We start from the raw sequence: 288,358 nt of genomic DNA, 5'->3' as shown, positions 1-288,358 counted from the left end.
CTCAGAGGGTTTTCTCTGTTCTTTGGCACCAAGGTGTTGGCAGCAATTCTGTGGCTTGTGTGGGATGTTGAACGATGTCACTGTGGGTCAAGCTTCTTTCAGTAGATTTTGGGACTGGGAAGAAACCTTGTTGGGTTAGATTTTCATCATGTTCTATGAATCAGTAATGAGCATTTTTTGTGGCTAAGCTGAGTGCACTGACCTACTGAGAGGCTACTTACATTTAGGAGTACCTGCCGTGGTGTGCAAACTACTGCTAACAGTTAAAATGAGACACAACTAATGAAGTGACAGTTCTGTTCCCTCTCAGTCATTAGTTTGACAACATGTTGGCCGCAAAAATATAAAAAAGTGTTTTCATGTCACATGAAATGAAAAAATTAACTATTTTTTTAAACAAAATTTATATTAGAAAAAATATTAACGTATATAGTTATATACAGTAAACAGTAAATGGCATATCTCTCCCTTTTCTGTCTAAAATCTCGATGTCATGTTTTTCCCTCAGACGCAGTTTCTTCTCTTTCTTATTTCTTTACATGGTCTCACATTCTTTAGAAATCCCAGTGTCATCTCTGTCAGTAAAAGCTATGTAATGTGTTCTAATTTGATGTCTGCCAAAACTTGTCAGAACTGGTCTTTTTACACAGGAAAAAAACAGCATATCTTATCTGATCCAGATTTAGCGTTAACATGTCTGGGCACATCAGTGTTGGACCTGGATTGTCAACACGCCATAACCACATGTTTCTGTGTCACACTGACTGCTTGTATCCCAGCAACCCTTGATCTGTCTCTCTTCTTTTTGTGAGTCTAAATTCAAATGTATTTGTGCAGGGAGAGACAAAACGGCCAAGAAAAAGTTTTAATGGTAATAATTATGAATCATTTTGGCAGATTGAGTTTAAAGTTCACCATTAGATACATTATAGTCATCTTTTGTGGTTACTAAAGGCTTCCAGAAGTTTTCCATCCGTGCCATCATTTTCAGTCACAAATATACACTGAAAAGCTTTTAGCTTTCCGTTAAGAGTGGAACCAGCAATTTTTTGACACTTTTTTCCTCTGTGCATTAATTAATAGAGCCACTTGTCACAACAGTTACAGTCACTCATAACCCCAGAGAGGAGCTCTATGTTTTCACCCACATCTGAACATCATGGGAATGATTTTTTTTTTTTTGTTAATTTAATTAGCTGTTGTATGCAAATATATTAACATATATCCACATATACATGTACACCAAAATTTCTGATGCGCCATCAGCAGAAAATGAAGATTAAAATGTTGGTGCAGAAGTAAAAATACACAAAATATTTACAAAATGCCTCATGTAAACAAAAATATAAAATGCCAACTTGTGTTAGTCTTTTTCACAACTTAATTTACTGCTACAATATATTTAGGTATGAAAACATTCAGAAGTGTCACTTTTTGTGAAGGGATTTAAATCTGAATAATATAATGTTATTCTTATCCACAAAAAAGGCACGGTTGTATTCATATTTGTGCTGATGGGGAGAATTATGTTGTTGTTTTTTCCTGCATACCAAAAAAACCCAAATACTGGCAGCCCCAAAAGAAAAGCTAGCAGGGTGGTAATAATGTTTTTTAACCATCTGTTTCAAAAGGCCAGAAATAAATAATAAGGACTCTGCAAAGATTCCTTTCAAGGAAGGTAAGGACTCCCTCTGACTCTTTTACTCTCTTTTCTTTATGTCCAGAGTGTGTAGTCATCCATCAAAAGGCCATTTTTTTAGTGTGGATTTCTAAATGTACTTTTTAAATGTAAAATGCAGATTGAATGGTATGGTAACACAAGAATGAAGCATATTGACTTTGCAACTGAATTCATTAGGGTCACAGATAAACAAATAATATTTTCAAAATGTCACATTTACACAACTTTCAGACAAGTAAACAAAGTCATCACTGCATGTTGTTAATATTTTATTGCTTCTAACTCTGTCTCCTTATTACTTAAGGTCATACCATTTTTGACCTCAAGCTATACAATTCTCTCTTTACTTGGTATTTATTTCCTGTTTACACTGCGTAAGTTACTCGTTGTCAGGCAAAGCAGATGTCACGTTTGTAGATGTAAATATTCAGCTTACATTTTTGCCTTAGCTTATGTATCAATCTCCTCAGTTTGTTTTTTACTTGTAGTTATTCATTATTTTCTTACAATGAAGAACTATAACGAATACTGCTATGCCAAATAAGTGCGTAAGTGTTTGTACCTTGCAGTGACTCATCGTTAACCCACAGATGATTTAAATTGTAGATGAAAGCAGAGAGCATAGACTCACCAGATTCCAGCTTATTGACTACTTAAATCAGGGAGGTGTCTATTTACTGACAGACAGTTACACCAGACATACCCTCACTCGGGGCGCTACATCTACTGATGGTGTCATTAAGGTGAGTAATTTCACCCATGTGACTTATATAGAAATGCTGGGATTTCTGGGACTAAGTCAGGGTGAAGATTAGTTCAGGTTGAGTGTATGACTCATGTTTTACGTTATAAGAGTCAGTTGTGGGCGTGGCACTTTGTGAGCAGAGCTTTCAAGGTGGTATCATCAAGGTGTTCCCAACATACCGTAATCCATTTACTAGAAATAATCTCAGGATGAATATATATACATATCTCTATACACACATCACAAACAGTTCAGTGCCGACCAGCCACAATGTTAAAGCCATCTGCCTAAAATTGTGTAGATCCTTCTCATTCCACCATTTGATGTGAAGCCAATCAGAAGATACATGACTGAGAGCAAGACTTACTTCTGACTGTGGATAAACTGAATGTCTGCTACATGGCCCAGTATAAGAAAAACTAAATATAAATATAAAAAATAATTATTATATTGAACTGTTAGGAGCTGGAAATTAGCATATTAAATCCCCTGTCATGATAATTTCCCTGTATGTACTTTTAAGATGACGTATTAATCACCTGCAGACTGACCATCCCCTAAATGTTATCTAACAGATGGTGGGAAAAACAAAAACTTGTTTCACTGTTGTGGCTTAGATAAAAGCTGTGTTGGTATAATTTGACAGAATGTATTTTTGAAAGGAATTCCTTCACTGTCCAAGCCAAACAGGAAGACCAGATGTGCATACTTTGGCTGGGAGGCATTCTCTTAGAGAAATTTAAAATTGTGACCCCTGTGCTATATCCATAGGGCTGATAAACTAATATATTTTTTTCATTTTTTACTTCTGTATATTTGAAAATCTTAAGAAAGTAGGAATTGAAATATTTATATGCCTTGTCCTCATAACACATTTTAACCATTGAACCATTTTTTTAACCTGCGGCTACTATAGAGAGAAACCACACTCTGTATGGGAACTCTCCCTTCTTTGTTTTCATACACCTGAAGTGACAGTAGTGTTTGTAGTTCGGTCTCTCTTTCCTGTTGAGCTGACCTGTGGAGTTTCATTTACTAAAAATGGGAAGTAATTGGATAGATAAAGTGCTTTGAACTTGGTGCTAGAGAAGCAGTAGACAAGTGGGTCGAGCAGACAGTCTATGTAGGAGAGGACCATGAGGCCGTCAAAGGCCACTACAGCTTTGTGCTCGATGGAATCAGACATATCTTTGACCCGAATGATAAGCAGAACCATCCTGGCTATGGTGCAGGGGAGGAAACAGAATGAAAAGAGCACCATGACAGCAGTGACCAGAAATACGGCTCTCTTCAGCTTGGTCCTATCCCCGACTGTTTTTTTCCTGAGTTGGTTGACGATGCCCACAGTGCAGTAGAGCAGGATGACAAACGGGATCAGGATCTGAGTAAAGATCACAGTCTCTCTGATGCCATCCACCACATCCTTAGATAGGGGGATAAAAATAAAAGGGAATGTCAGCAGTCCAACCTCTGTTTAAAAATCACTTTGCATGGCTGCTGTGGAGGATTCCTAGATTCAAAACAAAATTAAACTCTTATTAAACTGTTATAAGTATTAAGACACAATGACCTTAATTTATGCATGTGTTGTCTACAGTAAGAGGGAATAAGGCATGAAACAAGTAAGCATTACCTTGATCACGGTAGCATTTTCTTTAATGAGGCTGTAAGAGCAGTCAAAGTTTTTGAGCATGGTGGGGATGGTGAGAGGCAGAAGCAGCACCCAGATGAGGACAGAGATCTGTGGAGATTTCTTAAGCGCTTTTAGGACACTTTTTCGACCAGGGTGCACCACATGAAAATACCGATGGATGGAAGTCGCTGTTAGGAAGGCGATGCTAGCGCCACGGTTTAAAAACAACATGAAAAGCATGGCTTTGCAGACAGTGTCATTGTTATTATTTCTAACTCCCTGGATGAAGGTATAGGCCTTTATGGGCAAGCAGATCAGCAGGAGGATGTCAGCCAAAACCAGGTTGAAGAGGAAGATATTATTTGTGCTGGATTTCCAAAACTTGAGCTTGAAAATAAAGAGGTGGATGACGGATGCATTCAGAGGCAAAGCCAAGATAAAAATCACAATTATTGCAGCTGCATAGAACTTGTACACTTGCATCTCGGCAGCTTCATCGTCTTCAACGGGTTGTCCAGTTCCATTGGTGTTTTCCATTTTAGCAGTCAAAAAACAACTTGCCTGGGGGTCAGCAAATATTAATTCCAAGCTTGAAAACAGAAACAGATTCTACCCTGGAAGCATAGAGCAAAGCATTGTCTCTAAAGTGAAGAGGAAATCACTTCAAAGATCGAGTTCCATCCTGCAATCAAAACAGAAAAAATCCTGTCAAACAGGTTTCCTCTGTGTCTTTAGTTCTGGTCCTTTTTAAAACTTTAAGTTTCTTCTTTCAGTCCTTGAGTCACTGCTACTTTATGTCCTTTCAGGCAAAAGTCAGTACCAGTTCCAGTCAAATCTGGAAGTAATATCAGTGTGCAGGGTACAGTAGGCATCTCTTTTGTACTGCTGCTCAGCCCCCAGTTTGTAGCTCCTCCTTATTGCATGAGGGGGTGAGTCACCAGCTGTTATTGCACTGTTAGACCAATGGGACTTACATAGACCAAAACTCACTTATAAAATAGATATAGAATATAGAATACAAACAATTCAAACATCTAACTACGAAGCAAAAGCACCTTTGTTTTTTAATCATGGCATGTAAACAAACTTTCTGTGTAGCCTCGTTAAGCCCTGACAAGGTCTGTGTAACCAAGTTAAAACAAGCACGATAGCACCAGCTTGACTTTTGACAGCGTGACAGCTGTATGGGGAAACATTGTGGGAACATTTCAGGTTCTTGAGAAAGAATTAACCATCTTGCCTTTGTGGGAGTTCAATAAATCTCTGAAGCTACTGTGTCACTTAGTTTATCTAGAATGACAGCTGTCAAGCATCTCAGCTCAGAGATTTGTGCGTTTGTGTCACTTTTAAAAGTGCAGGCCTCTTATGCAGATGCTAAAAATGCTGCTTGGGGATGTTTGGGGGAAAACACGGGGTGGGGGTGGGTGGGGAGTGTATTGGCCTTGGGCCTCAATCTGCTCTGCATGCCTTCACTGCTTCAGCAAGTCCAAGCATCTCTAAAGAGTCAGATTGTCCCTCCAGGGTCATTGTGAAAACAATACTAATTATGATTTTAACAAGACTGGGTGAAAGACAGTTTTAAATAGTCTTTTAACTTTCTTTTACTATCTTTAATTTTTCTTTTTGTTTAAAAACATATAAAAAAATCAAGGTCTGATGTTCTTATGATAAAAGTATCTTGAAGGAGAGAACACTGTCAATAGAGAACTTAGATGTAGACGCTTCTGCTTTTATAAAATATTAAGAGCAATACTGTAAAACCATGTGATCATCGCTTTTTAATCAATATTTTTAGCCTGTCAGATGTTAACAATCTATCTGCTGTTTCCAGATTTTCAAGCCCACTTCTGAGTCCACTAGCATTCAGTTGTAACGTTGTACTTAAACTAACGTTGATTAGTTTGATTATATTCAATTCAATAGAATTTTATTTATACAGCGCCAAATCACAACAACAGTCGCCTCAAGGTGCTTTATATTGTAAGGTAGACCCTACAATAATACATATAGAGAAAACCCCAACAATCATATGGCCCCCTATGAGAAAGCACTTTGGTGACAGTGGGAAGGAAAAACTCCCTTTTAACAGGAAGAAACCTCCGGCAAAACCAGGCTTAGGGAGGGGCAGCCATCTGCCGCGACCGGTTGGGGTGAGAGAAGGAAGAGAGGACAAAAGATGAGCTGTGGAAGAGATTCAGAGATTAATAGCAAGTATGACTCAATGCAGACAGGTCTATTAACACATTGATAGTGAGAAAGGTGACTAAAGAAGAAATACTCAACGCATGATGGGATTCCCCCAGCAGGCTACAATTATTGCAACATAACTAAGGTAGGATTCATTCATCAAATTTTGATTCAGTCCATAATACCTTCTTCTAGTCTTCAGTAGTCCAATGACAGTGTTTCATGGCCCAGGAAAGCCTCTTTGTCTTATTCTGACATCTTAGCAATGGCTTTCTTGCTGCAACTCGTCCTGTCAAACCTGCAGCTCTAAGTCTTCTCTTCACAGTTGAAACTGAGACTTGCTTACTACGACCACTATTAAGGCTGCGCTTGAAATGGTTGTCCTGTGAGCCGCCTATCACGTAAGCCGTTAACTCTCAGAAACCTGTCCTCTGATTCAACTGTGGCTTTGGCCAGACCTCTTCCTGTCAGAGTTTGCCCCAGTTTCTGAGTGCTTTTGATTGTGAAGGAAACTGTACACGGTGACACCTTGACTTTCTTTGCAATTTCTGTGGAAGAAAGACCTAAATTTTTAAATGTTATGAGGGTCTTTCTCTCTTCCATTGTTAATTGCCTTTTTCTCACCATTTTTGTAGCATCACACTACTTTCTGCAGTACAGTACTGTTCTACTGGTGCTCACGAACATATGGTACCAAGGTGTGTTCCAACACTACTTTTTTGCAGGCAGAGTGATCCAGGCAATTTGAAACACCTGTAGGAATTAGTAGCACCGGCTTTTAAGGCTTGGTCAACCACCATTGCTGCAGAACAGCTTTAAATTGTTAACCCATTTTGTGTTCCCTGAAAAAGGCCTTTTTCAGAACAGAAAAACCAGAGTTAACCCTGCATGCTGAAGTGGCAACCCACAACCCTACTCCAGTAAATTTAAGTAAATTTATTTCTAAAAGTACTTTTATTGCACCATTTTCATTTACTCATGAGCTGCTGTAACATGAATCAAATGGCTGAATTGCCACCTCAGCATGCAGTCAAATGCTATAGAGCAGCGGTCCCCATCCCCAGGGCCATGGACCGGTATCGGGGTACCGGTTTTCAAGGTTTTTAGCGTTAACTTGGTTTCCCTGGGTCTTTTCCCGTGTTGTAGTTGTGTATCTTATTTTGAAAGAAATATTTACGCATTACCATAGCATCCAGAGAGCTATGGTAAGGGGCAGAGAGGAGGATGTTACTCTCAATGTTGTTGGCGCATTTCAGGAGGACGCTGCTAATAAAGTTACACAATAACGTAGTAAATTTGCGTTTATTATTATATTTACAAAATACCACAGTTTTTGTCTTGGTCGTATCATTTTATTTTGTTGTATTTATCCGCGACACCTTAAAGGTCGGTCCTTGAAAATATTGTCTGACATTAAACCGATTGTGGCGGACAAACGGTTGGGAACCCTTGCTATAGAGTCTTACTAATGACGAATGATGAGTTTGAGACCCCTGATTTAAAGTGTCTTGCAAGGGGAGAGCGAGAACAGGTTTGGAGCAGACTTGAGGCCCTGCTGCAGGTACAGTGTAAAGGTGCCACCACAAAGGAGCCTACAAAGACAAAGAGCCTCCTCCTCTCTTCATTGTCTTCAGACTCTGATTCAGATGAGGAACCCCTGTGTAACAGGGCCCTGAGTTTGTACAGAGCAGAATCCACCATCAGCGAGAAAGACTGCCCTCTGCTGTGGTGGTCCAGTCGAGCAGGGACCCACCCACAGCTGACTGTCCTGGCCCGCAAGTATTTGATTAGTCCTTCCACTTCTGTCCCATGTGAGAGACTGTTGCAGACTTGCAGGTCACATAGTAACAAAAAAGAGAGCTGCCTTGTAGGGCTGGGTATCGTCACTGATTTCTAGAATCAATTCGATTCCGATTCACAAGGTCCCGAATCGATTAGATCCATGATTTGATTTGATTCGATGAACATTACCTGATGCTGCTGAAGTAAAGCAGAGCAAAGTTACAGAGGTTTTATTAGAGACACAGCTAATCATTTTGCAATTTTGCATAAGTTTAAATTTGTTCAGTAGCCTATTGAACAGCACAAATTAGGCTTTCTTTTTGGAATTAAGTAAAAGGGAAAAAAAAACAGCGGCCGACAGTGCTGTAAACAACGGTAGATTTGTGCTTAATAAGCAAGCGAATAATGCAGAAAACAGAGATTTTTAAATGGGAAACTGTTCTTGAAGTACACTGAGAGAGAGAGAGAGAGAGAGAGAGAGAAAGAGAGAGAGAGAGAGAGAGAGAGAAAGAGAGAGAGAGAGAGAGAGAAAGAGAGAGAGAGAGAGAGAAAGAGAGAGAGAGAGAGAGAAAGAGAGAGAGAGAGAGAGAGAGAGAGAGAGAAAGAGAGAGAGAGAGAGAGAGAGAGAGAGAAAGAGAGAGAGAGAGAGAGAGAGCGAGAGGGAAAGAGAGAGAGATGTGCCTGAAGTGAGATTTTATCGTGCTGGAAGCGAATCAGTAAAAGTAAGAGGGAATTCATGACGATGTTTATGTGAAGCAAAATGTGAAGCCTAGTTTGGATCTTCTTTTGCTTCTGGTTCAGTCAATATTGTTTGGAGAGAGATAAAACCTGCCACTTCAGAATCTAGCGCAAAAGGGACGTAAACACAAAGTGCGGATGTCAGAAATCGCTGTGTGCAGGCAGGAGGTGAGGACTCAAAATGCAGGACTCGCAACACAGGAATCAACTCAAAAGGGCAGTTTATTGTAGACTCAGGAAAATGATACAACTAATGATACAACTAATATATAGATAGATAGATAGATAGATAGATAGATAGATAGATAGATAGATAGATAGATAGATTCAATTCTTGGTTAAATGAATGAAACCACACCTGTACATTCTTTACGCCACAAACTATTGGTTTGACAGCTATTCTGCGGCATTGCTTAACAAACTGCTTCACACTGGTTAAAGAAGCCTGTTTCACAACACCAACTCTCCCGCTGGGCTTTTGAAACACCTTGTATGGCCTTTTGATGCATAACAGAGGGAAACCTTGTGAAACTGCAGTATACCTGAGGCATACCTCAATAATTATTTACTATCCTGCATTGATGAAAAGCTAATTTTAGTATTCTTTGAGCAGTGAACCCTGCTAACTCCTTCAGTGTGTGGGTTGCAGAATTGGTACCACTGATGCATGGTCGATTGCATTAAGGATCTCTATACCTCAACAGTTCTTTCACATTAAATTTAGTTTTTCAGTGCAAGAGTTAAAAATATGACAATAATGTGGAAGCTGATAGTTCACTTCCTTTCATTTGGGAAATTACCACTGATGACTAATCCTCATTTAACCTGTCAAAGACCATCTGTTTGTAATTGGTTTTCTGTGTTTATTTGAAATAACTGAGTATTGAGATTAAATTACATTCTGGCATTAGTCTGCAGTCTCATCTACTGATGATTACTTTGTGCGTTTTCAGCTGTTGGTACTTAGCTGGACAAGTTGCTGCCTGTCAGACTGGAGATAATTAACATAGCAGCTTTGAAATTTAGTGTAAGTAGGCGTGGTAACAGCAATTCTTATGTGACAGGCAAAGATTTAGTCCAAGCAAACAGTCTTTTGGTATAATAAAATTGTAGCTGTCAGTGATTTTAATAGAGATTTGAAGGATTGCAGGTTGCAGGTGAACTTATCCCTGACACTCAAAATATTATGTCCGTCCTTAGGTGCTGTCACTTCTAAAGCCTCAAAGCTTTGCCAGCCTTAAAGTATTACAAAGCAACAGCTGCTGGTAATTGACTGTTCATGTCATTTAATATCACAGGATCCTGGGAGAACACAAAGTGAGCTTTAACTCTTGACTCATCAGGAAGTCATCAGAGAGAGGTTTTTAAATCTGAAATATTATTTATCTTTCCTCAAACCACAACATTTTCCGAATATAATAAAAAATTCAAGACTGTTAATAAGTTCATATCTCACATTGCTAAAAACATCATGGTCTGAATCAAAATGGCGCCGCATATGGCAGCCTTGGTACTGCGCTCTCTTGCACTTTCCTTGGTTTTGTTTATATTCCGTACATTTGGTCACTCAGACCACATCACTTTTTTTTCCAGAGATCAACTGCTAAACATCAGACAGTCTTCTCAAAATAGTTCTTATGCTACTTTTATAAACCTTTAAAGTTTTTCGGAGATTTTAGTCAAGGCGCAGCAGCTCTCTGTGGCGTTCGAAGGAGACGCAGATGCGGGACCCGTGCTGGTGTGCTGGTGAAATTACGTTGGCATTCCGCACGGCACTCCCCTCCATTCATCTTGCGAATCTCTGCTCTCTTCCTAACAAAGTGGGTGAATTACTGCTTTTAAACTGGACTAACAAAGACTTTGCATGCTCTGCTGCCCTTTGCTTTACTGAAACCTGGCTCAATGAACGAATCCCAGACGCTGTCTCAAATGTGCCAGGCTTCCAACTTCACCGCAGACCGCAAAACGGAGCTCTCAGGGAAAACAAAGGGTGGTGAAGTCTGCTTCTAGATTAACGAAGGTTGGTGTACTGATGTCACAGTGTTACAGAAATATTCCGGCCCAAACCTGAAAACTTTTTTCATCAACTGCAAACCGTTGTATTCACCGCAGGAGTTTTCTTCCTTCATGCTGGTTAGAGTTTACATCCCTCCTCAGGGCAACCCGAACAACGCACTGTGCGAGCTGGCTGACCAGATTACCACCCTTGAAAGAAAATCCCCCAATTCCTTTACAATTGTCCTTGGGGATTTTAACAGAGCAAATCTAAACCACGAACTTCCTAAATATAGACAGCATATAGACTGCCCCACCAGGGACAACATCACACTGGACCGCTGTTACACCACATTAAAAGATGCCTATTGCTCTGTCCCCCAGGCAACTTTGGGACATTCTGATCACTGCCTGGTCCATCTTATTCCAGTTTATAGGCAATAACTAAAACGTGCCAAGTCTGTAGTCAAAACTGTGAAGAAGTGAACTAATGCAGCAAAGCAGGAACTGCAGGACTGTTTTGATTGCACTGATTGCTGTTTTTGAAGCTGCATCTGAGAATCTGGATGAGCTGATGAACACTGTGACATCATATATCAGTTTTTGTGAAGATGTGTGTGTGCCAACCAAGACCTTTTGCACATACAACAACAATAAACCATAGTTCACTCCTAAACTCCAACATCTTCGTAAGGCCAAGGAGGACGCCTACAGAAGCGTTAACAGGGCCCTGTAAGAGCAAACCAGGAGCACACTGACCAGGGAAATCAAAGCGGCTAAAAGGATCTACTCCCAGAAGCTGAAAGAACAGCTCTCAGCCAACGACCCTGCGTCAGTGCGGAAGGGCCTGCAGGACATCACCAGATGCCCCACACCCCCTGTTGAAGCAAACAAAGACCTGTTGACGAGTTGAATACATTCTACTACAAGTTTAAGACGGACAGACTCTCACCCCTCCCCAGAGACATTGACCCCCAACACACCTCTCACCCCTCCCCCTCCCTAATCCAGACTCAACGACCTCCATCACACTTCTCACCCCCCTTTCCTCCTCCCTGGAACTTAGAATACACACTGTGAGCCGACTGTTTCAGAAACAGACGCCTAGGAAAGCCCCGGGACCAGACAATGTTTCCTGCCTCAAAACTTGTGCTGAACAGCTGGCTCCCATCTTTACCCGCATCTTCAATAGATGCCTGGAGCTGTGTGAAGTCCCCTCCTGCTTCATACGCTCCACCAAGATCCCGGTCCCCAAGAAGCCCACCATTATAGGACTGAATGATTACAGACCTGTCGCCTTGACGTCTGTGGTCATGAAATCCTTTGAACACCTGGTGTTAGCCCATCTGAAGCACATTACAGGCCACCAGTTGGACCCCCTGGAGTTTGCCTACCAGGCAAACAGGTCGGTGGATGATGCAGTGAATGTGGGACTGCATTACATCCTGCAACATCTTGACCGCCCAGGGAACTTGTGCCAGGGTCCTGTTTGTGGACTTTAGTTTGGCATTTAATACTATTGTGCCTGAACTTCTCTCCTTCAAACTCTTCCAGCTCAGCGTGTCACCAGCTACCTGTCGGAGAAAGTCTGCAAATGAGCTCTTCAGTTAAGGGCCTCCGAGCAACCAAAAGCCTACATAAGGCACAGCACCAGCTGCTCAGATTTTACCATTGACTTGCTAAAATTTAAAGTGGAGTGGATCCGACAGAGACTTACAATGCTTCTAGATGAGAATATTCTCAAAAAGGTGTTTGAATTCACTGAGAAGACTCGTCTAGCACAGCATGAGAAGCCTAAGACCAGGCAACAAAGGAAGTTTGACTTACTTGTTGTGCGTCAGAAACCACAGGAAGATACAGACAGTGTCCTCAGCGGCCAGAGGAGAAGAAGGATGCCACACCGAGGATGTGGACCAGTGGGTGAAAAATTTGTCTGACAGACAGCTCACCCAAGCAGAGAAAACATCCTTGCAAAAGGGTTGAACTTTGCTGTGATGCAGAGACAAATCGTGCAACTGGAACAGTTTTCGGCCTGTCTCAGCAATGCAAAGCCCCCAGTATCCAACATAAGTATGGAGGAGAGGAAGGCACTCACATCACTTAGTAATGACAATAACATTATTATCCTTGTGGTTACAGGAAGAGGGTGACAGACTAGCTGTGTTCCAAAACGTAGGCTGCATCCTCCTGTGGACGCATTTGAAGACCAATTACGTCACAGCGACGCGACGAAGGCTGTCCCCATTCGTAGACTCCTCCGAATCCGGCAGACAAATGCGTCCTCCTTTTCCCCAGATTTGAAGGATGGGTCGGGTGTATCCGTCATGGCCCACCATGTCCCAGAATTCATAGCACGGCCCAGCCAGTTCCAGTTTCTAACAATGGCGGCCACTACTAACTTTAATATTACTCTTATTAATCTTACTGGGTCACAAAATAAATTTTTAACATATTTTCAGGTGAGAAAGTAACCGTGTAAGCTTCAAATATCTGCTTGGTTTATCAAGACATCGCATATTTGCAAAAGTGCTCCGACGTTTTCGGAGACGTCTCTTACCCACCCGCTCGATAGCTAGCAGGGGGGTTCAACAGTCACTCAAGCCGGTGAAAACAGCGGACTTCCAGCTTCATCGTTTTCAGACCCCCACGGTCTTTCGCTACTCAGGTTAAACATCATATATAAGTCACTCGGATAACTTAGAAATGTTATTATTTCGCTTTTTTTCAGTGTTTTATTTGTTCCGGAGTAAATCGGTTTGGCTGAGATCAAAGTTATTAGATTAGATTAAATAAAACTTTATTAATCCATCGGGTAGGTTCCTCCGGGGTTTTCACACAGCTGAATAAACGTCAAACAGAAAACTGATTAAACAGAAGTGTGAGATGGTTGAGAATTTACGGCAGTGTACTGTTATATTGTAGATAGCAAGGAGCAGATGGCTGAGTTTATTAAAATCCACCGAGAGTCCGAGACAGCTGGTGATGCAAATCTGAAGGCAATACTGTCCCATTTCACAGCCTCGCGCTTCCGGCCTTCTCGGTCTTCGAAGGACCCGGCCCACGTAGACCGTGAAGCCCGGGTCCTCCAAAGGATGCGGCCTAGGTTTTGGGACACAGCTACTGTCTGAAGCAGTTAGAACAAGACAATGCTATCGACCGGACCTCATACCATAGGCTATACCCAGGGAAATCTACACCAAGTCTGTATGGTTTACCAAAGATACATAAACAGAGGCTATCGTGGTTCAACTCAGTTGGCAGTTCGTCTTGTAATCGGAAGGTTGCCGGCCCGAGCCCCGGCTCCGACAGTCTCGGTCGTTGTGTCCTTGGGCAAGACACTTCACCCGTTGCCTACTGGTGGTGGTCAGAGGGCCTGGTGGCACCAGTGTCCGGCAGCGTCGCCTCTGTTAGTGCGCCCCAGGGCAACTGTGGCTACAATGTAGCTTGCCATCACCAGTGTGTGAATGTGTGGATGACTGAATGTAGTGTAAAGCGCTTTGGGGTCCATAGGGACTAAGTAAAGCACTATACAATTACAGGCCATTTACCATTTTACCATTAAACAGGGTGCACCTTTAAGACCGATTGTCTGTATGATCAACTCGGTCACCTATAACATCTCAAAGTTTCTGGCTTCGATCCTCAACCCGTTGGTAGGCAGCTCTGAACACCACATCCAGAACACCTTAGAATTTGTTAAGATGGTGAGAGATGTCATTATGGAGCCAGATGAGACAATGGTCTTGTACGATGTTACATCTCTCTTCACTTGCGTTCCAGTCATGGAAGGGTTGGAGATAGTTCGTAAGAGATTACAGGATGACCCCAACCTCAGCAACAGGACCACTCTCAGCATCGACCAAGTGTGTTTGCTTTTGGAACTGTGTCTTAATTCCACCTACTTCACATACAAGGGTCAGTACTAACGGCAGAAACATGGGTGTGCCATGGGTTCCCCAGTTTCACCCATTGTGGCCAACTTGTACATGGACGAAATGGAAAAGATGGCTTTGCTATCCTACCCTGGAACACCACCAAGTCATTGGTTCAGGTATGTGGATGACACCTGTGTGAAAATCAAATCTCAGGACGTACCACAATTCACAGATCACATTAACTTGGTGGACCAACACATCAAATTCACCAGGAAGGATATGAAAAGTGGCAGGTTAGCCTTCTTAGATTGTGAGATCTCCATCAGTAATGGGGGACATCTAAAAGCTGATGTGTACCGTAAACCTACGCATACGGATCAGTATTTAAGGTTTGACTGTCATCTCCCACTGGAGCACAAACTGGGTTTTATTAGGACACTACAACTAGGGGTGGGTTTTTATAATCGATTTATCGATTAAAATTGATTCTGGCTTGGATAACGTAAAATCGATTCATTAAAATCCTGAATCGATTTTTTAATATAAATTTATTTTGCCCGAAATGCCAGAATCTCAGGTGAATTCTCACAAAATTTCAACCACCACCAAACAGCTAAGACAGTAAATGAGAGCAGGAACACGGATTCTGCGCAAAGACTTAAACACACAGCGCGACCCGCGGATCAGAATCAGTGAGATGTCGCCTTTCTCACGGTCGGGGCTGAAAGCCGACAGCTCGCTGATTCTGATCTGTCGGCGGGTCCGCGCTTTGTGTTCACGCCCTTTTTGCGCTGATTCTAAAGCTGTTAGTTTTATCTCTCTCCAAACAATATTGACCGAACCAGCAGCAAAAGAAGATCCAAACTACGCTTCACATAAACATCGTCATGAATTCACTCTGACTTTTACTGTTTTGCTTTCACCACGATAAAATCACACTTCATGCACAGCTCTCTCTCTCTCTCGCTCTCGCTCTCTCTCTCAAGTCTACCGTTGTTTACAGCGCTGTCGGCCGCTGTTTTTTTTCCCTTTTACATACTTCCGAAAAGAAAACCTAATTTCTGCCGTTCAATACTGAACCAATTTAAACTTTTTAAAATTATGCAAAATGCAAAACGCTTAGCCGTGTCTCTAATAAAACCGCTGTAACGTTCATATGTTGATTAATGGTTTTCTTTCGTTTTTGATGTACTGCAGAATATTTTTTTATAAAATCCCAGGTCAGGAAAATCACCTTCATGTTTTTCTGTGTTTTATCTTCAGCTACTTTGACACAAAGGCATCTGCTGTGACGCTCACACCTTTGATAAAGTCTTGTGTGTGTCATCTTCCTTTTTATAGATACAAAAATATGTAAATGTACTGATCTGAATTATAATATTTCTGACTGTCAAAATTTCCCAGATTCAAATCGAATTGAATCAAATCTAATTAAATCGAATCGTGGATCGAATCGAGTCGGGACCTTGTGAATCGGAATTGAATCGATTCTAGAAATCAGTGACGATACCCAGCCCTAACTACAACATAGAGCGAACACCATCCCCACAGAGACAGCGGCCTGGAAAACAGAAGAACATCACATCCAGAAGGCCCTGAATAAATGTGGTTATCCCAGCTGGAACTTTGTCAAAGGCAAGGCAAGTTTATTTATATAGCACAATTCAACAGCAAGGTGATTCAAAGTGCTTTACAGAGACATTAAAAAACAGAAACAAATAAAAAGCATGATTTAAAATGAAAAAAAAAAGAGTACGTTTTAAAATTTAAGCTTAAAAGTAAAACAGTGTGGATTTGGTGCTTTATTCAAATGCAGCTGAGAACAGGTGAGTCTTCAACCTGGATTTAAATAAACTGAATGCAGCTTCTCCGTGTCTGGTTCTGACTCTGGGAACTGATAAAAAACCGGATCCAGATGACCTGAGGGATCTGGAAGGTTCATACTGGGTCAGGAGGTCACTGATGTATTTTGGTCCTAAACCATTCAGAGCTTTATAGACCAGGATCAGAACTTTAAAGTCTATCCTCTGACGGACAGGCAGCCAGTGTAAAGACCTCAGAGCTGGACTGATGTGGTCCACTTTTTTGGTCTTAGTGAGGACTCGAGCAGCAGAGTTCTGAATGAGCTGTAGTTGTTTGACTGATTTTTTAGGTAAACCTGTAAAGATGCTGTTACAGTAATCAAGCCTACTAAAGATGAATGCATGGACTAGTTTTTCCAGGTCCTGTTGAGACATCAGATCTTTTATCCTTGAAATATTCTTGAGGTGATAGTAAGCTGACTTTGTTATTGTCCTAATGTGTTTTTCTAAGTTTAGAAAAACAGTCAAACTGCATCCATCACTACACCCAAATTTCTCGCCTGGTTGGTGGTTTTTAGGTGTATAGACTGAAGTTCTTTGGTGACCTGTAATCGTTTTTCTTTGGCTCCAAAGACTATACTTCAGTTTTGTTTTTGTTTAGCTGTAGAAAATTGTGGCACAATCAGTCATTAATTTCCTCATTGCATTTACCAAGAGCCTGTACAGGGCCTCGGTCTCCTGGTGACATTGTGATATATATTTGTGTGTCATCTGCATAGCTATGATAGTTTATTTTGCTGTTCTTTATAATCTTTGCCAGTGGGAGCATGTAAATGTTAAACAGAAGGGGTCCCAAGATGGAACCTTGGGGAACTCCACATGTGATACTTGTCTGCTCAGATGTGAAGTTACCTATTGATACAAAGTATTTCCTGTTTTCTAAGTATGTTTTGAACCGGTTTAGTACAGTTCTTGAAAGACCTGCCCAGTTCTCCAGTCGTTTGAATAATATGTTGTGGTCAACTGTATTAAATGCTGCACTGAGATCCAGTAAAACTAAGACTGACATTTTTCCACTGTCTGTATTCAGACATGTGTCATTAAACACTTTGGTCAGAGCGGTTTCAGTGCTGTGGTTCTGTCTAAAACCTGACTGGAAGGCATCATAGCAGTTATTCTGTGTTAAAAAGTAATTGAGCTGTTGAGAAACTGCTTTTTCAATGATCTTACTTAGAAATGGGAGATTTGAGATCGGCCTGTAGTTGTTCATTTGTGTCTTGTCAAGATTGTCTTTTTTCAGTATAGGTTTAATTACAGCAGTTTTTAGTGGTTCTGGAAACACACCTGATATTAAAGAAAAGTTGACGATCTGTAACAGGTCTGACTCCAAAGTCTTTGAGACCTTTTTGAAAAAACTTGTTGGCACGACATCTAAACAGCAAGAGGAGGAGTTCAGTTGAGCTAAGATGTCCTCCAGGTCTTTGCTGTTAACAGGGTGAAACTGTTTCATGGTGTTTAAACAGTTTTTCGGTGGACACAGTACATATCCTGAATCTGCTGTTGATGAACCAATTGCTTGTCTAATCTTTTGGATTTTGTCTGTGAAGAATTTGGCAAAGTCATTGCAGGCCATGGTCGAATGAGGTTCAGCTGCCACTGACACAGGAGGGTTTGTTAGCCTGTCAACTGTAGCAAATAAGACCCGAGCATTATGACTGTTTTTAGTGATGATGTCAGAGAAGTAGGACCTCCTTGCACTCCTCAGTTGTAAATTATAATTGTGAAGTTTCTCTTTATAGATGTCATAATGAACCTGGAGGTTTGTTTTTTTCCATCTGCGCTCAGCTTTCCTACACTCTCTTTTTCATTTTTCACCAGTGTGGAGTTTCCCCATTGAGACTTATTCCTTCCAGAGATAACCTTCACCTTGATGGGAGCAATAGTGTCCATTACATTTAACATTTTAGCACTGAAGCTAGTGACGAGCTCATTGACTGAACCTCTGGACAGGCCAGGTGTTAATGGGAAGACCTGGTTAAAGATCTCACTACTGTGTTCAGTTATACACCAATTTGTGATCACTGCTGTTGACATATTTGTGTGGGCGGAAATTTTACTTTCAAAGAAAACACAGTAATGATCAGACAGGCCCACATCAGACACAGTAACCTTTGAAATGCTCAGGCCCTTGGAGATCAGTAGGTCAAGAGTGTGTCCTCTATTATGTGTGGCCTCTGTTACATGCTGAGTCAGCCCAAAGTTGCCCAGAGTGTTACTCAGGTCTTTAGTCCCTTTGTTGTCCACATGGATGTTAAAATCCCCAACAATAATTACACAGTCAAAATCAACACAGATCACAGACAGCAGTTCACTGAGATCATTAAAAAAAAGTCTGTGCAGTATTTGGGAGGCCTGTAAACATTAAGAAACACAACTTTGGATGGGGCCTTCAGCTGTGAAGCCACATATTCAAAAGACTGAAAACTTCCAGGAGATAGCTGCTTACATTGAAATGATTCATTAAAGCTTTGTCAAAGCTTGGAAGGCACCTAAAGAAAGCTCCAGCCGATCCAGGAGAGAAGGACAACCGCTGCCTAAGCGAAAACCTGTAGGGATCTCGTATGTGTCAGGAGTATCGGAACAGTTGAGACACATTTTTTCTAAATACTGTGTCTCTGTGGCTTTTAAACCCCAAAACACGCTGCGTCAAAAATTTGTCCACCCCAAGGATCGGGTCCCCCGACACAAACAGAGTAACATGGTGTACGCTGTTAAGTGCCAGGAGGATTGGCAGGATTTATACATCGGGGAAACCAAACAACCTCTGGTGAAGCGGATGGCACAACACAGAAGAGCAACCTCGTCAGGCCAGGACTCTGCGGTCTATTTACACCTACAGGCCAATGAATGATGATGAGGATGTACACATCCTGGACAGGGAGGAACACTGGTTTAAGCGCGGAGTCAAGAAGGCCATTTATGTGAAAAGGGAAAGACCATCTCTGAATCAAGGGGGGCCTAAGGGTACATCTTTCACCATCTTACAATGCTGTGACTGCAGCCATTCCCCAACTCTCTGTGAATGGTACTCATGGCCATTGATTATTGTTCCTTGATCAATGGCCATTGATTGATGGGCTTTTATCAGTGATTGTTGATCAATGGTCATGACAATTTGCATATTAATGATCAAGGAACTGACCTCCCAGCCCACTGTTCATTCAGTGAGCTAGTTTCAGTTATTGTGCAATTTACTGTTTATGAGGTTGAGGAAACCTGCAGTCAGCTGAGGCTGAAGAAGTCCTTGGATGACTGATGAAAATTTTCTCCCATTGAAAACGCTACGTCCAGATGAACAGAATCAACCTTTTAGGATTTACTTAGTTGGTTGACTGAGCATGCATGAAGACAACCACAGTTTTCTCATGACTCATCAAGTGACACCACTTACTGGCCAAATGGTAATATTGAGGAGGGGCTCAGCATAAAACCACTACCCTTTTTTGTTAAAAAGAGCCAGCCAGTGTGATTCAGATTTCTGACAAGTGTTCCTCCTACTGAGAGGAGACATCAGGCAGGATACTGAACACGCTGGACAGATCTACGTTTTGCTTGGATATGGTTTGGTATCCACCCTAAACAGCTGGAGGCACATGTTTAAATCTTGGCTCAATACATACTTCCCCAAAGAAATTAAAGGAACACTCTGAAAACACATGAGATCTAAATGAGAAAAATAAAATCATGTTGGGTATCCATACTGATATGAAATGGGTAAGGTTTTAGAAACAAAAAGAAGAAAACAGTTTGATTGTTTGATAAAAATTGTTTGATAAAATTTTCATTTCATTTATTTATTGAAAATAAAAATTAGCAACCTGCAGAGGCCTGACCTCAAAAACCCACCAAAAATCTGAGTGAAGAAATGATGCAGCAGCCTTGTAGCAATTCAAACTGGTACTCACGGTGTGACGTAAAGCGGCGGTTAGACACAGCATGGCGTAAATCTGCACAAACATTTACAAATACACTTGTACTTCTTGAAGTCCACATATGAGTCACACACAGTGCTCCTGTACATGTTTTAACAAGTTTACACTGTATGTTTGTCTTGTGACTGTGCATGTATTTCTGTGTGTGTGTGTGGGTGTGCGTGTGGGTGTGCAGGTCCACAGGCAGCAGGTGGAGGCTCTTCAGCAGCAGTTTAAACAGAGAGACAGTTTGTAATCAAATGGCAGCTACTGAGTGAAAATTGCCCTAATTAGAAAACTCTGTTATGCCACACTGCTTACTAGTGGTCAGATTATGTACTGCCCCATCAACGACTGAATGCAGACTGGCATACAGCAGACTGTAAAGTAAAATACAGTCTGTGACTTTGTCTGATGTAAATGTATCACATTCGAAACAGTTTTTGAGTATCCAGAACTGTGAACTATTGCTTATCTGAAATGAAATGAAATGAAATATTTTCTGACAAAATAGTGTCATAAACTATAGCAATACAAAGCTCAGTATACAGGCCAATAGTTCAGTTTCTTCCTTTAATTTTTCACCTGTCAACTGTGTCTCATCCTCACTGCTCACTATGAATTAAACCAAAAATCCTTCTAAAAGCATGCCTTGCTGACCGGAGAGCATCTTGGTAATGCCTCTAGTCGTTTGAAAAAATAATTTTTAAAAACCACTCAAATTTTGATAAATTAGCCTCAAAAGATTTCCTTTGGATGGCAAAATTCCACATTAAGGCTTCAGCAGCATGATCAACATATCTGGTTGAGCCCATTACAGCACATTGTGAATGTCGACCAAGCAGGAAAGAGAAACTTTATACAGACAACCACAAGTAATTAGCAGAGTAGTACGTAGCAGGCTGCTGGACCACAGATACTTATGTTACCACACAGTTTAAACTGCTCTGAATCTACTGTGCACGTCCACGAGTGCAACAGCACCATTCGCAACAATCTGCAGCATTTCAGAATTTACCCATAGAGCTGAAAGAATTTCATGGACAAGCAGCCACAAGCAATAATCACCTTTAGATTCACCTCTTCAGATTGTTGAACCTGATTAGAGCCACCTGATCAAAAGCTCATGCACATTCAGTCATTTGCACAATCAGCACCGCAACAAACTCGCCATATAAGGCCGACCTTTCTGCTCCGTTTGTGAGGCGTTCATCTCACAAAAAAGGAGATTAAAAAGAATCTCACACTACAGGGCTTTAAATAGTTTCTGATCTCAGCAAGCAAAAGCATGATGGGATTATCAGTGCTGTAACATCTCTCTGCTTACATATTGTGCTTTTGTGCCTGTTCTCACCTTTGCCAAGTGCTTTTTCAGAGAGAAATGACTGTAGTTCAGATATCTTTGTTGATGTCTGTGTCTTGTGTAAAATTCATGCATACTGAGGCATTTTGCATGTGTTCCCAACAACAAATGGAACAATTTAAGAATTCATAGTAGTATTTAAATGTCAGATAAGAAATGAACGTTCATACAAGTGGTTTTTATTTCTGGCATTGCAAACCCTAAAAATCAACACCAAAACAGTAGATAGCCACTCAGACAAGCTGAGCTTTGAGGTCACTTTTTTCTTAACCAGCTATTAACTGAACAAATGACATTATGGCTTCTGTGGTACTGTTTTCCTGGTGCCTTTCAGACATTCATGTACAGAGAAGGACTCACTTATGTTGTTATGACTATTCTCCACGCTGCCCTCTGCTGATGCCACTTTCTCTGATAAAGAGAGATTTACTGGAAAGACAATTTGATAACATCAGAGCTGGAAATTATTAGTTCAGTAAATTTTACATCTCAGAAATATATTAAGTATTTGCTATTTGAGTAAGTATGCCTAACACGCCATGGAAGACAGGAAATGGACTGAGATACACAATAATAGATTCCAAGTGTGTATCATGTTGCTGAATATACTTGTTTTAATGTTTTTCCTCCCTCTTTACAACTTGTTTCTATTGTACAGAAATCCTAGAGTCCACCTTTGTGTCTGCAGTGCAAATCCTGTCAGTATCAAATTATCCAGGTACATAAAGGACTGTTAAGTGGTTATTAAGCACCCCAGCAATAATTTATGTGAAAGGACAAAGGATGATGTCAAAGCACTGACTGACCTCATTATAAGTTCATGTGGTGCAAACTGATATGTTCCCTGTGCCAGTTCAGTCACTGCACAAACTTGATTTTTACTTCCCAAAGTGCATTAGTTCCTCACATGGAGCATAAAAACATGATTTAAAAAAAAATCAACAAATTGCAGCAGCATAGTGTAAATAATTCAGCTGACTAACATTTAAGCTAATGTTTCAAACTAATACATCAGATCCTCCCCTCCCATGTCCATTATGTTTGCGTTCAAAAAGCGAACCTAGTTGATTGTGAAAAAACTCGGCCGAAGGCTTCATAAATGGGGTTTAACTAACCCAGTGATTGACCTCGCGATGGCTGCATCTGTCTTTTATATACAGTCTGTGTGTAGAGCTGATCGTGACACACACGTAACAGCTAGCATATGTAAGGTGGAGCTGTGGCAACCAGACACACTGTTAGTCATGTGGCGAGTCAAGGCAGATGTGGGTCATATCTGGGCCTTAACATTTATTGTTTTCTGCTTTATAGAGTAAACCAGAGAAATATCACCTACACATACAGTTTCCTTCTGATATTTGAAGCTTTGCATTGAGTTGTAACTCATTATTATGACAACAAGCAAACTCTACACAGAAAGTTCCCAGCCAGATGGAGTCGAACCCAGGTCCTTCTTGCTGTGAGGCAATAGTGCTAACCACTGTTCCACTCAGCTTTAATGCTATATACCTGTCCACCTGTCCATCTGGCAACTTTGTAGAACTTTTCAAGCCTTAGTGATCTCCGTAGAAGTCCACATTTTCACCAGTTTTGTGCAGAACCAGATCAGATGCGTGCGAGCAGCAGAGTTCATGGCAAATCCCCTCTTTCTAATAGATGTTTTCAAAGTTTCAAATACTGAGTTACTACTTAAAGAGCCACAGTACATTTCAGAGCCACACGACAAAAACGTGTACATTAACTACTTTAATTAGAAAAGAGTCACTGTCTCACAGCCCATTAAAATGTGTGTTCACGTGTGAGTGTGTCAAAGTCCACTACTAACCAATAACGCTTTTTTATAATCATAAAAAAAATCAATCACAGATACTGTTTGTCTAAAATTTTCTTTAACAACCACAGGTTTTCATGTGGGTCGTGTGTTCCAACATAAAAGCTAATCTTGTTCCCGTGACTGCAGCATATAAAGAAACTCAATTTACCAGCAAATTTGATCATATTTAACATATAAATGAAATATGTTCTGATGCAAGCTACACAAAGGGCTGTAGGATCCTCACTAATGATGTGTTAGGTCAAATAAACAAACCAACCCTGAAAAAAAAAACAGCCTATCAGAGCCTCCAACCCCAAAGAAAACAGTAGAAAAGCACCATGCAGTATAAGTGAGTATTCATTTACACCAGCTAGAGTATGCCACAGGTTAAGTTGATTTGAAGCATTGGCTGATCAGTGGAGGATCTTTTGGTCCCCACAGCAGCGAATCAAAGTCAGTATCAACATCCTTATCTGCCGACACCTTCTCTTCTCTCCTGCTCTTCATCTTGTCTCCTTTGCCTAAAACCAACTGACCAGTTAGGCTCTGAATCTCCTGTAGGACTGTCCTTATGTCCAGTTCGTGCTGCGAGGCTTTCAGAGTAGCCCTGTTAAATGGAAACGTCCTTATGAAGTCTCCAACCTTCACTGGTGGAATATTTTGTCCATTCCCTGTGGTTTTCTCCGCAGTGATCCGAAATGTTTTTGTGCTGTGAATGTTTGAAAAGAGTCAATTGTCATCCCTTTTTAAAGATTTTTAAAGGTTCTCAAACTGGCCTCAGTTTTATGAATTTCAAGGCATGAAAATGCAATTTTCACCAAAATTGTAAAATATTCCAAGTCAAAAGTAATTTAAGTAATAGTAATAGGTCAAACTTTCCACTTTTAAAACCAACGATTTGTTCTTCGTTTGACATTTTGCAAATTTACAGTACCTGTAAATGTTTGGGAGCTTCCAGGACGCAGCAGGCCGTGTGAATGCTTCCTCACTCTCCTGGGTGTCAGGTATCAAAGAGGAAACGTCTGTCTCTCCTGAGCACTGCCTCTCAGCTTCTGTTTCAGTGTTGTCATGGTTTGTAACATCAGACCTGTAAAGAGACCCGTTGTTCATGAGGTACGATACAAGAGGCTGACGAGACTGTCTGTTCAACGCTGACTCATTTGTCCTTGAATCCTGGCCCAGTATCGGGTTTTGGGTCTGGTTGGTGTGGAGTTTGATAGCACTGGTGTTAATTATTCTGCATCTAGCTTCACGTATCTTTGATAATTCAACAGGGGGAAGGCATCTTTGGTAGTTGGCTTCAATGTCACGCTGTTTAAGCTTACCCCGTTTTGTCTTTTCAGGCTGATGAGACGTTTTTAGCAGAGGGAGAATTTGAGTGTGTGAGCCCTTGTTACCTCTCTTTTTCTTCTGATGGTTTAACGTTGAGAGCACAGGTGCAGACGGGTGGTTCGCCTTAAAACAAGGTTGCTTGTACCTATGTTTCCAATAAGCTCTGTCTCTTAAGCTGTCGGTCGATGTGTAGTTCATCATATCAATGACATCACTGACTAGCTTTTTCTTCACTGAAATATCAGCTTGGCAGTCCAGTGTGAGTGCAGGGCTGTAGTTGACCTCCAGCAGCCAGGGCTTAAACTTGGCATCTATGAGGATGTCAAATCCAAACAACTCCACACAGTTAGGACAGGAGGGCACTGATGTAGCAATGGCAATCAGGGTCAGAGTGATGATGTTGTTGATCCTCTGCCACAGAAGCAGCTCGTTGATCTGTTGACTGTGGAGAAAATGTCTGAATTTGCTCATGGTCCACTTACATCCCTGGCCCACTCTTCCTTTTTCGGTTTTGTAGAAGGGACCGAACTTGTTGATGCTGGTGTTAGTGAGGTGAGCATACAGGTTATGCAGAGATGACAGGTTGAACTTCTCAGTGGCAAAACGCACCAGGCCTTCTTGATGAATGTACACAGTCAGTGGATGAAAGCTCTTCACACACACGTAAATCCTCAAGTCAAACTTGTAGCCGGAGATCAGCAGAGAGCTGCTAATGTACCTCTGAATGACGACAGAGCAATCATAAACCAAGTCCTTAATATCCTCGAAGATGAAGATCCCTCGGCCTCTGGAGAGATCCACAGGCTTAACTATCCAGTAGACCGATGTTCCTCTGGCCAGACGCAGTCTGTTGTACTCAGCCAGGAAGCAGGTGTAGTCATTGGGGAGGATGAAAGTGGTGGGACTGAAGTCATAGAGAGCTGAACCAAACGTTGCTTTCATTCTTCTCAGGTTGCGTGCCAAGCAATCCTGAAGAAAACCGAAAGAAATGCAAATCATTCTTTTGGTATAAATTCATGTTTAATTATTTATTTGAAAATGATGTAAAATCTTCCCAAATTAACTAAAACTATCAACAGAATGTAAAGAGACAACCACTGACTTTATGTCACAAACATTTATGTGGTGTGCTGCAGATATTTTAGAAGTTGAAGTCAAAGGGCAGTAGATTACCACTTTGCATCATGAGAAAGTGAATCAATACAACCCGTATTTAACAAGGAAGGTCATTAAGAACTTTGTTAATTGCATTTGCCACCAGAAAAGATGAAGCCTGTTCAGGAAATAAGGGCAGGGAAAATAAGAAATATCAAAGTTAAGAGAACAGCACGTCTGAAACTCAAACACTGGTATAATGCTGACCCCTGGTGATAAAAGTTTAATCAGCAGAGGGTAACGACAAAAAGTACATTTCAAACGGACCTATTATGCTCTTCCTTGTTGTTCTCATGTACATACTATTACACTTGGTTGAAGTTTCAGATGAAGTGAGTGTATGTACAAGTAGTCAGAGTCTACTAATCATCCATTTACAATTTTTTTTCTTTAATATTTTGCATTCCTGCCAGGATGGCACAGTGGTAGAGTAATTACCACGGACCCTCACTGCAGGAGGGTTCTAGGTTTGAATTTCCTGGTCCAAAATCATGTGTGTTAGTTGAACTGGTTGCAGATGTGTGAATCCCAGAAGTTATGCTTTGTGCTTTTCCAACAGTTCAAGCACTGACACAAAAATTTTTAAACAGCTCAAGAGCCGAGTTTTGTTGTACGAGAGTCGTTTACATTTCTCGACATAGGAATGAGATTCAAATGAACAGTTTCTTTTTCTGGTAATACGTCTGTCATTCCAAAACATGAAGTTTAAAAAAAAAATCTATGTAGACATGCACCTTGCGTGTGATGCCAACAGTTTTAGGATGGTGGTTGAGGCGTTGCCACGGCAGCAGGTTGTGATATTGTGAGGTCTGAAATGAAGAGCCTCTCCAGTAAAGGTTCCAGTCTTCCTCCTCACGCTCTCCTTCATTATACTCCTCCCACCCTCGCTCCAGAAGTACCTCCCTCACCAGCTCGGGGCCTCTGTCGTGCAGTCTGAACACCAAGGATGCAGCCATGCAGCATCACCCACTATAGATACAACAGAATAACGTCTGAATTTTATTGTAACTTAATTTAATAACCTAAGTTACATTAGCGTTTTAGCATTCAGAAAATTGGAGGATATAAAAGGAAATTTAGCATGACAAGGTGACATAGTCATCACTTTGTCAAATATTGGCAGACCATAAAATGTGCACTGATATCATCCAAAACAACCAACATCCTACATATGCATTGCAAAAACATAAGAGAACCTAAAAAAAAAAAGATAACTTTTTTCCTAAAACACTAACAGTTGAAGCTTTCCAGAAAGCTTTATTTACATTTGAGCAAAAAGTGTCATGTCCAAAATTATTCATACCCTTTACAAACTCTCACAGTCTCTGGGAAAATCCAAAGTTCTATATTATTCCAAAAAATCCAAGCTGTTCTAAAGCATCCTAAATACCCTGATTAATTGGGAATAGCTGTTTTAATCAACTCAACAGGTGAAAGACAGCAGTTCTCTGCAGTTGGCTTGTGGACAGTCATGGCTAAGACAAAGAAGCTCAGGGAGGACCTGCGGATTTGCATTGTGGCTGTTCACAAGTCAGGAAGGGGCTACAAGGCCATATCTAAATGTTTTCAAGTTCCAGTGGCTACAGTGCAAGGTGTTCCATGCTGTGGAAAATTGCAGAGGACGTGGTTGGAAGCCAAAAGTAACACCTGTGTTGGCGAGGAGGATAGTGAGAGAGGTGAAAATGAATCACCACCAAGGCCATCCTGGTGAATCTGTGCTCTGCTGGTGACAATGTCTCAAGGCAGACACTCCAACGGACCCCAACACTGTTGGGTTCCACGGATGCAGACCAAGGAGGACGCCACTTCTCCAGATAAGGCACACAAAAGCCCACCTGGCCTTTGTAAATGGTCATCTGGACAAAGAAGACGACTTCTGGTCTTCTGTGTTATGGTCAGATGAAACAAAAATCGAATTGTTTGGCCACAATGATGTTTCCTTCATTTAGCGTAAAAAATGAGAAGCCTTTCACCCTAAGGAGACCATCCCCACTGTCATGTGGGAACCTAATGCTTTGGGGGTGTTTTTCAGCCAATGGACCAGGGACCCTAATCACAGTAAATGGCACCATTGAAAAAAGAGCAATACATGAAGATTCTTAACACCAACACCAGGCAGTCTACAGAGAAACGAGGCCTTGGGCACCAGTTGACATTTCAGCACGACAACGACCCAGAACACACAGCAAAAGTGGTGAAGATATGGTTAGCTGACAAAAACATATTTTTGCAGTGCCCAGCCAAAGTCCTGACTTGAATCCAATTGAGAATCCATGGAGGGAGCTAAAGATCAGGTTGATGGCAAGGAGACCCTCCAACCTGAAAGACTTGGAGCTCATTGCTAAAGATGAATGGGCAAAAATACCTGTGGAGACATGCAAAAAGCTGGTCTGCAATTATAGGAAGCATTTGATTGCTGTAATAGCCAATAAAGGCTTTTCTATTGATTATTATTTAGCTCTGATATAAATAAAAGCTGAGAATTTTTTTCCCCCACAATGATGCCTCTTGTAGATCATCTTCTTATCTTTTGGAAGACACCCGTGTCATTTCTGGTCAAAACAATTACGAATATGAATAATTATGGACTTGACTGTGTGTGTGTGTGTGTATATATATATATATATATATATTTGTAAACAAGTTTGATTACACAGAGCTGAGAGATGTGCCAACTTAAATCTGCCTCAAAATAAAAGCATCCATTTGCTTGGCATGTTGATCACAGGCACACCAGTGAGTTTGTGAGCAAAATTACTAGATTTTGTGTGGAAAAATTTCCACATCCTTTTTGCATCTTCCAGGCAAAATTCAACTACAGTTCAAAGGTTTCAAACAACGTTGAGCTGCCACTTAACAGTTTATCTCTTGGCTGAACACTCAGCACCTTGTGTGTAATCCAAAGCATTTACACGGTAAATCTGAGAAGCCCAAACAAAACCGACACTTTGTCCACCGTCTGCCAAGAAAGAGGGATCAGACTGAAGCTTCAGCGTGCCAGCTTACCAACAGGCTGCTGTTTAAAAGCGGGACAATGCTGCATTCCAGACTTTGAAAACCTCTCAAAAACATTTGAACATGTTTCTTCTTCTCACACAAAACAAAAACAGTGGCAAGAATATTTCCTCACAATGTTTGCAGCAAAGGACAAAATGCAAGAAAGTCTTCATCTGCACTGCTTAAAGAAAATGCACTAATGGATAAAAATGGAATATAAATGTCAAATTTACACAAAATGAAAAAGACTGAGCTTACCTTTGAACTGAGTTGACTTTAAAAGCCTTTGTTTACCTGACAGATAAATGAAAGGTAGGATGCAAAAGTCTTTCCTCTCACCTCACGTTACCCACAGCTTAATGCCGACAGGCTTCTGTTCTCTTAGCTCCTCCTACAGACCAAACTAGACTCTCAGTCTGCAACTGTTGATCGTTGTGGATATATGAAAGACGTTTAGAATACAGCACTGGATGCCTACGTTCATATTACAGTCTCCTTTTCAGACTGGACAAACTTCCCCACAATACCTCCATCACTCGATATTGAGTCATGACTGATCATCATATGCAGCTTTTCAAATGTCAATACTGAGCCTGAATATCTCTAAACTTTTTTGCTTGCCCCTTCTGCTTTTATAAATTTCATCTTTTAATTGAAATTTATAAAAGCATGATGCTACTGTAGCGTTTCTGTTGTTCATAAGAAGACAACCATGGTGGCAACAAAATTTATTGCAACACACAGATGTGAATATTGTTTCGCTTCTCTGCCAATTTTTATTCCTCCAGTGTCCAGTACGTGGCGTAGTTTCTCCACACAATACAACGCTTGTGAATATCATAAATAGGGTAACTGTGCATACAAATAAATAAAAATAAGACACACCCATCTTAAAATAGATTTTTTTAAATTCACTTTTAATTTCATCAGAATGCAGATTAACCAGTAGATGTCATCTTATATGAAAGAAGAAATTTCAGGATTGCTTTGTGCCACATTTACTGTCAATTGAACATGTAACTGTTATAAAATGAAACACGCAATTATTTAGTTTCAAAATTTACCACAGAGGTAGAGTTTATTCAATCTTTCTATGTCCAGCTGGCTCAGATGTGTCCTCTGACCTATCTCTCCACACCACTCTGCTTAGGCAACACAGTTGGATTTCCATTTGTACTGAAGCGAGACCTGCAAGACAGAGGTGGGGTGGGGGTCTGGAGTCTGTTTCAAGTACTTCAGAATTAGAACATGAAATAAGGATGACTTCAATTTACAGCGGGTAGTGCATTATAGAGCTGGGATCATATTTTAGGTTTATAGTGTTCCCATGCTTCACCTTGAAGTTATTTTATTTCCCTTTAAGGAAAAAGACAGTAATGGTTGAATAAACAGAACAAATGGCTCAGAAGTGCATTTTGTGTTTATTGTTGCGCGTCAGTATCCCAATATTTAGCCTGCTCCGGTCGTTTGTTTTGGAGGAGCCGCAATACCAACCATCCTGGGATTTACAAAGGAGTAAAGAAAATTTAAGGAATTCATATTCTACTAATGTAAAGTAATCCAAGACACTCAATGAACACCAACCTGGAGCAGAGCTGGTGGTATTCAGGGTGTCATTTAAAGATATGGAATAGTCTGAAACAAACATCCAAGTTTCACTTTTTAAGCATGTACAATTTACATTAACACTGTAGTTGCTTTCGACTGACATAATCCACAGAAACACATTAGCACAAAGCTTCAGCAAGACTGCTGGCATTCAGGGCATCATTTAAAGGAGTTGCACCAACTGAAATGGAAACACATCGGGTACAGATTTCATATAAATGACAGTAACCATACCAGAATCAAATGATTTCATTATATGCACAACAACCACCCTGGTGGCAGTTAAGTGGATTGGATTCATGTTCTGGCAAATGTAATCTATCCTGAGCAATTCAGTGAGCACCAACCTGGAGCAGAGCTGGTGGTATTCATGGTGTGATTTAGAAAAATGGCATAATCTGAAATAAAAATGCATCAAATATCCATCATGTTCCCACTTCTTATTTTAAGTTCGTACAAAATAAACACTGTAATGACTCTAGCTGCACAACCCACAAAAAATGGATTATTACCAACCTTCAGCAAGGCTGCTGTCATTCAGGGCATCTGCTGAAGGACATACAGCAACTGAAACAAATACCCAGGACCCATGAAGCAAAAATATTCTGTCTGTAGAGACTGTCTTTTATATATCACAACAGAAGTGTTAGAAATTCTTTAAGTTATCATTGTGTTCTAGCAAATCTAAAAATAGCACAAGTGCATTAACTGATCACCAGTCTGGAGCAGAGCTGCTGGCATTGTGGGTGTAATTTTAAACAAAAGAAAAACAAATAAAAGCATAATCTGAAAGACACGTCCAAAAATCTATCATGTCATATTAGAACTCTCAAAATAAGGGGAATTGCTGCACATTTCATACTGCATCCACTCTGAAATCTACATGCATGTAGTCTGCACCAACATCCAACCTGAGGAGTGTCTTTAGAAAGAAAAAAAAATAAAATAAAGGACACCAACTGAAAGTTAGACTTTAAACATAAATACACTTTTAAATGTTACTGATTTTAGATGTGTTCTTGATCCATTACAGCTGATTTAAATGGCTAAATTACCCCCTCAACATGTCTTGAAGTTCTCCAGAGGCCTGGTAATGAACTAATCATTTGATTTAGGTGTGTTGACCCAGGGTGAGATCTAAAACCTGCAGGACACCAGCCCTCGAGGCCTGGAGTTGGCCAAGCCTGCTCTAGAGCTTACCTCTTGGAGTCGCTGCAGTGGCACCCTCATACACACTCGTGGTAGTAGCAGTGGAAGTAACATTAGTTATAGAAATTAAAGTCCTCAGATTATTTGTTATATTGCAGCATGTAAATCAAACATGCAAATGAATCTTATGAGCACCAACCTGTGGAAGGACTGATGTGACCGGAAGGAACACTGCTAACTACATACACAAAAAATGCTATTATTATTATTATTATTATTATTATTCAGCTAAAAATCCATACTTTGTAGCACTTATGTTTTTATGCTGTACCTGTTGACATGCAGAAGGCAGCCAGCAGCCGCAGAAGGCAGCAGGGCATCTTTTGGGAAAGAGAAAAGCTGTAAAAGCTGTTGTCTCCCTCATATATACATGTTACTATCTCCACAGGTGTCATCACTTCCAGTGATTACAGCGTTGCAAATTACAATTAAACCACGAGATGGCGCTACATTATTCCTGGTTGGCAGGGATAGAAGAGACATTTTACAGGGAGGTGACATGACACTCAATCTTGAACTGAGATTATGGGAGAGACAGCAAAATGTCATTTATTATGCATTTGAGCTGAAGGTGAAACTCCTGAGATTAATAATTTCTTTTTCTTTCTTTACCCCTCTGAACCAATATATAAAATAATACGCTGGGTATAGAATTCTTTTTGTGAAAGTATCATGTCTTTTTTTTTAATGTAAACATGTTATGTCATGTATTTGTTATCTAATGCCCTTCCTTTGTGGAAGTCATGGGAATTTAATGTGCTTGCAAAAGATATGAGTGTACCTTTCTCTCCCCCAGTCACCTGTGAACCTGTCCAATAAAATCCAAATAAACAAGAAATACCTTTAAAGGACCCTCATAGCTCTCAAACTCCTCTTCATATGTATTCTGGAGATATACGACTGCTTAAATGAATGTTTGAATGATTACTGGAAAAGAAAGTAGTTTAAAATAAATGACTGCTGTGCAGCATAGTGGTGTAGTGATTAACACTGTTGGCTCACAGCAAGAAGGTCCTGGGTTTGAATACACTAGCTGAAGTATTTCATATTTATGTGGCGTCTCTCCACTTCCTCCCATGATGCAAAGATTTGCCTGGGTTAGGTTATGGTAACAATAACAGCAGTGTTAAGATAAACTTCTTCTGTCAGGCAGGAGGTTCTGCAGTATCTGGTCCCGAACCAGCAGACTGAGGGACAGCTTTTTCCATCAGGCCACCACTGCTGATCAGTGACACCTCACTCTTTCCTACCGGAACTTCAACACTATGCACTCCATATTGTACATATATGGAATTTCTTTTGCACAATTCAACTGCTGACCTCTGTAGATTGTGTTTGTGTCATACATATTAGTAATGTGCATATATCCTTAAAATTGTACATATATTTACTCTTATAATTCTCACATTCCTGCACTTATATTTGGCTTGTTTATGTTTCCTGCATTTTTGCATACCACTGTTGCTTGTGAAGCTTGCACACAAGAATCTCACTCACGTGTGCTGTACCAGTGTAGAAGTAATGTGACATGACAATAAAAGTGATTTGATTTGAAGATAAGACTTTACTGATCCCACAGTGGGGAAAAAATACCGAAGATTCCTTTGCCAACTCGGACAACACTTCAACTAAAAAACAGGCCGTTTTACACTCAAAGGTTTAGGACCACATGCCTTTAAAAGGCCACATCTGTGCAAAAAGACGGCATCTGAGACTGAAGGGCTTTAAAAACAAAAAACGTCTTCAAAGACCTCATCTCCTTGAACACCCCAGAACTGACCATTTGGAATTTGCAAGAGAGCACCAAACATGGGACATTGATAATTGAATAATTACGCACACCCCACTTTGCAGTTATTTATTTGTAAAAACTGTTTGGAATCATGTATGATTTTCATTCCACTTCTCACGTGTACACCACTTTGTATTGGTCTTTCACGTGGAATTTCAATAAAATTGATTCATGTTTGTGGCTGTAATGTGACAAAATGTGGGAAAGTTCAAGGGGGCCGAATACTTTTGCAAGCCACAGTAAATGTTGTGAAATTTATAAAAATGATCTCACAGCAAATGCATGTTGTCATCAAAGCTAAATAAAAATATGAATGACTTTTTTTGTTTGTTTGTTGTTTTGTTTTTTGGAAAGGCATTTTCCTAAATGCTAGACTGTAAGGATGGCACGGGATATTATTGGAAAAATGCAGGCAAATAGTTAGAGTATAACATTTTGTATTGTCTGCAGTGGGCTTTTTGGGATCCTGCGTTGTCATTGATGGCAAAGGATACAACCTGGGGTACATCCAGTCCAGCCCACAGGCAGCAGAAGATGGCTCCATCAGCGTCGTGTACCAGAATGGAGACAAATGCGGGTCTTCGTCCCAGTACTCAACTCGCATCATCTTTCAGTGTGACGAGAACCCGGTGAGTGTTTTTAGACTCTTGAACTAACCCAGTCATAATGTTCACAAGATGACTATTTGATATTATTATAATATAAATGTTTTAGTTGTGTGGATCAGATTTGGTAGGAAAAATGTGATGTTTGTTTTCTAGTTTCTAACTGCGATAGAGGCTAAGTGAGAAAACTTGTACTGTTTATTTTAGTGCTTTCTTCAGTAGCACTGTTAAAGACTTTAACTCACTAACTGAAAGCTACATTTTATGGTTACTTTGTTACCAAAAATACATAAAATAAGTTCCCCTTGAGGTATTTGCAAATGGATTTCATGATAGAGGCATACCTTTATTTTATTTGTTTGAGATGCGGACAAAATTAATCTCTGAATACCTTTTGTAGCTTTTTCTGGTCTGGTCTGTTTTAGGCAAATCACAAATAAAAATTCATTTTTTTCTTTTAAATGCTGCATGTCCAGCTCGACCTGTAGCAATTTCTTTTAATCTAAATTTTGATTATTTGTGTCCATTTGTATTTACTTCAAGGGCTCCCCCATGTTTGACCGTATAGATGGTTGTGAATATGTCTTCATCTGGCGGACGTCCGAGGCCTGCCCTATCAGGAAGTCACAAGGTAAAAACGTCTGTGACAGTGGACAGAAAATGTTACTTAAGGTTAAACATAGAGACAAAATCTGAACATTTTAGCATTTGATCCACCATGGAATTGTCCAATAGACCTTTACCAAAGTGAGGGCTGTTTTAGAAACATGGCATACATATGGAGACCACTTCAATGTGGTCATCCTGTTTTTTGTGATTTACTTGTAATAAAATTTGCAGCTGGCCTCCTGATGAAGCAACTTGAGCATCTGCATACTAAGTGAGCATCATCCAGAAAACTCCCAGAGGAAAGAACACACCATGCACAGATTCAGATCAGCAGATCCCCTCTCCAACATCTGGCAGCATTGGGGCCAACTGGGCCAGATGCCCCTCCATGGGTGACCTCAGAATGGGCAAGTTTCACTCTTGTACTGCTTCCCTCATGAGCCCTGATCCTATCTTTGCGGGATGGTCCAACTCAGCTGCTGCCAAATGCGATGTGCCCATGAGTAGAGCTTTAGTTCTTTAATGAATAAAAAAAATGAAATCATCAGATTCAACACATGTTTTAATTAATTATTATGCACCATTGTTTAGGGGACAGCTATGTTTTTTTTGTTTCCTTTGTTTGCACAGAGTCTTTCTCCAGTGTGTTTCTTTAGTCTTAAGTTGAATTTATATACGTTGTTGAATCCCCTGAGAGAAGTCTTCTTAATATTTCAAATCCTAATATAAAAGTAAGGCAACTGAAAAGCTAAAAAACAATATTGTGAATGCATTGCATTACAAGGCGCATGACTATATATAAAAGATGGGCAATGCAATGATGTCAGTGACGTCTTGAAGCCCAGAGTGAATGTTTTGACCGTTGCAGTGTTTTGATGAAACCAGCTGTGACGGGTTAGGGGCAGATCAGACAATGGACTCTCAAATGGTGATGACTTATCCACTCCCAAAGCATACCCTGCTTTATTGTCCTTTATGAATGTAAAGGGATCACTATTTGCAAAAGTTGCTTTCATTAATGTCAAATCGATAAATTCTGTATAACCTGTTGACCCCTGCTGGCCATTAGAAAGAATGCAAGCTAACAAAACTGCTGCACTGGATTAACTTTTTAGATCCCAAAGCTACTTTATATTCTGTGGTCTTAGTGAAAAACAGCAGCCCAAGCACATATGTCATCAGTAATGGCACTAGGTTAATTTGGGCTGGAGCTCCCCAGAGCTGTAGTACAATCTGCTCTATCCCCTGTATGGCAATGCCAGCTGCATACAACTCAGGATTTATAGCACAGGCAATCAGAGACAGCAGCTGGTAACAAAACAAACTAGAAAATTAAAATAATCAAAGTTTCAGCGGTGAAACTGAATGCAGCACAATGATCATGCTCAGGATTAATCCAATATCATCAGAGCTGTCGCCACATTTTTGTTTTCAGAGAGAGTCCACTTATTATTTGTTAAGAATCACAGTATTTTCTCTTGGATATTAAATCATTTTATCTACAGATTTCAGTTCTGTAGCAGCCACAATAATGCAAACATGGCTGAAAGTGCATGAGAATTTGGGATAACAACTATGGCCTCACAGTAAAAGCACACATTCTCTGTAGGTGTTTCAACCTCACATAGCCCCAGAGTAAAAAAGTTAATGACCAAGTATTACATATATTATCCTATAAGGCCTCACATTTATTTTACTGTAGGAGACGCATATATAGCCATTTGTTGCCGGCACGTGCTTTCTCTTCCCATCATAATCTTAACTCATAAATCCCTAATTTTTAATAATCATTTTGCGTGGAGTCCCAGATGATGATGTCAGGTTTTTTTTTCTTTAATTATATTCCAAAGAGGAAAATGATATATTTTGTATCATGAAATACTCCTCTTCACACAGCACATTTGTGGTGCAGGTGTAGTAAAGCAGAAATGTTTCTGAATCTTCCCTGGAAGAGTTTAGTGTTCCTGTTCTGGAATCTAATTTACAAATTTATGGGTTGATTGTTTCCAAAAATGTATCCGTAAAGGAAACGTACTCTACAAGAGTTTCCTCTTGCCTCTACAAACATTTGAACTAATGCCCAATTTTGCTTTAACCATTAATGACTACATACAGAGCCAATCAAAGGTTTAAGACCACTTGAAAAATGGCAAGAACAAAAGACAAAACATTTTTTGAGCATGCAATTTATTAAAAACAACACTTAAACGGAAACAGGCTGTTTTGTCTCACTCCCGTGTCCTCTTGTTGTATGTTGAGGCTCTACTTGGACCCTTGCTAAGACCCAACCATGCAAATACGATTTTTTTTTGTGTGTGGCATTTTTAAAGTGGTTTTAAGCTTTTGATCGGGACTGTATCAGTGTTGTTTTACGGTTTTCTTCTTTTTGTTTTTATTCATATAGATTTGTGTGAAAAAAGAAAAAAGTAATAAAGTATATTGCTAATTAAGGAAATCAACTTTTTTCCACTTTGTTTTCTTACCACAAGATGGCTCTAGCAAATAACATTAAACATCTCAAACTGTCCATCAGAGTCACTGAGACTTTAAACATTTTTTTTATATTAGCAGGTTTCGGATCAACCACAGGAGCTCATTTTCATGCAAGTAGAGCAGATCCACAAGGCCTGAAGGAATATAGTAGACTTCTGGTTTTTAGGAACAAATCAGTACCAGTACACACACCTGCCAGTCCACCCAGTGTAAAAAAAATCTGCTTTTTCAGTGAAAGAATTAAACATTTTCAACAACTCATTCTGAGCTTTTTCAGCTGGATCAATACAAGTGGTGCACATAATGACAGGAGGGATTTTATTCCCCTTGAATTAGTGAAGCTTCCAACGCTGCACTTGTCACTTGCCTTAATGACCCAAATCCCATAAAACGTTTCAGGTTGAGGATGTGTCATTAAGTCGTTACAGGCTTTTATGAAGCAGCGAGTGCATGGTGCCAATTTGCAGCGATGGCAAGAACAGTAACTCAATAACGTTCCGTGTTTGTTTACATTTAGGCCTTTCTTTGCATTTGCTTTCATACTTGTGTTCTCTGCTGTTATGAGTGCTATGATATCCTGGCTTAGGGGTTGCTAGTCTCAGTTTCAAGACTGTTATAATACCCACACAGTGCAAAGGCTGGAGAACTTAAAATGTGCAGAATTTGTCAAAGTGTGGGCTTCATGCACGAATAATTAACCGCATGTGAGGAAATGCTATTTTAACGTAAAAATTGCTTGATGTTGTGCTCATGAACATACTCAAGTATCTTTCTACAACTGTGTCAATATTTGGACGTTGCAAGGCAGCAGCTTCTGCTTTTTCTATATGCTTGGTAAAGGCTTACCGTGTCAGAAAAAGCAGAACAATAAACGTTGCATGGTTGTGTATTACTTGTGATAATATTTTACTCAGAAAAGGTAATATTCTTCACTTGCAAAAACTCTGTCAGATGTGTAGTTACATCAGCAGTATGCACACATCATCATCATCATACAGGCAGATAATTTAAGTTTTCAGTGCAACAAAAAAAATGTGTACAGTGTAACATGTTGTCCGGTAAGGATTGACATGTTTGTAGTGTCAGTTAATCAATAACATCAGCACTCACTAGTTTATTCATACAATAAGAAAGAACACTTTGTGATGGAAAATGTAAAAACAACCACAGTAATAAAATTCCACAAGTAACTGAAACAAGTGCTCAAAGTTCAACGGTCAAACGCACTTTTTTGAGCAACATCAGAACACTTGGTAGATTTCACAACATTTTGCACTGCAGGTGAGCCACACCAAATAGGTCATACTGGTTTGAGGTTTAAGGCATTCATGACAGAGATGATGCATTCAGCATTATAGAGTTTCCTGAGTGATAAATGAGACCTGTGCATATTTAGAAGGTCAGCCTTAACAAGGCAACTTTTAAAATGTTGCTAAAGAATATACTCTGTTTTTCTGCACCATACGTGTTGCTGCTGTAACAATAATAATAATAAAAAAAACTCCTAGTAGGATGAATGAAAGAGAGATAAAATAGATATCACTAATGCTAAGTGCTTTGGCTTTATTACAGGAATTACTAACATATCATGTCATCTGGTTTAATAATAACCCTAATAAGTAAAAATACTTTAACATTTATATTCAAGTAAATATTGACATACAGTATGTATTTGCATTTTGCAATTTAAAACATGCAGTTGAAGTGTAAATTTCCACCTAGGAAATAATTTTTTTTTTTTATGAGTGGACTACTCAGACAGGTTTTTTAATTTCATACACTTCCCTGTTAATCCACTGAAATGCCCTATACAGTCACGCTGGTTTGACAACCAGATTACTGCGCATGTACTCATATGCATTTCACATTTAAGAGTGCAAATAAATCCCTAAAAGGTAGTTTCTATTTTCAATAGAAGGTCGTTTAAAAACTCTGACCTGACCTTTAATATTAAGAAAAGTAAAAGCACCTTCACTGAACAAAAAAGTCATTGTGATTTAAAAGTGTCTTAATCTTTGAATAAAAACCGACAGTAAATGTCCATAACTGTAAGGTAAAAACAAATCACTGGCCGTGTTCTGTGCCTTGTATCTCATCTAATACAAAATCTTACACAGAGTTCATAAAACAGGATCAATTACATAAAAGGAGGACTCACAGTTAAGACACATTCATTATAGTAATAGCTTGGAGTTTCAAGATTTTGTCCAAACAAAAGAATTGGTCTACTGATGTGGCAAAGTTAATGGAAGGTTGTGTGGCGTCATTTGTGACCCCATAAATATATTTATGTTTTCAAATATCATGTAATTTTCCACAAGATTTAGAAGTGGAATATTAACATAATTATTTGTATTGAAAACTTTTAAATTTAGAATAACATCTTTTTAAAAGTGTACAATATCATGGTCCCTTGAAAATTAAGACTACCTCCATGGCACTCTGCCCATTCAAATTATATAGTTCAATATCCTCAGCTGTAGCTCATAGCATTCCACCCTCTCTGTCCCCATGTCTGCTTGAAGATCTGGCATGAGTATGAACAAATGTGTACAAACCCTTAAGAGTGGCTACAAAAACAGCCCTCCTTAACTGGAAAGATGGGAACCACCCTTCAGTAGTAGTACCAAACTAGTATCAGACTAGCCAACTGCACAGAAAGATAAGAGGCACCTGAAAACCTTAATAAACACTCATTTAGCAGTATCACCTGGCGTCCTGTGGAAAATAACCCAAGAAATAACTATACATGCACACAAGAAAAATATTTACATTTAATAAGCAACCTCCCGCCTACATTAGTCCGCGCCCTCCCCCAATCTGTAAACTAATCATCTTTTAACAAAGAACAAAATATAATAATCTTTGAGCTGCATCTCTGCGACTTACTGACTCTGTTTAGTAACTGTGGTGTTTACTGAGTGCTGTGTTTACCACCTAGTTAAATGTCACCTGATGACTTCAAATTGTCAGCAATTCTTCCCCAGCTAAAAACACCTATGTGGGTGGATGAGTGGTTACACAATCAGTGCTGGATGATGATAAACAAAGAGCCCATGTTGTTGTCAAGTATCAGAGAGATAGATTATTTCTCCATTACAGGCAAAAGAATCATTCTAGCGCCAGCAGTAGTAGTAGTGCTTGTACATGTTGTTGTGTTTGGGGTGCCAGAGTCAGAATTTGTCAGTCTCTTCTGAATAAATGCAGGGCAAAAGGTAGATATGTAAACATCTTTAAACCCTGAGTTACAGAAACAGTAAATCAACGGGTCCAGCAGGCAGTCGCTGTAAGACAAAACCATGAGGGCGTCGTACACCTGGACAGCTATGTTTTCTGCATCCTGCCAGTTCTTCAGCCGCACAAACAGAAGTGCTGCTCTAGTTATAGTGCAGGGAAGGAAGCAGAAGGAGAAGACGACCACAACAGACGTGACCAAGCACACGGCCCTCCTCAGCTTAGTCTTCTCCCCAACTGTCTTCTTCCTCAGCCGGTTGACAATGCGGACCGTGCAGTAGACGAGGACGATGTAGGGGATGATGATTTGAGAGAAGAAAACAATCTTTTAAAAAAACAACAACCCACTATCAGGTATAACTCGTTACAACAGCCCTATGTGTCACACAGTAAACTTGGATTTCTATACAGACATGGGAAAGTTTATCATGTACACTCCTGACTCAAACACTTTAACCCCCCCTTAGCTGCTCCAGCTATCCCCCTGCCCTCTAACTTAAGTTATGGCGTTAAGTTAGAATTAATTTGAAATTGTTTAAATTTCTTTTTTTCAAGAATAACTGGTGATTATCTGTTGATTTTTGTTTTTCTAACATTAGTTAACAGTTTGCTCTCTAAGATTTCCAAATATTGTGAAAAGTGTCTATAGAAATATTTATGTTTATCTGTACACTTTCCATATCTCATCCCATCAGCGGTCCTGAAAATCCAGAGTTTATTTTGAAAGTTACAAAAACAAAGAAATATTAATAATTGAGACAAAGAGAAAAAAGGTGATTAAAAAATAAATGTAACTGATTCATTAAAATTTTTGCTGATATGCTGTCTCTAATTTTTACTTCAGAAAAACTCTAACTCGGTTCTGCCACGCCTGGGTGAGTGTATCTATGTCTTGTGGAAAGGAACTGCCGGTTAGGGAGCTGAACTGGATATTGACTGTAATGCCAGCTTTGTAGGAAGTTGCAGTGTAGAATGACCACTCGGTAGCTTTATTATGATGCTGCTTTATTGAACGTATATCCAGCATGGGTTATAACAGCACAACAACGGGCGCGGCAGCTAAGAGAAGAACTGCACATAGACAGCCCTGCCGCAAAGCATGTCATGGTGGCGTAAAGCCGCAACGCCCACCCGCTCAACACAGGCAACCCAGTATATGACATGCAGCAGTTGTGTTAATCTCTGCTGTTCTTCTTAAACGTTCAAATATAAATATTCAAAGTCTTTCTGAATCCAAATCAATCCACCCGTTTTCTTTCTGGAGGCTGTAGGCCATCTGATCTGTCACAGCGAGGCAGTGCACAGCCTCTACAGTCTATTGTTAGTCACCAGTATATATTGTTAGGAAACATAAAACAACACTAAATCCAAACAAATACACTGAAACCGTACCTCTCTAAAGGTGTCCGTCACGTCATGTAAGAATGTCTCCTTTACACGGCCATGGCTGTTGCAGCATTCAAAGGTTGTGACCATAGTGGGAATAGTGAGGGGAAGCAAGAGGATCCAGATGATGACAGATATCTGAGGAGATTTCTTAAACACCTTGACAAAATTTCTCCTTCCAAGATGGACCACACTGAAGTAGCGATCAAGGGACATTGTGATGAGGAAGGCGATGCTGGCTCCTCGATTGAGAAACAGCATGAAGAGCATTATCTTACAAAGCACAGTATCCTCACTGCGCCTCAAGTTGTGCTGGTAATGATGGATCTTGAAAGGAAGGCAGCCCACCAGCAAGAAATCAGCAACCACAATATTGAACAAGAAGATGGCTTTGTTCTTCCAGAACTTGTATCTAAAAAGGAAGCAGGACATAAAACTGTTAATTGGTTCAGAGTCCCCGAGTTTGCTTTGTATCAACAAGTGAACGAAGAGGAACAGGAAAAAAATAAACCTAAGCTGATCCTGATTGAATCGCCACATTTTGTACAAAACGTCTACACAATCTCTACGTGCCTCTAACTGTTTACTCATGTCTCTGATGTCGCAGATTAAGAATGACTCATGTTAGATAAACTCTTCAAAACTGATAGACCAGAGTGGTAATATATGTAGACTTTGCTTTGTAGTGACTTGTAAGTGCTGGTTCTTTTTTGTTTGCACTTCAGTGATGGAAATATGCAGTGGAAATATGCCAAATAAAATGCTGTCGAGATTTTCAGTGCTATGATGTCGTGAAATTTCCCTCCGCTCCATAGTGGTGCATGCTTTAGTAAGGTAGTCAGTCACTCTCGGGATATCACAGACAGCTCAGCTTCTTTGTTCTGCACTTTGTATTGTAATTTTTCAAGAAGAAAATTCCATCTGTCCCTTTCTGTTTTGTTAGTGTTTTGGACACGTGTTGTACAGCGGTTATTTTTATGGCATCTGAATAGGTTGCACCAAAGTATAAACTTTAAAACAGCTTTGTTTATCACATCATTAGCTGAGCTGGTTTACACTTACTTTAGCAAATTTCACAGCTTTTCTCTTGGTCTATACTAAAACACGCATAAATCTATAGGACATCTGTAAAGAGTCTCCAAGAGTTTAAAAGTTCTACATTGTAAAACCTAATAAGTTCACAGAACTCAAAAATTGTTGTGTAACAGATTACACAACAATTTTTTAGTGATGTTTTTAAAAGTTTTAAGTTTAACTAAAATAAAAACTACAGTTGCAGTTGCCTTAAATTACCTCAATGTTAACTTATAAATGTTGATATTCCTCAACTTATAATTAGGGAGTAATAAACTCAAAATGTTCAATATTTTTCAACTTAATTAAGGTGGGAAATACACTCAAAAAATTTTACATATTGCAACTCATACGCTGTGGGAAATAAACTCAAACTTTTTGATATTTTCTAACTTATAATGTGGGAAATAACACTTAAAATCTTCAATATTTTTAAAATACTGTGGGAAATACACTTACAAATAATTCTAAACTGTTTGCCCAGTAAATTATAATCAGCTAAAAGTATTAGAAAACATGAAAGTAACAACACTAACAATTTAACAACTTTTTTTATTAAACACAATGTGCTTTTAAAAAGGCACAAATAACGGAGCTCACTCATAAAAAAGTGCTTCATAAATAAAACAAAAGAAAAAGACTCCAAGGGTCTCCATCTCAATTCTAAAATTCAATAACATTTTCAGTATTAACAGCAATTGCAGCTATTAGAACATTGAGGCATTTAACACTTACTGTACCTTGACAGCTGCAGCTCACTTTCTTTTTTAAAAATACATAAAAAAAAAACAGTACTGGTTTCCACTGCTGTACTTCATAGGGAACAAACATCAAGACAGTGCATTAAGGTATTAGGCAACAGAACGTTAAACATGAATAGTCCACGAAATGAGCAGTCATTCACTTTAAATTTGAAGTAGAAGAGCCAAATGATTAGGAAAAAAACCCAAAAAAAAGCTTCCTCAATACTCAGCTCAACAAGTTCACTCATTGAACAAATCATTCTTCAGCGTCAGCAGACGCCCTTTCAGTGGTCTGTTGTCCTCAAGGCACATCACAACGTTCTGGATAAATGTGAATGTAAGCTCAAGTTTCTTTGGGTATTGTAGGTCTAGTGCATAGATGTACCCAAAGAGCAGGAGAAATGAGTCTGCCAGATTTGTGGGACCATTCACAAGTATTTCATCCTCAATGACAATGCAGATGCTTTCGGGACTGAAGAGGACCGAATCAGTAGTGTCATCCGTGACAACTGTCAGCAGAGCCACAGGAGTGTCAGTGAGGTCTGGACCATCTGCTGACTGCAAAACACAAATAATACAAGAATGAGTTCAGCCCCTCAAGGACACAAATCATGCTATTGATTAGAGGTGTGAATCTTCATAAGTCGCACGTTTCTTTTAGGATTATAATGTCAACGATTTAATTTGATATTGCGATACATCATGATGCATTACAATAATCTTAATTTGGGTTTGGTTTCAAAACATATGTTTAAATAAATGTTTTCAATAATAAATATATGTCAAGATATTTGTTTTTGTTATTTACCAAACATTTCTCTGACCACAACATGGCACCTCCAAAAAAATAGAACACTTGAATTTTAAAAGGTAGAGAGTTTTTATCTGCGGATTTGTTTTTGTATAATAATCTTTCAACTATTTTCATGTTTTCTGGTTTATGCGTAACAATCTTCTTGCAATCTTATTCAACAATAGTTGATATATGGGAGAAAACAAGTCAGATGAGGACTGTGTTGAACCTCCTTCCTGATATACACCCTGATTCTCCTTGAGTTCTGAGTGATATCATATGTTCGACTGAACAGCTAGGCAAAGGGGTTGATGCTGAGGGCAGTACACTTACATCACAAGTCCTGAATAACGTGGAGGCATCTTCACCAGGTACACAGGAAGTGCACGAAGGACGAGGGCCCGTCTTGTATTTACATCACGCTGTTCCTAGATGAACATACAATATCTATTAGAATAGTATTTACACAAATGCAGAGTAAAAACATTTGTGATCCGCACAGGCTGCATCAATGATTCTTTCTTAGCCTGGGAGCAGAACGCGGCTCTTTATTTTCATCTCATTTCAATTTATCTAGCAAAGATCGATAGGGTCTGGCTTTAAGGTGTCAAGGAGGCGCCTCAGTCTGGCTGGTTGAGCCTTGCTTGAATTAGCGAGAACAATTCAGCTGAACTTCGTTCGTAGCACCGAGTCCGACCGGTGTGTAATGTTAGGCTGAATCAGGCGATGCATTTTTTCCGCAAGCCTTGACTTGTAGAGCTCGCTTAGTGGAATACCCCTCTAAACTGTTAAAAGGATTTCGAGATTATCTCACAACCACACATTTGAGACTACGAAAAAATACAAAGATGTGTCTAATTACCATCATGATAACACACTCATGTTGTTTAGCATTGTTCGTTTCATGCTAGCACACACACACACAGCTCAACATAGTGATGTGATGTTCTGTATCGAGGCTTCGAAGCTTGTGTCGAGTAATAGAGGGTGCGTTTCCGCGATGCGCGTATCGAGGCTTGCTTCATTTATGGGAGGAGCTGAAAATGATGAAGTCCGAAGCCTCGCTGCCCGGCTGTACCACGTGACTGGTTCAGGAAGTGGTTCGAACTTTGCCGCGAGCTATGACAGCGATATAAACCCCTCAGACTTCATTCAAAAATGTGGGTGTTTGATGGAGAGTTGCGGTTAGTGAGAGTTTGGAGAGAGTTTGGAGGTTTAGGAGAGTGAGGAGAGAAAGTCAGGAGAGAATGGAGCCAGCTAAGAAGAGGAGGATGTCCTCCCCTGTGTGGGAACATTTTGATCTTATTCCTCACAACAAGGTATGTAAATTTCTACAGATGTATTTTCATAATACTGATGGTGCAATACAATTCATGTTAAGCTGTCTTTACTTTTGTACAAGGTGAAGTGTTTGCTATGTGCCAGGGAGCTGGGATATAACAACAACACCTCATCCATGCTCAGGCACTACAGAGCTTTGCATGAGAATAAGGGGAACACCGATTGTGGAGCAAGACAGGTGAGCCATCAAATGCCATGATAATATAGCATGCAGTAATGTTACTAAATGATATAACAATATTATACAACTGTAATAAGTTACGTGTGTGATATTTATATTTGTGCTTTGTTTTTATTGTCTTTCCTCAGGAGAACAATCTCAAATAGATGAAGACCTGGTTAGCATGGTGATTGAGGACTCCCAGCCATTTAGCATTGTGGAGGACAAAGGATTTAAAAGATGTGTTAAATCGTTAAATCCTAGCTATGTTCTCCCCACTAAAAAGGTCATGAAAGCAGTGAAAGTTTCGTTTTTACAGAATAAAATGTGAACAGGCAGGACTGAGGCTCAAAGCCTCAGTGTGTAGCTGTCCATACCTCAACGTTACAAAAGCACAACCACTGTCCACACCCCAACCACACCTCACCTCACAGTAAATGATCATTTCCATTTTTAGCATTTCCAAATAATCATTTTCCATACTGCCAGTATAAATATACACAGTATACTGCCATCACTACAATATACATGTTTTACACACTCCTTTTGTTGTTGACATTTACAGGCTGTGTGCAAAATGCCACACTCTTCAAATTCATGCCAACTAATATTTTTACGTCCAGTAGATGTCCTACTAGAGCAAATGAAGCTTCAAGAAGCTTTGCGCTGGGGTGAACCAACTGGATGAAAAGCTTCAGTGCTTCATGAAGCTTCATCTGCCCATCACTAGCTCAACAGCGTAAACTACTGACTGTGTAACGCGGACACTTATTGAAATAAGTATACTCACAATACGCACGTGCATTACCGGCAAATACGACAACCGGTAGAAACGGACAGCAGAAAGTTTTGGCGGAAAGTTCAAACGCATGGAGCTAGAACTGCCACCGTCAACTTCCCGGGCAAGAATGCAATGCATTATGGGAAATGTTGTCCCGCACGGAAAACCGCCAAAACGTTACACCGTTGTAATTTGAAGTAACATTACGTATTTGTCACATTCGATAACTTCTAAAGTTACAATTACTTGGATTCGAATTTATTTATAACAAACATTCACTGTGCACAAAGTACGAATATATTTCCAGTTAAAAATAAAAGACTGTTTATCGAAATTAAATTTAAACAAACCAAAAACACGTTAGACTTACCAAATTTAGGGCTGTTGATGAAAAAATTAAGGTGGTGGTCGTGGTGGGTTGAAGTTGTGACCCAGATCGGATTTGAAAATATCGGATTTGTGCCGTTCACACTGTCATACCATGATCGGATATGGGTCGCATAGGGTCAAAAAAATCGGATTTGATGCGCTTTCGCCTGCAGTGTGAACGTAGCCTTAATCCACACAGGCTGGCCAAATCTTCCCCGCATCAAGGTAAATTCAAGATGGCTGACTCAGCTTTCCTGAGGGAGCGACAAGACCCCACCCACCAGAACGTCACTAATATATGCTTCTTAAACTTTTTGAGCGTTCCAAACAAATTAGCTAAAAACTATTGAGCCCTATTCAATTAAAGTTGCATAAAGGCCAACAGAGCTCAATACTTTATAGTTTGCTCAACTACAAAACGACATTTGAGTGTTATGAGCTTATTAGTTATGAGCTAGAACAACTGTTAGGGATTACAGTGTAGAAGGTGTGAATGTTTCTAGGAAAAAGCTTCCAGGGTTTCACTTTTGTTCTAAGAAATTCCCACCACCGGAGTTGTACACACCTAAAAGTATTTCAAGTAGCTTTTATTCATTATACAAACCAAAAGTTTGACTTTGAATGCTTTCTGAAAGTAGAGAGAAGACAGTAAATAAGGGAAAAGATTTCTCATACCTGAAGATGAAGATGTAGAGAACAGACAGGTTGAGAGGCAGACCCAGCGTAAATTCTCCCACCATCACCCAGGAGAGGACTTGGTAAGTAATGTTACTGGGTGTTTTGCAGTGGTCAATCGATCGATTGACAGACATGTTTTGTAGAACAATCATATAAATGCCGGAAACTGTCCTTCTTCTACAGCAGATAAAGCTACAGTCAAATTAATATGTCATATATCTAAAAAGCAGTCACTGCATAGTTAAATCCTGGAGGTGGTTGTAGCTTCGTATGATCTTGAATCTTCACCCCTCAGGAACAGATGGCTTCTTGTCACTCCAGTCCGTTAAATTCAACTGTGCCTTTTAGAGAGTCTTACAGTGATTGTGGACCTCTGTCAGAGCTTGTTCGTCCGTCCCAACAGATACAGAGGACACATGTTGTTAGTGCAGCACGCACTGAAAAATAGCACTGAGTGTAAAAGGACAAAATGCTTTCTCTCAGCTCCTCAGTTTATGCAAGGCTGCCACTGGTTACTTGAGAGGAAGTATTTATAATGGAGGAGGTGTGGTTTAGAGAGCACTACGCAACTGCCTGGGAAACAGCATGGTGCTTTTACCAATCTTTCAAACTGCAAACTATAATGTATTACGGGAAAAAAAGGAATCTAACCGTTACAGAGAGAGAGCTATTTGGAAACTGGTAGTTCAAGGTGGTTTTATCAGCAGAACGGCTAAAATCCTCACGACATTCCTAAGGGGACTGTCAAGACAAAACAATCCTGATGGCACATGTAGTGTTATGTTTGGAGATGTTCATGAGTTTACGTAGCTAAAAGCTATATATATCCGACAGATCTGCCTCTCTAGGGACACGGTTTTAGATTTTTCCTCCATTCACTAACCTGTTATGACAAAGTAATAACATTATTTATAAATCTTTTGTTTAAAAAAAAAAAGCCTAAACTGATGTCTTACTGACAGTTATATTTAAAACCTTATTTCAGTAGTTTGTCAAAGCCTTATTTGGCAGCAGCTAAAGCTTCCTGTGTTCAGTGGTAGATCTTGAACACAGGAATAACTGTGAGTCAACTGTGACCACACAGTGCTGTATGTGTGCGTGTGTGTTGTGTTGCACATAACAGGTATTCTGAACATCTTAAACTTTGCCCCTGACTTGCATTTAGGGAATTGCAACCAATGGAAAAGTGATAGCTATGTTTTAGGATGGGCATAAAGAGTCTTGTACAACTATGCAATTGTGAGGTAAACAATGACAAAAAATGTGGTCATTCTTACATTCATACTTCTTGCAAAAACCAACCTGAAAGTGCATGGCTAAGTTATTGTTAAATAAGTCAACCATACAAGCATGTAAAAGTTACCACGCGTTGTTCCGCTCATGTTAACCATTAAAGTAACATTTCCTCCTCTCTCTCTCTCTCAAGGTCTGCTCTGCTGTGAAATCCAAAAAGCTAATCATTTCAAACTCCAATATAAATTTTAATTTCTATAAAGTAACTGGCACTCTTTACTCTACTGGTAGTAATTGTACTGCTGTGTCATTGTCTTACACAACATTGTACAAATGAACTATGCCACATGGTTTCTGCAACAGCACCCATGGACGCAGTTGAGCGCGTTTTGTGCTTTGTGGTATGTTGCACATCAACCCATTACAGCCACGGGAACATGACTTTTTCACCAGAAATATGAGCATATATGTCACGGCGGGGTGCGCCAGTGTGTTTTTTTGAAACAGGACCCAGAAGCAGATGTGGACGAGGAGTTGCAGGTTTAAACAGAAAGCGATCCTTTATTTGGATGATAGCAGGAGTTAAACATGGAACCCTAAGCAAACTAAAAAACAAACACTATGAAGCTCTATGACTAAGACTATAATAATGACAATGACTAAGACAATGGTGGGGATAACAGACGACCTGACAATGACATGCAGAAAACAGAGGACTTAAATACACACATGAGGCAATCAGGGGAAGTGGAGACACATGAGGAAACAGCTGACACACATGAACCTAATGACAGGACAGGGAAAGCAAAACTACATACACTGACATTAGACACAGACTTTCAAAGTAAAACAGGAAACATGGAGATTAGCCGTGACCTGAACTGAACATAACCACACAGACATGACGCATGACAGGTAGACGCACGAACCAGGGAGACTAAGTACAGGAGGAGATGACATAACAACTAAGAAACAGCAACCTCAAAATAAACTAGATGAACTAAACTAGGGCACAAATGAATACAAAAGATACATAAAACTCGAACACTGGGTCGCTCGACCCAGGACCATGACAATATATGAACTTGTTACTGCACTGTAAAAGGAAGTACAAAACAGGTGCGTATTATAGATTAGAAATGTAAGAGAAAAAATAATCACTTGATGGTTTCCCACGTTAAACAAACAAAGCAAGAAACTTAGATCTATGTGCACTTTGGGTATGTGTTAAAGAGAAGCAGGTGAGTATGTGAAAGAAATGCAAAGCCACCTTTATAAAGTTTATAAAGGATTTGAATTAATTCCGATTCCATTATCAATATCACGTATCAATTCAATTCCTTATTGATTCTCTTATTGATGCCATTGGGATCCCGTTAGATCCGTTTTGAGAGTCACCACCATTGCTAAGCAGCAATAAAGAAATTACTTTCATGCAAATTAATTACATGCTGTAGGTTAACTGTAAGTGCATGTTTGTTGAGGTATTTCCCCTCTTTGTTGTGATATTACCAATATTACACAACACTTTTTCTTAAACGTAATGTGGTATTGTAAAGTAAATATATTGTATTATTTTCATTATTATTATTATTTGCACGTTAGTTACTCCTGGGAAAAATTCATTTCATGTTACTCTGTAAATATAGCTGAACACACTGTCTCATAATCATCATTTAACAATACAGATGTGAGGCTACAACCCCACACACCAGTGTGGAGATGGGTTCTGACTGTTGTTTGTGTTTGTGTGTATATTCAGGAGTGTGAGCTATCAAGATGTTTTTATGGGCTATCCGTACATCAATAGTGAGAGCTTAATTGGTGATTTTTTTTCTTCCAGACACGCAAAACATATACTGCTTTCCCTGTTCTTTGCTATGTTCTTTGAGAACTTACTAAGATAATATCACAGTGCAGTTTAAAAATCAACTTGTTTTACTTATTTTGCACCAGCGTTACTCAAGTTAAACAGGCAATCAGTAACATTTCGTAATGTTTTCATGAATAATTTACTTCTTCCGTACAGACTGACTCATATCAAAACCACCATCACTATACTCTCCAGAGCAGCTGCTAAAAGAAAGGAGAATAAATAAGAGTTCATCTCTTGAATTGACTTATTATTGTGTGTCAAGAGATTTACTCTAAATGACACTTCTTCAGCTAAGAGTCTAAGAGGAGAAACACACACAGACGCTGCAGCATTTGCTTGTATACAAGGGCGATCACAGAACGCTCACACCAGAGTGGGGGCCCTGTGATGCGCGCTCTGCTCTTGCACTTGTCTTTATTTATACACAAGAAAAATGAATACATTTGACGTGAGCATGTGCGTATGTGATTGTGTGTGTGTGTGTGTGTGTGTGTGTGTGTGTGTGTGTGTGTGTGTGTTCGAGGTCAGAACTGCTTGTTTGTCTTCTTACTATCGCTGTGAGAAGACTCAGATACAAATATCAGAACACGTGTTATGAAGAAGAATCAGTCCTGAACAATGAAAAGAACAATCAGTTCTAAGCAAGGAAATGATCATCATGCAGCATTCTATCACAAGCAAACTTATATCATTAAAAGCTTATACTGACTAAAAAATACAATTTTCTATTGACATTCCCTCCTGTTGTCAGTATAACCTTTAAGTGAGATATCAGTATGTAACATCTTGTTGCACATTTTCTGTCACATCATCATTAATCACGCAAAGTCTTCACATTCCAACAGGTCGGAGTCATCATCATCATCATTTGTCACGGCTATGTATGCAGCTACAGTGGAAATGATTATGCGGTTAATCATGAGTTTTAGACATGGCAGGATACATGTTACAAAAACACAAAATAAAAGTAAAAATACTCCAACTCCGATGAGTAGTCTTTTTAGCACCTGTAGCCAGGAGCCAGTGTAAAGCCAAGAAAACCAGTCACTTGTATTACTTACATAGTCCTGATTTTGGGCCTGCTGGATCTGTTTCAAGGCGTTCAGGGCGTCAGTCATGTTTGATGAGTGTACATTGTCTGGTATGTAAGTGCAGCAGGTGTTGTTGAAGAGGACGCAAAGTCCCCATTTCTCTGCCAGTATCATGTCCAAAGCTACTTGATGTTGCATCACTGCGATCCGTAATGCATTGATTTCCTGATTCTGCTGTTCGTTGATCTTGCATGAAGCATTCAAGAAGAGTCCAAAGCGGTAGTCCAGAGTTTCAATCCTTAACATGTTTTTTCCGGTTCCAACCCACGGAAACAGTGAGTGGAGGACCTTCTGTCCAGTGGTCCATAGTTTGAATTCCTCGGGCACATCACTGCCGTACACGGGGTCATGTGGTTGGATACCTGGAGATGTTGATCTTCCTTTCCGCCGTGTGGTTGGGGTGGTGTTTACAGCGGTTATCCTGAAGGTGTGGTCTGATATGAAGATGGGGGCACAAACTCCGGTCCAGCCTGGGGGTAGTATGAAATAAGCACGTTGCCCACATAGCCAGGCCATTCCTTGCACCCAGTAAGTGCCATTTGAGGGGCCGGTCATGTTCACAGGGGCACCTTCTCCACTTCCAGCGGTCTGCTTACAGTTAGTGGTGTTTCCAAGCGGTCTGTTACCGTTGTATTGCTGGTAGCACATGGAGTGGTTCTTCCCTGGGGTTTGGTCCAAGAACACTGGGAAGTGAATGGATGTGTTCCGGTTCGTCACGTTGAAGTTGATCCAGAAGAGCCGGTCACACGTTCCGTTGTCAAGTCCAGCGTTTTCGACGATGATTATCTCGTGTTGGGGTGGTCCCTGAAAGATACTAAGGAAGTTAAGCGAGTAGATGGTGGATGAGCTTGTCTCGTTGATGGTGATTTTATTATGCTGATAGCCAACGCCCGAAAAGCTGGCAGCACATTTGGCTTGTGTTTTGTCCGCCATATAATGTGGGGTGTGTCGATGTGCTGGGCATATAAGAGCAGACATAACAGTCTGTATTTTCCGATTCTGCTCTGGTCCTGTCGTGGATGTAGCGGTACCAGGCATTGTTCATCCAAGGGTGTATGTGGTCTTGCGTCATATCTCTTAGGTGAGAGTTGTCGTGCGTCCATCTTCTCTGTCTGCCTCGTGGTTCAGCTGTTGTTGGCGTCAGCTGGGGTCCTGTAAGGGTGAGCGTCGTAGTCAAGGTAACCAAGAGGGTCCACCTTCCCATGGTTGCACACAGGTATGTCACACCTCGCACTTGGTTGCCCTAGAGCTGATCAGAGACAGGAGGTTGAAGTGCGAGCTTACCCGACGGGGGCCCAATCAGCACTCCCCCCTCACCACTGAAGCAACCAAGTGTGGGCGAGATTTCCCTAATGTGCTGTCTTGGGGGTGCCGGGGTTTCCTGGGACCTCAACCTTTTTGCAGTGGCTCTGATGTATCCAGGAGGGTCTCTCTGCTATTTTGCAGGCAGTTGGAGTGGTCAGAAGCACTTGGTATGGACCCTCCCACCGTGGCGTGCTCCAATTTTTCCTTTGGAGTACTCAGACAAGGATCCAATCACCTGGCTTCAACCTGCAGGAAATAGGTGAAAAAGAGTCTTGCGGCAGTTTATTGTTCAAAACGACTTCTCTGTTTGTCAACAATTGAGTCATCCAATCTGCCAGAGTGGTTTCACGGATTGACTTATTTAGTGGCTCGCTAATAACTGGCAATGGAAAAGGTCGCCCATGTATGATTTCAAATGGGGACAGTTTGTTATTTCCTTGTGTTATTCTCATCCACATTTTGACTAGGCCTACACATTCTGGCCATGGTCTGCCAGTTTCTTCCATTGTTTTCTGAGCCTTTGTTTTATAGTGCCATTTGTTTTCTCCACTAATCCTGCACTTTTTGGATGTTTCAAAGTTTCAAAATTAATAGTGTAAAATTGTCGGTTTCTAATAAGGACCATTCCTTGGATCACCCCTCCTGATGAGCCATGGCTCAAAACTATGACTCACTAGAGCGGCTGTTTTGTGTAATGATTTGGGAAGAATGGGCTTTCCTGCTATTTTCAATATGTCATCAGTGTCTAGTACTGCTCTGTGTTTTAGCCATTGTTTTCTGTTCTTTAGGTGGTGGTGCTTTTTGTTCGTCCTGCAGTACAGACAGTCGAATGGTCTGATTTTCATGAGTTGTTAATAAAACTGTGTTTTTATTGGCTGCTGCTGTTTTTTCAGCTTTGTCAGCAAAATTGTTTCCCTTTCTAATTTCAGAGTCATCCTTCTGATGTGCTGAACATCAGAAGCATATTGCTAAACGTCGTATCACATGACGAGTTTTCTCCCATGTAAACAGATGTGTGCCATGATAAAATCTTCCTCCACACACTAGAAATAAGAAACTAATTTCAACCGTTGTTACATTTTATTCATTTATTTATAATCCAGTCATTCCTTCGAATCTAGTATCAATCAACTAATTTGCATATCAGCTCATAATGCACTAAGTTGATAGGTCAACAGAAATGCACGTTCAAAGTATTATCACAAAAGAGAATTTCCTTCATACAGTAAATTACTTGTTTTGCATCAATCAAACAGAAAGCATTTCACAATTTATTGTATTACCAACTAAATTTATTGTCTGATTACTGCTTGGTCATACCAGGCTCTCTCTGTCTTTATTTATGCTTCTCTGTTTTCACAAACGTTTCACCTATTGTCAAGCTGAAGAGTTAAATGTCAGCGGTGGATAAGTTCAGCATTTGATAAAAAAAACTCTGTTAAGTTTTTCCTGCTTTAACACCAATGAGAGATATAGAGGCGCATGTATATAGTTTGTGCTATAGTGTAAGCTGTTCTTCATTGTTCTTCATGTGTGTTAGTATGCTTGCATGCAGGGCCTCTGGGCCTGTCTCACCCAGAAGGGCATTTTCTTAACAGTTGCCTTTCTCTCATGTGTGTTACAAAAAGGCAAATGTGCTATTAGCAGCTGTGAGATTATTATGCTGCTATATATTACATTATACCTGTAATCAAAATGAGTGAATCATGACACCGCTGTAGGCCACATCAGACTTCTTGTGTAATCAGTATGTAGTTTTAGTTTGCATCATACTTCTGAGTTAAAAGAATGTGAAAATCATTAGATTAATTAGATAGGTTGGTATTATCCTATACTGCTGATTTACTGTGAGTGAGTTAGACTATTTCATGACATTTCATACTGCTGAGTTATAAAGAGAATATTGTGTTCAGAGAGTCAGGGCCTTTTTTTTTTTTTTTTCCATTGTAGAGACAACAGAGCACATTGCACGGGAGCAGAAAAACAGTGGGCCAAGGTCATAACTCAGGCTCACTGGGAGTTAGAAAGAATGTAAATGCTTAGTTTTGTGGCTGTGGCGCATTTTGTATGGCTTCTTTTCTTTTGTTTAGTATATTTCTGCCTTCACCTGAGAGGGTGTACCCTAAGTATGTTACTTCAGGTCTCCATAATTGGAGTTTATTCAGAGACACTTTGTGGCCTTGTCCTGCTAGGTGACGTAACACAGCCATAGTATTTTGTTTACACCCTTCCTCTGTGTGGCCAGTCACTAAAATGTCATCTACGTACAGTAGAAACTGTCCTCCTGCTGGCAGGAGGCAGGACATCATTGATTTCTTTAAAGCTTCAGCATAAAGAGTGGGGCTGTTTTGAAATCCCTGAGGCAACCTAGTGTAGGTGTATCTCTGTTCCTCAAAAGTGAAGCCAAACAGATGCTGTGAGTTAGGGTGTAAAGGCACTGAGAAAAAGGCGTTTGATAAATCTATAACTGAGAACCATTGTTCTTTTGGGGTGACTTGATTCAGTATAGTGTGAGGATTTGCTACTACTGGTGGCATCATTTCGGTGATTTCATTTATTGCTCGCAGATCATGCACTAGTCGGTATTTTGCAGTATTAGCTTTCTTCACTACTTAAATAAAACATCACTCTCTGTTTGTTTATTATTATTATTATTATTATTTTAAATTCTCTTTTCTCAAAAACAGAAAATGAAATTGTAGTTGTTCTTGGCTGAGAAACTCAAAACCCCTTCTTTTTTTTTTCTTTTTTTTTTCTTTTTTTTTTTTAAGACAAAAAACCAAGTTTTAACTTTTCTGCCTTATCACCTAAAACAAAGCAGACAACCCAGCTCTCAGCTGGCTCTGAACTTATCATCATCAAGGTCTCATGGTGAGAGCTACTACAGAAGTCACAGTACTCCTCACTCAAGCAACACGTCAAAACAAAACAAAATTCAGCACACTACACAGAGAACAACAGCCAAGACACAACTGAAGGTGTTGTACTTGTTTGTTCTCCTTGAATTTTAATCAATCAATCAATCAAGCAATATACTTTATTAATCCCAAGGGAAATTAGGGTTACAGCAGGCAGCACGCTAATGGCGCATGCGCACTACACAGAATAAACTTATTACATCTGCATTAGTAAATCATATGCCTAATCATTATGTGTCACTGTGATCCACGAGTGTGATCACAAATTTAATTAATTTTCAAACCAACAAAACAAAACAAAAAACAAAACAAAACAAAACAAGTTGCTGATGGTATCAACGTTTTACACACGAGTCAGGATGCAAAAAGGCTGCTGCCAAAGACAAATCAGAAGTGTGAGGGAAAAAAACTGAGCCCACAGACAGCTGCATGTTTGAGCCTTAATAGCTGTTTCCCTCCCTCTGATGTGTTCTTATGTAGCTCCTGCTGTAAAAAATGTGTAACCTGCTCATTAGCTTAGCAGTGACCACATATTTAATTCAGCTTCTCAATTTTGTAGCTTTAGCTATTGTATACAGGTTTTAGCTTATTAGTTGTTAGTATAGGTGTGCTCTATATTTCAGCAATATCTCATCTAGGATGACAGGTTTTCAATCAGGTCAAGTGCCTCTATGCACTTAATTAGTTTAGATATTTTCTTTATTTTCCTCATCTCATATGTCATTGTACTGAATTTGAGCAACCTTAAGCTTGATGCAGACTACTTCTAACAATTATCCACCTCACATCATAACTGACTGAGGTGCCTCTTCATATTAATATTATTTCATTATCAATGCTATTATCTTTATATAACAGCAATAGCATATTACAATATTTTATTTATATTTTATTTTGTATCCACCATGGGCTGGGGGTGATCTGCAGTTTCACCCCCTCCCAAGCTGGAGACATTTACCTTTTCACACACTGGCTGAGCAATGACACAACCTTAATATACCTTATGCATCTCTCTATTTCATTTAATATGTGTTTGTGTGAATTATCTGCTTTCATTCATTACATTCATGAATGCTATTCATGCTGGGCATGGTCTTCGTCCTAACTATGTGTCATTGTTAATACCAGTTTACAGGTTGTTATCCTTGCTATTATCAGTTTGAATACATTACAGTTAGGCTCCAATTTAATTTAGCCTTTCATTTAATTTACTTTATTCCTCTTGTATTTATATGTATTCAGTTGGGTCTGTTTCCAGCCCTTTTTAAACTTCTACTTTGATCTTGAATTTTTCACTTGGTGAGGGATTATTATGTTCTTCCTGATCTGAACTATTCTCTTCACCTGAGCTGCTATCCTGTTCTGAGTCACTGTCTTCATTGTTTGTTAATGCTTTTACTCTTTTTCGCCTGTCTGCCTCCCCATTCCTCTCTCCGTCTTTTGGATTAGTCCTGCTCCGGCTTGTTGTTTTTCTAATCATTCCTCATCAGGTGTTAATTTTGCTTGTTTATTCTCCATTTTCAAAGATTTTGCTGGGCCGTCACTGGCACGCTTGACTTCAGAGTGGTTTACTGATACGGCCTTCGACTTGACCCTAAAGGTCAAGCGGTATCAGTTTTACGAGTCGAAGCCCAACCGTTCTCCTATGTCACCAGTACGTGAGCCTCAGCAAAGAAAACAAAATAAAATAGAAGTAGTTCAGCAGCGTATTGTGCTGTAAAATCAACTTACTTCTAGACACATACAGACATAGACATTTGCGCGCTTTTACAATTTGTTATGAAGTAATTACGGCTACTTCTAAAACCTAAGTCTAATTCGGTTCGTTACGGCGAATCCTAACCTATTTTAATTTGTTATGAAGTAATTACGGCTACTTCTAAAACCTAAGTCTAATTCGGTTCGTTACGGCGAATCCTAACCTATTTTAATTTGTTATGAAGTAATTACGGCTACTTCTAAAACCTAAGTCTAATTCGGTTCATTTTGGCGAATCCTAACCTATTTTATTTTCCTATTTTGTTTGTTATTCGGTTCGTTACGGCGATTCCTAACCAAAATAGTGTTTCTCTCACCCTCAGACGTCTCACTGGTGGTTCGGATCGTCAGACTGAATCCCACCGCCGTGGACCAGACTAAAAACACCGGCCTGGACCCGAATTTTAGCGTCCCAGGTCTTTCGGCCTCGTCTAAGAGGGCTGTGCACAGACTTCGGTGCTGGCTTCCCACGGCGTCAGGAATCAGTGCTGGATCCTGGAACAGAGTCACAGATAACAGTTCTGATGTTTCTGCCCCGGCTTCGAAGGACCAAAATAAATGTCAAGAGATTTACTCTAAATGACACTTCTTCAGCTAAGAGTCTAAGAGGAGAAACACACACAGACGCTGCAGCATTTGCTTGTATACAAGGGCGATCACAGAGCGCTCACACCAGAGTGGGGGCCCTGTGATGCGCGCTCTGCTCTTGCACTTGTCTTTATTTATACACAAGAAAAATGAATACATTTGACGTGAGCATGTGCGTATGTGATTGTGTGTGTGTGTGTGTGTGTGTGTGTGTGTGTGTGTGTGTGTGTGTGTGTGTGTGTGTTCGAGGTCAGAACTGCTTGTTTGTCTTCTTACTATCGCTGTGAGAAGACTCAGATACAAATATCAGAACACGTGTTATGAAGAAGAATCAGTCCTGAACAATGAAAAGAACAATCAGTTCTAAGCAAGGAAATGATCATCATGCAGCATTCTATCACAAGCAAACTGATATCATTAAAAGCTTATACTGACTAAAAAATACAATTTTCTATTGACATTGTGAAACAAAACGAAACTATGGTGATATTAGTTGTGAATGAGCATTAGAGTTAACTGATTTTAAAGAATAGGCTAAGTTTTAAATCTATTTAAAGCATGCTTTGTGCTCACAAAAAAATAGACTAAATGAACAAGTAACTAAGAACTAAAAATACAAATGCTGAAACTAGGAAGCACACGGAAACTAAACAATACCAAAGACTAAGAAATATAGCTCACCACAATAATAAACAAGGTCCAAAAGGTCCAAAAACCAACGACCCGGTACCCAACAGCATCATGCAGACTGAATAGTTATGGATTTGCATGGTTCTGGTCTTTACGGCTGAAACAGTTTTTTTTTCATGTAGACTGAAACTTTGACTAAGTAAATTGCATGTTTTATTACTTGGCTTATGTCCCTGCAGCTGTTAGTGACGTCTTCAAACAGGAGGCCTAAAAGTTGGGTTGCAAAATATCTTTATCTTCCTTTAATACATTTTCTTTTCCTTTCTTTCTACCACCATTAAAGGTAGTGAAAGTATCCAGAAATGAAGTTGTTTACATGGCTGCACTTGCTTTCTGGGAAATAGGGCTATTTTTTGTTTCTTATAATTATTGCATGTTGAAATGCAAAAAAGCTCCTCCTCGGTGGTGGTTTGGCCACAAATTGTGTTTTGTTCCACACATATGCGCTCTGAGAAACTGAACATCTTATTTCATGATCTAATCTCCTCCTTTGATCACTCCATTGGTCATATATTTCCTGTCTGTGCAGTCCGTTGCAGCAGACTGGCTTAATGTCTGTGCTGACAGTCAGAAACTCACACTAAGCAGGTATTTTTAAACTGCTCATTTACTTCTTTTGGCTTCTCTAAATAATATCATTGTGAAAACTCAGTTTTCTAAATTTTGTTAAATTGACAGATTACATCTGTTTCAATCAGCGGAGTGAAAATATACATCTAAAACATGTACTATAGTTTTTAGATGAAAATTTTAACAGCTTGTTTCAGCTATTATGAATGTTAGCAGCTTCTCTGTTCTACTGTTTATGCACATATGTTTTCAAACTAATTATACCACATTTAAAAGTTAGATTTTTCAGCTTTTTATTGTTAGACTTACAGTCATGCATATTTTCAGATGCTTGTATTTAATCTCTAAAAGAAACAATCATATTTAGAAGCATGCAAATGACACATTTATTCAGAAAAAAATCAGTATTTTTATTGGAAGATCATGAGGATGCAAAACATATCGTTCTTCAAAAGAGAAAAATAAACAAAAAATCCATATTATGGAGTTGACAAGATGTTGACGGTGGTGACACACAACAAATTATTTCTTTCAAAATGACTATTAAACTTTAACAACTTATGTAATATCCCAAGACACTTCATAACAGTTCTATTTTTATTTCTATTTTTTAGTTCTGCATCTTAATAGTTCACCAGCAAGTAGCTGCCTACTAGATGGTGCTGCCAGTTACAGGAGCTCTGACCAACTTCCATTCTTTTAAATTATTTAATCTCTTATTTAATCTCTTTTCCTTGTTTTTTTCATTTTTTCATGTAACCTGTAACAATTGGCGGTGCTGACCAGACTCCAGAGGGAGTACCGAGAGGTTAGGATGATGTGCTACAGAGTCGTGGCTAACACACCTCACTCCAGACTCTAACGTGACTGTTCTGGGATTTCACCTGGTGAGAGCGGATCGGGACGGGAAGGAGACCGGGAAGAGGAAAGGTGGGAGGATTGTGATGTATGTGAACGAGAGATGGTGTAAATCGGGGCTCATCAGTGTTAAGGAGCGGCGCTGTACTCGAGATGTGGAGCTATTAGCGGTTAGCATCTGACCGTATTACCTGCGGCGGGAGCTCTCCCAAGTCATCGCGATAACCGTGTACATCCCGCCAGCGGCAGATGTGGCAGCAGCATGTGAGACAATTTACACAGTAGTGTCCCAGCTGCAGACATCACACCCCCAAGCCTTCCTTTTCATCTCTGGAGATTTCAATCATGTTTCCTTGTCCTCAACCCTCCCTACTTTCACCCAGTATGTGGATTGTTTTACCAGGGAAAACAAAAGACTGGACCTACTATATGCAAATACTAAGGATGCATATATATCATCACCCTTCCCCCCACTGAGTCGCTCAGACCATAACCTGGTCCATCTGGTTCCCTCATACATACCTTTTTGTGTGTAATCAACTACCCACCACAAGGTATGTGAGAGCATGGTCTGAAGAGGCGAGTATGGCACTGAAAGACTGCTTCCAAACTACAGACTGGGAGGTGCTATGCAGCCCACATGGGGAGGATATCGACACACTAACCACCTGCATAACAGACTGTATCAACGGTGTTATGAACAACAATAAGCCATGGCTGACTCCAGATCTGAGGACCCTGCTGGAGCAGAAAAGGAGGGCTTTCAGATCTGGAAACAGAGAGGAAATGAGGAGAGTCCAGAAGGAGCAAAGGAGAGAGATAAGGAGGGGAAAGGACAGCTACAGGAGGAAGCTGGAGGAGCAGCTCTAGCAGAGCAACACCAGAGGTGTGTGGAGAGGACTGAACACCATCACTGGACGGAGCACCGTGAGTGGAGGGGGTCCAGAGTCTGGAGACCAGGTTTGGGCTAACAGATTGAACCAGTTTTTTAACAGGTTTGATTCAGTAGCCCTTCCCTCCCCCATCCACCAGAGCTCGTCACACCTCCTTCACACCTCTCTGCAACCCCCCATAGCACCGGGAACATCAAATGCACCTCACCTGCCCCCCTTTTCCTTTTCCTTCAACGACTCTACTGCCTCCTCCCACACCAGTCATCAGGAGCCACCCACCCACACCCTACACCAGGCACGTGCAGAGGGGGGGGCTAGAGGGGCTTGAGCACCCGCCCCTTTCCTGATGAGTGCCCAAAGTGCCCTTTTGTTGAGGCAACTTTAAAAAAAAATTATTATTTTTTTTTTTTAAATGTGTGTGGGCGTGCGGAGTCCTGTCTGTGCCCTTCAACAATAATATTTAACTATTAATCACAGTTTTGCTAAATAAAAGGATCTGGCTTGCATCAGTCACATGATCACACTTAACCAATGGTCGCCCTTGACGGCAGAACGCGCTGGTTACGAGCTAACAAAGAGCACGCGCATTTTTTGCGGTCCGGAGCTGTAGGAGAAACACAAATGAACTCAGAGACACAGACTTACTATATTTCTTCCATACAGACTGATGCGACAAAATCAGTAAGTAGGTGTACAGCGTACACTGTAGTGTTTAGCACCCAGGAGTATTGGCTTATTACGTACACGTTGGTAAGTTGTCTTGTTGCAACTGACGAACTGAAACAAACGAGCGTGCTGTGTGTGCAACAGCGTGACAAACATTACCTGTCCTTTTATTGACTGCACAAGTAGTGCTGGTCATAGCTGCTAGCTATGTGCAATGTGCAATAATAACAGTGTGCAATACACATACACTTATTCTTCTTTTTTATTTCTAAGTTAATATACTGTGTTGTGTTGTTTGTGTTGCGTTGTGATGTGTCATATCGTGTCGTGTTGTGTTATATGTAGTGCCGACGTAGGACAGTTTAACAATTTCATTGTACTACTGTACTATGTATGACTGTGCAATGACAATAAAGAATTATCTTATCTTATCTATCTTAGCTCACTGGGTAAGGCTGTCATGGGTCTGTAGCTCTGTCCACCGTTTTAGGGAACATATTTAGTTTTAAAGTAAGTTACAGGGCTTTTCCTGCCTTTCTGGAGGGCTTATATTTCACTAAAAAACGATCTAATATGCATGTCCACATAATTATGCATTATTATAATTATAACATATTAAAAAACACACGCTGTATTTTAAAGAACATACATTAAGAAGCAGATTATATTATATTTATATTTTAAATAAGATAAAATTTGGATTTTACAGCAGTAAAATTATTGTATCTCTACAGTTTAGAAATGTAATAAGCTTTGCCCCTGCACAGAGTGGATAGTGAAACAAATGGAATCATCATAATGACATTATTTCATATTTATTACTTCCCCCTCCTCATTGCTTTATTATTGTAGCTCTAGTAATAAATAATAATGTAAGGATTCTGGATCAGCACCGTGATGCCCATAGTATATACAGTATTCTGAAGGTCTAAAATGTCACTGTGTGTGCGTGCATGTGTGTGTTTTATTTAGATGGATTAAAAAAAAATATTACTCATGATATAACATTGTCCAGACATGCCTGGTAAGGACATGAGGAGGAAACAGTAGGAGCTGTGTGAGGCTACTAAAGGCAGTGCTATAACATTATACTGTCATCATTTTATTATAGATTAAGTGCAAAAGTTTTTAGGTGTGGATAATTAAATTATAGTTTATTGCAATAGCAAGTTGTGCCTTGTTCTCAGATAGACAGCAAGTGGAGAGTGATATATGAAATGATGGGATGGAAGGAAGAAGAGAAGCAAAGAGTGATTCACAGGCAGAGCCTAAATTATTTCTCACAGTTTTTTGTTGCCTTATGGTTCCAAGCGCTGTCACCAATCTTTGCATTTTGTTATTATCTCATGACACGTGTTTAATCAGCTACCATCTCTCCTATGGACTTTTTAATGTCTACAGTCTCAGATCAGCACAGCCCTGCCCTCTAGCACTATCAGCAGCAGGAGCAGCAAAAACCCCTCAACAGCAACATTGTACCCATCAGGTAAAACATCGGCTACGTTTGCTTTGCCTTGTTGCCCATATTAGATTCTTGATGAATGTGTGTTGTTGTTATTCAGCCTGGTTCAATGTGCCCCTTTTTAACTTTGAGCACCCGCCCCTGCGAGGTCAGCTGAGGAAGACGAAAACCAGGAAGGCCACGGGTCCGGATGGAATCAGCTCCACACTTTTGAGGGACTGTGCAGATTAACTCTGTGAGGTTATCACATACATCTTTAACCTTAGTCTCAGTCTGAAGAGGGTCCCCATTCTGTGGAAGACCTCCTGCTTGGTGCCAGTCCCAAAGACAATGCACCCCTAGGAGCCAAACCACTGACTTCACACGTGATGAAGACCATGGAGAGGATCATACTACACCACCTTCGCCCACTAGTCAGGAGATATCTAGACCCGCTGCAGTTTGCCTATCAGCTGAAAATCGGGGTGGATGACGCTGTCACCACCTGCCTTCTCTCATCTGGAGAGCGCCAGGTGCACTATGAGAGTCATGTTTTTTGATTTCTCCAGTGCCTTCAATACAATCCAACCCTCAGTGCTAAGGGAGAACATGCAGGGAGCGGGAGTGGACCATCAGCTGTCCTCGTGGATTATTGACTACCTCACCAGGAGACCCCAGTATGTTAGGCTGCGGGACTCTGTGTCTGAGGTGGTAGCCTGTAGCACGGGGGCCCCACAAGGAACAGTACTCGCCCCTTTCCTCTTCACCCTGTACACTGCGGACTTCAGTTATAACATGGACACTTGCCATCTCCAGAAGTTCTCAGACCGCCATTGTGGGTCGGGTGTCGGAGGGAAACGAACTGGAATACAGGGGGGTCATCGATGACTTCGTCTGCTGGTGCGAACAGAACCATCTTCGCATCAAGGGCAGCAAGACGAAGGAGTTGGTGATTGACTTCAGCAAGAAGCCACCCCCTATTACACCAGTGAACATCCAGGGTTTGGACATTGAAACGGTGGAGGAGTACAAATACCTGGGTGTTCACCTCAATAACAAACTGGACTGGTCCACAAATACAAATGCACTTTACAAAAAGGGTCTAAGTCGTCTCCACCTGCTATGGCGGCTGAGATCCTTTGGGGTGAACAGGACACTCCTAAGGACATTTTATGACACTGTGGTGGCGTCTTCTATTTTCTATGCTGTGGTCTGCTGGAGTGGTGGAATGGCAGAGAGGGACAGGGGGAAACTCAACAAACTGGTCAGGAGGGCCAGCTCTGTCCTGGTCTGTCCGCTGAAGTCCATCAAGCAGGTTGGGGAGGAGACAATGTTGTCTAAGCTAACATCCATCGTGGACAACAGCTCCCACCCCCATGAGACTGTACGAGCACTGAGCAGCTCGTTCAGCAGTAGACTTTTACACCCACAGTGTAAAAAGGAGCGCTACCGCAGGTCATTCTTACCAGCAGCTGTCAGACTCTATAATGCAGCTTAACATTCTTTTGTTCATCTTACTCACCAGCTTGTTTGTTTACTGTACATTTTATACATAGCTCTGTAGATTTTATACATAACCCTGTACATTTTATACATATTTCCGTACAATTTTTCAATTTTTCTATACATATTCTGTACATTGTTACTTGTGTTGAGCTCGATTTGCAAAATAAATGACAAGTTTGTTGCAAACACATGGATTTGGATACCGAACAACCACACTCATACATATTCAAATAATTTTTAAAACAATGTTCATTTACCTGTTACTACCACACACCAAATCCGGTCGTTGGTACTTCCTGGCTTGTGTATCCACTAGGTAACAAAAGCTCAACACTGCCCCTAGCATCCTGGAGCACTTCCGTTGTGTTTTGGAGTTTGCATGTGTTTTGGAGTTTGTACGTGCATTGGAATTTGTACGTGTTTTGGAGTTTGTACGTGTTTTGGAGTTTGTACATGCGTTGGAATTTGTACGTGTTTTGGAGTTTGTACGTGATTTGGAGTTTGTACGTGATTTGGAGTTTGTACATGTTTTGGAGTTTGTACGTGTTTTGTCTCCAGGGCCCACCGTACTTCTGACATAAATGAAGACAGAAAACTAAATAGCAGTGACTGTCACGGCCCAGCGACACGAGGTAAATGGGATGGACACAAGTGCAAGATCCAAACTGGAAGTGAGACAGTGAGTGAACAAAAAAGGTTTATTTTTTCCCCACAATTAAACACACAAGCCAAATTAAAATGAAGCCACTACACTAGTGGGGGCGCTGTCAAAACTAAGGCAACTAAAGGAAAACTAGACAGCTCTAGAATACAGCAGGTCAGCTGTGGCAGTGGGGAGGTGGAAGCTGGGCCGGGAAAAATGCTATGAAGAGACCGGGACACTGTAATGAGAGGAGAGCACAGAGGGGCCCAGCAGTCAATCAGCGATCCTCCACAGTTAAACTGAGTCGCCTTACTTGGTTTCAGGTGAAGGGGACAGGTGGGGCGCAGGGCCCAGATGAGGTCAAGGCGCGGGGAGGCAGGCAGGTGAGAGGCGGGCTAGTTGGCAATGCTGTATCAGCAGCTGGTGGCCCAGGTCCAGAAAAGCAGGGATGACTGAGGCGAGAACCCCACTCCAGGAGCCAACTCTGAAGACAGGAAAAAGCAGGTAAGTTTTCACACAGGATCTGGACAGAGCAATAACACACCACTGACTAACATGGGATAGCAGATACTCAGGCGATGACTGATTGAGTGCGCAGGTCTTATATGCTGCTGGAATAATTGCCCACAGGTGGTCAGCCAGGGAGGAGCAACCGATCTCCGCCCAAAGGAGGAGGACCGCTGTTGGAAACCTACAGGTACCCACCCAGACCATGACAGTGACGTTTGTAGGGTTACTGAAGTTGGGCTAGCTGGTCAACGCATTAGCGCAGTTAGCTCGTTAACGCGTTAGTGCCGTGCAGCCCCACGCACGGGACGATCCGCGTTAACTCGCTAGCGGAGATTTGCCGCGTTAATGCGGTTATGCCGTTAACGTCATTGTAACGAGATTAACGCTGACAGCACTATTTGAGATGTGAGAGATTTGTAACTTTTAGCTTGTTTGGCATGTATGGCTAGTGTGTAGTCTTGTGTAGTTAGTGTGTAGTGTAGTCGTTTGTTTTGTTTTGTGTGTCCAAGAAATGAGGCCATTACTAAATGTCACCATTGCTAACCAAAAAGCCACAAAAGGCAGACTGCAATGTAAACACTGACTCCAGGTGGAAAACAAGTTGAGAGATGCACCTCCTGCTGTCAGGCATGACAGTTTTAGCACTGTTATGTGCTCCTCTGTCTTGTGGCAGACAAATTATTTTTTGGAGTGGCACCAATAATTGTGTGTGTATGTGTGGCATCTTTTTATGACAGCTGGTCGTTTTGTAATTTTAGTTACAAAGTATACGTTTTTCCTACTTAACTGTAAATTTAGACATGCGAGTGAAACTGAGACTTGACATAAACTAAATAATAACTCAAAACAGCATAAATACAAGGATCCAAAACAGCAGTAACAAACTGCATCGTCTCTTGTTACATGTTGTTGTAAAAAGTATGTCAGTAGACTGCAGCTAAAGGAGCACAGGGAAATATTTGGACAGGCCTGGACCCAGAAGCCTGCCCATGACGTGGCCACTGGTGGACTGTCTGCTTGTGTATCATCCCTGCTTTGTAATGATTCCTGCATCTGAGTCTGCCTTAGGTTTAAGCTAGTTTAATAATGAAAAAGGGAATGTCAAATTTAGTTTTATAAACAATATTCTCATAGAGTACATGTATTGCAGCAGTATTACTTAACCAGGCAGCACCTAAAGCATAAATTAGCCACAATATTAATACCAGCTGCCTAACATTTTTAGCTCCCCGTCCTACTGCCAACACAACTCTGAGAGATCCGGGCATGGACATGCATGTAGGATCTCAGGGGGTTTTCTGTGGCCTTTGGCACTAAGGGCCTGGCAGCAGTTCTGTGGGCTCTGTGGGATGTTACTGTGGGTCAAGCTTCTTTCAGTAGGTTTCGAAACTGGGAAGAAACCATGTTGGGTTAGATTTTTATCATGTTCTGTGAATTAGTAACGAGTGTTTTGGGATTTTTTTTATAGTGAAGCTGAACACACTGACCTACTGGGAGGCTACTTACATTTACAGTACTTGCTGTGGTGTGATTGGTCTGTAAACTACTGGTAAGAGTTAAAATCAAAAACAACCAATGAAGTGACAGTTCTGTTCTTTTCTCACTCAGAAGTTTAAATAGGCAACATGTTGGCTGTAAAAACATAAAAAAGTATGTTCATGTTATGTCAAATCAAATCAAAATTTATATGGGAAAAAACATATTAATATATAGAGTTGTATGCAATAAACAGTAAATGGCATATCTCTCCCTTTTTCTATCTAAAATCACAGTGTTGTGTTTTTCCCTCTGATGCGCTTTGTCCTCCTTGTCTTGGCTTTCTATCTTATTTCTTTACTTGATCACACATTCCCTAGAAATCCCAGTGTCATCTCTTTCAGCTTAACGAAAGCTCTGTAATGAGCTGTAAGTTGATGTCTGCCAAATCTTATGGCAGAACTGGTCTTTTTAGACAGAAAAAAACCCAGCTTAGCTTATCTGATTCACATTTTTTGTTAACATGTGGAGGCATGTCATTGTTGGCCTTGAATAGCCAGCATACCGTAACCACATGAAACTGAACACAGGTTTCTGTTTCACACTAACTGCCTGAATCCCAGCCAGACGTGGGTAGTAACTCGTTACTGTAATTCGATTACTTTTTCAAGTAAAGAGAAAAGTAAGGGATTATTAATTAGATTACTGTTCCTTTCCCGTAAGCACGCTGCGTTACTGCGTTACGAAACCTTGATTTTGTTTGTGAGAGTGTTTCATGACAATGACGTAGAAGCGTGCAAAGTCCGTGGTAGCAGCAGACGTGTGTAGATCAACAATGGATAATATAGAGTGCGGGAGAGAGTACGACCATACAGCGTTTAAAGCTTGAAAGTACTGACATTACTTTGAGTTTGATTCCATAAAAAGTGACAAAAATATTAGCGTCCGCTGCAGACTCTGCGTGGGAAGAAAACGTCTTTCTACAGCGAAAAATTAAACTTCAAATGTGAGCAAGCACCAAGCAAGCTGCCACAGGAATGTGAAGTTCACAGAGAAACCCCCGAATCCTCCCACTAACATGACAGCTTCGGCACCGGGCAAACCTCCACCGGCCCCACTCCTGCTAAACAGGTAAAAATAGATTTAAGAGCGACAGGACTTAGTGCCGCTAAATCTCAGATTTTATTTATTTTTTGCTGTGTTTTAATTGCATCAATTTGAAAGAGTGAGTGTGAACACAAAACATTTTATTTTATGCAGAAAATAGGTTTAAATGTTAAACAAATTCCTTCCAGTCAAAGACTGTTGCATATAATTGAATTTGTGCTTGATGTAAGTGCATAAAGTTAAAAGATAAAGAGTCTTATTTTAGCTTAATTTGTGCAAGGAGAGACAAAAAAGGCAAGAAAAAGTTTTAATGGTAATAATTATAAAGCATTTTGGCAAATTGAGTCTAAAGTTTTCCATTAGACACATTGTAGTCATCTTTTGTGGTTACTAAAGGCTTTCAGAGGTTTTCTAACCCTGCTATGGTTTTCAGCCACAAATGTACACTGAAGAGCTTTTCAGCTTTCCGTTAAGAGAGGAACCAGCTTTTTTTTTTGTGACTTCCTCTGAGTGCATTAATAGAGTCACTTATCAGGAGTAATCAGAAGCTGTATTTTTGCCTTAATGTGTTTTCACTCAGATCTGAACACCACAGGAATGTTTTTGTTCGTTTAATTAGCTGTTGTTTACCAAGCCACAAATGCATCCATGAGTCCAAAATCCAAATCATCATATTTAATATTGACATATCTCCACAAATACATATACACCAAATGTTCTGATGAGAAATGATCATTAGTCATCAGTCAAAAATGAAGATGTATCTACACATTTACATGTTGGCGCAATAGTAAAAATACACAAAATATTTACAAATGTCTCATGTAAAACAAAAATATACAATGTCAACAGCAGTCCCTCTCATCTTCTGTTTAAATCTTTCTTTTGATGATGGGAAGCCAATCAGAAGATACAAGACTGTTACGTCCCCACAATGAAGGTCTAGGGGTGTGTGTGGGGACTGGTAACAAATGAGTCCAGAACAGAATGAAAGGAGAACAGACAGGTGTTTAGTAAATAAAATAGTTTTTATTATAGATAATCTTAACATAAAGAGCCGGCAACGCCGTTTTTCCAACAACCCTAGAAAAGGAAAAAGGTTGCAACAACAAAGAACACAACAACCGAACAAAAAACTCCACACCTCCAGGGGCCCACAAGCTCACCCTGTCACTAGCAGCAGCTAGCTTTACTGCTGCCGAGGCCCACAATCCCACACTACTCACGTGAAGCAGCTACACTGCACACCGCTTCCACAACTCCACACTATAGGATCTCTCCCGACACCTTCGACACACAATGTGGGAACACCAGAGAAAAACCACTCTCTCACATCCAGTTTATCCCCAGCTTATATGACCTCAGAGAGGTGATTGCTGACTGGGCCCAGGTGGTAAATGAGGCCAATGAACAGCAGCTGTCCTGGGGAGAGAGAAGAGCAAGAGAGAGACAGAGGGGTGGAGCAAGAGGGGAGGAGGCGGAGAGAAAACACCACACCCACACAAGGGCAGTTTCAGGAGGCCCAGCTAGGGCCGTAACAAGACTTACTTAAAGGGAGAACATCTTCAGACTGAGGATAAACTGAAGGTCTTCAACAAGGCCAAGTAAAAGAAAAATAATGATTATACTGAACTGTCAGCATATTAGATGAGACATGATCATTTCTCTGTTTGTACTTTTAAGTGTTATACATCTGCAGACTGAACATCCCCTAAATTTTATCTAACAGATGGCGTGAAACACAGATACTTGCTTGTATGTTTGGGGCTTAGATAAATCTGCGTTGGTATGATTTGACAGAATTTGTTCTTGAGAGGAATTCTTTCACAGTCCAAGCCAAACAGAAACACAGATGTGCATACCTCAGCTGGGAGACATTCTGTTAGAAAAATATAAAATTTTGCCCCTGTGACCACATCTACAAGTCTGATAAACTCATATATTTATATTTTATACTTCTGTATATTTAAGTCTTAGGAAAGTAGGAAATTAAGTATTTATATGTCTTGTCTTCATATCACATTTTAACTTCAGAACCATTGTTTTTTTTAACCTGCTGCTGCTACAGAGAGAAACCACACTCTCTATGGAAACTCTTCCTTCTTTGTTTTTTTAATAAACTTTAAATGACAGTTGTGTTCGTAATTTTGGCTGTTTGTCCTGTTGAGCTGTCTATTACCTGTGGAGCTCCTTTCAATAAAAACGGGAAGTAACTGGAGAGATAAAGCGCTTTGAACTTGGTGCTACAGAAACAGTAGACCAGTGGGTCAAGCAGACAGTCCATGTAGGAGAGGACCATGAGGCCGTCAAAGGCCACTGCAGCTTTGTCTTCGATGTAATCAGGGATATCTTGGACCCGAATGACAAGCAGAACTATCCTCGCTATGGTGCAGGGGAGGAAGCAGAATGAAAAGAGCACCATGACACCGCTGACGAGAAATACGGCTCTCTTCAGCTTGGTCCTATCCCAGACTGTTTTCTTCCTGAGTCGGTTGACGATGCGCACAGTGCAGTAGACCAGGATGACAAACGGGATCAGGATCTGAGTGAAGAATACCGTCTCTCTAATGCTATCCACCACATCCTTAAATAGAGGGATCCAAAAACAACAGGGATCAGTCTAATTAAAGTATACAGCACTAACATAGTTTTTTGTCTTTATTTTGTAGTAATTTTCCAATAGTTTTATGACAGAAATATGAATGTCAGCAATTTAACCTTTATTTAAAATCACTTTGCATGGCAGCTGTGGAGAATTCCTAGATGAAAATACATTAGTGCAAGTGTTGAAAAAGCACTTAGTTTAAAATGAAATCCTCGTAATAAAACCTTAAGTATTAAGACACCATGAGCCTACAGTAGACAACACATGGACGTAGTGAGAGTAGTAGTAAACTTTACCTCGATCAGGGTGGCATTTTCTTTATGGAGGCTGTTACAGCAGTCAAAGTTTTTGAGCATGGTGGGGATGGTGAGAGGCAGAAGCAGCACCCAGATGAGGACAGAGATCTGTGGAGATTTCTTGAGCGTTTTCAGGAGATTTTTCCGACCAGGGTGCACCACATTAAAATACCGATCAATGGAAGTCACTGTTAGGAAGGCGATGCTAGCTCCACGGTTTAAAAACAACATGAAAAGCATGGCTTTGCAGATGATCTCATTCTCACTCCTCCGCTCTCCCTGGATGAAGGAATGTGCTTTTATGGGCAAGCAGATCAGCAGGAGGATGTCGGCTAACACCAGGTTAAAGAGGAAGATATTATTTGTGTTGGATTTCCAAAACTTCAGCTTGAATATGAAGAGGTGGATGACAGATGCATTCAGAGGCAAAGCCATGATAAAAATCACGATCATGACAGCTGCATAAAACTTGTACAGTCCCTCGTCTGCAGCTTTACAGTCTTCAATTAGTTGGTAAGTTCCATTGGGGTTTCCCATTTCAGTAGCCTGGGAGTCAGCAAATAAGAATTCCAAGCCAGAAAACAGAACCAGATTCTACCCTGCAAACACAGAACAAAGCAGTGTCTCTAAAGTAGAAAGGATCAAGTTACACCCTGCAAACAAAACAGAAAAAATTCTGCCAAACAAGTTACCTTAGTGTCTTTAGTTTTGGTCCTCTTTAAAAGTTTAACTTTCTTCTTTCAGTCCTTTGGTAGCTGCCACTTTATGTCCTGTCCAGTGAAAGTCAGTACCAGTTCCAATTAAATCTGGAAGTAATATCAGTGTGCAGGGTGAACAGTAGGCGTCTCCTTTGTGTTGCTGCTCTGCCCCCAGTTTGTAGCTCCTCCTTATTGCATGAGGAGGTGAGTCACCATCTGTTATTACACTCTTGGACCAACATAGAGTAAAACTGGCTTATAGTTTTAAGAATACAAACAATTCAAACATCAAACTACGAAGAAAAAGCACCATTGATTTTTAATCATGGCAGGTAACCAAACCCTCTGTGTAGCCTTGCTAAGCCCTGAAAAGATTCTGTGCAACCAAGTTAAGACAGGCACTGATTGCACCAGCTGATTTGACTTTTGACAGACTGCCAGCTGTATGAGAAAACATTGTGGCGTTTGCTTTCTTGTGACAACATGATAACAATTAACCAGTTTGCTTTTGTTGGAGTTCTGTAAATCCCAGAATCTAAATATGTCACTTAGTTTCTCTTGAAGCTCTCAAGCATCTCAACTCTGTATCTCTGCCTCTGTGTCATTTATTTAAAAAAATGTATATCTCCTCTACAGATGCTAAAACTGTTAGGGGATATTTAGGGAAACTGTGCAGATTGCACAGATGTGAATCCTTGGGATTTGGTGATGGATTTAAATGTAGGCACGAGGGTTTTGTACTGCGTAAGGCAAGTGAATGAAGAGGAATGTCACATCCTAAGGGAGACGGCTTTCTATAAGAGGGGTTAGCTCTAGGCCTGACTCTGCTCTGCATGCCTTCACTGCTTCAGCAAGTCCATACAGATCTAAAGAGTCAGAGTCTCTCCAGGAACATGTTTGAGACACATAAACATAGGTCACTGTCAAACTGGAAGCGTGAGCTCGTAGAATTCAAAAGCCAGAAAACTTGAAATTCCCATTATTTTGATATTCATTTGGATTTGTATGTGTGTGTGCACGCACGTGTGTGTGTGTGTTTCTGTTTTCTTCTTCTTAGTTGTGCAGGAAGCTGTTGCTTAAAATACGAAACAAAAGTGTCAGTAACAACCACAGTACCAACCAAAAAAATCATTTGCAGATCACTTAAACCCTGTTACAAAGACAGTCTTTAAAAACTGAGAAAAAATACATGTCCATTTTAAAAAGCTGGGACAGGGCAGCAACAGACTGAAAAGGTTGTGTCATCCTAAAAATAAAACAAACAAATAACAACAAAATCAAAAACAAGCTGTTCTTTAGCACTGAACAGCTTGTAAGACAGACTGTGGGAGGGCTAGAACCATCAAGTTCATGATAAGAAAAACTTCTTAGCATCCACAGGGCTCTAGACTAACTTTTTGCCGCAGTCACACTGGTGTGCCTAACTTTTTTTCTTAGGTGCACCAGCACAAAAGTTAAGTGCACCGAAATTTTTCAACTGCATTGCTTAACACCACAATTTTACAAGTTCATTTTTTTTAAATTGCTGTCCATACAGACAATATTGATTTGTAAATGATTAACTAACAATCTTGTCAACACAAAGTTCTTTATTTGGAGCAAAGTTCTACAAGAAAGTTAAGTTACTTAAAAAGTGCTTGTGTTTAAAGTGCTTCACTGAGCTGAAATTTAAACTTAAAACATCTCAAGATATATTAAATAAAAAGAAAATCTAAATTAAAATAACCTCAAAGGGTCTCAAAGGCTTCAAACTGAAACAAAACAAACAAAACAGCATTTCGAAACGTTTTAGCACCAGTCACAAATGCAGTATTGCTGACCATGTTCTTTCCACACTCACCACAGCTGGGGCGGTCCTAGCCTGTTTGGTGCCCTTCGCGAACCCCCCAGATATATATATATGTATGGACACACACACACACACATACTGATAGATAGTATGCATAGTATGCAAACGGCTAACAAACAGTCATTGTAATTCATCATACATTAAGAATAGGAGACAAATCAACAATACAGCTCTTCCAATTAATGACTAATTTTATTGTGCTGAACACAGTCCAATAGATTCAAAAAGCCACATCAGTGTCTACTGTCTGTCTACTATTTACGATCATAGCCAAGTGGCTAACAAAATTAAACAGAAGTTTTCCCAATCCCTACTAATGAATGTTATCTTGTTTCAATGTAGTGCATCATGTTGTCAGCTTTACTGTATCTTAGCCTGGAAAACTGGTCAAGCCACTCTCTTTGAAATGTATACACTTCGCCCTTTTACTTTCAGTGGGCTCTGGCCTGGAGTCGATCATATATAGCTCATTATCTGATGCCGTCTCCGAACCAGTGTTAAACATAACCTGAGAGGTTGATGGCTCTGTGTCAGAGCACTGGCTATGAATTTCAGACGGATCAGGCCTTAACTTAATGAAAAAGTTATCAATCTTTCATCTTTTCTCATTACCCACAGCTACATCTATTTCTATCGGGCCTAGGCTACTCAACTCTCTCTATTTGCCTGCACTTTCAAACAAACACACACGTAGGCCTACAGGAATATCTGGACCACGACCAATCAGAGAGGTCCCGTCTTTACCTATGTCTGATTGGTTTAGACCATGATATGGGCATAATATGTATCTGTTGTTGACCACACGGAGACTTTTCAAAGTTTCTGAGACTTTTTTTTAAAAACTCAAATGGCTGGTCGCACTGGTGCAACCTAAAAAATTTTTTGTATTCGCACCATTGAGAAATTAGGTCGCATGTGTGACCAAATTGGTCGCACTCTAGAGGGCTGATCCACCAGGTCATTGGTGACCTGTCTTGGAAGATTAGATTAGAGGTTTTTTTGTTTGTTTGTTTGTTTATTTGTTTGTTTGTCTAATCAGGTGTTCCAAATAGGCAAGATGAGCGAGCTACCTGAATAGAGTGTAGTAGGACACCTACTTGCTCGCTGGTAATTCAGGGGACAGTGTCCCATGTTATTCTCACATCAGGACACATTGGTGAGAGTGGACATTACCTTGACTTTGTTAGAGACAGCTGGTAATTGCCCAGCATTTTCACTGTTAGGCAATACATTGAAAAGTTTGAGTGTATGTGTAAAAACTGCGAAAATTATTTGTTGAGATGTTTTACCATCAGTTCAGTAAATATACATGGGGGTATTTGCCTTCTCCTTCTTCATAAGGAGTAGTCTAAAGTTTAGCCAAAGGCAAACATGAGTTTAAAATACTTACGTTGCTCAAACTTTTAGAACAGTGATGGTGTGCTGAGGTCACCAGAGAGAAGCAACTTCTCACGGCAGGATGAGGACATTTCCAGGATGGACCAAAATAATTTAAAGGTCACTGAGCAGCAGGAGCTATAGATGAGGGTGTTCCTCAGCCAGCAGCAGCTCAGCGGGAATGTAACCTCGTTTGCCCCATCTTTGGTCTTTAAACATGGGGAAAGCAGCTTGAAACCTTTGAGTTTTGGACCTCTCAGCCTTAGCACAGCCAAGAATTTAGAATTTTTGCAAGGCTTTTGCTTGAGTTGTGGTAATCTCCGTATATAACACTTAAAGGCCTAAACAGACATTCAGGCTGGGGGGTTATACCATATGTACAGCCAAAAAGAAACTTAATAAATTACTAGATCCCATGCATGAAGTTGGTACACTGCCCTATTTTTTTTTTTTTTTTTCAAATAAAACATCACAGAAAGTAGAAGGAGGGGAGAGATTTAGCCACAGGCAAGAAGGAAAATTCGGAGTCCATAAATCCAGAGAGAAAATAATTTGGAAGAAACTGAGAAAAGTAAAAACAGTAATTTTACTGAGAGAGAAAAAAGAAAGGAGTGATGGAGATGAGGTTAAAAACATTTAAAGATTTAAATTCAGAGCACCACCTAGAAAAACGAGGGTGCCCACATCTGGTGCCACTTTAGAAGATAGAAGGAAATGCACCCCTGCAGAGAAACAACACAGATGTATGTACATCAAAACGTCCAAGCACATTGTGTGAATTACATTTAGTCAGCATCTGAACATCTCCACCCCTCTGAGGGACAACACAGTTTCCCCTCGGGCCTGGAGAAATCAGGAAGTTATTGTTAGTTTTGAGACAGGGAACAACTACATAGAGAGAGTCTCAAACTTGAACATGGAAACTTTATCCGGAGACTGTGATGAAACAACAACACCTTTTTTTTCCCCTCTGCCAGTGAAGCAGAGAGTCAAGACCAGGATAAATGATCAAGCTCAAATTGGTCAAGAGTAGGCCTCAACAAGTATGTAAAGAAGAATAAATAAAACTCCCAAAATTAAGTGTGTAAAGAAGACTGAAGGTTGTACCAGTTAGCTAGCAGCCTACTAACTACTAAATTCACACTTTGAATACTATAAATGAGAGACCTTAGTTTTCTATTCTTGACATGAGTACATGTCTGTGAAGGTTCTTGGTCATCCAGGTCATCGTAGTCTAAAGAGCTTGGAAAGAAAAGCGTCTGGACCAAGGCTCTTCTGGGAGCCGGCGTCAACCAGAAAACGTCTCCCCGAGCTTGAGTCCTCTATGAAGAGTAGCCTTTCCTTATCGCCGGCGTTCGCGGCCACTACAGAGCACTGGTGGGCTCGTTTCCTGGGCCTTAAAACTGAAAAGGCAGCAAAGCGCTGTCACGCTGTTACAGCCCTTTTCCTCGGTGCCGCTGTGCTGCAATCCCAACCAGCACTGATGAATCAGAGACCCCGGGAGAATCGGTGGGGGCGTGGGGATGCCGTTGGTGAGTCGGGAACTATCGCCTAGATGCTGAAGCTCCTGGTAGCCTGGAGAATGCGATCCGCTTCTTCTGCGAGTGAGCGGTAATCCTTCATGGCCAGCAGCGGGGAGTTGGCGAGGCCAGCTCGCACTGGCAACTGTCGGAGGAAGACATAAGTAAAGAGGAATCCGCTGTCATCTGTTCCTAGCAAGGACAGCGTGCTCTCCATGAGCTCGAGTGCGGTACCATAACCCAGGCCTGAGAGAGAGAGGAGTTTCTGGCCCGCTCTGCATCAGAGAGGGAGTAACGCCACAGCAGCGATGTATTGAGATTGGTGTCTTTCCCTTGGCTGGGGGGATCCCAGAGGAGGGTCATCACACGGCCGGGGGACAGCGGATCCAGCGAGGCCACCACATGATGGTATTTTGTGTCGTCGGCTGAAACGCCACGAAGAGCAAATTGAGCTTCGACGTGCACGAACCACGAAGTTCTGTTACCAGAAATGCTAAGAAAGTATACAGGTCTTGGTTTGACCATCTTCAAAATAATTGCTAAGCAGTAAACCAGAATCACACTGCGTGTGCAGCAGCAAAGTCCAAAGGAAAAAGTCTCTTAATCGGGCTGGGCTCGTTATCTGGGATTTTCCGGAGCAGGCATGCAAGGTACAGGGTTTCTCTGAGTCACTGTAATGAAAAGTGTGTAGAGTCAAGGCGTACCCCACGCAGCATTCCAAGAAGAGGTAGCAACAAAATACATAATCATACTTGTCTGGGTTGGCGGTGAGGTTAGAGGGGGGTTAGTGGTCCGAGTGAGGCTAAACCAGCTCGTGTACACTCACTGTGAAGTGTTGGGCAGGGAGGCAGGCAGGTGAATAGCGCCGAGAATAGTAAGCAGGCCAGCGACGGAGAGTTGAGTAGTTACAGGCAGCAAGATCCAATCCACTGTGAAGCTACAGAGGCAAGTAAACAGGATTAGTGTGGCAAAACAGCAAACAAGGTTTACCAAGCTATGACTCTCACTAACGTGGGTTAGCTGACGTTCCGGCGAGGAATGTTTGAGAACGCTGGTCTTAAAAGCCTCCCAGCAAATTACACACAGGTGCCCCAAACGAGGGGTGTGGTGACTCTGCCCAGTGATGGGTTTACTGGCATGCAGGAAAAGCCAGCACTCACCCGGACCATGACACTGAAACCAGAAAGGAAAGCTGATTTTCTAGATGAAGCAAAAACAGAACAAACATCCTGGGGATTTCACAGAGTTTTACACTCAACTCATCACACACTGTGCCCAAGAAGTAGGTAGGTGTCAATTTATCAATGTTGCCATATTGAACTTCTGGTTTACTTTCTTTTCTCTTACAGGATGCATATATGTGAAATTATGTGCAGATAAGACCCATAAAATGCCACTGCTCTGTTTCCTACTATTTCCTGTTTAGTAGTATATCTTGTTATATTCACAGTGATATGATGCATTACTCACACAAAGTGAGTGATTTTTCTAGCATTCAAAGAGTTTATGGAAATTTTTATGAAACAATGTTTTTAAAAATATCAACCATCTGAGAGAACAATGCTACCCTCTTCTATCACTTTGTTCCCTTACTGGCTGGTTCGCTGTCCCGTTTGCTGTTGTGGGACTCCTTGAATCATTCATTCACCTCTCCAGGATGCCGGAGTTTAATTTGTTTGCTGGGATGAGTGACCAACTGTAAAGAAAGCTGATTATTTTGCTCCATTATATATTTTTTTTAAAAGTCCCAATATTATTATTTTATTATTTTTTTGTAGAGGAACATTATTTAAGCATTATTTATTTCATTATTTATTTTAAAGACATGGAAAAATGTGTTGCTTTATAGCATTTTCAGAAAGTACTTCAATCCATATGAAGCATCTACCCAGCTTTTTTATTTTATATATATATATATATATATATATATATATATATATGTATATATATACATATAATATTTATTTATTTATTTTGCCTGTCCTGTCTGGCAGTGTAGCGATCAGAAATGTTGTCTGAAGGCCAAAAAAAAAATGCCTAACAGATTTATTTTCCCAAGTGGACCAGTGTAGCTTTTGCTGTACTGATCCACTTGATAGTCATATTTTATTAGATTTTTATTCGATTTATTTTTTATTTTGAGTTATTACAAGGAAGAAAGAAAGAGAAGTTGGAAAGAAAGTTAGGGACAGAAAATTACAAAAGAAGAGGGACAGTGAGAGTCAGAAAAAAACTGAAAGTCTGCTTCACCAACTGCTGAAAAAAACCAAGAAAAAAAAAACAAACAGCAGGGAAACCACAGCAAAATCCAGCATATGCATAAGTAACAGTAAATCAGAATTATTAAATGTTACTGAGCAGCACAATATATTAATATTACATGACATGTTTAGAAGCAGCAGCTGACCGAGATAGTGTGCATCATAAGGTTTCTCCATTTAAGAATCCAATAGTGTGTTTGTGGGTGTCACAGCCCTACCCCACCAGGACATGAATCAGGAATCAAGGAGACCAATGCCCCAGACACCCAGAGGCCCCTCAAAACACGAGAGTGCCAAGAGAACCACCACAGGGGCAGAGAAACAGCTGTTGCTCTTCAGAGAGTGATCTGTACGGCAGAACGCTGCTGCAGGACTGCTGCTCTCCCCTCCCTTCAGGACATCTACACCAGGAGATGCTGGACTAGAGCAGCTCAGATATTGAACGACCCAGCAACGATCAGTTTCAACTTCTGCAATCATTCAGAAGGTTCTGCACCATCCGGGCAAGGACAGAGCGAGTCAAGAGCAGCTTCTATCCCCAAACCGGAACCACACCCCCACTTTTTTGTTGAGCTGCTATTTTTAACTAGGGCAGCATTGTGGGAGCAAAACGTGTTCTTTTAAGTAATGTGTGTTAATAAAGTGTTTTAATTAATGGTTTGGAATTGCCAGCCCTGCTAGTTACGTTGTTTCCTTTGCTGCAGCTCTATATTTGTAATTGTTTGTCTAATAAAGTTTGTTCTTTGAAATTGATTTGCCACACCTCTGCTTGTTAATAATGAACCTGTGTGCCTTTTGTTACTGTTACAATGTTTGCATTGGCTATTGTAATCTCTCCTGGCGTGTACCTCCCTCCCTGTTGTCAACACCATTTAGTTACCTTTATCGGTTTTCCTCATTCATGCCGCCACACTCTCGTTTTCATGAGAGGAAACTTCTTTAAGGGTTGTTTGACACCACTTCACGATAGTTATTTACTAGCATAAAAAATGGCGTGACTTCCAATCAGTCTGCAGTCTTAACGCCCTTAACTTCCAACAAAATGGCGGCATATCCACTATTTCATGTGCTAATGTACCCAAACACAGAACACATTCAGATTCCTTTAGAATGGCAGATATAACTTGTATAGTTTGTGGGGAAACCAGATGCTTCTCACGGAGCAGATAATATTGATATTATGGTTTTTTTTGGGGTGTTCGTACTTTGAGATTTCAAAATAGCAAATTGAAAATAAAAGCAAGACTAAAATGACAAAGGAATTTAGATGATTCATCCCCCCCCCCCAAGTCTTTTTCTCCATTTCAGACAAGTCTGAGGCACTGATTGCTTGATGTCAATACATTTTTTCATTATCTTGCCAGCTATAACTTGTATAATTTGTGTGGAAAATGTAAATATTAAGCTTTGATTTGCCTTACAGAGCAGTTAATATGGCTATAGACTGTTATTTTCACTTTGAGATTTCAACATGGCAAATAGAAAAAAAAAGCAAAATGACAAAAGCATTTAGATGGTCCATGGAGCTAATTTATGAGTCTGTTTTTCCATTTCAGACAGCTGTTAATCACTGGTTTTTCGTTGCAGTCACTACATGTAGTCTACTCCAGTATTTTGCAATACTTTCAGAGTTATTCTGTATTTGCAAAATCGAGGTGGATCCAAAAGATCTCAAGATAAAATCATTTGTGACAGAAACGTGACTCAAGCCTTCAAAAGAATGCCTCCCACACAAACTGAAATCCAAGAAGATCCAGTCAGTTTTTTTCACCTTTTGGAGAAATTCTTTATTCTTTGTCTTTGGCTACTATTTGCAAAGAAGTCGCCCCATAACACTAGGCACCACATCACCAAGAGTAAAGCTCCACAAAGCACAAGTGACGCACACAGATTAGTCTTTGTGCTCCTCCCTTTAGGGGTCATCAAAGCGGAGCATCTGCCTCCATCTGTCCCTTTCTCTAGAATCCAATTCTGTCATGTCCTCCGTCACTACATCCATGACAGTCTCCATGATCATCTTCTGGTTCAATACACCCACTATCGCGCCTCTGCACATGTCCAAACCAACGCAGCTTTGCCTCTCTAGCTTTGTTTCTAAAGTTACTCACACAGATCATTTAGATTTCAGTTTTATGGGAAAGTATAAAAGAGTGTTAGAGTTCTGTAAAGGTACCCTGTACCTCTCCTCTGATCATAGTAAGTTATACAAAGGAAAACCTTTCCATGCTGTGATATTATTGTAAATCAGATAAGGTTGTGCCAAAACAGGTATGCTAAACACTCACTTGCATTTAAAATTCTTGGTTAAACTATTAAAATAACACGTGCACATACTTTAAGCCACAAATGATTGGTTTGACAGTTATTCTGCAGCATTACTTAATAACCTACTTGCCATTCCATCATGGGCCTGTTTCACAACACCACCCCTCCCACGGAGCTGTTGACACACTTTGGTGTTCTTAAGCATAACAGAGGTGAACCAGTTCCTTGTGAAACTGCAGTATATCAGAATTATACTTCGATGATCATTAACTATCCCACGTTGCTGAAAAGGTCATTTTAGTATTCCTCTCAGCAGTGAACACCACCCACTCCTACGTGTAAGTTGAAGAACCGGCACCACCAGTGTTGCAGGGTCCATTGTATTCAGTAGTTAAGGATTCCTGCACCTCAACAGTCATTTCTGATGAAATCTCAACTTTCAGTGCAAGAGTTAAGTCTGACAGTAATGTAGAACTTCATTGTTTACCTTTCAGTTACTGCTGGGAAATGATGACTGATTGTTATTTTACATGTTAAAAGCCATTTATCTGTGTTTACTTGAAATAAATGTGTCTAGAATAAATTGCACTGCCATTAGGCTATAGCACGTGCCTGGTTTTTACTATTGGAACTGATCTGGACAGAATGCTGTCTGTTTATTGGGGGTGTTGGGGTTCATTCAACTGTTTGTCAGAGGCATAGCAGCTTTGAAACTTTGTGTCAGTAGGTGTGGTAACAGCAATTCTTATCTGACAGGTGAAGATTTAGTCCAAGCAAAAGGTCTCTTAATATAAGTTAGATGAAATAAAACTGTAGCTGTCGGTGACTTTAATAGATTTACAGTATTGCATGTTGCACATGGAGTTGTCCTGAACACAGTGAGATATTATTTCTGTATGGAAGCCCTGTAGCTTCTAATGCATCAAAGCTTTGTAAGCCTTAAGGTATTACAAAGCAACAGCTGCTGGTAAGTCACTGTTCATGTGACGTAATATCACAGGTTCCTTGGAAAAAACACAGTCAGCTTGACTGATCAGGAAGTGATCAGCTTGACTCTTTCTTTAAAATGCATAATTTTCCTAATAACAAAAAACAAAACAGAAGACTGTTATCTAATAAGCTTAGCTCATATCTCAGGCTTAAAAACAATGCTGTCTAAAGCAGTAGTATTGACCCTATTTCAGCCCACACTATATGCAACAGAAACAACTTACACCCATCTTGATAAAAGCTTTCCACTCTGGAAGTCTATTTATGTTAAGCTCTAAGTATAAAGCTGTTGTTGAATATAAACATTATTTTGTGCTGATATTGCACTTTTCAGAACCAAAGAGTTTTTGAAATCTGCACAAAATTGCATTTTAAATTACTTTTGGAATATTACTTTAAATACTTCGATTTAAAGTTCTGCTAAAAGTTTAAATAAAAAGATCATTATTGCTGAACTGCGAAATATTTTGCGTGCAGTGTATTTTTTGCATACAAGTTTAATAGAATAGCTTTAGTGTTTTGTCTTTTTAAATTTAAATATGAACTTATACAAAATGCAGCATGATATTAAAAAAAACCAAACAGTTCTACTGATTATGAAATATACATATTGGATTCATATGGGTATCGGCAGATATCCAAATTTATGATTTCGGCGTCGGTATCGGACATAAAAAGTGGTATCGTGCCATCTCTAGTAACAATATACTGGACAAAGTTTATTCCAACATCAAAATGGGCTACAGGGCCAGACCTCTACCACATCTGGGCAAGTCTGACCATTTGTCCCTTTTTCTAATTCCTGCATATGCCCCCCTATAGAAAACTGCTCCCACCATCACAAAGACTATTACCATATGGCCAGAGGGTGCCTCTCAGCAGCTGCAGGACTGCTTTGACAGGACCAACTGGGATATTTTTGAACATCAGGACCTGGACATTGGCTGCCCTCTCCCCACGCTGGAAGATCTAGACAGTACCCGCTGTCTTAAAAAAGCTCACAACATTATAAAAGATGCCTCACACCCTGGCCACTCCCTGTTTGAACTGTTGCCCTCGGGCAGATGGTACAATCAGCGTAAGGACAAATAGACTCAAACACAGCTTTTGCCCAACCTCAATAACATGACTGATGTCAGTTTAAACAGAGAGACACTTTGTAGATCAGAGCCAGCTGGAGCCGCTCATGAGAGAAAAATCTGAACTTCAGAGGAAACTCTATTATGCCACACTGCCGTCTAGTGGCCAGCTGATGTACTGCAACAACACCTGCCGTAGGATGACAAAGGTAAAACACTGCATGTGATTTTGTTTGATATTAAGGTGATGTGGATATAATCTCACTTTTTATTAGGGAAACGTGTAAATAATCGTACTATTCAATTCTAATTCACACACATGAATTCTGTTTTCCTTCAGCTGACTTTCATTTCTCTTCTCTCCAGAACATACCTCCACCTCTGCAGGCTTTCTTCCACATATTCTGGTACTTCAGGTACTGACAATCAGTATTTGGTGCCTGATTAGCAGTCAGACAACCAGACAATCCAGAACAGACTGCACACAGCCAATCATCAGTGTTATAGGCGTCCCAGGAGGTCTGTCATGACTTCACTAGTGTTGGCAACATGTGCACTAGAACCTGAACATGTGGAGACACAGATTCTGCATATGGAGATGAAGTGGAGAATGCTATGCTGATTGCTGCAGTAATAAGGTAACAGCTTTTACTGAAGGCAGTGTGATCACATAGGGTGGCATTTCCCTCACTGGAAACCCAAGAAATGCTATATTTGGAGTCAGTCTCAATGCAGAGAAATATCAAGAGGAGATTCTACAACCTGGGTACCTGGGTGTTCACCTGAATAATAGACTAGACTGGAGCCACAACACTGATGCTCTTTACAGGAAGGGTCAGAGCAGACTCTACCGGCTGAGGTCATTTGGAGTACAGGGAGCGCTTTTAAAGACCTTCTATGACTGTGTGGTGGCATCTGTCATTTTTTACAGTGTTGTATGTTGGAGCAGCAGTTTATCGGCAGCTGAGAGGAAGAGGTTGGATAAACTCATCAGGAACGCCAGCTCTGTTCTGGGATGCACCCTGGACCCAGTGCAGGTGGTGGGAGACAGAAGGACTCTGGCCAAAATAACATCTCTGATGGTCAGAGTCTCCCACCCCATGCATGTAAATGTTGCTGAACTGCAGAGCTCCTTCAGTGACAGACTGCTGCATCCTGTTTTTGGTAACCATTGCCCTTGATGTAAATATGTAAAAATTGTGTATGTTTCTGGTCTGTGTGTAACCGGTTTCTGCTTCACCCTGCTGCAACAGTTCGGCCCAAACAGATTCCTCGACTCTGCGTTGTGTTGTGTTTTTAAGAAGACACGGAGTCTCTGATCGATCGTTGCCACTTTATTTCCTGAATGGAAACAATGGTGTTGTATCAGTGCAAAGGGCTCGCCACACACCACTCCGCACAGCACACTACGGCAGAACAACCCATTAGCATTCCGCTTTAGCATACAGTTTTACACAATAATAAACACATGAAAAGTACATAAAACTGGTGTTGGACATGTGTCCACTAAGCACTTATTACACTTGGTGCCCATCAGTTAATCAAACATGTTTTATGTGTCTGTACTACTTAGCTACATTGTGTGCGGAACAATACAACTCACCTCTCGTATGGCTACGGCAGACTGGCAGCGATTACTGCAGCCAGCCTCACCTAACCAGCCACACCGAGAGGGGGGGCGCTGGTTCCCCATTACACTGACATTTGTGGCAAGTGGAATAATACCACATAAACACTGTTGCATGTGTTTGTGTGCTGTTTGTTTGTATATGTGTCTTTCTTGCTGCTGTTACATCCAAATTTCCCCTTGTGGGACAATTAAAGGATTATTCTATTCTATTCTATTCTATTCTATTCTACAACGAGTGGCATTCCCATGTCTCCACAGTCTGGGATAGAACTTGAAGAGGCTAATGCAGGCCCCACAGGGCCAGGTTTATCACAGACTGCCTCCAGAATTTGAGCGTGGAGAGGACGGACTCACCTGCCTTCACTCCTGACTTCACCCCCACTTGTTGGAACAATTGTGCTGTCCATGCCCGTTTGTTTAATGAATAAATTGATAAATTGCCAATATGTGTTGTTTCTTCAGACTTCAATCATCCAATCCAATAAATGACACCAAACAAGAGCCAATAGCAGAGTAAGGCGTTCGGCATTGGCAGAGAAGATGTGGCAAGTTTTTCATGGTCACAACCCACAAATGAATTCATTGCAAATGTGGCACCATTAAAGTGTAAATAAACATTTCCATACTTAACCTCATTGATTGCCAAGAAGCAGTGTTAGAACAGAAATTATCAGCCGAACACAAATTTTCTTAAGTTTTATGTTAAATTTGCATTAAAAAAAAGAGTTGATTTAAAGTGAAGTTTATTTTATTCCTTTTTACTGTAATTTTAAATATAAGGCCCCAAGAGATTTTAATGCAAGTGAGAGAGGCCCTCATTAGGCTGAGAAAGCCCAAATAAACTTGTCACAGACATGAAAAAAGAAATTAGCATTGGCCAAATAAACAATCTGGTACACTCTTTAACCCAACTGGTATCTCAACTGGCTGATATTGGCTATTTGCTGATATAATGATACTGGCAATTATGACAGTCATAAACTGTAATTTAAAAGTAGGAACAAATGACAGAAACACACTTCAGCTTTGTTATCATTGTTGATATTGCATAGTTTGTCTACCCAGTGACACTTTATATAAAAAACAGGGGGGTTACTGGGACACTCTGTTTAAAAAAAACATGTAACTGATTTATTCTTGCAGCAATTCAGCAAACAAAACAGACCAACATGTATTGACAGCAAGTCTTCATCGGGGTCTGACAAGTACACAGTTAGTCAGAATTAAAGTAATCTGTGATAAAGATTTTTTTTTACAGTAAGTACAAATTAATTTAAAATATCAAATTTTATTTTTTCACTGATACCCAATATCGATAGCAGTCTTAAAAATCCTACATATTGGTTAGGTTCTAGTTTACGGTAGGAGGTGTCTGTAAATGGAAATACAGTGTTTAACACAAGGTTCAAAACTTTGGAAAGCATCTAAAATGATGAAACCAAGGTGAACTTATATCAGACCGATGGGAGGACAAAAGCATAGAGAAGGGGAGAAACTGCTCATGATTCAAAGCATACCTCATCAAAACATGATAGACACAGTGTTATGACATTGTGTTTATTGATCATGTGACTGTGAAGTGCACAGGGCTATGCTCTCTGCTACAAAACTGATCACATACGCTTCACACTGAAAATGGATCACTGCAAGCTTACTGCAAAAGCAACCCAAGAGTATCTCAAAGTAAAGGAAAAGGGAAACTCCTAAATGACCAGTCAGTAACCTGACAGAGCAACTGCTGCATTGAGAACACGTGAAGGATGCTCTAGTAAAGGATGAGCAGAGAGTCTTAAGGGAAGAAAAACAGCTTGTGGTTATAAATTTCAGGCAGTCATTAACAGAAACAACAACATATTTAGATGTAAAAATATGTTTGTTTGGGTTTTTTTTGTCCAGTTATCTTTGAGCCTCTAAAAATGGGGGACTATGTATGGCTTTGATTCCCACTTTGCAATATTTTCTTAAGCTTAATGATTTAAAGGTATAAATCTTTCACTTTAAATTCAGTCACATAGTTTAAGTTGAAATACACTGTGGTTGTACTACAAAAACAGTATTTGTCCAAAAACCTATGGACCAAATGGGCTGTGACTACAATGGCTGTGTCTGAATTCCTATTTGGGGAGTTTTGTAGGGAGGGCTAAAGAGTGAGATCATCAGCCAGTTAAAAATCAGTTTTGGATAGGTCGTCTTCTCTTTGCCTTCAGTTATAAATGATCACATGAATAAGATATGCTAGATGAATTAATCGACATTAATGAAACACATATTTTTTGAGATATTTTCTCAGGATTTTGTAATTTTCCTAAAGTCTATTCAGTCCTGAGCAGTTTTTAATCTTAGTAGGATAATGTGAGCACATTATCCAGAATCCCTTATTTTCACATGATTTTACATTTACATACATGCATAATTTTCTAAAGAGAAAAAAGATGAAGCATCAGACAGGAGAAATGAAATGAATGATCAAAATATATTTACATATTTACATGTTGCACCAGTAGTAAAAACACAGAAAATACAGCTTTCACCTTATGAGGTGATGTAAGTCTGAAATTATAAATATTTTTGAACACCCATACAGTAGCATATGAAAACATCAATATATCTTTGTATTAGTAGCAATAGAAATATGCCATGTTGTATATAGTAATTCTAACGTGTGTGTGTGTATATATATATATCCAGTGTGTGTATATATCCAACGACATTTCCATTATTAAATTAAGTATATGCTATGAATAGTGCCACAAAAGGACCATTCTGTATTTATAGGTGAGCTGACAGGCAGCATTGTAGGATTTTACCTCTATGCAAAAAGATTTTTCAGCCCACAAGGAAAATCACCAGAAGTGCAGGACAAATATTTTGATCATGTTTTTCAAGAATAGATACCAGTTTTACTGTCTGACAATGGTTCATCTTTAACCCACAGATAGTTTAAATTACCACAATGAGACCACAGATAGCACAGACTTGCCAGTCTTAATTGCTTGAATGTGTAAGGCAGCTATTTATAGCCAGACAGTGAGCAACTGACACATTCTTACTCACTGCATTATATGGATTAATGATGTCAAAGAGGTGCATGAGGTCACCTTTAGATGATCCATTGTAGTGTGTCCTTGAAGGCATGATTCATGATTTACACAGTGAGGCATCAGTTTACAAGAAATGATCCCAGACAATATACTCACAGTGATTACAACCCTAACAATGAATAGCTCGTCATCTACAGTACATAATGTTGTCAAATGTTTCAGAGAATCTGGACAAATCTCTGTGTGAAAGGGACAAGGCCACATTGAGGAAATTGAAACACAGTGAAACAGAGTTCATCATGTCCTCCACAAGTTAGAGAGGACCCGGGACGATGGACAGCTGACCCCACTATAGGTCGGCCACCCAGGTGTGAGACGAGATCAGGGTGCCAGGGCTCCACGTGCCCAAGAACTGCCCGGTACCCGACTGAGGTTTCTTATATTTAGCAGATGGCATGAAATATAGGCACTGGCTCCACTGTTGGGGTTTTGTCCTTTTGTGGACTTCTTTCTACTCATTTTACTGTCTAGGTGAGTAGAAAAAATAAAAGTGCATTTTCTCTATTAAAAAAAAGATTTTAACCCCCTCTGACACCATTGCGATATATAGGCTTGATACACTATGGTATTTGTATTTATGGATATTTAAAAATCTTAAGAAAGCAGGTAAATAAATATTTAAAATTATTTTTTTACAGCTCCATAATGCAAAGTCCCCTTTTATGTAAATACATTTTTGGTGAATCTTCAGTCTTCATTTTTATTTTTATTTTTTACCTGCTGCTACTAAACAGAAAAGTCACACTCTGTATGGAAACTCTCCCTTCTTTGTTTTCATAAACTTCAAATGACATTATTTTGCGCAAGTTGTCTTGTGTTTACTGTCGAGCCGTCTATTACCTGTGGAGCTCCTTTCAATAAAAACGGGAAGTAACTGGAGAGATAAAGCGCTTTGAACTTGGTGCTACAGAAACAGTAGACCAGTGGGTCGAGCAGACAGTCCATGTAGGAGAGGACCATGAGGCCGTCAAAGGCCACTGCAGCTTTGTCTTCGATGTAATCAGGGATATCTTGGACCCGAATGACAAGCAGAACTATCCTCGCTATGGTGCAGGGGAGGAAGCAGAATGAAAAGAGCACCATGACACCGCTGACGAGAAATACGGCTCTCTTCAGCTTGGTCCTATCCCCGACTGTTTTCTTCCTGAGTCGGTTGACGATGCGCACAGTGCAGTAGACCAGGATGACAAACGGGATCAGGATCTGAGTGAAGAATACCGTCTCTCTAATGCTATCCACCACATCCTTAAATAGAGGGATCCAAAAACAACAGGGATCAGTTTAATTAAAGTATACAGCACTAACATAGTTTTTTGTCTTTATTATGTAGCCTAAGGTTGTTTTTTTTCAATAGTTTTATAACAAAAATATGGATGTCAGCAGTTTAACCTCTATTTAAAATCACTTTGCATGGCAGCTGTTCAGGATTCCTAGATTAAATACATTAGTGCAAGTATTGAAAAAGCACTTAGTTTAAAATGAAATCCTCTTAATAAAACCTTAAGTATTAAGACACCATGAGCCTAGAGTAGACAACACATGGATGTAGTGAGAGTGAATAAGACATCAAACATGTAAACTTTACCTCGATCAGGGTGGCATTTTCTTTATGGAGGCTGTTACAGCAGTCAAAGTTTTTGAGCATGGTGGGGATGGTGAGAGGCAGAAGCAGCACCCAGATGACGATCGAGATCTGTGGAGATTTCTTGAGCGCTTTCAGGAGATTTTTCCGACCAGGGTGCACCACATTAAAATACCGATCAATGGAAGTCACTGTTAGGAAGGCGATGCTAGCTCCACGGTTTAAAAACAACATGAAAAGCATGGCTTTGCAGATGATCTCATTCTCACTCCTCCGCTCTCCCTGGATGAAGGAATGTGCTTTTATGGGCAAGCAGATCAGCAGGAGGATGTCGGCTAACACCAGGTTAAAGAGGAAGATATTATTTGTGTTGGATTTCCAAAACTTCAGCTTGAATATGAAGAGGTGGATGACAGATGCATTCAGAGGCAAAGCCATGATAAAAATCACGATCATGACAGCTGCATAAAACTTGTACAGTCCCTCGTCTGCAGCTTTACAGTCTTCAATTAGTTGGTAAGTTCCATTGGGGTTTTCCATTTCAGTAGCCTGGGAGTCAGCAAATATGAATTCCCAGCTAGAAAACAGAACCAGATTCTACCCTGCAAACACAGAGCAAAGCAGTGTCTCTAAAGTAAAAAGGATCAAATTACAGCCTGCAAACAAAACAGAAAAAATTCTGCCAAACAAGTTACCTTAGTGTCTTTAGTTTTGGTCCTCTTTAAAAGTTTAACTTTCTTCTTTCAGTCCTTTGGTAGCTGCCACTTTATGTCCTGTCCAGTGAAAGTCAGTACCAGTTCCAATTAAATCTGGAAGTAATATCAGTGTGCAGGGTGAACAGTAGGCTTCTCCTTTGTGTTGCTGCTCTACCCCCAGTTTGTAGCTCCTCCTTATTGCATGAGGAGGTGAGTCACCATCTGTTATTACACTCTTGGACCAACATAGAGTAAAACTGGCTTATAGTTTTAAGAATACAAACAATTCAAACATCAAACTACGAAGAAAAAGCACCATTGATTTTTAATCATGGCAGGTAACCAAACCCTCTGTGTAGCCTTGCTAAGCCCTGAAAAGATTCTGTGTAACCAAGTTAAGACAGGCACTGATTGCACCAACTGATTTGACTTTTGACAGACTGCCAGCTGTATGAGAAAACATTGTGGGAACATTTGTAGTTCTTGTGGAAGAGTTAACCATTTTGCTTTTGTGAGTGTTACGTAAATCCCTGAAGCTGCTGTGTCACTTAGTTTCTCCAGAATGACAGCTTTCTTCCTCTGTGTCACTTTTAAAACTGCATGCCTCCTCTGCAGATGCTAAAAATGCTGCTAAGGGAAAATATAGGGGGGGAAACACTGAAAACACTGATGTGAATCCTTGGGAATTGTTGATGGATTTAAATGTGGGCACGAGGGGTTTTCAGGGTTTTCTACTAAGTAAAGCAAACTGAATAAGGAGGAATGTTGAATCCTAAGGGAGACAGATTTCTATAAGGGGGGTTAGCCTTAGGCATCACTCTGCTATGCATGCCTTCACTGCTTCAGCAAGTCCAAGCATCTCTAAAGAGTCAGACTCTCCAGGCACATGGTGAAAACAACACCTTTTTCCTGCTTTGCTTCATGATTTTAACAAGACTGTGAGAAAGACAGAAATAGCATTTTAACTTTCCATCTGTTTTACTATGTTTAATTTTTCTTTCGGTTAAAAACATATATAAATCAGGAACTCATGTTCTTATGATAGAAGTCTCTAAAAAGAGAGGAAATTTAAAAAACTTAGAGGTAGATCCCTTAGTTTTTTTTAATATTAAAAACCATAAAAATGTGATCATAGCTTTTTAATAGACAACAGCCATTCAGAGGTTAACAATCAATCTGCTTCAAGCCCACTTGTGAGTCCACCTGCACTCAGTTGTAAAGTTGTACTTGCTGCTGTAATTTATAGCTGTGCTGAGTTTTCTCCCTTTTATCCAAACTATCTCACAGGAGGCTGGGATGTTTGTCAACAAAATGCTTTGAGCCCACAGTAAAGCCATCCATCAGCTCTTATCTCACAGATTCACTCACTCCTGAACAGAACAATAATGCATTACAGTAATCCAATTACTTTTTCAAGTAATGAGTAAAGTAGGGGATTACTATTGTAAAAAAAAGTAATTAGATTACTGTTACTTTCCCATAAGCACGCTGCGTTACTAAACCGTGAGAGTGTCTCATGACAATGACGTACGAGCGTGCGACGTCCGTGGCAGCAACAGACGTGTGTAGATCAACAATGGATAATATGGAGTGCGGGAGAGAGTACAACCATGAAGCGTTTAAAGCTTGGTAGCACTGACATTACTTTGAGTTTGAAAAAGTGACAAAAGCATTAGCGTCCGCTGTACACTCTGCGTGGGAAGAAAACTTCTTTCTACAGCGAAAAATTAAAATTCAAATGTGAGCAAGCACCGAGCATGCTGCCACAGGAATGTGAAATTCACAGATCCACCCACTGACATCACCCCTGCGGCACCGGGCAAACCTCCACCCGCCCCACTCCTGCTAAACAAGTGAAAATAGATTTAAGAGCGACAGGACTCGTTGCTGGTGAATCTTTAAGTTTATTTATTTTTTGCTGTGTTTTACTTGCATCTGTTTGAAAGTGGACTTATTGATGGACTTATGTTATATTACATGTATTTTTGGTGTTGCTGCCCCTCTTCTCCATGCTTGCAGATATGTGTGTGTGTGTGTGTGTGTACGGATGCAGGTGTTTCTGCGAACACCGGTTTACAGGCGCCTTCAGGCCTGGTGGGTGTGGCCCTGCTAGGGGACTGGCCACACCTGAAGCTCCTGCCACACACCTGATGCTGATCAGGGCTCGTCGGGGGAGCTACTTAGGAGAGTCTTGGAGCTCCCACCGACGCGGGATCATTGCGTGAGACTCCATGTTAGTCATCCAGTTTCGGTTTCGTCCTTAAGTGCATGCCTGCTATCAGGGCTGGACTGGGACAAAAAATCGGCCCGGGCATTTTGACTAGAGACCAGCCCACGAGGATAGAGATTGAAAATGTGACGTCATTCAGGGGTAAAACCGCAAAGGATTCTGGGAACCTGTGGCAAGCGGTACTAGCGCACGCAGGCTTTCAATTGAACTCAGTTACACAGCGATTAAAAGAAACCCAAAAAATGGCAAGAAGCTGTTGTATTATTAACTGCAATAGCCGGTCGCATGACAGCCACGGGAAGCCGACGGGTAAAGAGATCTTTTTTTTATCGGATTACGTCGTTGAAGAGAAATTTTTTAAGCCATGTTTCCGAAGTAAGAGCCGACGGATGGTCTGGATATACCAAATATAACGTCCCAGAACACTCCAGCTCACATGTTAGTCTGCTCCAAGCATTCCCACAAAGGTCAGTGTTTTGTAGTAGTTAATACGTCATTTTTCTTAACATAATTGGTGATATAGGTTACAAGCAAGTCTGGCGCTGAACAGAAATTGTCGCGCTATGCTCCTTTATTTATTGTGCATAAATAGTGAATTGTCCTGACACAATATTGCGTTTCGCTTCTGTTATTACCATGGTACATTGACAAAAACATATACTTTTATTCACAGGATAAAACAGTTGTTTTGTATCACTAATTGCCATGTACGATTACAGCATACAATATTATTGTCACTGCTACATTTCTGTAATGCGTACCAGAAATTATTTCCACTACTAATTAATTACAGTTGAGCTCAAAGGTTATATTAATAAACGGTTAACGAATGTGTATTTATGACGACGATTTGTGAGACTGGTAAACTTACCTTTGTTCGTACGATGGTCTTTCGTTCTACACGGTGCATTTCAAGGTCCTGTACCCATCCGTCGGTAAACTGTACCTGGGCTTGTTGCAGTGACCTGAAGTTACTAAAAACTTCATGAGTGTATGCACTCACTCCAAGAACTGTATAATTATAAATCTGAGCGTGGTGAAAGTTAGGCAGCACGCTAACGTCTTTTGTCCACTCTGTGTGCTCGTAAGGGTCTGACCCTTTCACTCCTTTGATTTTTTCCTCGTATCTTTTCTTTGCCTTTTCGTCGAGTCTGTCTTTGTACGGTCCGGCATTATTCTCCTTCGTTTTGTACACTCCTTTTTTGTGCGGCAAAGAAAAACCAAGAAGGTATTGGAACCGGAGAATGAACGTTTTGCGGTGCTGCAAATGCTTGCATTTGATGCGGTACTTGGATTGTTTTGCCACGAGTTCCCGGCATGCAATGCGCGAAAGTCACGTGATCTGTCAATCGCTATAGGAAAAACCATAAAGCCTTTGCATGAAAACAACTGCTTTGATGTACACTGCCTTGTTGGTATATATGTATCAATCTAATAAACTTAAACCTACACCATCCTCCCTATTCTGGATTTTAAACAGTACATAGCGGAAACAAAAAGACTGCTTGTTCGAGTTAACCTCCTGAACTATCTACAACACATGGTAGAAACCTTAAATTAAGACCAAGAACACTAGAGGTGAGACATGATCATTAATTAATATTAAAATTAATAAATGACAGATTTAGTGATATTTTCATAAACACCTCCTTTCCTTTTTTTGTTCTCCATTTTCTTTAGTTCGTCTATAAGATTGCTAAACAAGGGGGAGGGTGCATCCGGCCTCCTCGGCTGTAATTGGTCCAGCCCAGAGTCGATCATGACCAATTGGCCAATCCAACACCTTTCATTATATATACCCTTCCTAAAAAAAAAAAAAAGAAAGAAAAAAGAAAATCCATCGGCCCATAGAAACAAAAAAGCGCCAGCGGCCCACCGGGCAAATGCCCGGTATGCCCAATGGCCAGTCCAGCTATGCCTGCTATAGTATTGTGTCCTGACGGCTGCCTCTATTGTTTTCCCCAGGAGAGGTGTGGAGCACCAGACAGCAGCCAGCACGGGGAGGAGCGGAGAGCACTGAGACACGGACTTTTCACGGAGGACGCGACACGGGAGTCAGGGGAGAGCACAGGGATTTATTGTTGTTTTTCCATTCATTGTAAATAAACGCACTGTTTGCACACAGAGCTCCGCACCTGGGTCCTCCTTCCCCACATCCCCACGGTTGGCCATTGTCAACCGTGACAGAAAGAGTGAGTGTAAACACAAAAAAATTATTTATTTTATATGCTAGAATATGCAGAAAATAGGTTTAAATGTTTAAATAAAACAAATTTCTTCCAGTCAGAGACTGTTGCATATAATTTAATTTGTGCTTGATTCAATGTGCATAAAGTTAAGATTAAGATTAAAACTAATAAAAACAAGTTTTAAAAAGAGACTTTTTCATTTGATTCAATTTTATATGATGGATTATGCAGAAAAAATAGAATTGGGCTGAAAGGTCTGTTGCTTTATTACATATTCAGGTTGTGTATCATGTTTTTTAAAAGTAACTAAGTAATAAAGTAACTAATTACTATTTTCAAGCAACTTGACCAGCACGATTCAATGCAGAGAGGTCTATTAACACATAGTGAGTGAGAAAGGTGACTGGAAAGGAAAAACTCAATGCATCATGGGAATCCCCCGGCAGCCTACTCTATTGCAGCATAACTAAGGGAGGATTCAGGGTCACCTGATCTAGCCCTAACTATATGCTTTAGCAAAAAGGAAAGTTTTAAGCCTAATCTTAACTTAGAGATAGTGTCTGTCTCCCGAATCCAAACTGGAAGCTGGTTCCACAGAAGAGGGGCCTGAAAACTGAAGGCTCTCCCTCCCATTCTACTTTTGAGTACTCTAGGAACAACAAGTAGGCCTGCAGTGTGAGAGCGAAGTGCTCTAATGGGGTGATATGGTACTATAAGGTCATTAAGATAAGATGGGGCCTGATTATTTAAGACCTTGTATGTGAGGAGCAGGATTTTGAATTCAATTCTGGATTTAACAGGAAGCCAATAAAAGGAAGCCAATACAGAAGAAATCTGCTCTCTCTTTCGAGTCCCTGTCAGTACTCTTGCTGCAGCATTTTGGATTAACTGAAGGCTTTTCAGAGAGTTTTTAGGACATCCTGATAATAATGAATTACAGTAGTCCAGCCTGGAAGTAATAAATGCATGAACTAGTTTTTCAGCATCACTCTCAGACAGGATATTTCTAATTTTAGAGATGTTGCGCAAATGGAAGAAAGCAGTCCTACATATTTGTTTAATATGTGCGTTGAAGGACATGTCTCCAAGGAACCTTGGAGTCAAAAATGACTCCAAGGTTCCTCACAGCGTTACTGGAGGCCAAGGTAATGCCATCCAGAGTAAGAATCTGGTTAGATACCATATTTCTAAGATTTTCAGGGCCAAGTACAATAACCTCAGTTTTATCTGAATTAAGAAGCAGAAAGTTAGCGGCCATCCAGGTCTTTATGTCTTTAAGACATTCCTGCAGTTTAACTAATTGGTGTGTGTTACCTGGCTTCATGGACAGATAGAGCTGGGTGTCATCTGCATAGCAGTGAAAATGTATGCTATGTCTTCTGATGATACTGCCTAAGGGAAGCATGTATAATGTAAACAGAATTGGTCCTAGCACTGAACCCTGTGGGACACCATAGTTGACCTTAGTGTGTGAAGAGGACTCTCCATTTACATGCACAAATTGGAGTCTATTAGATAGATATGATACAAACCACTGCAGCGCAGTACCTGTAATACCTACAGCGTGCTCTAATCGCGCTAATAGAATATTATGGTCAACAGTATCGAACGCTGCACTAAGGTCTAGCAGGACAAGCGCAGAGATGAGTCCACTGTCAGAGGCCATAAGAAGATCATTTGTAATCTTCACTAAAGCTGTTTCTGTGCTGTGATGAGCTCTGAAACCTGACTGAAACTCTTCAAATAAGCCATTCCTCTGCAGATGATCTGTTAGCTGTTTGACAACTACTCTTTAAACTCTGCAAGTTACACACCGATTCAATATTGACTTTAGTGATTGGCGTAACCGGGTGTCATTACTGCCGACGTGAATTATGATTTTACTGAATTTATGTTTACCCTTAGCCAGCAGTTTTAAACTTCCCTCAATGACGCCTGCTCTGGCCCCTGGAAGACAATTGACTTTGGTTGCCGGTGTCTCTAGCTTCACATGTCTGAGAACAGAATTGCCAATTACCAGAGTTTGATCCCCGGCGGGTGTGTCGCCGAGTGGGGAAAAACGGTTAGACACATGAACAGGTTGGTGGTGTACCTGGGGCTTCTGTTTAAGACTATGCTTCCTCCTGACCATCACCCAGCCGCCCTCTTTCCCCAGCTGCTTGGGGTCTGCCGGGAACAGCTAGCGGGGCCTACGCTATCTTCAGCTGCACCAGCTACAGGGGCCTGGCTTGCTATGGGTGACTCAAAGGTGCGAAGCTGAGTCTCCAATTCAGTAATCCTGGCCTCCAGAGCTGCAAATATGCTACATTTGTTACAAGTATCACTACTGCTAAAGGAGGCCGAGGAGTAACTAAACATCTGACACAATGAGCAGGAAAGTGCAGGAGGGACAGGTGAAGAGGCCATCCTGATAGCGAGTTGGCTACGAGCTAAGCTAAGCTAGCGAAACAGTAAAGACACAGTGAGCAAATACTTTGGCTATAAATTAGGTAGTGAGTACACAGAGAGTGTGCTTCGGATGAAGCATATAAAGATTATACTATGAAAAAAGAAGGTATCTAAAAGTTTTTAATTAAATTGCTAGGCAGATAAGCTACTCAAAAACACCACTGTGTTTGAGCAGGAACAGGAAGTGATACTCTACCACAGAGAGAGCAAACACCAAGTGACAGCTCCACCAAGGGCCAGCCAAGATTGATTATATTATATACTTCAAAGTTTCTCCTGCCTTGTCTTGCACTCGAAAGCGTTTAGGTGGTGACACCTTTCAAAATGTAGCATAAAACATAAACAGAGCATGAACATAACAAAACTCCCAAGTTGTTTTCCAGTTTAAAAAAAAATGTAACAAGATGTCATTAATGCTTAGTTATCACAGGAGTTTTTGTTCATTATTGGTTCATTAGTTTCTGTAAATTAGTGTGATGAGCACTTCATTGGTCTCCCATTTGCAAGCCCACTAAACAACTTCTACAGTGTAGTGACTGTAACAATTGAGTAATTACTGATGACGTTTAAGTGAGTTACTTCTGAGTAAATCAGGAACAGCATGTCAAGAAAATCTGTTTCTTTCCTGTTTCACAGATTTTCACTGTATGGCGTCATCACCGAATGATTTCGCAATATGAAACTCTCCGAGTTTAGCTTTCATCTGTTAACGCACACTGACAAACTGCGTATCATTTCCGTGTGATTACTTTGTAATGTTTGTGCACCGCATTGTAAAGCGTTGTCATTTCAATGCAGAAAAGAAAAATCACAGTATAGATACTTACCCACCTGTAGAGGGGCCAACCCAGCTAATCCAGCAGGACTAAAGAGCATCCTGCCAGCTGACCTCGCTAACTGAATTGCAGGGTTTTAGTGCGTTACATAAACCTATTAGGGATACACACCTAAGGCCTGGCTTACATACTTATTTGCTCAGCATATGGACAACAACAACTCTGTTCTTAAAAAGAAAAGTCTGTAGATCATTTAAACCCTATATTTATTTAAAAATACCACAAAGGCAGTGTTTTAAGTGAGAGAATAGTGGGTTATATTAGGAGTCCTGTTTTTCAAATACATGTTGGGACAGGGGAATCAATAGACTTGCAAAGTCTTGCCATGGTAAATAAATAAGTGCATAACAGCTGCTGTATATATATTTTATACTAGTAAAACAGTATGACAAGCTGACCGCCATGAATTTCATGATAAGAAAACTTAAAGCTGTTAAACATCAGGTTAGGGTTGAATTTTGTTTTTGTTTTAAAGCCACATACTAAATATTCACATTTTTAAAAACTAGAACATTTTATATTTGAAATGGATCCTCACACTTTCATCTTGACATCACATTTTATTTATTTTTATTTATTTATTTAAGTGCCTCATCAGGTGTTTCAGTTAGGCAATAGGACCAGCTACCTGAATAGATTGTAATAGACAGGACAAAGCACAACCACTTGCTAGCTGGTAATTCGTATTACTGTGTTATTCGTATTCAGTAAAATATACATAAAGGCCCTTTCCTTCTTCTTCATAAAGATGAGTTAAAGTAAACTTAAAATATATATTGTTCAAACTTTGAGAACAGTGATGGTGTTCTGAGGTCACCAGAGAGAAATAACTTCTCAGGGCAGGATGAGGACATTTTCTGGATGGACCAAAATAATTTAAAGGTCACTGAGCAGCAGGGCCTCAGTAGGAATTTAACCTCATTTGCCCCATCGTTGGTCTTTAAAGATGGAAGAAATCAACTTGAAACCTTCCAGTCTTGGACATCTCAGCCTCAGTATGACCACAAGTTTAGGATTTTTGCTAGTTTTTGCTTTTTATTGTAGTGCACCTAAATAAAAACCTAAACAGAGATTCAAGCACAGCCTGAGGGCTTTTTACCAAGCTTACAGTCAAGAACAAACTAACTTCAAAAACTCCTCTTATGCTCAAAACTGGTAGTCCTAAAACAAAAATTAGAACTACGAGATAAAGTTAGCCACATACAAGATGGAAAATTCGGAGTCAGTAAGCCCAGAAAGAAAAATCCTTTAGAAGAAACTGAAAAAAGCAAAATCCCTCACAGGGAAAGATTTAAATTCAAAATGTATCCCTCACTTTGCAAGCTGGCAGCCTTTCACAGCAAGTTTTTGAGAGACTTGACAGTACCTCCCAGAAAAATTAGCTGTGAGCTCATATGGGACTGCTTTAGAAGACAGACATCATCCACTCTGCCATAGTCTGGTTACAGACTCAGCACCCATCATTGTTTTTTCTGGTGACTGCAACCATGTCATCCAAATAAGACTACACTGCCAACTTTCATACCGTATGTGGTCTGTCCCACCAAGGAGGGGAGTATTTTAGACCTACTGTATGCTAATGTCAAGAATGCATACAGTCCCACCCCCAGCCCGCCCCCACTGGGTAAGTCAGATCATAACCTGATTCACCTCACCCCCCACCCCAAAAGCTCTCCTCAATGACAATGAGAGCCTTCAGAGAGGATAATAGAGAGGAGGTGAGAATGGATCAGGTGTTAATGAAGGGCAAGATCAGAGAGGCTAAGGACAATTACAGGAGAAAGCTTGAGTAGAAACTCTAGCAGAACAGCATGAGGGAGGTGTGGAATGGAATGACAATAATCACTGGATTCAGGCAATCCAACAGCAAAGGAGCTGGGGCAGTGAGGACAGAGCCAATGAGATGAATGTGTTCTTCAACAGATTTGACACTGCAGTAAATGCTCACCCCCTTATTGACTTACCTGTAGTCAGCCTGCAATCCACAGCCAAGCCACTCTCTTGCTCCCTCTCCCAATTGCACCATAGCCTCCTGTGAAAGTCCTGACATCCCTCCCCCACCTATCCCTTTCGCTCATGACCAAGTTCAGAGACAAATGAGAATACTCCACTCAGGCAAGCTTGCTATGCCAGACGGGGCAAGTCCCCATGTCCTCAAGGCTTGTGCACCTCAGTTTTGTGGAGTCTTTCATAATCTGTTCATGATAAGTCTGAGTCTGCAGATGGTCCCGGTGCTGTGGAAGACGCCTCGCTCTTGTACCAAAGACGCCACATCCCAGTGGCACCCAGGGCCTTACAGGCCTGTGGCACTGACGTCCCACGTCATGAAGACCCTGGAAAGACTCATCCTGGACCAGCTCTGACCTATTGTCAGGCCACACCACAATCTCCTTCAGTTCACTTACCAGCCCTGCCTCGGAGCTGAGGACACTTTCATTTTGTACATTCATCAGCCTCAATCATGTCTATGCCCAGCTGGACCACTTGGCGAGCACTGTGAGGGTCATGTTTTTTTTACTTTTTCAGTGCATTCAATACCATCAGGCCAACCCTCTTGGCAGGTGAACCAGATTCCCAAGATGAGTAGTTCAGAGCCGTGGAGTATCCAGGAGCAACAAGAGCACAAGTTCACAAGGTAAGTAAAGTGCTTGAGAATTATGAACATGAAGCATGAGGCCTGGTTACCAACACAGGGTTGTTGACGAACTGGCGAGGAAGCAGTGACAGCAAAGATCTTAAATCTCCAGGCTACCTGCCTCAATCAGGTCCAGGTGAGCGAGGCTGTTGGCCCTGCCCATGGGCGGATACCAGGGAAGCTTAGACATCCAGTGGAATTTTACAGCCACACACCCGGACCATGACACAGATGTTGTCCAAGATATGGACAATGCTAGAAAATACCTCCCACCCACTTCATGATGTGCTGGCCAGTCACAGGAGCACATTTGGTGAGCCACTGAGATTACCCAGATGCACCACTAAACAACACAGGAAATTATTCCTGCCTGTGGATATGTCCCTGTACAATTCCTCCATTTCATGCACAGTACACAGTACTTTCACCCTTTTGCATGTGCTATACAGTGAAAAAAAACAGATAATAAAGTTTTACACCTTACAGTTTAGAGTAAAATGTCAACCATATACATTTAATCTCTGTAGTATTCTGGATATTTATAATTGAGCTATCAGTATATATTTGTATATGTTATATTTTGTAACTTTGTAATATATTGTATTATTTAATCTAGTTCAGTCTGCTACTGTTCTTATTGTCTTGGCAACTGTAACCATATAATGTCCTTAGGGATTAATAAAGCATTCCAATTCGGATTCTGATTCTGAATAGCCCCCTGCAGCGAAACAGCGTCAACAAGCACGCCATGTGAATATTGCTACCCTTCTGAGGCACAACAGTGTTTCCCCTCAGGCCTAAAGAAATCAGGAAGTTATTGTTAGTTTTAAGACACTGATCAGTCACACAGAAAGAGTGTCCTGAAATGTGAACATGGAAACTCTGTCCACAAGCTGTGTCTATCCACGAGCTCGGACAGTGCCTCACTGAGTCAAGACCAGGAAGTAACACAGACTCAGTTTGGTTAAAGGTCAAGAGCAAGCTGCAACAACAGAAGTGTTTTGTCATAGCTTGCCAAACAACACAAATCAAACCTTAACACCTCGGCTAGTCAGTGCATTTCCCATGCATTCCACTAGAAGAAGCACTGGAAGCACTGGTAATAGGATGAAGATAACCCATCCTCCCAGTGTCATCTGTTTCCCAAGCTCATATCCCCTCCTCCCTGCTTCACCCTCAACAGTTCCCATTTAAACCAGCCAGGAGATGATTATGCCAAGGGCTCTCATGCAAGTTTAATGAAGCACCCGTGGTACTGTACTTACAGAATAAAACAAATTATTCTTATTTAAATTTCATTTTCTTCTCCAACACTTTCATACTGCTATAGATATGTTTCACTATTGTCCTTTAAATTAATTAATAGTATTCTATCCGGTGGTTTGTTGTTTTGTCCACACGTGATGGTTTCATGTTATCGGTGTTGAAACAACAACACTGAAGAAATCCAAGACTGCATAACCTTCCCTCCTTTGGCCTCAGTCACAGCCACACCAGACGAAGTTTAATACAGGGAGGAATAAAGGAGGTTGAAGAAAAACTAGCATGACTGGAAAGGACACTGGTATGTCTCACTGAAGGGAATTATGCCTGCCTCTTACATCATTTCCCAAAGGGTCGACACAGTGGATTGATTTGCGTATTTGATTTGCTGACATAAGCAAATGTGTAAACCACTACATCATCAATCTTACACACACTAAGCTAAAATGAGACTAGTGCAAATAATATCTGACTGAAAACATGTTTTAGTTTTCATCTTACCTGTTCCTGTTATCAATTGCTATTTTATTAAAAAATATAATTTTATTACATTTGTATTCTTGGGTGTATTTGTTACATTTTATTTTACAGAGTTACACATAAAAGAATAATTTCCAGCCTTCTCCTGACAGAACAAGGAAAAAGTTGGATATTATTGCCTACTTGCGGTTGCAGAAAATATAACGCTAGCATAAATTTAGGTTGGTGGTTCACCTCTCACTGTCATGTAAAGAAACTAAAAAGTGTCTGTCATTGAGGGTCTATCCAAAGGACAGAGAGACCTGAAGATGGCAGCTCCTCAACAAGTTCAATTTTATCTGTAAAGAAGAACGAAGAAGAAACGCTCAGAAAATGCAAACCTCTCCCAAGGCAGATTTCAAATGAATCTGTAGATTCATTTTGTTTTCTTTGTTCTTTTTAAAAATACTCGTTTGCCCTGTTGAAACCCATTCTAATATGCTTGTCATGATTTTGAGTATAATTACTTTTAATCATTTTTTAAAATTTATGTGGCTGTATGCATGTGTAACATTTATTTCATTAAATTAATTTAAATGTTTAGTAATAAATATTGAGTAAAAAAAAGTTTATTTTCCTTTTAAAAATACTTGTTCATGTATTGAAATTTTTAGGTATTTAAATGGTTACTGTAATGTACTTAAAGTCTTAATAAAATTAATCAGCTATACTCAAAAAACATGAATGTCAATATATGCTGGTCAAACTGAATTTCTCAACAAAATTTACAACTGTAAAGAAATGTGTACTGCATCATGAGTTAAACAACACACATCTAAAACTTCAACAATTTGGGATATTTGTAAATGTGTGTATAGTGTTGACAATACACGCCACACTTGTAAGAATCAAGTTATAAGGTCTTTTGTCAATATTCAACCAATAAATCATTACGCTGACCCTGAAGAGCTTGGCGGATGTGATAGACTGTTAATATGACCCCACACTACATCCCTACAAAGTTACACAAATTTTTCAAGCCATCGTGTTTACAGACAGAATGACACGCACACACGTAGACGCTACCAAACACATAACCTCAAACTTTATTGTCAAAGAGCATATGTACAGTCATACACAGGAATTTGAAATTGCAATGCTCTCATGGCCCTCAGTGTACACTAAACCAATATGAAGATAAAAAGATATAAATAAAATAGGAATGTTATGTACAACACAATATTATACTATACAGTCTTATATAAACAGCAGTGTCCAACACAATCATAGTGATTGTGGGCAAGTTCATGTGCAAGTGGGGGTTGGGCAGTCAGTGAAAAGGCAATAGTGGCGGTTCAGAGTTTTATATGTTCAAGGGGGGGGATCAGAGGGAAGAGGTGAGTGCAGTTCTGGAGTTCGTGTGTGTGTGAGCAGGGAGTGACTGCAGCATCCTGACAGCCTGATGGACAAAGCTGATCCTCTCCGCTGCTCTCCCTGGCGACAGTAATAAAAGTGCCCACATTCAAATGTGTAAAGTAGACTGGAGGTTGTACCTGCTGCCAAAGCAGACTTCACAGTACTGCTTTGAATTGTTTTATTATAAATGAAGAGTAGTTTTCGGTTCTTAATATGTGTATTTCATTTGGCTCTTATCACAGTGTTTTGTATATTTTTTAAATGTGGGGAAGTACAAAAAGTTGAAGATATAGTCACTGAAACCTGGAAGGGAAGCTGGTGTTCTCACAACATCCTGCGGATTTCACAGAATTTTACGTAATCTGCTCTACGATCCACTGATCAAAAATCTGACAAATCTCTGGAGTACCGCAGTGCCAGAGAAGTAGGTAGGTGACAGTTTATCAATAAATTGCGATGCCAAGTTACGCTTCTGGTTTTACTATTTTTCTTCTACAGGGTGCATACACAGGAAATGATGTGCATATCTAAGCAATGAAATGCCACTGCTCTATCTTTTGTCAAACTCTGGTCAGCCTACAGTGAAATGTCAGACGATCAATAGAGAGAAATTTTAAGGGCTCAAAAGCTGTTCAGGGTCAATAGATTTGTCAGTCCGGTTCAGGGAAAACATCACAACAGCTACTTGATGCAGTGCCTTAACATTTTGACTACAAGTTAATTAAGATCACAAGAATTTTTGTGATTTTTTGATTTTTCTTCCATCACTATCATTAGTGATGCTGGATTCTCTTTCTTTCTTTCTGTTTTTTGTATTTTATTATGTACTATTAGATGATTAAGCAGCACAGAGGCTGCCGCTGTTGGAAACAGAATTCCAATTATAAATATTCATTTCATAAAATACTCAAGTGTAATCTATAAGTTTCCCCTCTTTCTGGTTGTGATATTGCGATATTGATAAGTCTTTTCACTTGCACAGTATGCATTTTTACCGGCTTTCTTCCTTGGTTTCAAATGGGCTAAACTTTATTAATACTTTTCCAGTTTTACCAACTGGAGCGTTTAAAGCACACTCTTTTAACATGACATGTCATAACATGGCTGAAAACAACACAGGTGCTGCAGACAAAGCAGCAGTGTGACAGTCTGAGTGGAAAGGGAACATAAAAGGACTGTAGGACTGTAATATAGGGTAAGTGTGGACTTTAAGGACTTTGTCATAAGTTAACATTACAAGTTAACAAATTTAGTGGTGTTCAACAGTCTCAATTTAAAGAGTAAATAAAAAAAACAGAATTCAAACTTAGGCTTAGACTACATGCAAATTTGATATAAGGTTAGACAGTCTGGGTGTCCTGTTTTAGGATTATATATTAATGCTTATAGAACAATAAAGATCTGTGCTGTCTTTGCGCAGAAGTCAAGAAATAATACCTCTTCATATTTAATCTGGAACCTGACCTGCTCCAGAGCAGCATACTGTGGCAATCTACCCTGGTAAGAAATGAACGTCTTTTGTAGTACAGAAAACGCAGAGTTAACCCAGAGTTACCTGAATAAGACACACTGGATTTGTGAAGGGCTAGTAGAATAAGGACCAAAATGCAGCACTCTCTTTTTATTAAGGTCTCAGACGAAGAGTAAATCAAAGCAAAGCAAAAGCCACAAAAGCTTGAGGCAAGTGAGCAAAACATAGAAGGCAGGCAAACAGACACTGAATAGCTAACATTCAGAATCTTTGAATCAAATTTTTTTACAACTCAGGAATTTAAATATTGTCATGATATTAGGGTTCTTTAAGGGTTTTTTTATGCTAGCACCAGTATGTTCACAGTGGGTCAACCTATTTGACTTAACTTCCAACAAAAATAGCCAATTTGTCACCATCCTATGTGTCAATGTATGCGTGAAAAGTGTGCAAGTTTGAATTACTTAGTGGGGAAAAAGTAAATACTAAGCACTGTTGAGCCTCACAGAACTGCCAATAGGGCTATAAATTGTTATTTTCCACTTAGCTTTAAGATTCCAACAAAACATGTTGAAAATAAAAACGAAGACAAAATGACAAGAGTTTAGATCAGTCAGTTTTTGAGTCTGTGTGTTTCCATTTCAAAACAAAGCCAGCCACAGGTCCTTTGTTAATGTCACCATATATACTGTTACCTAATAGTTTGCAATATTTCCTGTATTTGCAATATTTCCTTTAGTCTGTTTTTGCAGAATCAAAATTATCCCAACATAATATTGTTATAGACTTCAATAGCTTTTAACAGTGGTGCACAGGCGCAGTCCTCATAAGGTGGCACCAAAACAATTATTAGCATTTGTTGGCAGGCAACATTTTTGGTTAAATGAATAAAACCACACCTGTACATCCTTTAAGCCACAAACTATTGTTTTGACAGCTATTTTGCAGCATTGCAAAATGCTTCACATTGGTTAACGAAGCTTCACAACACCACCTCTACCGCAGGGCTTTTGAAACTGATTGTATGGCCTTGTAATGGGTAACTAACAGAGGTAAACTTGGTGAAACTGCAGTATATCTGAGGCATGCCTCAATAATCATTTACTATCCTGGGTTGATGGAAAACTAATTTTAGTATTCCTTTGAACAGTAAACCACTCCTTCAGTGTGTGAGTTGCAGAACTGGTACCACTGATGTTGCAGGGTCAGTTGGTTTAAGTATCTCTGTACCTCAACAGTTCTTTCAGATTAAATTTCAGTTTTTCAGTACGAGTTAAAAGTCTGAAAATAATGTGGAACTTGATAGTTCACTTCCTTTCAGTTCTTGCTGGGAAATTACCACTGATGACTAATCCTTATTTTACCTACCAAAACCACCAGTCTGTTATCTGTGTTTATTTGAAATAACTGAGTACTGAGATTAAATTACATCCTTGCATTAGTCTGCAGCCTGTCTATGCAGCCTACCTACCTACATCTCTACTTTGTGTTTTTAGCTGTTGGAACTGACCTGGACAGGTTGCTGCCTGTCAGACTGGAGGTTATTAACATAGCAGCTTTGAAACTTTGTGTAAGTAGGCGTGGTAACAGTAATTCTTATGTGACAGGCAAAGATTTAGTCCAAGCAATCAGCCTCTTAATGTAGGCTAAGTGAATTCAAACTGTAGCTGTCAGGGATTTTAATAGAGAGTGATGTTGCACATGAAGTGCACATGAAATATTATGTCTGTCTGGAGGCACTGTAGCTTCTAAAGCACAGGTGTCGAACTCCAGGCCTCGAGGGCCGGTGTCCTGCAGATTTTAGATGTGTCTTTGATCAAACACAGCTGATTAAAATGGCTAAATGACCTCCTCCACATGTCTTGAAGTTCTCCAGATGCCTGGTAATGAACTAACCATTTGAATCAGGTTTATTGACCCAGGGTGAGATCTAAAACCTGCCCTCGAGGCCTGGAGTTCGACACCCCTGTTCTAAAGCCTCAAAGCTTTGTTAGCCTTAAAGCAGGGGTCCCCAATCCCAGTCCATGAGGGCCGGTGTCCCTGCAGGTTTTAGATCTCACCCTGGGTCAACACACCTGAATCACATGATTAGTTCATTACCAGGCCTCTGGAGAACTTCAAGACATGTTGAGAAGGTAATTTATCCATTTAAATCAGCTGTGATGGATCAAGGACACATCTAAAACCTGCAGGGACACCGGCCCTCGTGGACTGGGATTGGGGACCCCTGCCTTAAAGTATTACAAAGCAACAGCTGCTGGTAATTCACTGTTCATGCCATTTCACGGGATCCTGGGAAAACAAAAGTCAGCTTTAACTCTTGACTCATCGGGAAGTCATCAGTGAGAGGTTTCTCCTCTCAAATATTATTTATGTTTCCTCAAAACCACAACACTTTCCGAATAATAATAAAAAACACTGTTATCTAATACGTTCATATCCCAAATTACTAAAAACAACATGGTCTAAAACAGGAGTATTAAAAAAAACATTTTGGATGTTGGATTTTTATTATGCTGCTGAACTGTACTGACAACAGATTATGTCATGCCACACTTTATACGTATATGTGATTGTGTGTGAACCCAAACAGTCCTTTTAGCACACGCAACATGCCCTAAGAGAGTGAAATTTAAATCCAATCAGAAGAGGAAGTATACCGTGTAAACCAGTTGTGACAGTCATGCAGACCAGACTGGATAGATTTGCAACTTTAAAATTGCAACAAAGTCATTAATTTCCACATTGATATGAGTTTAGCTGTGTAGGTGCTAAGTTATTAGACAGGAATAAAAAATGTCTGGAAAGTTTAAAGTATCTCTAGATGTTGAAGTTGCAATACTTGAAATGTCTTTGCATGTGCCATGTGAACAAAAATAACTTCCTGTCTGCCACATTGCTGTAAATGTGTGATACTGTGCACTTCTGCTGGCAGCGTCTCAGCTGACCTGCTCTGCAGAGATTTTGTTTTCAATAGAGCCTCTGAGGGAGTTCAGATTGACATACAGATAATGATAGATATAGACATGAGCCAGAGAGAGTGGATCACAGGATATACATCGCTTTTCTGCATGCCAAGACTGCAGTAAATGACATGAAGTTGAACCAAAATCTTCAATTCGAATGATTTCACTCAGAATTAGAGAAAACTATGAATGCATTAATGTGAATGCTTACGCAATCATAATTATGATCCAGCTACAGAGGCCTGAACTCAAAACCACCCGAAAAATCAGAGTGAAAAAATGATACAGCTATAACTAAAATGTTGTTGAAGCAATTGAAAGTGGTACTCAGTAGTACTCACAGTGTGTGACGTAAAGTGGCGGTTAGACACAGCATGGCGTAAATCTGTACAAACATTTACAAACATGTTTGTACTTCTTGAAGTCCACACGTGAGTCACGCACAGTGCTCCTGTACATGTTTTAACAAGTTTACACTGTATGTTTGTCTCATGACTGTGCCTGCATGTGTGTGTGTGTGTGTGTGTGTGTGTGCACGCAGGTCCACAGGCAGCAGGTGGAGGCTCTTCACCAACAGTTTAAACAGAGAGGCAGTTTGTAATCAAATGGCAGCTGAAGCAGCTGCTGAGGAAAAACTGCCCTAATTAGAAAACTCTCAGTTATGCCACACTGCTGACTAGTGGTTAGATTATGTACTACACCATCAGCTGCTGAATGCAGACTGGCATACAGCAGTTTGGGAAGTAAAATACAGTCTGTGACTTTGTCTGATGTAAGTTTATCACATTCAGAACCGTCTTTGAGTATCCTGAACTGTGAACTTTGGCTGCTCATCTAAAATAAACTCTATATTTTATGACAAAATAGTGTCATAAAATATAACATAACAAACTTCAGTATAGGGGCCAAAAGTTCAGCTTCTTCCTTTAATTTGTCACCTATCAACTGTGTCACATTCTCACTGTGAGTTTGACCAAAAATCCTTCTAAAAGCACACTTTGGTAACCAGCTGGTCATGCCTCCAGTCAGTTTCAAAGAAATATTTTTTTAAATCGCTCAAATTTGATAAATTCCACATTAAGTCTTCAGCAGCACGATCAAAATATCTCGTTCAGCCCATTACAGCACATCATGAATGTGGGCTAAGAAAAAGAGACTACAGATAGACAACCACAAGTATGCTCAATATTAGCAGAGTAGTGGATAAGAGGCTGCTGGACCACAGAAATTTATGTTACCACACAGTTTAAACTGCTCTGAATCTACTGTGAATGTGCACGAGTGCAACAGCACCATTCGCAACAATCTGCAGGATGTCAAAATTTGCACATCGAGCTGAAAGAATTTCATGGACAAGCAACAAAGTTCACCTTTAGAGTCACCTCTTCAGATTGTTTGAGCCTGATTAGAGCCACCTGATCATAAGCTCATGCACATTTTACATTCACTCATTAGCACGATCAGCACCGCAACAAACTCGCCATATAAGGCCGACCTTTCTGCTCCGTTTGTGAGCCGTTCATCCCACAAAAAAAGAGATTAAAAAGAATCTCACACTACAGGGCTTTAAATAGTTTCTGATATCAGCAAGAAAAAGCATGGTGGGATTATCTCTGCTCACATTTCGTGCAACTAAAAGAGAGTTGCCTCTTCTCACCTTCGTCAAGTGCTCTGTGAGAGAGAGTAGTTCAGATATTTTTGTTGATGCCTGTGTCTTATGTAAACGTCATGCATACTGAGGCATTTTGCATTTGTTCCTAGATGGTGTTGAAAGGCAAACAGGAAAGCTACATGACTCAAACAACAAATGGAACGCTTTAAGAATTAATAGTATTGATCGTATTTAAATGCCACATAAATAATGAAGGGGTTCATATGAGTGGTTTTAATTCCTGGCACTGCAAACCCTTAAAACCAACAAAACAAGAGATTCCCACTCAGGCAAGCTGTGCTTTGAGGTCACTTTTTTCTGAAGCAGATATTAACTGAACACATGACGTTGTGGCTTCTGTGGTATTGTTTTCCTGCTGCCTTTCAGGCATTCATGTACACTATACAGACAGAGATGGACTCACTTATGTTGTTATGACTCTTTCCACGCTGCCCTCTGCTGATGCCACTTTCTCTGATAAAGAGAGATTTACTGGAAAGACGATTTGATAACATCAGAGCTGGAAATTATTAGTTCAGTAAATTTCACGTCTCAGAAATATATTAAGCATTTATTTTTTCGGTAAGTATGCCTAACACACCATGGAACACAGGAAATGGACTGAGATATGCAATAATAGATTCTAAGTGTGTATCATGTTGCTGAATATACTTGTTTTAATGTTTTTTTCCATCTTTACAACTTGTTTCTATTGTACAGAATTTCTAGAGTCCACCTTTGTGTCTGCAGTGCAAATCTTGTCAGTATCAAATTATCCAGGTACATAAAGGGCTGTTAAGTGGTTATTAAGCACCCCAGCAATAATTTATGTGAAAGGACAAAGGATGATGTCAAAGCACTGACTGACCTCATTAAAAGTTCATGTGGTGCAAGCTGATATGTTCCCTGTGCCAGTTCAGTCACTGCACAAACTTGATTTTTACTTCCCAAACTTCCCGAGTTCCTCACACGGAGCATTAAAACATGATTTTTCTTTTTGAATCAACGAATTGCAGCACATAATGTAAATAAGTCAGTTGACTAAAATTTAAGTTAATGTTTCAAGCTAATACATTACATCCTCCCATCCCATGTCCATTATGTTTGCATTCAAAAAGCTAACCTAGTTGATTGTATCAGCCGAAGGCTTCAAAAATGGGGTTTAAGTAACCCAGTGATTGACCTTGCAATGGCTGCATCTGTCTTTTATATACAGTCTGTGTGTAGAGCTGATGTGACCCAATCGTGACACATATCTGACAGCTAGCATACGTAAGGTGGAGCTGTGGCAACAGCTCCACACACAGACTGTACACACTGTTAGTCACATGGTGAGTCAAGGCAGATGTGGGTCATATCTGGGCCTTAACATTTATTGTTTTCTGCTTTATAGAGTGAACCAGATTAGTATCACCTACATATAGAGTTTTCTTCTGATATTAGAAGCTTTGCAGTGAGCTGTAACTCATTATTATGACAACAAGCAAACTCTACACAGAAAGTTCCCCGCCAGATAGTAGAGTCGAACCCAGGACCTTCTTGCTGTGAGGCAATAGTGCTAACCAGGGGCGTAATTTACGTGGGGGGGGGGGGGGGGGGGGGGGATAATTTTGAATTATCTTGCATAAATAGGCTGTTGATTTTCTTTACTCATTTCAGGTATTACCAGCAAAATAGTTGCATGTTTAATCATCTGGGAATTTACCCAGATTTATTTATTTATTTAGACAGAGAACTTGACCCCCCCCCCAATGTTCAGCACAAAGTTACGCCGATGGTGCTAACCACTGTTTGGCTCAGCTTTAATGCTATATACCTGTCCATCTGTCAACTTTGTAGAACTTTTCGAGCCTTAGTGATCTCCGTAGAAGTCCACATTTTCACCAGTTTTGTGCAGAACCTGATCAGATGCGTGCGAGCAGCAGAGTTCATGGCAAATCCCCTCTTTCTAATAGATGTTTTCAAAGTTTCAAATATTGAGTTACTACTTAAAGAGCCACAGTACATTTCAGAGCCACACAACAAAAATGTGCACATTAACTACTTTAGTTAGAAAAGAGTCACTGTCTCACAGCCAACTCAAATGTGTGTTCACATGCGAGTGTGTCAAAGTGCACTACTAACCAATAACTCTTTATATAATAATAAAAACTCAGTCACAGATAGAGTTTGTCTTAAATTAACATATGTTTTTCCAACACTTCTGTTAAAAAATGTAGCTTTGTTAGCCAGCTTTCAAATAGATCAGATATCCTCAAAATTAGCACTACTAGTACTAGTTTGTCAAGCTTTCGAATCTCTGTCAGCACTTATCTTTTCTTGTTTTTCTATGGGAAAATTGAATTCATAAAACAGTGATTCAGTCTGTCTGAGTGAGGTGTTGGTGTAAGAAACAATGTGCTCTTACAAAGACAAACAACTCAGAGTGAACAAGTTATAACTAAGCATATCATGCCTGATTAATCAACAATAACAGAATGTGTCTGGTATGCTTCAGTGTCACAAATGATGATTGTATTTTTCCTATTAAGATCATATCAGATCGTATCAGTGACTCTTGATGCAAAGACTTGTTTCACTGACCTCATTATTTTTTAATATAACCTCAGATGAACAATAACTTGACCTATTACACTGTGTCATTATTTATTTAAGCCAAAATCCTGAAGCAGTGTGTGAAAACTAAATTAACTCACAGACTCTCAGCTACACTAAATATATTCAGTAGCTTGTAGATCCATTCTTTAGCAAAAGTAATTGTTTTCTATGTGACTTTATCAGCCTCTCACATGTGGAGAAATTTATTCCACTCTTCTTTACAATGTTTGGCTTAAGGTCTGAACTTTGACTGCAATGCAAAACCTTGATTTTTTTTTTCACCCTTTCTGATGATAAAGGGTATATCTGACGTTCCTGGAATTTGAAAGTTAATTGACTTTTTTCCTTGTTTTTTTTTCTTTAACAACCACAGGTTTTCATGCGGATCGTGTGTTCCAACATAAAGCCAATCTTGTTCCCGTGACGGCAGCATATAAAGAGGACACCACACCTGAGATTCAATTTACCAGCAAATTTGATCATATTTAACATATCAATGAAATATGTTCTGATGCAAGCTACATAACGGCTGTAGGATCCTCACTAATGATGTGTTAAGTTAAATAAAATAACAAAACCTGAAAAAAAAACCAGCCTATCAGAGCCTTCAACCCCAAAGAAAACAGTAGAAAAGCACCATGCAGTATAAGTGACTATTCATTTACACCAGCTAGAGTATGCCACAGCTCAAGTTGATTTGAAGCATTGGCTGATCAGTGGAGGATCTTTCGGTCCCCACAACAGCGAATCAAAGTCATCATCAGCATCCATATCTGCCGTTTCTTCTCTCCTGCTCTTCATCTTGTCTCCTTTGCCTGAAACCAACTGACCAGTTAGGCTCTGAATCTCCTGTAGGACTGTCCTTATGTCCAGTTCGTGCTGCGAGGCTTTCAGAGTAGCCCTGTTAAATGGAAACGTCCTTATGAAGTCTCCAACCTTCACTGGTGGAATATGTTGTCCATTCCCTGTGGTTTTCTCCGCAGTGATCCGAAATGTTTTTGTGCTGTGAATGTTTGAAAAGAGAGAATTGTCATCACTTTTTAAAGAAGTGTTAACAGCAAGACTTTTTGGTTCTCAAACTGGCCTCAGTTTTATGAATTTCACGGCATAAAAATGCAATTTTCACCAAAATTGTACAATATTCCAAGTCAAAAGTAATTTAAGTAATAGTAATAGGTCAAACTTTCCACTTTTAAAACCAACGATTTGTTCTTCATTTGACATTTTGCAAATTTACAGTACCTGTAAATGTTTGGGAGCTTCCAGGACGCAGCAGGCCGTGTGAATGCTTCCTCACTCTCCTGGGTGTCAGGTATCAAAGAGGAAACGTCTGTCTCTCCTGAGCACTGCCTCTCAGCTTCTGTTTCAGTGTTGTCATGGTTTGTAACATCAGACCTGTAAAGAGACCCGTTGTTCATGAGGTACGATACAAGAGGCTGACGAGACTGTCTGTTCAACGCTGACTCATTTGTCCTTGAATCCTTAAAACAAGGTTGCTTGTACCTATGTTTCCGATAAGCTCTGTCTCTTAAGCTGTCGGTCGATGTGTAGTTCATCATATCAATGACATCACTGACTAGCTTTTTCTTCACTGAAATATCAGCTTGGCAGTCCAGTGTGAGTGCAGGGCTGTAGTTGACCTCCAGCAGCCAGGGCTTAAACTTGGCATCTATGAGGATGTCAAATCCAAACAACTCCACACAGTTAGGACAGGAGGGCACTGATGTAGCAATGGCAATCAGGGTCAGAGTGACGATGTTGTTGATCCTCTGCCACAGAAGCAGCTCGTTGATCTGTTGACTGTGGAGAAAATGTCTGAATTTGCTCATGGTCCACTTACATCCCTGGCCCACTCTTCCTTTTTCGGTGTTGTAGAAGGGACCGAACTTGTTGATGCTGGTGTTAGTGAGGTGAGCATACAGGTTATGCAGAGATGACAGGTTGAACTTCTCAGTGGCAAAACGCACCAGGCCTTCTTGATGAATGTACACAGTCAGTGGATGAAAGCTCTTCACACACACATAAATCCTCAAGTCAAACTTGTAGCCGGAGATCAGCAGAGAGCTGCTAATGTACCTCTGAATGACAACAGAGCAATCATAAACCAAGTCCTTAATATCCTCGAAGATGAAGATCCCTCGGCCTCTGGAGAGATCCACAGGCTTAACTATCCAGTAGACCGATGTTCCTCTGGCCAGACGCAGTCTGTTGTACTCAGCCAGGAAGCAGGTGTAGTCATTGGGGAGGATGAAAGTGGTGGGACTGAAGTCATAGAGAGCTGAACCAAACGTTGCTTTCATTCTTCTCAGGTTGCGTGCCAAGCAATCCTAAAGAAATCCGAAAGAAATGCAAATCATTCTTTTGGTATAAATTCATGTTTAATTATTTCTTTGAAAATGATGTAAAATCTTCCCAAATTAACTAAAACTATCAACAGAATGTAAAGAGACAACCACTGACTTTATGCCACAAACATTTATGTGGTGTGCTGCAGATATTTTAGAAGTTGAAGTCAAAGGGCAGTAGATTACCACTTTGCATCATGAGAAAGTGAATCAATACAACCCGTATTTAACAAGGAAGGTCATTAAGAACTTTGTTAATTGCATTTGCCACCAGAAAAGATGAAGCCTGTTCAGGAAATAAGGGCAGGGAAAATAAGAAATATCAAAGTTAAGAGAACAGCACGTCTGAAACTCAAACACTGGTATAATGCTGACCCCTGGTGATAAAAGTTTAATCAGCAGAGGGTAACGACAAAAAGTACATTTCAAACGGACCTATTATGCTCTTCCTTGTTGTTCTCATGTACATACTATTACACTTGGTTGAATTTTCAGATGAAGTCAGCGTATGTACAAGTAGTCAGAGTCTACTAATCATCCATTTACAATTTTTTTTTTCTTTAATATTTTGCATTCCTGCCAGGATGGCACAGTGGTAGAGTAATTACCACGGACCCTCACTGCAGGAAGGTTCTAGGTTTGAATTTCCTGGTCCAAAATCATGCGTGTTAGTTGAACTGGTTGCAGATGTGTGAATCCCAGAAGTTATGCTTTGTGCTTTTCCAACAGTTCAAGCACTGACAAAATTTTTTTTAAACAGCTCAAGAGCTGAGTTTTGTTGTACGAGAGTCGTTGACATTTCTCGACGTAGGAATGAGATTCAAATGAACAGTTTCTTTTTCTGGTAATACGTCTGTCATTCCAAAACATGAAGTTTTTAAAAAAAATAAAGTAAAATCTATGTAGACATGCACCTTGCGTGTGATGCCAACGGTTTTAGGATGGTGGTTGAGGCGTTGCCACGGCAGCAGGTTGTGATATTGTGAGGTCTGAAATGAAGAGCCTCTCCAGTAAAGGTTCCAGTCTTCCTCCTCACGCTCTCCTTCATTATACTCCTCCCACCCTCGCTCCAGAAGCACCTCCCTCACCAGCTCGGGGCCTCTGTCGTGCAGTCTGAACACCAAGGATGAAGCCATGCAGCATCACCCACTATAGATACAACAGAATAACGTCTGAATTTAATTGTAACTTAAGTTACATTAGCATTTTAGCATTCATAAAATTGGAGGATATGGTGTGATATAAAAGGAAATTTAGCATGATAAAGTGGCATATAGGAGAATAGTCATCACTTTATCAAATATTGGCAGACCATAAAATGTGCACTGATATCATCCAAAAAAACCCAACATCCTATATATGCATTGCAAAAACATAAGAGAACCTAAAAAAAAATAGAACTGTTTTCCTAAAACACTAACAGTTGAAGCTTTCCAGAAAGCTTTATTTACATTTGATCAAAAAGTGTCATGTCCAAAATTATTCATACCCTTTACAAACTGTCACAGTCTCTGGGAAAACCCAAAGTTCTATATTATTCCAAATAGTCCAAGCTGTTCTAAAGCATCCTAAATACCCTGATTAATTGAGAATAGCTGTTTTAATCAACTCAACAGGTGAAAAACAGCAATTCTCTGCAGTTGGCTTGCAGACCAAGGAGGACGCCACTTCTCCAGATAAGACACGCAAAAGCCCACTTGGCCTTTGTAAATGGTCATCTGGACAAAGAAGACGACTTCTGGTCTTCTGTGTTATGGTCAGATGAAACAAAAATTGAATTGTTTGGCCACAATGATGTTTCCTTCATTTAGCGTAAAAAATGAGAAGCCTTTCACCCTAAGGAGGCCATCCCCACTGTCATGTGGGAACCTAATACTTTGGGGGTGTTTTTCAGCCAATGGACCAGGGACCCTAATCACAGTAAATGGCACCATGGAAAAAAAGAGCAATACATGAAGATTCTTAACACCAACACCAGGCAGTCTACAGAGAAACGTGGCCTTGGGCACCAGTTGATATTTCAGCACGACAACGACCCAGAACACACAGCAAAAGTGGTGAAGATATGGTTAGCTGACAAAAACATATTTTTGCAGTGCCCAGCCAAAGTCCTGACTTGAATCCAATCAAGAATCTGTGGAGGGAGCTAAAGATCAGGGTGATGGCAAGGAGACCCTCCAACCTGAAAGATTTGGAGCTCCTTGCTAAAGATGAATTGGCGAAAATACCTGTGGAGACATGCAAAAAGCTGGTCTGCAATTATAGGAAGCATTTGATTGCTGTAATAGCCAATAAAGGCTTTTCTATTGATTATTATTTAGCTCTGATATAAATAAAAGCTGAGAATTTTTCCCCCCCACAATGATGCCTCTTGTAGATCATCTTATCTTTTGGAAGACACCCGTGTCATTTCTGGTCAAAACAATGACGAATATGAATCATTATGGACTTGACTGTGTGTGTGTGTTTTGTAAACAGGTTTGATTACACAGAGCTGCGAGATGTGCCAACTCAAATCTACGTCAAAATAAAAGCATCCATTTGCTTGGCATGTTGATCACAGGCACACCAGTGAGTTTGTGAGCAAAATTACTAGATTTTGAGTGGAAAATTTTCCACATCCTTTTTGCATCTTCCAGGCAAAATTCAACTACAGTTCAAAGGTTTCAAACAACGTTGAGCTGCCACTTAACAGTTTATCTCTTGGCTGGACACTCAGCACCTTGTGTGTAATCCAAAGCATTTACACGGTAAATCTGAGAAGCCCAAACAAAACCGACACTTTGTCCACCGTCTGCCAAGAAAGAGGGATCAGACTGAAGCTTCAGCGTGCCAGCTTACCAACAGGCTGCTGTTTAAAAGCGGGACAATGCTGCGTTCCAGACTTTGAAAACCTCTCAAAAACATTTGAACATATGATTGCTTCTCACACAAAACAAAAACAGTGGCAAGAATATTTCCTCACAATGTTTGCAGCAAAGGACAAAATGCAAGAAAGTCTTCATCTGCACTGCTTAAAGAAAATGCACTAATGGATGAAAATGGAATATAAATGTCAAATTTACAAAAAATGAAAAAGACTGAGCTTACCTTTGAACTGAGTTGACTTTAAAAGCCGTTGTTTACCTGACAGATAAATGAAAGGTAGGATGCAAAAGTCTTTCCTCTCAGCTCACGTTACCCACAGCTTAATGCCGACAGGCTTCTGTTCTCTTAGCTCCTCCTACAGACCAAACTAGACTCTCAGCCTGCAACTGTTGATCGTTGTGGATATATGAAAGACGTTTAGAATACAGCACTGGATGCCTACGTTCATATTACAGTCTCCTTTTCAGACTGGACAAACTTCCCCCCAATACCTCCATCACTCGATATTGAGTCATGACTGATCGTCATATACAGCTTTTCAAATGTCAATATTGAGCCTGAATATCTCTAAACTTTTTTGCTTGCCTCTTCTGCTTTTATAAATTTCATCTTTTAATTCTAGCATGATGCTACTGTAGTGTTTCTGTTGTTCATAAGAAGATGACCATGGTGGCAACAAAATTTATTGCAACACACAGATGTGAATATTGTGTCGCTTCTCTGCCAATTTTTATTCCTCCAGTGTCCAGTACGTGGCGTAGTTTCTCCACACAATACAACGCTTGTGAAAATCACAAATAGGGTAACTGTTAGTGATGTGTCGGTCGCGAACGAAATGGCTCTTAGAGCCGAATCTTTGACGTGAACGACGCGAGCCGGCTCCTCATCGCGAGTCGTGAGGGGGGGGGTTTGTTTTGTTTTTCTTTCTTTCACCCTCTCTCTCGCACTTTTTTTCCGCTTCACTCCGCACGCGAGCCTTGTGCTTGCGCAGGGAAGAGGGGGGAGGGGCGGTAGTTTCACTCGCAGTAGCACAGGAACAGAGCGGGAGGGAAAGAGAGAGAAAGAGAGCCAGGGACAACAACGTCACATTAGAAAGGTATAGTAATCATCCACAACTATTTTCAGTTGCGGACGATAAAGGATTCAGAAAGTTTATTCATGCAGGCCCATATGACAGAGAATGTTCATCTTCTTTTTGTTTTCATAGTTTAATTTATATTTAATTGTGTTGTGGTTTGCAGTGTTTTGTGTTGTTTCACTTTAAATTTGTTTAAAAGGAAAAAGCTGAAAATTTAAATAGTTAAAAGGTGAAATGTGAATAGTTGGTTTTTGTATTATATGATTTATTACATTATATGTGGAGTGAATAAATAAAAGTATATTTACGGTGGCCCCTAGAGACAAAGCACGTACAAAACACAACAGAAGTGCTCCAGGATGCTAGGCGCAGTGTTGAGCTTTTGTTACCTAGTGGCTACACAAGCCAGGAAGTACCTATGACCGGATTTGGTGTGTGGTAGTAACAGGTAAATGAACATTTTTTTGAATTATTTGAATATATACGAGTGCTTGTGTATAAATACACAAACAATACACATATGCTTTCAATGTGTAATTTAAGTGATCTAGGTAGCTCTGTTTTGGAAGTTCAGTTAACGCTAGAAATGTGTTTTGGAATTTGTACGTGCTTTTTGGAGTTTGTACGCGCTTTGTCTCTAGGGGCCACCGCATATATTCATATATAAACATATATAAATAAAACCACTTTTTTTTTTACATTAGTAATTCCTTTTGAGCATAATTTTATATTGTTGTTAATAATAAATTAACTAAAGCAACAAAACAACCTAAAGAGCCGGTTCGGAGCCGAAAGAGCCGGCTCTTTTTAGTGAGCCAAGCCGAAAGAGCCGGTTCTCTAAAAAGAGCCTGGCGCAGGGTGCCGCCAGTGCATCGAGCCACCTGGGGGGCTCTTCAACTGGTGGGGGAGGTTGTCACATCTTGCAGGAGCTTTCCTCTCTTCAGGAACTCTCTCTGCAGGAGGGGGAGATACAGGAGAGGTGGAGGAAGATCTCAGCCTGGGCGTCTAATGTCTTGTGTAGTCTGGAAGATGAGTGGATGATGGGGTGGGTGCAGTTTTCTCTGTGGTGGGGCCGGGCGGCGCTGCTGCACTGGGCCCCGGTCCGGATGGGCCTGGGCCCCCCTTTCCCTGGCGGGTTGCAGAGTATGGGGGTGCCTACTGGGGTCAGCGGGGGAGCTGGCCCCAGGGAGGGATCACTTGCCCCTCCCTTCCTTCCCTCCCCATCTCCAGCTGCCTCCCTCTTCCCGCTCCACCACAATCACCCACACATGCAGGGCCTTGGGGTAAGGGTGTGTCACCAGGGTGCAGAGGAGGCATCCCCCCCTTCTGGCTGCCTCTGCCTCAATTTTATCTCACAACTTAGACATTCACATTGTTCACACTCTCATAACACATACATATAGGATCTTGGGGGTGGGCACGCTACACGGATTCCAAATTACCATCAGGGTGTACACCTCACCCCTGGCGTCGTTGCCCACCTCTCAATTTTAAATACACGTAGACATTGAGGGCTAGCAGGAGGGGCTATGTGCTTACCTGCTGCTCTCTGGCAGGTAGCTCCATGCCCTCCTGGGTTTTAAATGCACCTTAGATCACACATACATCAACACTACATATGAGCGGGTGGAGGGAGGTTTGGAGTCTTCTCACACCCCCGTTCTCTGCGGCCTGCTGGAGCGGGGGGGCTAGGAGGAGGAGTTGGCCGTCCGACTGGGGTCTGGATCTTCCGCAAGATGGCGCCGAGTATGGCAGCCTCGTCGCGAGCTCCCCCAAGCAACAGCTGTTTTTTGTGTTTAATTTTACTTTTTCTTTATTTTTTCACGAGTAGCACATGTCTCCTTGTGTACGACCGACAAACCTTACTGGACATAAAAGATGGACTTTCTCATCACTTTCCGGAGTTCAAGTTTTGCAACACGGACCCTCCGTTTGCAGACCCCCCATTCATCTCACCTGAGACGCCTTTGTTCTGGGCCCGTGGAGGCCGCAAACGCCGACGCAGAGGGAGAAGATCTGGCGTTCTGGTTCGACTGAGACGGCGCACTAACAGACCACCGTTACCCAGTTTATTACTGGCGAATGTGCAGTCTCTGGAGAACAAGCTGTGCGAGCTTCGGGCACGGATCTCATTCCAGCGAGAGATGCGGGACTGCTGCGTGATCTGCCTCACAGAAACCTGGCTATCGGACAAGGTACCGGACTCCGCAGTACAACTACCGGGGTTCTCTGTGCACCGCGCGGACAGGTCACAGGAGCTTACTGGGAAAAGCAGAGGCGGTGGTGTATGTTTCATGATCAACAACAGCTGGTGTGATTATGCGAACGTGCACCCGGTCAAATCTTTCTGCTCACCGGACCTGGAGTACCTGATGATTAAGTGCCGGCCATTCTGGCTACCGAGGGAATTCACAGCAGTGATTATTACGGCGGTTTGCATTCCCCCACAAGCCGACACTGACCGAGCACTCAGGGAACTGTACAGCGCGATCAGCAGTGAGGAAACCGCACACCCAGAGGCGGCGTTTATCACGACCGGGGACTTTAATAAGGGTAACCTGAAGAAAGTCTCACCAAAACTACACCAACACATCCATTTCAACACTCGTGGAGACCGGCTTCTTGACCACTGCTACACCTCTTTCCGGGATGCGTACAAAGCCCTCCCCCGCGCCAGATCACCGCTCCATCCTGCTCCTGCCCGCCTACAGGCAGAAGCTGAAACAGGAAGCTCCAACCCTGAGGGCGGTGCACCGTTGGTCGGACCAATCGGAGTCTACGCTGCGCGACTGTTTTGATCACGCGGACTGGGAAATGTTTCACGTGGCTGCTAAAGACATTGATGAGTACACAGACTCAGTCTGCGGATTTATCAGAAAATGCGTGGAAGATGTCGTCCCATCCAGAACAGTTAAATCCTTCCCAAATCAAAAACCCTGGATTAACGGAGATGTTCGCACGGCGCTGGCGGCACGGAGCACCGCTTTTGCCTCCGCGAACACATCGGACTACAAACACGCACATTACCAACTCCGGAAGACGATCAAAGCAGCCAAACGTGAGTACAGGGACAGGGTGGAGCAACAGTTTGACAACCCTCGGAGTATGTGGCAGGGACTAAACACGATCACAGACTTTAGAGGGAAAACCAGCACACCGCAGACCACGGCCTCTCTGTGTGAGGATCTGAACGTATTCTACGCTAGATTCGACACAGCGAACACCATGAGACCGGACAGTGCGCGCACCGCGGATGACGTCAGTGCGCACACTGTGTCTGAGGAGGATGTGCGGAAGAGCTTCAGGAGGGTGAACGCGCGCAAAGCTACTGGTCCGGACAGGATTCCCGGCCGCGTCCTCAAGTCATGCGCGGCTCAGCTGGCTGGAGTGTTTACACACATCTTCAACCTTTCCCTCTCTCTGTCTGTAGTCCCAGCCTGCTTCAAAATGGCCACCATCGTCCCTGTACCCAAATCCTCCACCATCTCCTCATTGAACGACTGGCGACCCGTAGCCCTGACCCCCATCGTGAGCAAATGCTTCGAGAAGCTGGTCAGGAACTTCATCTGCTCTGCACTACCCGACTCACTGGACCCTCTAAAGTTCGCATACCGCCACAACAGGTCCACTGATGATGCCATAGCCCTGACACTCCATGCTGCCCTGTCACACCTGGAGAAGAGAGACACGTATGTGAGAATGCTGTTTGTAGATTACAGCTCAGCATTCAACACCATCGTTCCCTCGAAGCTGGACAGGAAACTGCAGGATCTAGGACTGAGCAGCTCCCTCTGCAGCTGGATCCTTAACTTCCTGTCTGACAGACGCCAAGTGGTCAGGCTGGGCAGCACCACCTCATCCCCCATCACACTGAACACTGGTGCTCCACAGGGGTGTGTACTGAGCCCTCTCCTGTACTCACTCTACACCTACGACTGCACGGCCACTAGAAACTCCAACATCATTGTGAAGTTTGCGGACGACACTACAGTGGTGGGTCTTATTACCAACGGTGATGAGACGGCCTACAGGGAGGAGGTCAGCGCCCTGACCCACTGGTGTCAGGACAACCATCTCACCCTCAACGTCGCAAAGACAAAGGAGTTGATAGTGGACTTCCGGAGGTGCAGAGGAGTACACACCCCCATCACCATCAACGGCGCCGCTGTGGAGAGAGTGAGCAGCTTCCGCTTCCTTGGTGTACATCTGGCTGAGGATCTTACGTGGTCAGTACACATAAACAAAACAGTGAAGAAGGCGCAGCAGCGCCTCTTCTTTCTCAGGAGACCGAAAAGATTCGGCATGAGCCCCCGCATCCTCAGGACCTTCTATCGCTGTGCCATTGAGAGCATCCTCACTGGATGCATCACCACCTGGTACGGCAACAGCACCGCTCACAACCGCAAAACTCTCCAGAGAGTAGTGCGGTGTGCTGAACGGATAATTGGAGGTGAGCTTCCCTCCCTCCAAGACATCTACAGGAAGCGGTGCCTGAGGAAAGCGGGGAGGATCATCAAGGACTCCAGTCACCCCAGCCATAAACTGTTCAGACTACTTCCATCAGGAAGGAGGTTCTGCAGCATCCGGTCCCGTACCAGCAGACTGAGAGACAGCTTTTTCCATCAGGCCATCAGACTGCTGAACACTTCATAGACACCTCACCCTCACTACTGGAACTTCAACATTATGCACTCCATACTGTATATAAATACCACTGTTTTGCACATACCAACCTCTGTATATTTTATATTTTATATATCTTATTTTATTGTTTACTTTATTTCATTTGTAAAACATGTATATACATACTATATACACACTCAAACACACACACGTAGAAAAACATATTTAGTATACACATTCAGTAATGTATATACCTTTACATATTGTACATATATTTATTACTTTTTAGATTAGCCATTTTTATATTTTGCTTGTTTTACGTTATTGTATTTTGCACAACTCTGTTGCTTGTGAAGCTCGCACACAAGAATTTCACTCACATGTACTGTACCAGTGTACCTGCACATGTGATGTGACAATAAAAGTGATTTGATTTGATTTTGATTTGGAATGTGGGGCCTCCCTGCTGCTGCGGAGTCGGGGCGGTCTGCTTCTCCCCACCGCAGGGAAAAGGGTAACACCACCTGGGTCTGGGTGCAGTTTCCCCCTCCAGGGGCAAGGGTACCTAGACCCGGTTCTTAGAGTACGCTTGGGGAGTGTGATTGTGTGTAGAGCGTCTCTTTATGTCTGTCTCCACGTTGGTTGAGTGTGGAGTAATTGCCTATGAGAGCATGAGGGTGGGAATGGATGTTTGTATTTGAGTGTGCCTGTATGTCTGTGTCTATATGTCAGGTTGGGTATCAGACGCCACCTCTCTGGGGACATCTCAGGCCCTCCAAGGTTTGGAGGCCTATCTCCCCCCACCACTTCCCCTGCCAGTGGCAGACGCCCTCAGACATCGGTGCGTTGGTGGTTCTTTGTGTCCGGGGGTGGGCGTCCAGGTACACACCGGCTCACTCCTTGGCGGCTGCTTATCGGGGCCTGGAGCCTGGGGCTCGCTCGGGCCACTTCGGGGGTGGGGTGCCCTCGGCCTCTCAGCCTGGGGCTCGGTCACTCAGGCACAGCTGGCTGCCGGCGGAGTTCACAGGCACGTCACTGCAACCCCCCCCTGGCTTCTGCTCCGCGGCTGCTGAGTGACCCCTCATCTGGGACTCTCCTCAGCTCTTTCTGGGATAGTGGCGCGGCTGCCCCTCTGTTGGTCTTCCTTGGTCTCTTGTGTTCTGGGGGCCTCTGGATGTCTGGAGTTTTGATCTCCTCCTTACCTGCTTCATGCCCTGGAGGACGGGGCAGTGGCTCCCCACACCCTCTAGCAGATCATTACATGAAGGAACCTTTTAAAAAAAACAAGCGCATCCATGCTCACAGGTGTACACACAGGTGATCACACACACACAAACTACACCCTTTTTGGCTCCTACCTCAAAGCACACTGTGCGCTGTCGATCTTACGTGCTGCACAATAATGTTTAATATTAAGTATTTACTGTCATATTCCCATATATCAATGTGATGTTGTTTATTCTATTACTCTCGTTTTCTTCTGCTTGTTTTCTTTTTTCTTTTTCAACAGGTGATGGATATATGTATTTTTTGTCTGCTTATCCTGTTGGTTTTTGTCCTTTTTCCCCGTCCCTCTTCTCAACTGTTTTTCTTTCCCTCTTTCTTTCTCCCCTTTCTTTCCCCCAGTCAAGTCTGTCCCGTATTCAGCAAATGAAAATAAAATAAACAATAAAAGGTGAATCAAATGGACCATTACGGCAAGGCTGGGATGGTCAATTTGGTAAAGTAAATCCGTTGGGCATCTTTCTTCGCCTTTAGACAATAATTCTGATGGCAAAAGAGCCAAACGGGACAGGCAAAAAAAAAAAAAAGAAAAAAAAAAAGCCAGAAATCCCATCACTAGTAACGGTGCATACAAATAAATAAAAAAGACACACCCATCTTAAAATAGATTTTTTTAAATTCACTTTTAATTTCAGCAGACTGCAGGTTAACCAGTAGATGTCATCTTATATGAAAGAAGAAATTTCAGGGTTGCTTTTGTCTGTAGTTTATACCACATTTACTGTCAATTGAACATGTAACTGTTATAAAATGAGACATGCAATTATTTAGTTTCAAAATTTACCACAGAGGTAGAGTTTATTCAATCTTTCTATGTCCAGCTGGCTCAGATGTGTCCTCTGACCTATCTCTCCACACCACTCTGCTTAGGCAACACAGTTGGATTTCCATTTGTACTGAAGCGAGACCTGCAAGACAGAGGTGGGGTGGGGGTCTGAAGTCTGTTTCAAGTACTTAAAAATTAGAACATGAAATAAGGATGACTTCAACTTACAGCGGGTAGTGCATTATAGAGCTGGGATCATATTTTAGCTTTTGAGTGTTTCCATGCTTCACCTTGAAGTTATTTTCTTTCCCTTTAAGGAAAAAGACAGTAATGGTTGAATAAACAGAACAAATGGCTCAGAAGTGCATTTTGTGTTTATTGTTGCGCGTCAGTACCCCAATATTTAGTAAGTAATCCAAGACACTCAATGAACACCAACCTGGAGCAGAGCTGGTGGTATTCAGGGTGTCATTTAAAGATATGGCATAGTCTGAAACAAACATCCAAGTTTCACTTTTTAAGCATGTACAATTTACATTAACACTGTAGTTGCTTTCGGCTGACATAATCCACAGAAACACATTAGCACAAAGCTTCAGCAAGACTGCTGGCATTCAGGGCATCATTTAAAGGAGTTGCACCAACTGAAATGGAAACACATCGGGTACAGATTTCATATAAATGACAGTAACCATACCAGAATCAAATAATTTCATTATATGCACAACAACCACCCTGGAGGCAGTTAAGTGGATTGGATTCATGTTCTGGCAAATGTAATCTATCCTGAGTAATTCAGTGAGCACCAACCTGGAGCAGAGCTGGTGGTATTCATGGTGTGATTTAGAAAAATGGCATAATCTGAAATAAAAATGCATCCAATATCCATCATGTTCCCACTTCTTATTTTAAGTTCGTACAAAATAAACACTGTAATGACTCTAGCTGCACAACCCACAAAAAATGGATTATTAGCAACCTTCAGCAAGGCTGCTGGCATTCAGGGCATCTGCTGAAGGATGTACAGCAACTGAAACAAATACCCAGGACCCATGAAGCAAAAATATTCTGTCTGTAGAGACTGTCTTTTATATATCACAACAGAAGTGTTAGAAATTCTTTAAGTTATCATTGTGTTCTAGCAAATCTAAAAATAGTGCAAGTGCATTAACTGATCACCAGTCTGGAGCAGAGCTGCTGGCATTGTGGGTGTAATTTTAAACAAAAGAAAAACAAATAAAAGCATAATCTGAAAGACACGTCCAAAAATCTATCATGTCATATTAGAACTCTCAAAATAAGGGGAATTGCTGCACATTTCATACTGCATCCACTCTGAAATCTACATGCATGTAGTCTGCACCAACATCCAACCTGATGTCTTTAGGAAGAAAAAAAAAATAAAATAAAGGGCACCAACTGAAAGTTAGACTTTAAACACAAATACACTTTTAAATGTTACTGATTATAAATAAAAATAAACTCTAGAGCAGTGGTGTCCAAACCCAGGCCTCGAGGGCTGGTGTCCTGCAGATTTTAGATGGGTTCTTGATCCATTACAGCTGATTTAAATGGCTAAATGACCCCCTCAACATGTCTTGAAGTTCTCCAGAGGCCTGGGAATGAACTAATCATTTGATTTAGGTGTGTTGACCCAGGGTGAGATCTAAAACCTGCAGGACACCAGCCCTCGAGGCCTGGAGATGGCCAAGCCTGCTCTAGAGCTTACCCTCTTGGAGTTGCTGCAGTGGCACCCTCATACACACCCATGGTAGTAGCAGTGGAAGTAACATTAGCTATAGGAATATTACTATTATAAGTCCTCAGATTATTTGTTATATTGCAGCATGTAAATCAAACATGCAAATGAATCTTATGAGCACCAACCTGTGGAAGGACTGATGTGACAGATGGGAACACTGCCAACTACATACACAAAAAAATGCTATTATTATTCAGCTAAAAATCCATACTTTGTAGTATGTATGTTTTTATGCTGTACCTGTTGACATGCAGAAGGCAGCCAGCAGCTGCAGAAGGCATCATTTGGCAAAGAGAAAAGCTGTAAAAGCTGTTGTCTCCCTCATATATACATGTTACTATCTCCACAGGTGTCATCACTTCCAGTGATTACAGCGTTGCAAATTACAATTAAACCACGAGATGGCGCTACATTATTCCTGGTTGGCAGGGATAGAAGAGACATTTTACAGGGAGGTGACATGACACTCAATCTTGAACTGAGATTATGGGAGAGACAGCAAAATGTCATTTATGCATTTGAGCTGAAGGTGAAACTCCTGAGATTAATTTCTTTTTCTTTACCCCTCTGAACCAATATATAAAATAATACGCTGGGTATAGAATTCTTTTTGTGAAAGTATGTCTTTTTTTTTAATGAAAACATTTGTTATCTAATGCCCTTCCTATGTGGAAGTCATGGGAATCTAATGTGCTTGCAAAAGGTGAGTGTACCTTTCTCTCCCCCAGTCACCTGTGAATCTGTCCAATAAAATTCAAATAAACAAGAAATACCTATACATAGCTCTCGAACTCCTCTTCATATGTATTCTGGAGATATACGACTGCTTAAATGAATGTTTGAATGATTACTGGAAAAGAAAGTAGTTTAAAATAAATGACTGCTGTGCAGCATAGTGGTGTAGTGATTAACACTGTTGGCTCACAGCAAGAAGGTCCTGGGTTTGAATACACTAGCTGAAGTATTTCATATTTATGTGGCGTCTCTCCACTTCCTCCCATGATGCAAATATTTGCCTGGGTTAGGTTATGGCAACAATAACAGCAGTGTTAAGATAAACTACTTCTGTCAGGCAGGAGGTACTGCAGTATCTGGTCCCGAACCAGAAGACTGAGGGACAGCTTTTTCCCCCATCAGGCCACCACTGCTGATCAGTGACACTTCACTCTCAACTACCGGAACTTCAACACTATGCACTCCATATTGTGCAAATATGACATTTCTTTTGCACAATTCAACTGCTGACCTCGGTAGATTTTGTATGCATGTATGATACATATATCCTCAAATTTGTACATACATTTTATTCTTATAATTCTCATATTCCTGCGCTTATATTTGGCTTGTTTATGTTTCCTGTATTTTTGCATACCACTGTTGCTTGCACACAAGAATCTCACTCATGTGTGCTGTACCAGTGTAGAAGTAATGTGACATGACAATAAAAGTGATTTGAAGATAAGACTTCACTGATCCCACGGTGGGGGGGAAAAAAAAAAAAAAAAAAAAAAAAAAAACCGAAGATTCCTTAGCCGACTCGGACACACACAGTTGACAATAGGAAGTTCATTTAGTAAATTTTAATTTCAGCATACTGCAGGTTAACCGGTAGATGTCATCTTATATGAAAGAAGAAATGTCAGGGTCGCTTTTGTCTGTAGTTTGTGTCACATTTACTGTAAGTTGAACATGTAACTGTTATAAAATGAAACATGCAATTATTTAGTTTCAAAATTTACCACAGCGGTAGAGTTTATTCAATCTTTCTATGTCCAGCTGGCTCAGATGTGTCCTCTGACCTATCTCCACACCACTCTGCTTAGGCAACACAGTTGGATTTCCATTTGTACTGAAGAAATCCCTGCAAGACCGGGGGGGGGGGGGGGGGGGGGGGGGGGGGGGGGGGTAAACTTATCTGGAGTCTGTTTCAAGTACTTTAAAACTAGAAAATACAATCAGGACGACGTCAACTTACCGCCCATAGTGCATTATGGACGTGAGATCATATGGTAGGTTTTGAGTGTTTCCATTCTTCACCTTGAAGTTATTTTCTTTCCCTTTAAGGAAAAAGAAATCCAAAACAGCATAGTTGAACATGATGCATCTACTGTATCACAATAATAGCCAAAGTAATTTCTTCATACTGAAGTTAATGTTCCATTTCTTTGATGTGCATTACAAGACACAGTTATAGTTCTTGTTTCAAGAAGATGAAGGCCTTGACAAGGAGAGGATCTTAACATTCATGTGCACAAACTTGTACTTTACATTCCATCAACACCACTGGGGGCATATTTTCCATTATACAAACCAAGAGGTCTCACTTTTACTGACCAAAGATTTAAATTGCATCCAAAGTAACTGGGCTGTGTGAACAATCTGGATCCAACTTGTTTTTTAAACTGCATTACAACTAATGCAAAAAGCAAATGAGCTTGTGTACCTGCCACAATATTCTGCCAGTTCACTGTGACATATTTATCCCGGTCTTCACGAGTGTGTTCATGATACAGTCCCAGAGAATGGAGCAGTTCATGGCAAAGGTTCCCCACGGTGCACATTGAAGCAAAGAAGAGCTGCTGGGCTCCTCCTTGACAACCAACAAATGAGGCACAGCTAGGCGCAAAAGAAATAAATGTTAGAGTTCAACCACTCCGTTCTGACCTGAGATTCTCCCTTAATGTCTGAATATATGGATAATGGAGGCTGAAGCCAAAATGTACCAAATTGAATGGAACAGGCTGCAATTTGTCACAAACTAGTAACAAGTAATAAGATTAAATAATTGCTGGGCAGCCTTTAATGAGTGGGGGAGATTTATCCCTCCCCCATGGTCTTGTATGACCATTGCCTACTTTATGGGCTTTCCCTTTTGCTGCCAAGCACGTTGTTTCCCCATCTATTAATCTTTCATTAAAGCCTTTTCTTCCCCATCCCTTTCTAGTATCCAGTATTCAAGTTTCTAGTGAAACCACCATATAAAAACCACAGTATAAAATTGGATTGAATGATTGAAGCCTTTAGAGATAGAGGTAGACCTGTAATAAAAACAGGAGTGGCAAAGGGCAGGCCAGCAAATGCTGGAAGTTTCCGATTTTCCTTACTGTTGCTTTGTTTCCTTGGAAACAATTTGTTATGGCAATTTCCTGTACTGCTTCATCTTTAACAAAATAATGAACCTACCCAGAGATAGTTGACTTCTTACCCATTGCCAGTCACAAGCTTCAAATAGTTCGACTCAGTGTCTCGTTTCTTAAAACGAACACATGTGACATCCGATATCATCTTAAAGGCAGCTTTAATTTCTGCCTCTCGGGAAACTGTTGGAGTCAAAACCAAATCAGTTATCATTCAGTAATCAAATATCTGGCCCTATTTGAGGGACAACAACCTACCCAGTTCATCAGTGATGATGTAAGGGATGGTGGCATCCGGCCACAGAGTCTGTACAGCATTTCTGTTCTCCTGCAAGTTTAAACATACAGCAATTAGCAGTGCCACACAAAATATAAATTAATATAAAACCCCTCCATCTTACCGGTATTAGAATGTCTCCCTCCTGGACTGGCATGTCTTGATCAAACTCTGACAGAGTGCAGGATTTAAAAATCAGAAAAAAGTAGTATTGGACATGAAAATTAAGTGGTTTAGTGTGGCCTATTAATCAAGAGGCTGATTTTTCCATCTGCAGTAAGGCTCAATTTTGTGATCGGCTGTTCCATGGCCATATGTGCACGGCAAGAGGCAGCGAGATAAGAAAGATCCCAGAACAGAGCCAGCTGATTGGACATTGATTAACTGAAATAGTGCTTGATGGCATCTGAGTATCTCATCTGGGCTGGCTAAAGCATCTTAAATACTGTGTCTATAATAGGATGTGTAGAAGGGCTAACACTAGCTAATCTGCCAGGATTGTGACCAGTCTAATCTCATGCTATGCTCAAGTTTTACCTTTCAAAGTTTCGGCACTCTCATTCTTTGAAGATTCAGGTTCTGGAGCTGCAGCACCTGCAGACAGCCACATATTTAGAACACCTCAAACATAAAACCTGAGAGTCTGAAGTCCTGTGAAAACAAACCTGAAGCTGAGCCAGTTGTATTTGAAGTAATGTGGGTGTCACTGAAAGATGTGGCATAATCTGAAACAGAAACACATTCAACGTCCATCATGTTTCCACTTTTAAGCATGTACAATACTAGTATACTAATACTAAAAACTAATTGTGAAGATATAACCCACAACAATAATGACCAACCTGCAGCAGGACTGGTGGCATTCAGGGCATCAGTTAAAAATCTTGGACCAACTAAAACAGAAACTACAAGTACGCACAATGTTTTTAACCAAGAAAGATACAATTAATCTGCAGGAGTTGTCTGTCAATGTCTAATCATAGAACAGTAGACTAGTGCAAGTGAGTCAAGCCAATGCAAAACTGTAGCGGAGTCTGTATTATTGACCATCTTTCCAATTTTTAAGCATGTACACAGTATACTAACACTGTAATGGCCTTCCAATGACAAAACAATTATTTGCACCAACCTTTAGCAAGACTGGTGGTATTCAGAGCATAATTTAAAGGAGTTGCACCACCTGAAATATAAAGCACATCCAAGGTTTACATTGTGCAGTACAGATGCCATATAAATGACAGCAACAATACAAAAAAAAAAAATTGTTTTTTTTGTATGTATATATATATATATATATATATATATATATATATATATATATATATATATATATATATATATATATATATATATATATATATATATATATATATATATATATATATATATATATATATATATATATATATATATATATATATATATATATATATATATATATATATATATATATATATATATATATATATATATATATATATATATATATATATATATATATATATATATATATATATATATAATAATTATTACTATTATTATTAAAAGAATTTCACACACCAACCATCCTGCGATTTACAAGGGAGTTAAGAATAATGATGGAATTCATATTCTACTAATGGAAAATAATCTGAGTCACTCAGTGACCACCAACCTGGAGCAGAGCTGGTGGTATTGAAGGTGTCATTTAAATATATGACATCGTCTGAAACAAACATCCAAGTTTCGCTTTTTAAACAGGCAGAGTTATATTAACACTGATGTCATTCCAACGACATTACCCACAGAAACACATTAGCACAAACCTTCAGCAAGACTGCTGGCATTCAGGGCATCATTTAAAGGAGCTGTGCCAACTGAAATGGAAGCAATGTTTATAAAGGCATGTAACAAAATACTAAATCTGTTCTATGGTTATACATAACCATAGAAATGGTACAATTCCCAAAACAATTTTCTTAATTAGAGAAAGTAACAAATGTATAAGGGTGCTAGTGAATTAACCAGATGCCAACCTGGAACAGAGCTCGTAGTGTTCAGAGTGTTTTCTAAAAAAATATGATAATCTGAAAGACAAAGATATCCAGTATTGACCATTTCCACTTTTAAGCATGTACAAAATATATTGGACACTAATGGCTTTCCAATGACATAACTCTAAAATAATTCAGCACCAACCTTCAGCTTGACTGCTGGCATTCAGAGCATCATTTAAAGGAGTTGCACCAACTGAAATGGAAATCCAGTACAGATTTCATATAAATGACCGTAACCATACCAGAATCAAAGATTCTGGGTTATTGTACACCCATTGTATGCAGTGGTCCACACTACATCATAATATCATATGCACAACAACCACCCTGGAGACAGTTAAGTGGACTGGATTCATGATCTAACAAATGTAAAATATTCTGATTGATTCAGTGAGCACCAACCTGGAGCAGAGCTGGTGGTATTCATGGTGTGATTTAGAGAAAAGGGGTAATCTGAAATAAAAATGCATCCAATATCATTCATGTTTCCACTTCTTATTTTAAAGGGTGTACAAAATAAACACTGTAATGACTCTAGCTGCACAAGCCACAGAAATGGATTTGAACCAACATTCAGCAAGACGGCATCTGTTAAAGAACTTGCACCATCTGAAACAAATACCGAGGACCCATGAAGCAAAAATATTCTGTCTGTAGAGACGAAGTGTTAGAAATTCTTTAAGTTATCATTGTGTTCTAGCAAATCTAAAAATAGTGCAAGTGCATTAACTGATCACCAGTCTGGAGCAGAGCTGGTGGTATTGTGGGTTTAATTTAAAAAAAAAAAAAATCATAATCTAAACAGACACATCAAAAATCTATCATGTCACTTTAGAACTAATTACTAATTTACTCATTTACATGGATTCCAGATTCCACTATTTACATGGTTTTAGCTCTGTGTTTGGCTTTGAGGGCTCGAAAAGAATGTAGCCGGACAAAACTTCTGGTGTTAATAAGATGTTTTTCCTCTCATTAAGAGCCCGGTTCAGTTCTAAGACGACTGATGGAGACTGCCGGGTATTTAACCACTAATGGGGGAGGGCTGTCCCCTTGATATCTTGAAGGTGGTTAACCCACTATGAGTTGTCAAATAAACTAAGGTGTGCAAAGGCATAGGCGATTATCCTCACTGGGGATAATATTGAAGACATGATTCTAAGGCTACGTTCACACTGCAGGCGAAAGCGCATCAAATCCGATTTTTTTTTTGACCCTATGCGACCCATATCCGATCATGGTATGACAGTGTGAACGGCACAAATCCGATATTTTCAAATCCGATCTGGGTCACTTTCGTATGTGGTACTGAATCGATACATATCCGATGTTTTAGAAAGCGACTGCTGTTTGAATGGTCATGTCGCATTAAATCCGTCTTTTACGTCACTGACACGAGACAGACGCCAATTATCAGCGCCGGAGAAGACATCGCGAACGCTTCCTGGCCATCCAGTGTAGATGTCAGTGAAACTGTTGGGAAGACAACGTTGGAGAAACGTGAACATTTTATTTGCACTGTATAATCTGCAGATTCTGACAGAAATCTGCAACTATCCTTTGAAGCACCGCTCCTCTCTAAAAGAGCAATAAGGATAATTATTAGGTTATCTACATTATTATGTAAATAACAAAATAACTTAAAGCAAAAATTGGGAAACGTAAAGTCCGAAGTCTTTATATTAAGGCTATCAGTCAAACAATATCGTTTGCTCTGGGTCCAAACAGCGCGTTGTGTGTGACATCTTTTGCGCATGCGGGCCGCTTTGAGCGTTCACACTGGAGAGCGTTTGCTGTCGCATTTTATTTGTAGTGTGAACAAGCAGACAAAAAAAAAAAATCGGATTTGATCAAAAAAAATCGGAATTGACTATTAAAACCTGCAGTGTGAACGTAGCCTTAAAGTAAGGGGAACTGCTGCACATCTCATACTGCATCCAGATTACATACATGTAATCTGCACCAACCTGATGCAGAGTACGTTTCATTGTGAGTGCCTTTTAAAACAAAACAAAATAAAAATTTAAAAATGAGCACTAACTGAAAGTGAAACTTTCAATATCTTAACTACATTTGGAAATGTTATTGATTATGAATTAAAACAAAACAAAACTCTAGAGCTTACCTCTTGGAGTCGCTGCAGTGGTGCTCTCATACCCACCCGTGGTAGTGGCAGTTAAAGAAACATTACCTACAAAAATGTACAATCCTCAGAATATTTGTTATATTGCAGCATATGTAAATCAAACATGCAAATGAATTTAATGAGCACCAACCTGCGGAAGGACTGGCGGGACTGATGGGAACACTGCCAACTACATACACACAAAAATATTATCACTATTAAGCTAAAAATCCATACTTTGTAGTATGTATGTTTTTAGGCTGTACCTGTTGACATGCAGAAGGCAGCCAGCAGCCACATAATGCAGCGGGGCATCTTTTGGCAAAGAGAAAAGCTGTAAAAGCTGTTGTCTCTCTGATACATATATATATATAAATATATTACTATCTCCACAGGTGTCATCACTTCCAGTGATTACAGCGTTCCAAACTAAAATTAGACCACTAGATGGCGCGACATTATTTTTGGTTGGCAGTGATAGAAGAGACATTTTACAGGGAGGCGACATGACACTCAAACAATCTTGAATTGAGAGAGACAGCAAAATTTCATTTATTATGCATTTGAGCTGGATATCATCCCTTTTTATTTTTAATGTGTCATGTCATGTATTTGTTCTCTAATGCCCTTCCTTTGTGGAGGTCATGGTAATCTAATGTGCTTGCAAAATACATGCGTTCACCTTTTTGTCCCCCAGTCACCTGTGACTCACCTGTAAATCTGCTGTCCAATAAAATCCAAATAAACAAGAACTACTTTTAAAGGACCCTCATAGCTCTTCAACTCTTCTTCATATATATTCTGGAGATCTATGACTGCTTAAATAAATTTTTTAATGAATACTGGAAGAGAAAGTATTTTTAAATAAATGACTGCTGTGCAGCAGTGGTGGCGTGGTTAGCACTGTTGGCTCACAGCAAGAAGGTCCTGGGTTTGAATACACTGGCTAAAATATTTCATGTTTGTGTGGCGTCTCTCCACTTCCTCCCATAATGCAAAGATGTGCCTGGTTGCTGTAACAATAACAGCAGTAAATACCTCAGATTGCTTAGCTGGCTCTGAACCAAGGTTGTCAAACACAGGGACCTGAACCAGCTTGCCAACAAATGTAATCTCGATATCTTTGCAAAGGTGAATATTTTTTGGATTTCATTATATCTTCACTGTTAATTTCATCCAAATCACAGGCCTGAATTATTGCTAATTTTATAGCCTTATTACTGACAGAGGCAGTACCCACAGCCTGCTATACTAAACTAACAAATAACAGATTAAATGAGAGCGCTGTTAGTATTCCATTATATAACTGAAAATTTATTACTTTGTAAACAAGTAAGTCCTGAACTGCAGTTTAGTCACAGCTATGTTTGCTATCAGACTGAAGGATGTCTCACAGTAGAATCCTCTAATAAACGAAATGTTGTCAATGTTTCACGAATGGTCAGAAGTCAGCGACTTCAGAACAGGATTGACCTGTAAGACATACTTCAGGGCTACATACTTCGAGTCAACTTCTTGGCTATGTGTCATCAGAAATGTCGCATTCATGTAACGTCGGACATATAGTGGAGTATATGTCACTAGAAAGATTCAACTTGTTTATTCTGTCACTTGGAGAATCTCAAGAGAGATAACATTTTTTGTTGTTGTTAATTCATTTTTATTTATCAATAATGATGCATTTGGGTGCCTAACATAAGTATGAATTTGATAGGTACAATAGTTCAAGTCTTGATAGTGTGACATGGGTTTTTTGTTAGTGAGTAGCACTGTGTTGTAAATTTGTTCTGTTGTGTATTTTCTTGATTAACTGAAGAAATGATCAAATCTAATTCAGCCCAATTACAGTTTATTTACATAGAACTAAAGCCCAATAGTCGTCTCAAGTCATCCAAGACAAATGCAAATATTAGCAATTAACTACGGTTTATAGTTTGTGTAGTCTGAAGTAATGACTTGGAAAAGAATCTGGTTTAGCACAGCGCAAAACAGTTACATTAATAACAAATTGTTAAAAAAATATGTGTGATTTTTAGTTTATAGTGGTTATTATTAATATATTTTTTTTAATCCCACATACAATATATGTGGGATTTAAAAACATATATCAATAAAACAACATCAGTAAGACATGTAAGTTATAGGATTTGTTGGACATCAATAAAATATTTCTATATTTTAAAAATATAAAACATTTTAAAATCCATGTAATGTCTTACTCTTTAACACACAAAATCATGAAAATGAAAGAAGAAGAGTTAATGTGACTGCTGTTACTGTTAATGCTACTTGTTGCCAGTTTTCACATTCATAAATGTAAATTTACAATTACTTTCTTGCTATATGCCCTCACGTATTATCATTTTCTCGTTGCTTTGTTTGTCCTTTTCTGTGTGACACATTGATTTTGTTTCAATTGTTTGTTTGTTTGTTTTGTTTTGTTTCTTCTTCGTGACCTTTCCTAATTGTTCTATTGTGTATTGGCTTGCACGTTTACCTAACAAGCAACAGATATCCGGGAGGAAACACAAATTCCTTCTGTGGCCACCTGTTTTGAATAAGTAGCCAAAATTGTTTTGTTACCCTGGCAATTACTTAACACTTAACACTTTAACACATAAAGTTTTTCACGCGTTTTCAGATGTCATATTTTTCTCACAGACCGCGAACGCCCCCTCAGTCACCATCATGAGAGTCATGTGATGTCCTGTCATGTGGTGCAGTCACTTCCTACTGATTTGGTGAGGAGCAGAGACACTCTGCTGTATCATGTCGTCTTAGTTAGGCTTCACAGACGTTACCCGGTACAGTAACCATGATGTTTGGGTATAAATGTTCTCGCTGCGAGCCTCTGAAGCTGGCTCTGTGGTTCGCGGCCTTTCTAGGCTGTTTGTTGATTCGGTCCGGAGCGGTGGAGAACAACAGCCCGTGGTACCAGGACCTCTGCAGGTAACAACACACACACACTGCAGCTGCAGACAGATTAAACAGCGTTAAAGGTGCAGCCGTTCGTCCTCTCGTGTACACACATCGTCTAAATAAACTGAATTGAGAAATATGTCTACTAATGCTTACTTCCAGACATAGGTAGTTTTTTTTTCTTATTTAGGAAACAGCCTAAATAAGTTTGAATCAGCTAGCAAACCAGTACAGCTGAATCAGACTACCCCTGAAACTCGCATAACGTCGATGCTAGTTAGTTTACCTTGTTCATCGAGGAAAAAAGTGAAGCTTAGCTATAAATGCCGAAACGCGCACAAAACTGTCGTGCTTAATTAGGGAATGCTAAACGTTAGCAACGCTGCGTTCTTCTAACAGAGCAGCGGTGTGGCAGTATTTACATAAATAAACGAATCGGAAGAGAATAACAGCATAAATATGGGAGTTAAAATAAAGTCAGCGTTGTCCTTCTTTAATGGAGCGCTGTCTCAGTAGCTGCTGTTCAAATATTGACTCAGCAATAAAGCGCAAATGATAACCCGGTGACTCAACGCTTGGGTTCAGCCTGGGTTAATATTACTTCCTCGATTTGGCAGCTTCTGAGGACGTTGGTTATAAACACACATGGCTTACAGTTAACTTCTCCCTTAGTTTCTGTTCCTCGTCTGTTCCTTTACAGTGTGTTTTAGGTCAATATCCGTATTGATAAATGTGGGATTACTCCTTACGTTCAGCGAACACGGTGTATTTTTGTATTTTTTAGGCTTTACAACACCTGTTTTATTAGAAAAACATCTAATACCACACAATACCATATCACATTATACCTAACAGGCGGAAAATAATGATGCTAATGATTAATTCATATTTTAATAAAAGTGAAAATGACAAGAACATTTCTGAACTGTTGGAATTTTTAGTATACAACCATTAAATACTGTCCTCACTAATGTGTCATAAAAAGATTACTTCAATATTAGTTAAAAATGAGAAGTGAAACCTTGTGTGTGTAAGGCTTGCACATGTGTTTTCCACACTCACTGGAATGGAAGCGTGGGGTTTTTAAAAATTATTTTATGACCTCCTCCTTTCTTATCCGTTTTTAATCCCAGTTGGTTTAATCTCACTTAACTCAGATTAAATGGAGTCCATTTTGTTTATTGTTATTGTTACATTTGTTTGTTAAAGAAAAGAATGCCTTAAATTTAAGTTTTAAGTATTTAGAGAAAGGCATCAGTTATTATCTGCCAAGGATTGAAGTGGTAAATTTAGAAGAAGATAATTTAAAACTTGAAGGCACGTTTGTATTTCTTGTTTTGTCAAATCAGAAGTCCAAGCTTCAAATTTATTTAAAGGTTGCGTGATGGAAAAAGAAGCCGAAAAACGTACATTTGCAAAGCACGAATCATAATTTTTACATAAAAGCTGTACTTCTGTAAACCACTAGATATTTTAAACTGTCATTTATATGTCAGTGTGTTTTTGCCATACAGATGAGTGTGATTTATTTTATAAGACAAATAAGTAAAAGAACACGAGTGACAGTATAAATTTTTAAAGATTCATTTCCCATTTCTTCATTGTAGTAACTATTTTTGACTGTTGATAGAGGTAAAAATCCTTTTAGCAATTTTCAAACCTTTTACAGCCCCCCAAAAAAGACTTATCTTTATAGTAGCAGTGGAAATGATAGTCATTTGTTGTCCCAGACTGTAATTTTGTGGGGTCGGGGCCAACAAGCTCATTTCCTGGATATCTATTTGCTTATTGTCTTCTATTCCTTGTCTTGCAGATATAAGTGGGAGGCAATAGATCAAGATAATAAAGTGAGATATACACTAAAGCTCTGTGACTCTTCACCATCAACCAGCTGTGGACCTCACACTGCCATGTGTTTAAGAAACCTCACCACCAACAAAACACAGTCTGTTGGTGAGTTTTCTGTCTGCCTTGTTCTTTATGTGGGTTATTGTGCCCATCAACCTGCCCACTGTTTGTTAGCTGTTCCTCCTCTTGCTGTCCCATCACGCTGAAGAATAACCGTTCTGCACAAATCATGATTCTGGTGCAGGGGGTAAAATGCTCAGTTCAGTTTTTTTTTTTTTTAAACCTGTCACTGTCATCTTAAGTCTGAGATCTAGTATTAGTATCCATACAAAACACAATCATCATAGCAGCAATAACCAGTCTCTACAGTTTGGGTGATGCACTATGTCATCCCCATTGAAAGTGGATGAGAGATGCTGACTTAAAGCCTGAAATGCATAATCCTGCATACGTTGCTCATCAAAAATATGGATGACCTCTACCATACATTAAGATATGCTCCAGAAATGCTCCTAAAAGCACAAATTTGCTGGAGCGATGCGGTTAACTAATTCAAAGTAGAGAAGATGAGACCTACGTGCCTGTATCAGGACACCTGTCAGCCACAGCAGCCATGGCTTTGAAGCTTTAAGAAGATTCAAATGGAGAAGTTATTCCCTATATATATGGATAGACTGTAAAGATGCGTTTTAGTGCCGTTAGGTTGGGTATACAGCTTGATGGCTGTTGGCTTTGAGGTTTTTGTCCAGAGGATTTTGAAAACTCTCAACAGCAAAAAGGGTGGAAGATGCTTCATGTAGTAGAAAGCTAACACAAACAGTCTACTTCTTGAGTCAGACTGTTCTCACTACAGCCTACTGAGACAGGCATCCGCCCACCACTGGTCTGGTTTTATTTGGGATCCTTTCAACAATAGTATAAAGTGCCCTGGGATGACTTATCTTATTATTTGGCGCTATACAAACAGCTTGAATTGATGTCAGTAGGACAGCGTGTTGAATCACAAATCAGCCAGGCATGGCAGCATCCAGATGGCTCATTATAGTAGTATAGTGCTAGTAATATAGAAACTCAGTATGTCGTCTTCAGCGTGAACACAGTGCAATTTCCATGGTAGTACTACAGCAAGACGCTACAGTTTCGCTGTTCTGAGAGAGATGTTTAATGTGTGGCCAGTGATATTACGTGTGAGCGTGCTTGGCTAAGAGTTAAAGGAAATGAGTTAATCTAATTCCTGCTAATTTGAGAGTTGAGTTTTAGGCGTTAGCTGTGGGCTTGTATGGAAAAACAAACAGGTTGCTCCTGACTGAAAATCCTCATTAGTTGGTGTCCTGCGCACATTCGAGCATCTTATTACTGTTAAAAAGGAGTTTATCTTACAATCCTTTTAGTTGCCTTCATCTGTAAAGTTTCAGTGTGGAAATGGTTTTGCAACAGGTATCACGTTCGTTTCCACCAGAAGAAAAACTCTTGTTTTTGTTTTGCTGAGAAGCTTTGGTTCATATTTATGCGTGAAGGGTCTGTTTGCAAGCATGCTGTTAGCTGTGTCTCATGACAGTCACACGGCAGAGTGCTTTACAGATCGTTAATGGCAGTGTGGGGAAAACGTGTACATCCTGTGGATGCTAAATATTATTTGGTAATATGTGCACTCTTCATGTGGTTTGTGTCTGAATGAAGCATGAAACTGGACTTTGTCTTGAACCTTGAAGTCCTGCTAAAAGGCAAATGTTTTGTAGAGAAAAGTGTGTCTTCTGTAGAACTGATCTTTTTTTTGGAGGGGGGGGGGGGGTGTCGGTGTCTGTCGGTGTCATTGTAATGTTGATGCCACCTGTTCCCAAATGTGAGACTGCAGTGGCTCATTTCAAAGTCTGAAAACTTGCTGTGGCCTACCTAAACATTTAGTCACTAAACAATCGTTACACAAACTTCACTGATACCCTTCGATCCTCTAAAGATTTGATGGTTTCCATCACTTTACTTCCAGCCTCAGCACTGTGCCATTTCACTGCTAATGAAAGATGTAAGAAAAGTTCAGGAACAAAAAATAGTTGAAAGTGGAGAAATTATTGTAATTATTACTTTTTTCATACTTCTTCAATTTTAAATGTCAACATTTCATTTTAATTAAACTTGAATGTTAAAGGTATTTATGAAAGTCTACTTATTGCTAATAATGTCTCATGATCCATCTGCAGTACAGTCAAAACCTGCACTTTGTAAGAATATATGAGTCTGTTTAAAAAATTAGATTAAAGAGGGACACTAGAGGATGCTGTCAAACAGAGCAACGCCAAAGGTTAAATACTGTTTACATATTAAAATGCCAGAATAAAACCCTCGTTTCACATAGTGCCGTTTGCTCATCTGTGACATTTAACTTCCATAAACTGAAAATACAATAGCTCATCACGCTGTGAAGCGAATAAATTAATGCATAAACAGGCAGCTACAGCATATTCTGCATGGCGCTGTCTCTATTGTCGCAGGAGCACTGATGGAGACAGTTAATTTCAGATTTCTTTTTATTTTTTTTAAACACCATAACCCCCGCCCCCCAGGAAATCACAACACGCTTGAATATACTTTGGATTCAATTTATTTTTTCTTTCAATCATTTTTTCCCTACAAAATGTCACAAAACGGTTTATAAATGCTCTTTAAAATGTGCAGTACTGTTTCTGAATATTTTCAAATCACGTATAATAATTACTTTTCTGTTGATCATGTCAAAGTATTTTAAAGAATGGACTCATAATTACATAATTTTTAGTATAAATTTTAATACTTTTGAGAGAGAGACCTTATTGAGTTTAGAAGGTGCATATATTATTGCACTTTCCTGTTTCGTAGGATGAAAAGTGAGAACATTAGTGCTGTTTTTTCTTGTGGAAAATTTCAGTGTTGTTGCTGACAGCAGGGGTTACAGTGCTAATTGTCTTTCAGAGCTTCATCAGAGATCCCGTCTCTGTGCTGATCGGGCTGCTGATGCTGATGCTGCCGATGCTGTGTGTCAGCAACATCCACAAACAGCATATGTCTTTAAAGGCCTCTTGTGTCTCAGCGTCTTTATTCATTGTCCCCCAAATTGTTTGAGGGGTCCATCGTCTTTCTGCAATTCAGCTGAGCGAGTGGCTCTCAAACTTTTTCTGTCATGGTTTGTTTTTGGAAACAAAGAAACCGCTTTGTCTCAAGACCTGCAAAATTAATTAAGTTAGATAGAACTGGTGTAATCAAATGAAGACATCAAATCTATAAACTAGTCAAATAAGAATTACTTTGGAATTAATCTGATGATTGATAGCTTTATTAACCAAAAGTGCCTGTCAGGTCTTTTAAATGTGGTTCTTTGTTGGTTCTTCTAACCATTTAAAAAGTGACATTGGGCTCTTAGAACTTGTAAGGTGATAAAGCAAAACAAAAAGAAGTGTTATGAAAACTATTAGATCCCATAAACTAGACATTTAGCAGAAAAACACCTCTTTTTAGCTAAAAATGTTTTTAGTCTTTTAAAATGCCAGAATTTGACTTTCTTTTTTTCGATTATTTGATAATGAACTGAATATGTTTGTCTGGAGTAGTTCTTGGCCAAAATAAAACACTTCACCAGAGTAAATCATGAGCCACTAGAATTCATCACAGACCTTGTCGACCATTGTCTGTGTTATGCTCTGGTCTGCTTTGCTTTTATGTTGTATTCCACTCTGCCACTGGTATTTTCCTGTTTACAGAACAAGTCTATTGTTCCTTTTACAGTCCAAGCAGTATTCCTTCTGTCCTTCTGTTGAGAGAGGGGAAAAATGGTTTGGTACTCCTTCTTAGAATTGATTCCAAAGTCATGCTCAAGGAATTGAATTTGTTTTCTGTGTTCTGGCCCAATACATCAGCTATTTTGATTCAAGATGATAAAGATGATGTGAGATGAGACTATTCATCTTAAAAATTGTGAAGTTGTAGAAAAAGTGAAGATCTCAATAAATCAAAATCTAATATGATACAAAAGCTTGAATCTAAAATGAATGTAAATATTACAGGCTGAGGTGGTAACAATTTCCTGTATCTGTGACTAAGATGTTGGAGAAAGTGTTCAGTTGTATGGTCATTGAGTGGTGTTGAGGACCATCTGGACCCATTTTTTATCCTCATCCATTAACACAGCCACAGTCGTTGTGATGAGCTTTGCGTCAGCTGACGGAGGAATCCAAACTGTGTGTTGATTCAAACAGCAGCAGCAGCAATGACACATTCCCTCAGCGAGTCACATGGATGCATTTCTTCAGCTTCAGTATTCAGGCCACAAATGTTTCTTTGCAGTAACATATCCAGGATGGCACCACTTTTCAATCATAACTAGTGCAGTCTTGCCACATTCCTTCTTACCACTCAGATTAATGTCCCAGTCCACCAGAGAAGTCCTGAAGCCGTGTTTCGTTACACTGTAGGAGTGTATGAGTGTGGCATTGCCTCTTTGCAATGCTCCACAAAAGGCATCAAACTGGACTCACGGTGCTGTGTTTAAGGCTTAATCAGCACCCTGAGAGATGCCTCATATTCCCCATGATGATCACTGAAACTTGTCCAGCATCGAAACCCCGTCATTGGCTGAGTAGCTCTTCGGGGAATAGTAAAGAGACTTCATTGCCAAGAACATGAGGAAAAAAAAGCATTAGCATACTCGTAATACTCAACTTTATAAGACTTACAAAACAAAGGGTTGCCATTTCACCTTTGTATAGAAAAACAATAAGCAGTTAAAATGAACTTCATCAGGAAGTAAAGTTATAAAAAAAAAAAAAGCAATGGGAGCTGCTGCCATAGGCTGTAACTCAGCAGATATGTGAAAGTAGATCTCAGACAAGACGTGTTTTGTCTTAATATCTTCACTTCATGTTTGACGAGTGTCACTTGTTTCCTTCTTAAAAATCCTCTAATTGATGAGAGGATTGAGATGGCATAAACTGCTGCTTATGCCATCTAAATGAATCTTGCAAACAGGCCTTATTAGCGTGAATGCTCTCTTTCTTCTTTATTGTTCCCACATCAATCAGATTCATTCAGCTTTGGTTGTGCTCCACTTTTTTTTTTTCTTTTTTTTTTCCTCCCCGTGAGTGCAAACAGCCCAAAGCATTGGGCCGTCTTGGGAGGAGGAATGCCCACTAATAAAAGGGTTTGTTTGGACCAGGTGACCAATGTGCTGCTTCCAACATCGTTCATTAACAGACACGTTCATGTTGCATTTGCACCTTTAATAAAGGGTTAATTAACACATGGTATTTAAAACCAGTGCTTTTCACTGAAATATTTAAATGAGATATTTATTTAATAAATCGCATCTTTATAGCCACTGTCGCTGATATGATGACATAAGCTTGCAGCGATTGTTTGAGGATATTTCTCAACCTCAGTTATATCCCTGCCTTTGATTTTTGTCCGAGACCTTTCTGGCTGCCAGACAGATTTATTTCAGTCCCACAACAACAACTTGTCTTGCAGTCTGAGGTCATGACCTTCCTCTGGTGACAAATTGGTGTATGGTACTGCTTGTCTGACTCCTGAGTACATCTGTGGCCTGCATTTCCAGCTTATTTCATTAAATTGTCTTCATTAAGCTTTAGTTATTTTTCTTATGAGGAAGCTCTCACGTGTAAAGTGAAAAAAGACAAGCATGGAAAACAAGAAGTGCTGATCAGCTGAGCTGAAGTTTAATCACATCAGCTGATTTATCACATGACCCGGGAACACATCATCAGGCATTCACACTCACTAACACAGACATGACTCACGCTTCCTCTCCCCCTCCCTCTCTCTTGTGCTGTGTATTGCCTGCTTGAGCCTTTGTCCATGCTGTCTGGTTGACTGTGCTCAGAAACCACACACTGTTCTCTCGCACACTTTGACATTCTCGTCTCCTATACTTCCTGAAATCAAAATCTTTGGAGCAATGAACGCTTACTCCACTCTATAGGAGGAAAGTAGCTAGGGTTTCACTGTCTTTTACTATTGTGTTTGCAAGGCTTTTAGCTTCTATGTGTTCAATGTCATCTAAAAGACTGTGGAAAAGACTACCAAGAGAAATTTCTTGATACTCTGCGGAGAGGTAGACCATGGACAAATAAAAAATAAATACATCTGATTATTACAATAAACTACAAGGAGAAAGCATTGCTAATTTTGTTGCTTTTCAAAATATGTAAACATTAATTTTCTTACAGCTAGCTTCTAAGCAGCATCTGAGCTCATCTAATCAAATTATGTAGATACATTTCTGTTAAATCCATACATGCTGCATACTGAATTTCATTGCTTCTTATCTCTGTTGTGCCAGCTGCTAAAGAACAACAGATAACCACTGTAACTGAATATTACAGGCAGGGACGTGAGCCGTGTTTCAGCCAAGTTCAGTAGTTTGAAGACCTGCAGTAGCTGTCAGTGTTAGTAGGTCACATGGTTGTTTAGTTACACTCCTTTATTGTGTTCCTGTGATAGTAGTCTTATCAGAGAGTTCAGAGATCACGCTTTAACATGTCGCATCTAATGAAAACCTGTAAACCAACTAAACTAAACCAATAAAGTGTAAAACAACTAATTAAACCAGAGGAAGTAAAGGAAACAGAAGTCCTGGAAGGCAAAAATGAGGAACAATAATCATTATATCTTGATTGTTTTATTTTAGTAATCGATGAAAGCTACAAGTGTTGCTGAATTTCAAAATTAGATTGATTGCCCTAAACTCAAATTATCAATTAAACACATACAGATCATCACTGAGGTCTTTAGTTGTTTGATCCAGATTCTTTTTTTGAAGCTACACAGCATTTTTCAGCTTGTAACATATTATTATCATCTTAGCTTTTCGTCTGCCTGACTTGCGGTGAGTTTATTTAACAGGCCGAGTCTTAAATCAAGTCAAATTCTTAACATGCACAAGACTTCCCACTGCTGCCACTTTTCCGTTTTGTATTGCTTCGAAATGATTGATGACAGTGTACAGGCACCAGGGTCAAAATGTTAAGGTACAGAGCTGTCTGGTGATTTGGAAATGAGATGCAGAGTTTACGCTGACCTGCTGGGTCAGTGCATGTTGGAGGGTAACAACATTATTCTGCCAAACTGTCTTCTTCAGTGACTTATCAGGATGAATAGCCTGAGAACGAGAGCCTGTGTATGTATGTTTGTTGTACCAACCGAACAATCTTTGTCATACTTTTTATTAGATAAGTGTTTTCGTGCTGGCAAGCTCAGTGATCTTTATGTGATTGGTCCACATCAAGTTAAATGAATTTGCATTGATCTAAAGGAAAGCTAGCTACCATTTCTGATGTTAAAATGAATCACCACTCAGACTTAAAGAAAGGTTTCTCTGCCCTTTTGTATTGTAATGTGTCAGTATAACATATATTATGTAATTTAGGGTTTAATGAGTTTCAGTCATTTAACTCTTTACATGCATGTTATTATTTTATAATGACTGTTTTCTTTGTCTTTGCCAAATGTACAGGTGACCTTTCACTGCAGAAGCTCTCTGGCACTGTGCTGGATTTCAACAGCACGCAAACTTGTCCTGGAAGCAACAACAAGATTCAAACCAGCATCAGCTTCCAGTGTGGGAAAACCATGGTAAGACTGACAATCAGTAAAATATACCAAATATTCTTAGATGGATGATTACTGGTTGTTCAATAGCTGCATTTATGGGAATGCACAGAAAATATCAAACTAACTGTTCGATGTTCTGTATGAATTTCCTTTGTCCACTAACACCTGGTGTGTGCTGACGTGTTGTGCAGCAGCTGCAGCTGTATCTCAGTCTCTGCAATCGTTCAGCCACTGCTGCAGTAACATTAGATGCTTTTGACATAGTTTAGTCACATTGTGTGTTATATACATGGGTCAAAATGGAAGCATAGCATAGTAGAGAGGTTCTGAATAATAAATCTTAGTTGCATGCATGAATCATGGTGTCCACCAATTAGCATGTGAACTACTATTTTGAAGCCTTGGCTTTATCTTTATGGACACCTCTTTTCTTTTTTCATCTCTCGCTCTCTTTTTAACCTTTATGAGCGATGAAGGGAGAAAGCAGAGCTCCCTGTGTAAGGAAAGCTGCATGCAACCAATACCCTTTTGCTATGACAGAACATTGCTAATCACACTGCCATCTTGGCACATGTGCGCTTTTTTTTTTTTTTTTTTTTAGGAGAGAGAATTCACCATATTTGGACACGTTGAGTCTTAAATTTTAGCTATAACACTAGCTTGGTGTGCAGAATTTATCCATACACTTTAGTACTGCATCACACAATTCTGATTAGTGCATGGAAATAACATAAAAGTAAGCAAAAGCATTTAACTTAAAGAAATTCCCAAATGGTCTGATTAATGTAGTAATCCATATTATTAGACAGATGTTGTTATTATTATTATTAGCAGTATTATCATTATTATTATTATTAGAGGATACGTGGATGGATGGATCAAAGGACATTCTGTGTTGGCATTCTGTTGTTGCTCTTTTAATCCAAACATCATTAGTAAAATATAAAATTATTCTCTAATAGCTGTGTGATGCATAGGAAGGTGGCAAGTGGAAATGATCTATGCAGACTGTATTTGAATCAGGTTTTAAACGTGTCATTTTCAGCTCTTATGTTCGAGGGCTTTCAGCAGGGGAGTCTGTGGAGGTTGACTCAAGGCTGACATTTCAGAGTCAGTTTAGCACTTGACATTGACATCATTATTTAGCCCCCCAAAGGTTGCTGCTGTGCAGAATGATTGCACAAATAAAGGGTAATCCATTAGAGGAGGTAGGACATTTGTGATACTGTGATATTTGATTTTACGTAATTGTTCCTAAAGGCAGATTTTGTCAGTTGACGCATAGAGAGGGAAACATGTTTTGGAAGATTATCTGTATTTTACAAACAGTGCAGCTCACCTATTCTTTAGGTGAGCTGCACTGTTTTAGAAATATGTTAGAAATATGTTGCACGACTTTAGAAATATGTTAAGTTTATAACAGGAAGACAAGTACAGTCCACAAATGCATTTGAGGTTAATTACCTTATTTATTCTAAAATTAAGATGCACAGAAGATCAAGTTTATTGCGTGTTATTGCTGACAATTTCGATGTCTTTTGGATACAAAGTATTAAACATCCTGTTTTTCAACACAGGAAGTTAAATGGCGCTCTGTTGTTTCATCAGGTATTTGTGTCTGTGTGGAAAAATGTGCAAAAGACAAAAAACTAAGACACTAAGTCGCTTTCGCTAAAACCAAACGTAACAACTCTAAGATGATGATTGTTGGACTCCTGTGGCTGCTTGTCAGTGAATCTGTGACTGGAAATGATGTAGAATAATGACAGATACCTCATAGTGTGATCCTGCTCGCTGCATTGTGTGCATCTGTGGTTTTGATGGGGTGGATGAGTGGTGGGTTGAAGTATCATTTCCTGTTGAGAAACAAAGAGGAGTTTTCTGTTTCAGAGTGTACGACAGGGAGAAATGAAAGTGTCTTCCACAATTTTTAGGGCAAATCACTAAATGCTGAAAAGAAGAAGTGATGACAGCAAAATGCAGATTATACTAGAAGTTATCTTAACAGAACTGTGCCTTGTTTCAGACATGTTGCAAAAGAGTTAAAAAAAAACAAAAAACGAGCGCTTTAACATATGGCATTATCTTTAAATATGTTATTCCTATATTTACTTTGTTGTTGTAGTTAACCCCTCCTTTTTAAGTCAGGTCTAAATGGTAATGTTATAGATGTTATAGTTAAATCCTCAATCTCTATTTTTATCAGTACATTTAGGAAAATAAATAAAGGTTATTGGGCTAGAAGTTAATCCTTGATGTGTTTATTATTAATCACTTTTGGAATTTTCTAGCAAACAAATTATGTTCCTGTTTCCCTTTACTGTCATGCGGCCAATACAAATATATGTCTTTAAAGTTTTTAATTTTACCTCTTTTCTACTACATTTTTATTGCTGTCTGAACAGGTCTCTCCTGTAAATGAGAAGCTCAGTCTCAATGGGATTACCTGTTTAATAAAGGTTAAGGTTGCAATGTTCAGTATTGGCTTGAGGATCAGTGAAATGGTGTGACGTCTTGTGAAGCACACAGAGATGTCCTTTCAGTCCACTAAAAAGGACTGTGCTAGAGTAGCACTGCACGATTCACAACTCAAAATAATCCTGGTTCATCCTATACTTAGTGCACACCCTTGAATTTATCCATTGTCTCCAACAATTTTAACTCTTTACCTTTCTTTGAACCAACCAAACAGTGCCTGTGTGGGGGTATCAGCTCGCCTAAGGTGGCCCTATTAAGAATATCTGCTCTCATGTCACACAGCTATAGGCTGGCATTATTTGTACATGTACTGATCTTTTATGTCATCATTTGAAATTTTAAGCATTTGTAATATTGGAATACACAATTATGACAGTAAAGTAAAAGGGATTAATGGGAGAAAATGTTGTTTTTGACTCTGTAAAACAGCAGCTAAAATGTGGAGAATACCTGGAATTTAAAAAACAATGCTGCTGTCAAAGAGTTTTTGAGAAACTCTGAATGAAGCATTGAACCATCAGCAAATCCAGAAGCAGCAGCAGGCTGTGGTTATGTTTGTTTGAGGCTCAACACTTACTTAGAAGTTTGCTTTCCCCCCTCCCCACAATATAACTACAACAAAGGTTAATACTCTGTATTTCTCTGTGATAATGGAAACAATGACACATTCAGCATCTTAAATGCTTAAATCTTTGATGTCATGGACGATGATGTGCCATATACTTTAGCATGCATTCATCACCTGTGTCAACATGAAACTACCTTTCTTACTCATGTTCCTGTCTTTGTTCTGCAGGGCACTCCAGAGTTTGTGACCGTGTCTCAGTGCGTGCATTACTTTGAGTGGAAGACCTACGCTGCCTGCAAGAAAGACAAATTCAAGCCACATAAAGAGGTGCGGTGGAGCATCTGATGGGGTTGCTGACTCATTCACCAGACTTTTACATTTATAAGAAAGAAGGAATGAAATCTTCACTGTGATTAGACACAATGAGCTGAAGAGGAAATGGAAAGCGGTATAACCATATTCCATCACTGCAAAGATGTTTACGGCGTTTATCTGTGCAGAAAATGGGTCACGTGTTGTGACAGTGATCCTGTTAATGTGGAAACATTTGAAAAAATGTGTGAAATGAATTTGTTCAGGAAAATGTTAAAAGCAACAAAATAAACCAAAGATTATGATATATCTATGATCACAGTTACCAAGTAGTGTATTATCATATAGCTATAAACATTTTTGTTCCGTTACATCCTTGTTATTGACAACCCCCCCTCCCCCCCCACCACCACCACCACACACACACACATTTGCAAAACCACAATATTCTAATTAAATTAGAAGAAAGAACTGAGAGGAAAAGAAGGCCCACAGTAATTTAAAGTCTCTGTACAAAACACTCTTTTTTTGGGGGGGGGGGAATGCAGCATTAAGTGATGCACGAATACATCTGTACTGTAGTGTTAATCCAGCTGTTCTTTGCCCAGGTGCCCTGCTACGTGTTTGACTCTGATGGGAAGAAGCATGACCTCACACCCCTGATAAAACTGAAAGATGGCTATCTAGTGGACGACGGCGACGACAGCATAGACTTCTACATCAACATCTGCCGCAGTCTCAGTGAGTACTTGAAGGAAAGAAAGTGATTGGATTCTGTAATAATGAGGGTTTTTTTTTTTGTTTTGTTGTTTTCTTTGTTGTTGTTGTTGGTTTGTTTTCGGGGGGGGGGGGGGGGGGGGGGGGGGTTTAGGGAAAAAAAGAGGAACACTTTATTGACAAAGTGTTGACAGAGCAGAAAGGGAGCCTGTTTAAAGGCCTTTCTTCTCTGGTTTCATGTATTCCCTAAAGCTAGATCAATTCCTTGTAGGTCTGTAGATGGTCATTACAGTAATGTGGCGCAACAAAATATTGCATAGCATTGCCACATTGTATGTTAAACAAAGCAATTACTGGAAAGCAATAGAAATAGAAGCAATAGTGATGCTTTTGCAAGTTAAAATTTTCAATTTAAATGTAAAATAAAAAAAAATCAAGGTGTTAAAATTAAATATATAATTACTTGTAGTTTTTCATGTTTCTGTCATTTCATTTACATGGATTCCAGATTCCACTATTTACATGGTTTTAGCTCTGTGTTTGGCTTTGAGGGCTCGAAAAGAATGTAGCCGGACAAAACTTCTGGTGTTAATAAGATGTTTTTCCTCTCATTAAGAGCCCGGTTCAGTTCTAAGACGACTGATGGAGACTGCCGGGTATTTAACCACTAATGGGGGAGGGCTGTCCCCTTGATATCTTGAAGGTGGTTCCCTTTCAGTCGATTCACTCGGTACAACACATAAGTATGGGATATCACGCCCTCGCGTGTCCTGGCTGAAGAAACCTTTATTCACGCCTTTAAGGCAGATGACGTGTGATGACACGCGCACGGCCCCGCCTGCACATATAGCCGCTGTCATCACAGTCATCCCTCAGTTCTTACGCTCTTCACCTCGCTGAGAACACCTCTGCTGAGTTGGGCTAGCTAGCTGCTGCTAGTTAGCTCCGTTGTCTGCCGACTTGAACTTAGCTTAACTGCCCCTGTTGGTGTTAGCCTCCACCGCGCTGTTGGTGTGTAGGCTGCCCGCGGAGCGCTAATTTCAAGTTTTCCTGTGCAGCATTTCGCTTTGCGTTTTGGAATGGACTCCAAACCGAAGCGAGCAAAGCAGAAATCTTCTGTTCGCCCCTGTCCTCAGGGATGCGGTTTCTCTTTGCACGACAGCGACCAGCACGATGCCTGCCCTGTCTGCCTGGGGATCGTCCACGCTAGGAGAGCGTTGACGGAGCCCGAAGCCTGTGCGTTTTGCCGCCAGCTCCGGCGCTCGACCCTGGAAAGACGGATGACGTTTGTGGAAAAAGTGCTGGGACGCTCAGCTGTCGCACGGCATGACCCTCTCCTTTCCGAGTCTGGAGCCCCGGCTTCGTCCGAGTCCGAAGACGAGGATTTTCCGGTCGATGTCCCCGCAATTAGCTGGGCTGACCACATGGAATATGTTGACGGGTTAGCCGATGACGAGCCGGAACCATGCAGGAGCGCTGACGGGCTTCAGCCTGGGTTGAAGCCCGCCAGCGCTCCCCAGGAAGACGATGACGTGCTGGACATCGGGCTGGACATCCATGGTTTGTCGGAGGATGAGCAGGAGAGCTCATTGTCGGCCCAATGTGCCGCCACTGCTGTGCCGGTCGGCCACGATGACACCTCTCTTTTCTCCCTGTTTCGCCGTGCTGCTGAGAAGCTGCAGGTGGACTGGCCCTCTCCTCCGCCAGCTCAGAAGCCGTCGCGGTTCGCGGGTTTTTTCCTCCCACCGGAGCCCGCAACGGCCAAAAACTGCCTTCCCATGTTCCCAGACTTTCTCTGCGAGCTAACAGCGTCATGGGACAAACCTCTGTCTACCCGCGTCACTGTGCCCGGCTATGGACAGTACATGGAGTTGGACGGCGCCGAGGGGGCTGGCTTAGCTAACCCACCCCCTATGGAGCCGTCTCTGGCTGCTTATCTGGCCCCGTCCCATAACCATGGTGTCGGCGGCCCCGCAACTCTGCCGTCCAAGCACTGCAGATTCTCTGCTTCGCAGCTGGAGAAGATTTATCGGGCTCAGGCCGGCACTGCTCGCGCCATGAGCTCCGTCACCATGCTCCAGACGTACCAGGCAATGTGCCTGGTGGAGCTCGGATCGCTGGTTCCTGATGACAGCTCGCTGGCACCTCTTCTTAACGAGGTCAGAGTCGCCACAGATCACATCCTCCGTGCGTCTGGCTGTGCAGCGCTCTCCCTGGGCAGAGGGATGGCTTCGACAGTAGTGGCGCAGAGGCACCTGTGGCTGACCCTCTCTGACGTCCCGGATAGGGACAGAGCTGTATATCTGGACGCACCAGTGTCTGCGGCTGGGTTATTCGGACATTCACTTGAAGCCATTCAGGCTAGATTCGATCTGAGGAAGAAGCAGACAGAAGCTCTGCGCGACATCATCCCCAGACGTCAGCCGAAACCCAAGCCCGCAGCTAGCTCTCACAGGCACGCCGCTCCTCTGCCGACTGGCAAGAGATCGGCGCCCACTGCTGAAGTGGGTGTGCCGCCAGCGAGAGCACATCCTCCGGCCCGAGCTCCACGCCAGTCGGCCTGGAGCAAAGGCCCACCCTCGGGCCCCCAGCGGGACCCGACGCCCAGGAGGAAGAAGCCTCAGCCCTCCTAGCTGTGGTTTCGAGTGGAGAAGGGGTCCAGCAGCAGGGAGATGCTGCTTTTACCCCTCTGTTGCCGCACAAGAGGTGCCGCTTAAGTTCTGTTCAGGTTGTCAGCCCCAGAAGGCGCTGCACTTTCCTAACACTGTCTCCCAAGCACAAAACCCCTGCACACAAAATGCCTCAGGTAACTCCCTGTTCAGGTGTGTTAAATGTTCAGGTGACCACATCGAGTGTTCCCGCTGTTTTTCATTGTTGTGCCCCAGAAAAGGTGCCTTCAACAAACTGTGTGAATGTACATGTTCCCATGTTACAATCAATAAAGAGTGTTGTTTATTCTCAAACAATCACAAATGCTCAGCCTGCGGGCAGAATGAGGCAGGTCAGGCAGGTGATGCAGTTCCCTGCAGACACACTGGGGGGCGACAACGCCCTGCCGACGGTGCTGCAGGTCAGCCGGCTGGCTGCTCACTTCCCTCAGTGGCGCGCTTGCGCCCCCTCTCCGTGGGTGCTGCGAACTGTTGCCATAGGTTACCGGTTGCAGTTCCGGGTCAAGCCGCCTCGTTTCCAAGGAGTCGTAAACACGACTGTCAACACCGAGGCGGCCATGATACTCAGAGAGGAAATAAAGGCGCTATTGCAGAAAAGAGCAATACGAGTGGTCCCCGCTTCGGAGACAAACAAAGGTTGGTACAGCCGCTATTTTGTTGTTCCGAAAAGAGGGGGAGGGCTTCGTCCCATCCTCGACCTGCGAGTCTTGAACACGTATCTACGTACGTACAGGTTAAAGATGCTAACACTCAGACAGCTCTTGAATGCAGTCGGTCCGGGAGATTGGTTTGCGACAATCGATCTAACAGATGCTTATTTTCATGTGGCTATACACCCGAAACACAGGCAGTTTCTGAGGTTTGCATTCGAGGGCGTAGCCTACGAATACCTAGTGCTGCCGTTCGGGCTGTCGCTCGCTCCTCGCACCTTTACGAAATGTGCCGAGGCAGCGCTAGCGCCCCTCAGAGAGAGAGGCATCCGCATCTTAGCCTACCTGGACGACTGGGCTCTCGCAGCTTGTTCCAGAGAGCAGGCGGAGACACAGCTGTCACTGGTTCTGTCACACTTTCAAAAGAGCTCGCTAATCCCGAGTCAGCAGATTTCTTTCCTCGGTTTGGAAATATGCTCGCTTTCCAGCCGCGCACGTTAGTCGGAGCACAGAGTGGCCGCGTTTCATCGCTGCCTCGCTCAGTTTCAGCTGGGACGCAGACTGCGTTTCCAGACGATATTACGCTTGTTGGGCATGATGGCATCTATGATCGCCGTAGTGCCACTTGGACTGTTAAAAATGAGAGCGTTTCAACGCTGGACTCTCTCTCACCGCCTGTGTGCATCGCGTCATCCCCGGAGGAGGCTGCCGCTAACCGCGTCTTGCATGCTAGCTCTCCGTCCTTGGAGGGAGCCCAGGCTGCTGCATCAGGGCTCTCGGATTGGGAGGGTGTTGTTTCGCAAGGTGGTGTCCACAGATGCTTCCCTAAGAGGGTGGGGAGCGCTGTGCAAGGGTGCATCAGTGAGAGGGATCTGGTCCGCAGCTCAGCGCCAGCTGCACATCAACCACTTAGAGCTGTTAGCAGTGTTCTTAGCTCTAAAGCATTTCCGTCCAGTCCTGGAGGGCCAGCATGTCTTAGTCAGGACGGACAATTCAACAGTGGTGTCTTACATAAACAGGCAGGGAGGAACACGCTCTCTTCCCCTGTTGAGGCTGTCTCGCTCTCTGCTGTTATGGTGCAGTGTTCATTTTCTGTCTCTGAGAGCCACCCATGTCCTGGGCCACCTGAACCTGGGGCCGGACCTTCTCTCCGGGGGGGTCCTCTGGTGAGAGAATGGAGGTTACACCCTTTAATAATCAGCCTGCTAGCAGCGAGTTCTTGGCAGCTTCCTCTCCGCAGGGATCTCCTCTCTCAGGCGGGAGGAGAAGTGTTTCATCCGCGCCCAGATCTGTGGCGCCTTCATGCTTACCTGCTGAGAGGTTAAACTTGGTTGCTAAGGGTTTGCCACCTAGTGTGATAGCGACAATTCAGAGCGCTAGGGCCTCATCTACTAGAGGCTTGTACGCTTACAAATGGCGAGCCTTCGAGCAATGGTGCCAGGACCGCCACACTCTCCCATTTCAGTGCTCTATTGTGGATGTTTTGTCATTCCTGCAGGAGCTGCTGGATAAGGGCCTTTCATTTTCGACAATTAAGGTTTATTTAGCAGCTATATCTGCTTGTCATATTGGCTTTGACGGGGTGACACCAGGTGCACATCCCCTCGCCATACGTTTTGTGAAAGGAGTTCGCCGGCTGAGACCCGTGCTTAAGTCCAGTGTCCCTGCTTGGGACTTGTCTTTGGTGCTGGAGGCCCTTTGTAGCCCCCCGTTTGAACCCATTGAGTCTGTGGATATGAAATTTCTTTCATATAAGACTGCATTACTTCTCGCTTTGGCTTCGGCAAAGCGAGTGGGTGACCTTCATGCGCTGTCTGTGCATCCCGCCTGCACACAGTTTTCTCCTGATGGCCACAAGGTCGTGTTGCGTCCAAATGCTGCCTATTTTCCCAAGATCATGCCTGCATCTTATAGCTCAATGGAGTTTGAGTTGCTGAGCTTTTGCTCCCCTCCTTTTGCATCTGAGGAGCAGAGGAGGATGCATTCTCTTTGTCCAGTGCGTGTGCTACGCACCTACATTGAGCGCACTCAGAATGTGCGTTTATGTGACCAGCTGTTTGTCTGCTTCGCCAATCCAAATAGAGGTAGATCTCTGTCCAAACAGAGGCTGTCCCACTGGATTATAGAAGCTATCTCACTGGCATACAGCACCAGAGGTCTTGCTTTGCCCCACGGGGTGAGGGCTCATTCCACCAGGGGGATGGCAACCTCATGGGCTCTTTTTAAAGGGGTGCCTGTAGCTGATATTTGTGCGGCAGCTAGTTGGGCATCACCGCACAGTTTTGTGCAGTTTTATCGGTTGGACGTTACAGCCCCTTCGGTGGCTCATACTGTCCTTTCTGCTGGGTCTACCACTCACTAAGGAAGTAGTGGCCCAATTCCGGTTCGGTGGCTGCTCTGCGGGGCGTGTATATATGTCCCATACTTATGTGTTGTACCGAGTGAATCGACTGAAAGGGAACGAATAGTTATGTCTATAACTTCTGTTCCCTGAAGGAGAGGAACGAGGTACAACACAAGGTGGCCCCACTGAGCAGTTTGGCTCGGTGAAGAGCGGCTATCGAACTGAGGGATGACTGTGATGACAGCGGCTATATGTGCAGGCGGGGCCGTGCGCGTGTCATCACACGTCATCTGCCTTAAAGGCGTGAATAAAGGTTTCTTCAGCCAGGACACGCGAGGGCGTGATATCCCATACTTATGTGTTGTACCTCGTTCCTCTCCTTCAGGGAACAGAAGTTATAGACATAACTATTCGTTAACCCACTATGAGTTGTCAAATAAACTAAGGTGTGCAAAGGCATAGGCGATTATCCTCACTGGGGATAATATTGAAGACATGATTCTAAGGCTACGTTCACACTGCAGGCGAAAGCGCATCAAATTCGATTTTTTTGACCCTATGCGACCCATATCCGATCATGGTATGACAGTGTGAACGGCACAAATCCGATATTTTCAAATCCGATCTGGGTCACTTTCGTATGTGGTCCTGAATCCGATACATATCCGATGTTTTAGAAAGCGACTGCTGTGTGAACGGTTAAGTCGCATTAAATCCGTCTTTTGCGTCACTGACACAAGACAGACGCCAATTATCAGCGCCCGAGAAGCGCCCGATAGGACATCGCGAACGATTTCTTGCCATCCGGTGAAACTGTTGGGAAGACCACGTTGGAGAAACGTGAACATTTTATTTGTACAGTATTTTCTGCAGATTCTGACAGAAATCTGCAACTATCCTTTGAAGTACCGCTCCTCTAAAACAGCAATAAGGATCATTATTAGGTTATCTACATTATTATGTAAATAACAAAATAACTTAAAGCAAAAATTTGGAAACATAAAGTCCGAAGTCTTTATATTAAGGGCAGTCAGTCAAACAATATTGTTTGCTCTGGGTCTAAACAGAGCGCGTTGTGTGTGACGTCTTCTTTTGCGCATGCGGGCCGCTTTGAGCGTTCACACTGGAGAGCGTTTGATGTCGCATTTTATTTGTAGTGTGAACAAGCAGACAAAAAAATCGGATTTGATCAAAAAATCGGAATTGACTATTAAGACCTGCAGTGTGAACGTAGCCTAAGTCTCTCCATGATGAATTTAAAAACTGACAGTGACAAAACTGACAGTGCTAAACAGGCCAATCACAATGCATCCTACTGAGTGGTTGCTTCGTTTCTGTTGTGTAAAAGTTGCAGCACTGCTCACTGCGTTGCGTAGCACATGCTATGTTGCCACATTTTCCACTACATAGTCACTGTTTTTACGTTTATGCTGTTTGGTGCGGAGCAGATGGTGTAAAATACTCTTTTGAGGCTTTTTTCTTTTTTCCCAATGAGATCAAGCTGTTTGCTTCAGTCAAAAAACAAAACAGTAACACATAGGTGAGGGTGAACCAAAGAATTGTGTTCACCAAATGACACCAGTAGTGATGTGAAAAAATGATGCTCGGAGGAACACAAGCTCAATGCTGTTTAACACCCGTTAAGCAGCTGTAAACAAAGGGGCAGGGACTTGTGACTTTTGTTTTCATACTGTCCTGCATATTGTCATCACACCGAATTAGTTTTCTAACATGAAGAAATTTAAGAATCTTTTTTTAAATCTTATGTTCTCCTCAATCGTCTCTCAGACCTACCAGACAAAGGCTGTACAGAGGGCTCTGCAGCCTGCCTCGTCACCCATGATGGTTCACACAACATGGGTTTTCCTACCCAGCAGCTAGAGCTAATGACTGATGACAGGTACTTTCTTCATATTTGTTTACTTCCTGTTCAGTGTAAGAGTTATGAGAGTAATTTGAAGCTTGTTTTTGGAGCTGTCTTCTAAGTCTGGTGCTTTACTAACCTTTGGTAAGTTTGAACACAGGTTAAGTCAGCACTGACTGGTTATATGAAAAAATAAACATGAAAAGAAGACCTTTTCTTAGTAGTTTTTCATACTTCTTGCACTTTTTCCTCTCTAGCTTGAGTTTACAGTATTCTTTAAGTGACGACTCGAATCCTCCAGCAATCTGTGGATCAAGCAAACCAGCAGTCAACATCACCTTCATATGCCCATCAAGCAGGCATTTGGTAGGTTGCACTGCAGTCTTCATGATGAATTGTTTGTTTCACTGCTTAAAATGTATTCATACTCATTGTTGTTATTATTATTATTGTTGTTGTTTTGGGGTTTGTTTGGTTTTTTTTTTGGGGGGGGGGGGGGGGGGGGGGGGGGGGCGTTGTTTTTTTGCACAGCTAGCAGAATGAACCTTAACCCCTGACTTTACTTAATTTTCACATTCACAGGGCAGCACTCCTAAGATGACAGCTAAGTCAAACTGCCGTTACGAGGTGGAGTGGGTCACTGAATACGCTTGCCACAGAGACTATCTGGAGAGCCATACCTGCAGACTGACCAGCGAACAGCATGATGTCTCCATAGACCTAACTCCTCTCACTTTAGCCTGTAAGTTTTTTCTTCCTCTAAAACATCTTAAACTGCTTAAACAACCTTTTATAAGTTATTCCTTATAGCTGTATGAAGAATGAAATGTCAATGGGGGAACCATTAAAATCAAATGAAAATAAAATTGTTCCCCAAAAATATGGCTTTAAAAACCTTTTTTATATTTCACTTTACTTTGTCATAGTGTATGACCATTGTAATTTGATGCATCATTACTATAAAAATACTGAGTACAGTTGCTTCAGTGGGACTTAAGTAAACCACACTCAGCTGATGTCACGTTAACGTGATGAGTTATTAGCTTTACAAACGCTGCCATGTGACAAATACATCCTTGTTCCTCAAACTGGTTTCTACAATTAGAAAAAGAAGGTTGGAAGTTATAACTATCAAAGGACTGCTAGTAAAAACAAAACTGTCAGTTGCCTTAAGGCAGCTGTTGTTTATATAAATAAAACTGAATTAAATTGAAGAAGTGTAGTGTAAAAGCAAAATAAAGCTCAAACATTGTATTTATTTTTTTGACAGTTACTTAAAACTTGTTTTACATATTTAACTGTCTCATGTTGCTGCTTTTTTTTAGGCCCATTTAGAGGAAGTGACTTTATGACTAAATGGTGTATGAACCTCCTGGTTTTGTCAGTTCATTGTCAGAAATGTGAAAGGTTTTTCCACTCACTGCCACAGTCCATTTGAAGTCTGTGTGCCACGATGCAGTCCGCAGTTTAGGACAAAAGGATAGTTTCAAGTGAAAAACTTAAGAAAAATATGTTTTTCTCATGTTTGTTTTCGGATCTCTGCCTGCTTCATTTTGTGGTGTGACTGTATAAACATTTTTCTTGTTCTTTAAATTGACAAACTGCTTATTTCAAATCGGAGCTGATGGCCATCAGTGAATTTCTTTTTTCCCCCCCTTTTTTATGGATAAGAAAAAAAGACATCACATTTTCTGATGTACACTCAAAAAATTAAAGGAACACTTTGTAGCATCAAGCCTATTAAATGTCTGGAATATTGACCTACTCAAATAAGTCGCAGAAAGGTTGCTAATCATTTTTGGTGTCATGAAATTAACAATAGGTGTGCTAGAGGGGCACAAAGTGACAACCCCAAAACAGGAATGGTTCTACATGTGGAGCCCACTGACATTTTTCTCCCCTCATCTTTTCTGACTGTTTTTTCACTAGTTTCACTAGTTCAGCCTCCTCAATAATGGCACATCAATATGTGCCATTGCCAAAAGGTTTATTGTGTTTCCCAGCAGTTTCAAGAGCATGGTAGATATTCCAGGATATAGACAGTTACTCCAGGAGAGCTGGACAAGGCCATAGAAAGTCCTTAACCGATCAGCAGGATGAGTATCTGCTCCTTTGTGCAAGGGCAGAACAGGATGAGCTCTACTAGAGCCTTTCAAAATGACCTCCAGCAGGTCACTGGAGTGAGATCTGATGAGTTTTGAATGCATTCTTTTCTTTTTTGAGCGGTGTGCTGAGATGCAGCCAGTATGCTTGCTTCATTTTTAGCTTAATAGAAAAAGTGGAAGAACCTTTAAAGGCTTTGATATTCTTCAACATTTTCAGGGTCCAGGAAATTGAAACGTAGGATTTATTCGACAGTTATTTAAAAACAAAGCAAAACAAAATATATACAGGGTGTTCGCAATATATACCAGGTGTTCGCAAATTCTTACATTGTCCTGTTTTGATCTTCCACATATTAAGCAACAGTTTGTACAGTTTAATAAGAGTTTTAGAAGAGCTGCCTCCAGCCTTAGCTAAGCTAACTATCACCTAGCTATATGTATTATATATGTATAAACAAACATTATACACATACATATATGTGTAGTTATCATGTCAGAATTTTGATATTGAAAAGTAGTTATTGGTTCTGTTGATATTCCTAATAGGTAATTTCCATACATGCAGTAAGATAAAAATCAGTAAGATGTTGACTGAAACTTTCAAATGCTTTCTTGTGTTTGTAGCTTCGGATCATCCATACTATACACAGTCTGGGCCCAGTGGCACACCTGACAGCTACATCTACTACCTGAACATATGTGGTAGGGTTCCCACTCAGGAATGTGGTGAGGGGCCGTTCATATCATCCTGCCAGGTGAAGACTAGCGAAGGAAGGAAGATTGTGGCTGGAAAATATCAGAACCAGACATTACGGTAATTTCTGTGTGTTTGTGAAGTGTGTATAGGAGTATGGGTGTGGAATAGTCCACTAGCCGTGATTACTATTCGTCAGAGAATCACGAAATACAAAAGGATCAAAGATGGTTTTATTATTAAAGTTGTAAATGTTTTTTTTCTTACTATCTGAAAATAAGTTTTCTAATTTGATTTAATAAACTTGCTTGTTGAGATGTGTAAATTATCCCCTTTCCATTGTTTTTCCTCCTCTTCAGTTATTCAGATGGAGATCTGACTCTGATCTATCCAAATGGCCTCAAATGCTCCTCTGGCTTTGAGAGAATGACCATCATCAACTTTCAGTGCAACAAGACTGCTTGTGAGTCAACTTGTTTCTCTGCTTTCTCACAGATGCTGAAATTCTTGGCACCACCTGGCAGTAGAATAAAAAACGGAGCAGACATATCTGTATTATAAAAGAGTTACATGGTGTTCTGCCTTGTAAAACAAAGCAAATTGCACAGACAAGGCAAATAGGAGTAAAAGTCCAAAAAGGAAAATCGAAATAACATTTAGTGTTTATGAATGTCGTTGGAGTGGTGAATGAGGCCATTGCAGTCATAAATTTTGCACCATACATGCACCATATACACAATCTCTAAGACAACTGTAATAAAATTCACATTCATAAAATAAATGCACAATTACCATTTAAATAAATAAGAAATGATTGTAAGGCTCACCTTGTATAATTTCCACATTGTTCCTTGAATGTATAAATATGGCGTTTCAGGTGAAGTTCAGTCTTTATTAACTGCTTTTATATTATTTGCCTTTAATTCTTGCAGCCAACGGCGGGCGAGGAAATCCAGAGTTTGCTGGGGAAACTGACTGTACTTATTATTTTAACTGGGATACGGCGTTTGCCTGCGTCAAAGAGAAGGAGGATCTGTTATGTCGGGTCACAGATGGCAACAAGCGTTATGACCTTTCACCCCTCACAAGATACCCAGGTGAGTTTTAACAGATCAGTTAAATTTCTCTTCCAGTACTGGTTTTGCTTTTCCACCAAAAGCCTAGTTTTTGGCAGGCCCATAGTGCCTTTTTAAATTCTTAATTTAGTGTTTAGTGTTGACTTGAACACAATTTCTTCCCTGGTGCAACTTTTGGTGACTGTTAAGTTACATATGAGTGACACGGGGTAATGATGATGATGAAATGACATAATATATATATAGGAAAATTAAAAGTATTGGGATTTATTATAATTTTTCATGTCGTTGTTGTGCAGTGATGTTGGTATTAAGTTTGGTTCAGATTGGCCGACCTGTTAAGGAGGAAATGGGGTACATAGCTACATAAATACATGCATATACCTAACTACAAATACCATATGCTTAAGTTTATTTAATCAGCATAAAAAATTTCTGTATTTCACTTTGAAAACTGTCGATCTAGCGTGTTTTGTCTCTTTAGGTTTACACACAATAATTTACCATGTGGTTCTAATTAAAATTATATTACTCTTAGTATGTTTCCCCTGTTGCTTTTATTATAATTACTGTTAATTCACTTGGTTGTGCCCATAGCTTCTCACTGTAGCACCTGTTCAGTACCATACTTTCAGATGTGACTGAAAAATTAGGGGGAAAAAAACAACTTTTTTATGTTTGTTTTTTCTTTCTTGCTTCAGAGTCAGAGGGCAGTGAGAACTGGGAGGTGGTGGATGATAAATCGTCAAAGTCAGACTCGCGTTACTACCTGAATGTTTGCCACAAAGTCATCCCTACAGGAAGGACAGCTGGTTGTCCAGTGGATGCCGCCATGTGTGCCGTGGGTAAGAATGTCCACAAGGAGGGCGTTCTTAACGATTAATCTGGTTGAATCTGAGTACTTTAATAGACTTGTTGACAAGTTATGGTATTTTAGTCTTCATGCATACTTCCCCCAATAAGTATGAGACAAACCGTATTTTTCTTGCATTGAATATAACCATTGTGCTTTATTTATTGTCTCTTATTCAGATAAGAATAACAAAACTGTCAGCCTGGGAAGCTTCCTCTCTTCTCCCCAGAAAACCAAAATTGGAAACGACATCAGGCTGGTGTATACTGATGGAAGTTTTTGCACCCAAAACAAGACAAGGATCCAAACTATCCTGACTCTCAAGTGCAAACCAGGTATTTTTTTTTAAACCCTCTTCTCCTCTGTTTTCTTAGTTATGTTTCTGCTGCTTTTGACTCTTTTGCGTTTCTTTTTCCTGTACTCCTGCAGGAGATCTCGATAGTGCTCCTGTCCTTCTTCGCGTCTCATCTGATAAGTGTGTTTATGAGTTGGAGTGGTACACAGCTGCCGCCTGCGTCCTCTCGAAGACGCAGGGGGACAACTGCAAGGTGGAGGACCCTCAAGCTGGTATGACACGCTCATACAAATATAAAATATGTGTGGGCTTTTCCTCATTAGTTTTTAATTTTAGCAAGAAAAAGGATGGAAGGGAACAAGGTAGCAACAGGGTTAATAGAGGCTTTTAGGAAGGAGAAAATGGTATTTCTCAGCCATAAATCATGTTTCTGTCAGTCGATAAGATAACTAAATGCTGACGTTAATGTCTCGCACTGAATTCAGTTAAGTTTAAATTTAACAGCAGTGAACTGAGATTAACTTACTAGTGATTTTAGCTCTACTTAACACTGTTACCTTCAGTGGGGCGCACCTACTCTATTTGTCTGCCAGCGTCAACATTCTCCACACAATCTGACAGTCTGTGTCAAATACAGCTGATTGTGCTTTATAAATAATAAATAAAATAAATAGGCAAAAAAATTCACAATTCAAAGTTTTAAGTATTTCTTGATTTACAAATTTTTTTTCTTTTTTTTTTCATCATCTTCCAGACAATTCAGTTTAGAGCCCATTGCATATTCTGTAGTTTTTATGAAGTTTAAATGAACTGTTGTAAAAGAAAATAAAGAAAACACCTGTTGTCTTCTGATATATAAATACAAAAAGGGGATAGAAAAGTGAAAGTGGATCTTTCACTTTCACTAAATTTAATATGTGATCGTTTTAAAAATTGATACTTCCAAATCCAAAATGAATTATGTTTTCTTAGCAATTAATTCCAGGTGTGGTGCATGTGTGTGCGCACGCCAGGAATGACAAAATAATAATCTTGAAAAAGTTAACTAATAAAAAGTCATCTAAGCACACCATGGTTTCACTACTCTTGCTCGATACTGCCACCTAGTGGAGAATGTAACACCTGTATCATGGTAGGTTACGTGCCCTCTCACATGTCACTTTCATGATGGCAAACCAGGAAGAAAAAAACCTGTGGTTGCCTTTTTCTTGTCTCTTGTTAACCTCTAACTAACCTCTGCTTCTCCACAGGCTTCTCTTTCGACTTGTCGCCTCTCTCCAAGCCTCGTGGTGGTTTTTACAACCTGACTAATGGCATCTATCAGTATTACATCAACGTCTGTGGTCCAGTCAGTGTTTCGTCGTGTCCTGAGAAGGCCGGCGCATGCCAGGTGGAAAAGAAGTAAGACTACAGGCTACAAACATGCAAGAAGAATTGTACTTCTTTATTCTATTCTGCCCCATTTTCTCAACTTTCACTCCACTTTTAAGCACTTTTAAAAACAACCGTGCTTAAAAAATGAACTGACTCTCTCACAAATCTGAGAAATCAATGTAAATTATCCCTGAAGTATTCGTAGTGTGCTTTTGCTGTGTTACCTTAGTTTGCTAATTTTAATACCAATTGGATCAAGAATTCAATAATAATCTGCTTCCATCTGATTGCACTGCAAATTCCTGCTGTATTGAAGGTGTAGTGGAAAGAAGAGGGATAAATGAGCGTCACGCATTGTGCAACAATGTATTTAGTTTAGGATCTATATTTTTTTGGAAGCCTAAGTTAAGCATTCCTTCTATCAATCTGCATTTTGTACGTTATACTGGTCATTTTACGTCCCAACACACAACATTGTGTGTAAAAAGTTTAGGTCACTATTGAATAACACACTCATTATTAAATTAAATATCCTGAAACTGAGTGATTTAAATACACTCAGCAATAAAGAAACATGAAACATCATATTTTTTTCTCCCGCCTTTCCTATTTAGTTTTTGGAGTCTTGGGGAACAGAACTCCCGTCTGTCGTACTACGATGGGCTGATTCAGCTGAACTACAGTAATGGCACCCCATACAACAACGAAGAGCACACTCCCAGATCTACGCTCATCTCTTTCCTCTGTGACCCACAAATTGGACCAGGATACCCAGAATTCCAGGTAAAATCTGTATGATTTGACGTATGACGTATTTTGTGTCTCCTGTATGATTTCTATATAAACATCTGTTTGTTAAAATCTTCGTTCAGGTAGAAGACAAGTACACGTACAACTTCCGCTGGTATACCTCCTACGCATGCCCTGAAAGACCTCATGAGTGTTTGGTGACCGATCCAGACACACTGGAACAGTATGACTTATCCAGGTAATGCTTTTAAAAAGCATTGTGCAGCAGCTGCTTTACCAGTGTCTAAATCAAAGGCCATGAAAATAAGTACATCCAGTCCAGCACTGAATTGTTTCCAATCTGCTGTCCTCCTCGTCAAGCTTTTCTTCTTCAATTTCAGCCTGTCACACACCACCTCCAACTGGCAGGTGATGGACTTATCCGACAGCAATAATCTGAAGAAGTATTACATCAACGTATGTCGCCCCATCAGCCCTGTACACGGCTGCGACCGCGATGCATCCATCTGCGAGATGAAATATGTAACCAAACAGGTCTGTAACATTAAACACCTCCACTGAATCAGAGAGATGCGACATTACTGAGGAGAAACACACAGCTCGTGTCAGTCTTCTGGTGGATTAATTTAACATTGTACCAAACTATGGCTGGTGGAGACCAGATGGTGAACTGCAGTAACACAGGAAAGCATAGCTTGAGCATCATCCTCAAAACACCTTGTCAAAATCAGAGTCTGGACACCAGTGAGTCCAGCCATACACCCCTTTGCCAACTCTGATTGGGTAGTTGAGGCCTGGATGGGATGTGTTTTTCAAAGATCTTGAGGCAAATTTGACTTTGAATCTTCTCTCATTGCATTGAAATCTTGTATATATAGCCTGACCAGAAGGACTGTGAAACTGACTTGAAAGGGGGCCTTGTTGCAAATCCACTTCGGGGTTTATGACTGATTGTGTTAATTTTTCTTGCTGGTTTTAGAGAATTGTGACTATACCACTATGGGCCAGATTTACTAATGTATTGCTCATGAAAAAAGAACTATCTGTATTTGCAAAGAGAACAGTGAGAGGTATGACTTTACCACTGGTTAAAGGAATTCAACCAAGAAACAGTTTGCAGAGTGGACTGATTTGAACTTTAAATTTGTCTGGCTTTGTCTCTAACTACCATCCCTACATGTGTCATTGACAGTTACAGTCAACTCTGACAACAGAGCTGGCAACAACAAATTCAAAAGAGAGCTCATTTTTACCATTTCCTCTTTTTCCATTATATAATTTATATTACAGTTGACAGAAACAATAATACTTATTTTGCTACACTATTTTTAATATGTTAATATTTATTGATTAGTCTAGTGTGCCTTTAGAGGTGGAAAGATCTGGACATGAATATAGGCGTACCAAACATTTAATAACCCAGAATCCCACCTAAGAAAGTGACACAAAATATGATTTGCTATATTTTTGTAAACAAAGTCATTCAGCAAATGATTTTTCTTTGTTGTTGCTGCTCTTTTTTATTTTTTAATATGGCTTCCACCCATTTTATAATGACATGCTCAGGGTGAACATTTGAATAAGAATTTCAAAGTAACTGCAGAGTGTAAGTGGTGTCTGATACTAAATATTTACCTGTTCCCTCCTGCCTCTCCTCAGGGCTCTGTAGAGGAGGTGGTGTCAGTCAGTAACATGGGCATTTCAAAGCGAGGGCCGATCATCGAAGCACGGGACCGCCTTATGCTGGAGTTCACAGATGGCTCTGCCTGTGATTCGGACGGTCAGAAACTCTCGTATACAACGCGCATTCACCTGGTCTGCTCCAGAGGGACTCTCGTGAGTAAATGCAGTTTTGAGAAGAGAATGGCTTGCTGGCTGTCTACGGTGGTGGTTTGAGTGTAACATTGTTTGTGCTTCACACTGTTCAGTCTATGGGACCGCGATTCCTGATGTACCAGAACTGCACTGCCACCTTTATGTGGGAGACCAATGCAGCCTGTGCCATCAGAATCATCACAAACAATGTAAGTGTACTTGCATGGATCTTAATTCTTAATTTGCCTTAATTGTAATTTATACACTGTGGTAAACTTAACAAAATAGTTGTAATCTGAGTGGGGTTTTGGTTTTTTTTTTTTGGCGTATCAGACATGTTCTGTGGTGGACCCTAACACTGGCTTTGAGTACAACCTAACGCCTTTGGCTTCCAAGACCGGATACAATACAAGTGGGAATGGCAAGAAATTCCTGGTAAGACACTTCAACAATATTCTGCCAGCATACATAATTTCTGCAAATTATAGCTCTCAAGTGTTGCATGGAAGTGTCGCAGTGCTATGGAAAACATTGCATTTTTGCATTTCAAGTGATATTTTTCAAATGGTTGTATTAAATTCTAATCAAATAAAGCATTGTGAGGAGGGAATTTAATTGCAAACCGTGTAGGGTAACGAATGCTTTATGACAGTTGCCTTAAGTAGTAAGTGGAAAATTAATTTGTAATTCAAATTCACATTAGAGCTATATAGCGCATTACGTAGCACTAAAACATGGCAGATAAAGCTTTCTGATTGTAGTTCATGAAACTTCAGAATAAGATGAAAAATGTTGATTGTCCTTGTTTAGTTTATTTTAAAAAAATGTGAAAGTATGAAACAATGTTTTTCTTTTAAATGCTACTAAAAAGGGTAATGAATTAACGGATAAACCTTATGAATGCAGACTGATGAAACAACAATTTCAGCTTTAAAATGATTGCACATCATTTAACTTGACATCAAAGTGTTAGCATAGCATTGTAGTAATGGTCGTAAATCTCATTGTGCTTGTTTTTGTTTTGTTTTCTGAGACCATCCAAAGATCACGCAAGTGCAGCTGACATTTATTAGAAAGGGATTTGGGTGTAACTAGCACTTTTTTCTTCTTCTTTTAATTTTTTACCTCTGCAGAGGTTTCTTCCTGTTGAAAGGGACGTTTCCTTTCCCTCTGTCGCCAAAGTGCTTGCTCATTAGAGGTTGTATAACTGTTGGGGTTTTTTCTGTATTATTGCAGGGTCTTTACAATATAAAATGATTTGGTGCTATAGAAATAAAATTGAATTTAACATTTTAAATAAAAATGTAACCTATTAATCAAATATAAAAAAAAAACATATTAAAAGTATAAAACTTAAATACCAACATTAATAAGCTTTGGCAGGCAAGTGACTAAAATGATCCAAAATATTGTCTTTTTACTGCTGATTTACTTGTTTTTCTTTTTGTTTTGTATTCTTTTTAGTTTTTGAATTGGATGTGTGATGCTGGACTACATCATTCGACTGTGTATTCACAGACTTTGTCATTAAGATGTTTACTTATTATATGATATGAAATATAGCATAAAGGAAACTGTACACAAACTCAAAGTGGTATCCCACCTACCTGCAGGTAAACATCTGCTCAGATGTAGCTGAATGTGGTCAGGGTAACGCCGGCTGTGAGCTGGAGAACGAGCACCCCATCAGCCCTGTGGGGGTGGAGAAGACCCTCCAGTATTCAACTGACGGCATTCTCCAACTAACATACAAGGGACCTGTTGACGTTCCAACAGGTAGCAAAAGCACAATAGAAAATGTACAAAATAAAGCAGTTCACGCTGGATCTTGAAATTTGTCACACAGTGAGATCTGATGATGGACATAGCCAAGTGTCCATTCATTTGTATTTTGATCAAACAACACGATGGGTTATAAACAAAAGTACTGATGCTATTTTTACGTTACAGTGGTGCACTTTTTGTGACTTTCCTCCATTTTTTTTTTTTTTTTTTTTTTTGCTCTTTCATCAGCAACTCGGGACACCTTCCGGATTAATTTTGTATGTGATCCAAAGTCTTACCCTGGATCCTTAAAACTGGTGCGAGAGGACATGAGTACTTCACCTAACCATGTGGTCCATGACGTCCTCTTTGAGTTCTCCACTGCTTTGGCCTGCATGCCTGCTCCAGTTGACTGCAGGATCACAGGTTTGGACACACACACATACACAAATAAATTAATTATCATGGCTTCTTTTTTTCAGGTGTCACTATTTTTTTTTAGAATTTGTTAGATTAAAAAAAAAGTTTACTAACTTGAACATGTCTTCATTTATTAATGAATAAATCTGATTTATTTTTTTCACTTCTAGATTTACATGGTAATGAGTATGACCTGAGTCACCTGATCCGGGATGAAGATGACTACCCGTGGAATCCCATAAACACAGATTCGGGCACATCAAGGAGGTTTTATATCAACGTCTGCAAACCCCTCCCACATGTAGATAAGTGTCCAGGTGAGAAATGAATAGGTTTAGATAGACATAAGAGGATTTGACGTTGACGAGGATTTGACACAACTAGGGCTGCAACTATTCATTGATTATTTTGAATAATTTGTTTATAAAAAATTCTCGATACGAAGTCTTTGTTTAAGACGCGGCTCTGTAGCTCGCCATTGTCACCATGGAAACGCCAACGTGAGCGTTTCACCCACATTTGCGACTAAAGCAGACGTGCAATGCAAACATGTTTAGGAGCAGCTAGTGAATAAAAATTCTGAGAACATTAAGCCCACACAGGGCGCAGTTTTAAACAGAAACACCAACAACAGCAGCGGAGACATGACATTGACACAGTTTAATGTGAAGCCAGAGTCTGTTTACACACTGCAAAGAGCAAAGAGACTCAGTCAGTGCTGAGAAGATGAGCGCAGGTAGAGTTAAAGAACACGTGTTTCTAGCGCCCAAAAAAGCAGATGTTCTGGTGACCACCATTGAAACTTTTACTTTTACCAAAGCCGCTGATCAGCAAACTCCAATGTGAAGACAAGCAAAGTTTGTATCTGCTCCTTCCACAGCCATTTGTTTTAAACAGCGAAAAATCTGCAGTAAGCCTCCAGAAGTTGTATTAAAATATGCAGATGAACTGTTAACCTAGTCTGATACCACATTTAAATTGTACAGGTTGCTGGTTAACTGATTTGCCTTCATTTACAATTTATTGTTATAAAATACACCCAGTTAAGTCTGACATATATGTTTTTTGATAGACTTACTTCATTTACTTGATGTAAATAAGCAGAGCAGAGAATAAGAAGAGTCTTCCATTGGAGATTAGTGATTAATATTGCTTTGAGTGGAACAGGTTAATGAACCCTAACTGATGCAGTGAGTAGCTTCTCTCTTTGTAAACAACCACGTTGCCATTCTGTGAGTGGAGAAGAGATTTTACTCCGTTTCACAAGGGTCAAATTATTGGCCTGCATCAAGCAAAGAAAATAACTTAGAACATGAAACTACAGAAACTGGTTTAGAAACTGTGCAATGCATTTATGAAAATCTGTAACCAAAGTGGGGAAATGGAATCTTTGAGGAACTGATGCGGTCCAATAAAAAAAAAATAAAGAAAAATCTTGGATGCTGACTGTTAGAGATCAATTAAAAAACCAAATAATTAAAAGAAATCAACATTTGAAATCACAGCTATGTTTAACATTCAGAGAGCACTTCTACTTACAAAGTCAATGACCAAGTTTTTCCACAAATGAAAGAAAACTTAATGCAGCTGTCTGACTCTTTCATCATCAATACAAGTTCTTAACATTTAATTCAGCTCTAGATGTAAATAAATGTTGTGATGTTTATAAAAATGATCTCATAGCAAATGCATGTTGTCATCAAAGCTAAATAAAAATATGAATGACTTTTTTTTTTGTTTATTGTTTTGTTTTTTGGAAAGGCATTTTCCTAAATGCTAGACTGTAAGGATGGCACGGGATATTATTGGAAAAATGCAGGCAAATAGTTAGAGTATAACATTTTGTATTGTCTGCAGTGGGCTTTTTGGGATCCTGCGTTGTCATTGATGGCAAAGGATACAACCTGGGGTACATCCAGTCCAGCCCACAGGCAGCAGAAGATGGCTCCATCAGCGTCGTGTACCAGAATGGAGACAAATGCGGGTCTTCGTCCCAGTACTCAACTCGCATCATCTTTCAGTGTGATGAAAACCCGGTGAGTGTTTTTAGACTCTTGAACTAACCCAGTCATAATGTTCACAAGATGACTATTTGATATTATTATAATATAAATGTTTTAGTTGTGTGGATCAGATTTGGTAGGAAAAATGTGATGTTTGTTTTCTAGTTTCTTACTGCGATAGAGGCTAAGTGAGAAAACTTGTACTGTTTATTTTAGTGCTTTCTTCAGTAGCACTGTTAAAGACTTTAACTCACTAACTGAAAGCTACATTTTATGGTTACTTTGTTACCAAAAATACATAAAATAAGTTCCCCTTGAGGTATTTGCAAATGGATTTCATGATAGAGGCATACCTTTATTTTATTTGTTTGAGATGTGTACCGAATTAATCTCTGAATACCTTTTGTAGCTTTTTCTGGTCTGGTCTGTTTTAGGCAAATCACAAATAAAAATCCATTTTTTTTCTTTTAAATGTTGCATGTTCAACTCGACCTGTAGCAATTTCTTTTAATCTAAATTTTGATTATTTGTGTCCATTTGTATTTACTTCAAGGGCTCTCCCATGTTTGACCGTATAGATGGTTGTGAATATGTCTTCATCTGGCGGACGTCCGAGGCCTGCCCTATCAGGAAGTCACAAGGTAAAAACGTCTGTGACAGTGGACAGAAAATGTTACTTAAGGTTAAACATAGAGACAAAATCTGTACATTTTAGCATTTGATCCACCATGGAAATGGACAATAAATTGTCCGAACTTTCCCTCATAGGTGCTGACTGTCGAGTTCGTGACCCTAAGAGTGGCTATGAATTTGATCTGAGCTCTCTGAAGGGTAGAGATTACTCCCTAAATGCTGCCAAGTACACTTACTATCTTTCAATCTGCGGCGGACTCCAAAAAGATGTTTGCACCCACAAAAAGACAGAAGGTGGAACTGTCTCCTCCTGCCAAGTTGCCGGAGAAAGACATAAGATCGCAGGTATGAAAGAGAGAATTTCTTATACAGTGTAATGTTTAGTCTATGTCATTTTTATAGTATGTTTTTGAATTTTCGCTCGTGTGAACACAGGAATGGCAAACCAGGTGCTAACTTATGTTGGAGACCAGATCATCCTGAACTACACCAGTGGAGAGATCTGCCATAAAGTTTATGAGAGGTCTACCAATATCTACTTCTCCTGCAACCCTGACAGGAATCCTGTAAGTTTAACACACACAGAAAATCTGCTTCTCCTATGTAGCTTTGAAGGGGTTGTTAACAGAGAGCAACAGATCAGATACCTGTAAGACTGACTGGTGACTGAGTGACAGTTTTGCACTTGGAGATTTGTGGTTGAAAGAATCATCCTGTGGTTTGTCTCCACATAAATGACCACTGTGTTTCAGGGCCTGCCTTCTGCACACATTACTGTTAGTTGCAGAATTAATCTCTGAATAGATAAAAAAATATAGACAAGATGTATACAAAACAAAAAAATTAACATCTCTCGGATTCAGTTTTTTGGGGGTTTTTTTTCTTCTTTTTTTTCTTTTTTTTACACATAATGTTGGGCCGTTATTTTTCATGACACACAGAGGTCTTCTAAGCTCTTAAGCAATGGTGTCTAATGCTACTTCACCTTTTCAGGGAGAACCGGAGTATATTAGGGAGACTCCAGACTGCACCTATTTGTTCAACTGGCCCACTGCACTGGCCTGTGTCCCAGTCAAGACCACCACCTGCTCTTACAAGTAAATCGTCCTCGTGTCATTATTCTCTTCCAATTTTTATATATATATATGTGTGTGTGTGTGTGTGTGTGTGTGTGTGTGTGTGTGTGTGTGTGTGTGTTTTATTTTTATATAAGGTGTCATTTGCATGGTGTTGGGTCTGCGCTTCCACAAGCCCCGCTGGTTTAGAAACTTATTCTCGTTAACGACAAGCAAGGAAACAAGACGAACATCTTTAACTGGTTTTACTTGCGCAAGGGAGGCTCCGGTCGGTGTCTCAGAAAAGCACTCTGAATCAAACCGCAGAATGACCCCAACTCTGGCCTCCGCTTGCTGCCTTTTATTGAAAACAGTTACAGTACACACAAGCACCTCTCATTATAAAACCCCCCCCATTGGTTCTAAAAGATAAGGCACTATGTGTGTGTGTGTGAATGTATGTGAGTGTTTGTGTTTGGGGGTGCGTGTATGTGACCTCCTGCTCACCAAAAGGATCATAAAAGCAGGAAGTTTACTAAGCAACAAACGGAACCCTCACATAGATGTCCCTACAATAAAACACTTCAGCCTCCCCCAGCAACAAACTGGCTGGAGAGGTGGTCAGAGACAAAGGAATGTCTTTGATCCTACAGTTTGAACTAAGACTTACAAATTTAAGTAACACAATGACAACATTTAACAATTTGACTCCAACACATGGACTTCTTTTTTTCTTATAGTGTATGTAGTTTGTATAACTTAGTAGAATTTAATTATCATTTACAGAAAGGACCACAGTTCAGAATTTTCTCCTTTTTTCCTGTTCTCTTGTCAGTGATGATCAGGGTCGCTCGTACGACCTCTCACCTCTGGCTATGGACTCTGGGAACTGGGAGGCGGAACTTCCCACTGGGGACACGAATAAACAGTATTACATTAACGTCTGTAGGTCGCTGGTGAAGCAGAAAGGTTGGTGTAAAGGATACAGTAATGTCATTACATCTAGCTCTGGTTTAGAGTTTAAATATAATTCTGGCCCAAATTTCTATGTCTTGAAATCCACTGAAAATCCTTCTCCTTGCTACAGACCCATGGAAGTGTCCCTCCACTGCAGCGTCATGCCTGAAGGTTGGAGATAAATATTTGAGTCTGGGTCAGGTCCATTCTGGTCCTACGCGGGACGGAAATGTCCTAATGCTGCAGTACACCAGCGGCCAGGCTTGTCCAGATGGAAGCCGCAACAGGACCAGTATCATCCGCTTCCAGTGTGACAAAAACAAAGTGGTAAGAACTGGACTCAAAAGATGGTCAGCTAAAATGTTTGATGGCAGTCAGGCTGTAAAACATGCAGTAAACAGTTTGTTGAGCATCAAATGGCTTTGTACAACGCACATGAGTAGGAATGTAGGATCCAGGTAGAAGAGGCTCACTGCTTTTGAGTTATTTTAAAATGTAAAAAAAAAATAAAAAACATGTATTTATATGCCCCACATAGAACTCTCGGCCTACTCTGATCTCTGACATTGAAGACTGTGTGTACACCTTCATGTGGAAAACAGCTGCTGCCTGCCCTCTAAATAGTGTCCAGCATGACAACTGCAGAGTCACCAACCCTGCTACAGGTCAGAAACACACACTTTCTCCTCATATAATCTTTATTTATTTTGATATACCTGCTGGAGTAATAAAAGGAGAATGTTATGGTAATATGCATTTAAATTTAAGTTCTCAAAAAGCATCTGCTTTCCCTTTTTATTCCTCTTTATGTCTGCTGATCTCTGGTATTCTCTTAAGAGTGTGTAAAGATGTGCACAAGTTAAATATCTATCTCTAAATAGCCACAGTGCTAAACCATGACATCTTCCATAGGTCATTTATTTGACCTGAACCCCTTGAAGAAGGATGAGGGTTACACTGTGCACCATCATAAGGACCAGAAGACGGTGTTCCGCATGAACATCTGTGGATCTGTGGCCAACACTGGTTGCAGCCCTGACACTGGTACGTTACTGCAATCGGCGAGTTGTTAATTTAGCCGCACCACATTTCTGGATTATATTAGCCAATTTCTCATTACAAAAAATGAAAGATCTACCAAGGTGAGAAGTATACTTGGATTATTTTAATTCTATGAATTGTGAAAAATCAGCAGTGGTGGTAGCTTTTATTTGGTATACTGCTTCACATATTTCTCTGGTCTAGGGCATCTCTCGGTTGAATATTATACAATTTGGCGCAGATAAATTTGACTCTGTTGTGCAATCATGTCGATGGAAGTCTAGCAGATCATTTCTCTTCAGTCACTGAGACGATCAGAGGTCTCTGTTATGTCATTATTGAATCAGAGTGTATACAGGAGTCACTTTCAGCCAATCAGTTCTGCTTTTAACCAGTCAGTTACTTTATAAAGAAAACAAAGCGCCTCTGTAGTTGGGAGAGATTGCTTCCTTCAACTTTCATCTGGTTACTGTTTAGTCTTGCTTAGATATTCAGAAAGTTTATGAAACACCAAGAACATGCGTCATAACTGTCTGTCTGCAACACAAGCAACGAAGGAACGAATTTCCAGGTTCTCTCAAATTATTGACCACTTGCTTACCAGAGAGTAAAAAATGGTCTGGATTTGTAACTCTGATGATGGCTATGCTAAGAAATGTTTAATCAGCATCAGATACACAGTGGGGGAGAATAATATGTGGCAATACAAGTGCAGTAAGGTCATGGTTCGAATGCTCAACAATGGGATATATTTGCAGTCCTGAAAAAAATACTATTAATTAAAAAGTAATAATAAAAATGAATCCCAGAGTCTGAACTGAATTTGATCACTCACTCGCTAAGAAATATAAATATCTCAAAAAAAACTTTGAGCGTTCAGCAGATTTCCAGCTGCTAGAACAGATCTATGGAATATTTATATTTTTGTGTTTTACATTTAAAGCTTTCTGAATGATCTCCATGAATATGTGTTATAGCTGTGTGCATTAAGGAAGGCAGTAATTTGGTCAGTGGTGGTAAGGTGAGCAGTAAGCTCTCATACAAGGACCATGTTCTGGAGCTCACCTATGAAGAAGGAAGTCCATGCCCTGCAAACCGTAGCCTCACCTACAGCACCGTCATCAGCTTCATCTGCAGGTACATTTTCCTTCATTTGCATCTTAATTTTCATCTATAACTAGCATAGAGCATTCTCAGGAATCACATTTTCTCAAACCTGTGTTGTTCAGGAATAGCAAACTGAGATTTAAAGTGCCCCTTAAGAGAAAATTCATATCTGTATACATCGTGATACTGTGTGTCATTTGTTTCCTCCAATTTCCCTAAATGTAAAACTAACTTGAATTAATCCTTTATTTCAGAATCTGGTAGTGATGGGGAAAAACTAGAGTGTGAGAGCTTTATTGATGAAGTAGTGCTTATTTTTCATCTTTTAAATAAGATTAAACTGATTACAAGTATTTACAGATTTATTAAACGCCTTTTTAATGCAACCTTGGTGATTTTAATATATTTATTAAGAATAAATGAGCCTTGTTTTGAATATTTTGTGTTTGTGCAGGCCAGCTAGCATGAGCTCAGCCCCCTCAGAGCCAATGCTGATTGTCTCAAACACTGAAACGTGCACGCACTTCTTCTCTTTCCACACACCGTTGGTTTGTGAGCAGCCTGTAAGTATGTTTGTGTGAGAGAAGACTCACCAGTCCAACATGGGTGGAAAAGAAATGTACTTTTGTTATAAGATTAAAAAAAATAAAAATAAAGTTATTGTTTGGCCTTGTAGTAAATTAAGTAGAAAAGTGCTATATAAGAATTACTCCAGCTACCATGAGTACTCAAAGCGCTTGTCTCATTCACCCATTCATACAAGCACCTTTTCTATACTTAAGTGCTTTCTACCTAACAATTAGCACACCAATGGATGCAACAGAGTGAACCTTGGTGTCACTACCTGCACATATGCAGACCCCAACCTTCAGATTAGTAGATGACCTGCTCTACGACCTAAGCTACAGCCTCACAGCTGATGAAAAATCATAAATGATTATAGCGTGTTTGTGTTTGCTGTGATATAGCCAGCTGTTACTGTTCACTACACAGATGAGGGAGAAAATTGTTTAGACAGAAAGACTGCATACAGTCAATACAGCCTGTTGGTGTAGTGCTGCTTTTATGTTGAAAAGCTGTTTTGACAGTTCAGTTCAGTTGGAAAACAGGGTGTGCTCTTTCCTAATATGGCACATAATTTCCCAGAGAGAAGCAAACTTAACAGAGGCGGACAGGTCACCTGAAGTCAGCTTCTTAGGGGTCATCAAAGGAGAGGGGAATGTCCAATGATAAGCAGATGTCCCTGAAGCTTTTGTATAGTCTCTAAAAGTTTGGTAACATTAGAAAATAAACATGGTTGAATTCCTGGACTCTAAAGTTGTAATTGTTTGATGGCTCATGACTTACAGTATAGTTTTGTGCTCTAAAAAGTGATTTTTCTTTTCTGCTATTCCTTTAATTAAAAAGGTAACTTGTTCAGTCCAGAACGGCTCTGCTCTGATAGACCTGTCTCCTCTGATTCATGTCAGCGGATACTACACAGCAACAGGTCAGTGAGACACAGGTTCACCTCTCACACCTATAGATATAGCAGAGTTGCATCATTTTGAGTTAAAATGGGGAGTACCTGTACTACAATATGCACTGTGTCAGTCCTTAACGGTTTACATGTTCCTGTTTCTTTCTTCTTTTCTTCTTTTGGGAATAGATGACGACGACGACGACATTGACCCGGATAACTCTCCAGACTTCTACGTCAACATCTGCCAGCCTCTAAACCCCATCCCTGGGGTCAGCTGCCCACCTGGAGCCGCTATCTGCATGGATCCAGATGAGGGACAACCTGTGGTGAGTTCTTTGGCAAATGTTGTCCCTTACACTATTTTAGAAAAAGGTTTATTTGCTTTGATCTTCCTTACCAAGGCAGTGACATCACATAGACTTAATGTTAATAAAATAAAAATGTATTATTTTTATTTTTGTCTCTTGAAGGACATTGGTCGCACCACCCATGGTCCAGAGCTCAACAAATTAACAGGGGAGGTATCCATCACCTACAACAGCTCAACAAAGTGTGATTTCGACCCTCTACAGAACTACACTTCAACCATCGTCTTTACCTGCCAGAGAGGCCTGGAGCGGGTCAGCAGAGCTTTATAATAAGAGTATTTACTTTTTGCCAGTTCTCTTTACCCTGTTTATTTTTCTACTTACTTTATATCTCTGAACAGGGCTCTCCGCAAATGCTGAGGCTGCAGGGCTGCGTCTATTTCTTTGAGTGGGCAACCGCGATAGTCTGTTCAGATGCCACTAACATCAGTGGCTGCCGGCTCACCGACTCTCAGCTCCAGTTCACATTTGACCTGACAAACCTCTCCAAGGAAGTCCAGGTGAGCTGATGATATACTGAACACTTTCTAACTAGAGGAAGTCTATTTGAATCAAAAGTTTCACTGTAACAGAAATGTATTTTGTTTAGAAGCATAGCAAGAACAGAGCTCTGTGTGTATGTCTAGGTAAAGGGGAACTGGAGTACGTATTTCATCAAAGTCTGCGGCTCAGTGGAAGAACCGGCCTGTAAGCAGAGTGCAGTGTGCAGCGTTTCTGGTTCTGGTTCAGACAAGTTGGCATCATCATTTGGCATCAGTAAAAACATGACAATGGACTTCAAACACGAAGCGCAGGGAGTTCTGATGCAGTATGGTGGAGGAGATCCCTGCCCAACAGGTAAAGTCTTCTGTAGTTAGCAAAGTTCTTATAGTTAGCTTAAACTAGGTATGATGTCAATGGGAAAAATGCTTCAAAAGAAAAAAACTGAAAGAAATGACATTTTATTGTTCACAGCCTCAAACTATATACAATATGTCATATAAATTTGCAATAATGATATTTATATTTATTTAAGAAAAAATGACTGAACAGCATTTTTATTGGTCACTACTACTTGCAAATAGCAGCATTTATCATAGGAAACAAAATGAAGGAAGTTTGCATGTTTTCTGAGAAGTTGATGTTAGAGCTTTGCTTCTTTTAGACTGAAGCTGGGACATGGCAACATGAAAGCTGAGTAATAACAAGGAAATAAGCAAAAAAAAACAAAACATGATGGCTACTATAAAATATGAACTTAACATAGTGGTTTAAACAAAAAAAATACCTGACTGTAGTTGACACTCTATTAGTGGTCCAAAGAACAGCACAGATAAAAGTTTTACAGAATAGCTAATTTTGTGTTGCTGTCAGCAGTGGCAGCACACATGAAGGAAAGTAATGATAAATTTTGTATAGGTGCAATATTTCTGATTAGAGCAATGCTTAGATGCACTTTTGAAAAGATTAAACTGTTCTTCATGCTTTTAAAGCTTGGTGAATATTTGTTTATATGTATTTTAGCAGTCAGATTTAGTTTACTTTTAGAGAAATTACTTATCAATTGTGGCTTCATGTTGACATGGGAAAAAATACAACAAAACAAAACTAAGAACTGTATATAAAAGATGGATGTGGCCTCTTTGATGATACCTACTTAAACTCTAAATTATTGGAGGTGAGGCCAAAGGAGAGCTGCCAGCTGTAGCTACCTGTAACAACACACCTCAACTTTATTATAAAGGGGTAGCGAGGTGAGGTCTTATTCTAGTATTGCATAACTTTAAGACTCAATACATTTCAAACAGGTAAAACTAAAATCCCAGTCCTCTTACAAATGAGGAAAACAAAACTATTTTTGTATCAAGCTGTAAATGCCCATTTGTGTGAGTTTGTGCAGCTTAGGATGGGGGTCTGTGGGGGTTGGCTTCTCTTTGTCTTCTTCTGTCTTCTTCTAAATAAAGGCATTTACTCCTTGATAGTTTAACATACTTAACCTAATGCTGTGTTGTCTTCATGATCAAAACTGAAAATCTTTTGTTTTTCCTTTTATTTCTCTCTCTCTCCCAGCCTCAGCTAAGCGTCAGTCCTCCATATTGTTTACATGCGACCATTCTACAGGAATCGGTTCTCCAGAGCTGCTCTCAGAGACGGCAGGTTGTGCAGTCACTTTCCAGTGGCGCACCAATGCCGTTTGTACCCCAAGGAAGATGGAGTGTAAGCTCGTCAGTAAGCATAAGACCTTTGACCTCCGAGCACTGTCCTCCCTCACTGAGCCGTGGAATTTCAGCTACAAAGGAGATTCGTAAGTGTGGTTTCGATTCCTTAATCGAAGGCAGTAAACCCACAGTTCGATTCTGGAGCTCTGCAGTCGTTTTGCACACACTTTTGATGCTTTTCCAACTTTTCACTATTTATTAGATCTAAATGGGCCTCATACTTAGCAATACATATGCCTCATATAAGATACATTAGCCCTTTCTAAAAAAGAATTTCTAAACGCATGCTGTGGTCTTATGATTCCTCACTCTTTAAAATATGGCACCTTTGTTTCTGTGGCTTCAGGTATTTCATCAACCTGTGTCAGGGTATCCGCGGTGGGCTGCTAGGCTGTCCTGAAGATGCAGCCATATGCCGCCGCACAGCAGCAGGAAAAACCGAGATCCTGGGCCGAGTTTACACGCAGAAAATGGACTCCAATGGTGTGTAAACCATTGCAAATACTTTGTTCATTGGTGTCATTTTGTGTAAACGATATTTTCCCTAAAGTGGGTGTTTTTACTACCATTATTATAAAAAATAAACTGAAAACAGTGTAGACTAAGAATTAAATATGCAAGCAAGGATCACTGATTAGACTTCTATTTGTTTGCCTTTAGGTCTTGTTTTCTTCTCTCACAAGTGTTTTTGATGTTAGAGAACTTTATCCCGACAGTCTCAAGAGATTTCCCTTCCTCTACAGGTGGGAAGATTTTTGTGAACTATTCAGCAGGAGATGAATTATGCCCTAAAGGCCAGAAGGCCAAGACAGTAATCCAGCTGAGCTGCGGCTCCACAGTGGGACACCCCAAAGTTATCAGGTAACAAAACCTCTTTTAGAGATTTTAATGTTTCCCTGCAGTAGAAATTTGATTAATTCATTTAATACAACATTGGTACTAAATTACTGTATCAAATTAACAGAATGTTTAAACTGCGAATCATTTATTATCCTGTTTATTTGTTTTAAGATTATAGCTAATTTTTTCAGTTTGTTTTTATTTGCTTTATTTCATAAACTTTATAAACTTTAGTTTTAATTACTTGAGTAACATAATATTTCTCAGCAGACTAAATGTTGTTCAGTTGCATCACATTGTCTGAAATTAATGCATCAAATGCTCCCTATCGAAGAGCTCACTATTAAATTGTCACGTGTTGTTTTTCCTGAATTGTATCTCTGTGTATATTCACATAAAAGTTGTTTTTACATTGTCTATTTTAAAACCATTTTAACTTGATACTGAATGTTTCATTTCTTTTGTGTGTGTTTTTCCCACAAGTCTTAGTGGCCTTGTTTTTGTTTTGTTTTGTTTTTTTATTCTTTGAACCTGTCCTCTGCATGTTAAAGTAGACCTGTTATGCTTTATTCTTACTTTTATATTTAATTTGATATGCTTATTCTCTTGTCTGTGTGCAGGGTTGATGAGGGTTCATGTGAGTTCTGGATAGGCTGGGAGACTCTGGAAGCTTGTGCAGTGAAACCAAAAGAGGTACAGATCTTAAATGGGACCATAAAGGTTCCTAAAACTGGAGTCAGCTTCAGTCTGGGAGCGCTCTACTTCAGGTAACAGAGTCCACCTATGTCATCCACTCATTACACCACCTCATATATAAATTTTATATATATAAGTTTTCAGTCACTAAGCAAAAAACGCACTTCTAAAATTCTTTCTGTCACAAAAGTTTCATTTGGTTTTTTTTTTCTGCCTTTTAGCCACCATCAGGCATCTGGAGACATTCGTACCAATGGGGACCGCTACATCTACCACATCCAGTTGTCTGGCATCACCAACAATTCGCTGCCTAAATGTCTTGGTGCCAACATCTGCCAGGTGAAACTGAACGACACCTACAGGCGCAAGATTGGCTTATCCAACAAAGCCAAGTACTACATAAAAGGTAAACAGAAGAGGATTTTGATCTGTCATTCAAAACCCTTTGCAAAGCATGTGATTGGCAATGACATCAATGCATTTTAGCTTGAGTGCTTCCATTTAGTCTTTCACAGCATCTTAATGTGTTTTTGTTTTTCCATCAGGAGGAAATCTGGATGTGATAGTGCCTTCTGAGTCAGAGTGTGGCCGCGCGAAGAACAAAAATGTTTCATCCACAATAAGGTTCCACTGTAACCCGTCAGCAGGTGTCGGCATCCCGGAGTTTATGCTGGAGACGGACAATTGCCAGTATCTGTTTGTGTGGCACACGAATGCTGTGTGTGATCTGACGTGAGTACATTTTTTTACAATCTGACTTTAATCCCCAGAGCACAAAACACTTTATAAATATGTTGAAGTCTCCTCTCTGGATTGACTTTCAGGACTGTTGACAGACGGATAAATGATGACAGTGAAGAGACTCCGCCTCTGTCTGGGCGGAGCCAAGCAGTGGGGGTGATGCTGAGCCTCCTGTTGGTTGTTCTACTTGTGTGTCTGATGGGGCTTCTGCTGCACAAGAGAGAGAGGAGGTGAGACCATGAGTATCCATTTTTGGTACATATATATTTTTAAAAATGTATGAAAGCCTCTTTCATAATCTCACCATGTCTGTGTCCAGGGAACTGGTGAGGCAGAAGATCGCTGGTTGTTGTAGGAGAGGAAACCAAGTCTCCTATAAATATTCCAAGGTTGGTTGAGCTAATGAATGAACGATTTTCAAAGTTACTTTGTATTTCCCCCAGCCTAGAGATCAGAGAGCATACCACAAGGAAGAGTCGCAAGTGGGTTACTGGCACTGACAGGGAATAAAGCTGCTGCTCAGGGTGAAGCCAAGGCCAAAATATTAAATGGAACAAAACAAACAAAAATGTGTAACTCCGACTCCAACATGATCCCTCATGTTATTTAAAGGGTTTCTGTAACTTGTAACTAGAGAAGGAATATGTTATGCTGCAGCCACACCTAGGATAATGATGGCTGGAGAAAGCAGCACAACCAAAATGATTTCAACTGGGAGCCATTAACCATCAGTCTTGTTGCCTTTGAAATGGTTGCTTCAAAGATGGGAACCAGTTGTGCGAACACTCGCAGTTATTTTCTGCATTCAAAGCAACGTTGGTGCATCAAGGCTATCAGCTTGTGATTGAACGGGGAAAGCTAGCAAATGCATGGACTCTGTTTGAGATAATACAACAATAAACAGTGATAAATCGGCGAAAATCACAAATCTGTTAATGTCTACATACTCAGAAATTCACATCAGCTTCTTAAAGAGTCAGAGTCCAGCCAGAAGCTCACAGAGCTGAAAGAAAAATTAACAAATGCCTGCACAAATAGTTGTGAAGCAGCCGCAGGACATGGATTTAACTAGAAATTGCCAAATGACAAAGCAGCTTTTTTTGTTTTTGTTTTTTTGCGTGTGTGTGTGGCAACCTTGGTTTTATATAGAAATCACCAGTATTCACTGGTGCTGCCACGCCCACTTTGAAATGGCTGTATGAAGCTGTGGTAGTGGTGTAATATTCTAGCTTTACCTGGACATGGACTTAACTTTTCTTAAAAAAGTAATCATATAAAGCAATAAAGTAATGATAATAATAATAAAAAAGGAAAACCTAAGGATTACATGTTGCATGACCAACAATAACCAATGATTAAGCACTAGGGTTATTTTTATAATTTTGCAAATATTCAAAAAGCCATAGCATGCTACAAATCAGATACTCTAGTGAAGCTTTTTTTAGCCATCATGAAGATGATTAAAAATGTATTCTTCATCTTATTGTTTGTGCCTTTTAAATACTCAGGTCAGCACAGATGAAGAAGGGGGAGAGGAAGAGATGGAATGGCTGATGGAGGAGATCGATGCTCCTCCCACATCTTCATTGTCTTTGCAGCGTGGCAAGAATAACCAAAGCAATGGTCACATCACGACCAAGCCGGTGAATACAGAGGGTCTGCGGTCGTTCTCGCTGGACGATCAGGATGACGACAGCGAGGACGAGGTGCTGAGTGTCCCCGGGGTACGAGTGATAAAATCGTCAGGACTCTCCAAGCACTCTACGGCTCATCGCAGCGCCTTCTTGCAAGTCAGTTCTTTGTCTTTTTCTCTGGTATCATCTCAGTCGCTCATGGTAGCAATGATTGCAACCGTTGCTCTCAAAAGCTCACAGAAGTCTTTTATTTCAGGAGGAGAGCGACGAGGATCTGGTGGGCCTCCTGGACGAGTCGGATAGGAAAAGGAAGAGCAGCAAACCTCACTCTTCTGGCCTTAACCACGGTAACAACACGGCAGCGAACAGGAAACGGGAAGAAGACGACAGTGACGAGGACCTCCTCAGGGTGTGATGTCACTCTGTCCTTCCTGGTTTCCTCCATCCAATCTGAACTCTTCTCTCTAAGTGAATGTCTCCATAATAGCAACAGTGAAATGCCAACAACACACTGAAGACAGAAACCTTTCCTTTAGGGATATATTTTTATTGGGCTGCACCTTTATTTGGCCTCCACGGACTCAGTCCACTTCACCGTCCACATATAGTTTTTATTTGACAGCTCATTTAAAGTTCTTTTGAACTCCACCATATTGTTTTTCATAATCCCGATACTTCAGCCTTGCCACATTTGTCTGAAGAAGAACGAACAGGCCAGTTGAGGCTCTTAAAATCGACTCTGGAAGCACACAAAGCTTCTTTTTAATGTGATTTCCAACTTGATGTGTCAACTAGACATGTCACCATAACCGTGTGCACCAAACGGTAAACAATGATACCACAACACTATCATTACAAGAAGGGAAAATCTGATATCATCACTGAAATGAGGCATGATAAGCTGTGAAGGAAAATTAAGTTATATTTGTTTCTTCTATTTACTTCTGGTGTTTTGAACTGAAGCTGTGCCATTGTTTTCCTACTTTGATTAATGGTAATAACACTGGTTGCGTGTCTGCTTGCAGACTGGGTGAAGGTACTTAATAAGGAAGACTTTGGTTCCTTTTGGAGTTTGTTTTTTGCTGTCCATCGGCCCGCGCGTACTTTAAACTGTCATGATATTTATTCCCATAGCTTAGGCAATGAAGGTGCCAGCTTCTTTCTAAAAAGGGAATGAAGACACCAGTTTGTCTTTTCTTGCTGTTTACAGTTGCTATTATAGCAGACCCGTTTTCCCCTTCTTTGCCCTAGAAAAGAAAGCTTGATGCCTTCGTACTGATGAATTTACTTTGCATTTTCATTTATGAATCATGTCCAGCGACGGATTGAATTTCTTTTTTTTGTTTGTCTTGATTTGATCAGAGACGTTGTAAATAGATAATGTTCTATAATATGGACGTTTCGTTTGTCTTCACTGGTGAATTGCTCACACATTTGTTTGGTGATTATTTAACCGCTCGTCTGAGCTGATTACGTTTGTTTCTCTGTTCTGTGTGAAAATAGAGATGGCCTTAAGTATGAATGGATGGTTGAAGAAAGTTGAAAGTGAAACTGGAGGCGTTCCTTTGGATTGATTTGGTCCCCTCCCCTCCTGTTAAAGCCATATTTCTACTGCCACCCTTGGCACTAATGTAGGGAAATTGATTCTTTCTTTTTCTTTTCCTTGCTTGTGTCCTCTTGTACTTTACAGGCTCGGTTTTGGTATTCAGATCTTATTGCTCCGTGAAAAGTGAAGCCAAGTTTTTGTAGTGCCGAAATCCGCCCTGTTCAGCCAAATGCATGATCCAAAAGCTGGTAGTGAAGCTAAAATGCAGGATGTTGAGCAATATGTGTTTTGCTTTTTCACAGAGGATGCCAGTAATAATGGAAACCTACTTTATGCCATGTTTCCACATAAGAGTAATTAAATCTGTAAGCTTGCACAGTGTAAACACAGTGTTTGGGTGAGATTGATTTTTCTAAAACAGAGCTAGGACTTGGGTGAATTAAAAGCTAACAAACACACCCCAAATACGGTAGTTTTTATGGACACATGATCATTACAAAAAATAATCACTTCACTCACTTTATTAAAATAAATGAAATAGCTGCTGTTTTCATCATTTATTAATCTCAATTTTTTTCCAGTTAATTGGTTCAGAGAAAAGTAGCACGCCCTCATAAAGGAAGGTGGACTTTTTAAAAGTCATTTTTAAAAAAAAAAAACAAAACTGAAAATCTGTTGTCTAGGTTTCCACTAATCAATTGGATTTGGTTGGTTGGTCAAGTTGACTGAAATGTCAGTTTAAAACTTGTCAAACTCCCTGAAGACATCAAGTCTAAAGATTTAGTCTAATTATTGCTAACAGGGAGGTGCATTTAAAGCCAAAATGATTTTTTTTCATTAAAAGAATCTCCAGTATTCTTTGGTTTCAGCTCCTCTGCTATAAACATCTGTTTGTTTTCACTGACAATAATATTTTGAGTTTCAGCCTTTTGATTGGAACAAAACAGATATTTGAAAACGACGTCACTGCTTGTATAACCAGAAAGTATGGTGAGCTGCAGCCCTTGGTAGCGTAAATCTTTATCTCTGTACATCAGTAATAGTTTCTCCAACTGGGGAAAGGAGGTGAACAATCCTGAGCTTAATTAAATCACTTTGCAGTGCATCTGTTGATCCATAGCCAGACACTGACTACCACAAAAAATGTGCCCTCGTATAGATCACATATTCATCACATTAGGTGCCGTTGCATTGCTGGTGTAGATTAATATTTCTGTTTTCTCAGTATTCAAATGTGAGTTTATTGCTAAAACCTCAATAACAAAGATTTGCCATTCAGGGTATTTCTAAAGCTTTGTACACATAATTGTTAAACAAGTTTTTGTATGATGCCACGTGCCCAAAAAACACTCAGAAAATAATGAGAAACAGCATTTAATAAAATAATTGTCATTTACACCGTAAACTTCAGTGTTTTACAGGAAGAGGTTTGAGGAATGCTGTGTTAGCAAAATGTAGAGCAAACAAATCGCACTCCTCCTTTTGCTTTTTCTGTCTCTGATTACAAACTGAACAGTTCCAAAGCAGCTTTTGATATTTTTAAGACTCTATTAATAAACTCTCTTATTATATAATCATATTATTGTGCTACTGATCTGAAATTCTGAACAGTGCAAGGACATCTGCCTTTTAACAGCTTAAAGAATGAGAGTACACAGCACATGGTCAGGTTTCCAGAAAACATGACAATGACTTTGGTAACAGGTGAAATATTTATGATCAGTATTTATCATAAATATGATTGTAAGTCAGGCAAAAGCTCAGACTTGACAGACCTTTTTATAAACTTTCCTTTTAAGTGTTCGTTCATTCAGCGTGTGGTTTTGCTATATGAACTTGAGCTGTTTTTCTTAAAGTTTTTTACCAGAATGCTAACCCTGTTAGTCTGAGAGTTGAATTGGAAGTGTCTATCTGTGTTTGGCACTTTGCAGTCATCTCTCCTGAATCGCAATTAAAATTGTAGCACTCCTCATTTCAGAGTAACAGGGAGGTAAGGTTTGTGAGGTTATTTGTTCATTGTTGCATTAAATTTGTTTCTGCTCAGCACCAAAGTTCCCGTGGCTCATCTGCATGGTACTGTACTGAACCACCTCTTCCTTGAAATTATTACTGGACATTCTTGTGCTTTTTTTTTTTTTTTTTTTTTTGTCCACAGTCATGGAAACATTTGGATCTGATGAAACAAATGTAGTATCTGATACTGAGATCAAGCAGCAGACAAACCAACTGAAAAAAGAGACTAAAAAAGCACAAGAAACTTTCTTCAGTGATTTGGTACGATGGGATATCATCATTATGTTTTAGTTGATGTAAGTTATGTTTGATGTTTTCAGCTCTTTGCCTGTTTTCCTATTTAAAAAAGAAATATGTGAAATATTGCATTATTTGAATAAATAAGATCTGCTGTTTATTACTCTTGTGGTGTAATCTCATTTTATATGTCTGACAAAAATCTAAAGGTAAGAAATTATCTAAAAGTCAACTATGGCAACATTACAACTAAGTTCAATTAAGTCATCCTGAAATTTGGCTTGTGCTCAACAATTTGAAACTTATTTTGTCATCTCAGCTTGTCTAGACTGACTTATCGTATGAAAGAAGAATGAGACTTGAACATTTAATGAAATAACATACAATAATGAACTTGTCCTGAATGACACGAGACTTCCTAGCATCTATTCTTGGGTAAGATGAGGTTTTATCCGAGAATAGGTCTTTAAATTTGTCTCAAAGACGCTGAGATTAAAACCTATGCAAATATTAAAGACGTGAACTTGTCTTCAAGCAACTTCATAGGTTTTAAGCCTTTGAGCACACTAACTCGGATTTGACTGACTCTGGAATGACTTGAGATTTGGTATGTCCTATCGTCAAAGCGATTTCAGGCGTTACATGACCTTTTTCAAAACAGGTCTTTCAAAATATTTGAGGTACAAAAAGAGGTTTTCCTCTTGTTTTCAATAACTTGATCCTGTCTCTGGCTTCAAGTTGCTTAGAATGATTTCACACTAATTAAGACTTGAGTCTTAATTTGAGCTGTCTTCAGAAGGATTTCTAGATTTCCAGCAACACATAATAAAATTAAATGTTGATTCCGTTTTTGATTTGCTTCAAGGGTTTCAGACTTAACTTGAAAAAACTTGAGACTTGGATTTTGCTCTTTCAGAGAGTCAGGCTTGAAATAGATGTGGGCTGACACCCAACCTGCCTCAAAGTTCTATAGACTTGTCTGAAAAGACTCAAGGAATTTAGACTTTCTTTCAGCTGATCTGATCTTTCTCAGTTCTTGATGTCTAACAGATTCCAATGAACTACCTCTTAAATGTTAACTGATTAACATCATCACTGTGTCACCATTCAGGCCAATGTGTCTATGCTGATAAATTTATGTAAATTAATCCCCAAAGCAGACGTTCTGCTGGGCTCTGACATCAGTCAATTTGATAGCAAACGTCTTTTAATGCTCTACTGCACAGGCTGTGCAGTACCAACGCATTTCTATGGACCTTTGCTCCCTCTTGTCCTGTTTAAAAGCCCAGTGCATGTGCATTTCAATGGTCACTCTGTAGAGGGAAGCTCAGCATACAAATTAGACTCCGGCTGAGTGTTTTTTGCAGCTGGTTAAAGTAAAGAAACACTTCTACAATCATGACTACTTTTGATGATATCTTAGAAGAAGCTGGGAAGTTTGGCCGCTTCCAGAAGCGTATCTTCATCCTGCTGTGTATGGTGTCCATGCCATGGGCAGGTGTGTATGTCGGGATAGTCTTCCAGGGTTTCACCCCTGATCACTGGTGTCGAGACCCTGCAGTGGTGGAGAGGAGGGAGGCATGCGGTTGGAACCTGGCAGAGAGTCGCAGGCTGACAGTACCTGTGGTCAACAGCTCTGGTCAGCAGAGCAGCTGTGAGCAGTACGAGGTGGACTGGAATGCCACTGAGCTCACCTGTGACAATCAGGAGCTGGAGGACCTCAGTAGAGCTCCCACAACCAGCTGCAAACATGGCTGGGAGTACGACTACGAGGGAAGACGGTCTTTTGTTACTGAGGTGGGGAACAAGAGGTCACAGCAAACACACACAGACAAAAAAAACAAAAAATAGACAAAACATTTTTTGAGTAAATTCTGTGAATTTAACAGCATGATGCAGCTTGGAATATAGAAAACAGAAATAATGATTTGTTTATTAAAAAGGGGGTCATTCCATCTCGACTTTCAGGAATATTTTGTTTCTTTTGCACATTGAAATCTGAGGCAATGTTTCAAAATGAAAATCTCAAATACTATTAAAGATTAAAGCCTGGAACTGAAACTTGGTGCAGATGCATCAAAAAATGTCTGAGTGTTGAATAATTAAAATATGAAAAAAATTCAAGCCAGCCTGTAAAGTCCCAGACTAATAATAAGATATTTATATTTGTCTATATTTAAAATATATTTATTTAGTTGGAGTTTTTTTTAAGTTATTTTATTGATGTTATAATTGGGGTAAAATTGAGAAAATCTAGAAATATTTTTCTATTTGGATTAAGTCTACTGCTGTTGTTGTTTTTGTGGTGCAGCTTGTCATATTTGCTTAATCCAACGTGAAAGTTGAATGAAAATTGCATTTTCTTCATTTTTGAGAAATAATTTGAAGTAAAAAAGATTCTGCATGTTTTATTTTTGCATTATAGTGAAACATAACTATATATATGTCATTCAGAAATTGTCACAAATGCTGTTTTGCAATGTGAGTTTTGTTTTATTATTGGGTGCTCAAAGACTTTACAGAAAAATTTTCAGGCTTTTGTGTTTAATAGATTTTTTTTTTTTTTTTTAAAGAAAGTGGGTTTACTGACTTATTTATTAAAAAACCCATCTATCTTGTATGTGCAGATAACGTTTCACAGTGAGCGTTCAACTATTCTGCCGTGAAGTTTCATTTTTCACTTTATGTTTTCCCAGTTTGACCTGGTGTGCTCGAATGCGTGGTTGGTGGACATGTTTCAGGCCACTCTGAACGTGGGGTTCCTGGTTGGAAGCATTGCTATTGGCTACCTGGCTGACAGGTTAGGCTACAATAGTCCTTATTGTGACAGTGATTAAAAGTTGACTCAAAATACATTAAATTGCCTTCTATTTATAATTTTTTCTTGTTGTTTTTAGCACTTACACGACCAAATAATTGACATTATATGAGACAGACTTACAGCAATGTGGTGGTGTTGATGTTTGACTTCAGGTTTGGCAGGAAAATGAGCTTCCTCATATCCAACTTACTGAATGGGATTGCAGGGATCCTGGTGGCCATGGCTCCAAACTACATATCTTTACTGGTTTTCAGGACTCTCTATGGGTTTGGAGTGAAAGGAGGCTGGGTAGCTGGATATGTGCTGAGTAAGACCACCTTATAGCCTTTACCTTTTCAGTCTTTTGCTTTTCACCACAGTCAATCAAGGATAGTCATTCTCCCTTTGTGTTAATCTCAGTGTACACAAATTATGTGCAATTCAGTGATGGCTACAGCATGGGACATTTGCAAAATAGTCCTCTATGAATAGGAGTGAATGCAGCTTAAACAACTAAAATATTTATGGCAGCTTTAGATGTAAAAAAAATCTCTAATTTTATTTGAGTTTTTTGGAAATAACGTATTTTCAATGTATCACGGATTTTTACATTGAAACAGAGTTTTTCCTTAAAATGCTGCCATTCTGCTAATGCTGACACAATCTCATGATTGTATAAGAAGTTGGCTGAGGTGGTCAAAGGTAGCTGTGGTTCATTTACACGCCTGAAATCAAAATGGAAAATGGCATAAAGTGGTGCTGTGACATCCAAAATACTAACAAGTCAGATTCAACCAAACTCACCAGCTTTAAAACACCAAGACAACAACAGTGAAAACTTTCAGCTCGATGCTGGCATAACTGCGTTTGTCTTTTTTAATGTGTATGTGGAGCCCTCATTACATTTGAATCTCAGATTTCACTTACCTTAATTTATTGTCTATAGTTTTGGCTTATGAATAACATGTTACACAGGTAAGTACATTGTACGCGTCAACATCCAAACACTACAAGACACTGCAAAGTGTAAAAAAAAAAGTGTCCGTTCGTTGGTTTATTACATTTGCTTACTCATTTGATTACTTAACTCATTATTACTGATCCACATCTTCCTCTATTCATCTCAGTCACAGAGATCGTGGGCGTGGAGTTCAGACGTACAGTCGGAGTAATTTACCAGATGTTCTTTAGTGTCGGCATCCTTATCCTCCCTCTGCTCGCCTACTATATACCAGACTGGCGCTGGCTGCAGGTTGTCATCACCATCCCCTACATCCTGTTTCTGTCCTACTACTGGTAAGAGAAACCACAAGCACATACAGCAGTATGTGAGCTGAATTTTTATTACCCATCTTTTAACTTTTATTTGACATATTTATTTGGGCTGTGGCCAATTTCAGTGACGTGTAGGTGATTTTAAAATGTTAGAAATTCAAGTTAACATGTTGAGCTTCAACGGTCAGTTTGGTCCCTGTGAAGTCTGCGTCTTGTAGTCATTTCCAACAGAAACATTTTATAAAAATGAGTAAAGTCTTCTCACTTTTGCTAAAAAAACCCCCCCTTAATCTAGTTATTACATATTAATAAATTTTAAATACAGGTTTAGAATAAAAGTTTTTCCTCTGTAGTGCTAAGAAGGGTATATTGCACCAGAAATACTGCAGAGAAAAGATATTATTACCTTTAGTTTTGTGCCGCTTAGTTAAACTGTGCACCTTTAGCACTATATTTGATCAGATGCTACACTTATGTGGTTTGTCTATTTTGCCTGTTCTTTCTTTGTATGACCCATTAGACCTTAAAATATACTTAGAACTCAAAAATCTATTTGTATTAGTGAAAAAATAAAACACACCTACTGATAATTTATCATTATCAATTTAAAAAAGAATTTGTACCTTTAAATAGTTTTGTACTTAACACCAGATTTGCTGTTGACATTTTACATTTTCAGGTTCATCCCAGAGTCTCCGAGATGGCTTCTCTCTCAAAACCAAAACTCCAAAGCAGTGAAGATCACAGAGGACATGGCCAAAGAAAACAAGATGACTCTTTCCAAGAACATCGAGGTAGCCATTGGACACAAAATCTCTGCATCTGTTACCTGGAATCAAATTCTATCAGCATATAACATGACAATTTGGAGTCTAATTCATTGTGACTTATTAATTGAGATAAAACTTACATTTTATTTATTTTAAATAAAGATTCAATTTTTTAGCACACACGTGTGCTGGTTTAATAGCTCATTTTCAATCTGATAGCAGCAACATACCATAAAAAGTTGGGACTGGGTTTCTCACTTACCTTCTAATAGCAGTCTGTAAATGTGTGAGAACTGAAAATACCAGTTCGTGGACTTTTGGGAGAGAAATGTTGTCCCATTTTTGTCTGATGAAAATGTAGCTCCTCAACAGTGCTTGTTGTGTTTTTTTTATGTCATGATACACCAGATGTTTTTGGTTGGTGAAAGGTCTGGGCTCCAAGCAAGCCATTTCAGTACCTGAACTCTTCTACTTTGAAGCCATACCGTTTTAAAAGATGCAATAAGCGGTTTCAAGCCTTCCATGAAAAAGACATGATCTGGATTGGAGTATATGTTAGACTGCATTATTTTTTGTGAGATTTTTTTTATGGAGAAACATAGTAAATCATTCTAAAGCTACAGTGGCTTGCAAAAGTATTCGTCCCCCTTGAACTTTCCCACATTTTGTCACATTACAGCCACAAACATGAATCAATTTTATTGGAATTCCACGTGAAAGACCAATACAAAGTGGTGTACACGTGAGAAGTGGAACAAAAATCATACATGATTCCAAACATTTTTTACAAATAAATAACTGAAAAGTGGGGTGTGCGTAATTATTCAGCCCCCTGAGTCAATACTTTGTAGAACCACCTTTTGCTGCAATTACAGCTGCCAGTCTTTTAGGGTATGTCTCTACCAGCTTTGCACATCTAGAGACTGAAATCCTTGCCCATTCTTCTTTGCAAAACAGCTCCAGCTCAGTCAGATTAGATGAACAGCGTTTTTTAAAAAGCAGTTTTCAGATCTTGCCACAGATTCTCGATTGGATTTAGATCTGGACTTTGACTGGGCCATTCTAACACATGGATATGTTTTGTTTTAAACCATTCCATTGTTGCCCTGGCTTTATGTTTAGGGTCGTTGTCCTGCTGGAAGGTGAACCTGCGACCCAGTCTCACGTCTTTTGCAGACTCCAAGAGGTTTTCTTCCAAGATTGCCCTGTATTTGGCTCCATCCATCTTCCCATCAACTCTGACCAGCTTCCTTGTCCCTGCTGAAGAGAAGCACCCCCAGAGCATGATGCTGCCACCACCATATTTGACAGTGGGGATGGTGTGTTCAGAGTGATGTGCAGTGTTAGTTTTCCGCCACACATAGCGTTTTGCATTTTGGCCACAAAGTTCCATTTTGGTCTCATCTGACCAGAGCACCTTCTTCCACATGTTTGCTGTGTCCCCCACATGGCTTGTAGCAAACTGCAAATGGGACTTCTTATGGTTTTCTGTTAACAATGGCTTTCTTCTTGCCACTCTTCCATAAAGGCCAACTTTGTGCAGTGCACGACTAATAGTTGTCTTATGGACAGATTCCCCCACCTGAGCTGTAGATCTCTGCAGCTCGTCCAGAGTCACCATGGGCCTCTTGGCTGCATTTCTGATCAGCGCTCTCCTTGTTCGGCCTGTGAGTTTAGGTGGACGGCCTTGTCTTGGTAGGTTTACAGTTGTGCCATACTCCTTCCATTTCTGAATGATGGCTTGAACAGTGCTCCGTGGGATGTTCAAGGCTTGGGAAATCTTTTTGTAGCCTAAGCCTGCTTTAAATTTCTCAATAACTTTATCCATGACCTGTCTGGTGTGTTCTTTGGACTTCATGGTGTTGTTGCTCCCAGTATTCTCTTAGACAACCTCTGAGGCCGTCACAGAGCAGCTGTATTTGTACTGACATTAGATTACACACAGGTGCACTCTATTTAGTCATTAGCACTCATCAGGCAATGTCTATGGGCAACTGACTGCACTCAGACCAAAGGGGGCTGAATAATTACGCACACCCCACTTTGCAGTTATTTATTTGTAAAAAATGTTTGGAATCATGTATGATTTTCGTTCCACTTCTCACGTGTACACCACTTTGTATTGGTCCTTCACGTGGAATTCCAATAAAATTGATTCATGTCTGTGGCTGTAATGTGACAAAATGTGGGAAAGTTCAAGGGGGCCGAATACTTTTGCAAGCTACTGTATATCATAAAAACAACCAGAAATACTTTTACTATGTCATGTTATGTGAATGATCCTGCAGACCCTGAAAGATGATAACGCAGACTCCACCACCGCTTCCTTCATGGACCTGATCAGAACGCCAAACATGCGAAAACACACTTTTATCCTCAGCTATAACTGGTAAGGATTTAATTAAAGCAGGACACAACTGTTATTGTAAATGAATCCTCTTTATCCAAAAATAAAAAAATCAATTTAGGATAAAGATTCAAAGTTTATGAGATGTTTTTTCTCCCAGGTTCACCAGTGCTGTCGTCTACCAGGGTTTGATCATGAGGCTGGGCATTCTGGGAGGAAACGTCTATATCGACTTCCTCATCTCTGGCTTGGTGGAGTTTCCCGCCGCCTTCCTCATCCTATTCACCATTGAGCGCATCGGCCGACGCCTCCCCTTCGCCACGGCCAATTTTGTAGCTGGAGTCTCCTGTTTCATCACTGCCTTTATTCCTGACAGTGAGTGATTTTTCTTAGTGCTCTTGAACATTAATTTCCAAGTTTTCTTTTAATGGTTCTGTCTGTTCTTGCAGGCATGTTTTGGTTTAAGACGGCAGTGGCATGCATCGGCCGATTGGGGATCACGATGACCTTTGAGATGGTGGTGTTTGTTAACACTGAGCTCTACCCGACGTTTGTCAGGTATAAAATGTATTGTGTTTGGGATGAACAGGTATAATTTATACATCAAATAAGGTAATCAGTAAACAACAGTAAATTCTGTGTCTAACAAAAGGACATCACAAATCACTAGTAGATTATTGATAGAACTGTGCTCACAGTAAAGCTTAGACTGCTGCCAAATCCGTTTGAAGCTGTACCTGATAATATGAGTGTGAAACTGATCAATATATGAACTTTTATCCTTTTCATTTATGTCACAGTTTCAGAACCTGTCCAAATCCAGCTGTTTTTGTATTTGTATGTAGATAACTAATGTAACTGTGGATATTTAGCCTTTTAAACATGTCTTCACATCAAAGGTTTAAAAAGTAAATATACTTTATTTTAATAGATTAAAAATAATGCTGTTTTTATGTCTTTAGGAACCTGGGAGTGTCTGTTTGTTCCACTCTGTGTGATGTTGGAGGCATTGTGGCTCCATTCCTGCTCTACAGACTGGCTGTGATCTGGCTGGAGCTGCCACTCATCATCTTTGGTGGGTTTTCTGAGAGTAAAAGTCAGATAAATGTGACTATCAAAGCTTAAATGCATTATTGAATTGTGTTGTGTAGGGTTTCTGGCTTTCCTGGCTGGAGGTTTGGTGCTGCTGCTCCCTGAGACCAGAGGCGTACCACTGCCCGATACCATCGACGACATTGAGTTCCCAGAAAAGTGAGTAGTTAGTGCAGTAGGAAAATTAAGCCCCTTTAAATCACGTTATATCTCTGCTATTGTATCTATAGTAAGTACAGATTGAGAGACTTTTTTTTTCCAACACAGCACATTTAGTATTTTTGCTTAAACTGACTAAAACAAGTAATCAGTTATCAGAAAAGCTGTTGATTTATTTTCTGATTGACAATCAGATTTATGAATAATAATGCATGGGTGTTTTAGACTCGTAGCTTTGTAGTTGATGTGCATAACGCGACTTTGTGTTTTCAGAGCAAAGGAGAAAATCGAACTGAAGAACCAGCAGATGGTGAACCTGCTGCCCAACTACCCAAATATAGCGTCCAACAAAGATCGGGCAACTGTTTAAGCTCCTTTGCACACCAAAGTATTTATTTATTCTGTTTAACAGTGTTGCTTGTGGATATATTAGTTACTTCCTTGATTTTTATTTTAGGAGCCAATTTTAACATTTTCTCAGTTTTTCTTTGTGCACAGTGTTTAGTGTTTAGACTAACTTGTGTCTTTTTATGGAACCATGTCATACAGTTATTAAAGTTATCTTTAATACAACCAAGCTTCAAGTATTTTCATTTAAAACGTTTACAGTTATAAGATTTAAAGTGAACCTATTCTGCTTATTTCCACGAGTGGTTGTGCATGGTTCACAACTCAGAGCAACATATAATTAATGTTGTCTGTCCTTCAGTTCAGGAACTTCTTGTTGTGAATTGATAGCGCTAACCATTGCGCCATCATCTGGGCCTTCACTTAATTAATAACCTCAGTAAACACTTTTCATATGAGTTTATGTTTTCAATTGTCTCTTTCAACTCTTTTGTAAGCTGATGTTAACCTTACAAGTTACAAATGATCTTCTCATGGCCTCTAACAGTGGACTCATCTCTGTGCTTGTCCTGTTAGACCTCAGTGCAGCTTTCAATACTGTTGATCATAATATTTCATTACATCAATTAGAGCATGCTATTTGTATTACAGGTACTGTGCTGCAGTGGTTTGAATCGTATCTATCTAATAGACTCCAATTTGTTCATGTAAATGGAGAGTCCTCTTCACACACTAAGGTTAATTATGGATTTCCACAGGATTCTGTGCTAGGACCAATTCTGCTTAAATTATACATGCTTCCCTTAGGCAGTATCATCAGAAGGCATAGTATACATTTTAACTGCTATGCTGATCACACCCAACTTTATCTATGAAGACAGATAACACACACCAATGTCTTAAATGTCGTAGAAATGTCTTAAAACTAAATTAAGTCACACACAATCAAGTAGGAAACAACAACTGAATCTTTATCTTGTATTTCACTCAATGTAACCACAAAGAAGTAGATTTGTAATGCATTTTCTGTAAAGCATGGCTTCTAAAAAAATGTTTAACCTGTTACAGAAACATTTTCATTGCTTTTAAAACCAGTAAGATGCTCTGCTTTTAGTCTATCCACTTCAGGATAGAATAGAAAACCGAAAAACTTCATGTCATGAAGTCAATCATTGCCAGAGCAGAACAATATATACAGGTTAAGACATCCTCAGTAACCACACTGCAGATGATAACTTTTAGTTGGCTTTGATGGTTGTGTCTATCCAGTCCATAAACTTAGACACTCGGGCGTAGACACCAGGTTTCATGGCATTGGCGCAGCCCAGACCCCACGATGTGACACCCTGCACGACAAACTTGTTCTGGTCATAGCACACCAAAGGGCCGCCGCTGTCACCCTACAGGAGGAGAACACATGTGTAGAAATAACTACAGTTTTTTGATGTGATTATGTTTAAGTGAACAGCTGCTGAAACCAGCCTAGAAAAGAGTAGGAAACACGAAGGAAGTTGGGGTTTTCTGCATTATTGTGTAAGCAATAAACTAGTGCTTATTTGCCAAATAAACAAACTATTTGCAATATTAAAAATCTCTTTCTTAGAAAGTAAACATTTGTGTTAAAATGATGGGGCTAAAAGGGAGAATGGCTCAGGAAATAAGCCAAATACATGAAACTACAAAAACAAAACATTTGTATTTAGTTATTTCCCATCCATTTTAGAAGCAACACAAATTTTCTATATCTACAGTCCACACTGTAAATATTTGGGCTTGTTTTTCCATGTTTCCATGTTTAATGAATTCATGTTTAACGAATGTGTATGTTTAATCAAAATATGTTTGTGCCAGTACTGAAAGTGATGTGTGCTGTTTAGCCTTTTTAACAAACAATAGACAAAGTCAAGTGTTTACTTAAATCCTCAAGAGTGTTGATGACACTCTTTGCAGCCATGCAAATAACCTTTGATCTTTGTCTTTAACTTCTGCTCCTCGGGTTGTTTGTAATTCTCCAACATTTCTATAATAATTTTCTGGAAAGAACCCCAATAACTCTGACAAACCAAAGCACTTCCTCTGTGAACTTTTGCAGAATCACTTGACAAAAAATGTCTGATCTTTAATCTCCCAGCTCAATAGTGAAAAGTCTGTTTGTTGCTGGAGTGAAATTGATGTTTGAATGACACAAATAGCTGACCACTGCATTCACCAAAGTGAGTGTGCTGCTTTCTGTATGCTCCATCAAAGCAGCTCTTTCACCTCACACACTTGAAGAATTTTCAGTATTTGAAACTGCTTACCTGCTGAGTGCTACATGTGAGAAAGGACAGCTGTGAAAAATAGCCCAAGCCGGTTCTCCCCAAATGATCTTAAATTCATGTGTAAGAAAGCAAATTCATAATATTTGATTCTTATATTTTTCATTTGCATAGCCACATCTTTACTCCTCATACTGTTTGACAACTTCACCTTGAAAGATGTCAAACTATGAGTGAGCTCTTTATAATTTTCTTTTTCAAGAACAACATATCCCTGCAACAAACCCTTGCAACTGGGTATGCCATGTTAAAATTGCCATTTTTTCCACACAGTTCTTTCTATGTTGACGTAAACCTATTCATATTAAAGCTACGACTTGGAATGTTAATGTGCTCAGAAAATACTTACTGTATAAACTACATATGGAAGAACAGATGTAAGAAGTTAAAACAAGTATGTCTAGTTTTAGCTGGACTAACAGGTTTTATTTAATATAATTAAACATTCGTATCAAAAGCATAAATTACCTGTTATACAATCAGATTTTTACAAGTATCGGATTATTGTACAGTTCCACATGTAAGTTATTTGATTTTGGTCATTTTATCTGTAAATTTCACAAATGTCAAAGCACCTTTGAGTTTATATTAAATTACATTAATGGGTGGAGAATAATTAACTGTTTGAATTTACTATAGAAACATTATTACTTATTCTGTTTTAACATTATTACTCATTATTACTAAATTCTGTGTTGAACTGTTGTAAACAAATAAAACATTTATGTATCTGATTCATTTTTTCAGTCATTAGTTTCTGGAAATCTATTAAAATATTTCAGGTCAGTAAAATGAAGTAAAACACACACATTTTATAAAACTTTCCCCAGTTTTCATAGGTTTGTGTTTTTCATACCTGACAGCTGTCCGCTCCTCCCTCGATATATCCAGCACACATCTCGTTGTTTTGAACTCTGCCGTTCAGGTATTCTGGTAGATTACACACCTTGTTCTCAATAATAGGAAAACCCTCTTCTTTCAGGACGCCATCGCCTCCTGTACCTGCCGACACACCTGTGTGCAATTACCTTCCTCCTCCTCAACACCATCGTCATAAGATGTGTTGCAATACATGTACAGTGGAGTTTCTTGTGTTATAGAGCACTGACAATTATTTACAGTGTTCAAAAAGTTTTAAAAAACGTTTACAATTGACCAAAATGCTACACCTCCCTGTCCAAGATGTAATGTGTTTAATTAACAAAGAATCATTAATTAGAAATTATGTTCAAAAATAGTAATTATTGCTGGTCGATATAGAGAGCCACAGTAAAGCTTATTGATCAAATTCTGCCATTTGCTGGTGAAAGGTTTTCATTACACGCAATGATTTTCCTTCTGTGTCAATCATCTCTACATTAGCATTTCTAAAGTGTGCGAATGAGTTTATCAGCTTACAGTGTATCATGAGTTGAAAAGCAACTGTAAAAACATTTCAAACATTTAAACATTTTCTTTACATCAAGAACAAAAATGCTAGAAAAAGATGTGAATGGGTATCACTATAGCACTAATACATCTTTGTTAGGAAAAAAAACTAACTTCAAATGAAACAGAAGAAAATAAAACTTGTGAAACAGTGGTTATTATCAACAAGCAAATCCTGCCTACTTGATGTCCCACCTATGTTTATGAGGACCAGATGTGGCTTCAACCAAACTTTGATTAAAAGCACATAAAAGTGTGATTTGTATCAGTTTGTATCAGTCAGTTTTTACTCTGTCATTACAATAATATCCACAGACATTAACAAAAGCACACATCTATGTGACGTACCTTGAGTCTCACCCCATCCAGTTACAAAACACTCTGCTGTACTGGAAACTATATAGTCCTTTTCTGGGAGACAAGCTGGCTGCACGTTATCATTTATTATTGCAGGGCTGAAAGAAATGCAAATATCTTTAATGGCATTCACAAGATCAAACTCGTGTCAACAAGTTACTTATTTTTCTGCATACTCAGTTCCAAAACGGTTGGGACACTGAGCCAAATGTAAATAAGTTAATATCACATAATATAATATAACAATTTTAATGCATGGGTGTTACCATTTTATTGCTAGTATGTATCATATTGTTACCAGTTTGTCACTAAGCTATTGCTAATTGGTTTAACTCATGGGGATAATTTTGCTCCTATATTATTACACAATTACATACATTTTAATGTAATATTATTCCAGTATGATTACTCTTCATACAAGATAACACTTTTACATTACTTCCACTTTATTGGCTACTTGTTTCCACCTTATTACCCCAATATTATGATATTATAAGCAAGCTGTAATAGACGGTGCTACCCATTCACGGCTAATTATAGATAAATTTGACTGATAGCACTATTGGGTTTTTTTTTTCACACTTTCTTTTAATAGATATTGTGATAATTGTAATATCAGATGGATAACTAAATAATTAATAGGCAGTATCTGTATGCTGGATTGAAGTATGAGAGCCTGTTTTCTAACAAATCTGGTAGCTGAGTCTCAGTGTTAATACTTTCAAAAACACATATTTCATCCATGTTTCAGTCCTTCAGGTTAGCTAAGATCAAAGTTCAGATCTGCACCAAGTTGTTTGTGTAATATCATTAGTAGCTGACCCAGGATGATTAGACCCATACTGACCTCTCTAGTTTAAGCAGAGCAATATCTGCTCTGTTTGGTCCCATTACTATTTTCTCAAGTCTCCTCTCTTGTTTCGATGGCTCATTGCCTCTCTCCGTGTGGATACCCAGGAATACCTTGTAGGCTGAAGGCCGGTTGGAGCTGGTGGAATAATCAATCACTGTTATTGCAGAATTTGATTTTAATTGTTAATGGTGGTCCTGTTCTTACCTCTCGAAGCAGTGAGCAGCAGAAAGGACCCACTGAGGGTCGATCAGAGTTCCTCCGCAGACATGTTTTCCTATACTAGTAGAAAGAGAAACAGATGTTTGTTTCACAATGTACAGACGAGATGCAGCAGCAGCTTGCTTTCAAAACAAATGAACTAAAAAGTGAACAGACAAACAAAACCCAGGCAAAAATCAATATAAAATACTGTAACGTATCGCTATTAACATTATCGCTATTAACATTATCGCTATTAACATTATCGCTATTAACATATTTTTCTCATAAATGCTACTGATATATCAATGTATTTATTTCTATAACAACAAGAACAAGTCTTTACAGTATTTACAGTTAAACAGTCAAAACTATTTAAATTACTCTGTACATTTCTGTCAAGGAAATTCATGTTATATTATGAATGTAAGTCCTTTTGCTGTTATTTTCTTACCTGGTTCGGAGGCTGATTTGCCAGGGCCATGAGTGAGGATTCGACACACAGCCGCCGACAAGACGACTAAAACAACGTTTTGGTTTGATTACTGGTGTTCCGCACTTCATTTCAACTATAAAGTAATAGTTCATTGTCATGAATTCTCAGAAGATGAGTGAAACAAAAACACTGAATTAGTTTAAACTTTATAGCCTCATTAGCAACAAGCTAATGGAAAAGTTTGCACAAAAATAGGTTTGTTAATCCATTTTACTCAGTAAATGGATTTTATCTGATATCTCTAGCATGTCTTGGTTAGCTGAACAATAATTCAGCAGCACCGTGTTACAGGTATATTGCCTCACAGTATCAAAGTCATGTGCTGGGATCCATCAGCTGGCTGTGTGAACATGTTCCATTGCATTTTAGGTTACTGTAGATTTAAAAGACTGGACATCTCTATGTGGTAATCCTGCACTTTTTACCCTCTGAAATCTGGGACAGGCTCCAGTCTCCACACATTATTGAGAGATTCTGCTCTTTTGGTTTGGCTTTGGCTCTTATGGCCTCATTTAGCATCACCCTGTGCATTCTATTTAGGTCTAATTTAGCAAATATGAATGGTTTGTGTTTTTGTAAGCATTTTTTTTACTGTTAAATTAAGTCTTATTTTTGTGTATTTACCACTACTGGGGAGAACAAACATGGACAGAAATGTTTTGTTTTCCACAGTGGAAAATAGCTAGAGGTCAGTGGGTATCATATCAGTCAAGTTCTAATCTGTTTGTCTGGGGTGATTTGTTTTGGTTTGAATTGAATTGCAAAAGGCCATGGTACACCTGCAGCAGAAGTACAGCTGCACAGACTGTTGAACAGTTCTGAGAAGTATTTTTAGGTTTGTTGTTGATCCTGCTCTGATGGATATTTTCATTTGTGTACCTGGCCTGTATCACTACACTCACTGTCTTTAGAAAGTCTGCCCCCTACTGTCTTTCCCATGATGGTATGATTGTAGTGTGTCCATCAAAATGAAGTCCCACCCCTGTCTGCATGGATTCTCAGCAGCGCTGAACAGGATTTGGCTCTCCCAAACAAGGAGTCAGCTCTTCACATTCACTTACTGTCATTTGTCTTTATCTTTAATTATCTGAAGTCCAAAGAGAAAAAAATATTTATTACTAGCTGCAAAGAGGTATTAGTCCTATTTCCACTTCTAAATAATTGGATTTATAGTAGCATGACAGAGCGGTGCACCATAGATAGAGACAGAGATTTTTTTTATTGTTGAGACAATGTGTGAATATCTCTGACCAAAACAATATTTGTTTGATAGTTGCTAATCTCATTGAACTAACTGAGGTATTCACTGTTGTTAACATGGTTAGAATACCAGAACACATGTGGATAGAATCAGACCCACCATAGAGTCCAGTGGGTGACACAGGTGGAGATGAGTGAATGGAAAGCAAGGGTTACTACAGTCTGCAGTTCAGACTGAGCATCAGTCATGCTGATAGAGTGGTTAAAAAGGTTGGTAGATGGTAACAAATTAAAATAAAACACACTGAATTTGAATGCCAACACAAACAATGTTCATATACCACAGTCAGGGATCTGGCAGTGTTCCCATATCCTGTCCCTATCAGTAGTGTAGCACCACGGTCCACTTATATCGTTGTCTGGATTTCTGCAGCTCTGATAGTGGACAGAGGAGTTAGGAGCTGCAGAAATAAATTCTGTTCTTACCACAAAGTTTTTATTGCAACACCTACGCACTTACATTGCCTTCCAGACCCTTGGTGGGGTGAGTCTCTGGGGTGAAGCTGATGTGACTGTGAGGAGTCTGAGAACTCCACGCCTGGCATGTCACACCATTTGCAGTAACAGAGGTTGGACCTCGGTATGTCGCTCCATTTCCGATCTTGCAGTCTAAAACAGCAGCAGCGAAACAGGGGAAGTGAATGAAGGGTCAAACAAACTGGCAAGGAAGCACAACATGTGACACTCAAAGTTGATTCACCTTTTTCCGGTGGAGTCTGGATGGCAATGAAGGCGATGTGTGGCTGAGGAGAACTGACTTCTGAAGGTCTGACAGAGCATCTCTTCAAGTTGCAGTGCTCCCAGCGGACTGCGGGGTCTGTAGTGAAACACCAGGGAGCTTGGTCCCCATCAGGGTTCCTGCACAGATTCCCTCTGAGGTCCCTGTTGTAAAAAAAGAGCTCCTGAAACTTTAAGACATCAACCTATTAAACAAGATATTTTAGAGTTGAGCCCAGAGAGGGGGCTTAATAAATAGATGGATCTAATTGGGGTTGGAAAGATTGTTTTTTGTTTTTTTGCCAGTCAGAATTCTGATTACTAAAATTGTTCAAAAATTAAAATTCATGGATTTTACCACATAGGTTTAACCTCCTAAGACCCGAACTCTTCCACGACATGCATTTTTAATTTCTCTTTGATATTTGGGCATATTGGGGCCCAATGAATGTAAAAACAAAGAATTACCAGATTTTTTTTTTTTACCTTATTTTTGTTTTTAAGAAAAATAAGAGCCACATATGAGGATATTCGTTTAAGTGGATATCAGGCCGATGCAGAGCAAAATTGAGTATTTTGGTCTAAATAACCCAAAATGTGATGTCCACATATGTGGACGGCAGGTCCTAGGAGGTTAAGGTACATCTTCAACATTCCAACATTCTTCTTGTATGTAGTGATGAATTCCTGGTTCATGCTTGTGTTAGAATATAGTTTTTTTTCCCCCTCTCAGGGTTAGCTGTCCTATCCTCTTGTGTCATCCTGTTGTGTTAGCCATAAAAACTGAATGTGTTTAATGCTTACGCATCAGGGTAGGCTTCTGGTGTTTTGTAATGTCTGTGAGGAGTCATGGAGCTCCAACTTTGACATCTTTTTCCACTGATGGTCTCTGATGTTATGCCCCGATAATTGAAACCGTTCCCTTCATAGCAGTCTTCCTCATTTGGGGGGATCACTGGATCACCTGCAGCAAGGGATATTGAAAGGGGGGAGATTCACTCATTTTTGAAACACAAGGACGAGATAGGTTAACTAACATTATACCTTGTGTGCGTGCAACCCCACACCGTGGCACGTTGCAGTACTCCCAGCGTTTGCCGGGGTCAGTTGTGTAGCACCAGGGCATCAGTTCATTGTTGGGGTTACGACAGTAGTTATTATCCAGACCTCTGAAAAAGAAGACGAAAACATGAAAGCCCATAAAAACATATTTGCACTGAAAAAATAATCTTGAACAGATTTCTTCTTTCTTTTCTCATATTTTTCTCATAAATGCTACTGAATAAATTCAATGAACATTTCACATCAGCCCATCTAATGTAAAGTAACATTAAACTTTTTCTTTTTTGTTCTTTTTACATTTCTTTATGCAGTGTTTACTTAGTATAAAAATTATATCTCAAATATGATGCAAAGAATGACAATTCGTAAACAAAGTTTATTTTCTTTCATTTATACATAGATATGTTTGGTAATTAACAGATGTAATTATTGAAGTTTTCATCACAAAAATGCCAAGCTATATAAATGCTTTTTGTTTTGATTTTTAGAATCATGTCTGCAAGCATTAGTAAGATGACATCATAACGGCAACATGTGTCTGCAGAGTTGTCCGCCATATTAGATTGTCACGGGCTGGGTCTGTGACCCAGCATTTTGTGTTTATTTTCTGTATTGTTGACTTATGTTTTTACTGAAGATATGTTTAGTTCTTGTGGCTTCTACTATTTGGATAGGTTTGAGGTTCGTTGTAGCATGACATTATTTTGTTAGATTCATCTAGTTATCTTAAGCTCCTAATTTGCTTAGTCTTTAGTTCTGTTTATTAGGTCACTTTGTGTCATCACCTTCTGTGTTTAGTTTATCTTGTTGGTTCATGTCTTAAGCTGTCATGTTTCATGTCTGCGTGGTTCATGTTTGTCAAGCTCATGTCGTGTCTGCATCCTGTCACGTTTCCTGTTTATTTTGAAAGTTTTGCTTCTTGTTCTGTGCTTAGTATACATTTCCCCTGTTGTGTCATTATGTGCATTTGTGTCAGCTGTTTCCTCATGTGTTTCCACTTCCCATGATCACTCCCCTGTGTATTTAGTCTGTGTTTTTCCAGTTGTTCGCCATTGCGTCGTCTGTTACCATCCCTGTCACTTTAGCTACACGTCATGATTCATAGTTCTCCAGACTCTGTTTCTGGTCATGTTCATAGTTATCTGCTCCTGTCGTGTTTTCGTAGTCTTTCATGTACCAGTCCAGAATTCTGTTCTTTGCCTTTTTATGTCGTGTTCATAGCTCATAGTTATAGTTCAAAGTAACAGTCTTAGTAATTCATAGTCTTTAGTTGTTTCCAAGTTTAGGTTCTTTGTTTAGGTCATTGTCATACTTTATGTTTGGTTATTGTTGCTTTACTGTTTACCGGCCCTAATAAAGGTTCGCTTTGAGTTCAGTAAAAGTTTTGCCTCCTTTGTCTGTGTCCGCACCTGGGCCCTCCAAACGCCCTCCACACAGTCTGCCACGGCAGCCCGTGACATTTGATGTGTTGCAACTGTTGATAACTGACGCTCTCTTTTACACTTCACATTCAGCAACTGGTGAGATCTGGTGCTCAATGCAAGATCTGGTCTCATGGGGTGAGGATAATAATGACAAAGGTATGGATTAGCCCAAAACTACACAGAAGGAGCTTGTTAATGATATGAACACAGTTGTGACTACAATCACAAAGAACACTGTTGACACAGTATGCTGGAATGTATTGAAATTTTGAAATGCCCAAGAAGGCAGATGTTCAGGCCTATCTTAAGTTTGACAGTGAATCTCTAAATGATTAAATAAGAAGAAGAATTGGGAGAAAGTGCTGTGGTCAGATGAAACCAGTCTCGAGCTCTTTGGTATCTTTGGTATCAACCATGAGTATGACCCAAAGAACACTATCCCCACAGTCAAGCATGGCGGTGGAAACATTATGCGTTGGAGTTGCTCTACAAGATGACTTCACCACACTGAGCAGCCAGTGGACAAGGCCATGTACCATGCAAACCTCATCCCCTTAGGCAGAAGCTATAAAAAGCTATCAAAATGTAAATTGGTCTAGTAGAAAAAGACACGACTACTCATGAAGACATACAGTGGCTTGCAAAAGTATTCGGCCCCCTTGAACTTTTCCACATTTTGTCACTTTACAGCCACAAACACGAATCAATTTTATTGGAATTCCACGTGAAAGACCAATACAAAGTGGTGTACACGTGAGAAGTGGAACGAAAATCATACATGATTCCAAACATTTTTTACAAATAAATAACTGCAAAGTGGGGTGTGCGTAATTATTCAGCCCCCTGAGTCAATACTTTGTAGAACCACCTTTTGCTGCAATTACAGCTGCCAGTCTTTTAGGGTATGTCTCTACCAGCTTTGCACATCTAGAGACTGAAATCCTTGCCCATTCTTCTTTGCAAAACAGCTCCAGCTCAGTCAGATTAGATGGACAGCGTTTGTGAACAGCAGTTTTCAGATCTTGCCACAGATTCTTGATTGGATTTAGACACCAGACAGGTCAGGGATAAAGTTATTGAGAAATTTAAAGCAGGCTTAGGCTACAAAAAGATTTTCCAAGCCTTGAACATCCCACGGAGCACTGTTCAAGCGATCATTCAGAAATGGAAGGAGTATGGCACAACTGTAAACCTACCAAGACAAAGCCGTCCACCTAAACTCACAGGCCGAACAAGGAGAGCGCTGATCAGAAATGCAGCCAAGAGGCCCATGGTGACTCTGGACGAGCTGCAGAGATCTACAGCTCAGGTGGGGGAATCTGTCCATAAGACAACTATTAGTCGTGCACTGCACAAAGTTGGCCTTTATGGAAGAGTGGCAAGAAGAAAGCCATTGTTAACAGAAAACCATAAGAAGTCCCATTTGCAGTTTGCTACAAGCCATGTGGGGGACACAGCAAACATGTGGAAGAAGGTGCTCTGGTCAGATGAGACCAAAATGGAACTTTGTGGCCAAAATGCAAAACGCTATGTGTGGCGGAAAACTAACACTGCACATCACTCTGAACACACCATCCCCACTGTCAAATATGGTGGTGGCAGCATCATGCTCTGGGGGTGCTTCTCTTCAGCAGGGACAGGGAAGCTGGTCAGAGTTGATGGGAAGATGGATGGAGCCAAATACAGGACAATCTTGGAAGAAAACCTCTTGGAGTCTGCAAAAGACTTGAGACTGGGGCGGAGGTTCACCTCCCAGCAGGACAACGACCCTAAACATAAAGCCAGGGCAACAATGGAATGGTTTAAAACAAAACATATCCATGTGTTAGAATGGCCCAGTCAAAGTCCAGATCTAAATCCAATCGAGAATCTGTGGCAAGATCTGAAAACTGCTGTTCACAAACGCTGTCCATCTAATCTGACTGAGCTGGAGCTGTTTTGCAAAGAAGAATGGGCAAGGATTTCAGTCTGTAGATGTGCAAAGCTGGTAGAGACATACCCTAAAAGACTGGCAGCTGTAATTGCAGCAAAAGGTGGTTCTACAAATATTGACTCAGGGGGCTGAATAATTATGCACACCCCACTTTTCAGTTATTTATTTGTAAAAAATGTTTGGAATCATGTATGATTTTCGTTCCACTTCTCACGTGTACACCACTTTGTATTGGTCTTTCACGTGGAATTCCAATAAAATTGATTCATGTTTGTGGCTGTAATGTGACAAAATGTGGAAAAGTTCAAGGGGGCCGAATACTTTTGCAAGCCACTGTACCTTTTAACCTCAAAGACACTAATTCTGTTTTTAGATCTCCTCTATTATAAATAGGGTCAACCGTGACACTAACACCTAATGAATTAACTTTATTTAACTACCTAACAAGGGTCAACTCTCAAAGGTTCTCTACAAGATATTCCATGGAGTTTCCACCATGCTGGATCGGTGCTTTACCCTTCGGAGTTCCACACTAGAGCTGAAAACTATTGCCAAAAACTGCAAAGTGAAAATTCCCACTAATATTTGGTTCGCCACGTTAGGATGGACATTAATTCCTGGATACAGCTCTTACTTGCAAGGGTAGTTTTCTGGGGACTGGTTGTGTTTATGTGGCACCTGAGCCGACCAGCTCTGGCACGTTTTGCCAGACTCAGTCACAGCAATTGTTCCTCGGTATGCTACACCTTCCCCGGTGACACAGTCGACCTCTGGGACAATGGTGGAAGGTTCAGCAGCTGAAGACGGAAGAAAAGATGAATTTTATGTACAATCCAGAAAAAAAAGAAGTGAAGCGTATTCTCTGTATTTACTGTCTTTTACACTTTCTTACAACTTCATTTACATAAAGTCTCCTTTAGTTCTATTCCGTTTCTGTTATTCATTTTACTTATACTTTTAAGTAGTTGCTGGCAGTGGATGATGGTAGCTTGAGTTTATTTGAATATATATATTTCAATGTTTATTCAACATGGATTTCTGAATGGGTTGTTGTGTTTTGTCTACAAGCTGCTGAATTGGGATTTTCCCATCAATAAAGAACCCCTGAAATAAATGTTTGAATGTTTGATTGCCTGCTTAAATCTGCACCTTGATTGAATTTAATCATGGTACTTAAAATAGCAGGTCACTATAACATTAGTTGAACTTGAATAAACTGAATTTAAATACTTTGATGCCTGTAAATAGATTGAGCAACAAAAACTATGAAGTTTGAAGACTTACTGCAGCGCGGTATGGAGCAGTAGTCCCACCGTTTGGATGGGCTGGTGGTGAAGCACCATGGTCGGGGATCTCCATCTGGATTTCTGCAGTAGTTCTCCTCAAGATACTTTTCTGGTAGACTGCACAGAGTATAAGAAGTATCCAGAAAGTAATCCAGAAAAGGCTCATTAAACTCACAAAGGTTTTGCGCTTACCTGCTGGGATGGTAGTCATGGTTGTGAGGTTTCTGAGAGTCCCAGCGTTGGCAGGTCAAGCCGTTTTCAGTGGTGGAGATTTTTCCTTTGTAGTCCTCACCATTGCAGACCATACATTCCTCTGGGAAGGAAAAACACTGATGTATCTGATATGCTGGGCCATGGATAACAGATAATGTTGTTCCAAATTATATATTAGTATATCACAACACCTGCTTATTTCTCACAGATGAACTCCATTGAATGTTCTAAAAACCAAATGAAGATCATTGAATGTAAAATAGCTGCTAGATTATAATTAGATACGTATGTGGGGGGGGGGGGGACCCAAAACAAAACAAACACACAGAGTTTTATGAATCTTACCAGAGCAGCTGGGTACGTTGCAGTGCTCCCAACGCTTCTGGGGGTCAGTGGTGTAACACCAGGGTCCCCCTTTGTCCCCATCAGGGTTTCTGCAGAAGTTGGACTCCAGATCTGCTCGTGGGTGGCTCTGCGGCGTGAAACTGCAGCAGAAACATTAAGAAAAATTTCACAAAGCTATAAATATTTCATCAATAAAATGACTTATAAAGCACTGAATGGACAGGCTCCAGAATATCTGTCTGACTTACTGCAGCGTTATATGCCCTTTAGAGCTCTTAGATCAAGCGATCTCTTGCTCTTGGCCACATCTAAGTCGAGACTGGTTCACAGAGGTGACCGGGCGTTTGCGGTTGTGGCGCTGAAAATGTGGAATGACTTACCTCTCCACATTAGAAAGGTCCCGACCGTCAATCTTTTCAAATCCTATCTTTAAACATATTTTTACTCATTGGCTTTCAACACTGCATGAGAGTTACCATCTATCTACTTACTCATCTGCTACCTGGTATTCGTTATTTGTTACTGATGTCATTTGTTACTGATGTCATTTGTTACTGTGTAATTTTTATGTTTGCGCAGCACTTTGGCCAACATTTTGTTGTTATTAAATGTTCTATAGAAATAAAATAATAACAATATTAATAATAATAATAATAATAATAATAATAATAATAATAATAATAATAATAATAAAAAGATAAGAAATGATTAAGTAAAATCGGTTGAATACATACTTTGGCCTGTGTGGGTAGCTTGCGTCCCATCTCTGACAGACCTGTTCTGATTTTGTTCTGGACTTTGTTCCTCTGTAATCTGTTCCTATCCCATTTGCGCATTCCAAGAGATATTCTAGAAAAGAAAAGAAAAAAGAAACAACAGGACTCTACTGTTGTGTTGTATTCAATCAGATTGAACCACAGCAGTGTTTAACTTGCAATCCATCTCCACTGTGTTTGCAGACACAGTCCAAACATCATTGATCTTGACACATTGGCTAAAAATTAACTACAATGTTAGATAAACTAAAAAGATCACGCAAACCAGAGTAGAACAGTCGCCAAAGACAAAAGAAAAGAAAATGCAAAAACACACATTTCAGTCTTATATTACTTTAGAGGAATTTGAAGATCATTACCGTTTTTTTCATATAAAACTGTGTTTCTGCTGCGCATGATATTCTCTGTTTTAGAGTTTGCCGCTGCTGTCCAGCACTCTCTGTCGTTTTCATCATACATAAAAGTCCTGTTTAAAAAAAAAGAAGTACATATAGTGTGTGTGCACCGTTTAATACCCAAGATGAAAACAATTGGGAGTGTGAGGTATGAACTTACCTGCATGTGAAGAGTGTTTCAGTGTTACATTTGGCAGCACATTCGACCAAAGTGCGAACTGAATACATTCGTTTATTCAGTGAGAGGATCCATGCCCCTTCAGTTCTGGAGTAGCCCTCTATCTCAGTAGCACCAACTGCAATCATACACACACAAAAAATCACCCAAAGCTTTATATATTAACTGATTGATTTGTTAGTTTATTCTTTGCTGTTTGCCTGAACATTTCCATTATGCATCAGCTAAAGCAACAGAAAGTATTTTCAGATACACAAACACTAAAAGAATAAGAAATGAACAAAATTATTTAAGCAAGCTTCTGTTACATTACTGGGATGTAATTAAGGTAAATAGGATAAAAATTTTAAGAAAATCACTTTCTTTTTTTGATTTGACCTAATCTTGAATCAGCAAGTCTACATTATTAGTTACACTGGTGGATACTCTTATTAAGCATGTCGAAATTTTCAAATGGGGATGTCAATGTATTTACAAATGATCCTACTAAGGAAAAATTCACGCTTCCGATTCCTCTAAACACCCCGTTTCAGGAAGCTTTTTTTTTTCTTTTCTTTTTTCTATTTTTCATTCTGTATGATGGCATTGAGAGTTGATACCCCTATTTTGGTCATCACAGCCACACAGGTGTGTCTATTAGCATAGAAGCCCCACCTACCTGCACTCAAACCTTCTGTTTGCAAGAGATAGCCAATCAGATAAAAGCCAGCTAAAGCAGGTCGTTTTAGACCGTAGATGAGCTGAGAGAAATTACATCCGGCATTACATTCCATTATATAAAACATCTTTGCTTTGAGCCCACAGTTAACATCATCTATCAGTTGTAGACATCAGGTTTAGCTTTAAATTTATTATCCAATGCTGTCTGTTCTGACCTGTCTCCATTACATTTATGTGGCTGTGTGAACAAAAACTGCATTTAAACTCCTAATACATATCGATGAGGCACTCTCACAGTGAATCCAACAACTGCCTCTTCAATGGCTATGACACATTTATTAATAATTATCATTCAAAGATGAATATCTTACCACTGCAGAGCAAAGCTCCAAGGAGGAAAGCTGCTGTGTTCAGGTCCATGGTGAGACCCTAATACGATCAGATACCTCCTGGTTTATTGTTGGACTTCTTTTAGCATGTTGGGAGGACAAATAGGACAGCTCAGTTATTAGTTAATCATTGTCCTGACAAGGACAGCAAAAGGGCAGCAGGTCAAAATCCTTGTTTATAGAGATTTTGGAGCAAAGAAGAAGAAAAAAATGTGATTAAAAACACAGCATTTTAATTATTTTCTGCTGCATCGTTATGAAACACCATCAGCTGGAGTGTATGTAACACCTCAAGAATTTATCTGTTCTCAGATGTAACGACTGGCTTTTTGAACAAATTATTCTTCGGCCAATCCTGTAAAGTTTTGGAAACTCTGACTCTTCAGGTAGCACGTGAAGAAGATTATAAAGGTTTATTATCTTCTTTCACTTTCATCTCTTTGTATAACAAAATATAGGCTAAAGGTTTGAGTCAAAGCAAGAATAGTTTTGCATTTTTATCATTTTTTGTTTTGAATTCTGTTTGGTTGCAGTGTTTATTTATTCATTGTAGTTTAGTTTTTATTAATTGAGTGATAGGGTGTGACTACTTTATCACTGACAAGATGTTGCTGTGCAGCAAATGATAAATTCAAAACCCAACTCTTTCTGTTTCCTGTCTATGTCAATCTTTTCTATACAGTCTATAATGATGTGGAGTCAAAAACAGGAAGAGGCAATCTTTCTAAAACTGGCTGGATGTTAGAAATCTGTCACGGTTCTGGGTCATTTTGACCCAGTTTTTTCAGTTTTTTATATTTTGGTATATATCTATAGTATTGATTATTATTATAGATTAAGTTCAATGTCTGTCTGCCTCCTTGTAAATTGTTTCTTGTTTCCTGTTTTACTTTGGAGGTTCGTGTCTGGTGTCAGTGTGTTCGGTTTACATTTCCCCTGTCTCATCAGCTGTGATTTCTCCCAGGTGTGTTCCCCTCCTGTCTCTCATCCCTTGATTACTGCCGTGTGTATATTAGCCCTGTGTTTCCTTTGTTCTCTGCCGCGTCGTTAATGTCTACTCACCCTCAGTCTATGCCAGGGGTGGGCAATTCCAGGCCCCGAGGGCCGGTGTCCCTGCAGGTTTTAGATGTGTCCTTGAACCAACACAGCTGATTTAAATGGCTAAATTATCTCCTCAACATGTCCTGAAGTTCTCCAGAGGCCTGGTAACGAACTAATCATGTGATTCAGGTGTGTTGACCCAAGGTGAGATCTAAAACCTACAGGACACCGGCCCTCGGGGCCTGGAATTGCCCACCCCTGGTCTATGCTCTGTGTTTTGGTCCCTGTTTATCTGCCTGTTAGTTTATATTTTCCCAGTGTAGTTAGTCCGCTGTTCATCTGCAAATAAAGCTGTTTACTTTGAGTTCATCTTCGCCTCACTGAATCCTGCATTTTGGGTCCTTCCTCCTTGCCTGCCGGTACACAGCCATGACAAAATCTGTTTTATTAAAAACTTAGGAAGATGAGCCAACTTCTTATTATAACCAAAGAAACACAGCCTAGTCTTTGGAATTCATGTCAGGCCTCATTTAATTTTGTTCAAATAAAAGCAATTTACAAATATGATAGAAGTAAGAGTTGAGAAATCTTACATGAGTACAACAAACAGCTGACCTTACATGTGACATACACAAGACTGATTCAATTCAGCTGAAAGTCTTAAATACAATGGTAGTAATGTTTCTGAACAACAAAGCATGTAACAGTGTACATAAAGAAATACACACATATACAACTCATGAGACCATATGATCATATGATGAACCTAATGCTACCTCAGAAAGGTTAAAGTAAGAAAAATACATCATATCAAAACCCTCATAATAATAATGATATTTCAGTAAAGTCAGGGTTCTCCACACAGCTTCCAGCTTCATTCTAATTGTATCATAAAAGTCAACAATCAACTGTGTGTCATTGTTTCTTTCTACTGTGGTGCAGGAATAGCAGACGCTGCCATTTACAATGAAAATAGATGAGAAGTTGCTTAATATAAATGCACTGACAGATCACTGCACAATAGTAACATTTTTATGGACATGAAATGTACATGTCTTTAACTGAAGCCTGGTTTTTCTGAAGGACTTTGACAAGAAAATGCTCATAACCTTTATTATTATGAAGACCATTCAAAGGTGGTTTTGATCAAAATCACTACATAGACAGATGAAAATGACGGTGAGGATGTGTTAGTAACAATGTCAAGTTTGGATAACATACACACTGCACACTACAAAGATGCAACAATTATAGAAGGAAGAAAATATTTTTTAAAAGTATTTAAAAAAATTTTTTTTTTTAGGTGTCAGTCTTTTAGAAGTCAAAATATTCTGGCTGTCTTTGAAGGATTAGTTTTATAATGTAAGATAGAATTCATTTAACATTAGTGTTAGGGTTTGGCACTTACTTGTGAAGGTTAAACTTTGGGGTTAGCGGGTTGTGAATGCCTTGAAGTCAATAAATACACTTACAACAATATCCACAAACATGTCTGTGTATTTATCCACGGTCCCTGGTCCTAAACACAGAGTCAGGCACAGAGCAGCTGCTCCAAGGTGAAGAAGGCCAGACAGAGATTTCTCTGATTTGCTCATCTTCTTTTAATTATGTTAATTTTTCTCTAAATTCTATAAACTTCTTTGATTTCGGTTAATACGAGAAAATAAATATGCATTGGTTAATTTAACACTTACAAATTCCAGGAATACAGTGGATGGAGGCAGAGTGATTCAAACACAGTAGTTTTTATTGTGTAGTTAATAAACATCACACCATTTTCTTAGAAAAATAAAAGACAACTGACCATCTGTGTCATGTGATGCAATGATCGTGCATAAATATTGAAGCTAAGGCGGGACCATTCAAGCATTCCTTAAAAAGACATCCATTTAATGATTGCATAATCCCGCTTTCTTCCTGTGTTTGACTCTATTAAACAGTAACACGCTGTTACCCAGCTGTGTTTCATCTGGCCCCTTTGGACTTGTGGATCGACCGGTGTGAGGTGCATGAGGTCTAAGCACCCCTGAAGGGACTCTGATAGTTTGCACTGATCAGTGGTTTGCTGAATAGAACAAGATTTGACTTGATCTCTTAAACTTTGCGACAGTAAGGATGACCTTTGATGACCTCTTGGAAGAGGCCGGGTCATTTGGCCACTGTCAGAGGCGAATCTTTGCCCTGCTCTGCCTCTTGTCGTTGCCCTTTGCAGGGGTATACGTCGGCATCGTATTCCAGGGTTTCACCCCCGATCATTGGTGTCGGGACCCTGCAGTGGTGGAGAGGAGGCATGCATGCGGCTGGAACCTGACAGACAGTCGCAGGCTGACGGTGCCTCTGGTCAATGACTCTGGACTGGTGCAGCACAGCACCTGCGAGCAGTATGAGGTGGACTGGAATGCCACAGAGCTGACCTGTGACACACAGGAACTGGACCTGAGTGGAGTCCCACTTACAGCATGCAAGGTCAGTTCCTATATGACTGTTTTTCACAGTGTTTATGTATAATTTTCATATAGTTTCATGTATAGTTTCATATGCACAGTTTATGTAGATAAATGGGTGATTTTTTAGTTTAATAATATCAGTCTTGTGCATTAAATAATGGATTCAGTGCTGTTATGGGTAGTAGGAACAAAAAGAAAACTGTTTTTTAAATGTTTTTGTTCATCAGTGACATTATGGAAAGGGCAAAAAACCAAACCAAAACAACACAGCCTTTAACTACTTTCACATAAGATAAAGTGTTCAAGGTACAGTTTTTTGGTTGGTAGATTGTTCCAGCATGTTAGAGAAATTCACAGAGCTGTTCTGTGTATTTAGGCTCTCTCAATCGCTTTTGATGTAATAGGTCCCACACAGACTCCATGATGTTGATAATACAACTCTGTGGGAGACAGACCATCTGTTGTGGAACCCCCTGTGGCTGAAGAAAGTTTACACTATTTTTACTTATCAGATTGACTGGACGTTAGGACTCGTCACTTTCCTTCTGCGGAATGGATCAGAGACCAGACGTCTCGCTGAGCACTGCGTTAAAATAATTAGAATCAGCGCAACAGGCATTTACTATGTTTTTAGATTCTGCACATTGCTCTTGCTTGTTCTGTGCTCAGGGCTTACTCTGCCCCCAGTGCACTTCTTTTAGTTTTAAGCCACAGCCACTGGTGACTGAAGAAAAGTCATCCATGAAGAAAACAAAGTGCTAAATACTAAAGTTCCTCTAATGGACACTTGAGGCTGGCTCCAAAGTGCCACTATGAGTATAAATGAATACCTCTTGCTTTCTGTTAATCTTCATATCTTTTAATTCATGTTACTCAGTAGCACCTGAGTTGGCAATGTTTAATAGTGGGTAGAAAATAAGTTATTAAGAATACAACCAAAGAAAAAAATTTTTCTTGTCCATATACACTGGGGCAAAAAAAAGTATTTAGTCAGCCACCAATTGTGCAAGTTCTCCCACTTAAAAAGATGAGAGAGGCCTGTAATTTTCATCATAGGTATACCTCAACTATGAGAGACAAAATGAGAAAAAACAAAACCCCAGAAAATCACATTGTCTGATTTTTAAAGAATTTATTTGCAAATTATGGTGGAAAATAAGTATTTGGTCACCTACAAACAAGCAAGATTTCTGGCTCTCACAGACCTGTAACTTCTTCTGTAAGTGGTTCCTCTGTCCTCCACTCGTTACCTGTATTAATGGCACCTGTATGAACTTATCAGTATAAAAGACTCACTCCAAACTCTACTATTGCCAAGACCAAATAGCTGTCAGAAACAAAATTGTAGACCTGCACCAGGCTGGGGAGAATCTGCAGAAGGTAAGCAGCTTGGTGTGAAAAAATCAATCAAATCCTGCAGTGCCAGACGTGTCCCTCTGTTTAAGCCAGTAAATGTCCCGTCTGAAGTTTGCTAGAGAGCATTTGGATGATCCAGAAGAGGATTGGGAGAATGTCATATGGTCAGATGAAACCAAAATAGAACTTTTTGGTAAAAACTCTACTTGTCATGTTTGGAGGAGAAAGAATGCTGAGTTTCACCCAAAGAACACCATACCTACTGTGAAGCATGGGGGTGGAAACATCATGCTTTGGGGCTGTTTTTCTGCAAAGGGACCAGGACGACTGAACCATTTAAATGAAACAATGAATGGGGCTATGTTTCATGAGATTTTGAGTGAAAACCTCCCATCAGCAAGGGCATTCCAGATGATGCGTGGCTGGGTCTTTCAGCATGACAATGATCCCAAACACAGCGCCCGGGTAACGAAGAAGTGGTTTCACAAGAAGCATTTCAAGGTTCTGGAGTGGCCTAACCAGTCTCCAGACCTTAACCCCATAGAAAATCTTTGGAGGGAGTTGAAAGTCTGTGTTGCCCAGCGACATCCCCAAAACAGCAGTGCTCTAGAGGAGATCTGCATGGAGGAATGGGACAAAATACCAGCAACAGTGTCTGAAAACCTTTGACCTCTTTCATTACAAACAAAGGGTATATTAAAAAGTATTGAGATGAGCTGTTGTTATTGACCAAATACTTATTTTCCACCATAATTTGCAAATAAATTCTTTAAAATCAGACAATGTGATTTTCTGGATTTTTTTTCATCATTTTTGTCTCTCATAGTTGAGGTACACCTATGATGAAAATTACAGGCCTCTCGCATCTTTTGAAGTGGGAGAACTTGCACAATTGGTGGCTGACTAAATACTTTTTTGCCTCACTGTATTCAGCGAGGATCAACAAGAAAAAGGTAAGAAAGAAAAAACTGTGTGTTGTAAGCAACACAAGGCCTCTAAAAGTGTGAAACCTTACAGTTTACAGAGTTAAACCTTGTCAGTTGGAGCCCGTGTTCCCATTGGGGAAGACAAATGACCGAAAAACACAACTGAAAAGATTTGTGTGAAGTGTTTAAACTGTGGTATTGGATTAAATGTTTACTGTTTTTGTTTTTCAGGAAAGCTGGGAGTATCAGTATGAAGGCAGGAAATCCTTCGTCACAGAGGTGAGAAGACAGTTTGCATAAACTTAACAAAGTTGCTTTAGATTTAAGAGAATTCCCTAAAATTTCTCTGTATTAATTGACTAAACTGTGCAGGTATGTAAGTGAAATTGGAAGTTTTCATATAGACATGTAAAAATGTCTTTGTTCCTTTTTCAGTTCAATCTGGTGTGTTCAGATGGATGGTTGGTGGACATGTTCCAGTCCACTCTCAATGTGGGCTTCTTGGTTGGCAGTTTCGCTTTTGGCTACTTTGCTGACAGGTGAGGCTCCAACAACCATCAAGTTTACTGTGCTGGCCAGGTAACATATATAATTACAACTGTGTTTTATAAAAAAAATATAACTATAACACCCCTGAAACACATGAAGGCATGTTTGTGTGGTATGAATAGGCACACTCCTGCAGGCCTCTTGTGGCTAGACTTGTGTCCTGGTGTGAATATATTATTTTCAAAATAATATTAATTCAACAAATCCCCACCTGATGTATTTTCCATTTCACTCTGCAGGTTTGGCAGGCAGATCAGTTTCTTGGTGTCCAACATTTTGAACGCAGTAGCAGGGATTGCAGTGGCTATAGCGCCAAACTACATCTCCATCCTTGTGTTCAGGTCCATCCTTGGCTTCAGTGTCAAAGGAGGCTGGATGACCTCATATGTGCTGCGTAATCATCTCCATGTTTTCTGAAACTGATTTGCTCTGAGGCATCTTCATAACTAACTGTGTAGAAATGACATGGTCTAACTTTTGATCACACATTTTCAAATAATTTTTAGGTGAATAATGCAAGAACTTGCTTAAATTTGTGGAATTTATGTATTTGTGTTATTTTTGCATGTCATATTGTTTTGTTTCTAACAAAATTGTCTTACTTTTAATACCATTCCTGTCCCTCTGTCAGTCACAGAGATTGTTGGTGTGAAGTACAGGAGAACAGTGGGTATCTTGTACCAGATGTTCTTCAGTGTGGGTCTCCTCATCCTTCCTTTGCTTGCCTACTTTATCACAGACTGGCGCTGGCTCCAGGTCACCTTCACTGTGCCCTACATCCTCTTCGTGTGTTATTACTGGTAAAAACCCAAACAAACAAAAAAGGGAAAAAAATCACAATGTTGTTTGACATTGTCATCATGTACACGTAGGGATGGGTATCGAAACCCGGTTCTTGTTGAGAACCGGTTCCCACTGTTTCAATTCCTTGGAATTGTTTGCCATTATTTACAAACGATTCTCTTATCGATTCCAGTCACCCCGAATGACGTCACCACGTTGCGGAGCGTCATTTACCTGGCAGGAAACATGGCGGCTCAAACGCTCAAAAGTTTGGTTATACTTTACGAGAACGGATGACAACAGGGCAACTTGCAATACTTGCAAAGTAGATATTTCATTTAAGGGAGGAAACACTACGAATATGCAAAGGCATTTGCTCACAAAACACGCGATAACCTTAAATGAATGTCGTCTTTTTAATTCCGCTCCGGACTCGTGAATCTCAGGGACATTACTGGATATTCTTGTGTAATTGCTACTGAATAATTTATGTTATACTTTGTTATTGCTACAGAAGAATATTTATTTTATTATTTTACATTTACAATTTTTTTTCCAGGGGACCCTGTGACACCCCATTGAAGAGCCGTAGGCTGTGGATCTCTTAAGATCTCACTGTTTGTAAGGCCATGTTACTCCTAAATTTCTATCTTGTTCAAAGAAAAGATATAAAACAAAGTTCTAAGCTAATCGACCTTAGTGTTCTCCTTTTTAAAAAATAAGAATTGATAAGAGAATCGATAAAGAATCGAATCGTTAAACAGAATCGAAAATGGAATCGGAATCGTGAAAATCTTATCAATACCCATCCCTATGTACACGTGACATTGTCAAACATAAACAGACCACTTTATTGATACAAAAAATTGTCTGGGCCTGCCTTTGCGCTCATAAATGACCAGTGGCATTTATGACAGTGCATCACCTTCATATATATGTATATATGAATATTCCAGTGGTCAGCATGCTGATCGCCTGATCTCTGAGGCAACCATAGCATCAGGGTAAGGGTTTGGGAGTTGGGGGTAAGGTTGTGGACTACCAATCACACCATGGCAGCTTGATCATCCAGACAAAACTGCTCTCTTGAAATGAGCTACTAGTCACTTTTTCATCACTTTTATGAAGAATTTTAGATCTGTACTTGTTCAGAAATGTCCAACACTCTCTGTCATTTTTTCACATAAGTGTTATCAATATGTGGCAATAGCAAAAGTGACCAGTAGGTGTCCCTGTAGAGATGGGTATCAGATTATCTGAACACTTAGTACAACTATGGCACACTTAGTTTGAACATTTCAGTGTTTCAAAAAACCGCTTTGCTCATCACTAGTGGATGGGATTTAAAAAAAAAATGTCATATGGAATTTTCTAAAATTTAATAGGAATCATATATGTCCGAATCTTAACGCATTAAACTTTGAGGCAAACCAAAGGTGGACAAACCAGAAAATGTTCTAAAAATGTAATAATTTGAGATGAAATGACCCACTATAATGGAAATATCCTTAGTGGCTCTATGCACAGTTATCAGTACCAAGATTGTTTGTGGCATTCAAACCACAAGTGACTGGTTTCAAGAGGACCACATTGTGCCAACAAAGCGCATGGTTACACTATAACTTGTTAGATTAGTGGATTCATGCTGTTGACTCCAAATTTTGGCATAACATCTGCAGAGATTCATCAGACCAGATTTGGCGAGCCTACACCAACTGTTACCTTAGGTTTCTGTTTTTGGCTTTTCTAGCACACACATCTGGATACTAATCAAGGAGTGTGTGCACTACTGCAAGTTGTTTGGATAATTGCACAAATAGGCATATATGCAGGTTACCTAATAAAGTGGTATGTGAGTTTGGATCAGGAAACAAGACTTACAGTACATCTAGCATAAGATGGTGCTTCCCTTTTTGATCAAAATAGATTTTTCCACTAAATTTATTATAGTAAAAGGAAAACAAAAACTGCCCATTATCTTTGGGACTATGGTTTATATATGATGTATCTCATTGCTTTTGTTCTGTGCTGATGCAGGAAGCACTCTGGCCTTTAAACAGTAAAGCAAGAAGTAAGGTTATGGAAGTCAGCAAGGTGGACAGAGATGTACTACTTCTTCCTCTCCTGCTGTGGTTTCAGATTCAAGATTCAAAGTGTTTATTGTCATGTGTGCAAAGAAAAATCATTTCTCTGTACAATGAAATTCTTTCTCTGCTGTCCACACACAGATGCCGGTTAATATGTACAAACAGATAAAATAAAAATAGCATGAATAAATACATGGAGACAAAAAAAATTGAAGTATTAAATAGATTTATGTGCAAAAGAGCTATGAGCTTAATATGCTGGTTTAATTACTTGTTCCATAATAATAACCATTTTCACCTTGCATATTTACCATAGTCACTTTCCAGGGAGTTAAAAAGCTCCTCATCACCTAAATAATGTCTAAATCTTTTCAGTTAAGATTTTTATCTATAGACTTGCACCCTTAGACACTTCTTTGTTTCTCAGGTTTATCCCAGAGTCTCCGAGGTGGCTCATCTCTCAGAACCGTTCCTCCAAAGCTTTGAAGATCACTGAAGCCATGGCCAAAGAGAACCACAGGACACTATCCAAGAATACGGAGGTAGGCCGATTAAATAGTTCACTTACAGGACAATTTAAGAGTTTATGGATAGCAATGACTAAAGGAACAATATATTCACCAAATATGTTTATCAGTTTACTGCTGGTTTTAGTATTTAATGGAATTTGTTGACAAAGATAAAGAAAATCACCAAAATTATTCTCTAACATTTCATTTCCACTAACAGGAAACATTAAGACCTATCATATGAACTCCTTATATCTACCATTGTTTTATGGCACTTTTTAATCCTGCTTTAATCTCACATTTCCATGTTTTTATTTCCCAGTCACTGACTGATGGTGAAGGTGAGTTTACCTCTGCCTCTTTGCTGGACCTAATCAGAACTCCAAAAATGAGAAAACACACCTTCATCCTCATGTTTAACTGGTGAGACTTGCCTGAAATCACACACGTTTTTTGCCTACATGCAGGTGATACTGAACCTTTCTGTTTGTTGTTCACAGGTTCACCAGTGCTGTGGTTTATCAAGGCCTCGTCATGCGCTTGGGGATAGCAGGAGGAAACATCTACATTGACTTTCTCATTTCTGGCCTGGTGGAATTTCCTGCCGCCTTCCTCATCCTCTTCACCATTGAACGGATTGGCCGGCGTCTCCCATTCGCCACTGCGAATATGGTAGCTGGAGCTTCTTGCTTCATTGCTGCTTTCATTCCTGACAGTGAGTTTTATGCATAGACTGTACAGAAAACACAGACATGGTCACCACCCTGTTACCCACTGGTTATTGACTTCCTGTGTGTATGTCAGGCTTGTTCTGGTTGAAGACAGCGGTTGCCTGTATCGGTCGGTTGGGGATCACCATGGCCTTTGAGATGGTGGTGTTTGTTAACACAGAGCTCTACCCCACATTTGTCAGGTGAGCAAACTAATAATAACCTGCTGAAGTTATAACCAGGAAATTGTGTTTATCTCTCCATCATTTTGACTGAATACAGGAACCTGGCAGTGTCTGTTTGTTCTACTCTGTGTGATGTTGGAGGCATTGTGTCCCCATTCCTGCTGTACAGACTGGCTGCTATCTGGCTGGAACTGCCACTCATCATCTTTGGTGGGTTTATAATGTTTACCAGTAAGCATGTATATGAAAAAAGAAAAGGGTTAAATACCAGATGAAAGGTGCAAAAACTCATATTTATGTCTTCTCAGGCTGAATTCTTACGAAGATTAGACTTAAAAAATGTTAAGGATTGTGCTCTACATTGCCACTAATATATTTTGGAAAAGGATGAATCTACAAACAAAATACGTACAAAAAATATTTTGTATTTTTTGTACATAGCTGAAATAATGTTAAAGAAATATATCTATTTTGACATTTGCTTTAAAGGTGTTTACTCTCACCAAATCACATAGATGTTACTCGAATTAAGGAGTGCAGCTGCAGCTGAACAAGCAGGTTTAGTCTGGTCATTTCATCTCTTGAGTTGTCCCATTTTAAATAAAGATTCAGCTGTTTGTTATTTTCTTTTTTTTTTCTTGTAAAAAAAAAATAAAGAAGAAGAACAACAAAGAACATCCCTCTCCCCCAAAACCAAACCAAACCAAACAAACAAAAACCCTAAAAGCATAATATTACTTTGCCAATGGGTTGCCAGAAAAATACTGATAAAAATTTTAAAAATTAAGATTTGGGGGATGTATGTCAGAGATTTTCCATATGAGGTGTATAGAATTTCTTCTGTAGAATGTATATGTTAAATAAAACACATTTACATGGATAAAAGCAACACAATTACCTAATGATATATTCAAACATGCATGTAATGTAATAGTTAGGCTAAAAATTGCAGAAAAGTAGTTTTGTTCATTGTAATTAATTAATAACATATTATATATTCAATCCATATTTAATATAATAAAAATACATAGCAACCATTAAAAAAATGTTATAAAACTAGTAACTGGGTTTTAAAAGGTAACAAATCAAGTTAACAGATTTACTTTGTCAAAAACATCCACAAAATGTTAATAATGTTATCTTAATAACAGATCCTAACAAGGAAAAACAAATGGATCAGATATAATTTCACAAAGTAGTGATACTATTTATATAATACAGTAGGAAGTAGTAATATAGTAGTAATATAGCATCAGTACGTTTCGATTTGTTATATTTGTCCTTAAAAACGTTGAAAACTTTTTTTTTTAAAAAGTCTACTGCTGCTGTAAAACCCCTTCATCACTTAATGTGAATTTTTACTTATGTAAAACTACAAAGAAATTACAAAAAATATTTTGGCACTCACGCTGTTGTTGAATTACATCAGTTATAGAATAATGTTCTTGCCTTGCAGGTTTGAGTAAAGGTTGTACCCGCTGCTGACTGTGAACGGTCCTTTTTTGTCACCCCAATTTAGCCATTATTTTTTCAACAACAACTTCAGGATGATCCCTGAAGCAGTAAACTAGAATTTAACAGCTTTGTCTTATAAATAAACAATACACATTTGTGTAATTATGTTAAATTTGTGATTGTATCTTTATGGTGTTTTTATATGGAAAACACCTGTTTTTGCTTTTCATGGTTATTCAAAGGAAGTAATCTGTTAAATTACAAATTACAAGTTTCAGTTCATTTTATAGTTTCCACTGTCCAGAGTTTGAGCCATCCACACAGTATAATACAATGTTACTAACTGCCTGTGTAACTATTCTTTGGAGTGAATAATTCTCAGTAATTCATTCAATGTAATATTTTTAGCTAATGTTTAACTAAAATGCTCAGAAAAATGTTTTATACAGATACCAGTTCCTTTAATGCTTTTGTAGGAGCTCATGAGTGTTTTGAAAGGTGATAATTGTTCATTCATTCGATATTTTATTTATTACAAAGATGTTAAAAGCTTTTTATTTTGTTTTTAATAAACAACAATTTGAGGCAGAAATATATATTTTTAGTAGCCCACGTATGATTATGACACACTAAATTTGAAAAACAGAACAATATCTGAAATTGAAAAGTCTTTAGCTTTTTTCTAGGAAATAATTTAAAAATAATTTTGCAATTACACTGACATTATCTGCATCTTGTTTTGGTACAGGAGCTGTGGCAATCATAGCTGGAGGTTTGGTGTTGTTACTTCCTGAAACCAAAGGAGTACCTCTCCCTGAAACCATTGATGATATTGAGTTCCCTAATTGGTAAAATGTCCCAGTTTTTTCGGTCATAACACATTCAGAATCCCGTTTACTGAGTACAGCTAAAGTATTAGTCCAGAGGTCCATATGAAGTGCACTGTGTATAACTTGTTATATTAATGAGTAACGTAATCCTTCCTCTGAGTTCATATTACTTTTTAAAGGCATTATATTTAGCATTTGTTTTTCATCACTGCTTTTTGTAAAACTTAAGTAAAACTCAAAGAAAATCTGTTCTAAAGTTTCATAGTAACTGATAAGGAAACTTATCTCAATAGACATTTACTATGCATTATCTGTGGGTGTGGTGTCAAAATGTTTTCTTTCTCTCAGGAAAAAGCGGAGCCAAGAAGAGAATCATCAAATGAAGAATCTTCTGAAGTCTGAAGATCAAATGAACAACAGGGAAAAGACTACTGAATGATTACATTTTATTACACCCAAACACAAGGAAGTACATTTTTAATATTTGTATGATTTCCTTGTTTCATTTAAGTATTGTTCTTCCAAATTTCATTTATTGTTCATTGTCCTTCTTTTTCTTAAAACCAGTAACATGCGCTGCTTATAGTGTATCCACATCAGACAGCAGTGCTTGTAATGTCAGAGCAGAACAGTGTATATATGTTAAGATCCTCAATAACCACATTGCAGTTTAGTTGGTTTTGATGGTTCTGTCTATCCAGTCCACAAACTTAGACACTCGAGCGTAGACGCCAGGTTTCATGGCATTGGCACAGCCCAGACCCCACGATGTGACACCCTGCAAGACAAACCTGTTTTGCGCATAACACACCAGAGGACCACCGCTGTCACCCTATAAGGAGAAAACACACACACACATATATTTTACTGTTCAATTCACACACTAGCTGCTTTTGATGCCGTTGAGGTTAACTGCTGGCAAAACTAACAGAGAAGAAACAGAGGAATTGTTTGGCCAGTGGCTCATTTAAAAAATATAACAGAAGACTAATTCAGGGATTGGAAATAGCACATCTATTGGTTGTTGACTATATACATATGATTGAAAAAGTGGGATAGTAAGATTTATTTAACATATTTGACTTGATCAGAACATCAAAAGAAGACAAATCTGATCAGAACAGCGGTTTCTAAGTTACATTACGATGTCGTGCTAAATCAAACTCCTTTTACCTTTTAGGCAGGTCAGACCAGTAAATCAATAAAATAAAATAAAAAATGAAAAAATAATAAATTAGTAAAATTACAGAATTTACTCTAGACCTTAAACGGGAACCTTCCTCTTATTTACTTGTTCCTGTTAGAACATTATGTTGGTGTACTATGAATGGCAATGGGGGTGAGCAGTCTTATTAAATTACTGTTAAAAATTCAGAATTGATACACTCCTTCACATTTTCTACCGTTGTCCAGTGGGTTGGATTTGAGTCTTCATCAGGACTATTCTGGCCCCTGTGCGTTATGTTTGACACCCCAGAACTAAAGATCACTGATAACATGAGTGTGCCACAAAACACATTCATGTTAATATTATTTTAATATTGTGTCACTTTTTCCATGTTTAATCAATGCTACATATAAGTGGAGGTTTAATTCAAGCAGGTATCAGAGAAATGTTTAGTCAATATTACAGTTACTAAAACAACCATCAGGTACTCATTGTCATCACAGTTCTTTCTATCTCGATTTAACTCCTCTAAATAACCATCTAAATTTTTACTGTTAATATGGAAATTTTACATGCATAACAGATAAAAGAAGTTCAAACATCTGTCTAGTGTTGATTAGATTAATTTTTCTGTGTGTGATAACAGAGGACTCAAAAAACTTTAACATGTTTGTAAAATCAAATTTTTCCTGGTTTGAATGTTTGATTTAAAATTGTTTGATTTTGGTAGCTTTAATTTATCAGTCTACAATTTTCTAATATTTTAGAACAACTTTTAATTTGGTGTTAGTTTAATAGTTGATTGTTGAAAGAACTTCTAAATCAAAAGTACTATAACATTATGAAATCTTATGGTGAACTGTTATACTGTAAACATATTAAAAAAAATTGTACCTGGCAGCTGTCTGTTCCTCCCTCGATATTTCCAGCACACATCTCATGATCTTTGACTCTGCCGTTCAGGTATGCTGGGCGATTGCAGACCCTATTCTCAATCACAGGGAAACCAGCTTCCTTAAGGGTGCCGTCACCTCCCGTACCTGCAGACACAATTCTCAGCGGTTATCCTCCTTGTCATTATGATAAGACATGTTCTAAACCATTTACAGTGGCTGTTGTTTGCATAAAAATGAATGCTATTATCAACTTTTTGTATGTTGGTTCTATTGCACTGGTCTTTATGTCTCCTTAAAGGTAATTTTTTCTTAAAAAAGCTACTTTGTTTGAACAAAGTGGAAAGCATTCTATAAATGATTAAACAGCTACAATGTTATGTCCAAGGCACCTGTGCATTGTGTTTTAAAGCGACATATAGTACCAGCACCATTCAAGCCAGAGTTTACATAACATTTGTACATAATAATTATGTGGGGTATAGTTAAAAGATCACAAACTTATTTTTAAAACTAAACACAGAAGCATTGTTTATAAGTTGTCCTGTAAGGTAGGAGTACAAAATTATTTCAGTCCGAAGTTTAAAGTGCTGGTTGGGCTAAGTAAAAACACTTTGGTTAAACAGTGCCACTTTGTGGTGAAAAGCTTTCATTACATCTTGCAGAGGATTTTACAAAACAAGGCCTGATTGTATTTCATATAAATCCGCTCAGTGTTGAATTTCTAAAGCTTGTAAATGTGTTTTTTAAGTTTATTATCTATAATGCATCGTGAGTTAGAAAGCAAAAAATTGGTTTAAACAACATAACCAGACACTTTGCATTGTATTTATGTATTTATTTATTTTCATTTTGCACCTGTGGCACTCCAAAATCCTAAATCTCAGAGAAGGCAGAAAAGAATTTAAACCCAAATAGACTCTGCGGATTACTGTTCCAACCTGATGTGCAATTAACACCTGACTTTAAAAACCAAAATGAAAAGCAGCTCATCCTCAATTTTTCAATAGGGAGTATGTGGAGAGGGTGTCAATATGTAAATATTTAAGTTCCACGGAACATATAACAACAGCACAGACAAATTGATCGGGAATTCAGATAATTCTCACAAATAACGACAATACCACACATAAATGTGACCTACCTTGAGTCTCTCCCCATCCAGTAACATAACACTCTGTTCCACTGGGCACTATGTAGTCCTTTTCTGGCAGACAAGCAGGCTGTACTTTGTCGTTTATTAGCACAGGCCTGAAAGCACACACACAACATATTATATATATATGTATATATATATATATAAAAAAAAAAAAAACACCCATCTCGCCCCTGCGGGCGGTTTATCCTTCAAGCTCGGGTCCTCTACCAGAGGCCTGGGAGCTTGAGGGTCCTGCGCAGTATCTTAGTTGTTCCCAGGACTGCGCTCTTCTGGACAGAGATCTCCGATGTTGTTCCCGGGATCTGCTGGAGCCACTCGCCTAGCTTGGGAGTCACTGCACCTAGTGCTCCGATTACCACGGGGACCACCGTTACCTTCACCCTCCACATCTTCTCGAGCTCTTCTCTGAGCCCTTGGTATTTCTCCAGCTTCTCGTGTTCCTTCTTTCTGATGTTGCTGTCATTCGGAACCGCTACATCGATCACTACGGCCGTCTTCTTCTGTTTGTCCACCACCACTATGTCCGGTTGGTTAGCCACCACCATTTTGTCCGTCTGTATCTGGAAGTCCCACAGGATCTTAGCTCGGTCATTCTCCATCACCCTTGGGGGCATCTCCCATTTTGACCTCGGGACTTCCAGGTTATACTCGGCACAGATGTTCCTGTACACTATGCCGGCCACTTGGTTATGGCGTTCCATGTATGCCTTGCCTGCTAGCATCTTGCACCCTGCTGTTATGTGCTGGATTGTTTCTGGGGCATCTTTACACAGCCTGCACCTGGGGTCTTGCCTGGTGTGATAGACCCCAGTCTCTATGGATCTTGTACTCAGAGCTTGTTCTTGTGCTGCCATGATTAGTGCCTCTGTGCTGTCTTTCAGTCCAGCTTTGTCCAGCCACTGGTAGGATTTCTGGATATCAGCCACCTCCTCTATCTGCCGGTGGTACATACCGTGCAGGGGCCTGTCCTTCCATGATGGTTCCTCGCCTTCCTCCTCTTTCTTGGGTTTCTGCTGCCTAAGGTATTCACTGAGCACACTGTCAGTTGGGGCCATCTTCGTGATGTATTCGTGGATGTTTCTTGTCTCATCCTGGACTGTGGTGCTGACACTCACCAGTCCCCGGCCCCCTTCCTTCCGCTTAGCGTACAGCCTCAGGGTGCTGGACTTGGGGTGAAACCCTCCATGCATGGTAAGGAGCTTTCTTGTCTTTATGTCAGTGGCTTCTATCTCCTCCTTTGGCCAGCCTATTACCCCAGCAGGGTACCTGATCACGGGCAGGGCGTAGGTGTTGATAGCCCGGATCTTGTTCTTACCGTTCAGCTGACTCCTCAGGACTTGCCTGACCCTCTGCAGGTACTTGGTGGTTGCAGCTTTCCTAGCGGCCTCTTCATGGTTCCCATTTGCCTGCGGGATCCCCAGGTACTTGTAACTGTCCTCTATGTCTGCAATGTTGCCTTCTGGTAGTTCAATCCCCTCAGTTCTGACTACCTTCCCTCTCTTTGTTACCATCCGACTACACTTCTCCAGCCCGAACGACATCCCAATGTCATTGCTGTATAGCCTGGTAGTGTGTATCAGTGAATCGATGTCTCGTTCACTCTTGGCATACAGCTTGATGTCATCCATGTACAGGAGGTGGCTGACAACCGCTCCGTTTCGTAGTCGGTATCCGTAGCCAGTCTTGTTAATGATCTCACTGAGGGGGTTCAGGCCTATGCAGAACAGCAGTGGGGACAGAGCATCTCCTTGGTAGATCCCGCACTTGATGGTGACTTGTGCTATGGGCTTGGAGTTGGCCTCTAGTGTTGTACGCCACATCCCCATTGAGTTCCTGATGAAGGCTCTTAGGGTCCTGTTGATCTTGTACAATTCTAGGCATTCCAGTATCCAGCTGTGGGGCATTGAGTCATAGGCCTTCTTGTAATCAATCCAGGCAGTGCACAGGTTGGTCAGTCTGGTCTTGCAGTCTCGGCTGACTGTTCTGTCTACCAGTAGCTGGTGTTTTGCGCCTCTGGTATTCTTGCCAATCCCTTTCTGTGCCCCGCTCATGTATTGACCCATGTGCCTGTTCATCTTAGCTGATATGATGCCTGACAGGAGCTTCCATGTAGTACTGAGGCAGGTTATTGGTCGGTAGTTGGATGGGACCGGTCCCTTCTTGGGGTCCTTGGGGATCAGGACCGTCCGACCTTCGGTTAGCCATTCCGGGTGTCTCTCGTTAACTAGCAGCTGGTTCATTTGTGCTGCCAGACGCTCGTGGAGTGTATATATATATATATATATATACATATATAAATAATTCATACATCGACAAGCATCAAATTTCAGTCTAATAACATATGGGGGCCACTATGAAGCATGAAGATGGGGCATCCTTTTCTGACACAAAGCAATAGGACCAAATGGTGGACGTACGAAGGTAAGAGTGTCCTAGTTATAATATTTACTGTGACATAAAGTGCAAATCAAAAACACATGTAAGTGTGAAAGATGTAGACAGTGTTTTTGCTAGATTTTATGAAGTTTTTAAAAATTTTGCATGCTTAGAAATCCACTTTTTCTTTTCGTTGCCTCAGCACAATGTTGTGCTGTAAGGGGTACTTTTGAGGAAGACTTTGCTGACAGTGTGATATGTGTAATTATATGTTATTTCATGTATTTGTGCACAGATTTGTACACATTTCACATGTTGCTGATGTGATGCCTCTTGCGCGGTGAGAGGCCCTCAAATATTTTCTCTATTTCAGGGACAATAGCTGCCAGGCCACAGGGGATATGAGTGATGAGACAAGATTTGGCCTCTTCTAAGTGACAACAATATTAGATGGTATTCCACACAGCTTTGAAGTCTACGTTGGGAAGGCTGTCCAACCACCTTAGCTTCCAAGTGTATGGGCAATGTGGTCCTATATACAAAATTGCACAAACTCTGTGCAAATTCAAAAAATAAAGCAGCCAGTGATGGGATATCTCCAAAGTATGAAGAAAAGGAGAAGATGCAGAGACCCACAGTTCCATTCCAAATCAGAATCTCCACTTGGACAATATAATGTAATCTAATACAGTAAATGACTCTGGCCAACAGTATGTCTCAACCCCATTACCCCAGCCGGTCGCGGCAGATGGCTGCCCCTCCCTGAGTCTGGTTCTGCCAGAGCTCTCTTTGTTTTAAAATTGAGTTTTTCCTACCTACTGTAGCCCAGTGCTTACTTATAAGGGTTCATCTATGTCAGGGCTTCGTGTGGATGAGAGGAAGAGGACCCAAACGCAGGACTCACGATGCAGGATAATGGTGTTTATTGGAATGGATGACACATAGAGCAGGAGATAGATGGCTGACTGAACTGAACACACGGGATTAACAACATCAATGACAAGACACTGAACTGATGAAACTGAGGAGCCTAAATACAAAGGCTGAATGATGATGACGATTGGAGACAGGTGAGAGCACAGCTGAACATAATCCGACTAATGACACAGAAAGCAGAGCTAGAACATAATGAAACAAGAAAAGGAAACATGTGGAAAATAAACAGTGAACATGAACTGAAAACACTGGAACCCTGGAACGACCCAGGAACTCTGACAATCTAACTGTCAGGCAGAGGCGGAGGCAGACATTTGATACCCCCCGGGCTTAGCCCTAAAATTGGCTCTGTTTTGAGTTTTGTTCAAAAAAGAATGACTTCATATAGGGAAAAATATATATCACATATGCAAGACACCTTAAACTAGTTTTTTAATTAAGCAGCAAGGCAGAACAAAGTCGGGGCTGTATCAAGACACGCGGACTAAACCCCAGTTCAACCAGACCCAGAACTGATCCGGAATTAAAACAGGACTACAACAGTTCAAAATCAGGACTACTTAGGACTTAACCAAGACAGAACCAGAATCAGAACTAGATGATAGTAGCACTAAAAATCATCATAGACCTGCACTACACTTATTTTTTAATTCTACCAAAGTACACTATTTAGATTCAGAAAAGTTTATATAATTATTTAGCCTTGTTGTGCAAAAAAGCCTGCATAACTTAATAAATATAGAATTTGAAAAATAACAAACCTAAAAAGAAACACTAGGTACGAGATACATGAGTACCTATGATACGGTGATACTTTTGGTAAACAACCATTTGACTAACATATCTGTCTCACCTGGCTCTTGTTCCATCTCTGTTCTGTCCTCATTCTCCATCTCCCTCTCTGTTCCTCTCTCTCCCTCTCTGTTCCTCTCTCTCCCTCTCTGTTCCTCTCTCTCCCTCTTTGTGCTGACAATCAAGCCAAACACTCACATCATCAAATATACAGTTGAAACCAGATATTTACATACTCTTTAGATAAAAACACAAACACTTTTTTAATTGTAACATCAAATCAGACTAAATGTTTATTTTTTTTAGATTGATAAATATAAAAAACATATTTGTTAACTTTAAGAGTAAAGAGAGAAACTATCTGTATTTCTTAATTGTAAATGGCACCAAATTGTATTCAAAATTGAGCCACACTTATGGAGGTCCACAATTCTTTTCCTGGTGTTTTGGTTGATATCTCTTGATTTTCCCATGTCAAAGAAACACTTTCTGTGTTTTGCCTTATATGCATCCACAGGTGTGCCACCAATTTACTCACATGGACTCTACTAACCTATCAGAAGCTTCTTCAGCTCAGAATGGAATCGTCTGGAGTTTTCTTATTAATTAACAATAAACTTAGTGTATATGTACTCCTAAATTTGATGAAAGTGATAAAAAATAGACAGCTCTGTCTCTCTTTATTCTGGCATTTAACTAATTCAAAAGATATTTCAATATTTATTTATCTAAAACAAAACAAGTTTACTCTAAATTGATGTTGTACAATAAAAAATGTTCTTGTGTTTTCCATAAAGTGTATGTAAATATCTGGTTTAAACTGTGAATATACTGCTGTGTATTGAAATTCCTCTTGTTTTGCATAAGAATATACTGAACAACACACAAAGCATAATATATAAAATAACATCTACTAGTTTTTTCTTTGAAAGAAGCCCCTTATGTCCATTCTTGTATATCAGTACATTACTGAAACCGATTTATTTAGCCGTGGAGGGTAACAACTGAAAATATGAAATAAACACACATGTAAGCTAAGACTCTCTAAAGAAACAGCATTGTTGTTCGGCTTTTCATTTCGCCATTTGTTGATTCACTTGAAGAGCAAGTAATGTAATATGGGTCAAGTGATCAGTTTGATATCAATCTTTCGTGATACACCGTCATATTTACATCATTTGTACAGTATGAATGATTTGCTTTGGTACCTGGTCAAACTTCAGTTCTCCTCTGTCTGCCTGGCTGCGCTTCTCCAACAGCAAACTCACAGGCAGCAGCTCCCCCCTCGCTCAGTCGCTTAGTGTCTGAGCTCGGATCATACCAATATTAGGGGGGATTTACGCACAGTCGTAAATTCCCGCAGTGCTTTGAATATTGTGTGTAGTTTTTGTTTTATACAGTTGTCAGTCAGGCTTCTAACTATGAAAAAATTACACTCCAAAAGACCCTGGGCTTCTGAAAAAACAACCCGGGCTTAAGCCCAGTAAGCCCCCCCCCCCCCCCCCCACCTCCCCACCCCCCCCCACCCCCCCACCCCCCGCGCTCCACCACTGCTGTCAGGGTTTTCTCTGTATTGTTATAGGTTTTTTACATTACAATATGAACCACATTAATGGAATTTCTGTGATTTGGTGCTTATGTCACGGCGATTATAGAACTTAGAACTTAGAACTTTTATTGTCATTGTGCAGTTTCTTGCACAGCAAAATTGGGTAGCAGGTCCACTAAGTTGCAAAAGTAAAGAAAACAATACAAAAAGAAGAAAAAGCAATATATATGTATTAATATGTGTGTGTGTGTGTGTGTGTGTGTGTGTGTGTGTGTGTGTGTGTGTGTGTGTGTGTGTGAGTAAACTATATACATGGTGTATGTGTAGAAACACTGAAACAGAAGCATTGTAGGGCTGTATACAAGGGCAGTTATATAATATAATGACTAAATAAGGGTGGAGGGGTTATGGTCATTTAGGATGGGGATGGTAATTCCACTAAGACAAAAATATTGCACAGAACAAGGAAAGACTGAGATATTGCACATGTCACATTATGACATTTAATCATAAAATAATCTTGAACTATTCTGTTTGTACAGTTATGCTTACAGTTATAAATGTTGTGTCCAGTGACCAAATTTATGGATGAATTTGACTGATCCAATTTTCCAATTGCTGTAGTATTTAACACCATTTCTATTTGTAGTTGATCAGGGATAATTAGACCCATACTGACCTCTCTAGTTTGAGCAAAGCAATGTCTGCTCCAGCTGGTTCCTTCACTATTTTCTCAAGTCTCCTCTCTTGCTTTGATGGCTCATTGGCGAGTTCTGTGTGGACACCCAGGAGTACCTTATAGGATGAAGGGCGGCTTGACCTATATTGTATAACATGTAGAAACATAGGCACTAATTATTTAGGATTTGAGTTATTGCAGAATTTGATTTTAGGTGTTAATGGTGGCTCTCTTCTGACCTCTCAAGGCAGTGAGTAGCAGTCAGGACCCACTGAGGATGGATCAGTGTTCCTCCACAAAAATGGATTCCCGTACTGGTAGAAAAACAGATATTTAGTTCAAAATGTACAGATGAAATGTAACAGCTTGCTTCAAAAAATACAGATATTAAGAGGCAACAATGGTAAAAAGTGAACTGACAAATAAAGAAAATTATCAGACAACTGATATAAATCATCTCTAATTTAATGCTTCTAAATCTAAGGTTATTGTATTCATCATGCAAGGTACACCATGTTTGGTTAGACACCACATTTCATGTAGATTGTGTTACCTTGTCCATCAGTAACACTGTGAAGAATCTTGGAGTCATTTTTGACACACTCATTAAACAAACACGTAGGACTGCCTTTCTGCATTTACACAATATCTCTAAAATTAGAAATATCTTGTCTCAGAGTGATGGTGAAAAACTAGTTCATGCATATATTACTTTTAGTCTTAATTTTAATAATTCATTTTTATTATTAGTCAGTCCTAATACCTCAGTAAAAAGCAAAAACAAAAAAACTAAACAAAAAAACAAGCAAACAAAAAAAAAACTTGTGTATATTTTTCTATCAAAATAATTAAAATTTCTGGATAACTCTACATATCTGCTCAGGAAATTCAGAGTATTTTAAAAATGTAACTCTTTGGTGTTATATCCTTACATGGTCCGGAGGCTGATTTGCCAGGGCCATGAGTGAGGCTTCGATACACAGCCGCCGACAATACGACCAAAACAGCGTTTTGGTTTGACAACTGGCGTTCCACATTCCAGTCCAGCTGCAAGGTAATGATTTATTGTCATGAATTGTCACAAGACCAGTGAAGCAAAAAAAGGCAAAGTTAGCTTCAAGTTTTGAGGAATTAATTAATAGACAGAAGTCTTAACACCCTTGTCAGCCACAGGAAAATTGGAAGGACAAAAAGAAATTCTGTTGAATCTTAAAGAGTTGACAAGAGTTATTACTGCAGTCTGCAGTTGTGACTGAGCTACTGTAGAGTCATGGTGATGAAGTATTATTGTAAATACAAATAAAATATACTGAATACTGAATATACAAACCACAGTCGGAGATTTGGCAGTAGTCCCATTTTTTGTTTCTGTCTGTAGTGTAGCACCATGGTCCATTCACATCACCGTCTGGGTTTCTGCAGCTCTGAGAGTGGACAGATGGGGAGAGTTAGATGGCTAGAGTTCTGCCCTTTCCCCAAAGTGTTTATATAGCAACACCCACACACTTACATTGCCTTCCAGACCTTTGTTGGGGTGAGTCTCTGGAGTGAAGCTGCTGTGTTCGTGAGGAGTCTGAGCGCTCCACGCCTGGCAGGTCACACCCAGCACAGTAACAGAAGTTGGACCTCGGTATGTTTCTCCATTTCCAACCTTGCAGTCTAAAACAGCAGCAGAGAACCAGGAAAAGAGAAAGAACTGACAAACAAACTGACAAGCAAGCAAAATGTTGGCAAATCCACATTTAAAAAAAAGTTGATTTACCTCTTTCTGCTGGTGTCTGGGTGTTAGTGGAGGGCTCTTGTGGTTGAGGACGAGTGGTTCCTGAAGGTTTTGTAGGGCATTTCTCCAAGTTGCAGTATTCCCAGCGAACTGTGGGGTCTGTAGTGTAACACCAAGGAGCTTGGTCTCCATCAGGGTTCCTGCACCAATTTCTTCTGAGGTCTCTGTTGAAAGGTAGATCTGGAACATTAGGATATCGACCCACAAAACAAGGTACTTTTTCTCTTGGAGTCAAACCTCAGGAGGACTATAAATCTCTGCTGGCTCATTTATCATATAACAAATCAAGTGTCACATCATCCTTAGAACAAATATTAGCCTTTGTAGCCTTTCTAGCTGCAACTTTTTTAGGGAGTATTTGTCATCAGTATATTTTGACCTACAACACCGTAGGTGTTCAGAATGGTTTTGTCTATGGTTCTTAAGTAAGTTGAAGAAAAAAGTTAGAAAAGAAAAGTTATAAAATTAATTATAAACAGAACAAAATGATTTGTAAAAATGAATCCCAATCCAGATAAATTCAATATTTTATTTACAATAGCACATAGAAAACACACTGAATATTTAAACTGAGACATTTTTCTATTTCGTGAAACATATCAACAACTCATTTCGAATCTATCAGGAGCAACACGGAAAAGCAAGTGGTAGAAATTGTGGCACAACTTCAGAATAATATTCCTTGAGTAAAATTGTGAAGACTTTCAATATTTCATCATCTATAGTACATAACATCATCAAAATATTTAGAGAATCTGGAGAATCCCTGTTTATAAAAGGCAAGGCCAGATAAGGGCCCTCCAGGCTTGTTATCAGCACTCAGTTCAAAGCCCTGCATTTCTGATGGTGCCGGGGTAAATCAGTGCCTATAGAATTGGCACCTTGCACATCTGGAAAGGAGGGATTTCACCAACATTTTGTGCATCAAGAAATGAAAAATTTGCCAAAGAAGACCCAGGGCTATTGAGTAGCTAGAATCCTTAGCATTCCTCTCCCAAAAGTCCAACAACTGCTCTCTCCAGTTCCCAGATGTAAACATGCTGTTGTTATGTTTTCTGTGTTGTATTGTGAATAAAATCTGGGTTTTTCAGAACTGTAGGCCATTTTATTCTGTTATAATTAACATTTTACATCTTGTAGATGGTAAATATCTTTGCTTACAGTAATTACTTGTTAATACTTGTGTGGATTCAGTTTTTAAGGCTTTGTCTCTTATCTCTTGTTTTGCAAATAAAGTATAATAATTAATCTCTATACAAATTGTGGAATTTTTTGTCATTATGCAGTAGGTTTCTCAAAAATGTCAGGACGCTCTTCTGCCTGTATAAAATTCTGCTGTGTATAAAATGTATTTGATCCTTACGCATTTGGGAAGACCTCTGGAGTTTTGTCATGTCTGTGAGGAGTCATGGAGCTCCATCTCTGACATTTTTTCCCGCTGATGGTCTCTGATGTTATGCCCCGATAATTGGAACCATTCCCTTCATAGCAGTCTTCTGCATCTGGGGGGATCACTGGATCATCTGCAGCAAAAGGTAAAGAAAGGAAGAAAATTCCTGGCTACATTTTGAGAAGATGAAGCTGACTTTAAAAGAAGGAATAAGTTGACTAATATTATACCTGGTGCAGCTTCATTCCCACACCGTGTCACATTGCAGTACTCCCAGCGAGTGTCAGGGTCAGTTGTGTAGCACCAGGGCCTCCTTTCATTGTCAGGGTTGCGACAGTGGTTATTGTCTAGACCTCTGACAAAGATAAACACAGAAAAACACAAAAATGCGTGATCGTCTTTCAGATTTCATGTGATACTTTTACCAGGGTCCTTAAACCAAAACCAAAAATTGAGTAAGAGTCAACAATAGACATTCTTCTTTTTTTTTTCTTTTTAGTACAAGCACAGTGGTCATACTCCACAGTTCAAACCATTCTAACTCAGTTTGTCAATGGTGGATTGTTTACACTGACAATGGAAATAATACAAAAATTAATTTTTAAGTTCCAGTTTTAAATTTTTTCAGAAATTTGGTGATAGTGCTGAGTATCTGATATACAGGATGACTGTTCCTCTCTCAGCAGCATGGTTTCTGTAGCAACATCCCATTCACAGTGCTCTTTCACAGCATGAAGCCATACTGCTGCTGACTGATCCTCAACTCTCTTCTTAACCTAGCCCTTTCCCATAGCTTCATGAAATGGCTGATCAACCTTACGCCACTGCAGCTGCTATAGTTCTGCCCATCATCCTTGATCTTAAAAATTAGTACCAGTAAACTTCTTCTCCATTCCTCAGGCAACCTTTTACTCTCGATCGTTTGTGTTAAACAATCTGGTTGAAAACTAAGCTGCCCTCTCTCCCTAGGCCTCTCCATAACTCAGTAGGTATGATATCTGGACTAAATGCCTTTCCACTCTTTATCCTCTTTCATAGCTGCCTTCATTTCTTTGTTTCTATTTCTCTGAGCTTCCTTATTCACTTACTGCCCTCCTCTCTCTCATTTTCCTTTATCATGTGGATCATGAAGTTCCACAATAGATCTAAAAGCTATGAAAAAGTTGAACTGTGCCACTAATATTTTGTTCACCATATTAAATCACTAAGGGCTGACACTGGTTTCAGGTTCAGCTCTTACTTGCAGGGATAGTTTTGTGGAGTTCGGTTGTGTATTTGTGGCGTCTGAGCTGACCAGCTCTGGCACGTTTTGCCAGTCTCAGTTACAGCAATTGTCCCTCGGTATGCTAAACCTTGATTGGTGACACAGTCCACCTCTGGGATGATGGTGGGAGGTTCAGTAGCTGAGAAAAGAAGACAAGATGGATTGTATAGAGAAGTCAGAAAAAAAGATGTCAAACATCTGCACTCTCTTTATTATCTGTAAAAAGCATGTTTTAAACTCGATTCTGAAAGATGCTATAAAAAAGATTTATTGTTTTTACATATTTCAATTCTGTTTCTGTTATATTTCCACTGACTTGTACTTTTAAAGCTGGTGGGTTCTGGCAGTGGGTGATGCTGCTTTGAACAGAAATATTCATTCAACATGGATTTCTGACTGCTTTGTTTACATTGTTGTCTAGAAACTGCAGGTGCATTTGAGGTTGACATCAAAAAAGGAAACCCGTATTAAATGTTTGAACTTTTCTGTTAAAATATTTTTTGGAATTTTGTATTTAAATTGATTTTCTGAAATCAATGAAACGAATATGAAATGAATATAGAGCCAGTTTTCATTGGTTCTGTACAGGAAATGGGGTTAAACAGGCAGTCCCCTAGGTATACAACAGAGTACGCAGTGCATTATGTTGCTTGTTAAGAGAAATAATTTGCCAATCACATGGCAGCAACACAACGCATTTAAGCATACAGATATGGTCAGTGTGACCTACTGAAGTTCAAACTAATGATCAAACTGGAGAATTTTTTTTTTCTGAACATGTCGCTCTCCCTATGATCACAGTGTACACTTCTTAACATGGTTGGTTCCAGCAAGATAACACACCATTGTTACAAAGCTCAAATAATTACAGACTGGTTTCTTACAGCTGATATTGAGTCGACTACTTAAATGGCCTCAACAGCTATCAAATGTCAATACAATAGAGCACCTCTGGGGTCTGGCGACAAACATCAGTGGTGCACTAAATTTTCCAATATTGTGAAATTTTTATCCTCATTAAACGTGAGGACTTACTGCAGCGCGGTATGGAGCAGAAGTCCCACCGTTTGGATGGGCTGGTGGTGAAGCACCATGGTCGGGGATCTCCATCTGGGTTTCTGCAGTAGTTCTCCTCCAGATACTTTTGTGGAAGACTCAACAAAGCATAAGCAGCAGTATTTAAGCTTTAGCGTAGCTTCTGGAAAATGTTTTCAATGTCCACAACAAGCTCACTGAAATTTTGCTCATGTTGTCTTACGTGCTAGGATTGTAGCCATGGTTGTGAGGTTTCTGGGAGTCCCAGCGTTGGCAGGTGAAGCCGTTTTCAGTGGTGGAGATTTTTCCTCTGTAATTCTCACCATTGCAGACCATACATTCCTCTGTGAAGGAAAAACACTGATTTATCTGAAATATCATAGCATGATAATTACTGTTCTTCCATATCGTATATCAGTATTTCAGAACATTGTATAGTGGCTAGATTTCACATATTAGCTACATTAAATACTTTAAAAACCAAATGGCGATAATTGAAAGAGAAATGGCTGCTAGAGGACAATTAGACATGTATATTGGCGAAATAAAACAAAACACAACACAACAAACACAGAGAGATTTATGAATCTTACCAGAGCAGCTGGGTACGTTGCAGTGCTCCCAGCGGGTGTTAGTATCAGTAGTGTAACACCACGGTCCATTGCTGTCCCCATCAGGGTTTCTGCAGAAGTTGGAGTCCAGATCTGCTTGTGGGTGGCTCTGCGGCATGAAACTGCAGCAGACACATTAAGGACAAATTTCACAAAGCTATAGAAGGATATGAAATGATGATGTAAAATCAAATGCAAACACACACTTTGGCCTGTGTGGGTAGCTTGAGTCCCATCTTTGACAGATCTTTCCTGTTGTTGTTCTGGACTTTGTTCCTCTGTAATCTCTTCCTATTCCATTTACACACTCCAGAAGATATGCTAGAAAAGAAAAGAAAAAGAAAAGGAAAAATAGATTTATTGATGTTAATGACACATTTTTTATAGTACATAATTTATCTGATCTGAGTTCTGTGATGTTTTACGAAACTAAATTAAATTACAGCAGTGTTTAACTTTCAGTCCTCTGCTGTGTTTATAATATTAACTACAATGTCACCAAAAAGCATTGGAAACAAAAAACATGTAAACTAGAATAGACTAGTCACTGTAGCTGACAGAAAGGACAACATGAAAACAGAAGCTTTAGTGTTAGTATTATTATTATTAGAAAAATGAGGATCATTACCATTTTTTTCATATAAAGCTGTGCTGCTTCTGCGAAAGACATTGTCTGTTTTAGAGTTTGCTGCTGTTGTCCAACACTCTTGGTCCTTTTCGTTATAGATAAAAGACCTGCATGGAAAAAAATGAAGTGTTGTTTGGTTTCTTGAAAGGTGCTATACAAATCTAAGTTATGTACACATTAGGTGTTGAGGTGGCCACTGGAACATACATGGACAAGGATTGATAATATGGTATTAATAGAAACCTACTATGACATCTAACCCACTAAGAGGGATTATGCAGCTCGTGTGGGAACTATGGATGAGGAGAAAGCCAATACTGACACTTACCAAGAAGCACCTAGTTGCTCAGTTTATCAACATCAAGAGAAGCTGTTATCAAAGCTTGACATCCAGAGTCTACAGCACAATGGGAACAGCAGTGAGCAGTATGGAAATATTGAGCCAACCCTCGTAGAAGAGAGCAGTGAACCCAAGCTAAATGGTGCCCAGCCAGCTGCAATGGCAGATGCATCTACTGAACTGAGAAAGTAAGTAGCCAAGGTAGCCACCCAAGCAAAAGCATGAGTCTCTTGGCAAACAGTCCCATCAGAGGAGATGCTTGCAGATGTGATGTTGTGACATTGCTTTATACCCCATCCCCACCATCAGCATCACTGATTATGGGGATGATGAGCTCATATCCACTGCCACAGTAATCTTAGAAGCACCTGGATATAAGATCAAGGATGCAAGTAGAGGAAGTCTCCGGTGGAGAAAAAAAAAAGCCAAAATCAAGGAAGTCCGGACAAATGTTAAGAAGTGAGGTTAAGAAAAATGTCATGAGAGACAAGTCCTGAATGAATAAGAGGGACAGCAAGATGTCCATAACTAAGGCTCTAGAAACTGTCAAACAAAGGCTTGTGGCTTTGGCGACTAGACTGAAGAGATCTACTAGAGAAGCAGCTGCCAAGTGAATAAATGGCCTATTCTCCAAAGATCCATCCAGGACGTACTCTGAACTACAAGAGAATAATAACATGGGCCAGACCCACCCAGAGTTGAAACTGAACAATACTGACAGAACTCTGTGAGAAAGAGGTGCCACACCACACCAATGCCAAGTGGCTGGTGGACCTACAGTAAGACCAGAACACAGCAACCTTCCATAGACACACGAAAACTCCTCTCAAGCATCATAGCAACTAAACTGAGTAGAAACATGAGTCAATACACAAGAATAGCTCAGAAAGGCATTGGAAATAACAACTGACAGCAGAAGAATCAGCTCCTGGTCTATAGAGCTGCACCACAGAACTTTACAACTACGCAGACCACCCTGAACACCGCCTGGATTGACAACCTACAAACTCAATTCTTCACACATCCATATTAGAGTTCCTGCACTGTACAAGGCGGTAGGAATAAGATCCCAGTCAATAATACATAAGGCTTACTGGTCATCAGATCCCCAGTGTGAACAATACACTGGCCACAGAAGGCAATAGATGCAGCTGATGTCAAGAAACAAAAACTTCTCACAGTGCATGGGGGTCTCCACCTTGCATTGTGAGGCACCTTCAGGTTCTACAAGCAGTGCAAAGAGTGTAAGGATTAATGAGTGTCACAGCCACAACCTGAATCATGGAGCATCCACAAATACATCTGAAGATAGATAATGATGAGGAACAGTTGTGATAGATATGGCAATCCCAGTGCAGAGCAACATAAGGAAGAAGGCGCACAAGAAAACTGAAAACCACCAGGAGCTAAAGGAACAACTGGAGCAGATGTAGAGGGTAAAATGCAGCCCTATGGATAATGGCAGGACTAGGAGCTAAAACTGGAAAAAACTGTACTTGTATATACATACCGTTTCTGTATATATGCAGCATTTTGATCCACAGAACGAAATGAGATGTGAACTTACTTGCATGTGAAAGATGTTTCAGTGTTACATTTGGTGGCACAGTCAGCCACAGTGTTAACTGAATACGTTCGTTTATTCAGTGAGATAATCCATGCACCTTCAGTTTTGGAGTAGCCTTCCACGTCATTGCCACCAACTGCAATCAGTCACATCCAAAAAAACAAAACAAAAACCAGTTACATCATTTATCAATGTTTTCTTTGTTGTGTGGCTTAAAGATGAGTAAAACCTGACTTTACATTTCAGTTTTTAAAATATAAAACAAAAGAATCTATCTATTCTATTATATTCAATTTGTATCTCGATGATCTTTCTGTTGTGTAAAATAAATGTAAGACTGCGTGTATGGTGGGTAACCTTCTTATTAATCATTTAATGTATACTGATGATTTGGCTCATTTTGTTTCCCTACAGTGCTGGTTTGAAGCAGGGACTTAGAGTCTGTGCTAGTTATAGTCCCCAGTATAATATTGCTTTTAACCCTAAAACGAGTGAGTTATTGTGATTGCTACAACTAAGGAGGAAAAAATGCTTTCCACCCTTTTATTTAGCTGACAAAGTTTTGGATGTGAGGAGTAAAGTGAAATACTTAGGTCATATCTTAAAAAGTGATCTCTGTGATGATGATGATGATGATGATGATGAAGATGATGTGAAACAACAGTGTTGTAAGTTGCACATGCAAGCTAATAATAATAATAATAATAACAACTATTATTATTATTATTATTATTATTAATAAGATACAACAAAATAATAATAATTAAAAAAAAACTTTTTATATATTCAGTTATTATTCAATCAGGTCTTTGGGATTGAAGCTTTTTCACTGTCATAGGCTGTAGGCAGTGGACTCTGGAGTCATAGAAATGTTAGCTAGACTTACGTGTATAAAGGAGTAAAAGGAAAAATGGAAGTTGTGTGATTGGGATGAGTCTTATAAAATCACTGGGTTGGACACATAAGTTAAATCTTTGTTTATTAACTCATTAAACTAACATAAAAATGAATGCAATACACTTAGGAACACATTTTAGGAAATCTGCTAAATTTGGGAAATTAGTAATAATACAAGGAAACATACGGGTGGAAGGGAACAAAACCAGCATCTCGAAAGCTCAACATTTCTTATTTGTTAGATCTATATAAAACCCAAAGTGCAAGTCACCTTTAGACTCCCACATCAAGAGTGCTATTGGACTTATCATCTGTTGCTATTAGATACATTTCATTACAAATCTAGCAGTTCTCATAACAGCAAAATACAAATGCTGTCAGACTTAATTTTACATAAAGTTCTTTTTTTTCTTTTCCACCTTGCGCAGCAGGTAAATAATATTATTACTAAACAGCGATCTAACATGACTAACTGTCCTTTTTGTGATGTACCCAAAGGTTACATTTTAAAAGAGAGTATATATTCTTTGTCAATAAGCAGGTTTTGTCCAGTCAGCCAGTCAAGGTTGCTGATCAGAGGGTTTATCGGGAAATCGTGTAGCCAAACAATCCATTTTACGTCATCTGACTAAAAGGAACCAGTGTACAGGCTACAACATGATTACAAAGTCATCCTACACACTACTTACACACCTTTTTGGCCCTTTATAAACTAAATAACACAGAATTATCTGCAATTACTAGAAAAAAATGTGGCTCTGTGCTTCTTATTTGGCCGAGTTATTTCTGGCATATGAAATGTAAAAGAGAGAGAAAAATATTTACTAGTGTTATTGTTGCATTCTAAGAATTTAGCACTTTAAATTTGTCCATTATTTAAACTAAATGTAAACCAAAATGTAAATGTAAAAAAAAAAAAAACCTTCATTGCACTACCTGATCTTATTCCAAAAACCCACATTTAAACAAATTCTGTATTAATTTGGATTAGACCTGTTTTAACTAATGAGGATATATTTTTCTACCTTGGCTGAGTTATTTTTATTCTTCGTCATCTGAAGGAGGAAACAGTGCTAGTCAGTCATTGCCTTGTGCTGTAAGGGTTTAGACCTCAAACCTTGTTTATCTTTTAAATGTAAGAAAACAGAGCTAAACAAATAACAAGAAAAATCATCTTTACATGCCCTATAGTAGTTGTACCACTTACCAGTGGAGATCAAGGCTCCCAGGAGGAAAGCTGCTATGTACAGGCCCATGGTGAGACCCAAAAACTAGCAGTTCATCATCAACTAACTCAAAGAGACACCTCGTGGTATATTATTGGGCTTCTTTTACCATGTCGGGGGGACAAATAGGGCAATTCAATTATTTGTTAATCATTGTCCCAACAAGGACAGCAAAAGAGCTGCTGGTCAAAATCCTTGTTTATGAGCACAAGCAAAATCATTGCATCACAAAAAAAAGCACAGCATTTCATTTTCAATTATGTGTTGCATATTGTTAAATATTTTCAGCTTCACCAAGTGCTGTTTAATTCCCAGTTTTATTTAGTTATTAAACAACATTGGTTAGAGAGTGGAGAGAGAACTTGGAGGGTTTATCTGTTGTTGGATGTAATGATCAGCCTTCTGCCAATCACATAAGGTTTAAAAAAAAACTACTCCTAAACTCTGACTTCTTTAGATGTCATGTGAGGGTTTGTGTCTTCTTTTGTATTCCAGTTATGCTCTTTGTTTTAAGCACAGCATTACTTAAGCTTTGAATTAGAGCAATAACAATTTTAATTCAGTTTAATTCAGTTAGTTCACAGAGTGGATTTGCTCATTGCAGTTTAGTTTTCATTATTGAGAATGTTTACTTTTATTTTTACTTTTATTTTTGGTTTAGTCTTTAGTAGTTTGAGTTAATCTATATGTTTTTATAAAGTTAATATTAATAACGAGTTGTCAGGAGCAAAACTAAACACTTTCTGAAGGCAGGTCGTTCACACTTAACTAGACAACCCAGTCTAAATGAAGCATCAGTACCATGTTATTCTTCATGTGTTTGCAAACTGAGGAACAAAGACATTTGTGACACATTTATTGTAGTTTCATAATTAAACAATATTGCTAAAATTATCTCTCATTTTTTAAATTATCCTTCAATTTTTAATTCACTCAGCAATACTTCCTTTTTAAGCCCTGTTTGAGTTGAACTTTTTGGTTTGCTGCAATAGGTTTTAGTTGAATAATGAAAGTCATCTAAAATTATAAATCCTGTTTGTGTTTGTTAATGGAACAAGGTAGCAGAATGTTCATTCTACAGGTAAATACTATGTGATCTAGATACAATGAAATCAATATCAGTGGTTAATCTTCAGCTAAAATGGACCAATGCCCCTCCACTGCAAACACTGGATTACCAAACAACCTACTCTAGACAGATCAGTGTACGACAAGAACAAGTCCCCAGTGTTCAATTTTACTTCATTAAAAAATATAATTATTCTTATATTTTAGAGCATTTTTAGTCAAATCCGGAATATGGTTGCAAGAACAAGTAAAAAAACAAAACAAATAAACATTTGGAATTGAAATGACTTCTGCAATGATAACTCCTTAAAATGTGATCTGATCTTCATCTAAATCTCATTTGAGCAAAAACGATTTGACTAAAATACAACCCAGTTCCAAAAAGCTTTGAAAACTGTAAATGAAAACAGAACTCAATAATTTCAAATCATTGAATTGACCCATAATTTATTAACATTCAGGGTATAAAAAACATATCAAATGTTTAAACTGAGTCCTTGTACTGTTTCATGAATAATAACTATTTAAAAAAAACATTGGACTGGAAGTTGCTGTAAAACTAAGTGTTACTAAATAGAAACAGCTGTAGAACATTTTGTTACTAGTTATTTTGTAACTAGTTAAGTAACAGCTCAGTAACATGGTTGGGTATAAAAAGCTCACAGTAAAGAGGCAGAGTTCCCCTAAAGTAAAGATGGGCAATTGATTGCCAGTCTACTTTATATCTCATCATGTACATAGTATTATCAAGGGACAAAGCAGAAAATCATATAGGATGGCTGCATTACAAAGGGCCGTAAGGCAGCACTGCATTAAAATCAGGCATGACTGTGTCATTGAAATTCCATGAAGTGACCTAGTCTGCAAAAAAATCAGCATCTCCCTTAAATTATTTGTACCCGTTGATTGATAATTCAACATATCTGCCATGGAAAAAGGTGTTTAGAATTAGAAGATTTTTCTTTAATTTTTTCAAAGACATTTTATGACGATAAGCAAAAAATTGCAATGCACTGTAGTGATGTGTCGGTCGCGAACGAAACGGCTCTTTATTGGGAGCCGTGGGTTTTTTTTTCTTTCTCTCACCCTCTCTCTCGCACTTTTTTCCCGCTTCACTCTGCACGCGAGCCTTGTGCTTTGCGCTGGGAAGAGGGGGGAGGGGCGGTAGTTACACTCGCAGTAGCACAGGAACATTATGATTATATTATAACCATAATATAAAATTATGCACAAAAGGAATTACTAATGTAAAAAAAAAAAGTGGTTTTATTTATATATGTTTATATATAAGTATATGCGCTGGCCCCTAGAGACAAAGCACGTTCAAACTCCAAAAAGCACGTACAAACTCCAAAGCACGTACAAACTCCAAAACACGAGTGGAGTGAGTGAGGTGGACCCAGGTGCATACACAGATGAGGACCCAAAACTGACCTTAATGAAAAACAAGCCTTTATTTTGGGGCTGACACTCACAGACAAGAAGCAAGGCAAAATGAGGGGAAATTTTTTTTTTTTTTTTGTCTTTGCCTGTCCCGTTTGGTACTTTAGCAATCACAATTGTTGTCTGACGGACAGGAAAGAGCCCAACAAATTTATTTTTTCAAGTGGAGAAAATATGCCAATGCCATGTTGTTCCACTTGATTAGTCTATATTATCATTGTTTAATTATGTTATTTTATTTTAAGTTATTACAAATTAGACAGACATACGGAAAGGGAAATAGAGAAAGGGAGAAAGAAAACAGAGGGGTAGGGGGGATGGTAAAAGAAGACACTGCGAAAATCCGTTGGATCACCCGTCAAAAGAAGAAAAGAGAAAACAAACAACAAGAGAACAACACAATACAATACAATACAACTTTATTTGTATAGCACGTTTAAAAGACCAGCGGTACACCAAAGTGCTTTACAATAAAAACAGGAAAATTAAGACATTAAATAAAAGACTATTAACAAAGTACCACATATGTCATCAGGTTAAGGGCACTAATTATACAGCAATAGAAGGGAATATAAGAACAAAGTTACTAAGAACAGATATAGCTAAAAGATAAAGTACATAAATAACAAATTGAACCAAATATAAAATAGGGACACTAACTAGATGGAAAAGCTATGTTGAATAAATGAGTTTTTAAACGGGATTTAAAAGATAAAACGGAGTCTGACGCACGGATAGCGATAGGAAGGTTGTTGCACAGATTCGGTGCAACCAGGGCAAAAGCACGGTCACCCCTAGATCTAAGTCTAGATCTAGGCTGAGCCAGGAGTAATTGGGCTGAAGACCTGAGGGCTCGCCCAGGGACATATAGACTAAGAAGATCGACAAGATAACGAGGGGCTAAATTATTTATAATTTTAAAGGTGAGCAACAATATTTTAAATTCAATGCGATATTTTATGGGTAACCAATACAAATCAATAAGAACAGGGGTGATAGAGGCATGCTTTCTAGTGCCAGTCAGGAGGCGAGCCGCAGCATTCTGGACAAGCTGAAGTCTGTGAAGGAGAGCGGAGTGAAGACCAAAGTAGAGAGAATTACAGTAATCCAATCTAGAAGTCACAAAAGCATGAATGAGCTTTACAAGATCTTTATGAGGGACATAGTGCTTAGCCTTAGCAATAAGGCGCATTTGGTAAAAGCTAGATTTGATTACTGAAGACACTTGTTTGTTAAATTTGAAAGAGCTATCCAGCAGGACACCTAGGTCACTAACTGAGTCAGAGAAAGAAGTGGTAAAGGAACCAAAGGTATCAGCTAATAGGCCCCTAGGGATATGGTTGCCAAACACCACAATCTCCATTTTCTTTTCATTCAAGATAAGGGAATTGCCTGAAAGCCATTCTCTGACTTCCCTCATGCACTTGAGGAAGCAATGTAACGAAGGAGCAATGTCGTCATCATCTAATTGAAAATATATTTGTATATCATCGGCATAGAGGTGATAAGAAATGTTATATTTTTCAAAGATTAAGCCTAGGGGGAGCATATATAATGAGAATAACATTGGGCCAAACACAGAGCCTTGGGGCACACCACAGCATAAAGATGCAGTTGAGGAAGAATAAGTACCCAAGGTAACGGAGAAAGACCTGTTCAAAAGGTATGATTTGAACCAGTTAAGGGCTTCACCCCGAATGCCCACAGTGCATTCTAACCTCGTTAATAAAATATTATGGTCTACCATATCAAAGGCTGAGGACAAATCCAATAAGACTAATACAGCAGAATGCCCTGAATCAGCAATTAAGAAAAGATCATTAAGGACTCTCAGCAAAACTGTTTCAGTGCTGTGGCGTGGTTTGTAACCAGATTGAAATTTATCACAGATGTCATGCGCATCCAGGTAAGCCTGGAGTTGCGAGAGAACTATCTTCTCTAGGATTTTGGAGAGGAACGGAAGTTTGGATATCGGCCTATAATTAACGAAATCACAATGATCAAGACACCTTTTTTTAAGAGCAGGTTGCACTATAGCATGTTTAAAAACAGAGGGAACGTAGCCAGAAGACAATGATAAGTTCATTAAAAACAGAATACTGGGCCCAATTACATCAAAGACATCCTTCACAATGTGAGGCGGAAGAGGTTCATATGCAGAACTAGTAATTTTCAGTTGCTTGACAATTTGCTTAAGTGTACAGAGTGACACTGGCTCAAACTGATGAAAAGTTGAAGCACATTCTCCAGTGAGAGCAGGGCTCACCACTGGGTGGAGTGAGGATTTAAGAGATAGAATTTTATCAGTAAAGTATTTTAGAAATTGTTCACAGAGAGCTGAGGATGGGACCATCAGCATATCAGGGCAGGGATTAACCACTGAATTAAAGTTTTTAAATAGCAATCGAGGGTTATGGCCATCGGTCACAATAATATCAGAGAAAAAGGCTGCTTTAGCACGTTTAGCAGCAATTTGAAACTCCAGGCGGCTAGAACGCAAAGAATCAAAGGATACCTGGAGATTAACTTTCTTCCATTTCCTCTCGGCTCGGCAGCATACACGCCGCAGGGCACACGTAGAATCATTAAACCAAAGTTGAGAATTAGTTCTAGGGGATTTCATTTTGATCGGTGCTACCAGTAGCGGTTTTAGATACGGGCGACACGGGCTGTTGCCCGGGGCGGCATCGTGGTGGGGGGCGGCATCACGGGCATCGGCAAAAAAAAAAAAAAATGCTCGTACTCATGCTGCCCCGACATCATGCCAGCGCAAATTGGGAATGTCATAGGCACCGATCGGTTTTCTATCGCCCATTTGCTGGGAGTAAGGGCGCCCTCCGTTTGCGAGGTGCGCCTGCTGCTTGCGGCACAGGGAGGAGAGGGCGGGGCGGCGGGGGATTCTCTGGGTGGCTGGAGCAGCATCTAATAACCAACTTGCAAAATAAAACAAAATAAAAACAAACCAACAACACGAAAACAGCAGACATTATGATACAGACTTATAATTTGCACCGATGTTTTTTCGAAATTCTATACGTGAAAAGTGAGCGCGAGAGCCCTCGGTGCGCCTGCTCGCAGCTGAAGTAAAGTAAACTTTATTGTCATCTCTGCTACATACAGTCCAGTATATAAAGAGACGAGACGACGAGGCTCCAGTTACAGCAGTGCAAGTAAACAAACAATAAATATTTAAGAGTAAGAAAATAAATATACACTTTAGGACAGGGGTAAAGGGATCAATAACACTTTAAAATGTATATTTTATATTTTGTTGCTTTAAAGTCTCACACAACCCGTTTTTAAAGTTTAAGAAAAAGAGAAAAGAAGAGGAGGAGTGTAGCGACTTCCACAGTCGCTAGAGGCCGGGGATGGAGCCTGCCTATTTGCCTGACGCGCTGTCAACTTTACGCAATAATGCGATAGGTGGAATTGCTTGCTTGTTTATTAAAGTGCTTGAAAAGAGTACAGAGCAATGTGATCGGCTCGCGATTCAAACTCTTAAAACATCACAGCTCTAATGCAACAAGGGGAAACTCGTTGTGCTGCTGTCAACAAAAACTATGGCTACCCAGCCCTCCTCTCTGTCAAAATCAAACCAGTGAAAGACAGACTGACAACGCCCTCTTAATGTCACCGCTAGCACCCACGTGACTCCCGTTACACATCACCATAGCAACCAAACAAATGAAAACCCAGTGATCATTAAAATTCAATACATTTAATTATGGCTCCTACAAGGAGAAACGAGCAAAAGATACAGGTAAGCAGATGTGTCATTGGATAATGGCAGGTCATGTATCCTAAAACATTAAGAATCAGAATACTTTCTTAATCCCTAAGGAAATTATGTGGGTTACAGTTCCTCCAAGAAGAAATGGTAAAAATAGTAACAGTAAGAGACTAAACTCCAAACAATATATACAATAATATAATGTTAATTAGTCAGTGTCAATTGTTGATTTGTCCTGTTCCCATTGTATGACGAATTATGATGTCTGTTTGGTAGCCGTTTGCATACTATGCATACTCTCTCTCTCTTCATATATAGGGTCATATATGTGTGTGTGCGTCCGTGTGTGTGTGGGGGGGGAGTGGGGGAGCGGGGGGGGCGCCAGAGGGCATGTTCGCCCGGGGCGCCAAACAGGCTAGGACCGCCACTGGGTGCTACAGTATCAAGGATGGAAGAACACATGGACAGCAAAGAATTAGCGATGTCATCAACCGTATGATGTTTGGAGCAGTCAAAGCTGGTAGTAGAGGCAGAGTTGAGGAAAGCCACAGAAAATTTAGTCACAGATTCATAATTAATAATACGCATAGGGCGTCGGGGATTCTCAGGATACAGTTCAATCTTACACAGATCAGTGTCAAAGATAACTGGGAAGTGATCAGAGATCCCAACATTATCAATATGCTTAATACAAATATCCAAGCCATATGAGAAAACCAAATCGAGGGTATTTGGTTGGCCCATTAACCCACTGAACAAGGTTAAAAGAGTCAGTTAAGGTAAGAGAGTCTGTGGCTAAAAGGTCATCCTTACAGCAAATATGAATGTTAAAATCACCAGTAATAAGAACACAGTCATATTCAACAAAAATAGATCCTAACAGATCAGTAAAATCATGAATAAAAAATGTATTATACTTCGGCGGTCGATAAACCATGGCACACAAGGTTTTAGAAGAATTGACCAGTTCCACTAATTGAACTTCAAAGCTACCGTAGGTAGGTAGGAGAAGGCAGCTGCCGAGCTTTATGTATATTTTTAAAAACTGAGGCTAAGCCACCACCTCTACTTGTAAGCCTTGGTGAGCTAAAGAAGGAACAGTCAGGGGGAAGAAGCTCCGAGAAGGAGAAGGAGTCATCAGGGCGAATCCATGTCTCTGTCAGAAACAAGATGTCAAGCCCCGAAGAGAGGAAGAAGTAAGTTAAAATAAAAGTCTTGTTCACCAGTGACCTTACATTCAGTAGAGCCATCCGCGTCATAGTTGCGTCTCTGCTCGTAGCGCGGCGCAGATGACTTAGATTGTTGCGGCACACACCACCTCTGGAAGACGATATCCAGGTCCGAATAGGTAGGCATACCTCTGGGAGGGCGGGGTAGTCTTGCTGCCCGGCGAAGCAAATCCACCAACGGCTGAGTGATCGAACAGAAAGCCGGTGCCGGGAGCAGGAAGAGGTAGGTAGAAGGTCCGTGGTAGCATATGGATCAGCCATAGCCTGAGCTCGAAAATAAGCCTTAAGGCGGACATGAATGCCGCTCCGTTTACCCCGCTTCCTGTAGCGTTTCTTGCATAGGGTGGGTAAAGGCAGGCAGGATACGCTGGTGGAGGAGACCGAGCGCATCAAACTGGCGCCTCCCAAGGTCCATCGTGAGTCCGAGTCATGAGATTGAGAAAAACGAAGGTCCAAAAGCATTTGCCGGTCATAGGTAATTAGTGTGTTGCCACCAGATGAACATAATGTTAAAAGAATGAGTAGTACTATGCAAAAGTCGAGAAAAAGGAGTCTAAAGCAGGGAGGAGGAAGACGGCCAGCCATACACACCGGCGCCATCTTGCACAACCACTACGAATAAACACGATAGAGACAACAACCTAGATACTTGTAAGTAACAGTAAATACTAAATATTGAATGTTACTGAGCAGCACGCAGGACTGACAGTGCACAATATGCTTTAAGGTAGCAGCCAAGGAAGATATAGTTTGTGTATGTGAGCGCCTGTGTGTACACCTGTGTGCGTGAGCGCGTTTAAGTTCAAAAGTTTGCTCCATGTAACGATCTGGGGGTGTGAGGGAAAATCTAAACTAGGAAACTATAAATAAGACTTTCACTATGACTTGACAAAATAAAACTGACTGGATGTGGGGTAGGTAGCACAGACGACGCAACAATGAACAAAGGGAGACAGAGGACTTTGTTATGACTGTTGTCGTAATGTTGTCTCATATGTAAATCTGAGTGTACAGGTTAGTGATGGGTCGGTCGTGAACGAAATGGCTCTTAGAACCGGCTCTTTGAAGTGAACGATAGAGGTTTGGTTTTTTTCCTTTCTCTTGCCCTCTCTCTCTCACTTTTTTTTTTTGCTTCATGCTGCACATCAGCCTTGTGTTTCGGCTGAGCCGGGAGTGGCGCAAACAGAGCCTTGCGTTTGTGCCCGAGGGGACGGGGGCGGTAGTTACACTCACAACAGCAGTAGCACACGAAAAGAGCAGGAGGGACAGAGAGAGAGAAAGAGAGCAACAACAAATGACAACATCATCACATTAGAAAGGTATGGTAAAGAAAATGAGTGACACCAAGAAAAGAAGCAAAATCTGGAACCATTTCAATTTTATTGACAATACAAAGGCAGAGTATAGAGTCTGCAAGTAAAGACTATCATATAGAGCTGGCTCCACAAACAACATGCACAGGTACCTGAGAACTGTCCACCCATGAGTGCAATGGGAAGATAAAACACAGTTAAGTGTGAGATATTAATATTTCTAAATGCCAACCTTTCCCTTAATTAAAGATCTGGGCGTTCATTTTTTTTCTTTTTGTTTTGCATATTTTAATTAATATTTTATTCTGTTGTGCCATGCAGTGCCTTGTGTTGTTTCTTTTTAAATTTGTTTAAAAGGAAAAATCTGAAAATTGAAATAGTTAAAAGTTGAATTGTAAATAGTTGTTTTTTGTATTTTATAATTTATTTTTTTACATTTTGTGTGGTGTGAATAAATAAAAGAGTATTTATATAATAAACATATAAATAAAAAACTTTTTTTTACATTAGTAGTTCATTTTATGCATAATTTTATATTGTTGTTGATAATAAATTAATTAATGCCTCAAAACAACTTGAAGAGCCGCTTGGGAGCCGAAAGAGCCGGCTAAAAAGAGCCGGAATTCACATCACTAGTGTAGGTGCCTCTCCGTGATTGGTGCATCTAGGGGAGGGATCGGATTGGCTAATGACAGGGAGACGACGTATAAGATGACACCGTCATGGATGGCTAGTCATTCATCCTCGGCCCATCCCAATCAGTGGACTTTGTGTTCCCTGTCTAACCATGTTTGTTTGATACAGGAGCATGTAGGGGTGGACTGCCCTTATTTTTATTACAGTTTTCTCATGTTTTTGTTAGTTAGCGAGGTAAGTTGCTGTCGTTTGGTTTAATTCTTTTTGAGTAGGTAAGTTTGAATTATACTCCTTCTGCTTGTTATTTTGGCATTAGGTCCACCCCGAAGTTATAATTCGCTACTTTTCTTTGTTTTTAAATCCACTCATTGTAAATAAATCACCATCAAACAGTACTAATTGTGTGATGTGCTGCTTGGGGTCGGACGGGGATGGATCACCCTCATGTTATGGTCTGGCCAGCCCTAGACGGGCCATAAATACACATGAGGTGATCAGGTGAAGTGAAGACACATGACGACACAGCTGAGTCGAATGATACATAATGATAACACAGAGGAGAGTAACACTGGTCACACAAACATGAGACACGGACCTTCAAAGTAAAACAGGAAACATGACAGGCACAGACTACCCGGTATGACCCGGATATGGCCCCCACAATGCAAAGAATGACGGCCCTTTGGTGGGCCAGATCAGGTTTGCCAGAGGTGGCCCACATATGGGCCAGCTGCAGACACACTGGTGGTCCTGTGCTGGCCCAGAACAGTTTCAGCTCTGGCCCCACTTGTCAGCCTAATGTGTAATCAAGCCATCAAGCCATGTAATAACGATGTTCTTGAACATAATAGTGCAAGAGTAACATAACAAATCTCTGTTCAGACAGTGAATGGACTGATTTTTATATAGCACTTTTCTAGTATCCCAGATTACTCAAAGTGCTCTATACAACATTCACCCAATCACACACTTTCTCTAAACTGAGTGCTTCCTAATTACATTGATACACCTTTCACACTCTTGACTGGAGCAGCCAGGAATCGAACCACTAACCTTCCGATCAGTAAATGACCTGCTCTACCCCCTGAGCTACAGCCACATGAGTAAACCTGAACTAGGTAGCATAAAGTGTACACTCACAAACCTGTCAAACCTGCATTTGAAACGTTGGCTACGATAGCAGTATAGTATTGCAACATGGCATAGGAAAATACCAACATAGATATTGCCATCATTGCCAGAACTGGCCCACATCTGGTTCACATACACCCTGCCATGACACCAGTCAGTCAGAAGTGCCAGTTTGATGCCAGATCTGGGCCAGACCTGTTTTCTATGGGCCTGGGCCACATAAACCAAACCACAATGCCATCACATAGACAGTGCCGTCAGCCAGCAGTGTCAGCCTGATACCAGATCCGGGCGAGACCTGCTTGCTATTAGAGATGGCACGATACCACTTTTTAATGTCCGATGCCGATTCCGATATCATAATTTTGGATATCTGCCGATACCGATATGAATCCGATATAGCGTACTTTGTAATCAATAAAACAGTTTTTTATAAATATCTTGCTGCATTTTGTATAAGGTCACACTGAAGTTTTAAAAAACAAGAGACTGAAGCTATTCTGTTATGCCTGTATGCAAAAAATACACTGCAGCCAAAACATTTTATAGTTCAGCAGCGCTGATCAATCTAATAAATTTAAACCTACACCATCCTCCCTATTCTGGTATTTTAGAGAGTACTTACCTACCCTACCTAACTAATAGGGTTGCCAACTCCCAGCAAAAATATTAGGGAACCACCCCCCGCCCTTAATGGATGTAATCAACTTTAATTTAATGCAAGTGTAAAACAAATGCACAGAAATCAATTATTTTTCTACAATAATTAAATGGACTTTGCTAGACCCGCCCCTGCACAGTTACCAGCCATCAGCTATGTAGAAAAGGATCCTGGTGTTATTTGTCTCTCGGAAACAGTTCATAACTTCCCTTCAACTCATTCATGTCACCTAAAAGGTAAACCTGTTTCTCCATCACCTGTTCAGGTGTGATGATTCAGTAAGGACATCTCCTGGTTTCATCTTCATGTTTCCCTCTCACCACGTATCCAAACGGATATCATGACCAGCAGCTTTTACAGCCGTGGCTCCAGCAAACCTCAGCTGATACTAGAAAGTAATATTAAATACAGTGGAAACCCGACTTACGAAATTAATTCGTTCCCGAGGGCCTTTCGTAAGTCGAAAATTTTCGTAAGTCGAAGCACCCATTGCGCGTTTTGAGTGAGGCGAGGCTGAATGATAGGCGATAGGCTAATTGCTAACTAGAACAACAATACGTCATTCAAGTGGAACAGCGAAGCGCAAGTACGGAAGCCAAGGGGTTGTCACATGATTCGGAAGGCATTGTGGGCATTGTAGGCTCAGCCAATCACAGCCAGTGGATTTCGTTACTCGGGCATTTTGCCGTAACACGGGCAGAAATATTGCTGTTCAGTGCCTTCGTAACTTGAATTTTTCGTGAAACGGGGTATTCGTAAGTCGGGGTTCCACTGTAAATTCTAACAACAGCTTATCACGCTTAAACGTGCTGCTGTTGTTTATCCGCTGGTCTCCTCTTTCTAGCGCAAAGTGGGCGATAAACAAACAAGAAAGATGGGACTTGCGGCAGAAAAGCTGATCAGCTGATCATTGATCAATTTCATGTTTGAAGTAATAACAGGAGAGGAAAGGGGAGTGAATGAGAGAAGTAGATGCAACTGTGCAGCAAAGACAGAATAACTCCAGCTTTGTGTCTATTTTTTAATTCTAGCTGAATTACGGGACAAATCGCTTCCTTTTCACCTCAATATGGAACTCCGATGGCCAGTCCAGCTGTGACTCCATATATCAGTTGTTAAGCTTAACGTGGAAATACTATGCAAACATTCAGGGATGAACTTACACACTTGCTTTACTTCTCTGACCCAGAACAATGACCCAGAACAATGACACTTTTACCTTTTCAAGATGACCGTGAAGCACACCACGTGTGTGCTTTTCTGCCTCTTGTGGTTTAAAATCTTCTGTGATCTTGTGCTATCTGCCTTTAAGGCAATTAACCAGTCTTGTTAGATTGTATCATGTCATATCAACAAGAATAAATTTAAGAGGTGCTAAGTTGGTGAATTTCATGCAGATCGTATATATTTTTAATGAGTTCACCTTAGAAGTTAATTTTGTTCAAAGTTTTCAAAATCACTTTTTTGAGTGCAGGTTATCAAACACTTGTAGAAATCAATGTCTGTGAGCACAGTTCATCACACGCAAAGTCATGCAAAAATCGACACATCTGGAAATGCTGCAATCACCGCAGCTTTATATTGTAAGGTAGAGCCTTTACCTTTATACATAGTCACTTATAACTATTACTTGTGCCCTGATGAAACTATTGTTGTATTTGGTATTATAGAAATAAAACAGAATTGCATTGAATTCTCTACGTCAAAGCTCATTAAAATCCACTCAGGCACAGTGGAAAACATGGATGCTGTTTCCTCTGGAGTAAAGCAGAGGCGGACCATCTGGCTTGGTACTGGTGCTGATTTCAAAAGTCTGCATCTCTGATCGTATGGAGGTGCAACCGTGCTTATGGAATTGGTAGCATGCACATCTGGAAAGGCACCATCAGTGATGAAAGGTTTGCATATTTCAGAGAGACAATGCTAAGTTGCATGCTGTGGCTATTCCAACAACACAGCCTTCGAGTAGAAGAGTCCAGGTGCTGAAGTGGCCTGACTCCAGTGCAGAGCTTTCAGCAGTTGAAAAAATTTGGGGCATCATGAAATGAACACTACAACAAGAAGACCCAACGACTGTGGAGCAACTAGAATCCTATATCAGACAATAATAGGACAACATTCCTCTCCTGATAGTCTAGCATCTGGTCTCCTCAGTTTGGTTATTTAGTCCTCCAATGCAAATGAACATGTATAGCATTTGTACCTGCACTCAAATGCAACTCATATGAGTATTTCTGAAAACAGCGCCCTCACCAGTCATGGAAAGACCTTGATACTGTTTTGTAATAAAGTAAACTAACCCTCTGATCTTGTTAACATTTTAATGAAACCTGTGGACAGAGAGAACCACAAAGGTTGGTATGCAAGCGTTGGATGACCTTAAGTCTCCAAATGCAACTGTGAAACAACACAGATTACTAATACTACACTCCACTACACAAGGTCCCCAGTACTATGGATGGAAGAGTGAAAGGTCTAATCAAGTACACATTTCTGGCATTGAGTAGTGATTGCTCCAGAGTGAAACAATGACTGTTTTGAATATATTTGTATTAATACTAATACTAACATAATGCCTTCAACACCATCCTTCCAGAACATCTCCAAGGCAAGCTTTCCCAGATGAATGTGCCTGATCCCATCTGCCGGTGGATCACTGACTTCCTGACGGACAGGAAGCAGCATGTGAGGCTGGGAAAGAATGTCTCGGACTCCTGGAACATCAGCACCGGCTCCCCTCAGGGCTGTGTTCTTTCTCCTCTGCTCTTCTCCCTGTACACCAACAGCTGCACCTCCACCCACCAGTCTGTCAAGCTAATCAAGTTTGCAGATGACACCACCGTTATTGGACTCATCTCGGACGGGGATGAGTCTGCCTACAGGAGGGAGGTTGAACGTCTGGTGTCCTGGTGCAGCCACAACAACCTGGTGCTGAATGCCCAGAAGACAGTGGAGATTATTGTGGACTTCAGGAAGCACACAGCCCCACTCCCCCCCATCATCCTGACTGACACCCTCATCACCTCTGTGGACTCATTCCGCTTCCTGGGTACCACCATCACCCAGGACCTGAAGTGGGAGCCCACCATCACCTCCGTCATTAAGAAAGCCCAGCAGAGGATGTACTTCCTGAGGCAGCTGAAGAAATTCAACCTGCCAACACGGACGATGATGCAATTCTACACTGCAATCATCGAGTCCATCCTCACCTCCTCCATCACCGTGTGGTACGCTGGAGCCACTATCAGGGACAAACAGAGACTGCAGCGTGTTGTGCGCTCTGCTGAGAAGGTGATTGGCTGCAAACTCCCATCTCTGCAGGACCTGTACACCTCCAGGACACTGGGGCGTGCAGCTTGGATCACAGCTGACCCTTCTCACCCTGGACACAGTCTGTTTGACCTGCTCCCCTCAGGCAGGAGGCTCCGGTCCATTCGCACCAGAACCTCTCGCCATAAGAACAGTTTCTTCCCCTCTGCTGTTGGACTCATGAACAATAACCATATGACTGTTCCCACCACTAACACATGACCCTACACTGCGTTCACTGCATCATCCCACATTTGGCACTGATCACCACCTGCACTCATGTATATATCTATCTACTTAGCACTTTTAATTCTTATTTTTATGTCTATTTAAGCATTATATGACAGTATGTATGCACTAAGCACCGCAGCAATTTCCTAATGTTGTAAACCTGCTCAACATTTGGCAATAAAACCCTTTCTGATTCTGATAATGCTATCTTTCCGAAATTTATTTATAAGAAAAAGCAGAATATTCCCATTCCTCTAACACTGTCATGTGTGAATGTGTGCATTTACACTGCCACCTACTGTGGTTTTCTTTACATTTGTTTGTCAGTGCATTGACCAAAATGTTGCATTTCCCATAAAGTCATGTCTTTATACTGACTTTGTTAGTTACAGAAAAGCCTTGAAAGTGCTGCTTCTTTAAAAAGAATTATCAGAATATCTTTTAAATAAATGTTGTGAGTACAGTAAATATGGTCACCTCACCTTTCCTAGCAGCTATTGAATAGGTGCATCTACCTTAATTCATGTTCATGTATTTTGCACAGGCAGTGGCCTCACTGAGGACATGGTTTGTCTTTTTCTATGCATGAATCATATTTCAACCTGTCCTAAGCCAGCAAAGCATTCTCAAAGGCAGCTTAAAGCTATGCATGTGAGTCCATTCAAAAAAACACTTCTTTTAGCTGTTTGTTATTGAAATCCAACAGTGATTGTGGCAGTGAAAAACACATTTTAATCTTTGCATTTCTACAGCTGACAGAATGAGTGCAGTGAGGTTTTGGGTAGGTTTAAAGTGAGTGGAGTGGATACTGATAGACTTCTTTCTATTGATTTCTGAACACAAAGCACAGCTCTCACGTTGGAAGGGTCCACTCTTCTGATATGAGTTCTCTGTAGTGTAACAGTTCTCCCAAAATAAAATTAAAAGTATTCCAATAAATCACTTTGATTTTAGCATCACAATACATTGCAAATCATAACTGCTGATAGAAATTCTATGGCCATATTATTAATGCATGGCCCAGGTATACGTAAAGAAAAACATTTTTTTTAAAACAGTGCTGAGGAAATTTTTAGTTGCTATGTGAAGCCAGTTTGCGTTATTACACTGTTTGAATTGCTCTGTCAGCTGATGCAGAGCCGTGACTGTTGTGAATGGCGATCCCGACCATCCTCTGCACCACTTCCTGAACATGTGTTTCAGGTCTGCTGACACAAGGACTGAAACTGGAAATCTACACCTCACACCACAATACCTGTTTTATCCTTAGTTTTATGTCCATGTTGTATCATACGTTTATAAAATAGGTTTTGATTGTATTAAGAGCATTTGTGAGAGTTCATTAGTTTCCTTTTTTCCCCCTTTTAGATCTTTTCATGAAATGATCTCATTTGCCATGTCAAAAGTAGCAGTACTTTCAACATGTCTTGATGCATGCTCAATTATCCAGGTAACTAAATCCCAAGGTTGATACTGTTCATCTGAACGCAGCGTTTTTAGTGGGAGAAATGTTTCATCACTCATCCAGGTGACTTCTTCAGTCTCAGCTCACTGGTTTCCCCAGCCTTATAAACACTACTTTTCCACAATGACTGAAACTAGCTCACTGAACTATGAATGAACAATGGGTTAGTTTTCAGAACAGCTGATGTTGTTCTCATCTTTGAGTAGAGAGAAGTTGGAGAAAATGAGTACGCCTTGGCCACCAATGCACTAGAGCACAGGTGTCGAACTCCAGGCCGCGAGGGCCGGTGTCCTGCAGGTTTTAGATGTGTCCTTGATCCAACACAGCTGATTTAAATGGCTAAATGACCTCCTCAACGTGCCTTGCAGTTCTCCAGAAGTCTGGTAATGAACTAATCATTTGATTCAGGTGTGTTGACCCAGGATGTTATCCAAAACCTGCAGGACACCGGCCCTCAAAGCCTGGAGTTCGACACCCCTGCACTAGAGCTAAATCCAGTAGGAAACAATGGAAATCCAATTTCTCTTGAATTTATAATCTAAAACAGCAAAAATCTAATTAGCTCCTCTGGCGTTACTTGGACCCCAGGGCTCAATCTTCTCATGATTTCTTCTGCTCATTGCAAAAACTAGAGGAGGAAACAACCCCGAATGTTCCGAGTTGCCTTCTTTTATACGCAGTTTACCCAGTTGGATCTCCCTCTCTCTCCACTTTTTCTTTCTGGACATCCAGTCTCCATTGTTGACATACCATCACCTGATGTCCAGTAACACCGTATCATCCTTACTTTCTCTGGCTTTTCACATACATTATATAAAACGAAGTTTACACTTTAAATTGACTTACATTACATTTTCTTCTTTTCTATCTTGTACTTAATTTGTCACTAATTCCAACACAGATAAACATTCAGTCACATATGAATACACTTCACTTAATATGTCATTCAGTTTACGCTATTTTACTTCAAATACATTTGTCATTAGTTCAATCCCACATGAACATCCATCTCAACGTGCTCGTTCCTATTCATTTCCTTAGGAACACTTTTCCTAAATTTCTCTTCAAAACTCAGTTTTTGTCAATCACCAAATATTATAATATAACAATAAATAGAATCTTTTTAAAATCAGAACAGATAAACAACTGTATAGCCACTTTTTATTTCACTCAAAATCATCTTGTATAAAGTGTGATTTTCTGATTTTGTTTGACTTTTATTTTTCTTCTCTAGCAGAATTTGTGATTTTCATGCACTACTTAATGTGTATCCATACTTAATAAAAAATACTTAAAAAAAAACGTTCACGTCAGAGCAGAACAAAGTATACATGTTAAGACATCCTCAACAACCGCATTACAGATGATAGCTTTTAGTTGGCTTTGATGGTTGTATAGACCCAGTCCACAAACTTAGATACTCAAGTATAGACACTGGGCATCCTGCCCAACGTACATCACTCAGCCCATGTTGTGACACCCTGAGGGACAAATCTGTTCTGCTCATAACAAACCAGAGGACCACCTCTGTCACCCTACAGGGAGGAAACACAAAATAGATATTAGATAGTGGATACTTTACTATTTTACTCACACAGCTCTTTCTGATGGTGTTTAGGTTAACTGATGCTAAAACCAAGCTAAGAAAGTGTCAGAGTCTGCGTGTGGAGAGAGGAGAGCGGACCCAAACGCAGACAAAATGAAGCGTGGAACATAACTAGATTTTAACGAAAAGGGAGATGTTTATTGTGGCTGTTAAAAAGGCGCAAAACAAACCTAAAGTGGAAAAACTAAACATAAACATGAATACTTGGTGTGGATGGGTGGATACCTGGAAAGAGGGTGTGAACACAACAGACAACCTAACAATGGATGCATGGCAACAGATCACATAAATACATATATAATATAATCAAATATAAAGAGAGGGAAGGAGAGCAACACAAGGGAAGTGGAAACACACGGGGAACACAGCTGAAACAAATGAACATGACACCACAGGGGAAGAAAAATTAAACAAATTAGACTGTCAAAATAAAACAGGAAATACAGAGGTGCAGACTTAAGACACACGACCTTGACATAACATCAGGGAACAGGAGATGGGACACGGGTATAAGAAACAAATACAGAACATGACAGCTAGGGGGAGACAAGGAATGAGACACAAGGGGAAACATGTAAACAAGAGGAGGAGACAAGAGTGGGGACACGGGAAAGAGAGGGAACGAGAGCGACACAAAGGGAGACAAAGACATCACAGAGACGCACAAAAGGCAAGGGGGACTTAAACACAGGGGACATGACAGACTCGCACACTAAAGACATGAAATTATAACCACCATGAAACTCAAATACTGGGTCAAAAGACCCAGAACCATGACAGAAAGAGCAGAATATTGAAGGCTGACAGGTCTGAGTTCTGACAAAGTGAGAAGATGTCATTTTTTAGTCAATTGCAGTGTGTGAATTTATAAAAATTGGAACTTACATGTTCACTTTTCACAAGAACCAAGCTATATTTCTTTTGAGATTATTTACAAGGATAGAAACTGTTAAACAATGGAGAAGAAAGAGAGGGATTGTTTGGCCATTGGTTCAGAAAAACACAAGAGTAGTTAAGAGAAAAGAAATGTATGCATATGGGTTGCTGACAATGGCCACAATTAGATGAATTATGAATCCTACCAGAGCAACTAGGTACGTTGCAGTGCTCCCAGCGGGCATTAGGATCCATAGTGTAACACCACGGTCCATTGCTGTCCCCATCAGGGTTTCTGCAGAGGTTGGACTCCAGATCTGCTTGTGGGTGGCTCTGCGGCGTGAAACTGCAGCAGAAATATTAAGAACAAATCTCACAAAGATATAAAATGGCATGAAATGATGATGTAAAATCAAATGCAAAAACATACTTTGGCCTGTGTGGGTAGCTTGAGTCCCATCTTTGACAGATCTTTCCTGAGTTTGTTCTGGACTTTGTTCCTCTGTAATCTCTTCCTATTCCATTTACACACTCCAGAAGATATGCTAGAAAAGAAAAGAAAAGAAAAGAAAAGAAAAGAAAAGAAAAGAAAAGAAAAGAAAAGAAAAGAAATAGATTTATTGATGTTTATCACAAATATCTTAATGTAAATTATTTATCTGATTTGAATTTTGTGATGTTTTATGAAACGAAATTAAATTACAGCAGTGTTTATCTTTCAGGTGAAGCTGTTTTCAGTGGCGGAGATTTTTCCTCTGTAATTCTCACCATTTCAGACCAGACATTCCTCTGTGAAGGAAAAATACCGATGTATCTGAAATGTCATGGCCATGCATGATAACTTACCAAAGCAGCTGGGTACGTTGCAGTACTCCCAGCGGGTGTTAGGATCAGTGGTGTAACACCACGGTCCATATATATCCCCATCGGGGTTTCTGCAGAAGTTGGACTCCAGATCTGCTTGTGGGTGGCTCTGTGGCATGAAACTCATGAGAGACATTATAAAAACTTTTCACAAAGACATAAAAGGAAATGAAATGATGATGCAAAATCAAATGCAAACACATACTTTGGCCTGTGTGGGTAGCTTGAGTCCCATCTTTGACAGATCTTTCCTGAGTTTGTTCTGGACTTCGTTCCTCTGTAATCTCTTCCTATTCTATTTACACACTCCAGAAGATATGCTAGAAAAGAAAAGAAAAAGACTAGAAAAAGATTTATTGATGTTTATCAAAAATTTCCTAATCTAAATTATTTATCTGATCCACCAAACATATGAATACACTTCACTTAATATGTCATTCAGTTTATGCTATTTTACTTCAAATACATTTGTCATTAGTTCAATCCCACATGAACATTCATCTCAACGTGCTTGTTCTTATTCATTTTCTTAGGAACACTTTTCCTAAATTTCTCTTCAAAACTCAGTTTTTGTCAATCACCAAATATTATAATATAACGTAATAAATAGAATCTTTTTAAAATCAGAACAGCCACTTTTATTTCACATTTTATACAAGATGATTTCACTCAAAATCATCTTGTATAAAATGCGAGTTCTGTGATGTTTTATGAAACTAAGCAAAATTACAGCAGTGTTTAACTTTCAGGTGAAGCTGTTTTCTGTGGTGGAAATTTTTCAATTGTAATTCTCACCACTGCAGCCCATACATTCCTCTGTGAAGGAAAAACACTGATGTATCTGAAATATCATAGCATAGCTGTTCTTCCATATCGTATATCATCCATCCGTCCATCCATTTTCTTCCGCTTATCCGGGGCCGGGTCGCGGGAGCAGCAGCCCAAGCAGAGAAGCCCAGACCTACCTCTCCCCAGTCACCTCCTCCAGCTTGTCCAGGGGAACACCAAGGTGTTCCCAGGCCAGCCGAGAGATATAATCTCTCCAGCGTGTCCTGGGTCTGCCCCGGGGCCTCCTCCCGGTGGGACATGCCCGGAAAACCTCACCCAGGAGGCGCCCAGGAGGCATCCTTGTTAGGGGTGGGTTTTAATAATCGATTCATCGATTAAAATCGATTCTGGCTTGGATAACGTGAAATCGATTCATTAAAATCCTGAATTGATTTTTTAATATAAATTTATTTTGCCCGAAACGCCAGAATCTCAGGTGAAACCTCACAAAATTTCAACAACCACCAAACAGCTAAGACAGTAAATGAGAGCAGGTACACGGATTCTGCACAAGGACGTAAACACACGGACCCGCAGATCAGAATCAGTGAGATGTCGCCTTTCTCACCTGACGGGCGCTGCAGCTTTAAGCGGCTGCGCGCGCTCCCGCGGACGGCAATCACTTTCTGGCACAACAACTGCACGGACACGGTCGGGGCTGAAAGCCGACAGCTCGCTGTTTCTGATGTTTCGGCGCGTCCGTGCTTTGTGTTTACGCCCTTTTTGCGCTGATTCTAAAGCTGTTAGTTTGATCTCTCTCCAAACAATATTGACCGAACCAGCAGCAAAAGAAGATCCAAACTACGCTTCACATAAACATCGTCATGAAATCACTCTGACTTTTACTGCTTTGCTTCACCCACGATAAAATCACACTTCATGCACAGCTCTCTCTCTCTCTCTCTCTGTACTGCAAGAACAGTTTCCCGTCTAAAAATCTGTTTTCTGCATTATTCGCTTGCTTGTTACGCACAAGTCTACTGTTGTTTACAGCGCTGTCGGCCGCTGTTTTTTTTTTTTCGTTTTACATACTTCCGAAAAGAAAACCTAATTTCTGCCGTTCAATACTGAACAAATTTTAATGTTTTAAAATTATGCAAAATGCAAAACGCTTAGCCGTGTGTCTAACATAACCGCTGTAACATCAGAGGTAACGTTCATATGTTGATTAATGGTTTTCTTTCGTTTTTGATGTACTGCAGAATATTTTTATAAAATCCCAGGCCAGGAAAACCACCTTCATGTTTTTCTGTGTTTTATCTTCAGATACTTTGACACAAAGGCATCTGCTGTGACGCTCACACCTTTGATAAAGTCTTGCGTGTGTCAGCTTCCTTTTTATAGATACAAAAATATGTAAATGTACTTATCTGAATTATAATATTTCTGACTGTCAAAATTTTCCAGATTCAAATCGAATTTAATTGAATCGAATCGAATCGTGGATCGAATCGATTCGGGACCTTGTGAATCGGAAACGAATCGATTCTAGAAATCAGTGACGATACCCAGCCCTAATCCTTGTCAGATGCCCGAACCACCTCAACTGGCTCCTTTCGATGTGGAGGAGCAGCGGCTCTACTCTGAGCCCCTCCCAAATGGCCGAACTTCTCACCCTATCTCTAAGGAAGAGGACAGCAACCCTTCGGAGGAAGCCCTTTTCCACCGCTTGTATTCGCGATCTCGTTCTTTCGGTCACTACCCACAGCCCGTGACCATAGGTGAGGGTAGGGGCGTAGATTGACCGGTAAATTGAGAGCTTTGCTTAAGTCCCATCTCTCTTCACCACAACAGACCGGTACAGGGGCCGCATCACTGCACCAGTCCATCTGTCGATCTCCTGCTCCCTTCTCCCATCATTCGTGAACAAGACCCCAAGATGCTTAAACTCCTCCACTTGGGGCAGGAACTCGTCCCTGACCCAGAGTGTGCACTCCACCCTTTTCCAGCCGAGGACCATGGCCTCAGATTTGGAGGTGCTGATTATTATTCCCACTGCTTCACACTCGGCTGCGAACTGTTCCAAGGGGAGCTGGAGACCATCACCTGATGATGCCAAAAGAACCACATCATCTGCAAAAAGCAGAGATGAGATCCTGAGACCACCCAAGTGAAAGCCTTCCGCCACTTGGCCACGCCTAGAAATTCTGTCCATAAAAATTATGAACAGAATTGGTGACAAAGGGCAGCCCTGGCGGAGCCCATCACCGACAAGGAACGAGTCTGACTTATTGCTGGCTATGCAGACCAAGCTCTTGCAACGTTTGTATAAGGACTGAATGGCCCGTAGCAATGGGCCAGACACCCCATACTCCCGGAGCACCCCCCACAGGACCCCCTGAGGGACACGGTCGAATGCCTTCTCCAAGTCCACAAAACACATGTAAACTGGTTGGGCAAACTCCCATGCACCCTCAAGTATCCTCGAGAGGATAAAGAGCTGAGCCAGTGTTCCACAACCAGGACGAAAACCGCATTGTTCCTCCTGTATCCGAGGTTCGACTAGCGGACGAACTCTCCTTTCCAGCACCCTGGCATAGACTTTCCCAGGAAGGCTGAGGAGTGTGATTCCCCTGTAGTTGGAACACACCCTCTGGCCCCCTTTCTTAAAGATGGGGACTACAACCCCAGCCTGCCAGTCCAGGGGTACTGCCCCTGATCTCCACGCAACATTGTAGAGACGTGTCAACCAAGACAGCCCTACAACATCCAGAGCGTTCAGGAACTCGGGGCAGACCTCGTCCACCCCAGGGGCTCTGGCACCAAGGAGTTGTTTAACTGCCTCAGTGACCTCGCCCCCAGAGACTGGCGGGTCATCCCCTTCGTCCCCAGACTCTGCTTCCGCCACGGAAGACATGCCAGTGGGATTGAGGAGGTCCTCGAAGTATTCCTTCCACCGCCCGACAATTGTCTCAGTCGAAGTCAGCAGCACTCCACCCGCACTATACACAGTGCAGGTAGAGCAACGCTTTCCCCTCCTGAGTCGCCTGCCCCTTTGCCAGAATCTCTTCGAGGAAGTCCGCAAGTCTTTTTCCATGGCCGTATATCAGTATTTCAGAATATTGTGTAGTGCCTATATTTCACATATTAGCTACATTAAATATTTTAAAAACCAAATGGTGATTGTTGAAAGAGAAATGGCTGCTAGAGGACAATTAGACATGTATGTCAGTTGAACTAAACAAAACAAACACAATGACATGTATGAATCTTACCAGAGCAGCTGGGTATGTTGCAGTACTCCCAGCGGGCGTTAGGATCAGTGGTGTAACACCACGGTCCATTGCTGTCCATATCAGGGTTTCTGCAGTCGTTGGACTCCAGATCTGCTTGTGGGTGGCTCTGTGGCGTGAAACTCATGAGAGACATTATAAAAACTTTTCACAAAGGCATAAAAGGATATGAAGTGATGATGTAAAATCAAATGCAAGCACATACTTTGGCCTGTGTGGGTAGCTTGAGTCCCATCTTTGACAGATCTTTCCTGAGTTTGTTCTGGACTTTGTTCCTCTGTAATCTCTTCCTATTCCATTTACACATTCCACAAGATAGTCTAGAAAAGAAAAGAAAAGAAATAGATTTATTGATGGTTATCGCAAATTTCTTAATATAAATTCTTTATCTGATCTGAGTTCTGTGATGTTTTATGAAATTAAATTAAATTACAGCAGTGTTTAACTTTCAGGTGAAGATGTTTTCATTGGTGGAGATTCTTCCTCTGTAATTCTCACCACTGCAGACCATACAGTGGTCTCTGGCCTGCTGTAGAGGAGGGGTAGCACAGTGAGCTCGCAGGGGCGGCACGGGGGCGTGGTTGAAACAGGTATGCTGGGTCAGGTTAAATGACACTGCTATCTTTTTGGGGTTTTCCAGTGACAGCGGAGCAGAAGGACGTGTGTGTGGCAGCATCTTTGGAGTGACTGTTCCAGTGTGCAGAGCACCGAAACAACAGCATCTGCTGCCCACAGACAATAAAAGATAACAGAGCAAACTGCCAACTGTGTGTGTGCGTGGGGTCCTTACCACAGTGGTGCCGAAATCTTGGTGCTATGTCGGACCCCCAGTCACCCCGCCCGCTCCAGATTGTGGGCCAGATGATGTCCGCACAGCAGGCGGCTGCGCAGGAGGAGCAGCTGGGGGTATTGCGGGACCAATTGGAGTGGAACACCACTGTACTGGAGTGGCTGATGGGGGCTGCGGCTGTGCCAGCGTGTCATCCCCCCCCCCCCACGCTGTTGGTGGCACTTCACCGGATGGTACCGTTGGTATTTATAGAGACTTTTCACACCACAATGCTGGGGTGCTGCTGTCCGGAGGAAGAGTGGGCACCACGGCTGTTGCCTCTGTTGTCGGGTGAAGCCCAGACAGCTGCCCTGAGCCTGCCTCCGGCGTCCCATGGAGTGTATTAAGATGTCTGTCAGGCAGAATTGGATCACCTTGGTCTTTCCCCGGAGGATTACCGGCAGCAGTTCCACGCTGGTCAGATGTCGGGAGGGGAGCGGCTGATCGCATGGGCAAGGCAGCTCGAAGACGAGGCGAGGTGGCTGTGTCAAGGGCCCATGGAGGAAGAAGCCCGTATGCTGGGCTCGGTGGTCATAGAGCAATTTGTGAAGGGGCTGCCCGATGCTACCACACATTGGGACAGCTGCCACAGCCCCATCGATCAGAACGCGGCAGTCACACTGGTGGAGGACCATCTGGCCACTGGCCAGGAGCACACGCGTCTGAGCAGCCAGCCTACAGGATGCCAGCGACATTGAAGAAGGGACCTCTTCATGGACAGGACAGAGTGAGCACTGGTGTGGAGCCCCAAGAACCTGTTTGCACCCCTGCTTCCTGCCAGAGACCCAGAAACGTTCGTTGCCGCCTCTGAGCAACGGGCAGCTGAACAGACCCCGGGGCCGGAGTGCTGAAAGTACGGGTGGCTGGGGCACCTACGGCGGGAGTGTCCGATGATGGAGGTGGGCCAGGTGTTCTGCTTCGCCGGGGCTCCGGCCTTGGTGTCCACCTTGGTGGACACAGGCTGCCCCCAGACCCTCGTCCACCATCATTGTTGGAGGCGGAGTGGGTGGAGGTAAAATGTGTGCATGGGGATGTTCACAGGTATCTCATAGTACCACTGCTGCTAAAATTCCGGGGCAAAATGCATAGAGTAAAGGCTGCGGTTAGCCCACGCCTGTCGCGTCCCCTGATTTTGGGTACAAATTGGCTGGGGTTTCATAGCTTGTTGGGGCAGTATGTGGGGATGCGATTGTGACTGGTAGATGCGTGTAATGTCTGCATGGCGCTCAGTGGTGACGCGGGGTCGTCCGATGCTGACTCTTGGGGGAGGAAGAAGTGGGTCCTTCTACGGAGGTCCAGCTGCCTCCTGTGTCACGCCCCATGGAAGATTTTCCACTGGAGCAGTCTCGTGATGACACCCTACACTCAGCCTATGACCAAGTGATAGATATTGATGGTCACCTGGTGTGCCCTGAAGCCATACAGACTAGAGCAGGACGATATGACCAAAAGTATTTATCACGATATACATTTGGAAATTCGCGATAACGATATAACTGATGATATAATAGACACTAGACAAAATACTTTACAACTCCACAACTTTATTAGTGCAAAAAAACCCCCATAAATGTATTTTCACTTAAACAAGCAGCTGTTTTATGTGCATTAAAGTTATATAAAAATTTAACAGTGCAAATGCAAATTCCTTGCTGACAGTTTAACCAAAAGGCATTTCCAGTGGAAATTGGCCGACATATCCTCAGCATAACCATGTAAAATATCCACAAAACTTAAAAAGAGGTTATACACACACAATACGGTAATATTATGTTGAAGCACAGTACGTATCACTCCGCCAGGCTCCTGACTACGGTAGCCGTAATGCTCCAACAATCCATCAAGCAGTCCGGGTTCGTAGCTTAGCAAAGTCGTACTAAAACATTTGACAGATTTTCGAGCGCCGTGTACCACATAAAATCGTTTCGAGGTCAGTAAACACAACCAGAATTCATACATAAGGCCCATTGGATTATAAGGGGCACTGTTGATTTTCAGAAAAATCAAAGGATTGATTTTAACCCTCTCAGGCTCAAATTAAGTTTTAGTTGCTAATGCACAACCAAGTCCTGCAGTGGTACTTCTGAGTAAAAAAAACTCATAAAATATGTATGTGGGGTAATCAGGTTGTTAGTGTTTTAACTGTTGCAAATCTGCAACGCCTGCCTTGAGAGGGTTAAGTGTGCCGTATTTTCCAAAAAACACGGTAATAACGACGGCCCGCTAGCATGCTCTACCAAAAATAGTGCTTTGTTGTGTATCTGACTACACCACTGAAGTTGCAGCATTTTTACAAACCAATTCTGGTTTATCCGTTTCATCCAACGATCTGCTTTCGCCGCCATGCTTTTTCCGTCGTGTGCGTATGAAAACAAAGGCACTGCGCATGCGTGTTTTACCCATATTCTATCGCGATATTTCATTTTTCTATCGTTGCCCAACATTATACCGGTATTACCGTGAACGGTATGATATGGCCCAGCCCTAATGCAGACTTACCCGCACTTCCAATTGCAGAACGATAGGCTGTATTGAGTGAGTTGCGACACTCACACTAACGAAATACACACCCAGTTGTTGGTGCCACTGAGCCGGCTGAAAATGATTTTCTAGGTGGCTCATTGCAACCCCATGGCAGGGCACATGGGATGCAAGAAAACTCTGGAGCAAGTAATGGCCCGATTTTATTGGCTGGGCATCTGGGCAGACGTGCGCCGATGGTGCGTGCCATGCCTGGATTGCCAGATGGTGAGCCAGCCAGCCGTTCCAAAAGCGCCTTTGCATCCATTACCCTTAATGGAGGTCCCATTCGACCTCATTGGGCCATTCCACCAGAGTGCACGCGGCTATCGCTTTGTATTAGCTCTGGTGGACTATGCAACGTGATATCCGGAAGCAGTGCCGCTGCGCACCATTTCTGCAAAGAGCCTGGCTCAGGCACTGTTTCAGGTCATCTCCCGAGTCGGTATTCCAAAAGAAATACTGACTGACCAGGGCACGTCGTTCTTGTCTCGCATGCTCAAAGAGCTATATGAATTACTGGGCGTTAAATCTGTTTGGACCAGCATCTACCACCCTCAGACTGACGTGGAGCAGCTGAATAAGACTTTGAAGTCCATGATTCGTAAGTTCATTCATGAGGTTGAACACAATTGGGATCGCTAGTTAGACCCTCTGTTGTTTGCAGTGCGGGGGGTTCCCCAGGCCTCCACGGGATTTTTTACCTTTGAATTACTGTACGGCAGGAAGCCGCGGGCAGGAGGAAGGTCCGAGCCCCGCAAAAAAATGAAATTCAGTACGTGCTGGACCTCAGAGCAAAGCTACACACTTTGAGGAGGTTGTCACACGAGAGTTTGCACCAGGCTCAGCAGCATCAGCAATTTTCACCAGGAGATAAAGTGCTTGTATTACTTCCTTCTTCCAGCTCTAAACTACTTGCCAAGTGGCAAGGGCCACGGTGGGTGGACGACGTTGACTATGAGGTGGTGCGGTCAAACAGGGGAGTAGCCGCACAGATATATCACCTCAACCTCCTTAAAGCATGGCGAGAGGCTGAAACCGCTTCTCTGGTGAGCCTGGTTAAGGAAAGAGATGAGTTGGAGCCGGAGGTACCAAATTCCACTACTCCTGCCTCCCTTCATTGTGATAACTATCTCACACAAGCCCAGAGAGCAGATGATGCTGCATTGCAACAGCCTGGTGCAGCCCGGCATACGGTGTGTTCATGGCCCTACAGGCTACCTGAACATAAAAGATAAATTGTTCAGAGGAAATTGGCTTAGATGCTAAAGATGGGAGTAATAGAAGAGTCATGATGTAGCCCCATCGTTCTTGTGGTGACAAAAGACGGGTCTATATGGTTCTGTGCTGAGTATCGCAAGGTGAATGAGGTGTCACAGTTTGATGCTTACACCATGCCCCGGGTCGACAAGCTCACAGCCAACCTGAAGAAGAGTGCGGTTGGACAGAGGGAGGTACAGTATGTGGGGTACCACTTGGGGGGCAGGCAGGTTCGTCCTCAGATGGAGAAGAGAGCAGCGATCACATCCTGCCTGCGCCCCTAGACCAAAATGGAGGTGAGACGGTTCCTGGGGCTGGCCGGCTATTATGGCCAATTTGTGCCAGGGTTTGCGGACCTGACCAGCCCCTTGATCGATCTCACCCGAAAGGGTGCTCCAGATCTGGTCCAGTGGACAGGGCAGTGCCAGGCAGCGTTTGTGCGGGTGAAACAGGCTCTCTGTGGGGAGCTGCTGCTATACACAGCTAATTTCTCCCTCCCTTTTCTCCTGCAGGCAGATGCCTCGAACAGAGGGCTGGGGGCCGTTTTGTCCCAGCAGGTAGGGGGAGTCGACCGACCGGTTGTGTACATCAGCTGGAAGCTAATGGACCGAGAAATCTGGTACAGCACTGTGGAAAAGGGGTGCCTAGCGATCCGGTGGGCGGTTGACTCCCTTCGTTACCAGATCTCAGGATGCCCATTCACCCTCTGCTCAGACCATGCCCCGCTGCAGTGGCTCCACCCGCATGAAGGATGCCAACGCCCAGATAACCCAGTGGTATCTGGCCTTGCAGCCTTTTAAGTTCAGTATTTCAGAATATTGTGTAGTGCCTATATTTTACATATTAGCTACATTAAATACCAAACCAAATGGCAATTGTTGAAAGAGAAATGGCTGCTAGAGGACAATTAGACATGTATGTCAGCTGAACAAAACAAAACAAACACAATGACATGTATGAATGTTACCAAAGCAGCTAGGTACGTTGCAGTGCTCCCAGCGGGTGTTAGGATCAGTGGTGTAACACCACGGTCCATTGCTGTCCCCATCAGGGTTTCTGCAGAAGTTGGACTCCAGATCTGCTTGTGGGTGGCTCTGCGGCTTGAAACTGCAGCAGAAACATTATGAAACGTTTTCACAAAGGCATAAAAGGATATGAAGTGATGATGTAAAATCAAATGCAAACACATACTTTGGCCTGTGTGGGTAGCTTGAGTCCCATCTTTGACAGATCTTTCCTGAGTTTGTTCTGGACTTTGTTCCTCTGTAATCTCTTCCTATTCCATTTACACACTCCAGAAGATATGCTAGAAAAGAAAAGAAAAGAAAATGACTAGAAATAGATTTATTGATGTTTATCACAAATTTCTTAATATAAATTATTTATCTGGTCCGAGTTCTGTGATGTTTGTATGAAACTAAAATTACAGCAGTGTTTAACTTTCAGGTGAAGCTGTTTTCAGTGGTGGAGATTTTTCCTCTGTAATTCTCATCATTTCAGACTAGACATTCCTCTGTGAAGGAAAGCACTGATGTATCTCAAATATCATGGCCATGCATGATAACTTACCAAAGCAGCTGGGTACGTTGCAGTACTCCCAGCGGGTGTTAGGATCAGTAGTGTAACACCACGGTCCATTGCTGTCCCCATCAGGGTTTCTGCAGAAGTTAGACTCCAGATCTGCTTGTGGGTGGCTCTGTGGCGTGAAACTGCAGCAGAAACATTACAAAAAATTTTCATAAAGACATAAAAGGAAATGAAATGATGATGTAAAATCAAATGCAAACACATACTTTGGCCTGTGTGAGTAGCTTGAGTCCCATCTTTGACAGATCTTTCCTGAGTTTGTTCTGGACTTTGTTCCTCTATAATCTCTTCCTATTCCATTTACACACTCCAGAAGATATGCTAGAAAAGAAAAGAAAAAGAAAAGGAAAAATAGATTTATTGATGTTTATCACACATTTCCTATAATAAATAATTTATCTGATCCGAGTTCTGTGATGTTTTACAAAACTAAATTACAGCTGTGTTTATAGACACAGTACCTCACTCATAATGACACATATGCTAAACATTAACTGCAATGTCAACAAAAAGCATTGGAAACAAAAAACATGTAAACTAGAAAAGACTAGTCACTGTAGCCGACAGAAAGGACAACATGAAAACAGAGGCTTTAGTGTTAGTATTATTCATAGAGAAAAATAAGGATCATTACCATTTCTTTCATATAAAGCTATGGTGCTTCTGTGAAAGACACTGTCTGTTTTAGAGTTTGCCGCTGCTGTCCAACACTCTTGGTCCTTTTCATTATAGATAAAAGACCTGTGTGTGAAAAAAAAAAAGAAAAATTAAAATATTGTTGTTTCCTTTCTTGAAAGGTGCTATACAAATCTAAGTTATCTACACATTAGGTTTTGAGGTGGCCAAAGGAACAACGCATACATGGACAAGGATTGATAATGTGGTATTAATAGAAAGCTACTATGCCAGCTAACCCACCAAGAGGGATAAAATCAAATCACTTTTATTGTTACATCACATGTGTGCAAGTTTCACAAGCAACAGTAGTGTGCAAAATACAAGAAACATAAGATCCAAGCCAAATATAAGAACAGGAATGTGAGAATTATAAGAATAAATATATGTATAAATATAAGAATGTATGCACATTAATAAATATGTATACCAAATAAACAAAAAACACCCATCTCGCCCCTGCGGGCGGTTTATCCTTCAAGCTCGGGTCCTCTACCAGAGGCCTGGGAGCTTGAGGGTCCTGCGCAGTATCTTAGCTGTTCCCAGGACTGCACTCTTCTGGACAGAGATCTCCGATGTTGTTCCCGGGATCTGCTGGAGCCACTCGCCTAGCTTAGGAGTCACCGCACCTAGTGCTCCGATTACCACGGGGACCACCGTTACCTTCACCCTCCACATCCTCTCGAGCTCTTCTCTGAGCCCTTGGTATTTCTCCAGCTTCTCGTGTTCCTTCTTCCTGATATTGCTGTCATTCGGAACCGCTACATCAATCACTACGGCCGTCTTCTTCTGTTTGTCCACCACCACTATGTCCGGTTGGTTAGCCATCACCATTTTGTCCGTCTGTATCTGGAAGTCCCACAGGATCTTAGCTCGGTCATTCTCCATCACCCTTGGTGGCGTCTCCCATTTTGACCTCGGGACTTCCAGGTTATACTCGGCACAGATGTTCCTGTACACTATGCCGGCCACTTGGTTATGGCACTCCATGTATGCCTTGCCTGCTAGCATCTTGCACCCTGCTGTTATGTGCTGGATTGTCTCTGGGGCATCTTTACACAGCCTGCACCTGGGGTCTTGCCTGGTGTGATAGACCCCAGCCTCTATGGATCTTGTACTCAGAGCTTGTTCTTGTGCTGCCATGACTAGTGCCTCTGTGCTGTCTTTCAGTCCAGCTTTGTCCAGCCACTGGTAGGATTTCTGGATATCAGCCACCTCCTCTATCTGCCGGTGGTACATACCGTGCAGGGGCCTGTCCTTCCATGATGGTTCCTCGCCTTCATCCTCTTTCTTGGGTTCCTGCTGTCTGAGGTATTCACTGAGCACGCTGTCAGTTGGGGCCATCTTCGTGATGTATTCGTGGATGTTTCTTGTCTCATCCTGGACTGTGGTGCTGACACTCACCAGTCCCCGGCCTCCTTCCTTCCGCTTAGCGTACAGCCTCAGGGTGCTGGACTTGGGGTGAAACCCTCCATGCATGGTCAGGAGCTTTCTTGTCTTTATGTCAGTGGCTTCTATCTCCTCCTTTGGCCAGCCTATTACCCCAGCTGGGTACCTGATCACGGGCAGGGCGTAGGTGTTGATGGCCCGGATCTTGTTCTTACCGTTCAGCTGACTCCTCAGGACTTGCTTGACCCTCTGCAGGTACTTGGTGGTTGCAGCTTTCCTAGCGGCCTCTTCATGGTTCCCATTCGCCTGCGGGATCCCCAGGTACTTGTAACTGTCCTCTATGTCTGCAATGTTGCCTTCTGGTAGTTCAATCCCCTCAGTTCTGACTACCTTCCCTCTCTTTGTTATCATCCGACTACACTTCTCCAGTCCGAACGACATTCCAATGTCATTGCTGTATAGCCTGGTAGTGTGGATCAGTGAATCGATGTCTCGTTCACTCTTGGCATACAGCTTGATGTCATCCATGTACAGGAGGTGGCTGACAACCGCTCCGTTTCGTAGTCGGTATCCGTAGCCAGTCTTGTTAATGATCTCACTGAGGGGGTTCAGGCCTATGCAGAACAGCAGTGGGGACAGAGCATCTCCTTGGTAGATCCCGCACTTGATGGTGACTTGTGCTATGGGCTTGGAGTTGGCCTCTAGTGTTGTACGCCACATCCCCATTGAGTTCCTGATGAAGGCTCTTAGGGTCCTGTTGATCTTGTACAATTCTAGGCATTCCAGTATCCAGCTGTGGGGCATTGAGTCATAGGCCTTCTTGTAATCAATCCAGGCTGTGCACAGGTTGGTCAGTCTGGTCTTGCAGTCTCGGCTGACTGTTCTGTCTACCAGTAGCTGGTGTTTTGCGCCTCTGGTATTCTTGCCAATCCCTTTCTGTGCCCCGCTCATGTATTGACCCATGTGCCTGTTCATCTTAGCCGATATGATGCCTGACAGGAGCTTCCATGTAGTACTGAGGCAGGTTATTGGTCGGTAGTTGGATGGGACCGGTCCCTTCTTGGGGTCCTTGGGGATCAGGACCGTCCGACCTTCGGTTAGCCATTCCGGGTGTCTCTCGTTAACTAGCAGCTGGTTCATTTGTGCTGCCAGACGCTCGTGGAGTGCAGTCAGCTTCTTCAGCCAGTAGGCGTGAACCATGTCGGGCCCTGGTGCTGTCCAACTCTTCATACTGGAGACCCTTTCTTGGATGTCTGCCACTGTGATGGTTACTGGACCCTGTTCAGGGAGGTCGCTATGGTCTGTCCTCAGATCCACTAGCCACTGAGCATTGCTGTTATGGGTTGCATCCTTCTCCCATATGCTCTTCCAGTATTGCTCCGTCTCCAGCCTTGGTGGTGCTGTTCTCTTATTGTTCCCTTGCCACTGAGAGTACACCTTTGCTGGTTCTGTGGAGAACAGCTGGTTTATTCTCCTGCCTTCTATCTCTCTGGTGTACCTTCTCAAGCGGCTGGCCAAGGCTGTGAGTCTTTGCTTGGCAGTTTCCAAGGCCTCAGGTATGGACAGCTTGCTGTATTTCTTATGCACCTTCTTTGTCGCGCCTTTCTGCAACTCTGTTAGTTGGCTAACCTCCCTTCGTGCTACTTTATATATATATATATATATATATATATATATATATATATATAGTCATCAGTATGAATATTGTGCAAAAGAAATGGCATATATGTACAATATGAAGTGCATAAATGTCAACATTTTGTTCGCGTGAACAGACCATGTGAGATCCTCCACCAGATATACACCTAAGAAACGGAAGCTGCTCACTCTCTCCACAGCTGCACAGTTGATGATTATGGGGGTGTATGCTTCTCTACACCTCCGGAAGTCCACTATCAACTCCTTTGTCTTCGTGATGTTGACTCTCTTGGCACCAGTGTGTCAGGGCGCTGATCTCCTTCCTGTAAGCCGTCTCATCACCTCTGGTGATAAGACCCACCACTGTTGTGTCGTCCGCAAACTTCACAATGATGTTGGAGTTGCTAGTAGCCGTGCAGTTGTAGGTGTAGTGTGAGTACAGGCGAGGGCTTAGTACACACCCCGACTGGCCGAATGGGGCACGGAGGAGGGCTTTGTACGCATCCAGGAAGGAGGTGTAACAGTGGTCAAGCAGCCGCTCTCCTCGTGTGTTGAATAAATGTGTTGGTGGAATTTTGGTAAAACTTTCTTCAGGTTTCCTTTTTTAAAGTCCCCGGTTGTCATAAATGCCATCTCTGGGTGCATGGTTTTCTGGCTGCTGATCGCACTGTACAGTCCCATCATTGCTCAGGCAGCCTCGGCTTGTGGGGGAATGTAAACAGCCGTAATAATGACTGCTGTAAATTCCCTCGGTATCCAGAATGGCTGGCACTTAATCATCAAGTACTCATCAGGATTATACAGCTCGTGTGGGAACTATGGATGAGGAGAAAGCCAACATTCACACTTACCAAGAAGCACCTAGTTGTTCAGTTTAATAACATCAAGAGACGCTATTATCAAAGCTCGAGATCCAGAGTCTACAGTACAATGGGAACAGCAGTGAGCAGTATGGCAATATTGAGCTGACCCTCATAGAAGAGAGCAGTGAATCCAAACTAAATGGTGCCCAGCCACCTGCAATGGCAGATGCATCTACTGAATTGAGAAAATATGTAGCAAAGGTAGCCACCCAAGCAAAAGCACAAGTCTCCTGGCTAACAGTCCCATCAGAGGAGATGCTTGCAGATGTAAACAACTGAACAATACTGAAAGAACATCTGTGAGAAAGAGGTGCCACACCACACCAATGCCAAGTGGCTGGTGGACTTAGAATAAGACCAGACCACAGCAACCTTCCATAGAAACACGGAAGCTCCTCTCAAGCATCATAGCAACTAAACTGAGTAGAAACATGCGTCAATACACAAGAATAGCTCAGAAAAGCATTGGAAATACAACAGACAGCAAAAGCATCAGCTCCTTGTTTATAGAGCTGCACCACAGGACTTTACAACTACGCAGACCACGCTGAGCACCGCCTAGATTGACAACCTACAACTCAATTCTTCACACATCCATATTAGAGTGCCTGGACTGTACACGGCATAAAGGTAGGAATAAGATCCCACTTATTGATACATAAGCCTTACTGGTCATCAGATTCCCAGTGTGAACATTAAAGAAAGAAAGGAAAGAGTGTATGGGTTATTGAGTGTCAGAGCCACAATTGGAATCATGGAGCATCCACAAATACAGCTGAAGATAGATGATGATAAGGAACAATTGTGATAGATGTGGCAATCCCAGTGCAGAGCAACATCAGGAAGAATGAGAACAAGGAAACAGAAAACTTCCAGGAGCTAAAGGAACAACTGGAGCAGATGTGGAGGGTAAAATCCGGCCCTATGGATAATGGCAGGACTAGGAGCTGAAAATGGAAACATTTTTATTTGTATATATATACCGTTTGTATATATGCAACATTTTGATTCACAGAACGAAATGTGAGATGTGAACTTACTTGCATGTGAAAGATGTTTCAGTGTTACATTTGGTGGCACAGTCAGCCACAGTATTAACTGAATACGTTCGTTTGTTCAGTGAGATAATCCATGCACCTTCAGTTTTGGAGTAGCCCTCCACGTCATTGCCACCAACTGCAATCAGTCACATCCCAAAAAAACAATTACTTCATTTATTTCCTGGTCAAAAGTGACTGCCATAGGAAATGAATGGGAACCCCCCCACTAAATGACCATTGAACAACTCACTAAACAAACATTGAACTACCCACTGAACTGAATTTGGTGGTGGAAAATGCTTGTTATGTTAAGAGCTGTTAAAACTGACCAGTCAATTGTGACAAGGAACACTAAAGTAAGGGGGCAGGGGTGCACACAACTGGAGGGTTAAATGAATGTAAGACTGTGTGTATGGTGGGTCCCTTATTAATCATTTAATGTATGCTGATGATTTGGTGATTTTGTCTCCCTACAGTGCTGGTTTGCAGCAGTTACTTAGAGTTTGTGCTAGTTTTGGCCCCTAGTATGATATTGCTTTTAAACTTAAAAAGAGTGTTATTGTGATTGCTACAACTATGGGGGATCAAAAGCTAAATTTTCCAATCTTTTATTTAGCAGACCAAGTATTGGATATGAGGAGTAAAGTGAAATACTTAGGGCATATCTTAAAAAGTGATCTCTGTGATGATGATGATGTGAAACGCCAGCATTGTAAGTTGCACATGCAAGCTAATATAAGGCCACCTAAATTTTACATGTGCACAGACGATGTTAAAGTAGCCATTTTCAAGCCTATTGTGCCTATGGCTCATTTGTGGTGTAATTATATCAAAGTCATAATGAAAAAAAAACTGCTGTTGGCTTTTCAGGATGCATTTAGAATTTTCCTTAAACTTCCAAGATGGACATCTGCAAGTCAAATGTTTGTCATGAGTAACGTCCCAGCTTTTCGTGCCTTACTGAGGAACTATATGTATAAATTTATGTGCTGTTTGAATGAGTCAAGAAATTCAATAGTAAGAGCTGTGACAGTTATAACACATGGCGACACAACTGTAGTTCAAGTTTTTATGAACATTGCAATAAGTGTCCTTATATTTGTGAGTTTTGTCTTTGTTTTTTTATAATATGGAGGAATTTTGCCTGAACTATATATGTATACAAAAATTCCCCCTTCGCCCCTGTGGGCGGTCTATCCTTCAAGCTCGGGTCCTCTACCAGAGCCTGGGAGTTTGAGAGTCCTGCGCAGTATCTTAGCTGTTTCTAGGACTGCGCTCTTCTGGACAGAGATCTCCAATGTTGTTCCTGGGATCTGCTTTAGCCACTCGCCTACCTTGGGAGTCACCGCACCTAGTGCTCCGATTACCACTGGGACCACTGGTACCTTCACCCTCCACATCTTCTTGAGCTCTTCTCTAAACCCTTGGTATTTCTAAAGTTTCTTGTGTTCCTTCTTCCTGATGTTGCTGACATTCGGAACCGCTACATCAATCACTACGGCTGTCGTCTTCTGTTTGTCTACCACCACTATGTCCGGTTGGTTAGCCACCACCATTTTGTCCGTCTTTATCTGGAAGTCCCACAGGATCTTAGCTCGGTCATTCTCCACCACCCTTGGTCTCCCAGTTTGACCTCGGTGCTTCCAGGCCATACTCGGCAAAGATGTTTCTGTATACTATACCGGCCACTTGGTTATGGCGTTCCATGTATGCCCTGCCAGCTACCATCTTGCACCCTACTGTTATGTGCTGGATTGCCTCACGGGCATCTTTACACAGCCTGCACCTGGCGTTTTGCCTGGTGTGGTAGAGCCCAGCCTTTATGGATCTTGTGCTCAGAGCTTGTTCCTGTGCCGCCATGATTAGGGATGGGTATCGTTTAGGTTTTATCCGATACCGGTGCCAAACCGGTACTTTTGAAACGGTGCCAGTGCTTAAACGGTGCTCAAACTGGTGCTTAAAGAATGGAGAACACAAACTTTGTCCAAAAACCTCTTATGTTTTTATTTTTAGCAGTCTCTTTTTTTCTGCAAAATGATAACCAAGTTAGCCTTTTCTGTTGATACAACATGAAGGGAGTATCTGCCATCAAACAAGAAGACAGCCGCATGTGACTACAATGGTGTTTGCTAGTTCACCTTACGTGCATTAATTTAATAACGTGGTTAACCTACTCAACGTAAATTACACACGAACATTATGGCACCGGATACCGGTACCCATCCCTAGCCATGATTAGTGCCTCTGTGCTGTCTTTCTTTGTCCAGCCACTGGTAGGATTTCTGGATGTCAGCCACCTCCTCAATCTGCTGGTGGTAAATACCGTGCAAGAGCCTGTCGTTCCATTATGGTCCCTTCTCTTCCTACTCTTTCTTGGGTTTCGGTGCTTGAGGTATTCAATGAACACGTGGTCAGTTGGGGCCATCTTCCTGATGTATTCATGGATGTTCGCTGCCTCATCCTGGACTGTGGTGCTGACACTCACCAGTCCCCGGCCTCCTTCCTTCCGCTTAGCATACAGCCTCTGGGTGCTTGATTTGGGGTAACACCCTCCATGCATGGTCAGAAGTTTCCTGGTCTTGATGTCAGTGGCGTCTATCTCCTCCTCTGGCCAGTTTATTATTCCTGCAGGGTACCTGATCACGGGCAGGGCATAGGTGTTGATAGCCCGGATCTTGTTCTTACCATTGAGCTGACTTCTCAGGACTTGCTTGACCGTCTGCAGGTACTTGGTGGTTGCAGCTTTCCTAGCGACCTCTTCATGGTTCCCATTTGCCTGCGGGATCCCCAGGTACTTGTAGCTGTCCTCTAAGTCTGCAATGTTGCCTTCTGGTAGTTTGATCCCCTCAGTTCTGACTACCTTCCCTCTCTTCGTTATCATCCGACTACACTTCTCCAGTCCGACTGACATTCCGATGTCATTGCTGTATATTCTGGTAGTGTGGATCAGTGAATCAATGTCTCGTTCGTTCTTGGCATGCAGCTTGATGTCATCCATGTACAGGAGATGGCTGGCAACTGCTCCATTCCGTAGTCGGTATCCATAGCCAGTCTTGTTAATGATCTCACTGAGGGGGTTCAGGCCTATGCTATGGGCTTGAAGTTGGCCTCTTATGTTGTCCTCCACATTCCCATTGAGTTCCTGATGAAGGCTCCTAGGGCCCTGTTGATCTTGTATAGGTCTAGGCATTCCAGGAGGGAATTCCAGGACATATTTTAAGAAATCTGCTACTGCTAAATTTGGGGAATTAGCAGTAGCACAGGGAAACATAAGGGTGGAAGGGATCACAACCAGCACCTCGAAAGCTCAAAGATTCTTATTTTTTAGATCAATATAAAACACTTTTAGACTCCCACATCAAGAGTGCTATTGGATTTCTCATCTGTTGTTATTAGATACAAGTCTAGCAGTTCTCATAAGAGCAAAACACAAATGCTGTCAAGACTTATTTTTACATCAAGATTTTTTTTCCTTTGCCACCTTGCACAGAAGTTAAGACACAGCAGGTAAATAAAATATTTTACTGAACAGTTATCCAATATGAAGGCATATCCATGTATATTCAAGTAAGTATTTATAATTTTGACTTGTTTTAACCCAACAGGCCGGTGTGTAAAAGTAGTTATTAAAAGCAGAGGAGATATTGTAGCGCTGTCCTTTTTGTTATGTACCCAAATGTTACATTTTTAAAGACAGTATATATTCTTTGTCAATAAGCAGGTTTTGTCCAGTCAGTCAAGGTTGCTGATCAGAGGGTTTATCGGGAAATCGTGTAGCCAAACAATCCATTTTACGTCATCTGACTAAAAGGAACCAGTATACGGACTCCAACATGGTTACAAAATCATCCAACACACTGTTTTAGGTCTTTATAAACTAAACTACACAGAATTATCCTAAATTACTTTAACGTAAGTATACATTTATTAAATCCCATTAGTTATTCAAATCTAGACTAAAGGTATAGCTTTGAATGTGCTGATGTGGTCTGTCATGACCCGTTTAGACCCGAGACTGTGAGAAAAAATGTGGCTCTGTGCTTCTTATTTTGCTGAGTTATTTCTAGCATATGTAATGTAAAAGAGAGAAGTGTTAGTGTTATTGTTGCATTCTGCATTATAAGAATTTAGCACTTGAAACGCGTCCATTATTACCATTTAAACTAAATGCTAAAAAAAGAAGCCAAAAAACCCCCCATGTAAATAAAAATATTAATATTCCTGCACAAGGGAATCTATTAAAAACCTTCATTGCACTACCTAAAACCTACATTTAATGAATTCTGTGCCAGACAAGTAGAGAAACAAGTTTTAATTTGGATTAGACCTGTTTTAACTAATGAGGATCTATTTTTCTTCTTTGGCTGAGTTATTTTTGTTCTTCGTCATCTGAAAGAGGAACCAGTGCGAGTCATTGTGTTGTGATGTAAGGGTTTAGACCTCACACCTTGTCTGCTTTTTTAAATGTAAGAAAATAGAGCTAAACAAATATATTTTTTTTAAAAAAAGCATCTTTACATGCCCTATAGTAGTTGTACCACTTACCAGTGGAGATCAAGGCTCCCAGGAGGAAAGCTGCTGTGTACAGGCCCATGGTGAGACCCTAAAACTAGCAGTTCATCATCGACTAACTCAAAGAGACACCTTGTGGCATATTATTGGGCTTCTTTTAGCATGTCAGGGGGGCAAATAGGGCAATTCAATTACTTGTTAATCATTGTCCCAACAAGGACAGCAAAAGAGCTGCCGATCAAAATCCTTGTTTATGAGCGCCAGCAAAATCATTGCATCACAAAAAAAAGCACAGCATTTCATTTTCAATTATGTGTTGCATATTGTTAAATATTTTCAGCTGCACCAAGTGCTGTTTAATTCCCAGTTTTATTTAGTTATTAAACAACATTGGTTAGAGAGTGGAGAGAGAACTTGGAGGGGTTATCTGTTGTTGGATGTAATGATCAGCCTTCTGCCAATCACATAAGGTTTATAAAACTACCCCTAAACTCTGACTTCTTTAGATATCATGTGAGGGTTTGTGTCTTCTATTGTATTCCATTATGCTCTTTGTTTTAAGCATTTCATTATCTAAGCTTTGAATCTGAGCAAGAACAGTTTTAATTCAGTTTAATTTCACTTAGTTCACAGAGTGGATTTTAGTTTTAATGGTTTAGAATTTTTACTTTTATTTTTGCTTATTTTTTTTTTTACTTTTAGCTCCATTTGTATTAGTTTGAGTTCATCTATATGTTTTTATAAAGTTAATATCAATAAGTATTTGTCAGGAGCAAAACTAAACACCTTCTGAAGGCAGGTCATTCACACATAACTAGACATCACAGTCTAAATGAAGCTTCAGTACCATGTCATGCTTGATGTGTTTGCCAATTGAAGAACATAGACATTTGTAATACATTTATTTTAGTTTCATGAGTAAACAATATTGCCAATTTTTTATTTTTTGAAATTATACTTCAATTTTTAATTAACTCAACAATACTTCCTTTTTGTTCCCCTGTTTGAGTTTTACTCTTTGGCTTACTGTAATAACTTTTAGTTGA

General features: G+C 40.3%; 12 protein-coding genes, 2 long non-coding RNA genes and 1 pseudogene across 18 annotated transcripts in view; 3 read left to right on the top strand and 12 right to left on the bottom strand.

Annotated features, from left to right (window-relative positions):
• LOC134642715 (12-(S)-hydroxy-5,8,10,14-eicosatetraenoic acid receptor-like) overlaps positions 1-4,596 on the bottom strand; it is a 5,550-nt gene extending 954 nt beyond the window's left edge. The window contains exons 1-2 of the mRNA XM_063494666.1: positions 4,060-4,596; positions 3,445-3,849 (exon numbers count right to left, since the gene is read on the bottom strand). Coding sequence (XP_063350736.1) covers positions 3,445-3,849; positions 4,060-4,596 — 942 coding nt within the window. The remainder of the gene's footprint in view (positions 1-3,444; positions 3,850-4,059) is intronic.
• Positions 4,597-21,912: 17,316 nt separating this feature from the next.
• Positions 21,913-29,442, bottom strand: LOC134643735 (probable tubulin polyglutamylase TTLL2). 4 transcript variants are annotated; one of them, XR_010096391.1, is made up of 5 exons: positions 29,331-29,442; positions 26,810-27,044; positions 24,914-25,889; positions 24,523-24,675; positions 24,192-24,297 (listed from the first exon to the last, which is right to left on the bottom strand). XR_010096391.1 is itself a non-coding variant. In XM_063496268.1 (4 exons), the coding sequence occupies exons 2-4, from the start codon at positions 27,029-27,031 to the stop codon at positions 23,976-23,978; spliced, it is 1,911 nt and encodes a 636-aa protein (XP_063352338.1). In that variant the 5' UTR covers positions 27,032-27,044; positions 29,331-29,442; the 3' UTR covers positions 21,915-23,975. The 4 variants fall into 4 exon arrangements, 2 of the variants coding, with proteins under 2 accessions (XP_063352340.1, XP_063352338.1); XR_010096392.1 differs by having other exon boundaries at positions 24,986-25,889; XM_063496268.1 differs by having other exon boundaries at positions 21,915-24,297; positions 24,523-25,889.
• An 11,031-nt stretch (positions 29,443-40,473) lies between these two features.
• On the bottom strand, positions 40,474-48,328 carry LOC134642714 (12-(S)-hydroxy-5,8,10,14-eicosatetraenoic acid receptor-like). The gene is made up of 3 exons (XM_063494665.1): positions 47,945-48,328; positions 42,015-42,420; positions 40,474-40,947 (listed from the first exon to the last, which is right to left on the bottom strand). The coding sequence occupies exons 1-3, from the start codon at positions 48,097-48,099 to the stop codon at positions 40,474-40,476; spliced, it is 1,035 nt and encodes a 344-aa protein (XP_063350735.1). The 5' UTR covers positions 48,100-48,328.
• On the bottom strand, positions 44,152-47,453 carry LOC134643723 (uncharacterized). The gene is made up of 3 exons (XR_010096390.1): positions 47,271-47,453; positions 44,952-45,046; positions 44,152-44,383 (listed from the first exon to the last, which is right to left on the bottom strand). It is a non-coding gene; the product is annotated as an uncharacterized LOC134643723 (long non-coding RNA).
• Positions 48,329-71,088: 22,760 nt separating the features above from the next.
• Positions 71,089-72,777, bottom strand: LOC134643405 (hydroxycarboxylic acid receptor 2-like). Its single transcript, XM_063495747.1, has 3 exons — positions 72,670-72,777; positions 71,978-72,576; positions 71,089-71,660 (listed from the first exon to the last, which is right to left on the bottom strand). Exons 2-3 carry the CDS (start codon positions 72,512-72,514, stop codon positions 71,199-71,201), a joined length of 999 nt encoding a protein of 332 aa, XP_063351817.1. The 5' UTR covers positions 72,515-72,576; positions 72,670-72,777; the 3' UTR covers positions 71,089-71,198.
• A 16,735-nt stretch (positions 72,778-89,512) lies between these two features.
• LOC134643644 (hydroxycarboxylic acid receptor 2-like) lies at positions 89,513-98,791 on the bottom strand. Its single transcript, XM_063496115.1, has 4 exons — positions 98,723-98,791; positions 91,025-91,138; positions 90,333-90,931; positions 89,513-89,992 (listed from the first exon to the last, which is right to left on the bottom strand). Exons 3-4 carry the CDS (start codon positions 90,867-90,869, stop codon positions 89,531-89,533), a joined length of 999 nt encoding a protein of 332 aa, XP_063352185.1. The 5' UTR covers positions 90,870-90,931; positions 91,025-91,138; positions 98,723-98,791; the 3' UTR covers positions 89,513-89,530.
• Positions 98,792-112,224: 13,433 nt separating this feature from the next.
• LOC134643077 (probable tubulin polyglutamylase TTLL2) lies at positions 112,225-118,733 on the bottom strand. 2 transcript variants are annotated; one of them, XM_063495287.1, is made up of 5 exons: positions 118,622-118,733; positions 116,446-116,680; positions 114,690-115,513; positions 114,429-114,581; positions 112,225-114,189 (listed from the first exon to the last, which is right to left on the bottom strand). In XM_063495287.1, the coding sequence occupies exons 2-5, from the start codon at positions 116,665-116,667 to the stop codon at positions 113,874-113,876; spliced, it is 1,515 nt and encodes a 504-aa protein (XP_063351357.1). In that variant the 5' UTR covers positions 116,668-116,680; positions 118,622-118,733; the 3' UTR covers positions 112,225-113,873. The 2 variants fall into 2 exon arrangements, with proteins under 2 accessions (XP_063351357.1, XP_063351356.1); XM_063495286.1 differs by having other exon boundaries at positions 114,429-115,513.
• A 7,346-nt stretch (positions 118,734-126,079) lies between these two features.
• LOC134643558 (high choriolytic enzyme 2-like) lies at positions 126,080-131,515 on the bottom strand. Its single transcript, XM_063495987.1, has 8 exons — positions 131,451-131,515; positions 131,308-131,377; positions 131,118-131,232; positions 130,356-130,528; positions 129,888-129,969; positions 126,590-126,640; positions 126,379-126,460; positions 126,080-126,292 (listed from the first exon to the last, which is right to left on the bottom strand). The coding sequence occupies exons 1-6, from the start codon at positions 131,481-131,483 to the stop codon at positions 126,619-126,621; spliced, it is 495 nt and encodes a 164-aa protein (XP_063352057.1). The 5' UTR covers positions 131,484-131,515; the 3' UTR covers positions 126,080-126,292; positions 126,379-126,460; positions 126,590-126,618.
• Positions 131,516-131,830: 315 nt separating this feature from the next.
• Positions 131,831-132,264, bottom strand: LOC134643559 (uncharacterized). The gene is made up of 3 exons (XR_010096378.1): positions 132,169-132,264; positions 131,992-132,051; positions 131,831-131,920 (listed from the first exon to the last, which is right to left on the bottom strand). It is a non-coding gene; the product is annotated as an uncharacterized LOC134643559 (long non-coding RNA).
• Positions 132,265-138,226: 5,962 nt separating this feature from the next.
• On the top strand, positions 138,227-189,289 carry igf2r (insulin-like growth factor 2 receptor). Its single transcript, XM_063494599.1, has 50 exons — positions 138,227-138,436; positions 140,220-140,359; positions 147,753-147,871; positions 151,125-151,223; positions 151,817-151,949; positions 159,377-159,488; positions 159,710-159,818; positions 160,035-160,194; positions 162,182-162,371; positions 162,611-162,714; positions 163,184-163,348; positions 164,029-164,172; positions 164,360-164,515; positions 164,610-164,747; positions 165,726-165,876; positions 166,464-166,632; positions 166,722-166,837; positions 166,980-167,133; positions 168,259-168,435; positions 168,528-168,623; positions 168,748-168,849; positions 170,028-170,190; positions 170,428-170,604; positions 170,769-170,915; positions 172,456-172,634; positions 173,155-173,242; positions 173,370-173,579; positions 173,670-173,800; positions 174,228-174,331; positions 175,125-175,258; positions 175,377-175,573; positions 175,785-175,911; positions 176,159-176,290; positions 177,265-177,424; positions 177,849-177,957; positions 178,802-178,883; positions 179,043-179,182; positions 179,327-179,476; positions 179,566-179,724; positions 179,851-180,061; positions 181,274-181,508; positions 181,769-181,905; positions 182,166-182,283; positions 182,883-183,029; positions 183,180-183,364; positions 183,504-183,690; positions 183,783-183,929; positions 184,019-184,088; positions 185,208-185,489; positions 185,590-189,289. Exons 1-50 carry the CDS (start codon positions 138,303-138,305, stop codon positions 185,746-185,748), a joined length of 7,335 nt encoding a protein of 2,444 aa, XP_063350669.1. The 5' UTR covers positions 138,227-138,302; the 3' UTR covers positions 185,749-189,289.
• A 1,238-nt stretch (positions 189,290-190,527) lies between these two features.
• On the top strand, positions 190,528-197,953 carry LOC134643434 (solute carrier family 22 member 2-like). The gene is made up of 11 exons (XM_063495793.1): positions 190,528-190,926; positions 191,826-191,929; positions 192,103-192,257; positions 193,057-193,225; positions 193,884-193,998; positions 196,263-196,363; positions 196,482-196,696; positions 196,771-196,879; positions 197,284-197,396; positions 197,473-197,572; positions 197,846-197,953. The coding sequence occupies exons 1-11, from the start codon at positions 190,528-190,530 to the stop codon at positions 197,940-197,942; spliced, it is 1,677 nt and encodes a 558-aa protein (XP_063351863.1). The 3' UTR covers positions 197,943-197,953.
• Positions 197,954-199,158: 1,205 nt separating this feature from the next.
• On the bottom strand, positions 199,159-214,239 carry LOC134643347 (plasminogen-like). The gene is made up of 19 exons (XM_063495666.1): positions 214,191-214,239; positions 213,142-213,277; positions 212,946-213,052; positions 212,545-212,659; positions 211,811-211,950; positions 211,445-211,565; positions 211,251-211,369; positions 210,601-210,763; positions 206,592-206,716; positions 206,352-206,511; positions 205,531-205,712; positions 205,291-205,439; positions 205,112-205,205; positions 203,529-203,643; positions 203,081-203,155; positions 202,871-203,011; positions 202,015-202,121; positions 201,095-201,240; positions 199,159-199,320 (listed from the first exon to the last, which is right to left on the bottom strand). The coding sequence occupies exons 1-19, from the start codon at positions 214,237-214,239 to the stop codon at positions 199,159-199,161; spliced, it is 2,406 nt and encodes an 801-aa protein (XP_063351736.1).
• A 3,125-nt stretch (positions 214,240-217,364) lies between these two features.
• LOC134642713 (solute carrier family 22 member 2-like) lies at positions 217,365-227,525 on the top strand. The gene is made up of 12 exons (XM_063494663.1): positions 217,365-217,715; positions 220,210-220,257; positions 220,414-220,517; positions 220,767-220,921; positions 221,159-221,327; positions 223,825-223,939; positions 224,229-224,329; positions 224,407-224,621; positions 224,711-224,819; positions 224,899-225,011; positions 227,005-227,104; positions 227,435-227,525. The coding sequence occupies exons 1-12, from the start codon at positions 217,365-217,367 to the stop codon at positions 227,523-227,525; spliced, it is 1,671 nt and encodes a 556-aa protein (XP_063350733.1).
• Positions 227,526-227,756: 231 nt separating this feature from the next.
• Positions 227,757-247,406, bottom strand: plg (plasminogen). Its single transcript, XM_063495667.1, has 19 exons — positions 247,358-247,406; positions 245,254-245,389; positions 243,347-243,453; positions 242,925-243,039; positions 242,701-242,840; positions 242,331-242,451; positions 242,108-242,226; positions 241,049-241,211; positions 240,039-240,163; positions 239,782-239,941; positions 238,401-238,582; positions 238,149-238,297; positions 237,969-238,062; positions 237,571-237,685; positions 236,878-236,952; positions 236,639-236,779; positions 230,292-230,398; positions 229,149-229,294; positions 227,757-227,918 (listed from the first exon to the last, which is right to left on the bottom strand). The coding sequence occupies exons 1-19, from the start codon at positions 247,404-247,406 to the stop codon at positions 227,757-227,759; spliced, it is 2,406 nt and encodes an 801-aa protein (XP_063351737.1).
• A 29,644-nt stretch (positions 247,407-277,050) lies between these two features.
• Positions 277,051-287,394, bottom strand: LOC134642712 (plasminogen-like; annotated as a pseudogene).
• Between the last annotated feature and the right edge of the window lie 964 nt (positions 287,395-288,358).

This window comes from Pelmatolapia mariae, linkage group LG15, assembly GCF_036321145.2.
Source record: "Pelmatolapia mariae isolate MD_Pm_ZW linkage group LG15, Pm_UMD_F_2, whole genome shotgun sequence".
NCBI lineage: Eukaryota > Metazoa > Chordata > Actinopteri > Cichliformes > Cichlidae > Pelmatolapia > Pelmatolapia mariae.
This window is presented reverse-complemented; position numbering and strand designations above follow the sequence as displayed.

What these genes read in the sequence shown, in the direction of transcription:
- plg (XM_063495667.1), bottom strand. Translation starts at nt 247,406, where the DNA reads ATGGGCCTGTACATAGCAGCTTTCCTCCTGGGAGCCTTGATCTCCACT. An exon ending in GAAACATCTTTCACATGCAA is followed by an intron (nt 243,454 to 245,253) that starts GTAAGTTCACAT and finishes TTTTCCATGCAG; the next exon opens with GTCTTTTATCTATAACGAAA. An exon ending in GAGGAACAGACAGCTGCCAG is followed by an intron (nt 227,919 to 229,148) that starts GTACAATTTTTT and finishes TTCTCCTTATAG; the next exon opens with GGTGACAGCGGTGGTCCTCT.
- LOC134643077 (XM_063495286.1), bottom strand. Translation starts at nt 116,667, where the DNA reads ATGGCTTCATCCTTGGTGTTCAGACTGCACGACAGAGGCCCCGAGCTG. An exon ending in CCGTTGGCATCACACGCAAG is followed by an intron (nt 115,514 to 116,445) that starts GTGCATGTCTAC and finishes GGATTTCTTTAG; the next exon opens with GATTGCTTGGCACGCAACCT. An exon ending in AAGCTCCCAAACATTTACAG is followed by an intron (nt 114,190 to 114,428) that starts GTACTGTAAATT and finishes AAACATTCACAG; the next exon opens with CACAAAAACATTTCGGATCA.
- LOC134643644 (XM_063496115.1), bottom strand. Translation starts at nt 90,869, where the DNA reads ATGGAAAACCCCAATGGAACTTACCAACTAATTGAAGACTGTAAAGCT. An exon ending in AAAATGCCACCCTGATCGAG is followed by an intron (nt 89,993 to 90,332) that starts GTAAAGTTTACA and finishes CCTCTATTTAAG; the next exon opens with GATGTGGTGGATAGCATTAG.
- LOC134643735 (XM_063496268.1), bottom strand. Translation starts at nt 27,031, where the DNA reads ATGGCTGCATCCTTGGTGTTCAGACTGCACGACAGAGGCCCCGAGCTG. An exon ending in CTGTTGGCATCACACGCAAG is followed by an intron (nt 25,890 to 26,809) that starts GTGCATGTCTAC and finishes GGTTTTCTTCAG; the next exon opens with GATTGCTTGGCACGCAACCT. An exon ending in AAGCTCCCAAACATTTACAG is followed by an intron (nt 24,298 to 24,522) that starts GTACTGTAAATT and finishes AAACATTCACAG; the next exon opens with CACAAAAACATTTCGGATCA.
- LOC134643434 (XM_063495793.1), top strand. Translation starts at nt 190,528, where the DNA reads ATGACTACTTTTGATGATATCTTAGAAGAAGCTGGGAAGTTTGGCCGC. An exon ending in GGTAGCTGGATATGTGCTGA is followed by an intron (nt 192,258 to 193,056) that starts GTAAGACCACCT and finishes TATTCATCTCAG; the next exon opens with TCACAGAGATCGTGGGCGTG. An exon ending in TTTATCCTCAGCTATAACTG is followed by an intron (nt 196,364 to 196,481) that starts GTAAGGATTTAA and finishes TTTTTCTCCCAG; the next exon opens with GTTCACCAGTGCTGTCGTCT.
- LOC134643558 (XM_063495987.1), bottom strand. Translation starts at nt 131,483, where the DNA reads ATGCCAGTCCAGGAGGGAGACATTCTAATACCG. An exon ending in CATCATCACTGATGAACTGG is followed by an intron (nt 131,233 to 131,307) that starts GTAGGTTGTTGT and finishes TGACTCCAACAG; the next exon opens with TTTCCCGAGAGGCAGAAATT. An exon ending in TCCATAATGCACTATGGGCG is followed by an intron (nt 126,641 to 129,887) that starts GTAAGTTGACGT and finishes TGTTTGTTTCAG; the next exon opens with ACTATGCCATATCTTTAAAT.
- LOC134642713 (XM_063494663.1), top strand. Translation starts at nt 217,365, where the DNA reads ATGACCTTTGATGACCTCTTGGAAGAGGCCGGGTCATTTGGCCACTGT. An exon ending in TCCCACTTACAGCATGCAAG is followed by an intron (nt 217,716 to 220,209) that starts GTCAGTTCCTAT and finishes TTTGTTTTTCAG; the next exon opens with GAAAGCTGGGAGTATCAGTA. An exon ending in CTCTACCCCACATTTGTCAG is followed by an intron (nt 224,820 to 224,898) that starts GTGAGCAAACTA and finishes GACTGAATACAG; the next exon opens with GAACCTGGCAGTGTCTGTTT.
- LOC134642714 (XM_063494665.1), bottom strand. Translation starts at nt 48,099, where the DNA reads ATGATTGTTCTACAAAACATGTCTGTCAATCGATCGATTGACCACTGC. An exon ending in CTCTACATCTTCATCTTCAG is followed by an intron (nt 42,421 to 47,944) that starts GTATGAGAAATC and finishes CTTCCTTTTTAG; the next exon opens with ATACAAGTTCTGGAAGAACA. An exon ending in TGACGGACACCTTTAGAGAG is followed by an intron (nt 40,948 to 42,014) that starts GTACGGTTTCAG and finishes TTTTTTTAAAAG; the next exon opens with ATTGTTTTCTTCTCTCAAAT.
- LOC134643347 (XM_063495666.1), bottom strand. Translation starts at nt 214,239, where the DNA reads ATGGACCTGAACACAGCAGCTTTCCTCCTTGGAGCTTTGCTCTGCAGT. An exon ending in GAAACACTCTTCACATGCAG is followed by an intron (nt 213,053 to 213,141) that starts GTAAGTTCATAC and finishes TTTTTTAAACAG; the next exon opens with GACTTTTATGTATGATGAAA. An exon ending in TGGGGTTGCACGCACACAAG is followed by an intron (nt 206,512 to 206,591) that starts GTATAATGTTAG and finishes CCCTTGCTGCAG; the next exon opens with GTGATCCAGTGATCCCCCCA.
- igf2r (XM_063494599.1), top strand. Translation starts at nt 138,303, where the DNA reads ATGATGTTTGGGTATAAATGTTCTCGCTGCGAGCCTCTGAAGCTGGCT. An exon ending in TCCAGTGTGGGAAAACCATG is followed by an intron (nt 147,872 to 151,124) that starts GTAAGACTGACA and finishes TTTGTTCTGCAG; the next exon opens with GGCACTCCAGAGTTTGTGAC. An exon ending in GGAATGGCAAGAAATTCCTG is followed by an intron (nt 168,850 to 170,027) that starts GTAAGACACTTC and finishes ACCTACCTGCAG; the next exon opens with GTAAACATCTGCTCAGATGT.
- LOC134643405 (XM_063495747.1), bottom strand. Translation starts at nt 72,514, where the DNA reads ATGGGAAACCCCAATGGAACTTACCAACTAATTGAAGACTGTAAAGCT. An exon ending in AAAATGCCACCCTGATCGAG is followed by an intron (nt 71,661 to 71,977) that starts GTAAAGTTTACT and finishes CCTCTATTTAAG; the next exon opens with GATGTGGTGGATAGCATTAG.